The sequence below is a fragment of the Hypomesus transpacificus genome, unplaced genomic scaffold (assembly GCF_021917145.1).
Source record: "Hypomesus transpacificus isolate Combined female unplaced genomic scaffold, fHypTra1 scaffold_124, whole genome shotgun sequence".
NCBI lineage: Eukaryota > Metazoa > Chordata > Actinopteri > Osmeriformes > Osmeridae > Hypomesus > Hypomesus transpacificus.
The window spans coordinates 1-218,329 of NW_025813703.1; the positions used below are offsets into that span (position 1 = coordinate 1).

The 218,329-nt window shown below is 46.5% G+C and overlaps 27 protein-coding genes and 2 long non-coding RNA genes across 49 annotated transcripts; 12 read left to right on the top strand and 17 right to left on the bottom strand.

The window, feature by feature from the left end:
* Window positions 1–5,210: 5,210 nt before the first annotated feature.
* LOC124488142 (uncharacterized protein C18orf19 homolog A-like) lies at window positions 5,211–8,470 on the bottom strand. The gene is made up of 4 exons (XM_047050674.1): window positions 8,365–8,470; window positions 7,553–7,962; window positions 6,820–6,931; window positions 5,211–6,134 (listed from the first exon to the last, which is right to left on the bottom strand). The coding sequence occupies exons 2-4, from the start codon at window positions 7,924–7,926 to the stop codon at window positions 5,808–5,810; spliced, it is 813 nt and encodes a 270-aa protein (XP_046906630.1). The 5' UTR covers window positions 7,927–7,962; window positions 8,365–8,470; the 3' UTR covers window positions 5,211–5,807.
* A 79-nt stretch (window positions 8,471–8,549) lies between these two features.
* Window positions 8,550–15,964, top strand: zgc:63863 (uncharacterized protein LOC393372 homolog). The gene is made up of 8 exons (XM_047050673.1): window positions 8,550–9,009; window positions 9,530–9,715; window positions 10,030–10,110; window positions 10,225–10,411; window positions 10,704–10,805; window positions 11,156–11,297; window positions 12,260–12,444; window positions 13,469–15,964. Exons 1-8 carry the CDS (start codon window positions 8,940–8,942, stop codon window positions 13,707–13,709), a joined length of 1,194 nt encoding a protein of 397 aa, XP_046906629.1. The 5' UTR covers window positions 8,550–8,939; the 3' UTR covers window positions 13,710–15,964.
* A 5,167-nt stretch (window positions 15,965–21,131) lies between these two features.
* Window positions 21,132–23,388, bottom strand: LOC124488144 (transcriptional repressor scratch 1-like). Its single transcript, XM_047050678.1, has 2 exons — window positions 23,271–23,388; window positions 21,132–21,862 (listed from the first exon to the last, which is right to left on the bottom strand). Exons 1-2 carry the CDS (start codon window positions 23,386–23,388, stop codon window positions 21,132–21,134), a joined length of 849 nt encoding a protein of 282 aa, XP_046906634.1.
* Window positions 23,389–26,736: 3,348 nt separating this feature from the next.
* Window positions 26,737–28,789, bottom strand: LOC124488150 (zinc finger protein RFP-like). Of its 2 annotated transcripts, none has more exons than XM_047050684.1 (2): window positions 28,647–28,789; window positions 26,737–28,514 (listed from the first exon to the last, which is right to left on the bottom strand). In XM_047050684.1, the coding sequence occupies exon 2, from the start codon at window positions 28,377–28,379 to the stop codon at window positions 26,898–26,900; it is 1,482 nt and encodes a 493-aa protein (XP_046906640.1). In that variant the 5' UTR covers window positions 28,380–28,514; window positions 28,647–28,789; the 3' UTR covers window positions 26,737–26,897. The 2 variants fall into 2 exon arrangements, with proteins under 2 accessions (XP_046906640.1, XP_046906641.1); XM_047050685.1 differs by having other exon boundaries at window positions 26,737–28,427; window positions 28,647–28,788.
* LOC124488151 lies at window positions 28,785–30,494 on the top strand. 2 transcript variants are annotated; one of them, XR_006958603.1, is made up of 2 exons: window positions 28,785–29,265; window positions 29,709–30,494. It is a non-coding gene; the product is annotated as an uncharacterized LOC124488151 (long non-coding RNA). The 2 variants fall into 2 exon arrangements; XR_006958604.1 differs by having other exon boundaries at window positions 28,785–28,989.
* A 1,092-nt stretch (window positions 30,495–31,586) lies between these two features.
* Window positions 31,587–36,326, bottom strand: LOC124488114 (E3 ubiquitin-protein ligase TRIM39-like). 5 transcript variants are annotated; one of them, XM_047050628.1, is made up of 5 exons: window positions 36,223–36,326; window positions 34,380–35,969; window positions 34,038–34,200; window positions 33,109–33,180; window positions 31,587–32,518 (listed from the first exon to the last, which is right to left on the bottom strand). In XM_047050628.1, the coding sequence occupies exons 2-3, from the start codon at window positions 35,965–35,967 to the stop codon at window positions 34,169–34,171; spliced, it is 1,620 nt and encodes a 539-aa protein (XP_046906584.1). In that variant the 5' UTR covers window positions 35,968–35,969; window positions 36,223–36,326; the 3' UTR covers window positions 31,587–32,518; window positions 33,109–33,180; window positions 34,038–34,168. The 5 variants fall into 5 exon arrangements, with proteins under 5 accessions (XP_046906584.1, XP_046906582.1, XP_046906583.1 ...); XM_047050626.1 differs by having other exon boundaries at window positions 34,297–35,969; XM_047050627.1 differs by lacking the exon at window positions 31,587–32,518 and having other exon boundaries at window positions 32,921–33,180; window positions 34,038–35,969.
* A 2,687-nt stretch (window positions 36,327–39,013) lies between these two features.
* Window positions 39,014–42,629, bottom strand: LOC124488115 (nuclear factor 7, ovary-like). Its single transcript, XM_047050629.1, is given in 2 exon segments — window positions 39,014–42,563; window positions 42,566–42,629. Coding segments are annotated over 2 exon segments (1,608 nt in total). The 3' UTR covers window positions 39,014–41,019.
* A 782-nt stretch (window positions 42,630–43,411) lies between these two features.
* Window positions 43,412–50,474, bottom strand: slc39a4 (solute carrier family 39 member 4). The gene is made up of 12 exons (XM_047050622.1): window positions 50,154–50,474; window positions 48,994–49,275; window positions 48,706–48,901; window positions 48,240–48,562; window positions 47,973–48,141; window positions 47,659–47,831; window positions 46,612–46,788; window positions 46,047–46,133; window positions 45,849–45,900; window positions 44,798–44,950; window positions 44,373–44,560; window positions 43,412–43,879 (listed from the first exon to the last, which is right to left on the bottom strand). Exons 1-12 carry the CDS (start codon window positions 50,364–50,366, stop codon window positions 43,751–43,753), a joined length of 2,142 nt encoding a protein of 713 aa, XP_046906578.1. The 5' UTR covers window positions 50,367–50,474; the 3' UTR covers window positions 43,412–43,750.
* Window positions 50,475–52,821: 2,347 nt separating this feature from the next.
* On the bottom strand, window positions 52,822–63,726 carry recql4 (RecQ helicase-like 4). Its single transcript, XM_047050594.1, has 24 exons — window positions 63,496–63,726; window positions 63,223–63,256; window positions 62,599–62,741; window positions 62,320–62,466; window positions 60,814–62,129; window positions 60,217–60,310; window positions 59,972–60,122; window positions 59,651–59,767; window positions 59,415–59,549; window positions 59,130–59,222; window positions 58,881–59,017; window positions 58,643–58,726; window positions 58,031–58,204; window positions 57,465–57,647; window positions 57,053–57,245; window positions 56,328–56,605; window positions 55,917–56,054; window positions 55,273–55,615; window positions 54,953–55,082; window positions 54,657–54,814; window positions 54,224–54,401; window positions 53,822–53,969; window positions 53,375–53,483; window positions 52,822–53,123 (listed from the first exon to the last, which is right to left on the bottom strand). Exons 1-24 carry the CDS (start codon window positions 63,577–63,579, stop codon window positions 53,002–53,004), a joined length of 4,689 nt encoding a protein of 1,562 aa, XP_046906550.1. The 5' UTR covers window positions 63,580–63,726; the 3' UTR covers window positions 52,822–53,001.
* Window positions 63,727–63,861: 135 nt separating this feature from the next.
* On the top strand, window positions 63,862–67,127 carry hgh1 (HGH1 homolog (S. cerevisiae); the record flags this gene model as incomplete). The annotated part of the gene is made up of 6 exons (XM_047050595.1): window positions 63,862–63,919; window positions 64,263–64,896; window positions 65,017–65,114; window positions 65,210–65,400; window positions 65,757–65,873; window positions 66,960–67,127. Coding segments are annotated over exons 2-6 (1,116 nt in total), but the record flags the coding sequence as incomplete, so codon positions are not given.
* Window positions 67,128–67,168: 41 nt separating this feature from the next.
* On the bottom strand, window positions 67,169–68,393 carry LOC124488138. Its single transcript, XM_047050669.1, has 2 exons — window positions 68,030–68,393; window positions 67,169–67,866 (listed from the first exon to the last, which is right to left on the bottom strand). Exons 1-2 carry the CDS (start codon window positions 68,367–68,369, stop codon window positions 67,472–67,474), a joined length of 735 nt encoding a protein of 244 aa, XP_046906625.1. The 5' UTR covers window positions 68,370–68,393; the 3' UTR covers window positions 67,169–67,471.
* LOC124488100 (testis-specific serine/threonine-protein kinase 5-like) lies at window positions 68,373–70,294 on the bottom strand. Its single transcript, XM_047050596.1, has 7 exons — window positions 70,145–70,294; window positions 69,766–69,873; window positions 69,483–69,685; window positions 68,955–69,010; window positions 68,666–68,798; window positions 68,411–68,584; window positions 68,373–68,376 (listed from the first exon to the last, which is right to left on the bottom strand). Exons 1-7 carry the CDS (start codon window positions 70,292–70,294, stop codon window positions 68,373–68,375), a joined length of 828 nt encoding a protein of 275 aa, XP_046906552.1.
* Window positions 70,295–75,145: 4,851 nt separating this feature from the next.
* bop1 (BOP1 ribosomal biogenesis factor) lies at window positions 75,146–92,066 on the bottom strand. Its single transcript, XM_047050679.1, has 16 exons — window positions 91,895–92,066; window positions 90,942–91,130; window positions 89,954–90,100; window positions 81,045–81,199; window positions 80,770–80,887; window positions 80,051–80,152; window positions 79,731–79,943; window positions 79,209–79,370; window positions 78,994–79,074; window positions 78,840–78,909; window positions 77,550–77,682; window positions 77,254–77,434; window positions 76,514–76,805; window positions 76,070–76,154; window positions 75,825–75,932; window positions 75,146–75,742 (listed from the first exon to the last, which is right to left on the bottom strand). The coding sequence occupies exons 1-16, from the start codon at window positions 91,994–91,996 to the stop codon at window positions 75,589–75,591; spliced, it is 2,292 nt and encodes a 763-aa protein (XP_046906635.1). The 5' UTR covers window positions 91,997–92,066; the 3' UTR covers window positions 75,146–75,588.
* On the top strand, window positions 82,684–86,081 carry scxa (scleraxis bHLH transcription factor a). The gene is made up of 2 exons (XM_047050681.1): window positions 82,684–83,746; window positions 85,953–86,081. The coding sequence occupies exons 1-2, from the start codon at window positions 83,249–83,251 to the stop codon at window positions 85,983–85,985; spliced, it is 531 nt and encodes a 176-aa protein (XP_046906637.1). The 5' UTR covers window positions 82,684–83,248; the 3' UTR covers window positions 85,986–86,081.
* A 254-nt stretch (window positions 92,067–92,320) lies between the features above and the next one.
* Window positions 92,321–100,097, top strand: hsf1 (heat shock transcription factor 1). 3 transcript variants are annotated; one of them, XM_047050663.1, is made up of 14 exons: window positions 92,321–92,776; window positions 93,890–93,998; window positions 95,264–95,400; window positions 95,958–96,082; window positions 96,198–96,273; window positions 96,431–96,492; window positions 96,727–96,823; window positions 97,099–97,235; window positions 97,425–97,637; window positions 98,023–98,103; window positions 98,449–98,554; window positions 98,790–98,846; window positions 99,150–99,207; window positions 99,478–100,097. In XM_047050663.1, exons 1-14 carry the CDS (start codon window positions 92,651–92,653, stop codon window positions 99,675–99,677), a joined length of 1,584 nt encoding a protein of 527 aa, XP_046906619.1. In that variant the 5' UTR covers window positions 92,321–92,650; the 3' UTR covers window positions 99,678–100,097. The 3 variants fall into 3 exon arrangements, with proteins under 3 accessions (XP_046906619.1, XP_046906618.1, XP_046906620.1); XM_047050662.1 differs by having other exon boundaries at window positions 98,023–98,554; XM_047050664.1 differs by lacking the exon at window positions 98,023–98,103.
* A 1,017-nt stretch (window positions 100,098–101,114) lies between these two features.
* Window positions 101,115–110,897, bottom strand: si:ch211-80h18.1 (uncharacterized protein LOC555593 homolog). Its single transcript, XM_047050666.1, has 28 exons — window positions 110,806–110,897; window positions 109,942–109,977; window positions 109,574–109,636; window positions 109,356–109,406; window positions 108,966–109,013; window positions 108,778–108,813; window positions 108,105–108,134; window positions 107,861–107,908; window positions 107,468–107,521; window positions 107,214–107,258; window positions 107,074–107,118; window positions 106,890–106,979; window positions 106,455–106,511; window positions 106,161–106,196; window positions 106,003–106,053; window positions 105,875–105,907; window positions 105,714–105,752; window positions 105,508–105,555; window positions 104,912–104,965; window positions 104,640–104,681; window positions 104,427–104,471; window positions 104,315–104,347; window positions 103,954–103,998; window positions 103,693–103,857; window positions 102,874–102,906; window positions 102,613–102,648; window positions 102,330–102,374; window positions 101,115–101,595 (listed from the first exon to the last, which is right to left on the bottom strand). Exons 4-28 carry the CDS (start codon window positions 109,360–109,362, stop codon window positions 101,561–101,563), a joined length of 1,200 nt encoding a protein of 399 aa, XP_046906622.1. The 5' UTR covers window positions 109,363–109,406; window positions 109,574–109,636; window positions 109,942–109,977; window positions 110,806–110,897; the 3' UTR covers window positions 101,115–101,560.
* A 328-nt stretch (window positions 110,898–111,225) lies between these two features.
* Window positions 111,226–114,708, bottom strand: LOC124488147. The gene is made up of 5 exons (XR_006958602.1): window positions 114,284–114,708; window positions 113,738–113,802; window positions 113,582–113,650; window positions 111,709–111,744; window positions 111,226–111,265 (listed from the first exon to the last, which is right to left on the bottom strand). It is a non-coding gene; the product is annotated as an uncharacterized LOC124488147 (long non-coding RNA).
* A 4,089-nt stretch (window positions 114,709–118,797) lies between these two features.
* Window positions 118,798–132,651, bottom strand: stm (starmaker). Of its 4 annotated transcripts, XM_047050614.1 has the most exons (23): window positions 132,525–132,651; window positions 130,710–130,784; window positions 130,139–130,200; window positions 129,766–129,783; window positions 129,391–129,423; window positions 129,175–129,228; window positions 128,960–128,998; window positions 128,291–128,326; window positions 127,878–127,928; window positions 127,667–127,711; window positions 124,640–124,708; window positions 124,447–124,485; window positions 124,308–124,352; window positions 123,210–123,817; window positions 122,585–123,056; window positions 122,402–122,449; window positions 121,863–121,916; window positions 121,394–121,435; window positions 121,263–121,310; window positions 120,435–120,482; window positions 120,230–120,328; window positions 120,057–120,128; window positions 118,798–119,468 (listed from the first exon to the last, which is right to left on the bottom strand). In XM_047050614.1, the coding sequence occupies exons 2-22, from the start codon at window positions 130,718–130,720 to the stop codon at window positions 120,097–120,099; spliced, it is 1,953 nt and encodes a 650-aa protein (XP_046906570.1). In that variant the 5' UTR covers window positions 130,721–130,784; window positions 132,525–132,651; the 3' UTR covers window positions 118,798–119,468; window positions 120,057–120,096. The 4 variants fall into 4 exon arrangements, with proteins under 4 accessions (XP_046906570.1, XP_046906568.1, XP_046906567.1 ...); XM_047050612.1 differs by having other exon boundaries at window positions 122,585–123,817; window positions 124,308–124,346; window positions 132,525–132,650; XM_047050611.1 differs by having other exon boundaries at window positions 122,585–123,817; window positions 132,525–132,649.
* Window positions 132,652–135,445: 2,794 nt separating this feature from the next.
* On the bottom strand, window positions 135,446–139,995 carry si:ch211-133n4.6 (uncharacterized protein LOC797776 homolog). Of its 2 annotated transcripts, XR_006958601.1 has the most exons (11): window positions 139,860–139,995; window positions 139,498–139,559; window positions 139,333–139,359; window positions 139,208–139,240; window positions 138,759–138,794; window positions 138,082–138,114; window positions 137,918–137,953; window positions 137,222–137,251; window positions 136,859–136,891; window positions 136,416–136,628; window positions 135,446–135,732 (listed from the first exon to the last, which is right to left on the bottom strand). XR_006958601.1 is itself a non-coding variant. In XM_047050636.1 (10 exons), exons 1-10 carry the CDS (start codon window positions 139,868–139,870, stop codon window positions 136,486–136,488), a joined length of 444 nt encoding a protein of 147 aa, XP_046906592.1. In that variant the 5' UTR covers window positions 139,871–139,995; the 3' UTR covers window positions 135,446–136,485. The 2 variants fall into 2 exon arrangements, 1 of the variants encoding a protein (XP_046906592.1); XM_047050636.1 differs by having other exon boundaries at window positions 135,446–136,628.
* A 3,528-nt stretch (window positions 139,996–143,523) lies between these two features.
* LOC124488130 lies at window positions 143,524–147,191 on the bottom strand. Of its 2 annotated transcripts, none has more exons than XM_047050656.1 (4): window positions 146,970–147,191; window positions 146,410–146,458; window positions 146,178–146,286; window positions 143,524–145,987 (listed from the first exon to the last, which is right to left on the bottom strand). In XM_047050656.1, the coding sequence occupies exons 1-4, from the start codon at window positions 147,037–147,039 to the stop codon at window positions 144,278–144,280; spliced, it is 1,938 nt and encodes a 645-aa protein (XP_046906612.1). In that variant the 5' UTR covers window positions 147,040–147,191; the 3' UTR covers window positions 143,524–144,277. The 2 variants fall into 2 exon arrangements, with proteins under 2 accessions (XP_046906612.1, XP_046906611.1); XM_047050655.1 differs by having other exon boundaries at window positions 146,163–146,286.
* A 240-nt stretch (window positions 147,192–147,431) lies between these two features.
* On the top strand, window positions 147,432–149,684 carry stmnd1 (stathmin domain containing 1). Of its 2 annotated transcripts, none has more exons than XM_047050657.1 (5): window positions 147,432–147,711; window positions 147,901–148,045; window positions 148,141–148,277; window positions 148,525–148,656; window positions 148,802–149,684. In XM_047050657.1, exons 1-5 carry the CDS (start codon window positions 147,646–147,648, stop codon window positions 149,240–149,242), a joined length of 921 nt encoding a protein of 306 aa, XP_046906613.1. In that variant the 5' UTR covers window positions 147,432–147,645; the 3' UTR covers window positions 149,243–149,684. The 2 variants fall into 2 exon arrangements, with proteins under 2 accessions (XP_046906613.1, XP_046906614.1); XM_047050658.1 differs by having other exon boundaries at window positions 147,434–147,711; window positions 148,525–148,638.
* Window positions 149,685–151,645: 1,961 nt separating this feature from the next.
* Window positions 151,646–158,430, top strand: rbm24a (RNA binding motif protein 24a). Its single transcript, XM_047050694.1, has 4 exons — window positions 151,646–152,096; window positions 152,808–152,931; window positions 153,153–153,207; window positions 157,851–158,430. The coding sequence occupies exons 1-4, from the start codon at window positions 151,929–151,931 to the stop codon at window positions 158,188–158,190; spliced, it is 687 nt and encodes a 228-aa protein (XP_046906650.1). The 5' UTR covers window positions 151,646–151,928; the 3' UTR covers window positions 158,191–158,430.
* A 2,741-nt stretch (window positions 158,431–161,171) lies between these two features.
* On the top strand, window positions 161,172–174,260 carry cap2 (cyclase associated actin cytoskeleton regulatory protein 2). Its single transcript, XM_047050603.1, has 13 exons — window positions 161,172–161,428; window positions 165,078–165,205; window positions 165,403–165,500; window positions 166,105–166,182; window positions 167,823–167,966; window positions 168,469–168,554; window positions 168,976–169,081; window positions 170,706–170,889; window positions 171,052–171,227; window positions 171,474–171,597; window positions 171,852–171,934; window positions 172,143–172,286; window positions 172,379–174,260. Exons 2-13 carry the CDS (start codon window positions 165,088–165,090, stop codon window positions 172,460–172,462), a joined length of 1,425 nt encoding a protein of 474 aa, XP_046906559.1. The 5' UTR covers window positions 161,172–161,428; window positions 165,078–165,087; the 3' UTR covers window positions 172,463–174,260.
* On the bottom strand, window positions 173,416–176,593 carry LOC124488103. 2 transcript variants are annotated; one of them, XM_047050605.1, is made up of 4 exons: window positions 176,350–176,593; window positions 175,894–176,011; window positions 175,609–175,762; window positions 173,416–175,454 (listed from the first exon to the last, which is right to left on the bottom strand). In XM_047050605.1, exons 2-4 carry the CDS (start codon window positions 175,981–175,983, stop codon window positions 174,457–174,459), a joined length of 1,242 nt encoding a protein of 413 aa, XP_046906561.1. In that variant the 5' UTR covers window positions 175,984–176,011; window positions 176,350–176,593; the 3' UTR covers window positions 173,416–174,456. The 2 variants fall into 2 exon arrangements, with proteins under 2 accessions (XP_046906561.1, XP_046906560.1); XM_047050604.1 differs by having other exon boundaries at window positions 175,609–175,765.
* Window positions 176,588–180,747, top strand: vps28 (VPS28 subunit of ESCRT-I). Its single transcript, XM_047050607.1, has 10 exons — window positions 176,588–176,691; window positions 177,314–177,381; window positions 177,529–177,557; window positions 177,789–177,826; window positions 177,935–178,024; window positions 178,106–178,211; window positions 178,693–178,794; window positions 179,271–179,324; window positions 179,416–179,507; window positions 179,735–180,747. Exons 1-10 carry the CDS (start codon window positions 176,612–176,614, stop codon window positions 179,853–179,855), a joined length of 780 nt encoding a protein of 259 aa, XP_046906563.1. The 5' UTR covers window positions 176,588–176,611; the 3' UTR covers window positions 179,856–180,747.
* An 81-nt stretch (window positions 180,748–180,828) lies between these two features.
* On the top strand, window positions 180,829–189,184 carry mapk15 (mitogen-activated protein kinase 15). 5 transcript variants are annotated; one of them, XM_047050598.1, is made up of 15 exons: window positions 180,829–181,286; window positions 181,495–181,588; window positions 182,581–182,679; window positions 182,934–182,963; window positions 183,648–183,738; window positions 184,413–184,543; window positions 184,742–184,905; window positions 185,155–185,294; window positions 185,378–185,435; window positions 185,648–185,785; window positions 186,033–186,138; window positions 187,361–187,718; window positions 187,839–187,969; window positions 188,129–188,281; window positions 188,509–189,184. In XM_047050598.1, exons 2-15 carry the CDS (start codon window positions 181,520–181,522, stop codon window positions 188,701–188,703), a joined length of 1,863 nt encoding a protein of 620 aa, XP_046906554.1. In that variant the 5' UTR covers window positions 180,829–181,286; window positions 181,495–181,519; the 3' UTR covers window positions 188,704–189,184. The 5 variants fall into 5 exon arrangements, with proteins under 5 accessions (XP_046906554.1, XP_046906555.1, XP_046906557.1 ...); XM_047050599.1 differs by having other exon boundaries at window positions 180,829–181,274; XM_047050601.1 differs by having other exon boundaries at window positions 180,829–181,218.
* A 157-nt stretch (window positions 189,185–189,341) lies between these two features.
* grinaa (glutamate receptor, ionotropic, N-methyl D-aspartate-associated protein 1a (glutamate binding)) lies at window positions 189,342–199,817 on the top strand. Its single transcript, XM_047050566.1, has 7 exons — window positions 189,342–189,479; window positions 195,409–195,803; window positions 196,155–196,270; window positions 196,391–196,591; window positions 196,741–196,869; window positions 197,027–197,170; window positions 197,940–199,817. Exons 2-7 carry the CDS (start codon window positions 195,437–195,439, stop codon window positions 198,087–198,089), a joined length of 1,107 nt encoding a protein of 368 aa, XP_046906522.1. The 5' UTR covers window positions 189,342–189,479; window positions 195,409–195,436; the 3' UTR covers window positions 198,090–199,817.
* Window positions 199,818–199,845: 28 nt separating this feature from the next.
* si:ch211-199g17.9 (uncharacterized protein LOC108180085 homolog) lies at window positions 199,846–203,106 on the top strand. Its single transcript, XM_047050567.1, has 7 exons — window positions 199,846–200,049; window positions 200,234–200,281; window positions 200,375–200,434; window positions 200,668–200,742; window positions 201,221–201,268; window positions 201,357–202,327; window positions 202,564–203,106. The coding sequence occupies exons 1-6, from the start codon at window positions 200,034–200,036 to the stop codon at window positions 201,413–201,415; spliced, it is 306 nt and encodes a 101-aa protein (XP_046906523.1). The 5' UTR covers window positions 199,846–200,033; the 3' UTR covers window positions 201,416–202,327; window positions 202,564–203,106.
* An 88-nt stretch (window positions 203,107–203,194) lies between these two features.
* On the bottom strand, window positions 203,195–215,103 carry fam83hb (family with sequence similarity 83 member Hb). Of its 2 annotated transcripts, XM_047050565.1 has the most exons (9): window positions 214,836–215,103; window positions 213,897–213,977; window positions 210,399–210,560; window positions 209,881–210,213; window positions 208,966–209,130; window positions 208,564–208,688; window positions 207,875–208,444; window positions 205,271–207,596; window positions 203,195–204,752 (listed from the first exon to the last, which is right to left on the bottom strand). In XM_047050565.1, the coding sequence occupies exons 3-9, from the start codon at window positions 210,522–210,524 to the stop codon at window positions 204,732–204,734; spliced, it is 3,666 nt and encodes a 1,221-aa protein (XP_046906521.1). In that variant the 5' UTR covers window positions 210,525–210,560; window positions 213,897–213,977; window positions 214,836–215,103; the 3' UTR covers window positions 203,195–204,731. The 2 variants fall into 2 exon arrangements, with proteins under 2 accessions (XP_046906521.1, XP_046906520.1); XM_047050564.1 differs by lacking the exon at window positions 213,897–213,977 and having other exon boundaries at window positions 214,836–215,102.
* Window positions 215,104–218,329: the final 3,226 nt, after the last annotated feature.

Here is a 218,329-nt window from a genome sequence, read left to right on the forward strand (position 1 = left end):
CATTTAAACATTCGCCATAAGGGCTTTGGAATGGGAAAGCTGCCAGTGAGCATACACCCAACACGTAGCTAACCTTTCTTATACACCCCAGGTTATCATTTGGATCGTAACAATTGGTATTTCATTGCTGGTAAAGGCATTATTGTCAGTGCGGTACATGGAAGGCCACCCCCTTGTTTCCTGTCAAAGACTCTCTTCGCATCGTTGCAGAAGGACGAGAGAGGAGCCAAACTGCTCGAGGATATCCCAGATGTTGATCTGTGTGTAACGCTGAATCAGGATTATTGGAAATGTTCTTTCATTGGATTATCATCTATGATTGTCTTCAAATGACCATCCCAATATGTTATATTTGTCTGTATAATATGTTTCCTATAATAATACATAATAATACATTATTGAATGGATGATGTAAGGAATGAATCAGTGTCCGGGTTGCGGTGATCACTGGCAATTCGATTATGCCACTGGCAGACTATCTGATGGAAGCAGTTTGAGGAATCCCCCCGCTTTGAATGACAAGAATCAGATACTTGTGGACATGCTAATGTTCCGAGTAGTTCACGGTGGTTCAAAGGTACATTTGCTAAGTGTACTATTATGATGCAGAGGAATGGTCAAGAGCATTTCTGTGCTTGGCCTTCCTCAATCACTGCTTGGCAGCAAGGCTGCAAAGATCCTGAAAGAAACCAGTGATTGTAGCAGCTGCTCGAGTCTGGGAATGGAAGTACTGTCTACACATGCCTGCACTGTGGATTGTAAACTTGGAATGAAACTTACCAATAAGCCTCTCAACCGAGCATTAGGTGCATAATGAAATCGCGTGTTTCTGGATGGATGTTCGGATTCTTTTGGCATGTCTCATGAGTCGAAGCGTGATGGCTTGTATCTTTCAAAAACTCTTTTGATTCATAGAGGAATTATAAAAACAGTCTGAGATCATCCAACGGCTTTTCGCTCCGTCCTCTGTCACAATCATCAACAAGTCATCTCACAGAAAACACCACGGATGAGCCGATTCCGGGAAAATGGTCAGAGACAGAAATCAGCGAGAGATCGGACGAGAACAAGGTCGCGACCTTCTGGACGGACTTCTGACAGTACGCAGAAGGTGGGCATAGCGTTCTGTTTAACGGGATTTCAAGCCACTGGATGTGGTGGACGCGGACTGAGGGCTTCCTTGCTCATATTTCATTTCTCTGTTAACTCACCATGATGCGTACATATGTTTTGTGTTTATTGCCGGTCACTGTTTCTTGTTTGAATTATACGCAATTACTTAAAGCCTTTTCTACTCTTTTATGCCTGTCATTAGTGTAGTAGCCATAGATGTACATGTGGTGCTGATTTCTTTTCATCATCTAACTGAGGAAACGAAGACCACAACACTGCAGAATGTGCTAGCATTCGCGATGGGGAGTATTAGGAAGTATTCTTCCTGATTTAACCTGGTTTTTGTGGATGGAACACCCCCAAAGGTCGGCAAGTACCTGAATTCTTCATCTTCTCCCACGGCTGGTGCTATCTCGGCATGGTGATTTTCCCCCCAAATTTCCCATTGAGGCCACACACTGCTGTTGCACGTCTGGCCTCCTATTTAGGCTTTGTTGGAGCGATGCAAAACGTTTGACTGCTTGCTCTCGGTTGTTAGGCAAGCATTTCTGGAGAGTTCTCTGTCCATCATCTTCACAAAGACCTCGTCTTCAACTGAAGGTGACAGATTGTTGTCATGTTCGGTGTGACCGAACACGTTTTGTCCCAACATCTCTTTCCACTGCCTAACTGGATTTGATACACCTCCCTCCCTCTTTCTCCCTCTTTCTCCCTCTCTCTCTCTCTCTCTCTCTCTTTCTTTCTTTCTTTCTTTCTTTCTCTCTCTCTCTCTCTCTCTCTCTCTCTCTCTCTCTCCCTCCCTCCCTCCCTCCCTCTCTCTCTCTCTCTCTCTCTCTCTCTCTCCCTCCCTCCCTCCCTCCCTCTCTCTCTCTCTCTCTCTCTCCCTCCCTCTCTCTCTCTCTCTCTCTCTCTCCCTCTCCCTCTCGCCTCCCGGCCATGCTGAATCTTTTCTTTGATGTGTTTGATACGTAGGTTAAGCCATGTGCTGGGTCAGAGGAGTGAGGGCCGGCCATTGTCGAACACAGTTGTTCTAAAGGTGTTGACTGTTGTCTTGTGCGCATCTCCCAAGCAGACTTCTCTAACTGACGGCCAGCCTTGGTCTAGGCTTTGGGCAAAGGGAGCGTTGAGAGGGTCGTTGCCTTGTTCCCGTACCTTGTGAACTCTGATGTGTCTCTGCAGAGCAGCATAAGGAAGCTCAACCTCTGAGAGGTGCTCTGCTAACAATGATCAATAAAATACGTATCTATGTACAGTACCAGTCAAAAGTTTGGACAGCTAGATGTTACAAATAAAGTAAACCTGTTACTGTATATTGTAAGTATTATTATTATAGTTCCGTTGCTGTATATTGTTACTGTTATAGTTTTTATTACTAGTTGGAGACAACGGGGGACTGGTTGTTTTCATCCTTATTCGTATAAGTATAACCTACTTTAGAGTTCTTTCCCCTGGAACAGATTTCATGTTCCAACTGAGGGGGGCTGTCGTTGTTTTGGTGTGTGGGGCTGCATCAAATACCCTTTTTGCTCTGTTAAATTGCTGCACTAGTCCACACCGGTGGGGATCTCATTCTATTATGACTGTAACTGTTAGCTGCTCCTGGCATTCTCTAATCCCTGCTCTCCTCTCTGTCCCCCCCACCCACACATTCCCTGTGGTGTGGGGGGTTTGAGCTGTCAGGACCTGCTTGGTCGTCGGTCTGCCTACGCTGAACCAGGTCGTCACCCGGAATCCAGTCTCCATGACGGCCAACAGCGAGTTTCCCGGTCCCATCCAACGTCTATAAAGCCGAACAATGGATTTTGGTGTTTCAAAACCCATTGACACTGTATGACTATGTTTAGCTTGTGTTCTGCTCCTCTCTCTTACCAACCGTCTCTGGAGGAGGGGATCCCTCTCTGAATTGCTCCTCCCAAGGTTTCTTCCATTTTTTCTCCCGGTGGGAGTTTTTCTGGGAGTTTTTCCTTGTCTTCCTTGAGGGTTTAGGTTGGTTGAGGGGCAGTTCTATGGGCGCATGTGAAGCCCTCTGTGACATGCTTGCGTGTAAAAAGGGCTATACAAATAAATTTGATTTGATTTGATTTGGACACATTTTGCTGCCGACCGGTTGCTTTGGTCGTCCAGGCCAGAGGCCTTAATAGCTTTGTCCGGTTCACCTTTGCGGTATATTTTCGCAAGGCAAATTTTAGAACAGGATGGGTTGATTTGTCTTGTCCTGTGCCACAAACTGCAGTGCAGCTCCAGTTGTAGACAGCTTCAATGTCATAGCTTTCTTCCCCTTTCCCTGCCGTTGTGTGCTGAAGTTGAGGGAGCTTTGGCTTAAGGTGCAGGGCCCCGGGATGCAAAGCGGAGTCGTGAGAAGTGCAAATATACCGCAAAGGTGCACTCTGTACACTTACCTTCAGTTGCACAATCCTTAGCTTAGTGAGTGGTTGAGCTACAACATTTAAAGCAGAGTCCCTTTTTTGTTTGAGAAAGGCCTTTCCGTCCTCCAGATACTTGGCTTTGAATGGTCTGCATTGCTCGAGGGGACGTGGCTGGCTATGTATTGCACATCTAGTTCCCTCAGCTTTGAGTGTTCCTTTCCTGAAACCCCTTGGGAAATCGTCAAGTCATTGGAAGAGTTTTTCTAGTATTTCAGGTGCCGCATAGCAATCCTGGAGACGTTCCCAGGCCCTTCTGGAGTGCTGTGACTGGATTTTCGACGTGCACTGACCACTGACTTGATCAATTCCATTTCCTTTCTGAAGCCCAGCTTTTGAGTGGGTAATGACTGCCAAGCACGATCGTTTTCGGGCTTATCATCAAATTGCTATAAACTCCAGCTCACGAAGTTGAGACGAGCTAAGTACTGCTCCATATGTCTGATTGAGGGTGCACCATGGTTGGCTGCCGACCTCGGGAATAGAAGGATTGTGAAGACTTGTTTAAGTCGATGTGACTCATTTTCAAATTACTCAAGATTGGTCACATTCTCTGTGTGTGGCCTGACTTTCAACTTTTATTGACTGTGGTACATACACATAGTGAAAGTTGCCTGATGTTTGATATTAGGTTCTCATTAGAGAGTTGGGTTTATTGACGTGATGAGACACACAGAGGTTGTCGATGATGAAACAAAGTACAGCAATCGATACGAAAAAGTGAGGTGAAGCCTTGCCAACTAAACCCAAGATCTAAACATACATTAATCTCTTCCGCTGTCAAATCGTAGCATGGGCCACCTGGTGTTCTCGTTAGTTGTAAGTGCGATGACGGTTGTAGTACTTTCCGTCTTTGGCCTTCAAATTGTCACAGAATAACAAGTAGGTGCTGACATAAGGACTCCAGTAAAACTGTACACTCTCCTCCAAGCCTCCGCTTTGCCTTCAATATTTGTTACAGGAAGAACAGTTCTTGCATGGGCCCTGCGGCAGTCACAATACCTAGCGGTTCGGCGTACCTGTATTCCTTCGAGACAACGCAGGACGTGCAAATATCGACAACGTTACCAGGGTTTGCAGTAATAATTAAGGGTTGGTGGCAGGTTGTAAAAAGGTTTCAAAGTTACAATGAATGCACAAATCACAAGTGTTGAGTGTACAGGCGTTTTGAGCTGTGAAGTAATGACTGTGCGTGAGTGTTTCAGAGATGTGTGTGGGTTTAAGTGTTTCAGTGGTGTCGGACCAACAGATTTTCCAAGTGTATGTACTCGTGTGTTTTGTCATTTTGTCCTAAACGTCCTCTCCTAAATCCGATGGTCTGCACTGCTTCTCACAGCTCCGCAGTGCCTCACCATTCCCCATTTTCACTGTCAATATATTGTCAATACATTGCAACTAGCCGCCGCACATTTGAATTCCCCATGTGACTCCGGTAGATGAAGTGAACACACACAGACACACAGCTGGTAATGTAGCCCAAGGACAGTATCTGATTGGCTTATTTCCTTTCTTATCCCTGCGCTTGCTAAGTTCTCCCCCCTCCTCATCCTCCCATACTCCCGCCTTCCTCTCCTGTTTCTCTTCCAATATTCTCCTCTTCCTCCCCCATCCACCATCTCCCTCTGGTGACAGCCTAAGGAACAACAGCATCAGAAGATCACCATGGAGACAGTCTCAGTTATGTTGTCTTTATTTCAGAGATATAGGAGGGCTCATCAATCAACAAATTTCCATGGTGACAGTTACCAAGGAACTGTCACCCGGTGACCAGCCTCTCTGGATTAGAGGAAGGACGGAAGCAGCAGGTGTTGTTGTGTGCGAGTGTATGTGATTGTGTGTTGGTGTGCACGGGTAAGGGGTCAGGGTGTGTGTGTGTGTGTGTGTCTGAGAGAGAGAGAGATCGAGAGAGAGTGTGTGTGTGTTAGAGACAAGTTGCAAGGCTACTGTGAAGACAGCATTGGGGACGAAAAAACTCCTTACAAACACACAGTTGCTATCCTTGATAACATGAGCTTCCACAGATACAATGAGACTTCTGCAGTGACGAGAGCAACATATGGACCACAACAGGACTAACCCTGACCCCTAACCTTGATCCCAACAGAGTGGAGTAACACTCCGTTTATGCATCAGTCATTTGTTCAGCTTCCATGTTTCCATGCCAACAGGTAAGATGGGAGGAGTCAGGGGAGAAGAGTGGAGCATTTCCTAGCAACAATGTCTGTGTTGTGATCCAGCTCCTGTCACGGGGTCGTATTCCGCATATCTCCTCTACTCCTGTTTCTTTCTGAAGGAGTCCTTGGTTTCCTCCATCTTGTCATGTAGTCTATCCTTGGTCTCCTCCATCTTGTCATGTAGTCTATCCTTGGTCTCCAGCAGTTTGCCCGTGAACTTATCCTTGGTCTCCCCCATCTTGTCCTGAAGTCTCTCCTTGGTCTCCTCCATCTTGTCCTGTAGTCTCTCTTTGGTCTCCTCCATCTTGTCCTGTATGTACTCCTTCACAGGGGGCGGTGTGGATAGGTAGCCGTGCTGGCGCAGGTACTTGACTGACAAGGACGTCCCTCCCAGTGTGACGGTGTAGCGCGCTGGCGTGGCGATCTGGAGACAGTGGATTGGGTTAGAAAAAGAACTACCAGTTGGAACTTGCAAGAACACGCTGGAACCAACTAGTACTAGCAAGCAAGGCTCTTCACTGACTTTTTTCACCATCCTACCAGAACTGTCCTGAAATATAATCTAAGTCATCCCAAAAGGCATGTTGACAATCCAAAATGTTAAATATTATGCAGATATTTGCCCAAAGTTCTAAAGTGCAGTGGGCAAACGTGAGTAAAAAAAACATTTGTTGAATTTACATGATATTCTAATAGGACATATGACAAAGCTAGACTCACAAAGCTAACCAGCACCTTACAATACATCTATGATATGAACCAACCTCTTGAGATAGAATAAAATAACCTGAGGCTAAGGGAGACTTTCACAGGTCTAGATGGGTATACACTGGAGCTAACATTACTTAGTAATGTGTGTGTGTGTGTGTTTGTGTACATGTCCTCGAGCAGGTTTCATAAGAAGTGTGTGTGTTTCGCCAAACCTGCAGTCAGTTTCCTTTTCATCGCCGTTCCTTCGAACTTCAGCAATTGTATTCCCTCCCCCAAACTCTCACACCAAAATGGATTTACATTCTTCCCAATGTTTTCACTGGCCCCGGGACAACGGGAGGCCCTTAAGCTTGAGCTTCAACCCATTAGAATCATCTAGAACCGGTCAGTAAGCTCACCTTGTACATAGCGTAAGCAGTCAGGGCACAGCCACTCTGGGAGTTTTCTAGAAGCTTCACCAGCCTCTCCGGAAACCCAATGTACTCGAGGTAGGGAACCACGTTCACACCCCTGGACACATGTGCACAGTGTGAGAGGGCGAGGGGGTGAGAGGGTGATGACGTGAGGGTGACGGGATAAGGAGGTGAGAGGATGAGGAGGTGGGAGTGCGGAGGTGAGAGGGTGAGAGAAGGGTGGAGGTGAGAGAGTGAGATGAGGAGGTGAGAAGTTGAGCAGGTGAAATAGTAAGGAGGTAAGAGGGTGAGGGGATGAGGAGGTGAGAGGGTGAGGAGGTAGAAGGGGCCATGGGGAGGGTGACGAGAGGGTGAGGAAGCAGCGGAAGTGGGAGGGTGAGGATGTCACTAATCCATGTAGCAACCAGACAGCTATGTAGGCCAGCAGGTGTGAGTGAGAGAACATCTAGGACCCAAACAACAGATTAGGACTTCAGAGAATCTCCATTAATAGAGGGCTTTGTTTCACGTCTTGCCAAAAAGAGTGTGTGTGTTTCAGGGGCATATGTTTCATCATACATGGGACCTGTCTCACACACCTTTTGAAAACGGCAAATCTGTCCCCTCTACTTTTTATTAAGAAATGATATTTAATGCAACTTAATCCTCAATTGCTAAAATAATTCCCACCCACATTTGAAAACAAACATACGCCCCTGGTGTTTGTGTGAGACCTTACTTCATTGCTGCATAGTAGAATGTTCCGATCCACACTGATGACGTTAGCAGATGCACCGGCACCATAACTTTCCCGTACTGCTTCAGTGTTCGCTTGAATCGCTGTACTAAGCCCACCGAGTGGTCCTGCAAGGGGTCCGCCTCCTCGGGGCTTGGGACAGCTGCCTGCTCGTTTTCTGGGGCCGTCTTCTTGGGCCCCACCGACGGCGAAGTCCATGCAGCCGCGGATATCCTCACCCAGCGAGGTTCGCTAAGCGCAAGGTGGGATCCAGTTTGCGGCGCGACGGTAGGAGACTGACGGGCAGCAGAGCCCGAAAGCACAGACCGCATAACGGACACCTTCCGCCACACACCTCGATTAACGAGCCGCTGCATGTTTTGTTTCTTGTCCACCGCTGCCTTGTCCACTATCTGGTCAGAACCAAACATCACAAACATCTGTAAAGCACAGAAAACTTCCCGTCTAAACTATCTGTGGTTGCATCTATGGTAGGCTAACTCGGCTAGCTTTGAGCCCACGTTTAATCAGACCTCTGCTAGGCTAAGTAGCTATTTAAGAAGCTAATACCAAGCACCGCTGGCGGAGTAGCTACACTACACGCAGTTTTAACATTTCCATCACTTAATATGACCTACCTAGTTGTCCTACCTACCTAGTGCCATGCAGAAAGCCATATGGAACATAATGCTAGCTAGCTAACGTTAGTTACTTTAGTGGGCAAGACAAGCTTGTAAATAACTTTTATGATTTGACACTTCAAGAACGCCATTTTCAAAACATTGACATGCAGCTACACAGCCCACGATACTTACCTGTCAGTGAGACATGGTGTTATGGTGTTTCAGGCAAGGGTCATGAACGGTTGCTGGAATTTGGCCATGTCCCTTCTGTCATTCAGAACTTCCTTGCATGGCATGACGCACAACGTGTTGGCACGGCGCCGTAAGGAACCATGGGAAATGTAGTGATGGTCTTCTTCTTCCTTGGCGGTTGATACTCAATGTTTGGTACACGTTCCGAAACCTAGCTTCTCGGTTTTTATTCCCCTTTAAACGTTCCTCTGCATTAATGCCCAAGCGAATGAACTAATATCATAATATATGACACAATATTTATGTTTGCTGTCACGTTGTAAAGTTCGTTAAGTTGCCTTTTAACAGGTGGGAGTGTGCTCCGGCACGATATGCGGCGCTGTAGCATCGCAACTGTTTGTTGTCTATCATATGTTGCTATAACTCCACAGAAGAAGACAAATCAGCCGGCCGCTTCCAGTGACAGGCGGAACATATGTTAAACACCACGTAAACGGATGTTTCCACCATTTAACGTAAACGTATGATGCAGTAGAAAGAGATCGGTCTAGGTAATGTTGTCGGTGTAACAGGACATGAGGAAGTTAAAAAAACACAAGTCGAGGGCAGATGGCCGGGTGAATGGACACGCTTCAAGACACGGAGGTAGTCATCCCAACGCAGCAGGTTTAGAATAAATCCGGATTCACGTAAACTCTGCCCGCCTGTCAGTCAGTGTGGACAGTTTGTTACATAAACAGCTGGTTTGATACGATAAAGATAGCCAATTTGAAAGGGTAGCTATTCTGGTGGACAGACAGCTGCTACGTGGATCGGAGTTGAGTCTGTGTCAAACCTGCGGAGGCTCTGTCTCTTAGGAGCAGATACTGTGTTCCAGCAGAGTGTGCTGTAGTTCGTAACTGCACGCGCTGTTACCCAGACGCTTTGATTTTCTTCGGGGTGTATATGGTGAAATCTGGCCATGATGAAATCTTCAAGAAATGGAGATGTCACTATGCTCTAGCCTAGGGGTTGTGTGATCTAGGAGCTGAGGGTTTTGGAAGGGGTTGTGTTCTAGAAGGGTTTCTGCGTTTTAGTTGCTGAGGAGTTAAGTGTTCTAGAAGGAATTGTGGGTTCTAGACGCTGAGGGGTTGTATGTTCCAGACGCTGATGAATGTGTTTGCAGAGCCGGAGTCGTGGAGGAGACAGAAGCTGTGTGAGATCCAGCAGGCTCTGGACAGCGACCCGGTGGACATCGAGACCCTGAGGACTGCTGCCGCCTCCGAGGGAGGTCTCCTAAACGATGACATCAGAAGGAAAGTGTGGCCCAAGCTGCTCAATGTCAATATCTACACCCTGCCCCCCAAACCCGGTGAGATACACACACTTACACACTCACACACACACATCAACACGCACACAAGCTCACTCTCACACTCATACACTGACACATACACACACCCGAAACTCACATAATCGCACACACACTCACACACATACAAGCACACACACTCGTTCACACACAGAAGTACACACACACACACACACACACAAACACAAGCATGATAACCCCTACTAGCACCTAACCCGGTGGTCATGTGTCATGTTGCTAATGTTGTTGTGCAGGCTGGCAGGTGATGTGGCATCAGGGGCTGTATCATGTTTGTTGATGTTGTTGTTGTGCAGGCCGAGAGGTGAGGCAGAACCATAAGGACTACAACCAGGTTGTGATGGACGTGCGCCGCTCGCTCAGACGCTTCCCCAAAGGTCAGGGGTCAGGGGTCACGTGCTGTGTTCGCCGCCGTTCCACTACGTTTTTTCCTTCCCATGTGCGATGGTTCTCACTCCTCTGTTCTTCGCCTGTCCTCCTGTGTTCCGCAGGCATGCGTGCTGAGGAGCGTGCGGTGCTCCAGGAGCAGCTGGTGGACATCATCCTGGACGTTCTCCTCAGGAACCCGCCGCTCCACTACTACCAGGGCTTCCACGACATCGCCGTCACCTTCCTGCTGGTGGTCGGCGAGCGGATGGCCATACCCATGGTGGAGACGCTGTCCAATCACCACCTCCGGTACGACGTCTCCTATTGACTCATTATAAAATAACAGCATCCGAGCTGAAAGACATAACCACCCCATTCAGCCCCCCCGCTGATCACCCATGTATTTGTATCCATACGGAAGATGATGACCTCACTAACCCATACCTCAAATATCCACATCACTAATCCATACTTCAGAGATGCACATCACTAAGCTCCTCCCCTGTCCGCCCCTCTCTCTCCTCTCTCTCTCTCTGTGTCTCTCTCCTCTCTCTCTCTCTCTGTGTCTCTCTCTCCTCTCTCTCTCCTCTCTCCTCACCAGGGACTTCATGGATCCCACCATGGACAGCACCAAACACATCCTCAACTATCTGATGCCTCTCCTGGAGCAGGTGAACCCAGAGCTGCACACCTTCATGACCCGGTACTGGTAACACACACACGCACACACGCACACACATACCCTCTCACAGACAGAGCTGTCATTTTGATGACCATTTCCTCTCAGCATCGGCATCGGTAGCTTTTTCGTGTCCTGTCATCCCTCGTCCCACCAGCAGAGGGCAGTACAACATTAATGTTCGTCCTGTAATACAGTATACGAACTGAGTTAGTCAATGACTTCAGACTGTCCAGCAGCCAAAACAGACTAGTTTGTTTTTTGTTTCATACAGTGATGATGATGGTGGTGGGAATAATGAGGATGATGATGGTATTGATTATGATGGTAATAATGATGATGGTAATGATGATGATGATGGTGATGCGTTGCAGGGCTGAAGTGGGCACCATCTTCGCTCTGAGCTGGCTGATCACATGGTACGGCCACGTCCTATCAGAGTTCAGACACGTGCTGCGTCTCTACGACTTCTTCCTGGCCTCGCACCCTCTCATGGCCATCTACTTTGCTGCCACGGTAATGCCTCTCTTCCTCCTCTCCCCTCTCCCTCGCTACCCGTATCCTCCGCCTCTCTCCTCCTCTTCTCCTCTCTCCTCCTCTTCTCCTCTCTCCTCCTCTTCTCCGCTCTCCTCCTCCTCCTCCACTTTAAGCGCAGCTAGTTCAGCGTGTCATTCATTTATCGGGGACGTAAGGCGTCTTACTCCACCTTCCTTTACTCCGCCCACTACCACACCCATGTTATGTGCATATTTATTGGGCCACGTCCGATGAGGCGTCTTTAAAAGACGCGCGGATAGGCACACACACGCACACACTCAGCCATTTGTTGTATGATCAGTGCTGCTGCCGCCCTCCACCATCCCCTTCTCCCCCATGCTGTCTGTGTATCTATCCAACAGGGGGATTATATCTCTATTGCTCCCTGCCTCATATGTCATGTATGTATGTGTTGCATCGAGGAGGCAGGGAGTACTTCCCTTAGATCATCCACTCCGTCAAAGTTAAATCTACATGTCCATGTCATGTAACAATAAATGCTCAAATCTAATACGTGATTGTCTTGACTGAACTCTTTTTCCTCTCCTCTCCCTCTCGTCTTTTCATACTGTCTCCTCTCACCTCCTCCTGTCTCCTCCTCTTCTCATCCCCTCCTCCTCCTCATCCCCTCCTCCTCATCCCCTCCTCAACATCCCATCCCCTCCTCTTCTCATCCCCTCCTCCTCTTCTCATCCCCTCCTCCTCGTCTCCCCCTCCTCCTCATCCCCTCCTCCTCGTCCCCTCCTCTTCCTCATCCCCTCCTCCTCATCCCCTCCTCCTCGTCTCCTCCTCTTCCTCATCCCCTCCTCCTCATCCCCTCCTCCTCATCCCCTCCTCCTCGTCTCCCCCTCCTCCTCATCCCCTCCTCCTTGTCTCCTCCTCTTCCTCATCCCCTTCTCCTCATCCCCTCCTCCTCATCCCCTCCTCCTCGTCTCCTCCAGATAGTGCTCCATCGTCAGGAGGAGGTGCTGGAGTCAGAGTGTGACATGGCGATGGTGCACCATCTCCTGTCCCAGATCCCTCAGGACCTGCCCTACCAGCTCCTGATTGGACGAGCTCAGAGCCTGTTCAACCAATACCCTCCCGCCTTACTGGCCCAGCGCGCTGCGCTGCAGTCTCGCAACAGGTGAGAGCCATGTGCATGAGTTAGCCACACCCACCACGTCTCTACCCTCTTACCTCACCCACCCTAACCCCCGACTTAACCCCATCCCACATACACCACCCCAACCCCACGCACTATAAACCGTAACCCCAACCATAACCCCACTCACCTTAACCGAACTCTGACCCCACCCACCCTGATCCAACCCCGTCTTATATTACAGATGGCCAGCAGGGGGGGCTGGGGTGTAGGCAACATGCAGCAGCCAAACATTCTCTCCACCTGTGTGTGTGTGTGTGTGTGTTCAATGCAGTACAAGGCTGAGTGGGCCCCTTGTGTGGGGCAGCTAGCCAGTTAACAGACCCCCAGCCTGGGGAATAAAAGCACAAAGCTGGCTACACACACACACACACACACTCTCTCACGCACACATACACACACATATTCACAACACCTCCCCCTCTCCCTCCGGGCCAGCAGATGCTTAGAGGGAGGGGGTGGTGTGTGTGTGTGTGTGTGTGTGAGAGAGAGATATATGTGTGTGTGTGTGGTATTAATGTTGGTTGCCCCTTGTTGTCACTGCTGTATTGTTCTGTACAAACACTCTGCATGTTGGCATAGTTAGAGCTCGGTGGTAGATCTGGACTGCAAATCTAGAGGTCATGGGCTCAACTCATTCATTCATTGAGCAGACTTTTTCACAAAGCGAGGGTGCATACAGGAAGTACAGCAGTAGGTCAAGCATCAGAGGTGTGTAGTTCTAACAGTATTCCAGTGGTCAGAGTCAAGGAACTGTCTGTATTTACCAGGCACAGGGCAAAGTAACCACATCTCAGCCACCAGGCGCGGTGCAAAAATAATACGACAGTGCAGTAATAACATGACAGAATAGTCTGCGACAGTAATAAAGAGGCCGGATAGTTTCACTGTCACACATTAGACAGGATAGTCACCCCAACATAACAGACAGGACAGTTAGCCAGTAACATAAGAGACTTGCCTAAAGGACTAACCCTTATGCCCCTCCCCCTCCTCCCCCCCTCAGCATCACCATCGGATCCTACCAGGCGTTCCAGAGGAGCCGGCACCTCCAGAGACCAGACCGGGTACTGCGGGGGAGGGGGGGAGGGGGGCTGCAGGGGGCCCGGGGGCCCGAGGCGGGGGGCAGCCAGCTGGTGGTGAGGATGGCAGTGTGGGGCATCTCGGCCACCCTGGGGGCGGCAGCCTTGGCTGTGGCCCACACCGCCCTGAACTGGTCACCTGACTTCCTCATGCAGCTGTTCTGATGAAGCCTCCCGTCCTCTCCTCGTCCTCACCTCTCTTCCTCTCCTCCTCTCCTCCTGGGAGGTAAAGCCTTCCTCATCGTGCTGCTGTGATGATGATGGAGCTGGAGCCAGCCTCGCCCCTCTGATAGAGAGAAGGAAGTACGGAGGGAGGGGGTAGAGAGACAATGAAGACTAGGAAGTGTGGTTTTTGGGGCATGATGATGTCCTATGGGCCATTGGCATGGTAAGGACCTACTGGCTGTGGTCAGGCGAAGGACCACATGCCAGGTTCTGATTGGACAGGCCTCGCTGCTGTGATCCCACTGCCCAATCAGACAGCCTTCATAAGGCCTGCAGCTGTAGTCACTGTTCACTGACACTTCTGGTAGGTCACAAAGGTCCTCCATTGACAACGGAACCAACAGAAGGTTCTGGAACATTGGGACGATGTTCTAGACCAACACCTGTTCTCTACACAACCATATTGGTGTGGAGGGGATTGTTGGGAAAAAAAAATGTGGTGAAAAAAAATTAAGGTCAATAGGGGTGAAGGAGTACAGATTGTTTTGTAGTTTACCCGGACAACGTTCATTTTGCAGCTTTTATGTCGAGAAAGATGTGTGTCTCAGGGCGTCATAACCAGCCAGGCAGCAAGTTAAGCATAAAAGAATAATCTATATTTCAGTCTCAAACGTCATGTTGTAGGGTGTGGGAAGGCTAACGTGAAGCTGTCTGGACACCGTGCTCAGTAAAACGAGACCCGCAGCTCGCTAGCTCACGTCTCCTCTTACGGCGTCAAAGCTTCAGGATCCCAATAAGTCTGGAACACGTCGTCAAAAGAACACGTCGAGGCCCTTTTGTACTGCAAAGTCCTGTGTCTCATACCCTGCTCTAGGGATGGGAAGATTCACCGATTTGCATCGGTGCACGGGCAGGGAAGTTGACAATGCGATTGCCCCAAATTTTGTGTGCACCAAATACAATTTGGTCTTAGGTGTAGGTGCCTCATTTCTAATCTTATTTATTTATATTCAATTAGTAGTGGAGGCCCTGTGCCTTTTATTTAAAAAGGTGATCAGGACGATAAATATGCTTTGCCACTCTAACGTGCACAGGCAGCACGACTAACCCAAGGACTCTCCACTGGTTATTTCTCTTCATCTAGAAACGGCACCACAGCTTTCTGCTCACTGCTGAGGCAGCCTAACTGCTGAAAGTCAAACGCGTCTGTCTGCTGTCTGTAGCTCGGACACAAAGTACCACGCTTCTGAAGTTAACCCTGAACATTTAACTGTGTGAGGTGTAACTAGAGATCTAGCTTTAAAGAAGGACTGGATAAGACGAGGGATTGATTTGGGGGGGTTTGATTTGAGATTTTAGACCTTTTTTTCACTATGGACAAAGGACTTTTTGCTGTAAGAAATACAATCAAACCATCATTCTGTACCATATTGAATTGCGTGGCATTTTATTGTTTTGCTTTTGCATATTGAGTTAAGTCGCATTGTGTTGAAATCATGTTGTGTCAAACGGCACTGCATTGTAATAGGAGGGAAATGATATCGCATCAAGAAGTTGCTTCATATTTACATTTAATGTATCGCATCGTTGGCAATGTATGGAGATGGTTATCATATGGGCCTTAGTGATTGGAGCTGCACATCCCATCTCTGCCCCGCCGTGTCGTCACTAACTAGGGTGCTGCTCCACCCTAGACTGTTATCACTAACCAGGGTGCTGCTCCACCCTACACTGTTATCACTAACCAGGGTGCTGCTCCACCCTAGACTGTTATCACTAACCAGGGTGCTGCTCCACCCTAGACTGTTATCACTAACCAGGGTGCTGCTCCACCCTACACTGTTATCACTAACCAGGGTGCTGCTCCACCCTAGACTGTTATCACTAACCAGGGTGCTGCTCCACCCTACACTGTTATCACTAACTAGGGTGCTGCTCCACCCTAGACTGTTATCACTAACCAGGGTGCTGCTCCACCCTAGTCTGTTATCACTAACCAGGGTGCTGCTCCACCCTACAGTGTTATCCCCTTCCGGCACCAGCCATATCTCACCTGTCTCCTTGTACCATGTACATGTACATCTGAAACTGTGTCATTCATTTAGTCCGAACTGAATCACTTTACACTTCATGCTTCATTCACTACATTTCGGTGATTTGGGAATTTCATTTGCCAAAGCGAAATGTTATGGAATACAGACGTATGTTCTGACAGGATTCTGTTGTACTTCTTTGAGAATAAAGAGGATATGTGTTTGAGGATATGTGTTTATGTCTGATTTATATTAAATATGATTCAGGTCTGGCGAGGATTACAGTGTATTCATGTCTGGAGTGACAAGTTAGTGAAAGGTAAGCCTTGTGACGTTGCTGCTGTAGCAAGCTAAAACAGACAAAATATACAGCCCAGCCCCAGCAAACACTGCACACTGCACACACACACACAGACCAAACAGATATAAACGCATGTTTATTGACACCAATGATGTATTTGACGGGGAGATGAAAGAGGGAGATGAGGAGTAGAGGAGGAGAGAGGAGAGGAGGAAGAAAGGGTGAGAAGAATCAGAGGACTCCCCTCCCCGGCTCGCTGACGGGAATCTCAACATCAATGTGTGAAACTCAATTTGGGTCCATAATTGGTTTCAATGGATATCTAACAAGAGGCTGAGACGTCGGAATATCATTACCCCCGCCCAACTCTGGCCCACCCCTAGCCCCCCCCCCATTTTAGCCCAAGTCCCCCCGGCCCCCCCCACCAGGCCAGCTAAAGGCTGTTTCACACCTGGTTGGGTTCCTATTAGCAACTGCTCCCCACTCTGACGGGACCCATTCATTTAGATTCATTTAGATTGATCCCCTCCCTTCGATCTTCCCTCTCGCTTTCCTTCTCTCCCTGTCCTTCTCTCCATCATTCCACTGACCCCACCTCTCCTGTCACATGTAGAGAGACACCACACATAATGCACATGCTAATACTTGGGTAAACACACTCACACAACCTCCCCCCCCCCCCACACACACACACACACACACACACACACACACACACACACACACACACACACACACACACACACACACACACACACACACACACACACACACACACACACACACACACACACACACACACACACACACACACACACATTTACATTTAGTCATTTAGCAGACGCTAAACGGTAACAGACGCTCTTATCCAGAGCGACTTACAGTAAGTACAGGGACATTCCCCCCGAGGCAAGTAGGGTGAAGTGTCTTGCCCAAGGACACAACGTCATTTGACACGGCGGGGAATCGATCCGGCAACCTTCTGATTGCTAGCCCGACTCCCTCACCACTCAGCCATCTGACTCCACTGCTTTCTCAGCTTTTGGGAGGAGAGGAGAGGAGAGGGAGTCTGGTAGATTGATTTTCCTTTCCTCAGAATCATGTGTTTACACACACTCGCACACAAACATACACTCTCACACGCACAAAGATACACACTCAGGCGTACGCACACACCCTCACACGCAAAAAATACACTCACTCATATGGGTAATTGCATCATTCTAACACATCCAAGAACATGAACATACTGGATGATGCACCTTTCCACTTAGAGTTTGTGTGTGTGTGTGTGTGCATGTGTGTGCGTGTGTGTGTGTTTGTGTGAACAGAGTAGATGAATGTTCCAGAACAGTTGCATCTGCGCACCACCAAATTACACATCTGTTTGGTTTCCCACAACGACAAGGCCACTGCATCACCAACTATGCAAGCTTATTAGAGCACCATCCTTATTGATACACACAGACACCTCATTCAGCCCTCCACAGTGCCCAGTCAGCAGTTTGGGTCCCAGGTGGCCCTACACTGGAGACCTCAACACTAAGCTGCCCTAGTGAGGTGGGGGGTGTGTGTGTAATGGTATGTGTGTCTGTATGTGCGTGTCTGTGTCTGGTGTGGACGCGTGTGTGTCTGTATGCTGTGTGTGGTCTGTCTGTGGTGGGTGGGGTGTGTGTGTGCGTGTATGAAGGTGTGCGTGACGGTTTGTGTGTGCGTGGTGCATGGCATGTGTTTGTGATGTGTGGTGTGTGTTTGGTGGTGTGTGTGGTGTGTATGATGGTGTGTGGTGTGTGCGATGGTGTGTGGTGTGTGTGATGGTGTGTGTGATGGTGTGTGGTGTGTGTGATGGTGTGTGTGATGATGTGTGGTGTGTGGTGTGTGGTGTGTGTGTGGGTGTGTGATGGTGTGTGGTGTGTGGTGATGGTGTGTGTGTGTGTGTGTGTGTGTGTGTGTGTGTGTGTGTGTGTGTGTGTGTGTGTGATGGTGTGTGGTGTGTGTGATGGTGTGTGGTGTGTGTGATGGTGTGTGGTGTGTGTGATGGTGTGTGGTGTGTGTGATGGTGTGTGCGTCCCAGCTCCAGAGGCACCAGTTGACATGATGTAAAGCAGAGTGAGACCTTGTATATGTATTTTTCAGCAGCTTTGTGGCAGCACGGGGGAATGTGTGCAATGGTGTGTGAGCGTGTGTCTCTGAGAATGAGTGTATGCACAAGCATGCAGATGTCGACTGTTGGTTCCAATTTATCAGAGTGTCTTCCATGGGACTCTGATAAAGGTCAATATTCCTCCTCTACCTTCCTCTCCTCCCCTATCCTCTTATCTTCTCTTCTCCTCTCCTCCTCCCCTCTTCTCCTCTCCTTTCCTGAGGAGAGGGGGGGGAGAAGGAGGTGTGTAGGTACAGATGTATGTAGAAAGGTATGTCCTGTAGATAGTGAGGTCTGGAGTCAAAGAAGTCTGAAGGGTAGAGAGATCTGTAGGTAGAGATGTCCACAGGTAGATAAAGGTATGTACTGTGTATACAGAGCTCTGAACTGCAGATAGAAATGTCTGTTGGAAGAGACGTCTGTGGTTAGGGAGCTCTGTAGGTAAAGATGTCTACAGCTCGGTCTGTACAGTCGGTAGAGAGATCTGTGGGGAGGAAGGACATAGTCCTTTTAACTGCTGTTAAATTATGCACATCCTGGTCTGCCTGCCAAACTGCTGTTGCTTTAAATGATACAATCTGGGTCAGTACACACACACACACAGATTCACGTACATAGAGTCATGCACACATACACACACTCACACACACACACACCACATACACATAAAAAAACAGGTAAGCAGAAAAACTATTTAAATTCTTTAATTAGAAGTTGTACCTTGTGCTTTACAGTGTTCAAATAATGGGCAGAAAAAAACTGCCTGCAGAAAGAAGATTTAATAAGATTCTTACAGTAACTGTTCATCGAAACATTAGATTCCAAAGAATGGTTCTACATACAGGAGTCTTCACTGAGATAAAGGTACAAAGACTCTAACCGTTCCTGAATCTAGACCTGCCTGAACACAGGAAGTACTTCAAGATGAACATTCCCATGGTTACAATGTGGTCATGTGATGTCCTGGTGATGTTGAGGAAACACATTCCTGTACTGGGGCAAGCTTGCCATGGCAAAATCGAATTTGGTAAGTGAGTTTGGAGCTCGTTTTTCTGCACTTTAGAACCTCCCAGCCAGAACCCTGGAACTATCTAGAATCTTCCTGTCAGATGGTTCTGTCCAGCAGCAGATGCTTTACTCCTAGATCTTAACGAGGCAGGCAGTGCAGACCCATGTTCTCCCCCAGGATTAATATTTGAAGGAGGAGACTGGTCCCCTGGTTACCCATGAGCCTTTGCATGTTTTGTGGAAGTAAATTGCTCATGGACAGCGACAGTGGCCAGCTATGGATAACTAAATGTGTACAGGGGATGGCAAGATTGCCTCAATTTGGCTTCTAAATGGATTGAAGCCTATATAGCTGGTTGTCATTATGTAAAATGTCACTGGATTAAAGATACTTATAATGAAATGTGTGACAACGTTTTTTTTACAATCATTAGCATATTTTGCATTGCATTGACGTTGTTGTCTCAACGTTGATATATTCAACCTAGCAGCCCCCCCCCCCCCCCTGCCCCCTGCCCCCCACCCCTTCCTAACTCTAGGCCCTTCCTAACTCTAGGCCCTTCCTAACTCTAGGCCCTTCCTAACCTCAGGCCCTTCCTAACCTCAGGCCCTTCCTAACCTCAGGCCCTTCCTAACTCTAGGCCCTTCCTAACTCTAGGCCCTTCCTAACTCTAGGCCTTTCTTCCTGACATTATAGAAATGCTGCTCCATTGCATTGATCCCTGGATTAAATGATGTTACACATGTTACAGGTAGAACGTCTGTGTCCCCATGCGTCATTGCTCTGCTTTTCTGGGACCGGAATGTTGCACAAGTAGAGATGCTATCTACAGCTTGGTAAAAGTCCATAACTTCATAACATTGGCATAGTATTCATTATTACTGTGGGGTTTTATTTGCATGCATACAGTAGGTTTATAAAAGCAAACTAAAAAGGAAGATATAGTTTTAAAAAAGGGCAAATACTTTGGCATACTCTGACAAAGGCAAGAAAAATAACAAAGTGCAAATACTTTTTCTACAAAACCGTAAAAAATAATTTTCTAAAATAAATACATTGATGAATGGAAATGAATAAATAGTTTAACGTCAACGCTGAGCAGTGTGGTTGTTAGAAGCGATTCGACCCAGGTGATTTTCAGGTGAACACGTGATGAACGAGCTGGGTGTGACTGACGTGTTCTCAGTGTCCTCAGGGAAGCTGACAAACTCTGGTTCCTGCAGGTTAGAACCTGCAGTATGAGATGGTGGGTTCCTCTAGGTTAGAACCTGCAGTATGAGATGATGGGTTCCTCCAGGTTCCACTAGGTTCGTCCCTGAAGTATAAGATGGTGGGTCCCTCTAGGTTAGAACCTGCAGTGTGAGATGGTGGGTTCCTCCAGGTTAGAACCTGCAGTATGAGATGGTGGGTTCCTCCAGGTTAGAACCTGCAGTATGAGATGGTGGGTTCCTCCAGGTTAGAACCTGCAGTATGAGATGATGGGTTCCTCCAGGTTAGAACCTGCAGTGTGAGATGGTGGGTTCCTCCAGGTTAGAACCTGCAGTATAAGATGGTGGGTTCCTCCAGGTTAGAACCTGCAGTGTGAGATGGTGGGTTCCTCCAGGTTAGAACCTGCAGTATAAGATGGTGGGTTCCTCCAGGTTAGAACCTGCAGTGTGAGATGGTGGGTTCTTCCAGGTTAGAACCTGCAGTGTGAGATGGTGGGTTCCTCCAGGTTAGAACCTGCAGTATAAGATGGTGGGTTCCTCCAGGTTAGAACCTGCAGTGTGAGATGGTGGGTTCTTCCAGGTTAGAACCTGCAGTGTGAGATGGTGGGCATTATCATTCATCCTGGTCCATGCTACCCAGCGGTTCTTAGTGCTGCTGACAATAAGAGGGGAAAGACAAGGGAGGGGAGGGAGGGAGGGAGGATAAAGAGGAGAAGAAGGAGACTGGGTCAATCACCGAGAGAGCTGAGTGGGGAGAAGGAGGGGGAGGAGGGGGAGGAGGGGGGAGAGAAGGAGCTCTTGAGGCAGGCCGACTCGTAGTGCTTGGTCAGGTAGGACTTGAGGGCGAAGGTCTTGTGGCACCGCTTGCACTTGTACATCTTGAGGGCCGAGTGCGTCTGCATGTGGGCGCGCAGGTTGGAGCGGTCGGCGAACGTCTTGCCACAGCGGGCGCAGCAGAAGGGCTTCTCCCCCGTGTGGGACCGGCTGTGGCCCTGCAGCAGCCAGGGCCGGCTGAAGGCCTTGCCGCACACCTGGCACCTGTGCTGGAGGTCGTGGGTGAGCAGGTGCATGGAGAGGGCGGGCATGGAGACGTACACCTTGCCACAGGTGGGGCATCGCTTGGCCAGCTGGCTGTCGGCGCTGCGGTGCGTCTGCTTGTGGCGGCTCAGGTTGGAGGACGTGGCGTAGCTCCTCCCACATTCTCCGCAGGTGTGCCTCTGAGTGCCGGCGGCGACCCGCCGTTGCCGCGAGCGACCGTCCCTGATGAGGAAGGAGTCCAGGCCGTAGCTGTCGGTAACGGATGACCCGTGGCCGTGGTCGGTGCTGGACGAGGTCTCGGAGGCGGGGCTGTCAGGGGGCTCGGAGTCGCCGTGGAGACGGGCGTAGAGGGGGGAGGTGATTGCCGTGACGACGTGGTCGTTCTCGCCATCATATTCGGGCAGGTACTCACTGATGTAGCCTGGAGAGGGGGAGAGATGGAGAGGGGGATGGGGAAGGGGTATAGGGTTCGAAAAAGGAGGGGGGAGAGGGCGAGAGGGGAGGGGAGAGGGGGAGGGGTGTAGGAGAGACATGGGGTTAGATTTGATTGTAAAGAGCTGTCATCATTATACCACCACCTTCATCACTATCATCATCTTCATCATTATAATCACTATCACCTCCATCTCCATCACCTCCATCATCATCGCTTTCATTATCATCACAATTATCTTCACCATCATCATCACCACTATCATTATCATCATCACTATCGTCATCTTCTCCATCATCATCACAATCATCTTCACCATCATCATCATCACCATCATCACCGTCATCACCATCATCACTATGATGACCATCATCATTGTCACCAAAGCAGTAACCGTAGTAACTGTTTCAAAGTTGTTTTTCATGATTTGATTATGTTCTGGTGATTCTTATTTTACTAGATAGATAAAGGGTGTACTGACTTGGTGCTGCTGCCTCTCCTGCCCAGGACGCTCACAATGAGCTCTAAAATAACATGAACCATCATCATCACTATAATCACCACCACGATCAACACCATTATCACCTTCATCATCCTCAGTAGCAGAAGATGTGAACCTATATATCTCATCTGTGCGGTGGTAAGTATTACGTTTGTTCCCGTCAGCGCTGCTAACCCGTTTAGCTCCGATCACTAGGCGCGAGCTGCACCCGCCAGGCAGCGTGCCTTAAATAGGTCGATGCAGAACAAATACTCCAGCGCGACTCCACGGGCCGAGATGAGAGGAACCATGAATATTCTATAAACGCACTTCCGGACAAAACAGTCTTGGTTATGCAAGTGAGAGCGCGCGCTGTCTGTTTTATAGAGCGTGTGTAATGTCTGGAAACGAACTATCTCTCCCCCTCTCTCGTGTTACTCATTTTGTGTGTGTGTGTGTGTGTGTGTGTGTGTGTGTGTGTGTGTGTGTGTGTGTGTGTGTGTGTGTGTGTGTGTGTGTGTGTGTGTGTGTGTGTGCGTGAGTGCGTGTGTTTGTGTGTGTGTGTGTGTTGAGCGGCGTATTGTAAAATATCAAATAATATAAATAAAATCAACATAACATCAAAGACCTCACATATGATTTGTTTTACCATCTAGCGCGCTTCTCTGTGTGTTTAACCTTGTGCGTGCGCTCAGGGAAACGTGCTGAGTGGACAGAAGAGCCGCGTGTCTGCCAGCTGACCATGTCCCGGGGCTCTGTCAAGCTTCCAGAGCAACAAGCAACCAGCCGGCTTTATCAGCCCGGAGCCCGTCAGTCTGCCCGCACGAAACCAACCACCGTGACGGTCACGAGCTGTGAATCCTCAACATCACATCTAGCCTGTTTCGCTAACGGTTAAGGTGGGTCAGGGTTTACCTTTTTCGTGAAAACGTAGGCTGAGGTTGGTGGCTCGCGACCGGACATAGGGGCCCTCAAGATCGGCAGATGAGAAATCATCTAGTTTCACCTTCTTCACGAGGAAGGAGCGAGGCATGGTTCTACCGGGGCTCCTGTATCTCTCCTCATGCGTGGCGACAGACGGGCGGTGCAGCGGTAGCTCCTCTGGCGCACAGGATGCTCAAATACCGACACAGTCCGGGAGGATGTTTAGCTGCTCTGCTCTCGCAGCGTTCCGCTGAAACAGGAATGCAACTCCAGCACCGGACAGCTCCCCAGTATAGCGTAAGCACTTCTCACTCTCCCCTCGCTCACGTGCCGTTTGACCGCCAGGCGGCTTTTACCTTCAATTTCGGCCAAACGCTGTTTTGAAATCCCAGAAACGTGGACCTTGCTCTTGTCCGTTGTCTCCTGACTCTTGCTCTTGCTGCCAGTCTCTCCTCTGTTGTGCTCCACGAGGGGGTTGGGACAGTCTGTGAGCGAAGTGGAGGATCAGCTGGCGGCTTTATAAGGCGCACCCCGGTGGGACATAAGGGCGCTTCATTTGATCCGTCAGGAAAATAGAAAGCCTCCCGGGAGCTTAACGGGGGGGAAATTATTGACTTCGTGATATCACGTCTTAGCACTAAACAAAGAAGCGTAATAAGGCCTGCGCAGTGCCGCACCACACGTCATGATGTTTAACCAACTATTAAGGTTATATTCAATTGGAATGAGCATTCTGATTGTATCAAAAAAGCAGGGTGGATACAATAAAATAAAGTTCATAAAGACACTGAATTTATAGCATAACCAAATCCTCCCCCTCCCGTACAATGTTGACGTCAACCACGAGATCGTCGTCTCTGATGAGGCACGCGGCCGGCAGGTCGCCGTTAACTTCTCTGTCAGCCAATGGTGTCTGCCGTATGCAAATGAGCATCATGGTACCAGAAGATTTTTTAATTCATAACAGATCCTGGAGGAAACATATAGTTATACACACACAGTTGCACAGACACACCCACACATACCCCCCCCCCCCCACACACACACACACATTTAGGATGGGTATGGCTCAGCATTAAAGCATTTGACTGTAGTTTAAAGAGGTCACATATTCAAATGATTAGAATCCCCCCTGTACTGTAAGTTGCTTTGGATGACAGCATCTGCTAAATTAGTACATCATTATTATAGTTCCACACACACACAGTTCCACATGCACTGTGACATGGGGGCGGGACCTGGAGCTGGGGGCGAGGCTTCAGACTGCTGACCTCAGGTGAAACTCACCAGAGCAGAGCCTCATTTGCATAATAACAGTCTGGAGTCTCTGGTTGGTCAGAAGCCAAATGAAAGAGCTCATTAACTCACCTCCGGAGGGAGTGTTTAAAACAATATGCAAATGAGGAAGTTCCCATTAGCGTGGGTAAACAGGGCAGATGGGATTACTGAGGTGAGCCGAGCACACCCTCTAAGTGTGTGAGTGTGTGTGTTTGTGTGTGTGTGGGTCAGTGCATGTGTGAGTGGGTGAGTGTCTGTGTGTGTGTGTGTTTGTGTGTGTGTGTGCATGTGCATGTGCGTATGCGTGTGTGTGTGTGCATGTGCGTGTGTGTGTGTGTGTGTGTGTGTGCGATGGTGTGTTAGTGTGTGTGTGTGTGTGTTTGTGAGAAAGTGTGTGTGGACCCCAGCTCTTGGGTAATGAGCTACTAAATAAAGCTCACCTGACCCTCCATGGAATTTACATATCATGTTTGTCAAACAGTTGCTGTGTGTGTATTTATCGATGACAGATAGATGTGCGGATGTGAATGGTTTCATATTATTGAAATAAGGTCTTCTCCAAACAGACTCAGACAGACAAGTAAACATGCTGGACCTCTTTGACAACATGTCCTCTATCCATGTATTGTAGTACTCTATGCATGTACTCTAGAACTCTATCCATGTATTCTAATACTCTGTCCATGTACTCTATTCACTAGTACTTTATCCATGAATTTTAGTACTCTGTGTATGTATTCTAGTACTATATCCATGGATTTTAGTACTATATCCATGTACTCTCTGATCTGGTAGCTATCAATCAAGCTATCAAAAGCCACAGCGTGTCAAGATACCTTTTGGGAGACCCTGGTCGAAACAGGGAAGTGAGTAGACAGAAGAAGAGACCAGGAGAGACCAGGAGAGACCTGGAGAGATCCGGAGAGACCATGGGAGTTACGTCTTTGGAATAAGAGACCACTGCACCTTGTTCTTTCCTTAAAAAAATAGTTGACAAATTGTTGTCATTTTTGAGTGAGGAACAGATTGGTAATATTTAAGAGGCCACTGCAAATTTTAGCCTTCGGTTCTTCAATCATAATTGTCCTTCTCAACAATTATTTTCTCTCCAAAAGTTAGACAACTGCACCTTTTTCTTTCCATTACAAATAATTAGATAAGGAACGTTTTGAGTGAGGAACAGAAGTGCTCAACTTGCACTGGCCTCTTAAACACACTGACCGAAGCTGTGAGAGAAAGCAAGAGTTTATGCTTTTCAGAGTATTTCCAACTTGAACAGAATTAGTGTGAACCTGAAACACAACCGTGTGTTTGTACATCGTCCCTGAATACAAGCACCATGTTAGGATCTAAGGATCTCGTGTTGGAGGTTTTTTAAACTAAATAAACTTTCTCATAGGTGATTCGTGCTTTTCATTTATTGTGGTAGCGTACAAAATTAAAGGATTAAATTAGGTTTTATATTCATTTATTGCATTTTTGGTAATTTTATTTCATTGGTTCACTGGTACATTTAGGTGACATCTCATTGCCAAATTTCATAAAACCTATTATTACTGGATTTCTTTGCCTTTATTCCATACAGACAGTATCAAACAGGTATTAAGAAAGAGAGAAAACCAGGAAATGTCCTAGGCTGGACTCGAACCCTGAGTCAAGGCCTTAGTCTGAGATTCATGCTCTACCCTGTCAGCCACCCTGTTTAAAGATTTTTTATAAATGTTTGAAAATCTACATTACTTTATCTCCAGCAAACTCAAAACAGTTGAGTTTAGATTATTATTTTGTAATGACATTTTCTTTTGAACTCCAGCATTTCCACACCTGTATTTTTCACTGTGACAGGAGCAGTGGCAGATTTCAGGGTGGCAAGGGGTGGCAATACAAAATACTGCCACACCAAACTTTTTTCTTTTTTTAAATGCAATTAGCAGATGCTTTTATTCCAAGCGACTTCCAAGAGAGAGCTTTACAAAAGTGCATAGGTCACTGATCATAACAACGAGATAGCCCCAAACATTGCGGGTAGCCAAAACATGAAGCATGCATTGTGAAAAAACTAATAAGTCCCAAAGGGACGAACCATGAGAGCATGTAGTGAAACAAGTTACAATTAAACAACATGAACCTAAATCTTACCATGGAAAAATATTATTTGTACATTACAGAACATTTCAATACATGATATCAATGTTACTGTTTAATTTAAACTACAATGTCATAGCCTAATCATTTACCATAGGGTGTACTGTACCCCCCAACTTTGGGTTTTGATTCGCCTCCAGGAGGCTATCCAACAACTTCCTTCTGCCACCCCATTGCCACCCCGAACGAAAATCTTTAGATCCGCCCCTTGACAGGAGTAATGATTAGAGGGGCAACGTTGTCACCTCCATGATTCAGACCAGGACTAAAGAGTGGATAAAGTTTCTCAGTGAAGGTGCAGCAAGTGAAAGAGTAGATATGAGACCTGGCCTCCACATCATAAAAGGAGACCAGACCCTCCTCATAGTCCACAAACACCCCCACCTTCTGGGGCATCTGTCTCAGGGAGAGGAGGACACGGGGGACATCCAGAGCCTTGTACTCATCTCCACTCCTCAGACATACAGTCCAATATCCATTGTTAGGACTCTGTGTTATCAGCCCCTTTCTGTTGATGGACTCTCTGGCCACTCCCAGATCCCACTCAGTCTTCCCCTCAACCTGCACCTCATAGTAGAACCTCCCTGAGGAGAAGCCCTGCTTTCCCAGGACACAGGGACAACAATCAAACCTCTCTGGGTTGTCAGGGAGATCCTGCTCTATGTCTTCACACCTCACTTGTTTCCCATTCTCAGACAGGATGAGTTTGGGATGTGCTGTATCAGGGTCCAGAGTCACATCCACTGCATACTGCTGAATCCTCTTCAGTTCAGTGTCAGACAGCTTCTCCATCTCTTTATTGAGTGTCTCCTGCAGCTGAGACACAGCTCTCCTCACTGCCCCCACACTCAGACCACTGTGGACACTGATCTCAGACCAGTCCTTGGTGTGTGGAGGGGTGCTCAGGGATGGGAAGCTCTGCAGCAGGTGGAGGTGGTCCTCAGTGTGTGAGAGCTGCTCCAGCTCAGAGCTTCTCCTCTTCAGCTCAGTGATCTCCTGCTCCAGATCTTGAATCAACCCTTCAGCCTGTTTCTCTGCTGCTTTCTGCTTCTCCTCCATCACCTCAATGAGCTCAGCCTGGCTTCTCTCAATGGAGTGCACCAGAGCTGTGAAGACATGAACACTGTCTGATATCTCTCTCTCTGCATCTCTCTTGCTGGTCTCTACTGAGAGTTTGATCTCCTGAAATTTCTTAGATCTTTCTTCCATCATCTGGTTCATCTGAGCCATCATCTTCCACAGATCATTCTTTTTTGGTCTGTACTTGTCCTTTAAAGTGACAATGTCATGGGTCTTATGGTCTGTTCTCGTGCACATGACACAAATCCACGTCTGGTCAGTCCTACAGAACAGCTCCAGGGGTCTCTCATGCTTTTGACACATCCTGTCCTCCAGGTTCTCCACAGGGTCCATCAGCTTGTGTTTCTTCAAGGCTGCAACTCTCTGATGAGGCTCCAGGTGAGTCTCACAGTAAGAGGCCAGACACACTAGACAGGACTTTAGGGCCTTGAGCTTGGTACCTGTACAGATGTCACATGACACTTCTCCAGATCTGGCTGGTCGTAGGTATTGGCTGTTGGGTTTATCTTTCACTGACTTCCTGAACTGAGCAGCCATCTCAGAGATGAAAGTGTTGACATGAAGCTCAGGTCTCCTAAAGAACTTCTCCTTGCACATGGGACATTGACACAGGTCACTGTTGTCCCAGTACTTGGTGATACAGGCCTTGCAGAAGTTGTGTCCACATGGAATAGAGACAGAATCAGAGAACACATCCAGACAGATAGAACACAGGAAACAACCATTTCTACACTGGAGAGAGAGATCAGAAGTGAAACCATATGAGCTTACTTTTATGAAAGAAATTACTTGAGAGTATTATTATTGTTATTGTTATTAACGCCCACATGAAATGCATCAATCCTTGTCATTTAGACTACTCACCTGTGTGTATTAGTCTTGATGTTCTGTCTAACTGGTGCATACTTTTAGAAACAGATTCTTGATATGTGCGTCTGTTCAGTGCTGCAATACTGTAAGTCTGTCCACTTCAGTTTCACTTCAGTGAGTTGAGGTAACAATGCTCCTCCTACCTAGTACTGCTTTTAGAAGAAGTTTGTACCTTTTACTGACTACACCAGTAATACCAGAATGTATAGGTGGGGGTTGATCAGTGAGCACAATATACTGTACGAGAGAGAGAGAGAGTTTATCTGCTCAACTCCTGTTTACCTGGCTGATTTGCAACAAGGAACAAGGAAGAGGAATATTCCACTGTTTCTAAGAGGTTTGGAAGTCAAATTTGTAAATCGTTTTCATATTGAGGCTGGAGCAAACACATCTATAAAATATCTGTAAACAATGTAGCCATAAATTACAGCAATGACTTCTAGCATGAGGCTAGAAAAAGTAAGTGTTACTGAAAATAAACAGCTGGAGGAACGTTTAGCAACTAACTTGTTTAATTGCAAACAGGTCAGTAACGATTGGGTATAAAAAGAGTATCTTAGAGAGGCAGAGTCTTTCAGACGTAAAGATGGGCACAGGTTCACCAATCTGCCAGGTACACTTGCACTTAGAGATTCATGTTGTGTAATTGTAACTTGCTTAACTACTTGCTCTTATGGTTTCTTCCCTTTAGCACTTATCTTTTGGTTGTTCACAATGTGTACTTCTGTTTTTGGCTACCCGCAATGCTTTGGGGCTATCATGTTGTTATTATCAGTGACCTATGCACTTTGTAAAGCTCTCTCTTGGAAGTCGCTTTAGATAAAAGCGTCTGCTAAATGAATAAATGTAAATGTAAATCTGGCAAAACCTGCATCTACATATCGTGGAACCATTTCAGAATAATGTTCCTCAACGTGAAATTGTGATAACTTTGAATATCTCATCATCTACAGTACATAATATAACAAAATAGTTCTGAGAATCTGGAGAAATCTCTATTTGTAAGGGAGAAGGGGGGAAATAAATACTGCTTGCCTGTGATCTTCCGGCACTCAGGCAGCACTGCATTCAAAACAGGCATGATTCTATAATGGAAATCATTGCATGGGCTCAGAAACACCTCCAGAACTCATTGTCTGAACAACGTTTGCGGTGGGTGAAGCATGGAGACAGACTCCAAGAGGGAAGGTAAGCCAAAGGGTTTTATTAACACCAAAACAAAAACATTAACGAACACAGAGTTATGTCGGCGAGTTGCTTCATTTTCCAGGGTCTCTTCCTCTAGCCCTCCTGGATCATGTGTTTGGTCTCTTCTCTCCCACGGCGAGTCTGTGTAGCACAAAAACCATGTCAACCCCCATATCACCCCTTTTTGTCCTCTTTTGTACTCACCAGGAGTGGGGTAGATGAGGAACAGGTGTGCCTCGTTGAGGCTTTGCTTCGGTAACGAGGCCAACGGGCTGCCAGGCCCACGGCTGACAAGGCCCCCTTGTCACAGGTGCCATCCACACATTCAACACTGCATCGTTGACGTCTTTCCCCAATCAGAAGCCCTGGGTTGATCCAGGCCAACCTGAGAGCCCGGTCTGTCGCCTTTAACTCTGGGGACCCTGATCAGTACAGAAAGTGCAGATACGACCTTCTGAAAGCCATCAAAGCAGCAAAAAGGCCTTACAGGACCAAGGTGGAGTCCAGCTACCACGTCTCTGACCCTGATTCTGAGGGAGAGGCTACAGTGAGACCCAGTCCTCTGTCCTACTGCCAGACGAGCTGAATGCCTTCTACGCTTACTTTCACCCCCCTACAGTGGAGCTACCTGAAGGCCTAGCCAGTGGTGTGCCTACACTAACTGTAGCTTGGGGGAGGCTTTGCTTCAAAAAGATCAACCCTTGCAAGACACCTGGCCCAGACGGCATATCAGGTAGGGCCCTCTGGTGCTGCGCTGACCAGTTAGCAGGGGTCTTCAGTGACAACTTCAACCTCTCCCTCAGCCTGTCTCTACTCCACACCTGCTTCAAGAGGACCACCATTGTCCCTGTGTCCAAAAACACCAAGGTCACCTGCATGAACAACCATAGCCCGATAGCACTGACCTCTGTCATCATGAAGTGCTTCGAGCGGCTAGTCAAATCATCCATCTGCTCCTCGCTGCCTCCTACCCTGGACCCTATACAGTTTGCATACAGGTAAACAGGTCTACAGACGATGCCTTCGCCCTGACAATGCACACCGCTCTCTCTTACCTGGACAAAGGGAATACGTATGTGAGGATGCTGTTCATTGACTACAGCTCAGCATTCAACACCATCATCCCCTCCAGACATGGCTCCCAGCTGGTGGACCTGAGACTAAGATCCTCCCTCTGCAAGTGGATTTTCAACTTCCTGTTAGGAAGGCCACAGGTGGTGAACGCACCTCATCCACAGTGATCACCAACACAGGCACCCCCCAGGGCTGTGTGCTCAGCCCTCTCCTGTTCTCCTTGTTCACTCACGACTGTGTGGCAACTTGTTAAGTTTGCTGAAGACACAACCATTATGGGCCTCATCTGAAAGTGACGAGTCAGCGTACAGAGAGAGGGTTGATACCCTGACATCATGGTGTCAGGACAATAATCTCTCTTAATAACCTCAGGAGGAGGAGAATGCACCCCTACACATCAACAGAAGTGGAAAAGGTCAGCTGCTTCAGGTTTCTCGGGGTGAACATCAGCAATGATCTCACCTGGTCTGCTGACACGGACAAGGTGGTCAAAGCTGGCCGGAAACACCTCTTCTTCCTGAGGAGACTGAAGAACTTTGGCATGGACCCAGTCATCCTCACTAACTTCTACAGATGCAGTGTGGTATGGGAGCTGCACAGATAGGACCGCAAGGCCCTACGTAGTGTGGTTCAGTCTGCTGAGTTCATCATTGGCAGGAAGCTCCCAGCCCTACAGGACACCTACCACACACGATGCCTCAGGAAAGCTGGCAGGTTTCTAAGAGACTGTTACCACCCATCCTTCAGGCTTTTTAACCTGTTGCATTCTGGCAGGTGATACCAAAGCATTCAGTCTCTCACACGCAGACTGGACTACAGTTTCTTTCCAAGGGCCATCAGGCTCCTGAATGAACATTGATATGGACACTGTTGACACTCACACAAGTCACTTTACACACTGTCACTTCAGCTACTGGTTGCATTTTCAGCTGCTGGTGGCACATTCAGCAATATTGCACTAATTGTACCCTACTTGTCTCTGGGTAAGTATAGGTTATACGGTTAGTATAGCATTGTGTATTATAGGTTTAGTATACTGTTTTGTGTATTATTTTGTATATTTAGGAGGTTTATTATATTATATGTTAGCTTATCATAGGTGTAACCTATGTTCTGAGTAAGTGGGCTTGGTTATGTTTTATAAAAGGTGAAGGTGCAGCCGGGTTTACCTGAGAAGAAAGCCTGAGGCATCATGGGAAATGTAGTGTAAAGTGGACAGCCAAGCAGTCTGAATATCTCTCCCATGTCAGGAGACTCACCATATCTGTCAATCTAGTTCACTTTTTTCTAGTGCTGTAAATTGGATGAGGTTGAATAAAATACATAATTTGAGATACAGTGAACACTTTTCCTGGAGCAGGGTGCCATCTAGTGGGCACTCCTGACAACACACTCCTACCTTACTGACAGGAAGTAAGAATAAAGCAATCACACTCACCAGTTTTCCATCACCACGACAGCATACTCACCAGTATTTCAACATCACCATGACCACCGCATCAATATCAACACATACTGAAGAGAAGCTTTGTATTTTGCCCTTTATTGGTGCAATGAGGCAGATACAGAAGCAGCATAATGAAGGTGTTCATCTTGGAGGTTTGCTAACAGATACACACACACACAGACACACACACACAGACATACAGAGAGAGAGACACACAGATACACACACACAGATACACACACAGACACACACACACAGACACAGACATACCGAGAGAGAGACACACAGATACACACACACAGATACACACATACATACACACATACATACATACATACAGAGAGAGAGAGACACACACACACACATAGACACACACACACACAGATACACACACACAGACACAGACATACAGAGAGAGAGACACACAGATACACACACACAGATACACAGAGACATACACACATACATACATACAGAGAGAGAGAGAGAGAGAGAGACACACACACACACAGACACACACACACATATGCATATGCATACAGAGAGAGAGAGAGAGACACACACAGACACACACACACACACAGACACACACACACATACATACAGAAAGAGACACACACATACATTTACACACAGTCCAACGAAAGTTTACTTTGAGGAGTTTACTCCTCATCTGACAGCCAGCGTTGTAGCAACTTTGCCTGTAAGTTGCTGCAACATTGTGTGTCAGCTGGAGAGTTAACTTACCTGGTTATGTTGTAACACCTGCTTTCTGGAAAAGCTTCCCAGTTTCTGTTGTTGAGCCCGGTTATGTTTGCACTATAAGTGTGGATACACACACATACAGACACAGTACACATGAACACTTGCACATACATTCTGATCATTGATTATAAATGATTCTTTCTCTATTGAGGTACTGCCATTGTTTGTTTCAGTTTTTTGTTCAACTCCTCCCACTGTTTTTATGAGGTTTGGAAGTCAGATTTGTAAATGTTTTTATACTGAGGCTGGAGCAAACACATCTATAAAATATCAGTAAAAAATGTATCCATAAATTACAACAATGACTTGCTTTATTGAGACTCTTCATACATAGAATATGTGTATTTACATCAGATTCTATTGAAAGTCAATAAATGTTAGTTTGTGTTTTTATTTATTGCTGGTCTCAGATCATTTACATCTGGTGTAAATGCTGGACTCAGATCAGTTACAGCTGGTCTTAATGCTGTCAGCTAGATATGCATATCTGACCTGTTGAGTGTGTTTCTTGTGTTAAATATATGAATTACTCTAAAAAACTTGAAAACATTGACTAAAGCAGTGAGATAAAGATAGAGTTTATGCCCTTCAGAGTATTTCAAACTTGAACAGAATTAGTCTGAACCTGACACACAACTGTGTGTTTGTACATTGTCCCTGAATACAAGCATCATGTTGGAGGTTTTATAAACTAAACAAACATTCTCATAGGTGATTTGTGCTTTTCACTAATTGTGGTAGTGTACAAAATTAAAGGATTTAATAAGGTTTTATATTAATTTATTGCATTTGAGGTCATTTTATTTAATTTGTTAACATGTATATTTAGGTCACATCTCATTGCCATATTTCACAAGACCTATTATTACTGGATTCTGGACAATATTTCCTAGTTTAAGATGAATATTTACCTGATTTTGTGCCTTTATTTGATACAGACCATGAAAGAGTGACAGGAAGGTTGTAAGAAAGAGAGAAATGCAGGAAATTTCCCAGGCTGGACTCGAACCCTGAGTCAAGGCCTTAGTCTGAGGTTCATGCTCTACCCTGTGAGCCACCAGGGGAGCACTGCCCCTGTAGAAAGAGTTTTTATAAATGTTTGAAAATCTAAATGACTTTATCTCCAGCATACTCACAAGAGTTTTGTTCTGATTAATAATTTGTAATCACATTTTCTTTTGAACGCCAGCATTTCCACGTCTTTGTTTTTCACTGTGTGACAGGAGTGATGATCAGAGGGGCAGAGTTTTTACCTCCATAATTCAGACTGGGACGGAAGTATGGATAGAGTTTCTCAGTGAAGGTGCAGCCAGTGAAAGAGTAGATATGAGACCTGGCCTCCACATCATAAAAGGAGACCAGACCCTCCTCATAGTCCACAAACACCCCCACCTTCTGGGGCTTCTGTCTCAGGGAGAGGAGGACACGGGGGACAGCCAGAGCCCGGTACTCATCTCCATTCCTCAGACATACAGTCCAGTATCCCTTGTTAGGCCTCGGTGTGATCTGCCCCTTCCTGTTGATGGACTCTCTGGCCACTCCCAGATCCCACCTAGTCTTCCCCTCAACCTGCACCTCATAGTAGAACCTCCCTGAGGAGAATCCCTGCTTTCCCAGGACACAGGAACAATGATCAAACCTTTCTGGGTTGTCAGGAAGATGTTTCCTTACATATCCATATGTCACTTGTTTCCCATTCTCAGACAGGATGAGTTTGGGATATGCTGTATCAGGGTCCAGAGTCACATCCATTGCATACTGCTGAATCCTCTTCAGCTTGACTTCAGGCAGCTTCTCCATCTCTTTATTGAGTGTCTTCTGCAGCTCAGACACAGCTCTCCTCACTGCCCCCACACTCAGACCACTGTGGACACTGATCTCAGACCAGTCCCTGGTGAGTGGAGGGGTGCTCAGGGATGGGAAGCTCTGCAGCAGATGGAGGTGGTCCTCAGTGTGTGAGAGCTGCTCCAGCTCAGTGCTTCTCCTCTTCAGCTCAGTGATCTCCTGCTCCAGATCTTGAATCAACCCTTCAGCCTGTTTCTCTGCTGCTTTCTGCTTCTCCTCCATCACCTCAATGAGCTCAGCCTGGCTTCTCTCAATGGAGCGCAACAGAGCCGTGAAGACCTGAACACTGTCTGATATCTCTCTCTCTGCATCTCTCTTGCTGGTCTCTACTGAGAGTTTGATCTCTTGAAGCTTCCTGGATCTTTCTTCCATCATCTGGTTCATCTCAGCCATCATCTGTCCCAGTTTAACCTTCCTCTGTTCATACATCTCCTCTAAAGTGACAGTGTCATGGGTCTTATGGTCTGTTCTCGTGCACATGAGACACACACACGTCTGGTCAGTCCTACAGAACAGCTCCAGAGGTCTCTCATGCTTCTGACACATCCTGTCCTCCAGGTTCTCCACAGGGTCGATCAGTTTGTGTTTCTTGAAGGCTACAACTCTCTGATGAGGCTCCAGGTGAGTCTCACAGTAAGAGGTTAGACACACCAGACAGGACTTCAGGGCCTTGAGCTTGGTACCAGTACAGATGTCACATGACACTTCAGGTTTAGTAGGACGCAGTTCTGGACTGATGGTAGCCTTCAGTGGCTCTGACTTCCTGAACTGAGCAGCCATCTCAGAGATGAATGTGTTGATACGAAGCTCAGGTCTCCTAAAGAACTTCTCCTTGCACATGGGACATTGACACAGGTCACTGTTGTCCCAGTAGTTGGTGATACAGGCCTTGCAGAAGTTGTGTCCACATGAAGTAGAGACAGGATCAGTGAACACATCCAGACAGATAGAACACTGGAACTGATCTTCAGACAGGAGACTGCAGCAGGAAGCCATTTCTAGAATAAGACCAGAAGTTACGTAAATGATGAATCTTGTGAACCTATGAACTCATGAACAAAACTATAATGTTATATTGTTGAAAATGTACTTTCATTAAATAAGCAAGAGCATAGACATAAATGGTACAATACAGAAATATTGCATATAGAAGAGCATAGTTCTATAGTATTTAGAACGTCAGTCAAGCAACAGTCTCTATTTACTATTCATATCATCATTGGATACAACTGATTGATTCTCTGTTCTCACCTGTTGGTACGTCTGTTGTTTTCTATGATCTCTGTGTGATGTAAATAACCAAATCACTCTCTACCTAAACCAAGTAGAACGTGTTTCACTTAAGTTTCGTTTCAGTGAAATAACGATAACAGGCTCCTCCCCTCCCTGTCCACTGTCCTGAGCAAAGTTAACCCTTTCATGACTGAATTATATCTAGCTGACAGGAAGGGTTTTATTACTTTGAAGTAGGCCTAAGTGGAATAGGAGAGATTGAGAGAGATAGAAACAGAGAAAGAAAGACAAATTGTGTGTGATGAGGGAAGAATGACAGAGAGACATGTTCAATGGACGTTGTGTGAATATAAGTGTGTGTGTATGGTGTGTTCATGTGTGTGTGTGTATGTGTGTGCAGAGTGAGCATGCGTATGTTTTCTACATTTCAGTCAAGAGACTCTCGTACTGAATTAATCGGGCAGAGCTCGTTCATGCAAGAGACCTTAGCGTGTCACTAGCATCTCGTCATATTACAGTCGGGGCAGACTTCTTAGCAGGGCTATTTAAACAGGATGCACTCTACATTGCTAGTGCGACACAGCACGCTCTCTGTTCAATCTGCTGCCTCCCCAGTCTCCACCCTGGTTCTGTGTTCTAGGGGGAATGCGTCGCTGCTCTCTGCTCGGATGTCTAGATGGTCTCTCCGTTGGGTGCGGCAGGGAGCCGCTGCCAGTAGAACCATTATGCCAAAACATGTATTGTATCGTGTGTTATAAAGTATCAAGTAATAACTACTACTGAGTCTGCCTGCCTGAACCACGTGTTGCAATGGAATACTGTAGATTTGTCTTTGGCAAGGGCTCTATTCATATGGAAAACATGCTGCCTTGGAGCAGCTATAATATATAGCACAATCTTAGCACATCAAACTTAGTGTTTAGACTTTTTTACATGCAAAGTCAAAAGGCTTCACAGAGCTTTAACAACATCCTATAGTGATGGTGGAGGGTGGCAGCAACAGCACAACATGCAGGTACACAGTAACACATGATGTGTGAGCATGTGTGTCTGGGTCTTTGAAGGCATGCAGTATTCAAGTCCTCTAAGGGGGAAGCCATAGTTCTGGAAGACCTTCTAGAACTAGCTCCACCATTTATGAAGCACCATAACAACCTTAGTGGTGATTGCACCTCATGTTTTCTACAATACAACTGGTGCCTGAACCCCACCTAAACCCTGTACTTTGTCTGTACCGCAGGACTGTACATCACTAAACCAATCACTCAGTGAATCACTACACCCTGTACACCACTCATAGACAACTGGAGAGAGTCTGAAATCCATACAAACCTCCGCTGACTGGATGTTCCTCTCTTTGTCACGTACAGAGCACAAACTTACTCATTTATTCTAAGGTCTATCACACAATGATGCACACTGCTAACATGAAGTCAGCTACCATACAATCATTGTCTTTATCAGTCAGAAATGAAGGTGGATGTTTGACAGTGACATGAACACTCCAGCCCTGATGTAGCAGCCTGGTTTGAGTCACCTGCAGCTTGTTGAGATCTCTCCTTGCTGCTGCTGACCATGTGACTGGGCAGAACTCCAGGTGAGATCAGACCAGTGACTGGACCACCTGGAGCCTGATCTGAGGTGTCACACACACAGAGCATGTTCTCATCCTGGTCATACCTATTCCCATGATACAGTCTGTGTGTTGAGATAGCAGCTTGTCCAGTGTAATACCCAATCATTTGACTTGATTCATATTCCTCTGACATCTTACTACACAGTTAACAAGTGTACATGATACTGTATATGTTAATGTAGAGGGGACATCTAGTGGTGAAATTATAACACGACAAGTAAACTCTATTGAGTGTTTGATTGTTCTCTAGACTGACTGAATGAACTGAGTTTGACCGTGGTCTCTGTGTGTTCTAGAATGACACAGTGACCTCAGTGTCTTGACCCTTCCCCTTTGACCTCTGCTACCCTGACCCCAGCAGTAAGGACGGGGCACGGCACATCATCACCGGCTCCTTGGCTGAATTCCCGCCGAAGGTGTGTGTGATTTGTCTCACTCTCTGTCTCTGACTCTCTCTCTCTGTGTCTCTCCCTCTCTCTCTCTCTCTCTCTCTCTCTCTCTCTCTCTGTGTCTCTTGACCTGACCTCAGCACCACTCAGCATGACCCCAGCCTCCTACCCTGCAGCCCATAGGAAACACAGTACACCAGCTGGCTCTCAATGGAGCTTCTCATTAGGTCGCTCCTGGTTGTGTTTCTACTGTATGTGTGGACATGACAGAGTGTGTCTTTGTATACCTGCAGTCCCTAATGTCAGACCCCAAGTGTCATTTGACTGTTGTTATTTTAAATACATATCTGCTGACAGTGGGTATTATTGCGCTGTCTGCAACCCATTTACTAATGGTCTGAGATAAGTCTAACCTGTGTAAGTGCTGTTAATCTGTGTATATCTGTCTAAAGGTGCTGCAGAGTGAGCAGTATGAGGAGAGACTGTCATGGTCCTGGTCATCCTCAGCACCAGTGATACCATACTGACTGTCATGGAGGACCACAGAGAGGTGACACATCAGCAGGTGTAGCTCCCTCCTCTCTCTCCTGATACTGGAGCTGCTTGTTCACTCTCTCCCTCTTGACAAACAAGAGACAATGTTCCTCTGCCTCAGGTTTAGATATCAGTGTATTTCTTATTTCAAACATGTTCAAATAATAAACTGCTGTGGATCACACACGCTCTCACTCCTCCTCTCTCCTTCTCTCACCCCCTCCCTCTTCCTCCCTCTTTCCTTGTCAGATTGCTCAGCAGTCAGAGGGGATCTGTTTGCACGTGATTAGTCTGGTGTTACAGAGACAAGTTTCTACATTCAACAAAATGTTTTCAAGTAAATAATTGAACAATCTTAAAACAGTAAAACGTCCGTACATAGAGGCTACACTGGTCATTTCATTTTCTGTGGCGTGTCTGACATGGTAGATTGTTGTAGGTGAACCTTGGACGGTTTGGTTTGAAAAGAGGTTTAACGTGGTCTGATAAGTTTGAGAACTACAGGTTCAACATATTTACAACATTTTGGGGTTTAGGTATCAAAGGGGAACACTTAATTAAACAACATCAATATTTGTCCCTGATACATAAAATAATAGACTCAACAACATGAACAGATACTCTTGAGTTGGTTTGGAAAGACTACAGAGGACGTCTAACATCTGCCTGTTTCATTTCACTCAAGACAGAAAGCTAGAGTGTCTGCAGAACCTGTTTACATTAAGCAGACCACCTTTCCCCTTTAGAACATCAGACATTAACAAATAAGTTACAAATCTTGACCACAGCTGGACTACTCCATGACCACCCCAAATCAGTGAGTGTGTGTGTTCATGTTTGCATGGACAGTGTGTACCCGGGTTGAAAATACATTCAATCCAATCAGTGGAAGAAGTTATTAGGAGTGATGGGCTGTGTCACTGTCAGCTGGGGAGTTCAGTCATTGGACATATCATGACAACAGCACACACATGATACCATGCGAGAGTCACAGTAAACAATATGAAATCAAGACAATGGAAATAACCACAGCAAACAAAAACATCTCAAATCACAATCAAACCCCACTAAAATGTACTACAGAAATAGCAGACCAACATAGGCTGGCCAACTGGCATCTGTGACATTAACACCTCACATCACACATCATATCTCAACTGTCCTCTGTCGTAGCTTTGTCTGCTGTTAGTCTTGCTGTAGTAGATGGTGTCACAAGAATAATGCACTATACACACACACACAAAACACAACCCTTTGTCTATGTTCACAGATGATGAGGGGTTAACTATGAAGACAGTTGAGGGGGGATATCAATGCCGATACTAAAGACAGTCTGTGATCTCTGTGGGTGTTTGTAGGAGTTCAAGATTGATTGTTGGAGGACATATTTTGATGATTCTAGGACCTATTTGTCATCAAATTATTTAAGGAATCCATTTGTTTAGGCAGAATCTATTGAAACATGTAGAATTTGAAGTATTTTAAGAGCTTGTGTTTGTGTGTGTGTGTGTGTGTGTCCACTATGAGAGAGAGCAAGGAGGAGTGACTCTGTTGGTCATAAGTGAATGTCTTGTTGACTGACCTGTTGAGTTTGTTTGTAATGTTAAATATGTGGATTAACCTAAACTACTTAAAAACACTAACCGAAACAGTGGGAGAAAGCAAGAGTTTATGCTCTTCAGAGCATTTCCAACTTGAACAGAACTAGTGTGAACCTGAAACACAACTGTGTGTTTGTAAATCATCCCTGAATACAAGCATTATGTTGGAGGTTTTCTAAACTAAACAGAACTTTTCATAGGTGATTTGTGCTTTTCACTGATTGTGGTAGTGTACAAAATTGTTTTTTTTAAAGGATTGAATGAGGTTTTATATTATTTTACTGCAGTTTATTTTATTCATTCACTGAGGCATATGGGTGACTGGATGATATTTCCTGTTTCAAGATTTAAAAATGTTACCAGATTTTTGCTGTTATTTGATACAGACCGGGAAAGAGCGATAGGAAAGGTAATAATAAAGAGAAAATCAGAAAATGTCCCAGGCTGGACTCGAACCCTGAGTCAAGGCCTTAGTCTGAAGTTCATGCTCTACCCTGTTAGCCACCAGGGGAGCACTGCCCCTGTAGAAAGAGTTTTTATAAATGTTTGACAATCTAAAGGACCTTGTCTCCAGCACACTCACAAAAGTTTTGTTCAGATTCATATTTTGTATTTACATTTTCTTTTGAACTTCAGCATTTCACATCTTTATTTTTCACTGTGTGATAGGAGTGATGATCAGAGGGGCAGAGTTTTTACCTCCATCATTCCCACAGGGACTGAAGTATGGATAGAGTTTCTCAGTGAAGGTGCAGCCAGTGAAAGAGTAGATATGAGACCTGGCCTCCACATCATAAAAGGAGACCAGACCCTCCTCATAGTCCACAAACACCCCCACCTTCTGGGGCTCCTGTCTCAGAGAGAGGAGGACACGGGGTTCAGCCAGTGCCATGTACTCATCTCCACTCCTCAGCCATACAGTCCACTGTCCGTTGTTAGAACTCAGTGTGATCTTTCCCTTCCTGTTGATGGTCTCTCTGACCACTCCCACAGTCCAATCAGTCTTCTCCTCAACCTGCACCTCATAGTAGAACCTCCCTGAGGAGAAGCCCTGCTTTCCCAGGACATTGACACAACGATCAAACCTCTCTAGGTTGTCAGGGAGATCCTGCCTTATGTCTCCATGTCTCACTTGTTTCCCGTCCTCAGACAGGATGAGTTTGGGATATGCTGTATCAGGGTCCAGAGTCACATCCACTGCATACTGCTGAATCCTCTTCAGTTCAGTGTCAGACAGCTTCTCCATCTCTTTATTGAGTGTCTCCTCTAGCTGAGACACAGCTCTCCTCACTGCCCCCACACTCAGACTACTGTGGACACTGATCTCAGACCAGTCCTTGGTGTGTGGAGGGGTGCTCAGGGACGGGAAGCTCTGCAGCAGGTGGAGGTGGTCCTCAGTGTGTGAGAGCTGCTCCAGCTCAGTGCTTCTCCTCTTCAGCTCAGTGATCTCCTGCTCCAGATCTTGAATCAACCCTTCAGCCTGTTTCTCTGCTGCTTTCTGCTTCTCCTCCATCACCTCAATGAGCTCAGCCTGGCTTCTCTCAATGGAGCGCACCAGAGCCGTGATCTCTTTCTCTGCATCTCTCTTGCTGGTCTCTACTGAGAGTTTGATCTCCTGAACCTTCTTAGATCTTTCTTCCATCATCTGGTTCATCTCAGCCATCATCTTCCCCAGATCATTCTTTTTTGGTCTGTACTCTTCCTCTAAAGTGACAGTGTCATGGGTTCTATGTTCTGTTTTCATGCACATGAGACAAACACCCGTCTGGTCAGTCCTACAGAACAGCTCCAGGGGTCTCTCATGCTTCTGACACATCCTGTCCTCCAGGTTCTCCATAGGGTCCATCAGCTTGTGTTTCTTCAAGGCTGGAACTCTCTGATGAGGCTCCAGGTGAGTCTCACAGTAAGAGGTCAGACACACCAGACAGGACTTCAGGGCTTTGCGCTTGGTACCTGTACAGTAGTCACATGACACTTCAGGATTAGTCTGACGCAGTTCTGGACTGATGGCAGCTTTCAGTGGCTCTGACTTCCTGAACTGAGCAGCCATCTCAGAGATGAAAGTGTTGACATAGAGATCTGGTCTCTTATCAAAAGTAATTTTACACATGGGACATTGACACAGGTCACTGTTGTCCCAGTACTTGGTGATACAGGCCTTGCAGAAGTTGTGTCCACATGAAGTAGAGACAGGATCGTGAACACATCCAGACAGATTGAACACTGGAACTGATCTTCAGACTGGACACTGCTGCAGGAAGCCATTTCTAGAATAAGACCAGAAGTTCAATTATGAATCTTGTGAACCTACTACCACCTAGAACCAACCTAGAACCTAGAACCAACCTAGAACCTAGAACCAACTATAATGTTTTATTGATGAATATGTACTTTCATTAAATAAGCGATAGCATAGATAGAAATAGCACAATATGGAAATACTGCATATAGAAGAGCATAGTTTTATAGTGTTTCAAACGCCAGAGTCAAGCAACAGTCTCTATTTACTAACCACATCATCATTGGATACACCTGATTGATTCTCTGTTCTCACCTGTTGGTACTTATGTTGTTTTCTATGACCTCTGTTTATAAAATAACAAAATCACTCTCTACCTAAACCAAGTAGAACGTTTTTCGAGAGTTTAGAATCACTTTAGTTTCGTTTCAGTGAAATAACGATAAGAGGCTCCTCCCCTCCCAGTCTTCTATCCTTAACAAAGTTAACCTTTTCATGACTGAATTGTATCTAGTATGTAAACTCAGGAAGGGTTTTATTACTTTGAAGCTCCAAATCAGATACAACCTCAATTCCAAAAAAGTTGGGACGTTGTGTAAAAAAGACCTGAAAAATCCCATGAACTCATATATTCTCCACAATAGATAATTGAAAACTTCAAATGTGTAACATTAGGACATTTTTTTGAAAAAATAAGGTCATTTGGAATTTGATGGCTGAAACATGTCTCCAAAAAGTTGGAATGGGGGCAATACAAGGGACCAGTATTGATGACCAGTATTTCATCATCACCCCAACCACAGCATCAATATCAACACATACTGAAGAGAAGCTTTGTATTTTGCCCTTTATTGGTGCAATGAGGCAGATACAGAAGCAGCATAATGAAGGTGTTCATCTTGGAAGTTTGACAGACTGGAGTCACATCTCTGCTATCAGGTACGTGACATCAGTTATCTGTTTTACAACACAGAATAAAAACTGATGGGAGTTTATTATATTCATCTGGACAACTAGTGTATTGGCAACAGAAGCAGAGGAGAACAGTTTACAGAGCGTGTGTGTGTGCGAGGAATGTGTGTATGTGTGCGAGGAGTGTGTGTGCGAGGAGTGTGTGTGTGTGTGCTGCGAGGAGTGTGTGTGTGTGTTAGAAGTGTATGCGGTCTTCGTAGAGAGACAGCAGTAGCAGTATGCTCCAGCCGGTCAGCAGTCCAACGTTCTGCAGGAAGAACATCAGCCAGGGGTGACGGCTGTCCACATGGACCATGGTGGGGAGCTGCAGACACACACAGATACACACACACACACAGATACACACACACACACACAGACATACATACATACATACATACATACATACATACATACATACATACATACATACATACATACATACATACATACATACATACATACACACATACATACATACATACATACATACATACATACATACAGAGAGAGAGACACACACACACACAGACACACACATATGCAGAGAGAGAGAGAGAGAGAGAGACACACACACAGACATTTACACACAGAGACACACACACAGTCACACACACCTACATTAGAAAAAGCATGATCTCCAGCTAGTGCTGTAGCAGCTACTAACAGGGTCTGTCTGTCGCCATGGTTACATGTCTGATTGTCATGGTTATCTGTCAGATTACCATGGTTATATGTCAGGTTCGGGGGGGGGGGGGGGGGGGGGGGGGGGGTGAAATAGCAACTGTGGGTACATGTTACCATGGTACCATACCCACCATATCAGCCAATCCCACGTAGAGGAACATCCCGGTGGTAACCGCGGCGATCCACTGCTTGGTGGCGGCGTCGGTTGCTATGGAGAGGGCGAGGTACAGTCCCCCGAACGATGTCATGGCACAGCCCATGTTCAGCAACAGCGCCCTGCGCACCGACACGCCACTCTGGAGCAGGATGGCAAAGTCCCCTGCACACACACACACACACACACACACACATAGGACCACATCACACACATGCAGTACACCCAATACTGTGAGGGGACAGAATGCACTTGTACATTGTAAGGATGGGATGGAGGTCTAGCTACACTGGGTAGGGATGTGGACAGAGCTGTACTGTGTGAGGATGGGATGGAGGTCTAGCTGCACTGGGTAGGGATGTGTACAGAGCTGTACTGTGTAAGGATGGGGTGAAGACTCACCCAGCTCGTGGGGCAGCTCGTGGCAGAGCACGGCCAGGGAGGAGGCCAGGCCAGACCTCCAGGACACAGAGAAGGCTGCTCCGATAGCCAGCCCGTCTGCAAAGTTGTGGATGCCATCACCCAGGGTGATCATGAAGGGGAGCAGTCTCTGTTCTGGGTTGGAGCAGGGTAGGGGGGGAGGAAGGGAGGGGGGAGGGAAGGAGGGAGGGAGAAGGACAAAAGGAGGGGGAGGGGGTAGGATGAGAGGAGGGGAAGGAGGGGGAGGGGGTAGAGGACATGTAGGGTGGAGAGGGAGTAGGAGGAGGAAGCGAAGGGAGGGGAAGGAAGAAGGGGGAGGAGGGGGAGGGGAAAGGGGAGGGGAAAGGGGGAGGAGGGAGGGAGGGAGAGGTCAGTGAGGACAGTAGAGTATAAAGTTTATCTCTATCAGATTAACCTATACAATCTACAGTACATAACAACAGCTGAACATGGCTGCTCCAATAAGGGCCCAGTATACCAGTTCATTCAGGACACTCACATATTGATTTAAGAATTTATTACATGGAATAAATTCACACATACAATTTAAACACTCTGGTTTGGAGTATGGCTAGAATATCACAAGTTCATACAATAACATGGCAGGATACAAATCTCCTGGTGGACAGGAAATCAAATGTCCAAATCCAGGAATGGTCCTGCATGTTTAACAGTCAAAAGGCTTCACAGAGCACTAACAACGTCCTGTAGTGACGATACAGCAGACAGCAACATTGCACATAACGTACATAGCAGCACATGATCCACATAGCAGCACTTGATGTGTGAGTGTGTGTGTCTGGCTCCGTTTAAGCATGCAGTAGTTAAGGCCCCTGGAGGGGAAGGTCTAGACATGAAATTAGCACACCAGCAGTTGTTGTGAGTGAGTTGCGTTAGCAGATGATACGCTGCCTGAGTGCCATGCCTGAACAAGCTTCGCCAGATATGGCTGGACCAATCAGGGTGCATGACTAGTGCTGCTTATCCAATCAGTGTAGGCTGGTGCTGGTTCTGAAGACCAATCAGATCTCACCTTTGGTACGTTCCTTCTTCGGAGAAACGGGCTCCTTGTCTTCCCCATCCACCTGAAACACACAGTTCATAAGGCTGGTGTGTGTGTGTGTGTGTGTGTGTACCCTTGCAAGGACCAGAGAGAGAGAGAGAGAGAGAGAGAGAGAGAGAGTGTGTGTGGTATGTTAGAGAGTGCATCGGTGTGGGAGAGAGTGTGTACCAGGTCTGTCTGGGAGGCAGTCTTCCTCTTCTCCTGGTACATCTCCAGCACCTTGCCATGGTCACAGTGGTGAGGCTCCTCCTCCTCCTGCACACAAACAGCCTTCACAATCAGCCTTCACAATCAGCCTTCACAATCAGCCTTCACAATCAGCCTTCACAATCAGCCTTCACAACCAGCCTTCACAATCAGCCTTCACAATCAGCCTTCACAATCAGCCTTCACAACCAGCGTTCACAACCAGCCTTCACAATCAGCCTTCACAATCAGCCTTCGCAACCAGCCTTCACAATCAGCCTTTGCAACCAGCCTTCACAACCAGCCTTCACAACCAGCCTTCATAATCAGCCTTCACAATCAACCTTCACAACCAGCCTTCACAATCAGCCTTCACAATCAGCCTTCGCAATCTCCTTTGCATCTACTGGAAAGACCAGCAGAGAGAAGAGACCAGCAAAGATATCAGCAGAGAGGAGAGACCAGAAAGGAGGAGACACCAGAAAGGAGCGGAGAGGGGAAGGGAGAAGAGACCGGCAGCAGGGACCAGGAGAGAGGAGAGCCCTACGCCGTGGTGGTGCGGGTGGTGGTGGTGGTGTTCCTTCTTCTGAGTGACTATGGAGAAGACGGTCTCCATGAGGTAGAAGTAGTAGATCCCGGCCATCACCACCAGGAGCTTGTACACATGGTCCTGAGGCTCGTCACTGTGGCTGGAGCCCGCTTCATGAACATGCAGTCCCAGCACCTACACACACACACACACACACGAGTGTACACACACAAACACCCGCACACAAAACAAAGTTCATTGTTATCTGGTTGCTAGGCATTATCAAATGAGAATCCTAACTCCTGGAGAGCAAGCAGCATGACATGTATGACTGTCTTGTAAGAGTTTAAATTCAATGTCTGTAAAATACACTGAAATGTCCCATTGATGTAACTGTTGTATAACAGCAATAAACCACCTGAAACCCATCAGATATTGTGCTGCGGTCACAGGATATCAGTGATAAAAACCTTGCGTGGTTTATTGTGACAGTACACCCAAAGTCAAAGTCAAAGAGATTTATTGGTCACATGTACAGCATAACAGGGGTCATTCTGGGCAATGCAAGTCTTAATAGAGAATGTTCCGGGGGAATTGTGAAGTGTGCTTGTGACCGCCCCAGCTGTCAGTCGTCTCCAGCTGTGTACTGCCAAACTGAGTTTGACACCGCTGATGCTATCTAGCTAGCGAGCTAGCTAACTCCTACTACAGTAACCAAGCCCCCCCCCCCTCTCATCTCGCAAAAAAGCAAAAAATGGATCTTGGTGGTGTTGCTTGGTTTCTGTTTTGGCACCCTGCCTCCTCCAGTGAGTATATTCTAAATAGTATTTTATAAGCCGTGCAACAAAACAATAATGCAACACAATCGGGAACGAGGTAGTATATATGGTATAGTGTAGGCTAGGTAGTAGTGTACTGGATAGTATATACTATGTAATAGTGAATAATTGTGGACTAACCATGAGCATGAGGTGCAGCAGTGGATCTCCAGAGAGTGAGCCTAGTAGCAATGTGTATGCTAGGTAGTAGTGCATTCTAGGTAATAGTGTCTAAGTGTGTACTAACCATGGGCATGAGGTGCAGCAGTGCGTCTCCGGTCAGCGAGCCCACAGCCAGACTGACGCAGAACTGGATGCAGAGCTGGAACACGCTGCTGCAGGACGTGCAGAGCAGAACCACGATGCCGACCATGGAGGTCAGGCTGATCAGCAGGTTAGCTATGCTGGCGTACACAAACCCTGCAGAGAAAGGAGACATGGGGGTCAGGAGGCACCTGCTCAGGCCTGGAGCTGGAGGCAACACACAGGGGCTGGGGAGGTGGGGGGCCAGGATGGGCTCAATGTAAATGTGTTAGGAGGGGCTGGGGGTGATAGACTCACGCTCGGTGGTGGTGAGAGAGTCGGAGGGGTCTGGGAGGGGCAGGGCAGAGCAGGCTCCTGACACCAGCTGCTGCAGCAGGGCGGGGCTGAGCCGAGCCAGGTCCGACCGGACCAGAGCAGAACCATTCATCCCATGGATCTGGACCAGCTGCTGAGCTGTGAAACACACCTGGCAGGAGACACACATTAGTGTGTGAGGGAATGAGTGAGTGGGTTTGTGAATGTGTGTGCGCGAGAAAGTGTGAGTGTGTGAGTGTTTGTGGTTACCTGGTCCCAGCTACTGTTCCTACCCTGTCCCTCTTCAGTATGGTTGTGATCCTGGTGACTGTGGTCACGGTGGCTGTCGTCCTGATGACTGTGGTTACGGTGACTGTCGTCCTGGTGACTGTGGTCACGGTGACTGTCATCGTGGTGACTGTGGTCACGGTGACTGTCGTCCTGTTGACTGTGGTCACGTTGACTGTCGTCCTGGTGACTGTGGTCACGGTGACTGTCGTCGTGGTGAGCGTGGAGGTCCTCTGGGTGAAGATGATCGTGTTCTTCGTGGTGTGTTTCTCCTATCTTAAGACTGCTCATCAGATCCTGCAGCTCTGAACAGGAAACACTGACTGTCACCCTGTAGCCCTGTGGAACTGTAACTATAGCACCAGAAGCAGTACTGGTGTTGTTTCCATGGTAACATTACAGAACCAGTGAGGATTATGCTGTCATTACTATGGTAACTGCACAATACCAGAGACGGTGACAATGTCGTTGCCAAGGCGCTGCATGATGAAGTCCAGGAAGTAGGTTTCCCCCGGGAGTGCGTGGCCTGTCAGGCAGTCTCCCCGGAGAACGTGGTACACAATGCTCCCCATCACCATGGAAACCGTACTGTGGTTACCCGACCACATGCTGATCTCGGCCATAATTTCACGGCTGCTCCGACACTGGTGATTAAGAGGGAGGAGGGCACAGCTAGCACCAGGTTAACACCAGGTTATTATGGGGTGTAAAGTGTTACCGTGACTGCGTCACCCACCTCCACATGATGGTGAGCTGGTGTGTAGTGTGTGTGGATGTCCTGCATCAGAGAGGAGAGGGTCTCCTCCAGCTCCCCCGTCTGCTCCTCCTGCTGACGGAGGCTCCAGAGGAGGCGGTCTGTCTCCTCGCCCCAGCGCCCCTCCCTCATGGCGGCGCAGGCCAGGGCGGGGCTACTGAGATAGAGGCCACACCCCTCGGACACACGGTAGAGCTGCTCCACTCCCAGACCTTCGCTGGAGTAGTTCCTGACCAGCTGGTCTAGATAGAGGAGAGGCTGGCACTGGACACACACACCACACACACACCACACACACACACCACACACGCGCACAAATACCACACACATACATACACATGAACATACTGAACCCAGTGAAGTCCTGCTATCTGTCAGGCTGTGAGATCATGCTGGATCCATCATGGAGGTTGACAGCTGAGTAATGAGCCAGTGACTTCACCTGGTTATTTACAGCTGGGTGCCGTTCCACCTTAGGCAATCAGCATTAAAACATATTCGATATTCACTGAGTGAACCTTTCATTGCCTGAATGAAATGTGACCTGCTACAACAATGGATTATCCTTTTGTGATCTATATGTCATGTTATGATTTAAACCAATTTCTGCTATTCACATGACATCTGTAACGTGACTGAAGCTGCATCCGCCTAGCGGTTATCCAACCGGAGTCCATTGTCCAGAGAGACAACAAGCTTGATCTCAAAGGTCTTGCAGGGGCTGTAAAGCGATGAAAGTAGACCTGCTTCCTGTTAGTCTTTAAGTTGATAAAACAGGTTCCCGAACAAATTGTGTGTTTCAGTTTAGTTGTGATTATTAATCAGATGTTAACCATGTTGGAAATAGATATATCTGAATAAAATACACAGCGAGCTATGTGCCGAAAGCTGTACGCGCTGGTGTCAAGAACGGCTGCAACTTTGCCGTCGCGTTGCGCGAAGTTCTTTCAACATGTTAAAACAAATGTGAGGTTATTTAGATTCAATAGTAACAGTTCGAAATGGTTCATATTTGACTTGTCAAAATAGAAAACCTAATTTAAAAACCCAGCACAGACTGTAGCGCTCGGCGCAACAATACCAGGTGTGGATTGGACCTCGACCTCTCTGAAAGCGGAGAGAAAGACGGGCAAAGACGTTACCTTTTCACACGACACTGCTGCCCACTGCACACGCCGCTCGAGCTGATTGAAAAGGGAGCGAACAGCCGTGTGATTCAGCCACCCCTGGCCTGTGGACACCATTTCCAGCATCCCGGAGGAGACCTGCTCCTCCAGTGAGCATCTTAGCCCCGCCGGGAGACCCAGGCACAGCCACACCAGGAGCACACCACTCAGCGGAGAAACACACTTCATCCTCTGATCTCTTGAAAGTGTACAAGTAATTTTTTACGTGAAGAAACTGATGCAGTTATTCAAGCAGGTCAATGGTTCCCCTCGTGCTGATACCGTCCACGCACTCACACTCACACTGCAACAAGTTTGATCAGGTGTCAGATGGCGCAGGTAAAGACTCCGTTGAACTTGTCATCTGTGTCCTGATTGGTCCGCGGGAGATGCGCACTTCTCACATAGCAGACCCGCGGCGCGAGAGGGGCTTACTCGACCCCCTAGAGATTCTCCGGTGGCTGAAAGGTGGCTCTCCATCATGGTACTGAAGACACTTTAATTAAAGGATCATATATAATATCGACATGTGAAGATTTACACACGGCCAATGTATCTTAATAGCTAAATGACTAAATGTAATCTTGGATGTCCCGCGGAGATAACGTCATTGTCAAATCAGCTGATTCAGCTGATCTGTCAGCCCTCTGGACTGCTTTAACGTACAGAATACAGGATTCAAAAAAAGCACTAACATACAGGATACATGATACATGTTCATAAAGCATAAACAGATAAGATCATATTCATTTCAAACCAAAATGTTTTATGTGGTGAATTGTGTACAGATGATCTATAGTAATAATGTGCAGGTGATGATCTAGTAATAATGTACAGGTGATGATCTATAGTAATAATGTGCAGGTGATGACCTATAGTGATAATGTACAGGTGAGGATCTATAGGGATAATGGACAAGTGAGGATCTATAGTGATAATACAGGTGATGATCAATAGTGATAAATGTCAGGTATTTGAAGGGGAATCCAAGCGACAGCACACCCTTCCTTTTACACATGTGTGTTTGTCTAACACAGGGGTGTGCTCTGTCTGCACAAGTCTTGTCTCACTACCTGGAGAAGACATGGACACATGTCTGTGTGTGTGTGTGTGTCTACGTGTTGTCCCTGTGACTGATCTGCCCTGACAGGCGTGCGTGTCACTGTGGCCGACCTACTCTGACAGAAGGGTGCGTATCACTGTCATTAGTATGTGTGATCCCTGCCACTGCCCCTGGTGACTGACACAAACCACACTGTCTCATTCCAGTAACTATGGCGGGAAGGGGAGGAGGGAGGAACTCCAGGCAGAAGAGTGGACTCAGATGACTCCTGAGAAGTGTGTGTGTGTGTGTGTGTGTGACCGTGACAGGAGGTTTGTGTGACCGTGATGGCCCGTGGTCCACACAGGGACCTGGACCTTTCATTGCTGCACGTCGATATCTACCCATGTACACTTGATAACCCATGAACGACACAGCTGAACAATGATTTACCTTTCTTACACCATAAACATACCTTTTTAGAGAGCGTCTGCTAAAATGACTACATGTTTTTTCAGCCAACCATGTTAGAATTATTGTTGTTGCTGTTGTCATGATGGTGGTCTGGGAGACGTGGACACGAGAACGGACTGTACCATTCCTCGGTGGTGTGGGGGGGACGGGACCTGAAGGTCAGGTAGCAGCTATCTCTGCAGTTTTCTCGATTTCACTGTGGTTTCCATGCTCTTCTGTTGCTAGTTGTTTTACCTTCAGTTCGAGTTGAATAAACCCCTCATTTTTGCACCCTACTTAGTTGCTTCTCATTGCCTTGTTGGTCCTCCTTCGCAGTGACATCACTGACTACTCATTTCCTCGATTGTATTTTTAGTTGTGCTGATCTGTGGCATTGCTCTACAAATACAATAGTACTGTATGAGTAGAAGCCAGAGGGAAGAGCAGTCATCTGGTCCTCACGTCACCAGACCTTCGTATTAGTCAACATCCTTCTCAACACAGAACATTCCAGACGGCTTGACCCGTACATTAAACACAGCAGGCTGATAAGAGGCTCCACCACCTCGGTCCTGTTGCTCAGTCGATGCTATCTCTTTCACGGATAAGTTAATGATTGGTAGCCAACCGGGTCCCTGTGACCTCTTCCCAGAATGCAGTGTACCTGTACACGTAAGAACAGTAAGTATGGCCAAATCATGTTTTCAGATGCAGTTTCTTGTTAACTGTGTTGGAACAGTAAAGAACACTCATACCTTTGTATGCATGTAACCAGTTCACCACAGTGTCATTTTTATTCCGAACAGACCATAAATCCATAACTGTGTTATCTTGTAGTGGTTCCCCCAGAGAGCTGACTAATCATTCTAGAAGCTTCTCAGGGCTCAGGGTTGGACCCAGCTGCTGCTGAGCCAGGGAAAACAGACCTCTCAGCTTCCACTTCTTCCTACCTGCCGCTCCTCTCCTTCTCCCCCCCCCCCCCGCCACCTTCTCCTACCTGCCCCTCCTCACATCCCTGACCACCTCTCCTCCTCCCCCACCTCCTCTTCTTCCCCTTCATCTTCCCTCCATATTCCTCTCAATTGCCCCCCCACCTCTTATCCCCCCCATGTACTTCAGATACTCTTGGAATAATGTTTGTGCTAAAAATTACAGAAAAATATTTATTTATTTATTTATAAATGGTTCATGAAACATACAGCAAATTTCTTCAAATCTTCTTTTTTCTTTTTTTACATAAAATAATGCCATCGGATGGAATAGTAAGAGACAAGGCACTTCTACCAGGCAACAGAAACGCAGAGTAAACGGAGAGGTCAGTCCTATAGATCATTTAAATCGAATGATCTCCTGGGTTGCCATTCGAATGAGCTCATTGAAGTCAAACTGAATGTACTTCCTCCAATAGCGTCGGTCCCTGCCGTACACCTGGGCAGGGTAACAGGGACTTCCTGTGGAGGAAGAGCGCACACAGTCAACACTGTCCCCTGCAGATCAGGAGTCAACACCGCAGAAGAGGGGAGAGGGGAGAGGAAAGTGGAGGAGGGGAAAGAAAGAGGGAAAGAAGGGGAGAAGATGAGGAGGAGGACAGGAAGAGAAAAGAGGAGAAGAAGAGAGGAGGCGATGGAAGACACTAGAGAGGACAGAAGAGAAGAGAGCAAAACAGGAAAGGGGAGAACGAGAGGAGGGGGGGAGGACTGACCAATCCCGTGCAGGATTCTGGCCACGGCTCTCCCTGAGAACTTCTCATCGCTCCGATTGGCCAGAAAACTCCGGATGTCAGCTCTGATCTGCTCCTCCCAGTCCTGCAACTGGACGACAAACACAAACAAATAATCAACACACAAACGTCACACGGCAATGTATGTGTGCATGATGTATGTACAAAGTACACGTATGTGTGTGAGTGTGTGTGTATATGACCCCCAGGTGACCCAGCCCAGCTATTACTGGCCTTCCCTTACCAGTGAAGGCGGCGACTGTGTGTGTGTGTGAGTGTGTGAGCGTGTCAGTATGTGTCAGTGTGTGTGTGCATATACACGTCAGTGTGTGTGTGTGAGCGTGTGAGCTTGTCAGTATATGTGTCAGCGTGTGTGTGCATATACACATCAGTGTGTGTGTGTGAGCGTGTGTGTGTGAGCGCGTGTACCTTGTGATTGCTGGCCTCCAGCTCATCAGCAACCTGCAGGGTGAGGTCCATCTCCCTCCTCCTGTTGAAGTATTCCCCCAGCAGAGTCTTGAGCTGCTGGCTGCTGCCCTGCTCCGGCTCACAGCAGCTCACGCTGCGGAACGCCACACTGCTCACACACACACACACACACACAGTACTTAAGCATACGTGTGCTTTCACGTGTCTATGTGTGTCTGTAAGATAAAGTCTGTAGGAGAGTTGGTCTAAACCCACTAAAACCTATAGGTCCTATTACATCCTAAAGGACTCATTAGAACCCAGAGAAGAAATTTGAACCTGGAGAAGCCATTAGAACTTAGATGACTCCTCAGAACCTTGAGAACCAAGATACGTGGCTATCTAAGTGTGTGTGTGTGTGACCTGCGGAAGGCGTTGAAGCAGGCTGACAGCTGGTAGAGCTGGGTCTTCTCCTGGGCGAGCACACGGCCATGCAGGAAGTTACACACGCCATCCATCTCCTCAGGAAGCAGGTCGCCATAGGAACGGAAGTGGAAGGAGAGCTTGGAGAACTCCACCAGGACTCCGCCCCGACCGGAACCTGGGGGAGGGATGGTGAGGAGGAACACACGCGCATATACACATGAACACACACAATCTCACACAGATATACACACACACACAAACGCAAGCCCAGAGGAGTGAGAGGAGTGAGAGGATCTCAGTCTCGCACAAACTCTCTCACACACACACACACACTCACTCTTTGACACACACTCCTTCATTCACGATGCACTCACACACACACACACACACACACAAACACCAACTCTCACACACACACACACACACTCACCGCTCCATTGCAGCTGTCGGATTCCTCTCTTCACCAGGGGCAGCTGCCATCCCATAGTGTCAGCTACCTCGACGACATCAAACTCCACCGAATCATAAGCCTCCACACGCTCACCTGCAATGCGCTTCCTTGCCAAAACCACGGCAACTGGAGGGCAGCTACCAAGGAAACAACACACCAGCATCAGTAACCCCCCAACACACACAACCTGATACACTGTAGATATAGCATCTGGTTTTGTATCTATAAGATGTGATCTGCCAATAGCAGGGGTCCGGGCAGGACATGTGACGTACATCTTGGTGAGTGTGCGTAAGTGGGCGGGTCCTCCGTAGCACACCAGCCTACAGGAGGACAGCGTGGGGTGAAGAAGCTCCACCCACTGCTGAGGATGCAGCTCCAGGTAGCAGAGCAGAGTCTCCAGGCCTGACACAACATTCAGGCATTAATATACTGTACTAATGCTAGTACTAAGCAATCCTACAGGTAGGACTGTGTTTAAGGTGTATTGTGGTATAGTTAATATGTAGCTGGGGTGTAGTTAGGCTGCAAAGGTGCAGCTAAGGTGTAGTTAGAGTGTAAGTGGGTGTTGTTAAAGTGTATTTGAGGTACAGACCCTCCTCTGTGATGTCCAGAGTCTCTACCGTCTCCGCTATGGGGATGGCCCTCTCATGGGTGTGACACACTCTTGCGCTCGGCCAATCAGCCCCTCTGCATGCTTCCTCTTCCACCACCTTTGACCTATCAACATCTTGCTCTGCATGCTCCGCTTCCTGGTTCTTTAGAGGATCATCCCCGGACTCCTCCGCCCTTGGTCCCCCGTCTGGTGGGAGATGGGCTGGTCCACCTTTGTCCTCAGCAGGCTGACTGGACGGCTCCTCCTGCCCCGCGGGGGGGAGTTCCTCTACTGCCTGGTCACACATGTCCATCATCTCCACCAGCTCTCTGTCCTCAACATCCTGCAACACCACAGAGGAGAGAGAGAGAGGGGGGGGGGAGTAGAAAGGGGGGAGGGCAGAGAAGGGAAGGGTGAGGGTGAGGAAGAGTGCAGGGAGAGGACAGAGAGGGAGAGAGATGGAAAAGAGAGTGGGGAGAGACGGGGAAGGAAAGGAGAGAGGAATGAAGACAGAGAGCCAGGTGTAAGGAGAAGAGAGGTGAGAGAGAAAGAGGGGTGAGAAGAGAAGACAGACGGAAATAAAGGTTGGTCCTGAACCACAGACCATGGCTCCTTGAATGCTGCCGTGGGAAGGGGAGTGTTACCCTGGCGATCTCTTGCTGCTTGCGGTGAATCTGTCGACATTTGCAAGCGGGGAAGGTCTTCTGCACCAGCCTCTTGATGGAGTAGTAGTCCACCGTGTCAGAGTAGATGTGTCTCCTCAGCTCATGGAGGTCTCCGCCCTGAAACACATCTGGTTAATTACTGACTCAATATTTACTCACTAGCTAGCATACTTTTAAGTAACTAAGTCGCCTTTGCGTCTATCACCTTACTATCTTTCTGGTTCACTAACTTACTAGCTAACTGTCTCGCTAGCTAACAATCTTGCTAAATAGCTTGCTAGCTAACTCACTCGCTCACTCACTAGCTAACCAGTAACCAACTAGCTTTCAAGCTAACTAGCTAACCACCTAGCTATCTGGGTCACTAGCAAACAAGCGGTGAACTCTGACCTCCGGGTCTAGGAAGAGGTGACAGTGAGCTGGATGGCCGTCTCGCCCCGCCCTGCCGATCTCCTGCACGTAGCTCTCAAAGCTCTTGGGCATGTTGTAGTGCACAATGCCGCGCACGTCCGACTTGTCCAGCCCCATTCCGAAAGCTACCGTGGCAACTACCACGCGCAGCTGGCCACACATGAAGTTGTTCTGGACGCGGCGGCGCTCGCTAGCCGACATGCCTGCGTGGTACGACTCTGCCATCCACTTCAGAGGCTTACGAATCTTCTTCCTGGCTGGGAGACAGGACACATTTACCACACCACACTGGCTGGAGACACACTTAACCCTGCTGGCTGGAGACACACTTAACCCTGCTGGCTGGAGACACACTTAACCCTGCTGGCTGGAGACACACTTAACCCTGCTGGCTGGGGACACACTTAACCCTGCTGGCTGGAGACACACTTAACCCTGCTGGCTGGGGACACACTTAACCCCGCTGGCTGGAGACACACTTAACCCTGCTGGCTGGTAACACACTTAACCCTGCTGGCTGGACACACACTTAACCCTGCTGGATGGAGACACACTTAACCCTGCTGGCTGGGAGACAGGACAGAGTCATCAATAAACAACACTAACACTACACAACTGTTTCTGACCTGCCCCAGCCCCCAACTAAGCCTCAGTCTCTAACTAAGTCCCAGTCCCCAGCCTCAGGCCCATCTCAGGCCACTAACCCAGAGCTTTCTTCTTCTTCTCCACAGGGTTATGCTCCAGGCTGGTGGTCTTGGCTGCCTCCCTCAGCAGCACCCCCTGCAGGCAGGTCCTGAGCAGTGCAGCGATGCGGCCCGTCTCCTCCCGCCGGGTGCAGTACACGATGATGGAGTCCAGACAGCCAAAGCGCTCCCCCTTCAGCAGACACACCAGGGCCTGCACACAAACACGGCCCGTTACAGCTGCCACACTGGGGCTGGTCAGGTCAGGTCTTGTTGTGGTTGAGTCAGGTTAGCGAGGTAGCTAGCTATCTAACAAACAACAGCTAACAAAAAGATGTCTCCGGGGTGTGTTGAACTTGCTTTGTCATATGGGCCTCTGGTCCTTGTCATGGTATTGGTGGTTGTGTTATGGTGGTGTGGTGGTCATGGTTACCTGGTCCTTGTCGCGGTCGGTGGATACAGAGAGCAGCAGGTTGTTGGGCACGGCGTCGGAGCGGATGGAGATGCCGTCGCGGTCGGAGATGTCGAGGTGGCGCGCGATGTCCTGCGCAGTGGAGAGCGTGGCGGTGGCCGTCAGACCCAGCAGGCAGCGCACGCCCAGACGATCCCTCAGGACCTGACACACACACACGCGCGGACGCACACACACACGTTAACTCACGGCGACCTGATTGTTGCCTGTCGTCTTTTACATTTCATGACTTTCATTGAAGACAAACTTCCAAATTTTTCAGATGATCCCAAATATGACATTAAAGAAAATATTTTCCTGGATTTACGGAAAATCCTGGAAATAATGAGGTGGAACTCCGGCAAAGACCCAATCCTAGTAGCTGCCCCCCCCCCCAGCTACCTTGCAGAGGCCGAGGGAGCAGGGTCTGAAGTTGGGAGGGTTAGAAGGGTGAGGATTAGGGTTAGAGTTGATAGTATTAGGGTGCAGGTCGGGGTTAGTCGCAGCAGAGTTAGGGTTAGCAGTGTTCCTTGCAGGCGCTCCCTGACCTTGCAGAGGCGGAGGTAGCAGGGTCTGAAGTTGTGGGACCACTCAGAGACGCAGTGGGCCTCGTCGATGCAGGCGAAGGCCACCGGGGGCAGCAGCTCGGCGGGGGGCAGGCTGTGCCCGCCCACCAGGGCCTCTGGAGACAGCAGCAACACATGCACCTCGCCAGCCTTCACCTGGGCAGGGAGAGCACACAACACAGCCTCAGCACACACAACACAGCCTTGGAACACATAGCTAGGCTTAGAACCTGTGCTTAGAACATGGGAAGACAGACTGTTAATCCGGCACGCAAGCTTAGAATTGTATTTCCCGTGCATATTGCAAAGCTGCAATAACAGGAATATATCAAGTATGGTGCCGCAAAAGAAACGTCATATCTCAAGTACGATATCAAACTATGTCATGGGTACAGTCTCTTGTAAGACAGTGGTAGAACAGGATCTCAAACACAAGGTAGTAACACAGACTTGGAACCTGGAACACAAGGTAGAATCCAAAACACAGGCTTAGAACGACAAACACTGTCTTATAACAATAAAACCCAAGACTCGAACCCAGAGCACAGGCTTAAAGTCCAGAACCCAGGATGGAACCCAGAACCGGTACCTCACCTTTTCTATGGCTGCATCTCTCTGTTTCTGGGACATGTTGGAGTGGATGCATGCTGCCTTCAGGTTGCCTGGTAGACCAGACAGCTGAACACACACACACACACACACACAAACACCACTTTTAGCAGATGCCTTTATCCAAAACATCATCCAAACAGTGGATGCCAGAACGTCCAATATAGGAGAGACCAAATGAGACCAGAGGAAAGAGGAGAGACCAGAAGGGAGCAGGTGTTACCTGGTCGTCCATGAGAGAGACCAGAGGGGACACCACCAGTGTGATGCAGGTGGAGCGCTGGGCGTAGAGCAGCGCAGGCAGCTGGTAGCACAGAGACTTCCCCATCCCTGTAGACAACACCACGAGGGTGGACTGACCTGCACACACACAGTATATATATATATATATATGATGTATAAGAGATGTAAATGTAATGTAAATGTAAGAGGAGTGAGCAGACTGGGAGCAGAGCGGTGAGGGGTGCAGTACCTGACAGGATCCTCATGATGGAGCTCTCCTGTCCTGGTCTGAAGCTCTGGTACCCCAACATCTTCAGAGCATCATACACCTCCGGAGGGGCCGCTGAACACACACACACACACACACACTGCTTTAAAAGTCATCTGTGTGTGGTGTGTGGGTGTGGGTGTGAGAGAGAGAGCGATACTGTGTATGTGTGCGTGTATGCGTTAGTGTAATAGATACCGTATGTGCGTGTATGTGTGCGTATATATATATCTGTGTGTGTGTGTGTGTGAGTGTGTGTACTCCTACCCTGCACCTGCCCGTCCTCCCCCAGGCTGTAGAGGGGCTCCACAGGGGGAGGGGGGGCCGGCCGCTCGTAATCTGGTCTGATGACGTTGAGCAGAACCTCCCCTTCCTCATGCTGCTCCCCGACACTGGGGGGCACTGTGGGGACACACACACACACACACACAGAGAGGCACACTCTCAGTCCAATCAGACCACCGTGATGATGAGCATGCTGGTCGCAGGGGAGATCCTCCTACCGAGCGGCTCCGTGCGCAGGGTCCCCGTCGCCCTGGCAACCTCCTCCAGGGTGGGCAGCAGGAAGGGCTCCTCCTCCACAGGCTCCGCATCCGCCGCCGCTGCCACGGGGGGAGGGGCTACAAGGACGTCGCCGAGGGTTACCAGGTCAGCATCACTTTAGTGGGTAGAATGTTGCTGTGGCGTGTAGTATGTATCATGTTACTGTCGTATGTTATTGTGTTGCGATGGGTTTGAAAACAGCGGAGACTGGGAAGGAAGGAGGAGGGAGGGAGAGAGGGAAGGACGTAGGGAGGAAGGGAAGGAGAGTCGTGTGACCTCACCCGGCCCACGGCAGTCCCTGGACCAGTGGCCCGTCCCTCCACACTTGAAGCAGCTGTCGCCTTGACGACTGAACCCAGAGAACTTTCCTCTGCCCCGCCCCGTCACTCCTCCAAACCGCTCGCCCTTCAGCTGGAACTTCTGCATGTACATCTGCAACACACACACACACAGACACACAGGTTATAAGGTCAAGGGAGAATTGTGAACCAAACCCTGATGAAGTCCCACTCCAGTCCTCCCCCACCTGCTTGCGTAGAACTGCCCCTCTCAGAGCAAAGCCCTTCACATGGGACTTCTTCTTCAGGTTGATCCTCACAAAGTTCCCCTCCGAGTTCGGCCTGCAGACACACACCATCAGAATCCCGAACTGTGACGTCGTCAGCACTGTGACGTCAACAGCACTGTGACATCATTGGCATCTTGCCAGCACTGTGACATCATCAGCACTGTGACATCATCAGCACCCTGCCAGCACTGTGACATCATCAGCAGAACCCTGCCAGCACTGTGACATCATCAGCACTGTGACATCAGCAGCACCCTGCCAGCACTGTGATATCATCAGCACTGCGACACCATCACTGTGAAAGTTTTTACATATTTTATGTTTGTATCAAGACGTCTTCCATGACATGTCACTTGTTGGCATCATTAATTAAACCTGTGCTTGTAACTCAAATGTGTATTGGGATATACCAAACAGTATGGTGGTATGTGTGTTGAGACGTAACCTATGTGACAAATCCTGTTCAATGAGTGACATCATCCTTCTTACACAGAATCAGTGTAGGGGCACGATCAATACTGTGACATCATCAGTGTAGTGTCGTCGTCATGGTACCTGGGTTTGACTGGCTGGCTCACGCGGTTTCTGATCGCTCTGACGTCCTCCTCATCCACCTCCCCCAGCAGGTTCTCCTGGGGAACCTTGCGGGGAACCTTGGGTTCTACCTTCTCCGTGGCGTCCTCCTCGCTCACATCTCCTCCTGTCTTCTTTTTCAGCCTTGCGGCTGGTTTGGCTCCTCCCCTTGCGGCTGGTTTGGCTCCTTCCCCTGGTGGATCCTCGGTCTTCCTGGTCCTCCTCCTCTTCTTCTTCTTCCCCTCCTCCCCTTCGTCACCTGCCTCCTCCGCCGTCTCTCTCTCCTCCTCGGCTTCCCTCCTTCTCTTCCTTCCCTTCTTCTTTCCAGCCCTCCCATCCTGCCCAGATGGTTCCCCGTCGGGCTTCAGCCCTCCCCCCTCCTGCCCCCCCTCCTCCTCCTCCCATCTGTCAGTCTTCCTTGAGGTGGTGGGTGGTTTCCTGTTGTTGCTGGGGGAAATGTTTGCTATTTGAACCTGTTGCTCTCCTGGCTTCGCTCCATCTGCCTCCTCTGCAGCTCTGCCGGCCTGGGTGGAGCTAAGTGCAGAGGCTGTGATGTCGCCGGCCTGGATGGAGCTAAGTGTAGAGGTAGTGGTGCCGCCGGCCTGGGTGGAGCTAAGTGTACAGGCTGTGGTGCCGCCGGCCTGGGTGGAGCTAAGTGCAGACCGAGTGGGGGAGGAGCACAGTTGACTAAGGTTGCCCACCACAGGCTCCTCTCCATCCTCCACCTCCTTGAACACCTGACAGCGCTGCAGCCAGCCACGGTCCACATCAGACAGCCTGCAGCTGAGGGAGGGCCGTAGCAGCGGGGGCCCGCCCCCACCACGACCAGCCCATTGGCCCCACTCCCCTGGTCCGTCTAATGTAGGAGAGGGGGCTGGGCTGGGGGGTTGGAATAGAGGTAGCGGTTCAATAGGTTCTTCTGGTTGCTGTTGGGAGGGCAAGGAGGTGTTGACTGGCTGAAGTAGGGGGGCATCAGAGCTGGTCTTGGCCCAGGGTGAGGCTATAGGACTGGGACTGCCCTGGCCTGGATGATGCTCCTTCCAGGATTTTAAGGGAGTGAGACTAAGACCAGGACCAGAACCAAGACGAGGACCAGGACTACGACCAGGACCAAGACCAGGACTATGACAAGAACCAAGACCAGGACCAAGACGAGGACCAGGACTACGACAAGAACCGAGACCAGGACCAGGACTACGACCAGAACTAGGACCAGGACTGAGACCAAGACCAAGACCAGGAGTACGACCAGGAGTACGACCAGGAGTCAGGCTCTTCCTCAGAGACACAGGTCTCTCCTACAGACAATAAGACAAGGCATTCATAACTGTAACATCGTTTGAACATTGAACATTTGAACATCATCTGCATAGCTTTCGGCTGGAGTGGCTAGGCTGAATTCCTGGAACCTATCGTGGTACTGGGTTCACATCCCTACCGTGGTACTGGGTTCACATCCCTACCGTGGTACTGGGTTCACATCCCTACCTTGATGAGGCCTCCCAGGTTGGTCTTGAGCTTCATGCCATAGTACTGGGCAGAGGCCTGGAGGGACTCGCGGTCCTGGGGGGTGAGGGAGGGGGCAGACGCCGGCAGGCTGCCACGGTTCAGGAAGGACCCCCAGCTGTCTGTCTCCTGGACACACACACACAAACACACAATTACACTGTTGTCAGAACTAGCAGTTGCAAAAACAAACCAGCCAACCAGACAGGAGAGCCTGCTGTGTAGCTTAGAGGCTGTCATACACAGATACAGCCACAGTACCTTCTCTGCTGCAGGCTGAGGCTGGGGCTGGGGCTGGGGCTGAGGCTGGGTTTGGGGCTGGGTTTGGGGCTGGGTTTGGGGTCCATGCTCCTGGTTCTGGTTCTCCTTGTTAAGCTTCAGACTCTTGTACTCTTTATAAAGCTCTAGAACAGAAACACTCGCTCAGAACCACAGAAAAAAACCCACACAGCACCTTCCACAGCAAAACACCCACATGCTCCTGTGAAGCAGGAGAACGATCCTACTCCCTTCATCTCAGCCAGAGAAAACACTTAAACACTAATTATTCCAACTGGACATAGGCTTAACTTGTAGTTTGGTAGATAGATTGGTTGGTTTGATTTTCTATTTATTCAGAGAACATCCCTTTTTAGCTTTGTTGATCTCGAATGAGTCTAGAAACTGTTGCATTGCATTGTTGTTGTTGTTGCCTGTCCTTCTGTCCTTGTGATAAATTAAGAAATAGTGAATGCTAAAGGCCACAAAGGTCTTTGTGAGAACTGATCATTTTGGAACTCATATAAATTATTAGGAGAGGGGTTCCCTTTATTTGCTTGCCCCCCATAGTGCAGGGCCCTAACCTTTACCACCAACCCTGCTCCATGACAACATAGCCTGACTCACTCCTGGTCTCCTCTGGGGCTCCATCGATGTCCTCCTGAGGCCAGACAACAGAAGAGAGGCGAGAAGGGAGAGGAGAGGGCGAGGGGAGAAGAGGAGGGAGAGAGGGAGACAGTGATGGGGAGGATAAGCGTGTAGATGGGACTGTAAAGCCTGCATAAATAAAGCATTTTATATACAGAAGGCCTAATTGAGTTATAGTAGCATTACATGCTGTCTAGACACTACATAGGCGCTTTCACCAGTCATGTTAATATGAGGTTCGTAACTCTCTACCTTATTCGGTTTCCTCTTGTGTTCTTTCAGGAACTTCTGTTCCCAGTTCTTCAGAAGAATCTTCACGTCATTATTGCGATCCATCTCGGCACCTCTGGTCACCTGACCGGGCTGACAATGCGGTTGTCGGCATGTAAACGTTTAAACGTTTAAAGCCAGATTAATACTTTAATTATATTATTTTAGCCAGCGTTCAAACATGAAGCACTATCAATTGTTGACAGTTGTAGCGCGCGCTGTGGATGTGACGTAGAACAATTTCACCAATCCGGCGGAACTAAAGTTTTCACAACGAATCAGAAACCAATACAGTTTTACATGGCGGAAATGTTTGTGTAATCTGTAATCCCATTGGATCCATGGAACGTCACTCAAATACTATCACGGAAGGAGCAACAGCATGGCTACAAGCGTGTGAGAGAAGGTAAGTGTTTTTCATAATACGTGTCTGATTAACGTTAGAAAAGTTAGAATGACGCCCTGTATACGTTAATGGTATTGTTCACTACTTAAATTCAACCGTTTTTTAATCGTACGTTAGAAACTAGGACAGTGTGAGTCCTTATGCGTTTTGCCATTCTCAGGAAATATATTAGGCATTATATTACTGTTTACAGTTCATTCTATTACTACTATTCTAGTACTATTTCATAATACAGGCTCTGTATACATTCAATACATTGTTATTTTGAGGTGTATTCTAAATGGTAGAGAGTTCATCTGTACGTGATGTTGTATGGATGTACTCATGGATATCTCTATCCTAGGTGTTGTAGCTCATCCTGGTTCAGTGTAGACCTGCACCAGTGTAGACTGTCCTGCGCACAGACGTGACCCAGACAGGACTAACCAGTCGGCCATGTTGAGTGAGGGCAAGGCAGGAGAGCTCCTCTCATTCCTGGGCACAGACACCCGCCCAGACGTGAAAAGCCACGCTACCGGCTACCTGCTGGGCCTCTCAGGATCCAGGGATGGCTGCCGCAGCCTCCGCTCCCAGCCCCAGCTCCTCCGCGCCCTCCGCGTCCTGACCTCCGACCCCTCCATCGCCATAGCGAAGGACTGCTTCCACGCCCTGGTCAACCTCTCTGCCGACGAGACGCTGCACCAGGTGCTGCTGTCGGACCAGGACTTCCTGCCGCCGCTGCTGCGTAACCTGTTCGACCCCTCCTTCCTGTTCTCGGACCGCGTGAGCACCATCCTCACCAACCTGTCCCGGCACCGGCCCAGCTGCGGGCCGGTGCTGCAGGCCGTGCAGCGGCAGGAGGGGGGTCTGGCTGGGCTGGTGGAGCTCTTCTGCTCCGAGGGCCCCCAGCAGGCGGCCCCTCTGCACTACCTGGGGCCACTGCTGTCCAACCTCTCCCAGCTGCCCGAGACCAGGACCTTCCTACTGGACCAGGACAGGTGCCCAGGCGCAGCACACGCGCCTCACATACACGCTTGTGTTCGTTACACAAGCATACACGCGTTTACACGCGCATGACGTACGTCCGCGTATCGAGCTGTGATGATCTCTCCCTGCAGGTGTGTGATCCAGAGGCTCCTCCCCTACACGCAGCACGACTCCGCCATCAGACGAGGGGGCGTGATTGGTACACTGAGGAACTGCTGCTTTGACCACGGTGAGTCGACAACCTACTCGCTCGCTCGTTCGCTCACTCACTCAGTAACTCACTCACTCGCCCACTCACTCACCTGTTCTGCCCTCCCCCTGTAGCCCACCATGAGTGGTTGCTAGGCGACGCGGTGGACATCCTGCCCTTCCTGCTGCTCCCGCTGGCGGGGGGGGAGGAGCTTAGCGAGGAGGAGAACGATGCGCTGCCCGCCGACCTGCAGTACCTGCCGGAGGACAAGCAGAGGGAGGACGACCCCGACCTGAGGACCATGCTGCTGGAGACGCTGCTGCTGGTGGGGCTGCACGCGTCACATGACCACGCAGTACCATATATGGAGCTGCACGCATCAAATGACCACGCAGCACCATATATGGAGCTGCACGCATCACATGACCACGCAGCACCAGATATGGAGCTGCACGCATCACATGACCACGCAGCACCATATATGGAGCTGCACGCATCACATGACCACGCAGCACCATATATGGAGCTGCACGCATCACATGACCATGCAGCACCATATCACATTACCATATATGGAGCACAACATGACTATATACCATATATCGACATATAAATTGATATTTTCTCTTACTGTGATTTGTGTAACACGGAGACTAACTCCTCCCGGCTTAACCCAAACAGCTCACAGCCACCAAACATGGCCGGCAGGTGATGAAGGATGTTTATCCCATCATGAGAGAGTTCCACAAGTGGGAGAAGGAGCCTCAGGTGGTGTCAGCCTGTGAAAAGCTGGTCCAGGTAACACACACTCACACACGCGCCTTCACACACACGCGCCTTCACACACACGCGCCTTCACACACACGCGCCTTCACACACACGCGCCTTCACACACACGCGCCTTCACACACACGCGCCTTCACACACACGCGCCTTCACACACACGCGCCTTCACACACACGCGCCTTCACACACACGCGCCTTCACACACACGCGCCTTCACACACACGCGCCTTCAAACACACGCGCCTTCACACACACGCGCCTTCACACACACGCGCCTTCACACACACGCGCCTTCACACACACGCGCCTTCACACACACGCGCCTTCACACACACGCGCCTTCACACACACGCGCCTTCACACACACGCGCCTTCACACACCTGGCCTTCACACACACGCGCCTTCACACACACGCGCCTTCACACACACGCGCCTTCACACACACGCGCCTTCACACACACGCGCCTTCACACACACGCGCCTTCACACACACGCGCCTTCACACACACGCGCCTTCACACACACGCGCCTTCACACACACGCGCCTTCACACACACGCGCCTTCACACACACGCACCTTCACACACACGCACCTTCACACACACGCACCTTCACACACACGCACCTTCACACACAGACATACATACATTTCTGTTTTATTGACAAACCGTTAAAGTTAAGAAAATAATCGAAAGTGGAAGGCACCTGATGTGAGAAAAACTCGGGAAGAGCGGAATCTGATATGTGATGTGTCATGTGGTGACTTGGGTTATGTGCTCTATACCGATGTCATAATCATCAGTCTGTCTGGCTAGATCATTTCCAGCACAGTGCACTAGGGTGCCGCGCTCCCTGGTGGCGGAAATTGATTTTGGATTTGTCTTTTTTAAATAAATATTTTAAAAAAAATCAATAATGATGTATTTGAAGTATGTGTTTGAATTGAAGAATTGTGTGTAACATAGGCAAAATCATTTTGTTTGTTTGATTTTGGTGTGCCACCCCAAGATTTGCTGTGGACCCATCTGGCCACCCCTATCAACATTTCGCTACTGCTAACTGTTTCCTCTTCCACTTCCTGCATTTTCTGTCCTCAGGTGCTGATTGGGGACGAGCCAGATGAAGGGATGGAGAACCTGATGGAGGTGGAGATCCCAGCAGAGGTGGAGGAGAAGCTGAAGGACGCAGATATTAAAGAGGAAGAGCAGATGAAGAGAGAGGAGGAAGAACTGCAGAAAAAGCAAGCGGAGGAAGAGGAGCGAGAGGAGGAGGAGAGATTGAGAGGAGGAGGAGGTGAAATAGAGAACAGGAGGAGAGAGGGAGGACTGGAGGAGAGAGAACAAGAGGAGGAGAGGTAAAGAGGAGAGGGAGGACTGGAGGAGATTCGGATGGACGGAAGACACAACCCTACTTCTGTTTAACAGAACGCATAACCACCAAGTCAATGACCTCCGTGGGACCTCTTTAACACATCAGACACAGTTGTAGTTCCAGACCAGAAATCCACATTTATTAAAAATAAACGTTTCATTTAGTTTTCACAGTGTGTTAGTGTGTCCACGGCTGGCTCTTTAGCCAGGAAGGTGTGTGCGTGTAGGTGTGTGTGTGTTCAGCCAGTGGAGGGCGTTCTGAGACAGTTCTTGGCATAGCCGTCGTCCATCTTGCCGGCCTGGCCTCTCGACCTCACCTCCTTGGCGGAGCCCGGCTTCCGGAAGTTGGGCAGGTTGTGGAAGGGGCGGGGCTGGGAGGGGGGGCGAGGTTGGCGGGACACGAACAGGCGCGTGGGGGACACGGAGGGGGGCTGAGGGGGGCGCAGCAGCAGACGACAGGCGGTCACGCGGGGGGGCTTGCGGTGGGAGGGCTCCGCCCGTCCACCGTCAGGGGGCGGGGGGGCGAGGGGCGGGCCGCTTCGTAGGCTGGGGTGGCGGCGGGTGGGTGACGGCGGGGGAACGTGTCCTAAGTGGCATGAATGACCTTTCACTCCACCCCGCGACAGCACCATACCTGGAGGGGCAGAACACAGGAAGTACACCTCATACACAGGAACAGGAAACCACAGGGCTACCAACAGACAGGTAACGCTAGCAGAAAGACGAGTAACGCTAGCACAGACAGGTAGCGTTAGCAGACAGATGGGTAACGCCAGCAGACAGGTATGCACGTTCACCTGGGAGCACCTGGTCATCTTTGTGCTGCCTGGCCGAGGCCCCGGACCTATCGGGGCACTCGTGGCTCCGGCTGGTGATGTCACTCTTGGTGGGGCGGAGCTTGTGCAGCAGGTTGGTGGGGGGGAGGAGCCAGGGGTGTGTGTTCACCTGGCTGAGAGGCAGCCGGCAGGAGGGCTGCCACTGCAGCAGCTTCCTGATCAGGTCCTGTACACCTAAACACACACACACATACCTATACACACACAGGGTTGCACGGTATACTAGTACTAGAAAGGTGTCGTAAAAAGACGAAGACTTTAGAAGGCACACACACACACGCCCAGACCGACCCACACACATGTTTTAAAATCAGATACACACACATAGGCCCAGACCAGACACACACACACATAGGCCCAGACCAGACACACACACGCCCAGACCAGACACACCCACAGTGTGTGTTACCTGAGGAGACGGGGGTCTGGAAGGTGAGGTTCTGCTGCTGCAGTTTCTTGGGGTGTTTCTCCTGGTACGGAAGCTTCCCAGTTACCATGGCAAACAGGATCACCCCCCTGGACACACAGCAGGTAGCTAGAGGCAGGCTGGTTGGGTGTGTGTGTGTGTCTGGTGAATGTGTGTGTGTGTGTACTCACAGACTCCAGAGGTCAGCCTGTTCTCCGTTGTACTTGCGTGAGAGCAGGATCTCTGGAGCCGTATAAGCCACAGAGCCACAGAACGTGTTCATCAGGGCTCTCCTGTCACTCGAGTGGTTGGCAAAGCCAAAGTCTGGCGGCAAGACACACACACATATACACACCGCATAAACACTCACATGCACACACACGTACCAGACACAACACCACGCCACAAACCCATCATCTAACCAGTGCCTCTTCACTACCTTGTACGAGCTAGGAGATGAAGCGAGAGGGGCTTGCGTACCTGTCAGTTTGACGAAGCCCTGCTCGTCCAAAAGAATGTTCTCACACTTCAAGTCTCTGAAGAGGAAGAGGAAATTATGGAATTGGACCTGCACCTGGAACTTGTGGACTATAAAGTAGTTGTTGCCGTGATTGCTAGTGCTTAGTTACCAGCAACTGATTAGTTGGGTGGTTAGTAGGTTGAATTAATATCGTTACTTAAGTACTATGTGGATCACAACCATGTGGTTGGTTCTATGTGGTTTGCAGAACAGTTAGTTCTGACTTCAAAATCTGATTTGGTTGTGATTATCTGTAATCGAACTGTGAAATGTTTCCCGGGGGGACAATATCCAATACCAACAAAACCTTTTCAAAGTTCAATTAGAGATATGGATGCGCCTCCCAACGGATGGTCAATAAATGCGTTAATTAACGTGATACAATTCACTGCATCTGTATGGAAAATAAAGTATTCACTTTATATTGTCTTGCTGCTAGTCAGCTAGCATTTCATTTATAGTCTGAAAGAAACCCTTTGAAACAATACCTGTGTACTATGTGGCTGTTGTGGCAGTGCATGACAGCGTTGACGATCTGTTTGAAGACCCTGCGCGCCTCATCCTCGCTGAGGCCAGGGCTGCCCTTGCTGCGGGACACGGCGTTGATGTGTTCCAACAGATCTCCCCGCAGCGCCAGCTCCAGAACCAGGTAGAACCGCAGCGGGGAGCGGAACACGTCATACAGCTGGATCTGAGACCCGGAAAACAGCCATGATCAACCAGCATCCTGTGCGCGCGCACCTGTGTGTGTGTGTGTGCGTCTGCTCTCACCACTCCAGGGTGTCTGTAAGTGGCATTCAGGGCGTAGATTTCTCTATGGAGGAACTTTTGGGAATATTCTGGAGGAGTGTCATTTATGGAGATGATCTTGATGGCCACCTGACAGACACAGGCAGACAGGAACACAGACCAAGAAACAGACAGACAGACAGACCAAGATCCAGACAGTCAACAGGCAAGCAAGCCGACCGGCAGATGATACGGATAGAGAGACAGACATGTAGACAGACAGGCAAACAGACTGATAGCGCAAACAGCATAGTGACTGTCCCACACTCTCTGGTACTCTACTCGATGGCGCTCTACTCAGATACTCTACTGGACTCAACTCAACTCTGTTCTACTCTACTGTGGTCTGTGGGTAGTGTACCATGTTGTGGTTCTTGCTGCGCAGGTCGTTGGCCAGCCTGTAGTTCTGGCAGATCTTGTTGGGAGTGGCGTATCCCAGGTAGACCTTGGAGAAGGCTCCAGCGCCAATCCTCTTAGCCGACAGCAGGTAGCCATTCTCCCTGCACTCCATTGCACGCTCATCAATAGACTTCCCACAAACCCTTGCTCTCCGTCCGCTCATTCTGACTCCTGCCCTTCTCTAGTACGCCGCTGACATCACAGCCTGGCTGGACCAATCAGGGCTGGGAGGCTAGCGGCTCCTCATGGCGAGGTGACCTGCTTGTCTGACATTAGTTCTGGGCTTTACTGTGAGGTCAGCATGGGTCTGGCAGTAGTGTAGGTTAGGCTGTATGACTGTAGGTCAGGCAGTACTGTAGGTGTGGCAGCAGTACTGTAGGTCAGGCAGTACTGTAGGTCAGGCCGTACTGTAGGTGTGGCAGCAGTACTGTAGGTCAGGCAGTACTGTAGGTCTCTGTTAACTGTTTTCTGCTGGAGTCTGCTGACTGCAGGACTTGGAACCATTACCATGGCAACATCATTGATCAACACAAAACAATCCCTCTTCCTTTGTGATGTCATGGATTTTTCATTAAGAGTTTTGAAGTTCCTTGAGATGAATGCTTTCTTACCTGTCAATTGCACTACTTTTATATTATTTTATACCATTGTATATGTATTAAACCAGATAAATACTGCCCATTGTCTACAATACTATATGTTAAATGGTTTAACTTAATTGTAAGTTTATTCTATATCTCATATTTTCTAGTTTGTATTCTGGCTAACCCTTTTGCACTTGGCCTGAAAATGAAGTATTTTATTGCAAATATCTGTTTTGTGCGTCAGTCGTGTTTCCGTGTCCCCCTGGTGGAGGAACTTGGTCAGTAACTGAGCACCAGCAGTGGAGACACACGAAGACATGTTCTGTCTGCTGGTCACTCACTCACCTCCTGGTTCTGACCCTGACCCTGTGCTGGTACTGGTCTCTCCAGCAGGGGATCTCTTCCCACTCCCCTTCGCCTACCTTGAGATTCCAAGCGCTGTTGGGAGCTTGTCTTTGATTGGCCTGTAGACGGTTACCTGGAGAGAGCTGGTGTCTCATTGGGCAGGATCAAGTCACCAGTGGGTGATCACAGGTGATCGTGAGGGTGTAGGTGTGTGTAACTTCTTGTCCTACTTGACTGAGAGCCAACAAGTACACTTTGCATCATGACTGACCTACAGGCACCCACCTGTGAGTCATACACACACACACACACACACAGACACACAGGGGGGTCTGGGGAGTGCTTCATGTAAACAAACAGAGCAGGTGGTCGTTAAACTGTTTCCTGTTTCCTACGAACTGCTTCCTGTCCTCTGAGCCCCTAAACCCACAACATTAGGAACCATAATTCAGGCAGCAGATTCACACACACACGTACACGCACACAAGCACACACACTCTGAATTGCCCAGGAATGAAAGATGCTCAGTGTCCTGAAAAGGAATGTTGATCTCTGACAAGGTGATTCACTCAAAGGCTCCGACAAATCCTTACCCCGTCCCCCTCCTCTCTCCTACCTCTCTCCTCTCCCCCATCTCTCCTCTCCCCCACCTTTCTCCCCCTCCTCTCTCCTCTCCCCCACCTCTCTCCCCATTCTCTCTTCTCTCCCTCCTCTCTCTCCTCTCCCCCACCTCGTTCCTCTCTCCCCCACCCCTTTCCTCTCCTCCTCCTCTCTCCTCTCCCCCTCTTGTCTCCTCTCCCCTACCTCTCTCCCCAACCTCTCCTCTCCCCCACGTCTCTCCTCTCCCCCTCCTCTCCTCCACCTCTCTCCTGTCCCCCTCTTCTCTCCTCTCCTCCCACTCCTCTCTCCCCCCCTTCTCTTCCCACCTCTCTCCTCTCCCTTTCCTCTCTCCCCCTCCTTTCTCCCCTCCCCACCTCTCTCCTCTCCCCCTCTTCCCTTCTCTCCCCACCTCTCTCCCCTCCTCTCTTCTCTTCCCACCTCTCTCCTCTCCCCCTCCTTTCTCCCCTCCCCTCCCCTCCCCTCCCCTCCCCCCCCTTCTCTTCCCATCTCTCTCCTCTCCCCCTCCTTTCTCCCCTCCCCACCTCTCTCCTCTCCCCCCCTTCTCTCCCCACCTCTCTCCCCCTCCTCTCCTCTCCCCCACCCCTCTCCCCCTCCTCTCCTCCACCTCTCTCCTGTCCCCCTCTTCTCTCCTCTCCTCCCCCTCCTCTCTCCCCCCCTTCTCTTCCCACCTCTCTCCTCTCCCCCTCCTTTCTCCCCTCCCCACCTCTCTCCTCTCCCCCTCCTTTCTCCCCTCCCCACCTCTCTCCTCTCCCCCTCCTTTCTCCCCTCCCCACCTCTCTCCTCTCCCCCTCCTTTCTCCCCTCCCCACCTCTCTCCTCTCCCCCTCTTCCCTCCTCTCCCCCCCTTCTCCCCCTCCTCTCTTCTCTCCCCACCTCTCTCCTCTCCCCCGTCCTCTCTGGAGAGGCAGCTGTTCTGATGAAGACTTTGTGGTCCAGATTTACAACTGAGTGGGCTAGAGCTGGGGGAAGAGCTAAAGAGGCTAGCCCCTCCCTCCTACCCCTCCTCCCCCCTCACCAGTGATCTAACAAAAACTAGACGTCCGACTAAGACTTTTTTCTAAATGAGCTCAGGCAAGTCAATTACACTGTGGTCACCCTCCCCTCCTCTCTCTCCTTCACCCCTCCTCCCTTCCTTTCCCCCCTCCCCACCCCCTCTCGTCTGCAGGGGTGAGGTCATGCAGATGCTTCTCTATTTAAGGCTTTATTGCAGATCAAGGCTGCTAAGACTGCTCTCGTCCAATCAGAACTCAGTAAACTGCCCTCCGTGCGGCTGTGGGACTGCGCTGGTACAACCGTGCTGAGTCACCCTGGAAGGTACAACATGGACGCCATGCTGAGAGGACGCATGCTCCGAGAGGGCACAGATTCATTAGAAGGGAGAGAGAAAAAAGAGGGAGAAAAAAGGAGAGGTGGAAAAAAAAAGATAGCGAGGGAAGAAGTCATATTATTCTAGCGACATCTGCCAAAGTCTTCGCAAAGGAAGAAGGACGCTATTGTCGACAGAGGAAGACAGACATGACTCTTACCTAGGCTTGTATCCGCCCTCCCTCCTCTCTTTTCCTCTCATCTCCCTTCCCTTCCCTCATCCCCCCTCCCATCCCCCACTGCACTTCTCTCTCTCCCCCCCCTCCCCCGCCCCTCATCTCTCCTTTCTGCATATTTCTGTTTGTTCCTTAGCTTCCTGCGTCTGAAAAGCTGAAAGAGGGAAAAGAGAAGTTATGGAAAGCGTGGTTTTCCTCCAGAAACCAGGACGGCTGCTTTCAAACTACTCAGAGTGATGCAATGGGACTATTATTGAGTTTCACTGACAGGAAACCCACAGCCACGCACACACAAGTAGACATACGCGTGCGGACACACACACACACTGTCTCTCCTGCAATATTGTGGACCAGACAGATTCCTAGACTGTTTCAGTGCCATTTTCTGATGTCAACATCCGAGTCCTATTGCACCAGCTACTCACACACTTAATACACACAAAACACCATGACTAACTCACACGACACTATAGCTCTCTACCTAACCCACATTAGGAGGTTTAAGTAACAAGGAATTCAAGGTGTTTACTCCACCAAGGCCCGCTACTGGCAGGAAGTCATCCAGAGGTATGGGTGTAATTCAGTGGTAGGGCATTCGACTGCAGATCTAGAGGTTGCAGCATCTGCTTAATGAACACTTTATTATCATTATTAAAAGGTCACAGTTGTTTTAAGACCAATGATGTTTCCCCATGTCTCCCAGTCTGGGACAGTTTGGTCTGGCAGGTTTCTCCTTTCCTCTTTCCCTTCACCCTCCTCTTCCCCCCCCCCCCCCCTCCCCCCACCCCTCCCTCTCTCTCTATGCTCCCTGGGTCGTGTAGTCCACTCGCTCTGTGTTGATTAAAAATCCTTTTATGCGCCTCAATTTCCTGTCAGCTGGTGTGTCTGGGGGAGCAGGGCATTCTGGGACATCAAACAGCAACCAGCTGCAGCCAATCAAGTGGTTTCCCCAGCTACTGCCGACGCTAATTGATAAATGTGGTAAACGAGCAGCTAGGCCAGAGCGGAACCAGATGAGCTGGAAAGAGAGCGAGAGACTGAGGGGTAGAGAGAGGAGGGAGAAGGAGAGAGCAATATGGTTTATGAGCCATGGCCGTTTCACCACTCCCATGCATGTATGCCGTATCAAAGACTCTTATTAGAGATCTACATCTATGGAGCGTTTTACCATCCCTGCCTTGCAGAATTAACAGGAGACTGGCGGAGAGGCTCGGAGAGAGGCTGGGAGAGAGGGAAGGCTGGGGGAGGAGAGGCTGTGGGAAAAGAGAGGCTGAGTGGAGGGGGGAGAGGCTGGGGGAGGAGAGGCTGGGAGAAGAGAGGACGTGGTGGTAGGAGAGGGGAGATGGTGGGGGAGGAGAGATACTGGGAGAGGATAAGAGGCTGTCTGAGGAATGAGGCAGTATGAAGAGAGGCTTGGGGACAAAAGAGGCTGGAGGAGGGGAGAAGAGAGGCTGGGAGGGGAAACTACAGAGAACACAGAGATGTGGACCCCAAACCCCAACACAATGGAAACATCTAGAAACACCCTTTTAATTAAACAGCAACTGTGGCACCCAGTCGCCGGGACAGGCACAATTCCAACTCTGGACTGGGTTCCCACTCTGGGCTGGGTAATGTCATTGCCACCTGACATTAGAAACTCAACTGAACCAGAGGGGGAAGGAGGAGGGGGAAGGAGAGGCGCGGTGGGGAGAAGGAGAGACTGTTCTAGTTGATCCACATCTGAATCATCAGGAGAAAGCTATGTCTCCAACAACTCTAAACATACAAGGTATTTTTATGATCTGACCTACGGCCTTGGTGAGCGATGATTGGCTGAGGAATCTAAACACTACCACAAAAGCAAACCAATAACATAAATCTGAAACGTACGTTTTATAACAACTTGTATTAAACAGTTATGAGACTGAACAAGGAGGCACTTGGTGCAGCACTGATGTGTGTGGTGGGAAGCAGGCATCTACATCAGCTGATCGTACACAATAACATGTTTACATCGTTAACAACACGTTTACGTCATCAGATAGAACAGAATAACATGTCTACATCAGTAATAACATGTTAAAAATCACCTCCTAGATGGAAATATATTCATAGATGGTTCTAGATAGAAATACCAGGTTCTAGCATGTAAAATCATGGCAATAACAGGTCCTAGCAGGTAAGAACATGTTAATAACAGGTCCTAACAGGTAAGTACATGTATATAACAGGTCCTAGCAGGTAAGGACATGCCAATAACGGGTCTTAGCGGATAAGATAGTTAATAATAATAATAATAGGTTGTAGTACACAATAAAATGGTAATAACACGTCTTAGGTGAAGAGGCGGATGGTGGCATCAGCTCCAGAGGAGAAGACCCAGGGCTGGGTGGGGTGAAAGGTCACATCCAGGACCCCAAGGTCATGGGTCAGGGTGTGACCCTTCAGAACCTTGACTGGGACGATGAGTGGGTTCTGGAGCAGGTCACTGGAAGGGCGGGAGAGAGGGTTAGAATAGTGGAACGTCCATTTCGCACTGTCACACTGTGAACGTAGTCATGGTAACCTACTTGTACACCATGCCGTGGCAGACAATGACGCTGCCATCGTCCGATCCCGAGGCGAAGAGAGGATAGTGGCTGTGGTAGGCCACGCCCCTGAGGGCCTTCTTGTGGTGCCTAGGCAACAACCGGTGAAGGGTATTTGTTAAAAAATCAATCAAGTCTCTATGACGTCAAAGAACAAACTACCCAACTACGCATTTGGGCTAATGATGATTAGAGGATAATTAGCATAGTGTTAGTGATTAGCTAACCGTAGGATCTTGTAGGGCTTGGTGGAGAGGTCCAGGTCAAACCAAGCCAATCTGCTGTCATAGCTACCACAGACCAGGTTGTCTCCTGTGGACAAAAACACATTTTACAGTGAGAGAGAGCGCATGAAGCCTGGGGCTAGCCAAACGCTAGCCAAGCACTAGCCTAGCGAGTCTTAGACTGGGACTAGCCTTGCATTTTTTTGCCTAGCGTGTGTTAGCATGGGACTAGCCTAGCATTTGTTAGCATGTGACTACCCTAGCTTGTCTTAGCCTAGCACTAACCTAGCGTATTTTAGCCCAGGACTAGCCAGGCACTAGCCTAGCATGTCAAAGCATGGGACTAGCCAGGCACCAGCCTAGCATGTCTTAGCTTGGGACTAGCCAGGCACCAGCCTAGCATGTCTTAGCTTGGGACTAGCCTACCATGTCTTAGCCTAGCCTTACCTCCGGGGTGGATGGCCATGCTGGAGATCCACTTGCAGTTGGTCATCAGCTTCTTGGTGAGCTCCTGCTTGATGAGGTTGTAGACACGGACGTATCGCTGTGTTGCCACGAAGAAGTACGGCCTGAGTGGGTGGAAGGATACACACTGCACCAGGCCCTTGCTCTTGCGGAAGGGGTTCTGCGTGCGGCGCTTGCTGATCTGGTGGATGAGCACCTGCAGGTTGCTGCTGTTGTCCGGCATCACGCTGGCCAGATAGTCCCCCTTAGCGTGCCAGGTCACCTGACGCACCGCCTGAAGAGGTGTGTGTGTGTGTGTGGGGGGGGGGGGGGGGAATGGTTATAATAACCGTCTATAACCCACAAAACACCTTATGTGCCAATGTGAACCCATATCCATTGCTGGGGTTTGGGACGCTAATGCTAACCCTTATCCATCTCTAGTGTTTGATGTGCTGATGCAAACCCTTATCCATCTCTAGTGTTTGATGTGCTAATGCTAACCCTTATCCATCTGTAGGGTTTTGGATGCTAATGCTAACCCAGATCCAGATCAAGACCGCAAGTCAGGAGGTTTTTCCTCCAGCTTTACTTGGAGAAAGCAGAGAAACTTCCCTAACTTGCCTATTTCTGGAAGTTTCCGTCAGCTGCAGGAAAGACAAACCCTCCACTGGGCACCAGAGCGCTGACAGCTTCAAACTGGGAACAGCCAGCCTCTGGGAGGGAGGGGGTGAGGATAGTACCTTAGGGTGAGTGAGGGTGAGTCGGATTCCCTTCTCGTAATCGGGTCCCTGGGAGGAGCTCCAGACCACGGCCTGCTCCTTCTCCTCCTCTGGAGCCTCGTAGGAGGACAGCAGCTGCTCGGTGGACGACACCACCAGCCGGTCAGCCAGGCCAGGGCTCACCACAAGCACAGAGCACTCACTGGGGACGGGGACCGGGTTGGAGGGGGGGACCGGGAGGAGGATAGGGGACGGTTAGAGAGGAGAGGAAACGAGGATAGAAATGCAGGAGGAGGAGAGAAGAGGAGGTATCTTACAAGCAGACGGCCACCAGACAGAGTGCGGGGTTAGGGTTCCAGGCCACGCCCTTCACAGCTCCGCCCACCTCCAGAGTCTTCATGCAGCGCGCCGTGGCAACCTCCCAGAAACGCAGCGAGCCGTCGTCCGAGCCTGTTGGGGTCAGAGGTCACCTCTTACACGCTGTCACCCTGCTACACCTCTAACAGTATACCTCAACTGAACTAGTACACTTGAATTACATGGATTCATTTCGCAGACACTTTAATCCAAAGTGATGTACAAAAAGTGCTTATAGAAAATAAAGCATCAGAAGCGCAGTTCTAACGGTATTTCGGAAGTCAGAGTCAAGGAACGGTCTGTATTTCCCAGGGACAGTGAAAAGTAACCACATCTCATCTACCAGGCAAAAGGGGCAAACATCATATTTCAAATACAGTGCAAAGACACCATCCAAACTACAATTTAGTACAATGCAGAACAATAACATAAATAACAAAAGGCAGAACTGAAATGCAACATCAAACAATTTAATGGGTTCAGTCTCTAGCAAAACAGGATCTCAGTATACGTACTCTAGTGTAGTACGCTAGTCCCTAGTCTAGTATGCTTCATGTCTGTACTCCTGCCGTCCGTCCGTACTAGTAAGCTGTGTGTGTTTACCTGCACAGCAGAGGCAGCGGTCGAGCGAGGGTCACGCCAGGGTGGAGCAGAATAACTCAGAAACCATGATCACTTTTTAACTACAGCACTGGCTGCTGCTGCAGCAAACAGATTTAGCATACTGGGGTTATGGCCCTCTGCTCTTAACCCTGGGGGTGCTGGTCACTACTCTGCTATACTCTGGTCACTACTTTGGTATACTCTAGTCAGTACTCTGGTATACCCAGCAACCTGTTGACACCAGTCAGACAAACCAGGCTGAAGCACAGGAAGTGAACTGCTAAAAGATGACAGACCAAGCCTGGGGACCACTGGCACACTGACTGAACCACAGCTGAACGTACACACACACGAGAACCACATATTCCGGAGTTCATAGGGAGATGGGCAGGGTCAGGGATGCCATGGTGACCCAGTGTGGCCACATCATTAGCGGGGAATGTGATAGAGGCTTTGCAGGGAGAGCTGAGGTACACATACAAGCTAGGCTAGTTTACAGCCCACATACAGGCTAGGCTAGTTTACAGCCCACATACGGGCTAGGCTAATTTACAGTGCACATACAGGCTAGTTTACAGTGACAGGCTAGGCTAGTTCCAATCTAAATACAGGCTAGGCTAGGAGTAGCAACATAGACTTGTACTCACCAGAGACCAGCCACTGTCCAGTAGGAGACACACTTATGGAACGCACCAGACTGGTGTGACCTCGATACACCTGGGAACACAGCACAACTGTTAAATGTGTGTGTGTACGATTGTGTGTGTACAAATGTGCGTGTGTGCAGGGCGGAGTACCTACCAGGGACTGTGTGGTGGGGAAGGGCTGCAGGTCTTTGGGTTTGGGGAGCTTGGGGATCAGGTCCTCTGGATTGACGCTCACCTGAGGGGAGAGAGACCACACACACACACACCGCTACATAAGCAACCTGAGAGAACTGCTTGTGATCATACATGTGTGTGTTTTTATGAGAGTGTGTGTGAGTGTATGACTGTGGTTGCGGTTGTGTGTCTCACCCTCATCTTGCGCTGGCGGGGGCAGAGGTAGAGGTCGAGGCAGCGTTCGAAGCGCTGCTGGATGAAGCGAGGGAAGGAAGGCACGGCGCGCAGGCAGGAGAACTTCTGGGGCAGGAGCTCCAACTTCCTGTCCTCTGGGTCCTGCTGCTCCCAGGCAAGACGCTGCGAGGCACAACATCACAACTCGGCTCGGTTACAGTTTGTTTTCAGGCAGGCAGAAGAAAGGAAATCAAATGACCATCACAACTCTACTACGGCACAAATGAGGTGTATTGCAGTACAAAGCTATTAGACCTGTTAAAGCAGTGTAACTACGCAGGTCTGTACTGCATCACAAAACGAGTGATGGGTCTTTTGAAATGTCCTTCGTTTCGAGGCTTTTCACAAACAAAAACGTACCACATGACAGTAGATATTGTTTATACTGGGGATACAGTTTTTCCAAAGAGCTTTGTTTAGAATATTTTGTTTACAATAATATCCTTGGTGTGTGCCTGGGTGTGTGTGTGTGTGTGTGTGTACCTCCTCCTCTGACAGCAGGTACTCAGGGGGGGGATTGTAGGACTCCTCGTGACCAGGCAGGCGCAGCTTGGGGGCGGGGACATGCATCTTGTGCCTCCCCAGGATGGCGTTGGGGTCAGTGGTGGCCCAGAGGTCGTAGTACACCGGGGTCCTGACCTTGGGCTGGCGGGGCTTGATCCAGCCCATCTTTATAGCGTGCACCATCTTAGACACCTGCACACAGCACACTGGGTAAGTACAGGGGCGACACCTCACACATGACACCCTGTGAGCGTGTGTGTGTGTGTGTGTGTGTGTGTGTGTGTGAGGGTGCGTCTCACCTTCTCCTTCTCAATGAGGGAGGGGATGAAGCTGCGCTTGTCCTGAGGCCTGTTGGTGACCGGGTGGATCATCACCTCACCAGAGAAGAAGTCCACAGACGGCTGGAGAGAGCGAGGAGGGGGGGGGGGGGAGTAGTGAGGGAGAGAGATGGGGATGAAGAGACAGAGAAAGGGAGAGAGACGGGGATGAAGAGACAGAGAGAGGGAGAGAGATGGGGATGAAGAGACAGAGAGAGACAGAGAGATGGGGATGAAGAGACAGAGAGAGTGAAGAAAGATGGGGATGAAGAGACAGAGAGAGTGAAGAAAGATGGGGATGAAGAGACAGAGAGAGTGAAGAAAGATGGGGATGAAGAGACAGAGAGAGGGAGAGAGATGGGGATGAAGAGACAGAGAGAGGGAGAGAGATGGGGATGAAGAGACAGAGAGAGGGAGAGAGATGGGGATGAAGAGACAGAGAGAGGGAGAGAGATGGGGATGAAGAGACAGAGAGAGGGAGAGAGATGGGGATGAAGAGACAGAGAGAGAGAGAGTGAAGAGAGATGGGGATGAAGAGACAGAGAGAGGGAGGAGAGGGGAGGGGGAGAGTAGTGAGGGAGAGAGGAAGAGAGGTGAGGATGAAGAGACAGAGAGAGGGAAGAGAGAAATGACATACATCAGTCAAACGTCAACATGGTCCTCTGGCCATGTGATCAGGATGTGACGGTTGCCGTGGTTACCTCGTACTCGTTGAAGTTGACGTCTCCGAAGTGGCCCTTCTGCAGCCGCTGCACCAGCTCTATCTGCTCGTCCGTCAGCTTGACATCACTTCCTGTCATCTTGTCGTGCACCGTTCGCCTTGGGAGTGGGAGAAGAGCACGGTGGGTTAAGGTAACCATTACAGGAGCCGTTACCATGACCACCTATACTATTATCATATATGATATATCATATACTATTGTCATCATCATCACCATAATTATAAGCACAACTCTCTCCAGTCACCAGCCCTCACCAGTAGTCAGGGTTGTCCATCTTGTCCAGGAACTCGTCCAGTTCGTCCTTGTTTCTGATGGGCTTATAGATCTTCCTGCCGTCCAGGTCATAGCCAATGTGAGGATAGTCCTGGTACCACTCCATAGGAACGTTCCCCACTGTGTTTCTTATGTCCTGAGGAACACAGAAACATGTCACAACCCAGACCCTAACCCCGTCACAACCCAGATCCTAACCCCGTCACAACCCAGACCCTAACCCCGTCACAACCCAGATCCTAACCCCGTCACAACCCAGATCCTAACCCCGTCACAACCCAGACCCTAACCCTGTCACAACCCAGACCCTAACCCTGTCACAACCCAGATCCTAACCCCGTCACAACCCAGACCCTAACCCCCGTCACAACCCAGATCCTAACCCCGTCACAACCCAGACTAACCCCGTCACAACCTAGACCCTAACCCCGTCACAACCCAGACCCTAACCCCGTCACAACCCAGACCCTAACCCTGTCACAACCCAGACCCTAACCCCGTCACAACCCAGACCCTAACCCCGTCACAACCCAGACCCTAACCCCGTCACAACCCAGACCCCAGTCCCAGACTCACACGACTCTCAGCCTCAGAGCCAGACAGACCCAAGACCCAGACCTGAAGCTGCAGGCAGGTGACAGACCTCATTCCTGCTGCAGCCTGGCAGGACACAGACCCAGTCTGTAACCCTGCTGCAGTCTGGCAGGACACAGACCCAGTCTGTAACCCTGCTGCAGTCTGGCAGGACACAGACCCAGTCTGTAACCATGCTGCAGTCTGGCAGGACACAGACCCAGTCTGTAACCATGCTGCAGTCTGGCAGGACACAGACCCAGTCTGTAACCCTGCTGCAGTCTGGCAGGACACAGACCCAGTCTGTAACCCTGCTGCAGTCTGGCAGGAGGACACAGACCCAGTCTGTAACCATGCTGCAGTCTGGCAGGACACAGACCCAGTCTGTAACCATGCTGCAGTCTGGCAGGACACAGACCCAGTCTGTAACCCTGCTGCAGTCTGGCAGGACACAGACCCAGTCTGTAACCCTGCTGCAGTCTGGCAGGACACAGACCCAGTCTGTAACCCTGACCCAGCATAAGCATACTGATGAACCCAGAAAGCAACTCAAGTAGAAGGCCCTCGTCTGGAATGAAAACACCACTGTAGCAGCTAACTCATCCTCCAGATGGCTACTGTATGCACTCGGCGGGGGAGGGGAGGAGAGGAGACAGGAGGGGAGGGGAGGAGGAATGGAGAGGGAAAAGCAGGAGAGGAGAGGAGGAGGAGGAGACGGGGTCTACACATCAAAACAGATCTAGACAGACGACAACACTAACCCTAATCCTACTGCAGTATAGATGGCATGAGGGTTTCCTTCTTCGGTGCCAGCAAGAGAACTGTGTAGAGGAGGAGGAGGCCAGGAGGGAGAGGAGGAGGAAGAGGAGGACAGGGAAGGAGGAAGAGGGGGACAGGGAAGGAGGAAGAGGGGGACAGGGAAGGAGGAACGGGAGGAAGTGGAGAAGGACAGAGAGGAGGGGGAGGAGCTGAGGAACTGCGTGTGTAGAGGGAGGAGGAAAAGGAGGGGCCAGGGGCGAGGACACTCCCCCAGCTATAAAAGGGGCACACGGAAACTCAGACGCCTCACATGGATCTGGAGACTGGGAGGGAGGGAGAGAGGGAGAGATAAAAATATATTGACAGACAGAAACAGAGAGAGGACAGACTGAAACACAGAGAGAGAAAGAGATAGAGATTTACGCAGGTAGTGTGAGAGATCACAAGAGACACATGAGAAGCTAAACAGAGAAACAGACGTGGAAAGAGACAAGGAAAGGAGAGGAGAAGTGAAACCTCGGCAGAAGATACCGGATTGGTACTGGACCTGGCCTGGACCTAGCTCACTGGTACTGGAACTAGCAGAGTGGTTCTCGACTTGGAATACTGGTACTGGATCTGCACCGAGCACATTGGACCCACACAACACAGGACAACTCTTTTTAAGCCAATCGCCTTCTGTGTGTTTGTGTGTGGTCAGCAGCCCCTCGATCCCTCTCCAGTCCTGCCTTCGACCCTGACCCTTCAACCCCGACCCCTAACTAACGAGCATGAACAGGTGACCAGAGGATCCCTCTACTGTCCTGACCCCTGAGACTGTGACGTTGACCCCTGACCCCAGCGTGGTCAGGCGATGTCATTTGCAATGGTGCGCCCTGCGGCCGGGAGCCTGCTGTACTCGGAGCTGTCGCTGCCGTCGTCAGGGGAGAGTAGCGAGGGGGAGGGGTGCATCGCCATGCACGGCGCCGCCTACCACCTCCGCAAGCCTGTCCGGGAGGCCCCGCCCCCGGACCCTCAGGCCCCGCCCCCCAAGAACACAGCTAACGCGCGGGAGCGCGACCGCACCAACAGTGTGAACACTGCCTTCTCCGCCCTCCGCACGCTCATCCCCACGGAGCCCCGAAACAGGAAGCTCTCCAAGATCGAGACGCTGCGATTGGCCTCCAGCTACATCAGTCACCTTGGCAACGTGCTGCTATTGGGGGAGGGGCCGGCGGAAGGACAGCCCTGCCAGGGAGGAAGCCCCGCCCCCCATTACCATCACTATGCCTCCCCCAGCCGTAACCGTGACAACGAGAACGCCCAGCCCAAACAGATCTGCACCTTCTGTCTCAGCAACCAAAGGAGAGGGGTGAGTCCACACACTCCCCCTCCTACACACACGAGGGGGGAGAGAGAGAAGAGAGGGAGGCTGGGGAGAGAGAGGAGGGGGAGAAAGAGAGAGGGAGGAGGGGAGACAGAGAGGAGGGGTGGAAAGAGAGAGGGAGGAGGGGAGACAGAGAGGACGAGAGGTGGATGAGAGAAAGAAGAGGGGGAGAAGAGGGGGAGAGAGGTGAGAAGGACGAAAGAGGGGGGGGGAGAGGGAAGGGGGAGAGACTGAGCAGTGAAATATACCATATGCCCAAAGCAACGTGACTTTGGAACATTTCTGCTGTATTATATCATTGCACTTGCGAACACACGTTCACCCCAAACCACTGTGACTAACTGCACTCAACCAACAAGTCACTGAGCCAGCCAGCCAATCAGCTTACCAGTCTGCCAACCAACCCGTCAGCCAGCCAGATTGCGAGCCGTCCATCCGGCCTTCCAGCAAGTCAACCATCCATCCAGCCCAGGGCTCACAGTGGGCCTGCTGTCTCTGGTTGAAAGACGGGCCAGTGACTGGCCCCTCCAGTCATCCCATCAGTAGTGTATCAGTACAGTAGCTAAGAGAAACCCTGCACTCCAGCTAACACTAGACTACAGAGTCCCTACACTGTATTACACCATATTACCATAGGCAATGTTATCTGTTCCCAACTCTAGAATACATAGTAATAGCTATGATTTACAAGGGCTATCAGAGCATTTTCGTGTTCTACATTATTAAGTAAGTAAGTAGAGCATTACCATGACTGCACCATAGATTATTACCATGACTACACAATACCATGACTACACTGTGTAGAGCATTACTATGACTACACAGTTTAGCCTTACCATGACTTCAATGCTGAGTATTACCATGACTTCAAGGCATTACAGTGACGGGACATGGTAAAAATGAGCTCATATAGATAATACAATAATACATGCGCACGTGTGTGTGTGTGTGTGTGTGTGTGTGTGTGTGTGTGTGTGTGTGTGTACCTACGTGTCTCAGTGAAGTGAGAGACAGAATAAAGAATTACAAACTACACTAGAGATTGATGACAGTGAGAAACTAAGCATATTTCTGGGCGAGGGACTTGCCACCAGAGAAGTATTACAGTGTCACACTCTGACTAACAGTGAGTCAACCATGCTGACTCTCCCTTTTAAACAGTGACTACCTCCACTGCCTGGCAGTACAACAATGATCCTTCATCCTATGTTGGTGCCTCTTACACACAACTGCTGGGTGGCATGAAGGCACAACATACCGGCAAAGAGACAGAGAGAGAGAGAAATATATATATAGAGAGAGAGAGAGACAGAGACACAGAGAGAGAGAGACAGAGAGAGAGACAGAGAGAGAGACAGAGAGAGGGAGGAAGAGAGAGAGAAGTAGAGAGAGAGGGCGAGGAAGCGAGGAAGATGGCGAGGAGATGAGAGATGGTGAGAGAGAGAGAGAGAGAGAGAGAGAGAGAGAGAAAGAGAGAGAGACAAAGAGAGAGAGACAAAGAGAGAGAGAGAGAGAGAGACAGAGAGACAGAGAGAGAGACAAAGAGAGTGCGTGTAATGGAGCTGGAGAGTAATGTCTCTAGCAGGTGAGGACAAACTAGTGCAAGATCGCAGGGGGGGGATTGCATAACACATACCGGCACAGAGTGCACAAAGCCCACACACACACACCTGTGCAAAGTGTGCACACGTGTGCACTGGAACAGGGGTGACCCAAAAAGATTCCTAATTGGGTGTGTGACGGCCCAAGGGAGGAGTTATGGTTCTGGTGGACTCAGTTCCGTCCCCCCCCACACAACCACACACACACAAGATATCAGAACAGAATTACCTCTTATATTCCCATATTTTCATACATCCTATCATCAAATAACCCACTAGGGTTGGGCGAGAAGTACAAATGTTCCTATCGACAACCATCATTGCTTCAATCTGTGATTGGTGATGTATTCGACAATTTGCGGGTGATGTTGTAACGGACCAAAATAGATAAATTCATAGCAAAGTTTAACCATCATCCTTTGAAATACAGTTTTCCTGCCTCCGTTAGTTATAAAGGGATAATTCCCCAAATCTCAATGCAGAGTTGCAGTCAAACAGCCATTGCAGAGTGTTTTATAGGGTCTGTGTATTCAGTACACCTACTGACTATATGTATTTATTATGGTCTGAATGTGTGTCTTCTTTTTCAGAACAAAGACAGAAACACTGCTCTGAGGAGTTAATTGCTAGACGAGAAAGACAGGGGATGATCCCCCCAAGACCCTACTACACCCCCCAGGACCCTACCACACCCCACCACACCCCCCAAGACCCTACTACACCCCCCAAGACCCTACCACACCCCCCAGGACCCTACCACACCCCCCAGGACCCTACCACACCCCCCAGGACCCTACCACACCCCCCAGGACCCTACCACACCCCCCAGGACCCTACCACACCCCCCAGGACCCTACTACACCCCCCAGGACCCTCCTACATCCCCCAGGACCCTACTACACCCCACAGGACCCTACTACAACCACTCTAATGATTTTTTGTATGAAACTTGACTGGGTTTCTACAGCATCACAGCTAATCAAGTTCATAAGCAGGCAGTACTTGTATGATAAAGGTATAATCACTGTCTTATGCTCGGTAACTTCTGGACTCGACAGACATACTGTTTCCCTACACACTCACTTGTCCATTCCTACACACACACACACACACACACACACACACACTACCCCTCACATCTACAACCCTGACACACACAGTTACTACCCCCCCCCCCCCCCCCCACACACACACACACACACTGTAGAGCACTTGTATGGAGTCCTTGAGTGCAGTAGCAGCTTTCAGACAGGAAGCTGGCGCCAGCTTTGCTTTTCCCCCCTCCCCCTTCTTCCCTTCCTCCCCTAATCCCCCCCCCTCTCCTATCCCTTCTCCATTACTCCCCCTGTCCTCTACCCCTCCGCCCCCATCCCCCCCCCCCACCCTCTTCATTCTACTAAAGAGCACATGTTAAACCTATCGCAGGGAACGAGACCTTCCTGTCTGCAGGCTGGAATCTCAGGATCAGGTTAGTATGGTGGTGGGTGGGTGTTACTGGGGTGAGGAGTGAGGGCTACAGAGGGTGGGGGCATGGTGTCTGGGATATGGTCGGGTTCAGGACTAGGGTGGAGTATCGACGTCAGGGTTGGGACTGGGCAAACCAACGATAGCGGTGCGTACCGCGATAAAGACACTCATTCAATTACAAGAAGAAAACCAGCACGGTGGGATGTTCGATATTGTCACTTCGATGCATCGGATTGGAGGGTCCAGGAAAGCGCATAACGATCAGGCAACGTTCGGTTGCGTGAACGCCCCCCCAATGCGCTCCCTCCGTGGCTCATGAACAGCGTGATAATGGAGCGTGCTACGGCCGACACGGAAAAGGCCAGTCATTGTTCGGTTGCACCCTCAACACAACAAAAGCAAACCTTGTGGCGTGAGATAATGAGTTCAAATGGTGAGGAAGAAGCTGTCGATAAGCTTGCCAGTATGGCAGTTAGTCTGACCGATCAGAGAACACGACGACCGTCCCAACCAAGAGCGGGAATCCAACCAATACTAAATGTTTACCCCATGGCTGCTTCCGCCCTTTGGAGCAGTCTGTACAGTGTTAGACAGGGGGGGCATGGGGGCAGGGTTAGGGCGGTGTCAGGGGCAGGGCTAGGTGTTAAGGTTTAGATAGGGTGACTAGATTGACTCCAAGGATGCACAAGCTTATTGCTTATTGCCTCCCCATTTAAGATGTTCAGATATTTGTCTGTCCGGTCCTTGTCCTAGGAGTGGTGACGTCTCACGTGAGTGAAAAGGGTACAAGCAATTTGTATAAAATACATACTCCTTTTATTGTGTAATTTTGTTTGTTTGTTGTGTTACTACTAAGGGGGAGTCATGTTCACTTTGTGGAGGTTTAATAGGCCTTTGAAGGAACAAGAATTCCTTCATAGGCCATTTGTTGATGTGTTGCGAAGCAGGATGGCAAAGTAGTACTTCATGACAACTTTTTTTAAATGATTCTCAAAAATAAATTATCGATAGACATCACAGCGATGTCATGGAGCATGTCTGTTGGTGAACACACAACTATGAGGTTGGCCCTCAGCCTTAACAGATTTTCAGATAGAAATGCAGGGAATTGCAGTAATACTTAACCCTTTTTTAACTCAAATTATTATTATTTCCAAATAATATCCCATATCTCATATATAGATAAGTACCCTTATCTCAAAACATGCCTAAAGAGCATGTTTATTAGTTGTACTTAGTGTATAATTTATTTTCAGAATATGGGCATAATTTGCATCTTACATTTAAAATAAATGATTTTGTCTTAGATGAAGTGGGAGATTTCTGATTGGGTCTGTAGAGCTTTTTGACTCCGGTCCTGATGAAAAAAATATTGTGCCAAGGTGCATTTGGTCAAGAACTGTCCTCAATTCCAGCACAGATGAAGAGGATGAGAACATTTCGAAAGATTGGAGATAATCTTGCATGGTGCAGAGTATTAAATGTTACAGCTATGGTACCTAACCCTGACAATGATTCAATTAGTTTGTTTGACCTGCTAAAGTACTGCTGATGTATTGAGAATAAAGTACATACACAACCCTGATGGAATACAGACAGGTCCACTGGGAGTTACTCCAGTCCAGAAAGTGGAGAAATATGTGCCATCCAGTGGGAAAAGTCCAGACAGTAGAAAGAGTTATGTAATAACACCACACACAAGAGATGCAACGCCATCTGGTAAATGGTGACAGAAGCGACCCTCTTCCATGCAAATATAAAGACAAAATCCCTCTTTTCTACATGTCAGAGCTGTGACAGAAAGTATTGATTCATCACGAAGACGGCGATCAAATCATAAGAATAAGTGCACAAGACAAGATCAGATCACATGGGAGATGGATATGCATCAGCGTCTGTTCATGCCTGCCGTCATTAGAAAGTGCAATGGATCCTGAATGTACAACAAAACGCAGGACTGTCAGTATAACACTGTGCTCTTAGTTATCATTCAAGTGACGTATCAGTAAGATTTCAGTCCAATAAACATTTAGGTTTAAGGTGTTCAAAGAAAGTATTTGGTACCAGTCATCAAGTAGGTGACTGGTATCAATCTCAATCTCAGACAGGCAATGTCAATTAGTTTGCCAGATGACTAGTTAAATGGAAATGGAGGTTGTTCCACATAATTATGCAAGTGACAGTTCTCATGCAATATGGGGAGGAAGAAAGATCTTAAGATGAAAAGGATTAAATAGTGCAGTGTCGTTTTTGTGAAAACTGACTAGAGATCATCGAACTGTCAAAAGATTAGTGAGTGATTCAGAGCACAGACAAATTTTGGACAGATAAAAGGTTAATTAAGGACATTTTCTGTGAGACAAATTTATGGTATTAAAGAGGCAGCTATAAAACTGCCACTGCTGAGAAATGAACAGGTATTTGAAGCTGCCGGTGTTACTGGAATCCTGAGAACCTCTCACTGCAGATGTATCCCAGTTAGAACCATTGGGAAAATGAGGTCAAACTTCTGAGTTCATCTTTGAAACTTGTTACGGTCAAGAAAGCCAATAAACTGATTTCTTATTTGGAAAACTACAACCTAATTTGAGAAAGCCCTGTTGTTTTGTTTTGTATTTGTCCTATTTTTATTGTATTATTCTTTTATGCCTTTTTGTATTTTGTTTTATTGTTATTATTCCTGGTTGTGCTCAACCTGAGGCAGAGATTCTGTAGTTTGTGTGACAACCTTGTGCCTTTCTGTGACAACCTATCCCATCTGCAACTTTCTTTTATGGCTATTTTGCTGCTGTCGAAACAGAACAAAACAGAAGAAATAGAAAAATCAGAAGCAGGTGTGTTGGAGCAGGGAAACCTCTAAAACATGCAGGACAGGCTGCCTAGAGGACCAGGGTTGAGGACCGCAGCTCTAAACCATTCAGAAAGACGTGTCCCCAAAGTGAGGGTTTTGTCATGCATTTCCCCAATGTCGGCTTAAGTAGGTCTGTGTGTGATTGTGACTGTGGGGGAGTGACTGTGTGTATGAGGCTGTGTGATGGTGTGACTGTTTGTGTGACTGTGTGGCTGTGTGTGTGAGGCTGTGTGACTGTGTGACTGTCGGGGTGTGACAGTGACTGTTTCCTACCTCCTCATCCGAGGTGTCCTGTTCGTACTCGTCCCTCAGCATGGTACTCAGTCCTCTCTCTTCCATCCCCCTCTCCTCTTCTCCACTCTCACCACATACTTTCTTCACCTTCTTTTTTTTCACCTTCTTCAATAAAGAACCGTCTTCCTGCAGGGCACAGAATACTCAGTTTAAGAAGATGACAGAGGGTGTCCATGTTTTACAGATTGTCACAAGGAGGGATCCTCAATGATAAAACGATTCACCACCACGCTTTCTCCAATCTCTCCAGACTCTAGTAGACTACAATAATTAACACCTTTGTGAAAACTCTGTCCTCTTCCAGGGATTGAAGAATTGCTTCACAACAATTAGAGTTCTGCCCTGTCAAACTGTGAAAGACATGGCTGGGTTACAGCTCCCCCCAATGGTCAGGAAAAAGAACACATCTTTCGCACTTACCTGAACTGAGACCAGTCACACCGTTACAGAAAGAGAAGCTGTTACAAATAGACCAATCACACTGTTGCAGATCTACGACTACAACTACGTTTACTTGCACCAAATATTTAGATTTTTGCCTTTATTCTGGAACATAAACACAACATTCCTGCTCATATGTTTACATGTCAAATGAAAATATATATCCCCCCTAATATTCCTGTTCACATCGCAGCCGTGCTTACTCCGATTAACTAGTTGGCTTGTGTACAACGCACAGAGCTGACAGTGAGACAGTGTGTTGCAAAGTGCATTAAAAAACAACAGAAATGCTGATTCTGAATATGCTGCATACATCTCCAAAGAAGGCTCCTACGACCCAAATCATATCTGCATATGCCACGTCTTCATTAGAAAATGCTACATTCAGAATATGGCCTAATTCAGAATATCTCAAAGAATTGATATCCTGAATAATAGTGGGATACTAGTGTGCATGTAAACATTCTCACTATTACAGAGAGAAACCAGTCACACTGTTACGAGACACACCAGTCAAGATGGCTACCTGAACATCTTCCTTTTCTGGGCTCTCAGCTCCACTGCTGATCTCCAGGGGTCCATCGATGACAGCCAGATCTTCCTCATCGTCACTGTCGCTCCCCGATTCCTCCAGCCCTGAGAACACACTCTCCTCACTGTCAGAAGCATCCTCTTCCTCCTTTTCCAGGGTCAGGTCTATGCTGAACAAGGGAAGCTGGGAGGAGAGATGACATGTAGAAACATCAGGATAGTCTGCAGTGTGACACTCGTCAGCTACATTACATCAACCAGCCAACCGGGACTTAGCGCTAAACTGTGCAATAAAACAAGCATTTTGTCTCCATGAAGTTATTTCAAGCCAAGGTCAGCTTTGAGCCAGTTAGATTGTTCTTCAACACTTATCATTTCGGTTATGATTTGATTAAGGGGCAATAAGTTCATTATATTAAAAGTTGCTGCCTTTTCTGGAGGTCTGTTTTAGACTGGCCATGTCTCTTTCACAGTCTTAAGCCAGGCTACTGTTCATGTTCTGAAAGCTTTTGAGATAAATTACTTGACAAGTATAAATGCTTTCAAGTTTTTAATTGCAAATGCTTCCAAGGGCATCGAAGGAATACAATGTAACAAATAAAGAGTGCAAAAGCATCTACTAAATCGGTGTAACGATTGAGGGTAATAACCCGTGGGCTAGTTATATTTTTTAACTTTGGTTCGAATCGTACTTAATTCTCCGTGGATGCTTTTTGCTCATAAAAACAGACAACCGCTGCCACCGGAACCTACAGATACTCGCTACATCAAGCACACACTACCTTTATAGAAGACTGAACTGGGATGCTAACTGGACAAGAAAGATTCAAATCTCATTCCGGCCATGCGTTCTTGATAGCTAGTAGCAAGCTAGCACAGCGGTATAAGCTGGCCGCTCGGTTTCAGCTAACCGGTTAACATTACATCTAAAACGGCATTGTGCTGTACCTTGTCATCCTCTTCTTCTACGCTCCTTTTCTTCACACTCTTTTCTTTAGCCTTGCTCATGTTTGTACAGTCTGTGTTGTACTCGAGCTTCTGTGTCGGCATGCTGCGGACATCAACAGCGGTCCATGTGGGGTTTGTGGAGTAAAGGGGTCGAAGTTGAGAGTGTAGATTAGATGGGTACACTCGTTTTGGCTACACGTGGATGGAACCGGCGGGCTGCATTGAAATTACACACGCGAGATTTAAGGTGTGCTCTATGGGACGGGCGTTTGATGCAAATTAAAATTCTATCTTAATGTTCAATTTTGTATTATATATTTATATTTTTTTTTACATTTAATGAAATTCATGAATGTGAAGTGTATGTATCATGTATGTATCTGGCAAGTTTTTGTTGATGATGTCACACACATGCGACAACTACCATGCGCCTGTGCAATGGGCATTATTTACGCAGTTCGTACTTGAGAGACATGTAGATTGGATGGAAATTTCCATCTCTTATAGTTATCGACCATACAAGGTCCCACTCCCATACTTATACGCTACAGTTTTGAATATTTGGATCCCGTTAAACTCTGTAACCGCCTATGTCGTAGTTACAGCTTAAACTGCGCTGTCAATAATATTACGCTCGTTTAGGCTTTGTTTTTCTTTCGAGCGCCCCCCCTTGTGTCGGTGGCTATTTTTGGAGTCTCCTAGCTCGTTAGCTAGCTGTAAACTTAGCAAGCTTTTTTTTTTTTTTACTGTGTTGTGATGGAGTTCCACGGTGGCGGGTCTGGCGGTGTTATAGTCAGCGGCAGTAACGTACCAGCTTTTCTCACCAAACTGTGGACTTTAGTTGAAGATCCGGACGCCGATCCACTCATTTGCTGGAGCCCTGTAAGTTACTACGACTGTGTGTACTGGCAAAGCTACGAGGTTAGCTACAGTAGCCTGCCCAAATAAGATGGCATTTATCAATACTATCCAACATTGTGTAGCATACAGGTTAATGTTAGTGGTAGTGAGGTTACACTTCCAGCTATTAGTTTAGCTAACGATATGATATAGTTGGTTTCCCTAATTAGCTCTAGCTAGATCGTTGTTAAGATCAAGGTAGCCTGTGTCAGACACACGTTAGCCGAACTGGTTCGCAAGTTAGCTAGGCTAGGAGTAACCAGGCAGCTGTTGTATAGTCTGCGTTAACGGATTGCGGGATTTGGGAGTTTGGGATTGCTAAATTATCTAACCCCAACTAGCTAGTGGACTAAAACTGAAATGTTTGACACTTTTGAAGCAGCTGTTCGACTGTTGATTGCAGACGTCCCTAAATCTTAAATAACCAGCTGCTGAATGGGAATGCGTTGTTGTAGCTAACTGTTAATTTTTTTTTTTGGGGGGGGGGGGGGGGGGGGGGGGGGGGGGGGGTTACAAAGATGTACAGAGCGTAAAATATAAATAGTTAACATGGTAATATGGGGACACGGTGTGATTTAAATAAAGAAATACAATTAAATATGTACATGCGCGGAAGTAAATACAACAAACCAACTTAAGTTTAACTACTGGAAGTAATTGTTCACAGGCTTGCTACGTAGGAACAACTCTTGCAGCAAGATGCGTCATAGGATGACGGGAGAAGAGGGTAGAGTCTAACTTTATCGGAATGTTAGCTAGAGTGTTTATCGACCATTGTGTGAGACCTGGCAACAGCAGACTGTCGCTGCTATTGGTTTGAGTTATTAGGTTGGTTTTGGGTGCTGATCTGTAGGCGTCTGTGACGTTGTTTGTAAAAGGTCTCTAAAATAAGATTTGATTTGACCAGAGCTTGATGGGCATGCTGTCTCACTTCCCAGAACAAAAATAAAGCTCAGACCGTTCTTTGACTCTGACCACTGAAATATTGTTGGAACTGATGCACTTCTGATTCTTGACTTTCTGCTGTACTTTCTATTTGTATTGTATGTTGCTTTGGATAAAATCATCTGCTAATGTATTGTGACGTTGTCCCAGAATGGAAATAGTTTCCACGTGTTCGATCAGGGCCGCTTCTCCAAAGAGGTTCTGCCGAAGTTCTTCAAACACAACAACATGGCTAGCTTCGTCCGCCAGCTCAACATGTGTGAGTATCCTCCCCCTCCTGTTCTCCCTCGTTTGTCCTCACCCTTCGTGTCCTCCTCACCCTTCGTTTGTCCTCACCCTTCGTGTGTCCTCACCCTTCGTGTGTCCTCACCTTCGTGTCCTCCTCACCCTTCGTTTGTCCTCACCCTTCGTGTCCTCCTCACCCTTCGTGTGTCCTCACCCTTTGTCTCCTCACCTTTCGTGTGTCCTCACCCTTCGTGTGTCCTCACCCTTCGTGTGTCCTCACCCTTCGCGTCCTCCTCACCCTTCGCGTCCTCCTCACCCTTCGTGTCCTCCTCACCCTTCGTGTGTCCTCACCCTTCGTGTCCTCCTCACCCTTCGTGTCCTCCTCACCCTTCGTGTCTCCTCACCCTTCGTGTCCTCCTCACCCTTCGTGTCCTCCTCACCCTTCGTGTCTCCTCACCCTTCGTGTCCTCCTCACCCTTCGTGTGTCCTCACCCTTCGTGTCCTCCTCACCCTTCGTGTCTCCTCACCCTTCGTGTCCTCCTCACCCTTCGTGTGTCCTCACCCTTCGTGTGTCCTCACCCTTCGTGTCCTCCTCACCCTTCGTGTCTCCTCACCCTTCGTGTCCTCCTCACCCTTCGTTTCTCCTCACCCTTCGTGTCCTCCTCACCCTTCGTGTGTCCTCCTCACCCTTCGTGTCTCCTCACCCTTCGTTTCTCCTCACCCTTCGTGTCCTCCTCACCCTTCGTGTCCTCCTCACCCTTCGTGTGTCCTCCTCACCCTTCGTGTCCTCCTCACCCTTCGTGTCCTCCTCACCCTTCGTGTGTCCTCACCCTTCGTGTGTCCTCACCATTCGTGTCCTCCTCACCCTTCGTGTCCTCCTCACCCTTCGTTTCTCCTCACCCTTCGTTTCTCCTCACCCTTTGTGTCCTCCTCACCCTTCGTGTGTCCTCCTCACCCTTTGTGTCTCCTTACCCTTCGTTTGTCCTCAACCCTCCTGTCCTCCCTCCACCTGTATCCTCACCCCTCCTGTTGGACTGGGCAACATGGCCTAAATAAATAAAAATACACAAATACTACAAAGGAAACTAGAGAGGGTACCATTTCTGGGGAAATTGTAGGGTGTGCTTGCTTGCGTCGGTTGCAGATGGGTCCGTTTATTATGAAACAAGCTATCCTAACAACGTTGTCACCAGCAGTATGTTTCAGATGGAATCGCGGTTGCATGACATATTGTTGGAATTGTAGAGACGAGTTGGATTCTAAATCCCAGTTCCCCCCCCCCTGTGTGTCTCTGTCCAGACGGCTTCCGGAAGGTGGTGCACATCGAGCACGGCGGCCTGCTGAAGCCGGAGAGGGACGACACAGAGTTCCAGCACCCAGACTTCCTCCGGGGACAGGAGCACCTGCTGGAGAACATCAAACGCAAAGTCACAAACGTACAGTCCACTGTTCTTGACCAGTCTGCCTGACAGATACGCTTGTTCAGTGTCTCTCTCTGTTTCTCTGTCTCTCTCTCTGTTTCTGTCTCTGTTCCCTGTCTCTCTCTCTGTTACTCTCTCTCTCTCTGTTTTCTGTTTCTCTGTCTCACTCTGTGTTACTGTGTCTCTGTCTCTTTCTGTTTTGCCGTCTTGTTTGTTCCTGTCTCTACCTCTCGCTCTCTGTCCCCTTTGTTTGTTTTCGTCTCTCTTCTGTCTGTTGCTGTGCTTTCTTCTGTCGAGACTCCTCCTTCCTTCTCTCTGTGTCTGAGGGGACATCATGTCGGGATAGCTAATCTGAAGCCAGCATGGTCTACCATCTGGGGATTAAATCTTTGAGGATCTGGTAATCTGAATGTATAATCTGGCCAGGCCAGAATCTTTGACAAGCAGGACCAGACTGCTCCTTCAGGATCCATGCTTTTTTCTGTGTGTGTGTGTGCGTGTGTGTGCGTGTGTGTGTCTGCCTGAGTGTATGTGTGGACGCTACCTGCTAAACGTGCCCTATGGTCTCCCAGGTGTCCAGTCTGAAGCAGGAGGACCTGAAGATCAGCACGGACGACGTGTCCAAGATCCTGACTGACGTGCAGCACATGAGGGGCAAGCAGGAAAACATCGACTCCAAGATCATTGCCATGAAACAGTGAGGGGACACACACACAGACATGCATACACCAACAACAATTAACTCACATGCCACACACATTTATGCATGTTTTAAATGTGTTTGCCCAATGCGTGTGTGTGTGTGTGCACAGTGAGAACGAAGCCCTGTGGAGGGAAGTGGCCAGTCTAAGGCAGAAACACACCCACCAGCAGAAAGTCGTTAACAAGGTAAACACACACACACACACCCCCAAACAAACACATTCCCCCCCCCCCACACACACACACACACACACGTATATTGTGGTAACCAGGGTCTCACCCTGTGAGCCTGTCTCGCACTCTCATCCCGTCTCACCCTGTTTCACCCCGTCTCCGTCCACAGCTGATCCAGTTCCTGGTGACCTTGGTTCAGTCCAACAGAGTGCTGGGGATGAAGAGGAAAATGTATGTGACATTAGCATCTTTATTATGTAGCATTTATCCAAAGCAAAGTGCACCGCGCGTGTGGAAAGTCCCCTTGACTAGAGTTGCAGTGGGGAAGGGTATCGAACGATTTGACCTGCTACGTTGTTGAGAGGAGGAGGAGGGGGGGGGGGGGGGGGGGTTGGGGTTGGAGACTGTGAGGTTATGATGATTGGACCTGCTTACGTGGTCATGTGACCGCTGTCCCCTCTGCAGACCGCTGATGCTGAACGACAGCAGCTCCGCCCATTCCTTACCCAAGTTCAGCCGGCAGTACTCTCTGGAGCCCCTGGAAGCCTCCCCAGTCATCTCTGTGAGTCCTGGAGCCTAGCCTGTCTTAGCATAGCATGGTATTCTCTCAGTCTTGGAGCCTAGCCTATCTTAGCATAGGGTTTTCCATGAGTCCTGGCGCATAGCTTTGCATAGCATATTGTTCTGAGTCCAGGAGCGTAGTTTAACTTGGCTTAGCATGAGGTTCTATCTGGGAGTCCTGAAGCCAAACTTAGCACAGCATAGCATGACATCATACAGCATAATCTATTTTTGTTTGTTCAGTTAATGGACAATAACATGTGCTTGTGTGTGCAGGCGCCTGGCAGTGCTTTCAGCGCTGTGAACCTGTTCCAGACAGAAGCTCCTCTAAAGTCCGGCCCCATCATCTCTGACATCACTGACCAGGCCACGCCCAGCCCTGTGGAGGACAACAGCGATTGGCTGGAGGACAGGTTAGTGCCATGACCGCCACACAATAAACAAGCTTCATTCATGTCACTCTTTTGTCTTGTTCTCTCGCTCTGTATCCACGCAGTTGAGTAATAGCCTGAGAGCCTGTTAACCTGTGCGTTATCCCTGGTGGGTTACCCTTAACCCTGCCCCTGGTTAATCCTATATAACCCTGGTTGTTATGCGTTCAGTTCCAGCAGCCCGCGGGTGCTAGTCAAGGAGGAGCCGTCCAGCCCCGGAGGGGAGGAGCCATGTTCTGCCCAGGAGGGGCTTTCAGCAGACACGCCCCTTTCTCCCACAACCCTCATCAACTCCATCCTGCAGGAGAGCGAGCCCGGCCCCGCCCCTGCCCCTGACCCCACCCACACAGATCAGCCGTGTCTCAGTGTCGCCTGTATTGACAAGTGAGCGTCCTACCCCCTCTAACCCTGATCCAACTACACGCACACACGCACACTTGTCCAATAGCACCCAGATGGACACAGGCAGGTGTGAATCCAGGGACAGGCCAACTAGGTTGCCTCTTGAACCCCAGTTACAGTACAAGTACCAGAGTATGAACCAGTTTACCCCAGTTATGTGAGTTATCATTCTCAGGTATCTTTAGCATTCGCAGACTAATATGTGGCTTTCTGTCTAGTTTTTTTCTGTCTTGTTCTAGCAGGGACAGCAGTGTCTATTCTGTCTAGTTCTAGCTGGGACAGCAGTGTCTCTTCTGTCTAGTTCTAGATGGGACAGTGTCTATTCTGTCTAGGTCTACTGTCTAGTTGTTGTGCTTTTATGTTTCAGTTCTGCCCAGGTGTCAGATGTTTCCCTCCTCATCCCCAGTCCCTCCTCAACCTCGTCTCCACAGCTCAGGCATCATCTGGGGTTAGCATGTCGGCTGGCCCGCCACACCGTATCAAACACACCCTATAGACACACCTTAGACACCGACAGCGACAGCCCCACTATTACCGTAAACCCTGAAGCCCCGACACTGTCATCAACCAACAGTTCGGATGTTCACCTGGTTGTAGTTTCACTCTTTTTGGAATACTGTTCAGTGTTTGTATTGGGGCAGTGGTTTATGCCAACCACAGCAAACGCGCTTCGTAAACAAGGGCAGATGTGTGTTGGTTCTACTCTTCAACCTCCATACCCCCCAGGTATGACCCCCATCCCCCCAGGTCTAACTTCCCCCCCAGGTGTAATCCCGGTCTCACTGTCTTGCAGGCTCGAGCTAAACGATCACCTGGACAGCATCGACAACGGCTTGGAGAACCTACAGACCATCCTCAATGCCCAGAACATCAACTTCGATTCCTCCCCTCTATTTGAAGTAATGTCTCATCTATTTAGTCTGTGGGCTGCTGTCCTGGATGGGTGGGTGCTGTGCTGGGTGGGGTGGGGGATGGGGGGGCCAAGTGGGCAATGTTAGCTGTGTGCTTGAATGTTTGTCCCGTTACACTGTGATGCTTTCTGCAGTTCTTCCTGTACTATTATGACAATTTCAATGAAAGCTTCTTCTGAGTGGATAAATGTCAATGTAATGTTTTCTTGATGGTGTGTTTCAGTTTTTCAGCTCACCCATGCCCAACAGTGACTTTGACCTGGACACAAGCCTGGACAGTGTGAGTTAGTCCTACCAGCAAACACTACCTGGCTCTTTAGCTAGCTAGCCCAGCCCAGCCACGCCCTCTAGCTAACCCTACCTAGCTCTTTAGCGCACCTGCTAACCCTGCCTAGCTTTGTAGCTAACCCTACCTAGCAGTTTAGTGCACCTGCTAACCCTGACTAGCTTTCTTGCTCACCCTGCCTAGCCCTTTAGCTAACCTTGCCTAGCCCTTTAGCCCACATGCTAATCTTGCTAATTTAGCCATCTAGCTAATGCTTCTTAGCCCTGTGTGTATCACAGTCCCACTTGTGTGTTTCAGATTCGGGACCTGCTGTCACCTGAGCCTTCCAGGGTGGGGGAGCCTGGCGAGGACTCAGGTTAGCGCCCAGACACTTCCCTTCACACACCACACACACACACACCTTCCTTCACACACCACACACACACACCTTCCTTCACACACCACACAAACACACCTTCCTTCACACACACCTTCCTTCACATACCACACACACACATCTCCCTTCACACACACCATACGCTCTACTACACATACGCAAACATGCCACATGACGCATACATGTGCCCAGTCACACCTGTGACCCTGTGAGAGTGGAGGCCGCATCACGACGTGTGTGTGTGTGCAGGAAAGCAGCTGGTGCAGTACACAGCCTCGCCGCTTGTGCTGCCGGAGCCAGGCGACCCCGAGCCCGAGAGCAGCGTGGGGGACCTGCCCTCCCTGCTGCAGCTGGAGGGAGACTCCTACTACATCCCTGACGACCCCACCTTCTCCCTGCTCTCTTCCGACTTCCAGACGCCCTCGCCCCCCCAGCCTGGACTCTCCTAGACGCTCCTCTGCATCCGGTCGCCCAGAGACTCTCGCTGCGCTGATTTTAAATGGGGATGTCTCTGTTTTATACAGCCATGTCCAACCGGGGAAATGTCCTCAAGTTCCTGAGCAGAATTGCAGTCAGCTGGTTGAAATCCCTACAGTCTCTATCCACAATGCCCCGGGCTTGATGCAGTCTTTACCCACAATGCCACTGGCCTGATGCAGTCTTTACCCACAATGCCACTGGCCTGATGCAGTCTTTACCCACAATACCCCAGGCCGTGTCCAGTTCGAAGCGTGGTTCACAGAGCACCAAGGCAGGATAGACAACAGATTTAGACTCCAGAATTTACCAGATTTTGTTTCCCCCTCATTGATCCTTGTGATTTTGTTTCTCTTTATGTCAAATTCCTCTCCTCGTGTCCGTCCTGCTTGTTTGGATTATTGGGTTCTTTTAAAAGAGTAGTTATTTTACAACATTCTATATTCTTTGTGCTGCATGTTAGATTCACTGTGGGTTTGGCATTTGTTCATGTTTGCATATCCATGTCTCTCTCTGGGAACCACTGGGTCTCTCTGGGATCCACTGGGTCTTTGTCAGTGCTCACAGGTATTCATGGGCACACTGTTCTGCTTGACCATCGAAGTATTTATTTTGTAATAATATAAATGGCGTACACTTATGCAGAGTATTGATTTGTGTGGAATATAAATTTTTTCCACCCATTGTCAGTAGATGGATCATAGTGGTGTAGACGGGCCTTCTGTCACGTTGAACGTTTCAACAGTTCCAGAGGTTGGTCTCCACCCTCCTTCTGTTTGGTCTGTCTCAATCACCCGCCCTAGTCCACTCCCCTACTCCACATCCTTAGTCCATATCCCTAGCCCTAGTCCACTCCCCTACTCCACATCCTTAGTCCATAGCCCTAGTCCACTTCCCTAAGCCACATCCTTAGTCCATAGCCCTAGTCCACTTCCCTAAGCCACATCCTTAGTCCATAGCCCTAGCCCTAATCCATCCCTAGCCCTAGTAAATATCCGTACTTCTGGTCACTTGTTCATAATCTTAGTCCGTATCCCTAGTCCATAACTGTTCACATCCCTAATCCTTGTCCATAATCCTAGTCCCTCTGTGGGATGGAGTCTAGTCTCGGTGTGTGTACTGGAGTCTAGTTACTGTTGCAGACAGGGATGTGGTGGGTATGCGTCTACCAAAATGGACAGTTGAGTACTTTGACCATAACCAATGACTGGCGTAACCTGAGTTTTGCTAACTGCGCATGAGAACAATATTTTGTGAAGGGTATGTTTCAAATAAACATGACTGTTTTGAAATAAAACCGATGCCTGAGTCTTTCGTTAAGCATTGAAGAGAGACGGGGACTTGGGTGGGAGTTTTATACACAAAGCTGTCAACTGAGAAGAGTTAGAATAAGACGGAGCAAGAAAGAGTTTGATGTTCAAAATAGAAGTTACTTTTAATGTTTACGCTGACATACATTTAGAAATGTACAATTCTGACACTGAAGTTGCATATTTCTCACATTCTCTAAATATGGAAATACAGTACCTTAGAATATAACAAACCACAAAGACGAATTAAATTTGAGTTTTGTACAACAGTTTTAGAGGGAGGGAAAAAATCCTTTCATTGGGACTCCTTTCATCTGAAACAAATTTCTCACATCGTCTTCTTGCGCAGGGACATAGAAATGTAGTTATAAACAAGTGTAGAAATTGAATTTACAGTGTCATATTTAAGTTTAAATAGTTCAAACAAACACACAGACACAGAGGACTATTGCTGGTGGGTGGGGTCACTGGGAGGCTGCTGTGCTGATTGGTCCGTGCATTGGAAACGATAACGCAGGAAGTGCACCCTGGGCTTCATGTGGAAGTCAGCAGGTATCCTCCAGTTCCACATCTTCTGCACCTTCAGGAGCATCAGACAATATCAGAGAACTCAGGGAGGCTCGGCTGGTAGGGTGGTAGAGGTAGAAGTCTACACAGATATCACATTTGACATTTTATTCATTTGGAGGAAGCTTTTCTCCAAAGCGACATAGATCTACGTGTAGAGAACATCAAGAATCAGTAGCAGAAAATACAGAATCCCTGGAAGAAGCCCTTCCTGACTGCTAGGTCACAAGAAGAACCATGGAAGAAGGACTCCCTTGAGCTGCTATCAGTAAACGCATCAATCACAATCTACCACATTTTTTGTATAAAACCTTTCCTGTATGAAACCTACGGGACTTCCTGTATAGAGTCTACGGAACTTCCTGTTTGAACAGGTGACCTTAGCTTACCTCAGACAGTGTACATGTTCCTGTATATAGCAGGACTGTGTGCAACAATGTTTTGCACTGTGTAGCAGGACTGTATATGTAACTGTGTAGCAGGGCTGTGCGTGTAGCAGGACTGTATATGTAACTGTGTAGCAGGGCTGTGTGTGTAGCAGGACTGTATATGTAACTGTGTAGCAGGGCTGTGTGTGTAGCAGGACTGTAAAGGTAACTGTGTAGCAGGGCTGTGTGTGTAGCAGGACTGTATATGTAACTGTGTGTAGCAGGGCTGTGTGTGTAGCAGGACTGTATATGTAACTGTGTAGCAGGCCTGGGTGTGTAGCAGGACTGTATGTAGCATTGTGTAGGTGAAGACGCCTACCTTCAGGACCCTGACCAGATGTGTTGTACTGTTCAGCTGCTGGAACTGGAGAGAACAAACAAAACCGAGAGAAGAGAAGAACCCTTGAGCATCTGTTCCCCGAGGAACCACCTCTGTTTCCCGAGGAACCACCTGCAGCCTCACCAGCCCGCTCCCAGAGCCGTCTGGTAGGTGTGTGGGTGTGTGAATGTGTGGGTGTAAGTGCACGTGTGTGAATGGGTGTGTGTAAGTGAACGTGTGTGAGTGTTTATTGTTGACTAACTAGGACTCTCATGAAGCTTACCAGCCAGCTGTGACTGTTCTGTTCCGGCAGGCTGACCTGAGTGAAACAGACACATGATGTTAACACACAAACACACGTACACACACATAGACACCCCCTTACAAACCTCATCACAAACACAGGAAAACTTGATACTACTAACTCCTTTCTAACGACCCCATCACAAATAGGACAACTTGATAATGCCACGACCTAGCCACCCAGTCTGTCCTGACACACACTGCTCTCTGCAACTATGGGCCTGGTCTGGAGGACACTCACTGGAACCACGGGCAGCTTGTGGGTCCGCTGTTCCTGCAACAGAAAACAGAGAGGGACTCTCAGAGAGCTGCCGACAATCTGAACAGAAGTGAACAGACCAGAGTTAGGGTCAGTAGTGAACAGACCAGAGTTAGGGTCAGTAGTGAACAGACCAGATTTAGGGTCAGTAGTAAACAGACCAGAGTTAGGGTCAGTAGTGAACAGAACAGGGTTAGGGTCAGTAGTGAACAGACCAGAGTTAGGGTCAGTAGTGAACAGAACAGGGTTAGGGTCAGTAGTGAACAGACCAGAGTTAGGATCAGTAGTGAACAGAACAGGGTTAGGGTCAGTAGTGAACAGACCAGAGTTAGGATCAGTAGTGAACAGAACAGGGTTAGGGTCAGTAGTGAACAGACCAGAGTTAGGGTCAGTAGTGAACAGAACAGGGTTAGGGTCAGTAGTGAACAGACCAGAGTTAGGATCAGTAGTGAACAGAACAGGGTTAGGGTCAGTAGTGAACAGACCAGAGTTAGGATCAGTAGTGAACAGACCAGATTTAGGGTCAGTAGTGAACAGACCAGAGTTAGGGTCAGTAGTGAACAGACCAGAGTTAGGGTCAGTAGTGAACAGACCAGAGTTAGGGTCAGTAGTGAACAGACCAGAGTTAGGGTCAGTAGTGAACAGACCAGAGTTAGGGTCAGTAGTGAACAGACCAGAGTTAGGGTCAGTAGTGAACAGACCAGAGTTAGGAACAGTAGTGAACAGACCAGAGTTAGGGTCAAGAGTGAACAGAACAGGGTTAGGGTCAGTAGTGAACAGAACAGGGTCTGTAGTCAGCACCTTTGTCTGTTGCCATGTCTGTTGTTGTGTCTGTTGTCGTGCCTGTTGCCATGTCTGTTGCCGTATCCGTTGCCGTGCCTGTTGCCATGTCTGTTGCCGTGTCTGTTGCTGTGTAAGTGCCTACAGCATCAGTCTGGGGAAAAGTGTTGCTCGGAACCCCTGTAACTGTGACATCACAGGCCATCACAATAATATAATCTTAAGATAATGTATTCAATGGTTATGGTTATGTATTCATAGAGGGCCACATGTTCTACTCACCTGATGACTCTGTGTGGTCGACAACAATGTGAAAATCTCCAGCTCCTACAAGTCACAAAGTGCAAGTCCCATATTTTAGTCATTATCAAAGTTCTTATCACAGTACCATCACAGTCATTATCACAGACTCATTGTAGTCATCATCACAGGCCCACAGACCCCATCAATCATTATAAGAATATCCAGCAATCATTATCAATTGTGATACTGCAATCATCATGTAATGAATCGTAATCATTACAATACCCATCAGGTAAGTCACAATCCCAGTCAGTATTACAGTTATGATTATAGTCATTATCACAGTCATAAACCAAGTCACTATTACGGTCATTCTGACTCTCTTTATTAGCAGGTGTACCTGTGACGTTATGTCCTAATCCAAACTCGGATTCTGTGGAGATGAAAAAAAAAAAGACCATTGAACAGATTCCCAAGCAAACGTACTATTCAACCATCAAGACCTGACTGACCTGTGAAGTTCAGAAGTCCACTGGTCACTGTGACATCATCAGCCCCTGGGACAAACACTGGAGACGTTAGATTGGTGGAAACGGGTGCAGAGGGATGGTCAAATAGGGATCGGGCGGGGGGTGGTGGAGGGGGTGGGGGAGGTGGGGGGGGGGTGGAGGGTGGAACTGGGTAGTGAGGAGGGAAGCAGGGAGAGGGGGAAGAGCTGAACCAACCTGGAGCGTCCGAGGCAGTAGAACTGTGGACGTCTGCCAGCACTAACACATGGGGGGGAGAGGGGGGGGGGGGGGCAGGGTGGACGAAGGTAAGAGACGAAACAAAGAGAGAGAGTGCGGAACAGAAGATTAAAACGAGTTTTGACGCAAACTCTTGTGACCATGCGACGCCAAAGAAGGTTTAGACGCTTCGCGACGTGGGGAGGCTGGAAAGGGTTAGGGCTGTGACTCTGTCATAGAGGTGTGGAGGAGAAGAGAGGCAAGGCCTATACCTGGGGCAGGCGTGGGGGCGTGGACATCGTCCACACCATCTACCAGGACAGTGGCTAACGTGAAGAAACGGGAGTTAGCCAACATCAACAGACAGTTACGACCGAGTAGACTGGAAAGTGAGCCGGGATGATATTAATCTATCCCTTTAGCTTTTATCACTAGAATAACGCTATACCCATCCCCTGGTGCTCGTGCATAATCTGGTGTGACACCGTGTTTGTGTTCCTAGCTGGAGATACTGTGCTCTCTACCTGGAAATCCTGTCTGGATATCCAGTCTAAATATCTAATCTAGAGATTTTGTCAAGCGTTCCTGTCTGGAGTACTAGCCTAGAGATCCTGTCTGGAGGTACTAGTCCAGAGATCCTGTCTGGAGTACTAGCCAAGAGATCCTGTCTGGAGTACTAGTCTAGAGATCCTGTCTGGAGTACTAGTCTAGAGATCCTGTCTGGAGTACTAGTCTAGAGAACCTGTCTGGAGTACTAGTCTAGAGATCCTGTCTGGAGTACTAGTCTAGAGATCCTGTCTGGAGTACTAGTCTAGAGATCCTGTCTGGAGTACTAGTCTAGAGGTTCTGTCTGGAAATCCATTCCTACCTGCGATAGTCCCCATGATGTGGATATGATCATCAACATGGTGGTCTCCTAGGAACCAGATATAAGTAATATTTCCACATTGTGCCACTAATGCGGGATATAATGCTTTAGTGCTGTCACTAATGTAGCATACTGTACGTCGCTAAAGGGCAGTCACTAAAGTAGGAAGTGTGATAGAGCTGTCACTAATGCAGAATGTTCCGTACCTCCATGGGTGTCTATAACCAGACTCTGTCGACCATTCCCTGCAACATACAAATATCCCCGTGAAAACATGCTATTCATTTCAATCCACCGGTTTTAATGCAGATATGAAATGTACAGCAATGGCATAGGATCTTTGGCCCACATTTAACTCATAACTTACCATTAGAATCAGCTGAGTCTGTGCTGGAGACATCTGGACAGACAGGGGGAATGTGTTTATAACTGGTGCTGGGTGGAGGAATTGTTCTGATGTTTGTTGTGGTATCCTACATGTGTGTATGATCTTACCTGGGTAATCTATGTGTAAATGATCTGGAAGTGATATCACAGATGCTGCGTCTGTAGACCAAAACTGAGGGTGAGGTTGTTATAAACGTCCTGGCTGTGAACATTCAGTAGCAGAAACGGTTCCCAGGAGCCAGATACTGGGGCGTTTTTAGACTTACCTGGAGCATCCATGTGGCCAGCGTAATCTCCCATGCCTGTAGGAATGCATGATGACAACACACTTTTACATCACGTCAGTGACGCGTAGAGCCAAACGACTGTAGTCCACAGTCTTTGCTAGTGCACTAGTGTGTCAACTATCCTGCCTTAACCTCATCTCTCCTGCCTCGACTTTAACTAGCCTGCCTAGATCTCAATTAGTCTTCGATGACCTCAACAAGCCTGTGTTGCGGTTTCCACAATACCACTGAACTAGCTAAAAAAGGTCAGCTTTCATGCCAGGTCCCACTGACCTGTGTCTGCTGCTGGAGGGTCGTCTGAGCCGGAGACAGCATGGTCGGGGGAGGAGCCTGGAGAGGGGTGGTCAGATTGAATTAAATACGATTTCAGAACTGTGGGTTACAAATATTCTGAGGGGTTATTGAGCAAAAACATATATGTCAGTTTATATTTATCACCCTACATCATGTTTGTTGTGTGCACTCCAGGGAACTCTTCATATATAATATTTAAGAGATACCGTAACCCTAATATTTCAGTTTAATATAATAACATTGTACTGGTAGGATGATTGGTACCTAATGTGATACTGGTACCTAGTTGGATAACTGGTACCCAGTAGGATAACAGATACCTATTAGGATAACTGGTACCTGGTGGGATTACTGGTACCTGGCAGAAGAACTGGCACCTGGTAATTAATGAGCTAGAACAACAGCATTCAGTACCTGGATGGGCATCTGGATATGGGCTGCTACTGGACAGCAGATCCAGATCTGCCTCAATGTGAATGTCTGGACCAAAGGGATCAACTCCACCTACAAACACAGCCATGACCACAGCCATAAGCACAACCATAAACACAACCGTGACCACAACACGCCTTTAGAGGAGATATTGAGATGAACTCACCCATCAACCCAATGAGGAAGTCATGACTGGATTCATCTATGATGCCTGGGGAAGAGCATGAGCTGAGTGACGCGATCATGGACACAGAACGGATCGTACCGGAACTGGAAAAACAATAGCACCCTCACCTGGACACTCACCTGTATAGTCCAGGTGAGAATCGGTACCAAGCGGCTCAAGAGCACCTGGACAAAAGAACCAACACAAAACGTTTACAGGTGTCATAAATAATCAAATGATTTCATCCAGCTTTTATCCAAAGCAACAGGGATTTGAACCTGCAACCTTTACATCTGCAGTGTTATACCCTACCACGAAGCTATACGGGGCAGTCTGTCTCATGCTGTCAACGGAATTAGTGATCATCTTTTCTCTCGTATGAGACTAGACCTACCTGCTGTGGAGTCTGTATGAGCGGTTCCATCAGTGAACGGGTCCGTGCCTAAGGCTGAGATACAAGCAGTTGGACTTCAGAAAAACACTGCTGCCTCCCTGATCCCGACCTGGGTTTCCAAGGTTTCCAATCTTCTGCCCTGCTCCTCTCCTCCTCGCTTCCTTCTGTCTTCTCTTTTTCCTCCCCTCTACCTCCCGCCCTCTTCCTTCCTTCCTTCCTTCCTCCTCTCCTCCTCCCGCCCTCTCTTCCTCCTCTCCTCTTCCTCCACTCCTCCTCTTCTTCTCCCCCTGCCCTCCTCTCCTCTTCATCCTCGCTTCCCTTCTTCCTGCCTTCTCCCCCCAGCCCCATGCCCTCATCCTCCATCCTGTCATACCCTGCTTCCTGTTTGCTCACCTGAATGACCATTCTCAAGGGCTCCATTCAGCAGCTTGTGACCATTACCTGAGAAAGAAAGTGATCCCATGAAATCCATTGGCTGTTACTAAGGAGTCATCAATAATGGATGGATGATAGATCTCACCAGTCACATTACAACCAACAGCTCACAGAAAAGGTAGAATGGAGCTGTAATTCGATAAATGTTAGCGATTGTTGAATGATTCGAAAATGTGGGGGTATTTGTTGTCTGCAGTGTTACCGTTGAACTCCATCTCAGGTGCCTCTGAACCTGAAGAAACAGCAAAAAAGCGTACATCATTTATGCAATTTAAGCAATTTAGTCATGTCATATCATGGCATGACTCAGGTACCTTGACAGGGGCATTGTGCATCTGCTTTACTGTGTCCAGTGTATAGCAACAGCAGCTGCAGGGGGTGGGTTACAGGTGGGTTAGAGGTGGGTGAGGGTTAGGGGTGAGTAAGTGAGTGAGTGAGTGAGGGGTGTGTGGGTTAGGGGTGAGTGAGTGAGGGGTGGGTTAGGGGTGGGTTAGGGTTAGGGGTGAGTAAGTGAGTGAGTGAGTGAGGGGTGTGTGGGTTAGGGGTGAGTGAGTGAGGGGTGGGTTAGGGGTGGGTTAGGGTTAGGGGTGAGTAAGTGAGTGAGTGAGTGAGGGGTGTGTGGGTTAGGGGTGAGTGAGGGGTGGGTTAGGGGTGGGTTAGGGTTAGGGGTGAGTAAGTGAGTGAGTGAGTGAGGGGTGTGTGGGTTAGGGGTGAGTGAGGGGTGGGTTAGGGGTGGGTTAGGGTTAGGGGTGAGTAAGTGAGTGAGTGAGTGAGGGGTGTGTGGGTTAGGGGTGAGTGAGGGGTGGGTTAAGGGTGGGTTAGGGTTAGGAGAGAGTGAGATGTGGAGGTGGGTGTGGAGTTCCGTGGTCTCGTACCGTGAGACGTGGTGTCAGCGTGTCCTCCCTCTGTTCCTAAGGACACAGTCATGTAGAATCAGACCTGGCCTCTGTGCTATGTAGCAGTAGGAAAGACATGCTAAAACCATGTTCTGCTGGGTTAGGGCTAGCCCCATACAGGGTTGGGGTTGGGGTTTAGGGTTGGTCCTGACGGGCATGGCTCTTACCTGGAGCCTGCAGCTGAGATGAAGAACTGCCATGTCCCTCGGCACCTACTGATGACATCATGACACACAACCTCACAACAGTTCTACAAAACACAACCTCAACAAGTTCACCCTGGTTTCTGGAGATGCTGCCCTCTGGTGTGTGCTGACAGAATGCAGCACACTTGAATGTGCAGGGTTTTGGTTATAATATGGTTTGCTGGTTTAGAGGGTTCGGGTCAGAAGACAATGCATGGGGTGACATGTGAACAAGGTGGTGTAAGGTCATCGGGAGCACAGTTTGGTCACATGTACAAAGAGGTATGGTCTACATGACGGTGGATCAGTGATTAGTGGAGGTACATAGACCGCTGGGTGTCGTGGTGCAGGGGTGTGGAACAGAACTGGTACCAGACATGGAGTACAAGGAGGACCCTGGCTGTCCTGGTGCACCAACAGACTCTGAAATCACACAAACACTCATCTGAAAGGAGGAGCATCTGAAAGGAGGAGCAGGAGGGGAGGAGGGAGGGAAAGATGATGGGGGAGGAGCAGGAGGAGGTGAGCAGAGGAACAGGAGGAGGAGGAGGTGAAGAGGAGGAGATGGGTGGGTCTGGCTGAAGCGTTACCTTGGGAAAAAGAGGATGCATCATGGAGACTTCCGTCACCAGGAGGGCCCTCCTCCACCCCTCCTGAATCCAAAGAGTGAGTCAGATTCATGACTCAGGAGTCAGAGCGCACATGAACAAGACACTGAGCATGTTTACGTGCACATTCATCATCCAATGTTATTCGGATTCAATTTGGTTGCAAAAAAGTTTGAATTTGGCCTGGATAGTTGCCCTGAGATTTAAAGGCACATTCATAATATTTAGGAATGCTGCTTTCTTAAGATCAACGTTGTATGATAAATTACATGTCTATGGCACTTTACGGTACAAGGTACTGAACATGTTGAGTACAGTATGGTATACTTTAGTTAGTGTGCGGTTCTTACCGTTGATCCCTTGTGACGTGGAGGTGCTGCTGGAAGCTACGACAGAGAACACATCATGAGGTCTCACTCAAGCACACTGACATCGCAGGGATACACGGGGGGGGGGGGGGACAGGGGGGACACGACCCCCCCATCCTGGGAAAAATATGATTTGCCCCCCCCAATGAATCACTGTAAACATAACTATGTGATTTCTATAATATTAATCATACGCAATGAAAGCGCTTCGCTGATTATGGACACAATGGTGCTTTTTTACTGGGCTATGTGTTACAGCAGTCATTTGGAATCCCCCTCAGGAATTGCTCTTGAGAAAATGTCATAGAATTGTCCCACCCCAAGTTCATAGCAGATTTTTGCCACTGATCGCAGGGAGCACATGCTGCACCTGGTTTAGACTCACATCCAGAGCCAGCAGAGAGGCTAGCACATCCATGCTGCTGGTCACCTGAGGGAAGTATTCTAACAGGTGTTCTGGTTATACTGGAGTGTAGGTGTATGGGTGTACATGTATCTAGGTATATACTGTACAGGTGTGTAGCACTGTAAGTATATCGGTCTGCAGGCGTACAGTTGTGCAGGTGGTCAATGGTATAGCCTAGTTCTATCCTGGCTTTCTTCCTGTGGTGGGGTAGCGTGGCTGCACCAGAGAGTGAAGGCCTCCCAGCCCTCTGTGGACCAGGACCACTCTAAGGGGTTCCCCACTTGCCATTCTGCTCATCAGGGCCACAGTGAACACAGACTGAGCCGACAGGGCTCAGGGGAGAGAAGAGATGTGTGGATGGACAGGTGTGGAGGTGTGCAGGTGTGTGTGTGTGTGAGTGGAGTTGTATATGTGTACAGGCGTATGCTTGAGAGAGTTACCGTTAAGAGCCTGGCCCTGGGCGGAGGAGTCCGGCAGAGCACTGACGCCTGGAAGGAAACGGCTTTTAGTTTGAGGTCATCTTGGACCGTACACATTAACATACTACCCCACCCTCCCTCTACACACACACACATTCACACATACCCCCCCCCACCCCCCCGTAAAACACATTTATTTACACCCCACACACACACACATACCCACAAACACAGAGATGCACACACAGCCCCCCCTCTGTTCTGGCGTAAACCAATCAGATGTGCTCTGGGGTAAACCAGTCAGATCCGTCCTGGCGTAAACCAAATCAGACGTGCTCTGGTGTAAACCAATCTGATCGGCTCGGGTGTAAATCAATCAGATGAGCTCTGGTGTAAAGCAGCGAGCGATCTCCTGGCGGAGAGGGGATTAGGGTCATCTTACCCAGGCCCTTTGATGCTGTGCTCGTCTGCGATGCAGCTCCTGCAGGGGAGACGAGAGTCTTCTGAGATTGATCTATAAAGCCCTTCATTCAGCCCGCTGGAGGGAAGATTAGGCCTACTTCCATACCTGCACACCCATGTCACTGGGAGAGCAGTGAGGCTTTTGGTTTTACCAACAAACGGACTTTATGCAGAGGGGTTCTACTTCAGAGATTGGTTCGTTTGGTTTTATGAAATACCATTTAATGTTTATGTCCGTCTTAAGCGGTTTGTCTTTGAAACCCGTTACTGTTACGTCATTCAAGACATTCAAGTCGAATTAGAACATGCGTGCTCGTCATTTAACTTTAAAGATCTATCCTTCAGACATTTCAGTTTGGCCTCTGACCCCAATCACTCACAGAGTCATCTGTTTAGACTGACAGATTTAAACACAAGGTCATTGCTGTTCTCTTCATTGGTGGTATGTTGTTAACCTCTCACCCATGTGCTTATCCTGACTCTTGGAGTCATCATCATCTGAAAAGAAAAGGACATTAATAAACGAAATAAATAGATTTGTGTCCATATTGCTTTAGTCTGATGTTCCATTCCACTGTGAACAGGTTAGGATTAGGCATTCTATTCCAAGTGATATTAAAAAGGTCTAATTTGACGATACTGCAGGTCTCCTACTATGATAATGTTAGAAGCAGGTCTAGTAGGACCCACAGCACCATCATACTAGACCTGCAGCATTATCATACTAGACGTACAGAATCATCATACTAGACCTGCAGGAATGATCAGTAATGCTGCAGGTCTAGTATGAAAATGCCAGGTGTCACATCTTCTGTGTGTGTTCACCTGTTCTGTTTGGCCTCGCCCCCTTCAGGTGTGTCTCGTCGGCTCGTTAGTAGGGTATTTAGTCAGTTGGGTTATGTGTCCTGTGCCAGTTCGTCTTGTGTGTCTCTACCTAGCGTTCCTGTGTACCTGTTCTGTTCCTGCCTTGTGCTCTGATCTCCCGTGCTTCGACCTCGATTAGACTCGACGACGACTACTCTACCTGATACCGGATTGTACCTTCACCGCCAGCCTGTGTACCGACCACCTGCCTGTACCTGACTTCTCTCTGCCTTAAATAAACCCTATTGTTCTTGGAAGCCACCTCCTGTGTCTGCATCTGGGTCTACCTCTGTGCGTGAGCCGTTACACCAGGAGCAGATAGAAAATGTCAGTCCTACTGGTCTAGTTAGCTAATGCTACACAAATAACTAGATATTGCTGTGGAGTAGGTCTAGTGTGGGTATGTGGCAGATCTAGTATGATAAAGCTGCAGATCTAGTATGATCTAGTTTGGTAAGGAGGCAAGTCTAGTACAGTCTAGAAGCAGGTCTAGTAACAAAATGCTAGGATCAGGTCTAGTAAGCTATTGTTAGGGGAAAGTCGAGGAAGGAAATGTTAAGAACAAGTCTACAATGGTGACACTTCAAGTATAGTATGTTATTGCTGCAAGTCTAGTATGGTAATGCTACAGGCCTAGTTTGGGAATGATAAAAGTCTAGTATGATAATGCTAGGAGCAGTCGGGTAATGCTGCAGGTCTAGTATGTTGATGCAGTAGGTTTAGTAAAGCAATACTGGGAGCAGGTCTAGAATGATCAAACTACTGGTCTAAGTAGTAAGACGTGGCTAGGAGTAGGTTTAGTATGATAATTCTACAGGTATTGTATGATAATGCTGGGAACAGATCTAGTATGGTAATGCTACATGTCTAGTATTTTAATACTACAGGTCAAGTAAGGTAAGGCTAGGAGCAGGTCTAGTATGGTAAAGTTACAGGTATAGTGTGATAATGCTAAGAGCAGGTTTAGTATGGTAAAGTTACAGGTATAGTATGATAATGCTAGGAGCAGGTTTAGTATGGTAAAGTTACAGGTATAGTATGATAATGCTAGGAGCAGGTTTAGTATGGTAAAGTTACAGGTATAGTATGATAATGCTGCAGGTCTAGAATGGCAATGCTCAGGTCTAGTTTAGTAATACTAGGAGCAGGTCAATGATAAATTGTCTAAGACGTAGTAAGAGCGATTTAGCAACATAACCTGACCCTAACTCAACAAAAGTACCTTGCTATTTTAGAGTATGTTATTGTGTCATGTCACTACTATTTTAGAGTGACGTTAAAACAATACCATGTTAATGAAGCCAAGTTAGAGTGATATTAGAACTGTGCCTATTTAGGATGCATCTATCTAAACGTTTATGGCTGTGAACTTAGCGTGAGGACACGTCCCTCTCCCCAGCCTCTCTATCTCAGTCCCTCCATCCCATGCTGCCCACCATCCCTCCCCTTCCCCCGCCCTTCCGTCTCCTACCCTCCTCCTCCTCGGAGAGCTCCTCTTCTCCCTCCTCTGTTTCCACCTCCGTGTCCTCGTGTTCTATCTCTGGACAGAGAAGTCAGGGTTACCCGTGAATCAACGGCATCACAGTGAACTCAAAATGAACCCACGAGGTTTGGGGAAAGTTCCTACCGTCCACTGGGGCTGTGAAAGCTGTTACTACCAGAAAGACAACCACTGACGCAATTAAAAGATTTCTGTGGATAAGAAATAATACCTCAGAATCCATTATAACAAACATAATCGTTGTTATTACTATGACAGTTCACAATGACTACTTATTAACTACGGTTAATAAGTTGCTATTGTTGCGTGTCACTTAAATGCTCCTGTGGGTTATTAAAAAGTACAATACGAGGACACAAAATGAATCATGTCCAGGGGTTTAACTCTATCCTCCTGTCTCCACAGAATGTTAGCATAATCAGCATTACAACATTTAGATCATCTTTTCAGACTTCAGATGAAGACTAGATCCTTTAGCCCTAACAGTCAGCAGATGTCTAGACACCCAACAGTCTATCTTCACCACCACACCTGTAAACATCTCAATAATCTGATCCACTCTGGATCACCCCAAATTACAACACTAACAATAAACAGCAGAAACCAGCTCCATGGAAACTGCTTATTGAGGAGACAGCCCTCCACAACAGTAGCTCTGCAGTGTTAACTTACCGTGACAGCATGTTGTAAAGGTCTATGTGGGGGACCGAAACACAGACATCAAGCAGCTAACACACAGGCGTCCTTATGCTTCAGTGGGCATGGCTATAAATTTTATACTCTCTCAACCCCCCATATTGGGAGGGGGCAGGACCAGCCCTAACCCAGCCCCTGCAGCTTCAGACCCTGACAGGACCAGCCCTAACCCAGCCCCTGCAGCTTCAGACCCTGACAGGACCAGCCCTAACCCAGCCCCTGCAGCTTCAGACCCTGACAGGACCAGCCTTAACCCAGCCCCTGCAGCTTCAGACCCTGACAGGACCAGCCTTAACCCAGCCCCTGCAGCTTCAGACCCTGACAGGACCAGCCCTAACCCAGCCCCTGCAGCTTCAGACCCTGACAGGACCAGCCTTAACCCAGCCCCTGCAGCTTCAGACCCTGACCGGACCAGCCCTAACCCAGCCCCTGCAGCTTCAGACCCTGACAGGTCCAGCCCCAACCAGACCAGGGCCAGACCAGGGCCAGACCAGGACCAGACCAGGACCGACACCAGGATCGGCACCAGGACCAGACCAGGACCCAGACCAGAATCCAAGCCAGCTCTGGAACCAATTCTAGCACCATTATCAGCCAATATACAACCGTAACCTCAGCACCTGGTCAAAACCCAGCTCCAACCCTACCACCAGCCCATAAAACAATCCTAACCCTACCACCAGCCCGGGACCCTCCTAGAATACCAGGCTTAGTCTCACTCCCGAGACCCACGCCTTGTTCCAGCCTTCAACCCGGGTCCAGTCGTAGACCCAAATCGAATTCCAGCCTTCAGCCCCAGCCTCACCCTCACTACGTAGTCTCTTACAAGACAGTGCTACTACACAATCTCAAACATGACATGAAGAAACTGTTACAACTACCATGTAGAGCAGCCATCCCACTGGTCCACCACATAGAGAACCCCTCCCTCTCACCCTGGTCTACCATAGAGCAGCAACCCTTCCCCTGGTCCACCCTATAGAGCAGCCCTCCCCCTCCCCACGATCTACCTTATAGAGCAACTTTCACCCTCACCCTGGTCTACCTTATAGAGCAACCTTCACCCTGGTCTACCAGTGGAGGGCACAGCCAGCCTGCTAAAAACATCAAAACAATACCTGCATTCTGCTCTTTTTTCCTCCATACTGACAGACAGAGAGACTGACAGACAAACATGCTGGTGGACTCTGATGCTGTTTTGAAAGATATCACTTCCTCTATAGCCTGAAGGACAGAGGGACAAATAGAAAAGCAGGCCAAAATGCCCAGTAGCAGGCAGGGAGACAGGCAGAGAGGCAGAGAGATAGATGGGTAGAGTGGCATACAGGCCGATAGGGTGGTAGGCCGAAAAACTGGTAGGCAGGCAGTCAGACAGAGTACCAGGCAGGCAAGCAGGTAGAGTGGCTGACAGACAGACAGACAGACAGAGAGGCAGACAGGTAGAGAGGTAGAGAGGCAGGCAGGCAGCCAGGTAAGTAGCGTGGCAGGTAGACAGACAGGCAGGCTGATAAAGTGAAAGACGGGCAGACAGACAGGTAGAGGAGCCAGAGAGACATCTAGACAGGCAGGCAGGCAGGCATAAAATCAAACTAAACTAGAATTAAAACAGTGCATTCCTGCCCTGCTTGCCAGGTCACCTCAGCAGTCTGTTTTACAGTGTTACACTGTAATGAATACCCGCAGATGCTCAGACTTATTGGTGAACTAAATGAATCCTGATGAGAGCAGTGGAGATCTTCCATAAAACAAGAAATTACTGTGCCATCAAACAGACTGTTACTGTTGTCCCTTGAAACACAACACCTGTCTACCGAACATTCACTTTTACTCTGGAGGACATTCACCTTCCTTACCTCAGGTGAACATGTTCTAACGCCTCAGAACACTCACCTTCCGTAACTCTGTAGAACACTTACATTTCTCAATTCTGGAGAACATGCACCTTCCTTTACTCAAGAGAACGCTCACCTTCATACAGTACAGTCACAGTACAGTACTACCCTCAGTGTGTTCGTTACAGTACAGTACTACCCAGCAACATGTAGTCAGATGTTTACGTGTGTTTCACTCGTAGGGATGAGGACATTTGGGCCCTTTCTCTCACAGATCACAATAACAGCGTTGACACACAGGCACGTGTCGGAGAATAAGGTTAGAGGACATATAGAAAGGCCTTATTATGTGTCATGGAGCCTTCCATCCATCTGCCAAGATTCCTCTTATCCAGATCCATGTCCCCTTCTCCCCTCCTCCCCGCCTCCCCTCCTCTCCCATGCAGGACAATCGGTTCCTGTTAATGGGGGGCTGTGCCGGAGCCAAACACAGATTAGAGGCTGCTAGTGTGACCAGGGCAGCCCTGCTCTCCTTCCAATCAACCCAAGCTCTTAAACGAAAGGAATCCAACAGAAGAGAACTGTTCATCTGTGTCCCCAGTACGATATATTGGGAGAATCCCCCCCCCCCCCCCCCGCCCCCCTCACATCCATCTCCAATGTCTCATCATTTCCTACTACCTTTCGTTCGCTCCTGATGACCAACGAGTGGTCTTGGAAATTCCCTGTTCTAAGGGCCTTTGTCAACAGTTTGGGGTTAGGGTTTGGGGGAGAGGAAGTTACTGTTGTCGGAGGTTGAATCCATCAGTTCTACCACCCCAGCCTCCGGTCCCTCCAACCAATCGGCGGGGAGTGTGTGCCTGCGTCTTGTGTTACACATCCTACAGTGTCGACGAGACACCTGCAGAACAACAATGGGGCTGCACTGTACTCGTGTTGTCTCTAAAGTGTAACGCAAGTAATCCATTTAGTGGACGTGCCACTTCCCAGGTAAAGGTAGGCCTCTTCTCACAGCTATCATGGCAGCCATCAGAGCGCACGCTCGAAACCTCCTGCTCCTGAAATTAAAGTCTAATATTTCTCCCAGGTCTGGGAGGCTTCCGCCCTCCCGAGGTTTTCTTGGGGGGGGGGCGAGAGGGGTAGGTGTGTGGAGAGGTCAGGGAAGCTCCAAATGCACTTGGCGTTTGCGGGGGGGTTGGGGGTTGAGGGTTCGGGGGTGCTGGGGCGAGTCAGGCTCCAGTGTTGGGGGGGGGGGGGTGGTGCAGGTGGGGTTGGGTGAGGATCGCGGTGGAGGGGGGGGGGCGGAGGGGAGCGGTGAGGGGAGCGTTGTGAGCGGTGGAGGGCGGGGGGAGGGGTCCGGCTCCACTACCCAGCCACTCTGGGCATGGGCCGGTAACCTAGGTCAGGGTTGAGACGCCAATCCCAGGCCTTCTTTCTGGCAGGCCATGGGTCTTTGTTCGGGGCTGTTTGGAGGCTTTGTCTCTGGTTCCCCTCCTGCGTCCCCCCGGCTCCCCCTCCTCGTCTCCAGTCAGGTTCTGGACCACCAGGTGTGGAGGATGTGTAACGCGAGAGTCGGGAGGCAGGCGTGGAAACCGAAGCTCCTCAAAACAGCTTTTCTGGGGTCAAATGATCTACTTCACTGGGTCACTTCAAAACCCTAAACCGAGAACTTGATAGCCTCACCTCAATATCCCTCTGTGTCCTCCCCTCTTCTCCTCCTGGCTCACCTCAATATCCCTCTCTGTCCTCCCCTCTTCTCCTCCTGGCTCACCTCAATGTCCCTCGCCCAGTTCTACCCTCCTGCCTCTCTATATCATATCCCTCTGTCCACTTGCAGACCTGCCTGCCTGTCTGTCTGTTGTTCCGTCTAACAATCTCTCTCTGCTTGCCTGCCTGCCTACTGGCAGGAAAGGAAGTATGTATGTATGTATGTATGTATGTATGTATGTATGTATGTATGTATGTATGTATGTATGTATGTATGTATGTATGTATGTATGTACGCATACATGTATGTATATATATGTATGTATATTTGTCTCGCTGTTTGTCTCCACCTGCCTGCTAGCCTGTCTGCCTGTCTGTCTGTCTGTCTGTCTGTCTGTCTGCCTTGAGCTGGTGTCTGTGGTAAGAGCTCCTGCCGTAACCCCAACCCTTCACCTGACTGTAGCCCTGCAGGTCTGCTGTTCCAGCTGTGAGCTTATGACCTGGATGAAAGAGCGCATACATGCATATTTTGGATTCCACTCAACCATTAGTTCAATCATTTGTTATTGGTTTCTAAGATGTCAAATGTTGAATAAGTGAACATATGTTATATGAGTAACATGAATTGACTTTCAAAGCACAACATTTTATATTCTATTCTATTAATGTATGGCTTTATTGATTCATTAATTAGGTAATTATTCATATGCACTATTGGGTGTGACACTGTTATAGATGGTGATTAGTGCCCAATGTGTTGTGTTCTGTCCTAATGCTGTGGAGTAGATGTGGTGCAAAATAATGTGTTTATTATTTTTCCATTGCACAAAACGTTTTACAAATAACCCATATGTGTCCTAAAGCATGTTCACATGTTTACACGCACACCCACACATACACACACACACGCGCACACACAAGCCTGTTATCCCCAAAAAGGGTCAGTTGAAGTTAATCTGACAACTCAAATCTTTATTGTGTTTTAAAGCGTACATTGAAAATAAAGTGTTTTAGCATTATGTTCATGCAATTGTTATTTCACCTTTGATCCACCAAATGCAATCTTTATTTTTTCTATAAATTTCTGTTTGTAAGTCCAAGACAGGCAGGAGAATTGTCATAGCCTAGAATGTAATGTATGTACATCTTATTATGTTTATCATAACTTAACCAATGATGATCTGAGAGTCAGTGGAGTTATAGTCAGGGTAGCAGCTGTTAAAAGGACAAAGCTAAGAACAGAAAAAGTACTATGTCACACAACAGCAAAAGAGACAGTTGAAACCAAAAACCTTCAAGACTTTTGCAAAGCTAACAGTATGTGATGATCAACGCAAAGCTGACAAGCAGGACATCAGAACACGGCTGACGAGATGAGCAATATGGATAACCGACATATTCTACATCGTCAAACATTAAACTAGCCTTGAGAAACAAGTGGGTAGAAATTAATTTACATCAAATAGAGGAAATAATTTAATCTGAGCCCCACAGCCCTAGACAGACACCCTCAACCTTCAAGGAAATGCAGGGTTAGGAAACATGACATGTGACATTTTGATGCGATTTGTTACTTTGGCTGCGGGACAGGGTCTTCCTCGATGGGCATCACCGTGATGGCTCTGGAGAGGAGATCAAAAACAGCGGGATCGCACAAACGCTCAATTCACAGGTGTAAAACACAAGCTGAAGGTGTAAGGCACTACGTGGCTACAGGACTATGGGTGTAGCTACAGGACTATGAGTGCAGCTACAGGACTATGGGTGTAGCTACAGGACTATGGGTGCAGCTACAGGACTATGGGTGCAGCTATAGGACTATGGGTGCAGCTACAGGACTATGGGTGTAGCTACAGGACTATGGGTGTAACTACAGGACTATGGGTGCAGCTACAGGACTATGGGTGTAGCTACAGGACTATGGGTGCAGCTACAGGACTATGGGTGTAGCTACAGGACTATGGGTGTAGCTACAGGACTTTGGGTGTAGCTACAAGACTATGGGTGTAGCTACAGGACTATGGGTGTAGCTAGGTGCATCAATGTAGACACATGATTACAGCAGTAGCTACAGGAGTATCAATGTAGATACAGGTGTATCAATGTCAAGACAGGAATATAGCAGTAGATAGTATAACAGGCATATGGGTGCAGATACTTGGATGAACCGTGGAAAGATGGACCTGCAGGTGTGTGGATGGAATAATTACCTATTGAAAACTGATATCCCAGTGGATTCCTTCCATAGCGCTAAGACTGGGTCAACATGGCAGCATCAGAGCCTGGAAGTAGACAGGTGATCAGTGAGGAGGTTAATGTAGCATCCCTGAAGAAGGAGGCTGATTGGTCTTCCAGGCTGGCAGTGTGGTGTAGTGATCTTTACCCTGCTTTGCGCCCTGAACCATATCATCTGAATGGTCCAGTTGGTCCAGTTGGTCCAGCTGGTCAAGTGGGTCCAGTGGATCAGGTGTGACTGAGAGCTCTGTAATATGGGTTCACATTGTGCCAAAACATGATGCTGAACTGTAGCCAACAACATTTTCTTATGTTGTAACAAAGGAAGTGCCAGGGTTAGGATACCTACTCACCATCAGATAACATGTCCAGCTCCTCCTGCTCATCTGACTGAACCAACTCTGTTCAGAGAAACACATTAGAGTACCCAAACACCACAACCAGAACCAACCCAACTGGGACTACTACAACCACAACCATACAAACCCCAACCCAACTAAAACCCAATAAGAACCAACCCAACTAACCTAGAACCCAACTAAAGTTCAACCCCACTAGAACCAAATTCATGTGGAACCCAAATAGAACCCAACCCATCTTGAACTAACTCATCTACAACCAAACTAGAACCTAATACATAAATACATAGATGCGCAGCATACTCATCATTTATTTTAACATATTTTTTCTTGTAACAGTTGTTGACAGGCACCTTTAATATCTGTCTGAACGGCTACTATAGATGATCTTGATTACCTTGGATTGTTATGGTGTTGTTTGTTTGATATGCTTTTAATGTGTGTTGGCTGTGTGTCTGCAGTCTACATGATCTGAGCTGTACCCCAAATGGCTTCTTGGAAGGCATTCAAGTTTGATAACAATTCCAACTAGGACCCAACACATTATAACCCAACCCTAGTAGAACCCAACCCAACCTAACTAGAACCCAACTAGAACCCAACCCAACTGTAACACCCAACTAAGATGAACCCAGCTAGATCCCAACCAGAATCCAATCCAACTAGAATCCAACACCCATACACACACCTACACATAGATCCAACTAATCTAGAACCCAACTAGAACCAAAACCCATCATGGACCAACCCAACCAGTACCAACCCAACTGGGAGCAACATCCTCATCATTCTGAATGTGTTCATATCATTCCTGACACTCACCATCAGACACCATGTCTGTGTCATCCAGATCGTCTGACTTCACCGTCTCTGTTCAGGGAAACACACACCTCGTAAGAGTACCACCCCCATCAGAACCTCGTTAGGTCTTTGTTTTGTATCCTGGAATTTACCGTCTGAATCTGGAGCAGTCTCCTCAAGGTGGTCATCTTCATCTGTTAAGATAAACAGAGTTGAGACTGTAGCATTCACACTACAAGATCCTCACTAGTCGCCACTATGTCACCACTATCTCACCACTATGTCACCACTATCTCACCACTATGTCACCACTATGTCACCATTTGTCATCGCTAAGCAGCAGTCAGTCATCCCCTGTTAACTCATTAATGTCCATTAATTTATGAGTTAATCAATCCATTTATTGGGATTGTAAATTAGACAGGATTACGCAGATAATTTGGACTGGTATTTTTGTAAAAGACAATGGTAAAGTATTCACAACTGTGTGACGATAGAATAGTTGTCCAAATAACTTAAACATGATTCGCATGTGAGGGAAGTGCTAAGTGGTCTGACTGGAATACAAACACTCAGTTTGGTTAGCACACCCAGTGAGTTCTTACGCTAATCCTGACCCACCTGCGTTTGAGTCTGCGTCCTCTGCTGGCTCCAGGTCTGCTTCAAGTTCAGGGTCTGAGGGAACAAGATAACGTCACATCTGGCCAGACAGTAGGACAGGACTGGGCGGAGAATAAGTATCACTCATGGGCGTATCTAGCCCTATTTTGGGGGGGCTGGAGCCCCCCAAAAGGTTCATTAGCCCCCCCAAAAAATTATGATATAAAAATATATATATATTTCTTCATATTTTAAAACTAAATATGTTTATCTCTCTTCCTAAAACCCACCGGAGGACACAATTTAAAAGGACATTTTCACAAAAAAACTCCCAGACCCCCCTTAGTTTTGCTGGGTCACAGGAAGAATTATGGGTTTTATCTAGGGGCTTACCCCCTCCAAAAGTGGGAACCTAGATTCGCCCCTGATATCACTGCTTTATCATTCACCTCCAATGGTCTGGAGAGGTAGTCCGCTAGATTGGCTCCCAATGGCCAATAACCCCTTTGTGGTTGATTAGATAGTTTGATACTGATTTACATTTATGAGGCCAGACCTACCAGATGCCAAACTGTCTTCCTTCTCGTTGGCGTCGTCAGTGTCCGTCTCTGTCAGGAAGCAATGAACAGTTATGTACTGTACAAGACGTCTTACTGGAGAAACGCTATCATCTATGGTGTAGCTATGAATTTTCATTATACAAGGTCATGTGTGGCCATGGCTATGTTACAGAAAAGTCGTACCTTCAGACAGCTTGTCTACACTGGTATCCTCTGATTGTGAATTGCTGTCCTGGTCTTGGTCTGGGACATCTTGGTCTTGACTGTCATTGCTGTCCTGGTCCTGGTCTGGGACATCACTCTCCTGACTGTCATTGCTGTCCTGGTCCTGGTTCTGGTCTGGGACATCACTCTCTGGACTTTCATTGCTGTCCTGGTCCTGGTTCTGGTCTGGGACATCACTCTCTGGACTTTCATTGCTGTCCTGGTCCTGGTTCTGGTCTGGGACATCAGTCTCCTGACTGTCATTACTGTCCTGGTCCTGGTTCTGGTCTGGGACATCACTCTCCTGACTGTCATTGCTTTCCTGGTCCTGGTTCTGGTCTGGGACATCACTCTCCTGACTGTCATTGCTGTCCTGGTCCTGGTCTGGGACATCACTCTCCTGACTGTCATTGCTGTCCTGGTCCTGTTTCTGGTCTGGGACATCACTCTCCTGACTGTCATTGCTGTCTTGGTCCTGGTTCTGGTCTGGGACATCACTCTCCTGACTGTCATTGTTGTCCTGGTCCTGTTTCTGGTCTGGGACATCACTCTCCTGACTGTCATTGTTGTCCTGGTCCTGTTTCTGGTCTGGGACATCACTCTCCTGACTGTCATTGCTGTCCTGGTCCTGGTTCTGGTCTGGGACATCACTCTCTTCACTAGAATCACTCTGAGCTTCAACAGCAACTTCGCTCTCATCCATGCTGTCATCCTTGCTGTCCTCCTTGCTGTCATCCATGCTGACATCCTTGCTGTCATCCTTGCTGTCATCCATGCTGTCATCCTTGCTGTCATCCTTGCTGTCCTCCTTGCTCTCGGAGGAGTCTGCCGAGGACACATTCTTGTCTCCTTGTTTACTTGGCTCCACCTCTGGGACTTGGGCGACCACGGGACCACCCTCCTCTAGGCTCTCCGCAGACTCGGCCTGTTGCCCTTCATCTCCCCCTGCCTCCACCTGCTCCCTCACCTCATCCTTAACACTATCTCTATCCGCTGTGTCATCCTGCTCAGCCGCATCTTGGTTTTCATCGCTGTCTTTGCTCCCCTCGTCCGTCTCCGCTTCCTGTTCCGGGCTGTCTGCTTCGCTCTCACTGTCATCCTCAGAGTCCTGCTGGCTGTCACTCGCCACCGCGGCTTCCAGGGCCTTGTCACTGTCTGTGTCTTGATCTGCCTCAATTTCCTGGTCACTGTCGCTGTTATCTGTCTCCATGTCTGCAGGTAGAAATATAACTTAAAGGAAGCTGTGATGTAGTGGAGATGTTGCATTCCAGACCACTATCAGACTGACTGCCCCTCTTACTGTCCCTTTGCTCTCCCTGGTAATGACCTGGTTACAGCCCATGTAACCGTCCCTACTACTGTTGATGTCCCTGTTACTGACCGTGTTTCCGTCCGTGTTACCAACCCTGTTATTGTCCCGGTTACTTTCCCTCTCACTGATTCATCCCAGTTAGTTAAAGGTCTATCCCCAGTTACAGTCATTCTAACAGTGCCTAGGCCACAGTAGTTGTGGATCTATTTAACATATTAATGTGCTTATTTTGGCGTCAACAACCATGGTATAGTTCTTGTGAGGGCTTGCGGGTGTTTGTGTTGGAATGGGTCATGTGTGTGTATGTATTGTGTGTGCGTGTTCGTGCTTGTCTGTGCTTGTCTTATTGTGTGTGTGTGTGTGTCTGTCACAATCACTATCCATCGTTACCTGCATCATCTGGGTCCATCTCTAAGTCCTTGTCGCTGTCTGCATCTGACACCACACAGGGGCACACAACATACTGTTACAAGAGTGACATGACAGTGACCAGATTCTGATAGTGCTTATGTAAAAGGGGATCATTGACCTTTCCCTTGTGAATCAGCGTCCTCCTCAACCTCTGACTCTGAAACACAAAAGCAACATCGCAACATCATGTTAGTGATGTCAGAATCTTGACAGAGTGATGTCAGGATGTGTCGTGTCAGCTCCTTGACGCGATGTAACTGTTTACATTCGGATATTAGTGGTGTGTATATAACGGTGGTGTGTGTAACTACCCTCAGACGAATCATCCGAGTCTGTTTCAGCGGCATCTTCATCTTCAACACTGTCACTGGCAGCTGGATCTGATGGGTGCAACAGAACAAAGTGTTAGACAGGTGAGGGTTAGACAGGTGAGGTCAGACAGGTGAGGGTTAAACAGGTGTTAGAATGATCTATCTGTCAGAAGGCAGGCCGGAAGGATGCATGACAATGAAAAGGGTTCACTTTGTTTATTGAGCGAGCTCAGATAATGTAATCAGGGAGGTCAGCATGAGTGGGGCAACTGTCTCCCAGACGTCCTTATATACAGTAGCTGGACATGTTAAAACATAGAATGTACAGAATTGTTTCCTTATATGGTCTAGAATGGTCAGTACATTGATACAGTAGAACAGGCAAACAGTTGAAAACATCGTAACTCATGTAAGTCCTGATTATACATGTTTCCTCCTCACTGTCTCCCAAGAGTCTGGGCATATTTTCAGTCCAGGTCTATATTCGTTATGTGAGGGGCCTCACTGTATGACCTCTTGACCTTAGGAAGACACAAGCTTCATGTATAAAGAAACTCTGTATATCAACAGGTGAGGGTTAGACAGGTGAGGGTTAGACAGATGAGGGTTAGACAAGTGAAGAGACAGGTGAGGGTTAGACAGGTGAGGGTTAGACGGATAGACAGGTTAGGGTTAGACAGGTGATGGTTAGACAGGTGAGGGTTAGACAGGTGAGGGGTAGACAGATAGACAGGTGAGGGTTAAACAGATAGACAGGTGAGGGTTAGACAGATAGATAGGTGAGGGTTAGACAGTTGAGGGTTAGACAGGTGAAGAGACAGGTAAGGGTTGGACAGGATGAGGGTTAGACAGGTGAGGGTTAGACAGGTGAAGAGACAGATGAGGGTTAGACAGCTGAGGGTTAGACAGGTGAATAGACAGGTAAGGGTTGGACAGGATGAAGGTTAGACAGGCAAGGGTTAGAAAGGTGAAGAGACAGGTGAGGGTTAAACAGGTGAGGGTTAGACAGGTGAGGCTCAGACAGGTGAAAAGACAGGTGAGGGTTAGACAGATAGACAGGTGAGGGTTAGACAGGTGAACAGACAGGTGAGGTTGAGACAGGTGAAGGTTAGACAGATAGACAGGTGAGGCTTAGACAGTTGAGGGCTAGACAGGAGAAGAAACAGGTGAGGGTTGGACAGGTGGGGGTAAGACAGGTGAGGGTTACACAGGTGAAGAGACAGGTGAGGGTTAGACAGGTGAGGGTTAGACAGGTGAAGAGACATGTGAGGGTTAGACAGGTGAGGGTTAGACAGGTAAAGAGAGAGGTGAGGGTTAGACAGGTGAGGGCTAGACAGATAGACAGGTGAGGGTTAGACAGATAGACAGGTGAGGGTTAGACAGGTGAAGACACGGTGAGGGTTAGACAGGTGAGGGTTAGACAGTTGAGGGCTAGACAGGGGAAGAGACAGGTGAGGGTTAGACAGGTGAAGGTTAGACAGTTAGACAGGTGAGGGTTAGACAGATAGACAGGTGAGGGTTAGACAGGTGAGGGTTAGACAGGTGAAGAGACAGGTGAAGGTCAGACAGGTGAGGGTTAGACAGGTGAGGCTGTGGGCTTGTGTTGGGTTAGACAGTTAGACAGGTGAGGGTTAGACAGATAGGCAAGTGATGGTTAGATGGGTGAGGGTTAGACAGGTGAAGAGACCGGTGAGGGTTAGACAGGTGAGGGTTAGACAGTTAGACAGGTGAGGGTTAGACAGATAGACAGGTGAGGGTTAGACAGGTGAGAGTTAGACATGTGGGGGTTTGACAGATGAGGGTTAGACAGGTGAGGGTTAGACAGATAGACAGGTGAGGGTTAGACAGGTGAAGAGACAGGTGAGGGTTAGACAGGTGAGGGTTAGACAGGTGAAGAGACAGGTGAGGGTTGGACAGGTGAGGGTTAGACAGGTGAGGGTTAGACAGGTGAGGGTTAGACAGGTGAAGAGACCGGTGAGGGTTAGACAGGTGAGGGTTAGACAATTAAACAGGAGAGGGTTAGACAGATAGACAGGTGAGGGTTAGACAGGTGAAGAGACAGGTGAAGGTAAGACAGGTGAGAGTGAGACAGGTGAGAGTTAGACAGGTGAGGCTGTGGGCTTGTGTTGGGTTAGACAGTTAGACAGGTGAGGGTTAGACAGATAGTCAGGTGAGGGTTAGACAGGTGAGAGTTAGACATGAGGGGGTTTGACAGATGAGGGTTAGACAGGTGAGGGTTAGACAGGTGAGGGTTAGACAGATAGACAGGTGAGGGTTAGACAGGTGAAGAGACAGGTGAGGGTTAGACATGTGAGGGTTAGACAGGTGAAGAGACAGGTGAGGGTTGGACAGGTGAGGGTTAGACAGGTGAGGGTTAGACAGGTGAGGGTTAGACAGGTGAAGAGACCGGTGAGGGTTAGACAGGTGAGGGTTAGACAATTAAACAGGAGAGGGTTAGACAGATAGACAGGTGAGGGTTAGACAGGTGAAGAGACAGGTGAAGGTAAGACAGGTGAGAGTGAGACAGGTGAGAGTTAGACAGGTGAGGCTGTGGGCTTGTGTTGGGTTAGACAGTTAGACAGGTGAGGGTTAGACAGATAGTCAGGTGAGGGTTAGACAGGTGAGAGTTAGACATGAGGGGGTTTGACAGATGAGGGTTAGACAGGTGAGGGTTAGGGCCAGTGTCCAGACCAGGATTTTGTCTGAGCTCCAGTGTTTTCCCACTGAGGAGAGAGCGTATACATTTGCGTGCGGGAAGAGAAAAAGCGCTGAACCTAGCCTTTTTTCAGAACGCTTTTATTGTGGCCACTCTGAGAGCTTCTCGTCAAAAATGTTTGAACTCATCTGAAAGACACTGGTGTCATCACTGGCATTCATTTTCAGGTAAATAGATGAGGATAGCTAACAAACCTAGATAGCAAACCTCGCTATATAGCGACAGGTCAATAACGCTTTTTAGAGACAGGTTAGGGTTAGAGAGGTAAAGAGACAGGTGTAGGTGTACCTCACACAGCCTGTATCTCGTACCTGTAATATCCATTTCCAGTGGCATCCCATCTGCATCAGCTGAATCTGTGATGGGGAACAGTGAATGCTTGCTAGTTAGCGTAGCCTAGCATCACCAAGCCATGGACCTCTTCTGTCTTTAGTGAAGCCACAATAGAACTCCATCTAGCATGTCTGATAAAGGCTGTCGACTGTGTGTGTCTGTGTTAACGCAGAAGGATGCAGCTATCACCTGCAGCATCTAGAAGGTCTGGCAGACCGGTCATCTCCATGCTTTCTCCATCTGAAGTATAAGCACAGGGGGATCAGGACAAGATACCACAGGACAAGATTGGACAGGACAAGATAGGACAGGACAAGATTGGACACAGGACAAGATAGGACAGGACAAGATAGGACAGGACGAAATACCACAGGACAAGACACTACAGGACAACACAAGCCCACAGCCTCTCTTATCAAGTGTTCCAGACGAAGTTCGGTCACCACGCTTCCAAGACTGATTCAAATGCTTTATCTCAGCAGCTTGGAGATGCTGGGTTCAGAGCTCCTGGGCAATGGTACAGAAACAGACTGATGTCTTAGAGGAGGGGCGAGAGAGGGGCAAGAGAGGGGCGAGAGAGGGGCGAGAGAGGGCAGACTCACTATTGGTGTCTGTGGATATACCCAGGCTGATGGGGTCTGGGGGGTGCAGAACAGGGGATCAGAGGGGAGACTAGATGTTAGGTACACTTTCATAGAACAACACCATAACTTCCTGGTGATAGGTGGAAGAGATGTTAGGGCCAGCTGACCATGGACATACTATGTTCTGCATGCCTGCCTGGTGTATGGTATATATATGGAATAAATGGTATTCCAATGTTAACATAACAGTGTGACACAGATGCACACTATATCTCTCTCTCTCTCTCTCTATCACACACACACACACACAAATACATACACAACACAAATTTTCTCTATTTTAAACACACACGTTCCAGGGAAAACTTCTGGAATTTAGTTTCAGCTTATTTTCTATTTTCTGTTCCTGTTTCCTTAAGGGTCAGATTTCAGAGATTTGAGTTATCTTTCAGAACTTTGATTTACCGTGTTCCTAAGAATGTATTTCCTGCTTCCTTGACAGTGATAAGGGTTAGGGTCTGGGTGGCTGATATGCAGGAAGGTGGAAAGGTGGCAGACAGACAGATAAGTAGACAAGCAGGCCACCAGGCCCCCAAAAAACTGGTGGGCAAGTAGAAAATCGGACAGGAAGATAGACTGAAAGAGAGATAGAAAGCAGGCAGGCATGCAGGCAGACATTTGCTGTACCTGTCCCCTGGTCTGCAAAGTCATCTCCACCAGTTGGTCCTGTACAGAGCAGTGTGTTAGTTACTTTCCAATCTGATACTAGTGCTAATGGACAGCAGCTTAGCATTGTGTACATGGTGATTTTCAGAGAGGTAAAACTGTAAGGTTTTATTGTCTGTGGGACTGTAGAGCCATGCAGTTTGTATGGATAACTATAGCAGAGAGGTAGACCAAACCTTCAGCATTTCCTCCTGCTGCAAGGCCAGTTGGGTTTGCACTATCAACAGGACCTGACAAGAAAACACAGAAGCTTTAGTTAGCTGGGTAAATTCTTAAACCAACCAAATCATCTCCGAACATATCCTGTAAAGTGATCCATGAATAGAATATTTGGCATTTCCTGGACACGTTGACAGTTTCCAGAGCAGTTTGTCATAATGTGTGATACTCACCATTCAGGTACTCCAGCAAGGCTGCAGCTCTCTCTGCAACACAGAGGAACGTCATCAGTTTAGAATACTTCTAGAATGCTAATTACTTTTAGAACAGTAGACAGTTCTTCATCTACAATATCAGTGATTTTAGAATGCTACTGGGACTTGGTATCAGTATGTTGCCACAGTGTGTCTTTGAGTCAGTTGTCTAGTGACTAAGGGGTTAAATTAGTAGCGTGTGCTGATCTGTGGGCAACTCTGAAGCCCTCCGTGAGGTGGATGGTAAAAAGAACTACACAAACACTATTTGACTTGACTTGATTTGGTTTGACATGTGTTTTGCCAGTTGTGCTGATTGTGCTGAATGTGAAGACGAGCACATGTCCACTTTACCGTCGTTGTCTTTTTCACCTGTGGGAGAGACGCAGAGCATGGCTGGTGAGCAGGAGGGGAACACAGGGCTATTGTCCCTGGCAGAGGAAGCTGGCGTCTCATTACGTCGCTTTTGTGGCCAGCAAGACGACTCCCATTGTCATGGAGACCAGCTCACCAGTTATAAAGCATTTTAACATGAATTCTAATCTGGAAATGTTGGACGATTTCACAAATGGAATACCAGTACATTATACACATTATAGAAATATATATCTTGTATAACCGTCTTTTATATTGGGGGGAAAAAAAACAAAAAAACCACACCAAACTCACACTGTACCAAACATTCAGATATTAGTGAGATTCCTGTGTGGGTAAAATGTCTGCTTACCAGTGATGGGGAAGGTGAAGGACACAGTAACAAATGCCCAGAGCAGGGGTAAAAACACAGTTCTGGGAAGACACAAAATCATTCAGACCACAGTCTTAGAGCCCCAACTTATCCAAATAGTTACTGGATCTTTCAAATGTCCCATTTAGCTCTCTAACAAGGCCCACACCTGCTAGAGAGGAGCTCTGCTCTGTACTGAGCACTGAGAGACTTCATCCAGAATCAGCTTCTCACACACAATGGCCCTGTGACCCCTAGGACTAGATACACTAACCTCAACACAAACCCTAACCCTAAATAGATACATTCTAACCCTAGATAGATACACCCTAATGTTAACCATCCATCTCAAGTACTACGGAACATGCTAGCAAAGAGCGCAATAAAGAGTAAAACCTGTAACAAACATGTCTGTGTACAGACATATCTTGTGTGGCATTTCAATATGCAGTCAATGTGCAGTTCTTCTCACTGTGACTAACAAAACCTTGCTGGAATCTACGGTTTCATGAGAAACGTGAATATGTGAATCTGTTCAGCGTGTTTATGCAAAGAGAAAATCTCATCTTACCGTGACAGCATTGTGTCAGGTTATGAAGCGCGGTGACACTCAGTCTGTCTGGTGTCCTGTGGGTCTGAAGTCAGGCTGGAGGAACGGCAAGGGTTTAAATAGTTTCAACCCTCCCTCTACTGGGTAGGCAGAGACACTCTTGGGTGGAGGGGGGCAGAGCCACACGGGGGGGGGGGGGGGGGGAGAAGGGGGCAGGGACCTGCTCCTCCACAACTATATGACCACAATCTGGACAGAGCTCTATATCAGCACGAACGCTGAAGTATTACCAACAACTTACAACTTCACCACCATTCTCGTATTACAACGTTGTGACAGTTTTGCTGTTCGGTAGCTGGAATGTTCTTGAGGAGAATCAGGAAGTTCGAACCTGGTATGTGGTTGTGCAGGAACCCTAGTGTTTGATTCCAGGAAGTGACTCACACAATGATCTTCTAGCACAAAAAAACACACACAAAGGAGATGTCTGTACACACCTGCACACACAGGGCATTGGATTCAAGGCTTAATGACAAAGGCAGCTGTTGAACAGTGACCGAAGCACGCTTTGTGAAGTCAAACCCTGCTTGTTCACTGACGTTGATGAGTCTAGGACCCAGCTAGCAAAGGGACCTGTGCACGAAGTGTACATAGCCACCTGTAAACTCTGGTCACATGGTCACCTGGAACGGGTGTGACTCAGGAGAGGCTTGGTGACACAGCTCAGTCTGTTGGAGGGCAGTGAAGTAAAAACTAGTCTTTAACAAATCACAGTAACCCAAACCCTTTGTGGCCTCATGTCAAAATCAACAGTCGCTTATGACGAGTCATCGTTTAGCATTTTGCTGTGTCTTGAACAACTGGCTCAACGAGTTCCTGCCTTATCTTATCACGGAACCTTCCTTCTGACACCAACACCAGGGCCACAATCTTTTCATGTACAGACGTACTATTTAGTAAGCTGAAAACATTAAGAATCTCCTTATTCCCATACTACCGTACTACAACTGTTGAGACAACAGTACAAAAGTGGATCATTCCAAACCTGTCTGCGTCAGCTGAAGGTGCAATAATATGACGAAGTAGCGTGTCCCAAAATAGTAACATTAACCTACAACAGTATATATTTGGTAAGGGCAGGTCTTATCTACTAAATGTCAAAAGTATGTGGTTCAGGACAGAACCATATTTACTCCAGGGTTGGGGTCGCCCCAGAAGCGAAACAGAGCTCATACAACAAAGCTTTCCACAGCAACACAGAGCAAGCTCCAATCCGTCTCGTTCCAGGTTCTGGAAACCCCCGTTGTCTTCAGAACAGTGACGCTGTTACTAGGAGCCTGGAAGTTCACCCTGACTCTCTCCCACACACTTCATCTGGGTAGGACTCTGAAAGGCCTGCCTGGCATTCTCAAACCAGATACATTCATATCAAATGTCAATCTCATTAGTGTAGAACCGGGAATCTGGAGAGTTTCCGAATGGAGCTGTGCTACCTTGTGGGGTCTGTTTGTTTGAGCGGTAACGTAAGCAGCGTTACCTCGGGAGAACATTGGGGGGGCCGAAGAGGTTTCTTTCAGACTGACTGCTTCCCTCCTATCGCGCTGGATGAGGTGAAAGGTCACCGTGAAAGGATGAAGCATTAACGTTGTACAGATTGTTTAAAGGTTGGAAGGCTGTGGTAATGATGATTAAAAAAAAAGCTCGACACGTTCATGGTTGTGTTGTCTTCATGCCACATCTTTCACGTCTCAAGATTTTCAATTGGGACTCTTTGAAAACCAATACTAAATAACAAATAACCCTCATTTTGTCTTTCAGTCCAAAATATAGCCTTACCTGTTTGCCAGAACTTGATAGCTTAAACCCACTGACCCGTTTCAGTGGGAGATCCCCGAACCAGAGATTTAGATAAAGATCAGCATTTGATCTTTGCCTTCATAGCGGGCCCCAAGCTGGCCTCGTTGTGTGTGTGCAGTGGAACAGTGAGGGCTTTAGCAGGTGTGAAAACGGAGGTTCAGGTTCTTTCTGCAAACGTTCACACCCTCTGACGTCAGGATAACGTCCCACTGAACTGGAAATGCTTCCAGGTTCGCTTTAAAGGTACAATATTTGTTTTACATTCGTATTAGTTCACACAACATGAATATAAGAACACGCAACATAAGAGTTATTTTACAACGAAGACATCTCAGTGTAAGTGGAAAGTACATTTCATTTTGTTTTGGAGTGGCCCGTTGCTTTCCAACCAGTTATGTTCCAGCATTCCTGTTCCAGCCAATCATCTTCGGCGAGGAAGGTCTTCCTCCTCGGCTTGTTTTGTGAAACCAGCGTTCCCATATCAATATTTATTTCCCACCCACGCGAACCACTCATCCAAATAATTTCACTTAAAGCAGCAGTGAGTTTCATCATGAAGTTGGAGTCTGAGGCCGTTCCAGAGTTAGCTAACTTTAACCCTGCTGCTGAAGTGTGGCCAAGCCCCTGCTGTCTGAGGTAATTGCTACACGTTGGCCAACTCTATCCTTGCTATATGGGCTAGCGACAGTGTTAGCTAACTCTATAACCTGGGGCGAGTGGTTGAAAGTAGCTAGTAAGAATGTAGCTTCCAACTTTGTCAACAGCCACACAGAACGTTGGGCTTCTGATCAGCAGAGCGCATCGTCGCTGCACGTTTGAATGCCCCATAACCACAGCTGTGTGAGGAGAGAGGACTGCTGCTCATTGGTCAGGGAGGACCCGCCTCCCCACGGCCCTGCTTGCCATAAACCATCATTCTGTGATGCTCTACTGAGATCAGACGTTTCCATGCCAACATGACAACAGAAGGATGGAGTGAGGAGTGCATGTCTGCCTCCTTTTTCTCACCATCTTCCCTACTCACTTCTCACTAACCCTAACCCTGCTGTGAGGCCTAGGGCTAGGGACAGGGGTTGGGTAAGATGTGGGACAAGGTCTGAACACCACATTGGTGTCCAGTGTGTATGGCCAGAAGAACCTCCACATCATATGGCAAAGGAAAAGTTGGCAGAACAAGACAGGACAAGACAACAAAGGGCTGAGGTAGGGGTGAGGTTAGGGCTGAGGTAGGGGTGGGGTTAGGGCTGAGGTAGGGGTGGGGTTAGGGCTGATGTAGGGGTGGGGTTAGGGCTGAGGTAGGGATGGGGTTAGGGCTGAGGTAGGGGTGGGGTTAGGGCTGAGGTAGGGGTGAGGTTGGGGCTGAGGTAGGGATGGGGTTAGGGTTAGGGCTGAGGTAGGGGTGGGGTTAGGGCTGAGGTAGGGGTGGGGTTAGGGCTGAGGTAGGGATGGGGTTAGGGTTAGGGCTGAGGTAGGGGTGGGGTTAGGGCTGAGGTAGGGATGGGGTTAGGGTTAGGGCTGAGGTAGGGGTGGGGTTAGGGTTAGGGCTGAGGTAGGGGTGGGGTTAGGGCTGAGGTAGGGATGGGGTTAGGGTTAGGGCTGAGGTAGGGGTGGGGTTAGGGCTGAGGTAGGGGTGGGGTTAGGGCTGAGGTAGGGGTGGGGTTAGGGCTGAAGTAGGGGTGGGGTTAGGGGTCTAGAAGGGTGTTGGGTTAAGTTTAGGCAGGGGGGTGGGGTCAGAGCTAGGGTCAGAGAACAGTGTGCAGTGGCTGGGTTTGAGTTGGCATTAGGGCTGAAGTACTACCTGATTGAACTGTGGTTCCTGGGATGCTTCATGTCTGTAGTTGATCATAAGGACACAGCAGGGACAGCATGGAGGAACAGCCCACCTTCCAGACAGGTGGAACAACTCCCCCAGCTCCATGGTGTCTGCACTGGGGTTATATGAGGACAGAGGCTGGAGGACAGAGCACGATAAATCTAGATGACTCATGACTCAGTCCAGACGCCCGGCCAAACTCTCTCCATTGATCTGGGCTGTGTTCTTCTCAGGAGGAAGGGAATGCATGCAAACTGCTGCTAATGAGCCTGGGGAGCAGGGGGGGAACCGGCCCGGAACCTGGAGTGTGAGAGGCCAGGAGGCCGGGGGGTGTTGGAGGCCAGCGTGTTGGAGGCTGGCGAGGCGAGGGGCTTTGAGGGCGGAGGGGCTTAAAGGCTAAAGAGGCTAGGGAGTCGGAGGCTTGAGTGGCTGGGGTATCCAGGGAGGAGAGGCCAACAAAGGCCTTTACTTAGGGACCTGATTCTAAAGGCATACTCTCGCCCCTTTTAAATGTAGCTCAAGATTGTGAGCAGATACTATAGGTGCTCTGGGCTTCTCCTCTCAGGTCACCCATGTCTCCAGCAGATGGGAGTGAGAGAGAGGACGTTAGCCCCAACCCTAACCCTGGATACTGCTGCTTCACAGGGACTGGCCGGGAACGCGACACCCGGACTTAGTCAACCATAAAAGGTCATCGAATCTGGACGATTCGGGCTAAGCGTTATTTTGTTCTGACTCTTTGTGTGTGTGTGTGTGTGTGTGTGTGTTTGTGTGTGTAAGAGCATGGCTTATGGGTAAGTCATTCTTTAGCTCTTTAACCTTCTAGGGAAATAGAGCAGCCATGCTCCTGGGAAGGGGCACATGTGTCCATGGAGGGTGCCCCAGCCTTAGAGCCTCTCCATCACCCAGACTGGGCCTACATCTGACCCCTGCCTGGATCAATAACACCTGGTTTCTGATCCACCTACAGATCTGTAACTCTCGGGTTCTCATCCGCCTGCAACTGCTTCCTGCAACTTCTAGATCTTAATCACATGTTCTCATTTTGTTTAGGAGTCGATTTAAAAACGAGTAGGCCAGGTGTAACTTTGCTGAGAGAAGTTTATTCAGGAAGTTAAGACAGAGAGGTTAATATATTCACATGTTTGGATGTTCGTCCCAAAATGTTTATACATATGTTAAATACGGTGTGTATAAAAATGACCATTAGAAATAAAAAGAGACACTTTTGATTTGAACACTGACTGTGTCTCAAGACAAGAGTGATGTTATAGAGACTAGCTACTACAAGCTATAACACGGGTGAGTAAGGGTCTTCAGAGGGACAGCACCAGTATCGCCAGTCTGACATTCTGACATTTGTTTAGCGCTTGCCTGTAAAGGATGAAGAAAAATAGATCATCAATTCAAGATTTGTTTCGTAGCCCATTATAACTAAAGCGGGTTGTCGCTGTTCTATAGTTGCCCATGTGTAGCTAGCCTTTAATCCCACAGCGCCACCCGCTGGTTAATGGCTGTTATAGCAGGAGGGTGCCCCCCAGATCAGTGCCTTCTGTGGTTGTAGTTATAGACAGCCAAGCAGCCTGCAGCCCTGCAGGGGCAGAGCATGAATGTGACAGTGTAGCTAGTCAACATGGTGGCACTACCACGCTGACCAGGCTGGTGTGGGTCTGAGATAGCAGACTGGTGTTATACCAAGGGACTAGATTACTGGCATTGTGGCTGTCTATATTACTGGTATTATACCAGGGGTCTGTTTTACTGGTATTATAGCTGACTGTGTTTACTGGCGTTACACAAAGGGTCTATATGACTGGTGTTGTTGTATGGCTGGGCGTCTCTATTACTGGTGTTGTGGCTGGGTGCTATAAAGTCTATATTACAGGTCTTTAGTATTCAGGCGTGAAAAATCCTGTATTAAATTTTTTGTGTTTTAAATGGCAGATTTGTTTACTTGATCTGTCTGGAATGGGTTAGGTCAGGGTTATGTTGTCTGTAAAGGCTCCACCTTTTTCCTCACCGACAGAATCTCCCCAGATTTGTCTTTTAGGACTTACGAGATAAGGATTGTTTTAGGATGAGACCAGCTAATGTGAAAGACGTCAGTCTCCGTGTGTCTGTGAGAGCTCAGATCTGGCGGGCGGAGGGCCTACGGGACCTCCTCCTGGTGGACTGGGGCTTGCTCCGAGTTCCCACTGTCTTTTGGGATTTGGAAGCGCGTGGGATGATTCGTTTTCTCGCACCTTCATCCGAGTTAGAATCGTCGTCTTCTGAAAAAAATCGTTTTGGGAAACCGTCACGTCGGATGGGTTTCAAGTGTGAGATGTGTGTGCAGACATGTGTGTGTGTATGTGTGTGTGTTTATGTTTTTGTTTGTGTGTGTTTGTTTGTTTGTTTGTGTGTGAATATGTTTATATATTTGTGTGTGTGTGTGTGTGTGTGTGCATGTGTGGATGTGTGTGAGTGTGAGTGTGGATTGCATTAACGGAGTTCCTCTTACCATCGTCGTCCTCGACACTGTTGGCAGCAGCGCCTGGTGGGGAGGAGAACAACCACAGGTCAGAGGTCACAGTGTCATGGTCACATGACACTGTGACAGGTTGTGTTGTGTCACAGGTTGTGTTTCAGCGCAGTCTCCGCAATAGAATATAACTTTATTGTCCATCCCGGATGAACATTTGTATTAGTATCACTTTCCATTAACAAACATCACACACACAAACATTCTCCATTGATTATATACATGTTACAGTCTTTCTATACATTTGCTAAATCCTTTAAGGTTATTAATACATTCACAGCCAACATGTTCCACTACACTAGATGAATGAGTAAATATTCGGACACATCTGAAGTCACTTACCAGCACCATTCACTACATTTGGCTTGGGAGCTGAAGGAAGGCAAGATAAACATGTTAGCCTGGTTTTAGCCTATTCATGTCCAGCATGCGATGTATGTCAACATGTCATGCATGTGATGCATGTATATTCATCCTGTATGTGATGTAGGTTGATAGTGTTGGGCAAGCTTGGGAAGTGTAGTGAGCGCTATACTAGTTACTCAACAGTTCAGTACAGTTTATTAAACATTAAGCTCTGCTTATTGTTCTCACTGCTCCCAAACCAATTTGAAAACATAAGGCTCTAAATTGAGGTAAAGTACATATGTTATATCTGTATATGTATAATATACTATGCAGTTACGGTGTACCAAAACTCAGTGTAATGGCGGTGGCTTCACCAACTAATCTTTAGCACTTTTATTAAACTCCGCTGTGCTTAAGCTTTCGAAATGTTTGCTGAAATGTAGCTTGTGTGGACGCTACTGCAATGACCAATAACCAATAACTTGACCAATAAATGCGCTTCGCTACTCAACAGCCATTTGATCCAGAAAACAACAGCTCTACCACTATGCTCCGGAGGAATGCAGTCAAACTAGTAACGCGGTACTTGTAGTGACGCTGCTGCCCCGCAAGCTGAATGTACAGTCTGTCTGTGTTGTGTCGCGCTGCCAGAGGCATGTTTACATGTGAGGTCGGACGGCAGATACTCACCCTCAGGAGCGGCTTCTGCACTGGTGCTGCTGGCATCTGAAACATGCAGTCGGTTAGGGTCAAGGGTCATGGTTAAGGTTAGGGCGCCATGCTGGTTAGGGCGCCATGCTACTGGACTTATAATGACAGTATTCTGAGCATGTGGAAGGTAACTGGATGCTTACCTGCTGTCCCTCGATTGTCATACAGAGGTTCGTCTGCAGAAAGACAGACAAGGTCATGAGCAGCGCAACCCCAGGAGTTCATTTACGTTTGGGTCAGAGGCCAAGCTCACAGAGTGAGGAAGCTGTGTCATTGTTCGAGACTGCAGGCACGAATGCAGGGTAACTCTGTGACGTGTCTCTGCAACGGACCCTTCGGGCCATGCTAGCTGTCAGGATGATGTAACCCTAACATGCCTAACAGGCAAACTGTCTACTGTTGACACAACTGTGGACTGCCGCTAGGAGGCAGGCTGGAACAAGGCTACATTTTCCCCTACTGTTGCTGCCTCTGATCCCCTCTCTGCTGCCTCTGATCCTCCTGCTTCACTGACTTCAGGGAGATGGGGCCAGAGTTGGAGAGGAGCTACACTCCGAAGGACGCAGAGTTAGAGAGGAGCTGAGCTCAGAAGGATGGAGAGTTAGAGAGGAGCTGAGCTCAGAAGGATGGAGAGTTAGAGAGGAGCTGAGCTCAGAAGGATGCAGAGTTAGAGAGGAGCTGAGCTCAGAAGGATGGAGAGTTAGAGAGGAGCTGAGCTCAGAAGAATGGAGAGTTAGAGAGGAGCTGAGCTCAGAAGGATGGAGAGTTAGAGAGGAGCTGAGCTCAGAAGGATGCAGAGTTAGAGAGGAGCTGAGCTCACCGTTGGGCTGGTCTGGGGAGACGGCGTTCATGCTTTCTGTGGACATAACAGGAAAAATCGGTTAAGCCTTCACATGGATGTTCAGACGCACACCCGTTCAGGAATTGGTCGTCTAGCTAGTTTGTGGAGGTAGCTGATAGGTTGACTAACTGGTTAGTGTAAGTAGCTGATAGGTTGACTAATTGGTTAGTGTAAGTAGCTGATAGGTAGGTTGACTCGCTTGTTGGTGGTGGCAGCAGGTTGACTAGCTGGTTAGGGGGCAGCAGTTAGGATTAGGGTTAGCTGGACAGACAGAAGCTAACCCAGGGAAGGTAACAGTTAGCTAGGTAGTTTAAGGTAACAACCCATGAAGGGTTAGGGTTAGCTGGTTAGCGGAGACTAACCCATGAAGGGTTAGCTGGTTAGCTGGTTAGCTGGTTAGCGGAGACTAGCCCATAAAGCAGACTCACCAGTGGGAGCTTCGTCAGAGGTGGAGTCCTTGTCTGTTGGTGACAGAACACAGTTCATCATTACTGGCCTGATAGGGCTTTAATTCCATCAATATCAATACATCAGATTGTGGACTAATGGTTACCTGTGGACATGGCTTGGATACCCCCATCTAAAACATGACACAAACACACACACACACACATAATGAACAATGACAACACTTATGATTGTAAGATGAATATAATTCCAGGCAGTAATATCTCAAGTCCAACAACAAGACTGGTAACTGAGCAGCTGTTCATCTCACCGTTCGTATCTAGTTCAGCTTCCACTAGCAGAACTACTAGCGAGAGGAAAATCAGAATATTCCTGGAACACAGTCAGGTAGTAAGATTATTCTTACTGCTCTTCATAACACATCTTAGAGGTTCTGTCACACTCTGCCCCTGCCTCAGTCTCAGAAAGACCTGTTGTGTCTGTACCTGTCTGTCTGTACCTGTCTGTCTGTCTGTGTCTGTACCTGTCTGTCTGTCTGTCTGTCTGTCTGTCTATCTGTCTGTCTGTGTAACATATTCCTGTACCTATACCTGTACCTGGTGGTAATATATTCCTGTATCTGTACCTGGTAATTATAGAGTCCTGGACCTGAGAGAAAGGAGAGGCTCCTACCTGGGCGGCATGCTGAGGTGAGTCTGGCGTACAGTACAGCGTAGATATTGCACTTCTACTGGTCCTCAGTGCCAGCCAGCTGGGGGAACTTTTATAGCACCTCAAATGTCATGTGGGGGCTGGGACTTGAAGGGGAGGGGCTGGTTGAGCTGGGGGGACGAGGGGATGGGACTGGGTGGGGTGGAGGGTGAGTCAGGTAAGATGACGGTGGGGCTGGGGGAGGAGGGGGGAGGGATGGTAAGATGAGGGTGGGGCTGGGGGAGGAGGGGGGAGGGATGGTAAGATGAGGGTGGGCTGGGGGAGGAGGGGGGAGGGATGGTAAGATGAGGGTGGGCTGGGGGAGGAGGGGGGAGGGATGGTAAGATGAGGGTGGGCTGGGTAGGAGACTAGGAAGTTGATAAAGAGGGCGGGGAAGTGGTGCGAGAGGAGAAACACAGATATCCTGTTCCTGTGATATGAAGGATGTCATGCAAGGATGGTTATAGCCCATGCAGGCTGTTCTCCAGAGGGTCTATCTGGTCATCGCTAAAGACTGTTGCAGACGACTCAAGACAACAGACATCCCTCCCAGGAACACACACACACAATGTTTCACATTGTAAACACACATACTTTGCTCACACACACTTTCCCTTGTACCACACACACAGGTGAGGCACCTGGGAATTCCCTTCGCGGCACGGTTGAGACAACAGAGACACAACCTGACAAGGTCAAACGAAACACTCTGATAGCGTTCCAACAACCTGGTGAAATGTTAAAAGGATCTGGTTCATTCAAACATAATGCTTGGAATCTAGATTCCACGATGGACTTGATACTCTTCCATGATTGCATCAGACATTAACCAAACTCCTGACTTGGCTGTGGACCGCCATTGTTCCTTCTGAGTGTTCATTTTCAAACGTTCCTATCCATCAGATGGATAGATTCAGTATTGCTAGAGTCTACTCCTAACCCTGTCGGAATTCCCCTGTTGGTCATGCCTGTGTGTGTCTGTTTCGGTTTGCCTACGTGTGTGTCTCCATGTGTGTGTGTGTGTGTGTGTCTATGTGTGTCTATGTGTGTGTGAGAGTGTCTTTGTCTGTGTGAACTCATTGCCCCAAAGACATAACATGAATGAAAACTAGATTGATCTGAAGATAACATTGAGCTGTTAGAGTTAGTTCATTACTCCGTTAATCCCAGCCACAACATTCCTGTCCTTTCCCTTAACCCTGACATTTATAGTTCAGGGCTTTGTACACTCAGTCTGAAATACACTGTACAGCCAGTCTGGAATAGACTGTTCACCCAGTCTAGAATATACTCTAAACCCAGTCTGAAATGTTATACTGTTCACCCATTCTGAAATGTACTGTATAGCTTATCTGGAATATACTGTACTGTACACCAGGCTGTGTAGGCAAGATATAGCATACTGTACAGGACACACCGTAGCAGGGCAGTAACACTGGGCAGCTGTCTTTCTCCTCGCAGGACGAAATGCCCCGTAAGACTCCCCCGATCCTCGACTGAAACTCAATCATCTGGCTCCTTTGCGTTTTATCAGACGGAACAAATGCCAATGGAAATGAATTGGCCGTCTTCAGACAAGACAGGAAGTGTTAGCTTTCCCGTGTTTGTATGGCGCATGTCTCCGGAGCAGCGTCTGGGCTCCAGCGGCCATAATGGGAGAGAGCAGAGTTACCTCTCACACGCCTCGGCCCTCTGGTATTCTGGTGCCGCGCGGCTCGCTATCAAAGGGCCTCTCTGTCTGCCTCCTAAAAGGATTTCTCTCTGTAAGTGTAAAAGGATAATTACCGCTCCTCTCCCCCATTATGGAGCCCCTGAGTGGGCCGTTTTACTCTTTTCAAGGCAAACAGTCGCACGGAAAGTCTTTGAAAGCTGGTAAGGTCAGATTTACATGTTTATAGAGGAGCCTGTGAGTGCACTACTGCTCTGTTCCATTAGTGCAGAACTTCAACCTACAGTTCTACCCCCGCTCATTACCCCACCCGCAGTCCTATTTCACCATTGCGTTATTTACCCATCTTTCAGGTTTAATACCCCACCTTTAGCTTTATTACCTCACCTACTGTATTACCCACCCTTCAGCTGTACTACCTCACCTACAGTCCCACTCTACCCTTATTACCCCACCATTCAGCTTTATTACCCCACCTTAGCTTTATCGCTCCGTCTTTCTGTTCGATTATCCTACTGTTCTACCCTACCCTACAATTCCACCTCGTCCTTCAGTTCTCCCTCACCCTATAATTCTACTCAACTCTACAGTTCAGTTCTACTTCAACCTACAGTTCTACCTCAACCGACAGTTTTACCTCAACCTACTGCTCTATCATGCCCTACTGTTATGTCTCACCATTCAACCCTGCCTCACCCTACAGTTATAACTCACCTTAACCAACAAGAGTCTGGTCAGGAGTCAGTACAAGAGTCAGGAGTCAGGACGAGTCAGAACAAGAGCCAGGAGTCAGGACGAGTCAGAACAAGAGCCAGGAGTCAGGACAGGATTCAGTGGAGGAGTCGAGACACAAGTCAGGAGAGGAGTCAGGACACGAGTTAGGACACAAGTCAGAAGAGGAGTCAGGAGTCAGGACAGCGCGCATGGCAGCGTATCAGTTACATCTGATTGGCTGCAGTAATCTGATGTGATGACACCTGTGCTCTGAGGAGGCTAAGTGGGCCGTCTCTGTGTAGACCAGCACTCACCGCTGCCAGGTCGGCAATATCCACGCTCTCCATCATCAGGAAGAATTACTGCACATGACCAGCACATACCAGACAGGATTTATGGAAAGTATTGATGACTTGAATGATATAAAGTGTCATGCATGAACCTGCTGCTCTCCATTATCTGACAGATATCCATGACCTGCATGCAGAGTGTCCTTCAGGCTTATTGTTCATCTCCTAATATGAATCTTTAGTTCATTCAAGACTAATGCAGCATTGTAGAGCGACATCTTCACTAAATGATGTAGGAATTAGACCCAAGACTATACTAAACAGTTAAAAACAAGGATACGCCAAAATGTGGATAGAAGGTTTGTGTCCATTTGTCATTCACCAACATTTACCATGTGGTAAGGTAATGAAAGTTTTGCCATTGTTGCTCAGTTATATCACAGTAGCCTGTCCTGTACAAAGACACATCGTGCATTCTCTTTGCTCAGGAGACGAGTCTGGGTCACACCGTGAAAGCAGCTGAAATCAACCTTCTAGTCTACATAACCCAACTCTGTGAGCTCCTCTGAGGGTGTGGAGGACAAACACCGGAACCTTCCTGAGTTTCGCCGCTTCCGTTAAACTGACTGGAGAGTGAACTATCACCATAAATCTATCTCAGAGATCCCAGATGTGTCCTATGAGAAAGATGTATATCTGAGTAATGATTGCCTGTCTGCCTATCGTCCACTCCATGAAGAGCAGAATGACACGGGGTATCCAGTGGGGTTCCTGCAAAACTGTTTGTATAAAATATATATATATAAGGCGGGTGGCTAATTACATATAAAAAATGAAGATATGCTTGTTGATGCTTTTTCTCCTGGAAGCTCAAATCTGTAATTATTTTTTTCACCAGATGCAGTTATTAAAATGGGCCGCTAGATGTCGCTCTAGGTCCACAACTAAAAGGTAAGAATATCTCAGATGGGTTTTTAAAGGGACAGTAAAAGATGTGTGCATGTGTGTGCCCTAGCCAAGTAATGCTGGCTCGTTGCTGGCTGCGTTGCGATGATCTGAATACAGCCATTCTGATAATAAATCGGTAGAAAAGAAAACCAACCAATGTGCACCACACAGTTTCTCTAGTAGAAACACTGTGGGTGAAAAAACTCATCAACATTTGTACTTCTTACCACTTGGTTCACCTTTTCTGATCAACATGAAATGTGTGAAAGTTTGCCAGTTATTTTTCACTTTAGCTGTGTCAGGGCAGTTCTTCTTTGCCTAAGTTGGATGTCAGTTAAATGCCAGTATGTGTGAGCATGAATGGGTGAATGAGAGGCAAAATTGTAAAGCGCTTTGGGTGCCGCCAAGGTATAAAAACGCGCTGTATAAATGCAGTCCATTTACCATTTTGTACTATTTATGTTAAACTTCAGTTTAAGTACAAAACATACACACAAAACCAGTTCCCTTTCACATTTCACAGCTTTTCATTTTATTGTGTCCACCCATCTTTCTACATATTACATATGAGACTGAAACAGGCTGAAACAAAGAGTAGGGCATAGAGAAGAACAACATGACAGCCAAATCAATAATAACAATTTTCCATATTTAAAGCAGTTTGAGCAATGTCATTAGACGATCAGAACGTTGCATACAATCCACCTTGTGTTTACTTTTTGTCATGCCACTGGCCAAGACCCATTGACAGTTAAACGTCCGGCTGTAATGTTTAATCCTCAATTAATATTTAATCCCGAGTCCTCAACATGGACATTCTGTTGTGGGGAGCCAATGCATCCTCTCACCAGCTTCTTCCCCTCAGGGGTTCCTCGAAAGAATTCAAGAAAAGATGAGAACACATACTTATTCATCACCTTCACCTTTCCAAATATGTCAATCTCAGTCTCCTGATCATGGTCTACCCCGCTCATTATCTGCTTGGACCTGGTGAAAAGAGAGTTTTCTTTTGCAACCACCTCATTCAACCATACCAGCTTTTCTTGCTTCACAATCTCCTTCGACTGGTCCACCATGCAGCCGTAAAATCCTCGCCTCTGGTTCTCGTGTGAGGGGTCCTCTGACGCCATGGGGTGCTCTTTCCCGACAAAAGCCGTGCAGAGGGTGTCGTCGGAGCCTTTGGACCGGCCTACTTCGCAGGCGATAACACTCATGAGGAAAAGCGAGAACGTTCTGAAGTTGTGCACAGACGCCGAGAACACTGCAGCCATGAAGTAGCGACCCCAGTTCTCACAGTTGTGGACACAATGCAGGAGCTGAAAGGTTTGGCGGCAGAAATGGTTGAATTCTGATGGATTGAGTCCCTGTGTCAACTCTTGGAGGGAATAGTACTTCTTCTGGATCCTGTAAGCGACTGTGAACTTCAATATTTCTTCCAGATTGTTAGGATTCATATACTTGCCAACAAGAAAGACACGGAAGGTTTTCCTCTGCACCTGGTAAATGCAGTCATTCAGAACATAGTATAAATCTAATTCTGCATCTTCCCTGGCATTGTATCGAATCTCCACTGCTAAGTCTAGGATCGTGGCAATGTGTTTTATTGGAATCTTTTGATCTGGCTCCTTGTCCAGAAGCCAAACTGCCGTAAAGTTGGGGCGATTATCATTTGGGATATAATCATGAGCACGCCTTTTATCATGCTGTTCAAAGAACAGACTCCAAGTCAGACCTTCAAGACAGTCGATGGATGTGTACTTTTTGCGCAGGTCCTTAGGGACAAACATTTGAGGGTGGGTTGGCCATTCAAGAGTCTCGATATACAAAGCATGTCCTTGGTAATTTGATATGGCCTGTCCTTCCTGTCCAGTCTCCACTTTGGTTAACAAGCCACCTCTTTGGTCGAGTTGAGCAATCACTTTTTTCCTAGTGTCTTTGGTCCTCCAGACTCCCTCGTGTTCGGTCACTATCTCCCCGTATGGGTTCACAGAGATTTTGGAACTGCTCAAGTGTAACGTGGTCTCCACGTGAAGGGACCTCAGTGTTTGCAGAAGCAGCTTTGCAAAGGACAGGTCTTTTCCAAGCTCGCAACCAACCAGGCTCAATGTGCCCAGATGAGTGTTACCTATTGCCATTGCTGCAACAACTTGAGCAAGCTCTTCTGGCTCATAACCTCCTAGTTGAGCCCTTCTTTCATTGCCCATAGTGCCATGACCAACCAATGTCACAATGCTATATCTAGTTATATCGGTCTCAGAGCCCTTAAGGACATGCAGTGCCCCTTTGTCATAACTCAGAAGAGTGGATCTAGTAGGACACCTCTCAAACAGGAATAATGCTGACTCAATGACTTCTGGTTTGTTCTCCATGATCACAATATGTTGGTGGTCATAGCTGTTTGCACTGCCCCAAATGCTCTGATCATGCATGTCGACCACTTGCATTACTTTAGATGCAGTGTCCTTCTGCTCAACCTTCTCGCTTTCCATCTGCATAAAAAGGTTGGAAGAAAATGTGTGCATATTTGTAAGCAATTTCCCCACATATTGACCACATTATTATTAATTTTGAATTACAAACACAAGGCCTTATGTTATGGTTATGGCTGCAGGTGGCATTCTTATACAGAGTATTCCATGACTCAGATGTGAGAAGGGGGTTTACATTTGCAAAACGAACATTGTTGGTCTTGTCGTTGTCACGTTGATCAGTAGCACTCGTAACAGCATCATCTGAATATGTTGGGTGGGTCATCAGGTCTGATGGAGTCTTTTCAGGAAGTGACAGCCTGCACATAAGATTACATTTACATACATTTACAGCACATTAATCCAAGAGACAGTGCTGTCATAGTCACTACCAGTCAAGCCAAATTCTACATAAGTATATTTTAGAATATACAGCATCTCACCTATTAGTTGTGTTGATCAACTGCACACTATGGGTAGCCAAATTCAAGCCTATTACAAGAGAACAGAGAAATTAGGATTCTCTGTGTAACAATTTCTCTCATTAATTATTGTTAGACGGTTTAACATACAAACTAGCATCCAGTTAGTGTTGTTAATAAATGTTAACACTGGTGGAGATTGAAAGACATTTGAGTCATTATTGGAATGTTGGGATGTCAACTATGGACTGGAATGAGATCTACTGTGAACAAAAATGGATGTGATGTTGATTTAGCAGTGCTCTGAAATATAATGTCATGTATCTCTTTAAGACAAAGAAATGATGTTTGCAACCATCTCTTCAAGAGCAAATTATACTATGTATATAGGATCCACTTCATAGGGGAAGTGACCACGTATCCAAGAGCTTTGGAACACATGCTACTTTTTAAACATTCAAACGGATAGTTTTAACACCCACCTGGAACCCTTTACTTTGTTACAATGCAGAAAATATTTTCAACAATGAATAAGAGCATCTTTGTTTACCTAAACAATCAAATAAATATAACTATCTTACCTCTGATCACCATTATTGAGTCAAAGGACAAATGAAAAAAGAAAATAAGGTTAATAGTAATGGTTTTCATAGTGATCGTTTTGACACCGGCATCCAGTACAGCCTGCAAATAGGGTCCTCAGAGTGAGATATCTAGTCAAAGACAGCTCCGTTTTATTGTTTGACTTCAACATCTCAAGCCTATTTAAATAGATAAGTAGGGAAATGTATGAGTTAGCACCACAGTCTGTCTTATGTTTGAATAAGATTATGTAGGCCTGAACAGAAAACCTATAAGAGGATAACACGACACTTGGTTGTACATTCACTTTGCAAAACTTGGTTCCCTGTGTCCCAATTAGCAGTTATGCAGTTATGCATAATATGTCAGCAACCTGACACTTTTTGTCATGACAACGCCCCTAAAATGATGCCCTAGCAACAATCTAAATACAACGTCAGAAAGTTGGGATGTTGTATGTTTTGGTGCAGCGTGCAAGCACCTTTAAACAGGGTCGGATTTATTGTGGCAACAGGCCATGGCAACGCCACGACAAGTCCTTGGCAACATGGATCGCGCTGCATTTAGTATGTGAAGGAATGCCTAGTCTTGAGAATTTCCTGTTTGCGTCAGGTTCCGAGAATGTCTCATTCGTAACATATTTAAAGTACTACCGAGTAAGATGCACTTTTAAATATGGGATGTGGGAGTTCAAAAATAACCTTGGTTCAGCCGGTGTTGTCCAGCCCTGACCCTAATGAGGTAAGCTTGTTTCAACAATACACTGTATAGTGTTAGACCCATTCAGGGGTGTTGAATCATTTCAAATGTTTACAGTTTTTTTCATGTTTGTATTTTTTTCCTGAAATAAGAAATGTAGTTAAGTGAACATATGTTAAAGAATTGGAAATGATAAAAATGAAAATCCTTTTGGCGTTACCATTTATGCAGGAGGACACAGGCAAACAGTGTGTAGATGTGGATCGGGGTGACTCCGCAGTGTCAAAGTTCACCACTGACAGTGGGGTGGGCCTGGACTCTGGAGAGGCCCCCACACTACCAGGAGCCGTACACAGGAAACTACCGCCACTTGCAGGTAGGAGTAGGTGTAAGTGCCTGTCTATGACTTTGCTGGGTGATTCACCGTGTGCAGGGTGAGAGTCAAAGCCCTCCCTCCGCGACCTCTCCCAGGCTTCAGCCCAGGGCTGCCCCAGGAGACCCAGAGGCCCAGGTCCAGTGACATCATGGAGCAGCTGCTCAGCCAGGGCATCATCCCAGCCCACCCCAGAGACAGGGCCTGCAAGACCGGAGAGGCCTACAACATCATGGTGTGTCCAGGGACTGGAGACTACTGCTGGGTCATATCATAAACAGAATATGACCGTTTTGGAAAATCATAGCCCATTTGGCCCTTGAACTGCCATTATTCCAACACTCCATTTTATGAAAGAAGAGATGTTTGGGTTTGATTTGAACACTTCAAAATGTTGAAATGATTAAAAAAATCATGTGGCAGTTCTGGTGTCAATCTCACATGAATATAAATTCAAATTTAAGGTGTGTGTGTCCTTTTAGTTGGACAAGCCAGAAATGCCCAGGACAAGCCCCCCATCTCGACTGGAGTCGCTGAAGATGAGAAAAGACCAGATGGGGACCTCCAGGGAGGAGATGGAGGAGAAGATGAGACAGGTAGAGGAGAGACGCAAGGTCAGATTCTGGGGGTGTAATTTACAAATAATGGAATCATTACGGAATAATGTTGAATGAAGTGATTGTGAAGCCAGTCTCCTAGGCTTTCCTCCCCCTATCCTTCTTTCTGTCTCGATCAGCATTGTTGTCGTTTCTCTCTCAGCTCAAGGAGGAGGAGCTAAGGCTTCGTCTGAGGTCCAAGTCTGCCCGCGCTCGTGGCCTGGCGTCTGCAGAGGTGGGGGGAGAGACTGGGCTCACCCCTGTGGAGACCCTGCAGAACCGCCTCCCTGACACGCTCCCTTGGTCTGGAGACCCTGAAGACCTCCAGGGCCCACTGCTGCAAGCCCACACTGAGAGCATGGAGGCTGGAGAGGGCAGTAGGGAGGCTGGAGAGAGCGGTAGGGAGGCTGGAGAGGGCAGTAGGGAGGCTGGAGAGGGCAGTCGGGAGGCTGGAGAGGGCAGTAGGGAGGCTGGAGGAGGTGAAGGACAAGGAGACAAGGTTTCAGAAGGTGCCAGGTTTGGAGACCTTCTCACAGCCTCTCTGCAGATGGAGAGCGACTTCACGTTCCAGCAGACTGGACAGGCTGAACAAGACCTATTCTAACCGCAGATGGCTGTTAATGTGAAGCACCTGCATAGAGAATGACTGAGGGGATAGGGGAAGAGCCTGGATGGACAGGATTGTTCGTTTTGGAGCTAGGAGTTTGTCCAGATCGGGGGTGGGCATGGGGGTGGTATCATTGCCATTACCACAATGTAGAAACCTTACCCTCCTAGCAAGGCTTCCCTAGAGTAGAAAGGGTGCTTCAGTTATAAGTTTGTATACAGGAGAGAGGAGAATAATGGCCTCTACTTGTGTTCTTAAATACATAAATGCAGATTAAGAGTAAGAGTGTATGTCCATAAAATTATTTCCTTGGGATTGAATGGGATTGGGATCTGGTAGAAATATGAATATACATTTTACATTTTAAAAATAAGATTGTATCATAGTCGGTGAATAGTTCCAAGACAATGTTCTTGCCAAAATACCAAATCAAAATAAACTTAACTACGTGTATAACCATTATGTAATTGTGTGCAGTTATTCAATTGTAATATCACTGTTTTCTAACTTGTTGTGGTTGGTAGATGGCTGTATGTACTTTTAGACACAAGGTGGCACTGTATCCATGAACAGTTGCAGTTGAGCTCAGCAATTGCCTCCATTTACCTTTTATTCATTTAGCAGAGTTTAATCCAAAGCTACATAAAAATCGCACATAGTACAGTAGAAAATCAAGGAAAATCGGAAGCGCATAGTTCTAATAGTATTCCAGTGGTAAGACTCAATGAACTATCTGTATTTACTACACACAACACAACCACATCTCAGCTACCAGACAGGGTAAATAACAATTATATTTTAACAATTGTGCAATAATAATATTTCAAAACTGTTTATAGTACAACGCAGAAAAATCAATCTATCAATGTGCAACTTGAAACAATTCCTTGGGTGCATTCGTTTTTCAGTCTGAAGTTGTGATGGACATTGCTCTTATATAATAGAGTCCAGAAAGTTGTTTTTATTGAAGCCGTTTGCTGTGTAAGAATATGCTATCCTACTTAACTGTGTCACTGTTCATTCAAGAAGCAACAACCCGTGTGTTGGAGACTCAGCTGATGATGCCAATGCGTTTTCGACTTAAAACGGGAGGTTTCCGGCTGGTACGCAAACACCTTTATCCAATATTGATAGCCTTTAGTCTACAACGTTATCTATATTTTGAAGACATCAGTCATATGCTGGGACCTAGACAAAGATTGTGGATTCTGAAGGGGATTAGGTGACATCAACATAATAGCACCAGGTAGGGTCATTCTAATGAGTCAGCATGCACCATGCGAGGGGCCGCAACCTGATAGATTCCTCATTGTTTGGCAACTGAAACCCGGTACGAGTCCTGTCACGACACTATTGAATGGGCATGTGTCTGCATGAATAAACTAGTGGCCGAACACGACGATGAGTTGTGTATCAGGTTGTGTATACTACTGGCCAAAAGAGTTATGTCATTTGTCTTGTAGCAGTTCACAAACCATCTTATTCCAATTCTGTTGAGAAGAACTGACATCTGTGTCAGTCATGTCACAGTGAATTTGGTAACTCACCATAGGCCTATTATAAACAACGGGGTAGACTATACTGTCGACGTTGCACATTAACAGACCTAGAGGGGGAGCCGCGTGCTTGAATTATTTATGCCAGGTAGGTCTGGCTATCACGTTTCACGGGATGACTACAAGCAAACTAATTTTAGCTGTTCTTTAAAAATGTCATGAGAAACCCTAAAGCACACCTATAAATACTCAATACAATCTGATATCAGACTGTCAAATAACCAACTTTAATCATCAACTGGTATGCGCCATTGAGCGCCACGTTCTTGAAAGCACTAGCCAATGTCTTCTTATTGTTACTGTGGACAAAACACACACCAGATAGTTCTATGATGTAACTTAATCTTGTAATTGTTGGCTCGAACCCAGCCAACACCTGTCCACATCTTTATCAGTGCGCTGCTGGAGCGACAATTGTAAGGCCGTAGTGGTCAAAGTGCGCATCCCTTCTCTGGAGTGATTCATGTGCCAGGTTGTCCACCTGCTGTGAGGTAGTCTTGGGACCAAGACATATTTTACTATTTTGTTACCTGTACCAACTTTACGATTGGTCACGGACTCGTTGATTGGCTTTGAAAAAACCGTGTCTTGCAGTGTATTTTAAACATATAGAGACTTTTGCTTCTATAAACTTTGATGACCCATTTATAAATCTTACAACATCACTTATATCTGTACACAAACTTGTTTTTAAAATTATTATTCCTCACGCTTCACAGCTGTTTCCCAACTCGTGTGTTGTGGATTGAGATTGTGGGCGGGTTGAAATGCATGCTCTGCCTGTACCGCCCTAGTGATGGCAGTTGGGTGGAGTTTCGGACAGGGCTTTTAGGAATGGCTCTGAAACACATTCAGTTAGACACGACAGTTAAGAAGAAGAGCTGAAAACACCTGATGATCCTGGACAATCCGCTCCATTTCTCCTTCTAGTGTCGGAAGATAACCTACCTCGAATCATAGTTTTTGTAGAGTGCTGTTTCCCTTTTTTTACTCTGAAGCCTCTGTTTTAAGTCAAATATTTCATCCTGCTCTTTATAGTACTAATTATAAGTGACCAACTGATCAGGACATATTGCACTATATTTGTATTTTTATTTATTCTATTTTGCACTAAAGTTTTGGTGAATATGCATTCCACGCAAAAGGACACGACCTATACGAAGATCTTTGTCGGGGGTCTTCCCTATCACACCACTGATTCCAGTCTCAGGAAATATTTTGAAGTTTTCGGTGAGATCGAAGAGGCTGTAGTGATTACGGATAGACAGACCGGAAAGTCCAGGGGGTATGGATTCGTAAGTGTCAATGGTCAATAGTTTATTTCATAACCACTTTTTATGACACAGCTCCAACATGCAGTGGTCTACAGTCTACAATCAAATTGCTTCAATTCCATGTTCAATCCCATGTTCTCGTTCATGTTGGTGTCTTGTTTGCCATGTTTCATATTATATTCATCTTGAAGGCCCACTAAAATGTATGCAATGTTTTTAGTTTATTAAGGCTTGATCTTGAAAAAGTATTGAACTCACCGTTACTTTAGCGCGCCCACTCAGGTATGGTATTAGGTCTATTAATTGACAGTTTAAGCAGCGCAAACGCCATATAGTATTCAGTCGAAATGAAACTGTCAAAAGTTGAAGTTCTGGTATTTCCTAATGTCTTCATGTTCTCAAAAAACTGCATACTAAGGTCAAAGGCTTTGATATTATACGGGGTCAATATAGGCTTTTTAAAATTGGATAGTTTTTCGTGTCATGGGTCCATATATTACAGTAGCTGTATGAAATAGTTGAGGATGCGTCAGGAGGCCACTTCTTGCTGTTGATTGTTTGGACACATGTCATGATCCTGTTCATGTATGCGGGTCACACCAACACACACATTTGATCTCTTGTTCTTTCTCTCTTGCTCAGACACACACTCACGTGCACGCACACACACACACACACACACACACACACTCTTCTCACTATTGCGCCTCTTCCCTTTGTGTGTCCACAAAGGTGACAATGTCAGACCGCTCAGCAGCAGACAGGGCTTGTAAGGACCCTAACCCCATCATCGACGGCAGGAAGGCCAATGTTAACCTAGCCTACCTGGGTGCCAAGCCACGTGTCATGCAGCCAGGTGAGATAATAGGCCACCAAGCAGTGCCTTCACTGGCTGCCCTTTACATGGAACTGAATGTCGTTTTCACTAAGCCTACAGAGAAGCATAACTACATTAAATTGATTGATACCTTACATTACATATTCTATATATAACGGGACAGTGTCCAAAATGATGTCAAGAGAGTATATCTCCAAATGATGGCTGATGAATCAGTGTCCTCCTTATGATTTATCCAGGTTTTACCTTTGGTGTTCCCCAAATTCACCCAGCATTCATCCAAAGGCCTTATGGGTAAGTAGGGATGTCCTATTTTAGATGGTCTAACGATGATGTCAATGAAGAAGAAGATTAGTATGGCGAGAGTGTCAGTTAGCTACCAAATCTGTTAACAAAGTCAACTACTGAACTGCAAAGCCAATGTCCCTCCTTGTACTTCCATGTAGTTTGATATACATATGAATTAATGTATTTATTATTCTATGAATATCAATCTTGTGTATCTGATTGTTTTGTAATTACTCCTATTTCTCTCCGTGCATAGATGATGGATGATAATTTTAAATTGAAAAGCAGTAATGCTTCTATCACTCACCACAAAGTTGACCCGAAATGTCAATTCAAGGTTTGTGTGTGCGTGTGCCTGTTTGTGTGCATGCATGTATGGAAGAGTGTGTGAGTGTGCTGTTTGTGCACTGTGTGTGTGTGTGTGTGTGTGTGTGTGTGTGTGAGAGTGTGTGTGTGTGTGTGTGTGTGTGTGTGTGTGTGTGTGTGTGTGTGTGTGTGTGTGTGTGTGTGTGAGAGAGTGTGTGTGTGTGTGTCTATACTCTTAAGTGGGAAATGATGGAAAGTTCCATCCTGACTCAATATTATCTATCTTTCTCTGGCCCGACAGGAGGATTCTGGGTTAAGATAACTGCTGGTTTGAGGAATAGTTCAGATAAAGGAATTACCAGTAAACTCAAACACACACAAACACGCTCAAATGGTGATTATAGATGCATGTATGTTGGTCATTTATTTTGGTTTTGACATTTATTATAATACCTTGTGTGTACCTTGTAGTATAGCTTTGTGTGCTGTTTCACTGTCATGAAGTGGTGTTGAGATCTAAACCGTGTGTTTTCTTTTTTTTTTAAAACAAAACACTGGGTTGGTGATTTTTGAGGTGTTGTTTTCTGTTTTTGTGGAAGGGTGTCAACTTTGCCAGGGGGTGCAAAGTTTTCTTTTCATGCTTATGTGCTGTAGCTTGTGGTTGGTTAACCTCTCTTTGGTTTAACAGGATGGTTTTTATGTTGCTGTTTTTTGTTGCTGGAGTGATTGACAGTTTTCTGTGTGACTTGACCCCCCCCCCCCCACACACACACACACACACACTTCAACTCACTGCTTGCATGCATCTCTCCAAACACTGGTGGAAGTTATTCTCTCAACCATCCTAGCTCCAGCTTACCATTTAAGGGCTGTTCTTCTCTCTCTCCTCATCTCTTCTGTACCTCTCCTTGTCTCTGTCCCTCACTATCATTGATATTCCTCATAGCATAACATCATTTCGAGTTATATTTGCATTCTTTCTTTTTCTCTCTCCCTTCCTCTCTCTCACTCTTATTCTCCTACTCTTTCAGTCTCACCCTCCATTTTTCTGCTTTAGCCCTATATGGAAAACCACTGCTAGATCCCAATGGAGTTGATCATGTCTCTCAAAAGAATGTCCACTCCAACTCTACAGAACAGATTGGCCTAGAGATACTAGACTGAAATAGTCTAGAAGACCATACATGTTGTAGAACAGGTCTTATGAAGACAAGTAGTGGTACAAAGTTGAAGTTGTGAGTACATACATGTCTGTATGTATGTGTGTGTAGTTACAAGTGTGTCTTATGTGTGTGTGTCTGCGTGTGTGTGTGTGAAGTAGGTGCATCAGCGCATATGTACGATGTCAGTACAAAATATGGATGCACACTTATGTGACCGTGTAGATGCTGTTTTGTGTGTGGCTGTGTGTGTGTAGCGCAATGCAGGGCCCCAAAGGCCCCGCTGTGACACAAACACATGTCTGGATGCCACGGCCACTCTGAACAAGCTTTCGTCACATGGGCGCACGGCGGTGTTAAGGAAAACAAGCTTCTCCATTGTGTCGCACAAAGCCCAGAGTGCTGACACTGCAGTTGCGTGAAGCCGGCACCCAAAATAGGGAGGGGGGGGAGGGGGGCTCTCTTTCTGTCTCTCTCGCTTTCTGTCTCTGTTTCTCTCTATCCCTCTGTCTGTCATTCAGGAATGGGGACCTTAAAAACACCAGTGCAGAAGGCCCCGAGGGCATTTAAAGGGCCACAGACACGCTACAATACAAACCCATACACAGACACGGTACAGTATACGACAGACACAGTAGCGCACAGTCAAGTGCACAGCTACACATGGACACGGTACGATACACTTTAGACCCACTCATACAGTACGGTACCATATAGTGCAGTACAGATCCATATGTAGACACAGTACGGTATAGTACAGTATCAGGGCCTAGACACTAGCCTATAGACCCATACATAGACACTGCTGTGGTCATCGCAGAGAACCTTAACCAACACCTATGCTAGCTATGGTGTTATTGAACATTGAGCTATGGAAGTGTATTACTAACCATTGACGACCATTCCACTGGCTGGCTGGCTGGCTGGTGGCTGTTCTTCTGATTGTTTTATAAATCAGGGAATGAAAGGTGTGTTGTACTAACATCCCCCATTCCTGAACATACACACACTCATGTCACCCCTCTGGCATGTGATTGGAGGCTTTTATTTAGCCTTGAACTTTAACGAGCACTGGAGACAGCCAAAGCCATAGCTATCCAGCAGACAGGGACAGAAGGAATTCATGTTTGGTGTTTATCTGTTATTATAACAGGTGCCTTTAGAATGTGTACTATCCAGTATGGGTGACGAGAGAAAGAACAGAACACCTGGTATCCTTGCAAACAGTTAAACATGTGTGTGAATGTGTGTGTTGGTTTGAACACGTGGAAAGAAGAGTAGGGTATATATGATGAGGATGAGGGAGGAAATGTTGTGAATGGGATTTCATTCCAGTTGACTTCTGGTGGATGAGGATTTGTGTTGAGGATTACAGGCTAGTCAGAGCAGACCACTGTGTGTCAGCCAGAACCTTTACATAGAGTATGTGCACACGTTTTAATGCAGCACAAGGTTTTCAGCAGTGTATTGGAATGGCTTAAGTGACGTGTGTATGGTGTTTATGTGTGTGTGTGTTGCTTCGTGGAGGTTGCTGTGTTTTGTTGCCACTGGGCTGCACAGGTGTGTGTGTGTGTTTGTAATTTATTTAGTGTCTTAGCTAGCATCAGTATGTGTGTTACACTAAGCTGAGACTGCAGTATGTATGACCTTTGACCCAATTAAGAATTAACCTAGGCCCCCCTCCTCTCTTGATGTTTTGTTGAGTGAGAGTGCTTTGTTGTTCTTGGTCCATGTGGACTTTGTTGACATTGTTTTCCTTGTTGCCTGTGTTTGGAAAACTGCTTTTCCCCCTGTTTCTTTGCCCCAGTCTTTTGATGAGATGTGACATGATTGGCTAATGGAGTGTTGATAGTCGGGTTGCCACCATAGAACCTCTCTTGCATCTCTAACCCCCCCCCCCTTCCTCCCTCCAATCCAGACTCTAAATCTAAAGGGCTGTACCTGCTGTTTCCTGCAATACTAATGTTTTTAATTTAACTGTCAGACTGTGAACACACCAACCAACCCATATCTCACAGACTCGTTCCAAAATAGCACGATCAATTTGTCCGTGCCTGTGTATCAGTCAAATGTAAGCTTCTTCTCCAACTGTATTCAAATCCCCCCCACACCCTTTCCTAATGCCCATGTGAAGTTGTCCCCCGTCCACAGAATGATGAGAGTTTTTAACTCCTCCCATGTCATGGCTCCATCATGTGACTGAGACTCAATCATGCCTTCCTGAGTTGGTCCATTTCTCTGTCGTGTGTGAGGAGGGGCTTGGTCTGTATTGAGGGGGGAGGTGGGAGGGAAGGGGGGGGGGGGGGGGGTGTAGAATATGTTCATTGTCCCTGACTGCTTATTTAATCAGAGTTGAGCCTGGCCTGGCCTGGCCCGGCCTAGCCCCCCCCCCCAAAGCTTTTTGTCTCAGCATAGAAGGGGAAACGGCCAGCAGTGTCCCTTTTTGAAAACTGTCCAGCTGTCAAAGTGGCAGTGACATTTTCACAATGCCCCCCCCCCCCCCTCCCAGCTCATCTCCTCATCACCCCAGGCCACTGCAGACCCCTCTCCCCCCGTTTACCTTTAACCCTGCTGAGTACACATACACACAGAACCACACACACACACACACACACACACACCCTTTGAATCGGGGCATGGTACCAGAGCCAAAGCCACATGTGAACAAGAACAGACCAATCCCACCTCCTTCCTCTCTTTTTCTCCCTCTCTTTCTCCCTGCCCTCCCTTCCCTTTCTCTCTCTTTCTCTCACATGAAACCTGTCACTCTCTTTCTGTCATCCAAGACATATATGGCATCAATGTACCCAAACTCGATATAAATATAACTACACAACTGTATCATAGAAGTGGTGTAATTAAATAGAAGCACCTTGAACACTGCCCTAACCATATTGACAGGGTTAGATTGAAGAAGAATAGAGATGTCCATTTTGGCAACCGTCTAAATCTCTAATAACTACTAGCAGGAATTTCGTTGATGTTCATGGACTGGATTGGACTGGGGGGACGCTTGGCCGCAGTGTGGTTTAGTTTGAGTTTGGGGGACTGGTTGAAGTTGGGTTGGATTCAGAAGGGCTGGTTGGGGCTCTGCCATTAGGTTGGGATGTTTGCTGTCAGTGACTTGCACTGGTCTGGGCAGGCCTGTCTGACACTCTGTGTGTGTTTTTGTTTGCCCGTCAGGATTCCAGCTCACTACGTGTACCCCCAGGCGTTCATGCAGCCCAGTATGGTCATCCCACACGTGCAGCCCAGTGCTGCCACCTCCGCCGCTGCCACCTCGCCTTACATCGACTACACGGGCGCCGCCTACGCCCAGTACTCCGCCGCTGCCGCTAGCGCTGCAGCAGCCTACGAGCAGTATCCCTACGCCGCCTCCCCAGCGGCGGCAGGATACGTGGCAGCTGCCGGGTACGGATATGCGGTCCAGCAGCCGCTTGCCACAGCTGCACCGGGGTCTGCTGCCGCTGCAGCTTTCGGCCAATATCAGCCCCAGCAGCTGCAAGCTGACCGCATGCAGTAGCAGCCACAGCAGTCATTGGACAGGAGGGGTGGAGGAGAGCCCCGCCCCCATCCCGGGATGATTGGCTATGAGGAAGAGCGTTGGAGGAAGGGGGATTGGCCGGAGGCGTGGGCGGGTCAGTGAGTTGCTACGAGGATGGTGATGATGTCGATGATGGTGGTGATGGTGAGGTGGGAACTTCATACAGTAGCTTTCCAACTTGCTGTGCTTAAACCCCCAAAATAAGAGAAAACAGTGCAAGTAAGAAAGGTGATTGATTATCGTTAATATTACTATTATCATTTTTACTATTATTATTATTGTAGTAAAGTATTTATTTATATAGGAGAAATGCAAGGACTAATCTCTGTGGTTGGTATAGGTGTTAATCAAGGCCTTATTCAGTCCCATTGCTGTCTAAAACATAGGAGATTATTCTCTTTGAGGGAAGCTTAGGGGCATCTCTAAAGTCTACTTTTGGTTCGGAAGTCCTCATAATCTGTATTTATTATGATATTTTGGGGGCCATGTTGTAATCTTGTCATTTCAAATGCATTTGAAGTTGAACTTTTTTCTGAGAATCAGGGAAATGGAGCTGTTTCCAGCATGTTAGCTAGGACAACCTCTGCTTGACCAGGATCGAGCTGTGGAGAAGAGTTAAAGAGTCATTGCTCATGTTGCTCATGTTTAAAAACAACCTTTTTAATCTTCCTCATGCTGAATGTTGCTTTTTTTACTCTGTATCTCGACCTCTTGACGTATGCAATACAAATAAATAACCAGGACGCAAAAGCTGCAGGAAAATAAATAAATAGAAACTGTCATCATGGATTTCACAGCTGGGCATGGTGAACCATAGGAGGCACAAAGAGGGAGGGGGAAAATGCTTCTGACAATGAGAAACACCAAATCAGTACATTTTTGTAAACACACGCACAGGCAGACACAGGCACACACAGTTGCGTACATAGCAGTCAGATACAAAGGCCCTAGTGGTGTTCGGTCTGTCTTTGTGCTATGGAATGGAGTCAGAGTGAAAGAGAGAAAACAGGCGGCAGAGCAGCTGCTAATGGGGGCGGTGGGGAGGCGGGGGTGGGGTGGGGTGGAGGGGGGGCAGAAGGGACAGTCAGGCCAGTACCACTCTGACAGATCACTCTGGAAAGAACGCATCACTTGTGCTCATTTGTTGAGCTGTCACATTTTAATCCCTGGGCCCATTTGGAAAGCGGGCCCCCACACTCTCTCTCTCTCTCCCTCGTCCCTCCCTCTCTGGTTCTGTCCCTGTCAGCATTTCCAGCTCTGTCCTGTCTGTGCTGGAGCCTAACTAGCTGTTCTTAGGCTGGGTCGCACACAGACCGCTGTCCTAGTCCTACCACAACCACCTAACCCTTTACAACTGGCCTGCCCCATGTGTGTAGGAAGGTGTGGGGAGGGCGGCAGAGAGGGGACGTCGCTCAGGCTCCTCACACAGCAGTGTGTGGCTTCTTCTTGTGCCTTACGTTTGTACTGCAATTTAAGAGGAGAAAAACAAGAAATCTAGTATTTAAGATATTTATTTTGAGAGTTGACTATGTTGCGCTCTAAGTAACGAAACTTGGTGTCGGCACTGTATTAATAATATGTACTCATCTCAAGGCATATAAGTTATTGAGTAGATTTAGTTGTATTACTATTAACATACTCAACCAAAATGTTAATGTAGAATTTATTTAAGAAACAATTCCTGTATGTCCACTGTACACTGTATTCTGTTATTGCCTTTTTTGAATCTTTAGGCCATGATGTCATCACTGGCTAGTTTGATGGCTTTTGTATGAAACTTTATTTAAATGCAGGCCAATTTGCATTCAGATTGTACTCTGCCTATTCTGTTGAAAAGACAAAACAGACGTAAAATACTGTCAGAAAGCAAAAATGCTGCTTTATACATTAGAATGTAAAGTCATTTTCAAGGTTTCAATAGCTGTGCTTATTTTGCTCTTAATATTTATCAGATATTTTATATCAGCTATCAGATATCAGCTATTTTACACTGTTGGGAATTTTTATACTTGAACTATTTCTTACAAGGGAAAATATGAAAATAAATGACAAAAAAACTTTATAATGAAGCTTTTCATTGTCACTGGATGAAGGCATGTAAAGTGTTATTACTATTTAAATGCAATGGTCTTGTTGGTATAAAACTTTATTCTAGATATTCAATGCTATTTACTCTAAATTAAAATAAAAGGTTCTATGTTTAAAAAAATGTTTTTTATTTACAGTGTATCATTTTCCAGCTCAAGGACAACCACAGTGAATCTAAATATATATTATCATGTACTCGATAGCATTGAGGGCAACATTGACCAAATATCAGACAAAGTACGGAGTTCCATGGTGACAGTGTCCTGCGGTGTAACACCGTCACACAAGAGCTCTCCACCATTTTGGATCCAACACCCTGAATAACGCCGGGCACTCCTGTCAGCCTATAGCGCCAGAGAGGTAAAGAGAAAACGGAGTATCCAATGGAAGCCAATCAATGATTTAAAACTTTGTAATTAATAAATTATGCTCAAAGGCCTGCCACCCATATGTTGTTGTCACTGAGGGGAGCAGACTCTATTTCCGCACTGTAACAGTATGCTGGCTCATATATCTGGAGTAGCATGACAGCGCAAAAATATGCAGGCCAGAAATCATAGCTGCTTGGATGTAAGGAGAGCTTCTGGGATGGATTTATGAAGGACAGGCATGGAATGGATGGTTGTAGGGAGGGAGGGACAGAAGGATTGATGGACGGTCATCAAAGATCCTGTCTAAACTTTACATTGAATGATGAACATCCCTTGTTGAAGATAATGTTTATAATGGATGTAAATGTATTTATTTTAAAATTCCTTTCACAAATGCAGAACTAGTATGTGCAGGACCATGCCATTGCCATGGGCCTGCCTGGACAGAGACTAAGCTGCCTGTGCAACAACGTCAACCAGACGTTCCATATTTAGAATCAGTGTCTGGGGTGGGGGTGCAGTTTTGGAGACCTAGAGATTGGAACCTACTGTCACTTAGTGGGGATTTGACCACTCCAGTGAGAGCTTCCTAGATATTTCTTAATTTGGAAGTCCCGGAAGTTTAGGGTCCTTTGCGCATTGACTGACAGGAAGGCTGCGTACGACGCAGCAGACGGAAGGCACCGATATCTTTCCCGGGATATTAGAAAATCTTCGAAAGCACAACGTGAAGAATCACTAGGGGCCTACATTTAAAGGTAATTTATGTTATGTGTTCTTGTGTTTGTTTCCTAACAAATGTCTCTGTGTGTTTTGGACGACTGGATCGAGGGACAAGGTGTGCGGCGGTAATCGGTGGACTGTGCGACCGACCGCCGGGTAGCTTTGAGAATAGAAATGTGCGCACTTGTCCAGTTTGTTGATTTGGTTAAATTAAAGGAAACACGAGGAAGGAAAAACGTCGCTCTGTTTGCCTATGGGTGACTTGTATTTTTATCACTGTGTATTAGCAACTATCTATTAGCTATTAACTATTAGCAACCAGAAAACGACTATTCCGTTAACTTACTAGGCTATAGACATTAAACCCGTGTGCCATCTGGTTTTTGTTGTGTGTTTTTAATCATATTCAGCATGATGTCGATGACTATACGAGCATCCTTGTCAGAGGGAAAGACCCTGTTCGATACACAAGACATCATGTCAACAATATTGATGAGTCACGCAAACAAGATATGGCCTGATGTTTATCAGAGCATAATCACTTTAAATGCTTAACCCTGTAAGACCCGATTTAAAATGTCAACATCACCTTTAGCTCTCCAAAAAATACATTTGCAATTATTTATTTTTTAAACGACCACATTTACATAACCAATGGGTCCTATTGTGTAGCCTTGCAAAGCTATTGTATATTTAGGAAGTTTTAGTATTAGGGTTAGTACAGTGGATTATTTATTGCTATCTGTATATTTAGGAAGTTTCACTTATTTAAACTCAGCATATATGTAAATTATGTTCTGTGTACTGTTATGTTATGCCAGGTGCTTGCGCTGTCTTGTCTTAAGAATTTCAGCGCCCAGTCTGACCTTGTGTTGTTCTGTGTACCTGACAAATAAAAGACTTGAACTTGGATGAATTTGGTCTTTCAAAAAAAAGAAATGAGCAATTAAAGAGCTAAAGGTGACGTTGTAATTTTACAACAAAGGGTAAGACCCCTTGGGTTAAACGCTCTTTTGTTTGACCACCTAGGCCTATATTTATTCCAATGGTATTTATAATTGATGCAATATTACTGGAATCCAGTGGCAAAAATTCCACTAAAACGGCACAAGCTTTAAACCTTTTCTCATTGGAATATTACAGGAGGTGAGGCCTGTGACTTAAATAGACCTAGAGCTTACAGCGACCACCGCTCGCGATGCCATTGTGGGCCCAGATATGTTCATTTCAATCGTACAAAACCTATCAATAAATCAATTTTCCTGAAACACTGTTGACTGATGCTTTTGAAAGGGATTAAAGTCTTACTACAGTGTATTACAGGAAGACTCGTGGAGCCCCAAGACATATGTCCATCCTATGGACCAGCTGGGAGCCAGTAGAACAGATACAGTTTTGCAGTTCTAGCTCAATATAGCCCAGATCAGATACCTGGTCACAGGGTTCAGGAGATGAGATTGAGCACGTGGCTAAGGTCATTCTGCTCTCTGTAAAATGTCTGCTTTCGCAGCTGACGATTGGGAGGGTGTTTTAGCTGCAATGTGTCTGTGTGACTATGGTAACAGAACTAGGCTACAGTTTCTGCTAAGGAGTCCAGATCTTGGTATAAAGCCTTTGTCTTGCACCCACAGGGCTGTTGACTCCCAATGTTTCTTCTTCAGATTCAACAATAACTTGTATATTATTGCCAACATTCCAATACTTTGTCTCATATTGCTGTGGGAACTTGTGTACCAAGAAGAACTCACCGATAGGGGTGTCCTATATTCCCTGGCTGTGGTACATACAGCAGGAGACCATAGCTGTTGTGGGACCTATGACCTGTTGACTGAGTCAGTGATTCTGTGCCGGTAGAGGCTAGTTTAGGTTATAGGGTTGTTATAGGTGTTATGTGCATTTAGGGTTAGTAGGCTGTAGTGTATCATTTATTGTTGTCTGTATATTTAGGGAGTTTTAGTATTAGGGTTAGTATAGTCGATTGCTATCTGTATATTTAGGAAGTTTCACTTATTTAAGCTCAGCATAGATGTAAATTATGTTCTGTGTACTTATATGTCATGTTATGCCAGGTGCTTGCGTTGTCTTGTCTTAAGAATTTCAGTAGCCAGTCTGACCTTGTGTTGTTCTGTGTACCTGACAAATAAAAGACTTGAACTTGAACTTGTTTTGGGTTATGGTCCATGCAGGGGCGCAGCCAGGAATTTTGGGCCCCATGAAAAAAAAATTAAAAAAAGTTTATAATTTCTATAATTTTTTTTGAGTCAGGGGGCCTAACTTTTCCCCCCTATACGGCGCCCCTGGGTCCATGAACTCCCAAAAGTCTATCACTTATCACACGTAGGGTGAAACCATGCTTCCACTCTTGTGTAATGCAGCTGGCAAATGAACGACACTTCAGGCATTCATTTCTTTTCCTTGGGTGCATTTGTGTCGATTCTCCTACCAAATGTCCTTTTCGTCAGTGTTTTCTTACACAACGTAAGAAGGGAGTGAGAGACACCGATGAATGAAAGAATGAGAGGAAAGTTTTGTATGGACAAATCAAAACAAATTCATCAAACGAATTGTGATTCAAGTTTCATAAAAAACCACGATACACAACATGAATTTATGTTTGTGTGTGGTTATGGATGTCCTGGCCCAACACAAAAGCCTGCCAACCCACACTACCCCCCAATCCTGGACTGGTTAAACTGACCATTGGAAATACCCCTCTGAGGTCTCACATGGTTGGCATTTCTCACTGGCAAGATAATACTCTATAAGGGTGTCACAAGGCCATAACCAGTCTGCACACCTCTCCTGACCGTGTTTCCCTGCCTAGGAAATACACTGCAGATAACCTGGAACCCTTCAACCTCTAGATAATTACTGCAAATCCTTGCTTTGAGACCCCCACTACACCACGCTTCACAATTCTTCCTCACTTTAGTTTTTTCATGTGAAAGTGTGTTCTCTGGGATTGATTGCTGGGGTGGAAGAGGGGAACGCATGAAAGAGTAAGGAGCCCCACCTGACCTGCTTCTGTTGTCGATGGAGATAGAAATGAAAACGGGATATACACAATGAATGGTGGTTTTGCATATCTATCGACTATAAGTTTCAAATCAATAGAAGTTGTATCGAATGATAATATAGGAGATATATTGTGAGGACACTCATGAGCTACGAGACATGACTGCCTCTGTACCTCCAAACTCCAGCTGAGGTCATTGAACTTGGCTTTGCACCAGGTGTTCTTGAGACATCAGACTGAGATGGAATGACAGCCACTGCTAAATCCTCACACAAGGTTCTTGATGTAGTAACCCTTGGGAGATGTTGAGAGTCTCCAAAAACCCTTATCTTCAGGTGGGTGAATGTCCATGTCAGTCTTGTGAATTTAGGTTGTGTCCATCTTTACAGAATGACTTCCTTCTTTTCACACAACCCCCGATTGTACCGTCCTGATTGGTTGTAGGGACCAGCCCACTTACTTAATTCTTGTGCACTTTTGAAATTATTCATTCACAATCAAATAAAATTCACAGAACATCCAAATATTTTGTGCACAAGAGGATTCTGGGAAATTCTGGAACTATATTCAATTGTCCACACTTAATAGTTAGGGTATCCATGGTTTATCGTTTTGCGGTCCTGGAGCTGTCGTGGGCCGGTTTGCTACCTCTCACTTTCCCGCTACAGACTTGTCGACATGGAAACGCTCGTGGAACGTCTGGAGCAGACTGTGATTCGCCTGGAGCAGGTGTCCCTTAAGATGCAGGCGTCGAATGGCATGGACAACGGGGCTTGTGTCAATGGCATCAGCGGAGGTAAATCTCCATTCGTGAATGAATTAAAGTCTGTTATCATTTTGGAACCAGATTTGAATTCTACAGTACCTTTGGCTTTGGCAAGTTCTATCTTTGGCTGTGGAAAGTTCTACCCTTGACTGTCATAAGTTCTACACTTGGCTGTGGTAGGTATCATACCAAACGGAACACATTTCAAAACACGTTCTTCTCTGCAGTGTCCCAGTACGTGGAGGCCTATGACTGTCTGCTGCGGGGTCCAGTGTCAGAGTACCTGAGGAACAGCCGTGCGATAGGTGCAGATGTGGAGAAACACGTGAGTACCCCTCTGTGTACGTGTGTGTTTCCTAGTTGAAGCTTTCAGGGCCCTCGCTCTGCCCCAGTGAGAGTAGAAGGATTTCCAGAATGGTGCTCCTGAGGCCAATTCTCGGATACACAAGCTTGAGGGTTATATTGTCAAAAAAAGACCCGTGAACCCTGAGCTATGGGTGGGAAATTACTCCAACACACAAAAACAACTCTGTTTGCCTTCTTGTGTCTCGACCTCCAAAGAAAACAGTTCTTTGTGCCTCACACTCCCATCGGACTGAGTGAGGAGGTGTTTGGGTGAGTTCTGTAAGTTGGGAAAACTCCTTTTAGGGGCAAATCTTCCCTGGGTTTCCCTACTCCTTAAGAGGAGGTCTATTCCCCGATGCTAGACATGCCTTTTGGGTCCTCATCCAGAAACAGTTTGTCTGCTCTGCATAGAGAGGAGTGTTAAAGAGACAGTGCTTTCAGTCGTTTAATCTGGCATTAACCAACATGTATTTTATGTCACTTAGCAATATCTGCTTTGGACAAACAAGCTTATGACTTTGTTTTTGAAGTCGATAATGTATCAGAGCTTTGACCTTTTTACCCCTGACCTTTGCAATTGACAGGCAGAGATGGTGAACAATGCCCTGCAGGTCCAAAGGACTTTCCTCAAAATGACCGCCACACACCAAGAGCCTGCACAGGTACAACTACGTAACATTCCTACTTCCTTTGTCTACCTTTCATCAATGCCAGTCCAACGTTCTCAACACGGAACGGATTCAATCCGTTTGGAGAATGTCCTGTAGATGTTTCAACTAGGCTTGTTATCCTTCAGCGTGTAATTTCATTCCTAATAAATCTGTCTCAGTGGATGAGTGGATGACTTACTCGTGAGTTACACCGTGGATGAGCATGGCAAAACGTCAAGGCAACACCTTGCCAAATGTATTCATTCATGTTATAGGGGTATTAGCGTGAAATCATCCCATTGATGTTTGGTTCTCTCTGGGATGCAGCTTGCTTTATTTTTTATTTATATGAGTCATATATCATACATTCTTTTAGGACATTTATAAGTGAATTGAACGTGTGTCCCAGCCAGCAATCCCAGTGGATCATCCACATGTAAACAGTCTCCCACTCCTGATCCTGTTTCCTCCCAGGGCCGTCAGCTTGAAGCTGGGGGTTCCTTCACGCTGACTCGCCGTCTAAAAAGACCATTGATGGCCTGAGCTCCGCCCACTATGTAGAGAGGCCTGGTGGAGAACTGGGAGAACCTGGTCAGCAGAGGGACTCTTATAAACCTCTGGCTTTTCTCTCGGCCTGTCCTCTGTGTCTTTTTATGGCCATGTTCTATATTTGAGCTCCTGTGTGTGTGTGTGTGTGGGGGGGGGGGGGGGAGGGGTGTATGTTGCTTGATGCCAAGTCTCTCATACGCACAGTTAAGATGCAAACAGAGACATGTAGACTGGACAATAAGAGCAGGATTGGCATAGGCAAACACACGACATGACACACTCCTCTCGTACGTTGTATTTGTCTCAGGATAGTATTATTATTAAATATTTTAAATTCGCAAATGTCAATATTTTTCCTCAAATACCTACCTCACTGTCTCAGATTGATTTCAATGGGACCATGAGTTCCAGTGGCAGACTGTGGGAATGCCCTCTGAACCAGCCGCTGGTCCAGTTAAAGGCCCATCTGTACTGCGTTATGGAATTCATGTGCGTCTGATTTCCTCGCGCATCTACACCAACACTGGAATCGCTGAATTCAGCAGTTCTGTAATTCAGTTTGCACATGAATGTTTACAAGTACACAATGGATATTCTTATCTTACTGTAGTACAAACCACAGCATTATACATCGTATCAGTTGCCACAGTATAAGAACAAAATCCATGTGACCTCCCCGTCATATTATAACACACAGAAACGACGCCCTGTTTTGTATCACTGCAGCTATAAAATTAGGTTACCTATCTACAAATGTACATTGTACATAGCAAAGGCCTCTTAGATGCAGGTAAAAATAAGGTCTGTAGCTGCTAGCTTAACACCAGGGAAACAAAGTGTTCTTGTTCCTGGTTGTGTGGAGGCTGAGTGAAGGTAAACTGTAAACATGGGTAGAGCTCAGGGCCTTACATGGCCAGTGGGACTCTGGAATGCTGCTGAGGGGAGGGAGGCTGGAGCTGGGAGCCTGGAGTTAGAGTTTCTGTTGACTGTTACCAATAATGTTTTCACCTAGGTCGAACCAAACCCTCAACTTCCCCTCCTCTGTTTCCCTCTCCTCCATCCCCCCCCCCCCTCCCCCCTCCCCCCCCCCCCCCCCCTCCCAGACAGTGCTCTCGGACCTGTTGAAACCCATATCGGAGCAGATCCATCTGATCCAGAGCTTTCGGGAGCGTAACCGTGGGAGCAGCCTCTTTAACCACTTGTCGGCTGTCAGTGAGAGCATCCCAGCGCTGGGCTGGGTCGCCGTGGTGAGGGAACACACACAGACACACACACACACAAATATACTGATAGACATTCTCACAAATACAGTACTAACACACTTCCTGCTTGCCTTGAATGTTGCTGGTATAACACCAAAATGACCCCAAACGTTAAAGCCTTACTACTTGAAATGCTAATTGAATGAGCTGGACTTGATGCCAGGTTTGTGTTACACAATTTGACTACACATTCTTCTCAAATGATTTGCGTCAAATCTGTTTGAAGTCAACGTGGCCGGCCTCTCCGTTACCGGAACTACAGGAGCCACACCTGTTTGTGTGTTTTCACACTGTATCTTAAAGTCAGACTTTTGCACCAAACAGGGATGTTTAGAAAATAAGGGGTGACAGGAATTGCTGAAAAGCACATCTCTTTGTGGTTATGTGTATATCTCCATGAATGTCAATCGACATGTACATATTTCTGCATTCTGAACCACATCTTTCTGTCTGTCTGTCTGTCTCTCTGTCTGTTGTTGTGCCTCAGACTCAGAAGCCCTGTCCCTACGTCAAGGAGATGAACGATGCTGCCACCTTCTACACCAACAGAGTCCTTAAGGACTACAAAGACTCGTACGTAGCACTGTGTTCCTGGTGCTCCTCCTCAGGTGTTCCTCCTCAGGAGTCAGATGGCTGAGCGGTTAGAGAATTGGGCTTTTAATCAGAAGGTTGCTGGTTCGATACCCGGGCTGTGCAAAATGATGTTGTGTCCTTGGGCAAGGCACTTCACCTTACTTGCCTCGGGGGAATGTCCTTGTACTTACTGTAAGTTGCTCTAGGTAAGAGTGTCTACTAAATGACTCTTCAGCTACATATGAACACAGCCTTGTAGTCCCCCTGAAGGTCAGTGTCTGATCTGGACTCCTGGAAGTACCCATCCTAAAAAAGACTGTTCTTAATGCTCCTCTCTCTTTATATCTCGCTCTTGACAGACTGTACCCTGTTTATGTGTGTACTCTTTTTTTATGTGTGTGTGTTTGTGTTTTGTTTCCAGAAACAAACAGCATGTGGAGTGGGTACGTTCCTACCTGTCAATCTGGACAGAGCTGCAGAATTACATCAGACAGCACCACACTACTGGTCTTGTCTGGAGCAACACGGTGAGTACACACACACACACAGATGTCGTTGCCGGGGGAGGGTTGGAACCTGGGTGGACGCTGGGTTTCAATTGAAGAGTTGTACCCCCCCCTCTCTTCTCTATCCCACCCACTTTTACTATGTATGAGTGCTTACGTCAGATGTTAGCTCTGTAGTAACAACTTAGGCCTGGGACTTGATCTGTCCGGAGATAGCTTGTGATCTAGGGAAGAGTCATGGCTGCTGGCAACAGCAAGTACATCGGGTCATGTCCCCTCCTGCCTTGTACTCTGTCCACCAGTGTTTGTGTAAGATGTCCCTCTTGTTCCGCCATTAGGGAATGACTCATTTCAAGAAAGTGTGCTTTTGTATAAACACCAGGGCATCCTTGGGAAAGAAAGTGTCCGTTTTTGCGACCGAAAGTCAACGTGAAACTGTGTGCGTGCGCGTGTGTTTTTTGGTGTCTGACGTGCACGCATGTGCGTGTGTGTTTTTTGGTGTCTGACGTGCACGCATGTGCGTGTGTGTTTTTTGGTGTCTGACGTGCACGCATGTGCGTGTGTGTTTTTTGGTGTCTGACGTGCACGCATGTGCGTGTGTGTCAGCTGTGGGGCCTGCCGTCAGCCAGAGCAGGGGGGCAAGCGGGGGAATAAGTGTGCTGTATCAACAGGTGGCACTTAGTCTTTAGTTGAATGACGGTTTTCTTTCTTCGCTGAAGAAAACCAACAAAAAGGCTAGTGTGCGTTGAGCCAGACACACCTGTTCCCTAACACACCGCAGTGTAACTTAAACTACCCGGCTTAGTTTCCCTGAAGCTGACGCCTGCTGTCCAAAAGGGTTAGTGACACGCTCATTCACACATACACAACCCCCCCCCCCCCCCCCCCCCCCCCACGCACACACAAGCACACGCGTGTTAACTCAGGAACACACGTACACAACACAAACAAGTCAAAAACGCACGAAATCATTTGGATCTCATACATTCGCTATGCTTAAATGGTTACTGTAGGGGAACAGGAGGGTTTTGTAGTTACAGCATACTAAATGTGCAACACGTAGAACTGCAGGTCATGGAGTGAACTTAATAATGAGCTCTACCCTACAGGAACTGAACGTGAGAGATGAACTTTTCATGACCCACAGCACCACTGTGTGTGTGTGTGTGTGCACTTGGCCAGCAGTTGCTGACGTTGTTTAAGTTTTGATGGACCGTATGACAGACTCTGGCAGCTGGGCTGGCTGTTGTGGATTTGGAAGACAGACTGAGAGGTGTGTGTCTGTGTGTGTCTGGGTGTGGGTGTGTGTGTGTGTCTCTGAGTCTGTGAATGAACTCTATATGGCCAAAAGTGTGTGGATGCCTGACCATCACGTGCTTCTGAACCTGCTGGACATTCCGTGCCAAAATGATGTCACAGGTGTCCTTAGGTCGTCCGTCAGTATTCCTTAAATCGGTCAATAAATTCCTGTACGCTACTGGGTAGAGGTCAGGGTAGGTTCCAAAAATGGTATATACTCAACCCATCTTGGTCTTGGTTCAAATGTGATTTTTCCACTCATTTTAAAGGTTAGAATGTGGTGAATGCTAGACCTGTACCAAGGCAAGCTCTCCTCGATTCATCCCATGTGACTCCCTCTTCACAGGGTCCCATTGCTACTTCGACACTTTGCACGCCCGTCCCTGGCTACCCCTGCCCCCCTCCACCCCCACCCCCTCCCCCCGGACCTCCCCCAAGCTCCATGGATGAGCCTCCCCAGCCAGATCGCACGGCCAGCCAGCATGCAGCCCTGTTCGCTCAGCTGAACCAGGGGGAGGCCATTACCAGTGGTAGGTCGCCTAGAGGAGTTTGATGAGTCATATTGTGAAAGAACTAACAAGGGACATGAGGAGAATAGATTAAGAGGAAGAAAACTAGGGGGGGGGGGGGGGGGTGACAGAGTATAGATTAAAAATAGCTTCATCTTCTCTCATGCACTCATTCTCTGCCAGGCCTGAAACATATTTCGGAAAACCAGAAGACTCACAAGAACCCCAGCCTGCGATCCCAGGGAGGGGTCCACCCCTCCAACCCCTCCAGGAACAGGACCCCCGGGGGCTTCTCTGGCAGAGGCCCCCCCCAGAAAAGACCCCCTCTGCTGGAGCTGGAGGGAAAGAAATGGCGCGTGGTGCGTGTCTCTTCCGCTGGTTCGACACACAGAAACCAGTTCATTACTGATAGCCGTTTGCCCATGTAGGGCCAGATTTTAGAGGACTTTCAAGGCATAGTCTTTCTTAGTCTATGCATTCAAACTGCAAAAACTCACAGGCGTAAATACACAAACATAAGCTTATGTGGCATGTGCCTTTGGAGGCTAAGGTCAACCCATGACGCTGACTAATTACCTCCTGGTTGTTGTTGGTTATCCCTGCAGGAGAACTTTGAGCAGAATCATGATCTGATCATCGAGGACACAGAGCTGTGCCAGGTTGCCTATATCTACAGCTGCAGCAACTCCACCCTGCAGATCAGGGGCAAGATCAATTCCATCATTGTTGGTGAGTCCCGGTCTACCATTCATTAACCACCACACAATGCACTGGCTAACATGCTGTCTAGCATTGTACGACTGCCTATTCACTGTATAGGTGAATTCACCTGTGTACTTATCTGATCTTTGATTTCTAAATGCAAGATTTGTATGGATACCAAAACGAGTAAATGCCAAATTATAAACGAGTAAATGTAATGTATTCATGTTACCTATAAGACTACGTATGACCCTGATGATTATGAGGATGACTTCTCACAGACAACTGTCAGAAGCTGGGACTGGTGTTTGACAACGTGGTTGGTATTGTAGAGATCATCAATTCCAAGGACATTAAATTGCAGGTCAGTAAAGACTTTCACTGAGGAAACTCAACTCACATTAAAGCTCAGGTTTTGTGTATAAATCCTGAAATCCAACTATAATATGAAGACATTTACATAATTGTTAGGACACATGCCGGGATAATGATTACAAATCATTTCTCAGTACCACCTCATTGTATATTGTTTTTACAGAGTTTTGGTTGTGTTGCTTCTGTTGCTTATTCAGGTGCTAGGGAAGGTTCCCACCATCTCCATCAACAAGACAGAGGGCTGCCATGTCTACCTGAGCAAGGAGGCCCTAGACTGTGAGATAGTCAGCGCAAAGAGCTCGGAGATGAATATCCTGGTACCTCAGGGTGATGATGACTTTGTAAGTGTGTCCCAGTGTCTTTCTGTGCGTGTGTGTGTGTGTGTAAGTGTGTGTGTTTGCTGACCCTCTCTATCGTTCTGCATGTTCCACAGAGAGAGTTCCCAGTCCCTGAGCAGTTCAAGACCGTCTGGGATGGTTCTAAACTGGTGACGGAACCCACAGAGATCGCTGGCTGATCGCTGCTTCATCCCCAACATCATCATCCCTTGTGCTTTTGTGGATAAGGGAATGGGTTCAATGCACGGAGATGATGGTAACCGAATGTAGCAAGCAGAAACTACTGCATTAAGCTAATACAAAAATAGGTTGTAGTTTAGCAGTGAGATATAGGTTGTCACGGTATTTGATTTTCACAATTCGATTATCTTGGCCAAAGTAATTTACAATAACAAAAAACAATATATAAGAATTATATCAAATTCATAACTTGTTTTTGTGTATGTCATATGAATGTAGGGGAGGTATAGAAATAGTCTGTAACCATAACTCTACAAATTAAAAGCATACAAAAATAACAATTACATTTCCGGTAAATTCCAACAATTTTATTAACTCTAGTAAAATATAGCGAAAACTATCTTTCCCCCCAAAATAATTCTGTTCTCGAACATAGCTCAAAGTATTCGCATTTTCATATAATATTTTTTGCTGAAAACCGATTCATTTTAAACCATCAGAAATGTCAGTCACATGAAAAATGAACTAAAGACTCATACCTGAAGACCCTGTAGAGTGGCGAATGAATCATTTCTGTTTCCTCTACTGAGCCTATTCAACTTTCACGAAGCATGGCCACGAGAACATGAACAAATCACTCTCTGAGACTACTCGTTACTCCCGAGTCATATTAAAGATTCGTAAAAATTTAACAAATCGTTCATGAACAACACATCACGAAACACAATTACCCACAATCCTCAAATCACTCCACTGAGTGCTCACCCAGACACCCACAAAATGTCATCCAGTTACAGGGTGTATGCCACTATACCCATAGTCTAACACGTCGGAATTCAACTTTATAAATTGTTGTCACATGTACCGCCTTCACCACTGAAGAACACCTCATTTGTCTTACATTTGTGTGCCATAGCAATAAAGGCACTTATATAAGTATGGTAATGGCTACATACAGTAGGTACTTCCTATTTACACCCGTATCCAATTTGAAATGGTGAAGTACAGTATGTCTCAGACCTAAAAGGGATTCTTTTCACCTAAAGATGGTCAGTATTTCACTGTTTCTTGGTTTGTGCTTGTTTGTATTTGATGTTTGGGGTGTTTTTGAGCTGATCGGCAGCAGAGAGGGTGAAGGTGTGGCAGGAGTAATCATGACTGCTGAAGGGGTTGAAACAGTATATAGAACAGTGCAGATGGTTCATTGGCTGGCGTACTAAATTGAGGCCTTAGAAGATGCTATAAGTTAAAAGTATACAGTATGTTACAGTATGACAGAAGCCGTAGAATTGTTTGTGTTTGCCTATTATGTAAGATCAATTATGCTGAAAAGCAGATTATCTATGTTGATGGTGTTGTACATTCTAGTTAAAACTCAGTGAGGTTTAATCCTGTCCAGTTTTTACTGTGTTCAAGCAGCTCTTATAAAGCAACTAATTGTTCAGAAGTCTGTTAGTAGAGGAATTCAGTATAAATCAATGTGCCTTCAAATCAAAAGCATACATAGCCTTTCAAAATGCAGCTTTTACAACCGTAAGAATATTTTGTGTCAAGTGGGGTAATTGTGCATAGAAGGGTCTGTATACTTTTGATGTCAACAGTACATGATCATGAATTACCAGCACTGTATACCTTAATGCTAAAACATAATAGAAATTGACATTTTGTGCCCATCAATTATTATTAGACCAACTTTATTACGTACTGGGTTTTGCATCGGGCAAAGATGCATAGAGACACCAGCATAGAAGATTAGTTCACCATGTAAGTTTAATTCAACATAAATTAATACAATATAAATGTGACTATAAGTTTTTCTAAATAAAAACTGTCGAATACTTGTCTCAGTGTCTTCTGCTAGTGTTTTCATCTGTAGTAATGATAAAAAACCCTTTGCTTGAAAACAGACTAGTATAAGTACAAAGCAGGTGTTTGACAGATAAATACAATCTGTATCTTTACCATCTGTTTAAGGAGAGATCCTGGACACATATCATACAAAATCACAATGTTTGATGACTATATTTCCCTCAGAGTCTTGGGTAAAAAAAATCTCATTTTCCTGATCTAGTGCAACACAGGTAGCCAGTCCTCTGTCTTTACTACCAGCTGCTACGTTAGTGTGAGACTTTGGACAGCTCCTGGATTGGACACTGGGGCCTCGATGTGCTATCACTCTGAAGCCTTCAGAGTCCTGCGTGAACAACATCTCCGTGTCACTCAGAGGCCCATGCAGAACACCCTTCTGTGGTTTTGCTTCCATCCACCTGTTCTGAGAGCTGAGGGGAGCGTTTCCAAGTGGGCTGAGGGGAGCTCTTGTCCTTGGAAATGCAGCCGAAGACGACAGAGGGTGGTTCTCTCGACTGCCTCCATCCTGTGACATCCAGGGGGTCGAGGCAGGTGTCCTCTGTGTGGAGGTTCTCCCTTCAGCACCCAGTCCAAATCCGACCTCACTCAGCAGGCTCTCACACATCACACTTCCTGTGCATTCATGCCTCGCTCTGGGAGTTTCTTGTGTCCGAGTCCGAACATCCCGATCCTCTGAATCATGAGTTACACAATCCATCTGATCGGGCTCAGCGAGATGCTGACGGTACTGTGGGCTGCTACCGGTGCTCCATAGATTCTCACTACACGGCTCCCCCGGGGAGCCCTTCTCCATTTGGGATGAGTGTTTGTAGATGTCCCTCTTTCTTTTTGGTTCCTCCGTGCCTTTGTCTTCCTTCTCCTGTTCAGAAGCATGGTACATGTCTACAGGGAGGGTGATGACCTCCTCTGGCCATGCTGTAGCCCCCGTCTCCCCCATTTTCTTTCTGCTCCACTCACAGCCTACATCCACCCTGTGCTCCTCAGACAGCTCTGGGACAATCTCTTGTTTATGTTTGGTCCCAGAGCTCATTTGATTGGTTGAGGTGGTGCTTCTTCCTGTCGAGGTAGATGATGAAGTGAAGGCAGGCTCCACTTTGGGTTCTGCATGTGCCTGGTTGACAACTGTTGGGCCAGTTCATAGGAGAACACATCAGTGATTCAAGTAAAAATTGAATGCCTTAATCATATCACATCTGTTGTTAACAGCAATAATATTAAAACATGGATCTGAGTTAATTAAATAAGTGTTTGTTTCTGTCTGTGTAGAAAGACTTACCACAGTGTGCTGGAGCTAAAAATGCAGTTATGGAACTCTGTTTAGTGTTGGGCATCTGGATCTTAGTCTGAGTGAAGTTTAACGCTACTCCCAATCGGTATCCTCCATGTCTTGCTAGGGGATTGAGCTGTTTGGAGATGGGGAGGACCATTTTCTTCTGAAACATTAGATACAGAGAATGTTTAATAATCTATACATGAAATCTTATCTTGATTAAACACTAATTAGGAAGAGATGGCCAACATAACGATTACATAGCAGTCAGCACGATTCAACATATTCTACCTTTTTAGCTTTTACTTTTAGATCCACTGTGTCAAACCAGACCCCACACTGCTCTGACGTCTGCTGAGCTGATTTGGAGGTTTTCATCATGGCAGAGCAGGCCTGGCTGGCTGGATGGCTGGTAAACAGTAGGAGATTTGCATATGAATCCTAGCTGTCTTTTTATCAGAGTGAATAAGGACATCTAGTTACAACATTTGTTCACCAGGAAGGTCAAAATATGGCTAAGTAGTCCACAGGATTCACTTATAGCTAGCATATCCGCATGTATAACAAGATCGTATTGTACTTTGAAGTGCTGATTTCGGAGCGAACCGAAAAGTATTGTTCCAGGCAGGTGGAGATTGACCGAGGTCTACTCGACAAATCTAGTTTGATTATAGAAAAAAAGACATGTACTTACAATTAAGTGTAATATTAGTTAATAAATAAGCTACTGTGAAACTAATTGCGTACCTTGTTGTAGAGATGCTGTTTTTATTTGGATTTTATGGCAGATTGCAGAGACGCTGTTGATGTCCTTGTTCTATTTAAGTATCGCGCGCTCAGACTCAGAGTTGCCAGAATGTCCTTCTGTAATGAGCGTCAGAGTCAACTTCACGCAAAAAAAAATCAAACCATATGTTTTATGTGCAAAATATATTGATAAAATAAAATGTAATGGGAATAAAAATCGTTAACATTGAGCTCTTAAATATTGTGATTTATAGTAAGGCAAATGGGTAACCTAATGTATTTTCGCTTGGGGTCCTTCATTTGCTGGTTGTTTAGGTTGACGTCACTACATTTGGCCAAGGGGTGAGTCTCAAATTATGAACAATAAATGTTGATCTGTGTTTGAAATGTCCATGTAATAACCGACGAAACCCAATACGCAGCACTAACAGTATTTCACACGTATTTGTATACATACTGTTTACAGTATATACGTACGCGTATTTGTATCGGCTAAAACATTCACAAAGGAAATGGAGGAGGTTAGCTTAGCTGAAAGCTAATGTTGTGGCTTATTTATATGCTAGGTACTAATGCAAAACTATATATTATCGCAATAGTTTGTGCTCATCTAAATTCCATAGTTTATTGTAAGTTTGTAAGCTGTTAAGTATTTACGTAAATATTTCTGACTGATATTAGTTTTATTGGTAAATTAGGTCGTACCTAGCTCCCAGCCTACTATACTATAGCAACTATAATTTTGATAGTCGTTATCATTAGCCTGCTGTGTCAGTTTCGATTAAATGGAAATAGGGTGTCAGTCTGACCCAATGATTAGCCTGCATTTACGATCTCCATTTTTTTTTTCGTTTATTATTCCTGAATTATCTGCTGTACCATTGTATGCTGTAATTGTGCTTTGTATTCAAAGTCGTCTAAAATAATGTAAATGTAATATCAATAACTTTGTTGTTATCTTCAGATCATCTCATGAGACATCGGCTGCTACCATGTTCCATGGAATACCAGTTACAGGAGGGATTGGAGGAGGTAGGCACTGTACCCTTAGAAAGTAAAAATAAAGAAACATTGTCCCTGCCATATTGTACTGTTATCAGATTATTATGTTATGTATTACATTTCCTTTACTCATAGTCCTGATAGTTCTGACTCTTTGTATGCCCGTTTGTTTTGTAGCCCCTGTCAATAAACCAGAGTTGTATGAGGTAAGTCTCACCACTCGTCTTGTATTACTGTAGTTTTAGCCATGTAATATCCAAATAACATCACTGGGTTGAGATTGTTATGTCTAACAATATCCAATGTTGTCAATTAGAAATGCTGAGTTAATACTTGTGTGGTATTGCTGTTGTGGTTTGAGATGGTTCTTTCTCTTTCTTCTGTTGGGAAGCCAAATCACACCTGTTGTCTAACGCATGTTTAAAATCTATTCCTAGGAAGTAAAATTGTATAAAAATGCAAGAGAAAGAGAAAAGTAAGTGCCCTTTCTATCTTGACAAGGCTAAACATGAACAAGTGTCCCAGCTTTCTTGGTACCTGCGTTCATTACATGAAGCCTCACCATCATCGTCTTTTTATGGAGGTTTGACAACATGGCCGAGCTGTTTGCTGTCGTCAAGACCCTCCAAGCTCTGGAGAAGGCCTACATCAAAGACTGTGTCACTCCCAATGAGTGAGTTCCTACCTTACAGCATCTCAGGGTGTCAAGATGGTTTTGTGTGGACTTGGAGACTGATTGGGGTGTCTTACTCAGGTACACGGCTGCCTGCTCGAGACTGCTGGTCCAGTACAAGGCTGCCTTTAAACAGGTTCAGGGATCGGATGTGGGGTCCATTGATGACTTCTGCAGGAAGTACAGAGTGAGTTGTGGTTCTGATTTGGTTGCTGGAAGGCAGCAGCGAGAGATCGTTGTGTTTTGGCTGACGAGTGGACTGTCCTTGCTGGAGCTCGACGCTGCAAGGGATGCGCCCGGTGATGACGGCGTAAATTAGACATCATGTTAGATGTGTTGCTGACAGTGGCCAATAAATGCTTGCAGACATACTTTTTTTGTTTAATACAGTCTTTTTACCATGGTCATCAAGTTTAGGACAATTATAGGCATATCATAATACCGCAGTTTATGTGTGTTGAACCGTAAGAGGCACACCGAATGGTTTGATAAAATACTGCATACTATTATATACCTAATGTATAGCATTTGATGTGTTAAAGTTACTGAACAGTGCCTTCTATTTGCAGTACTCCTTATGACAACATGTATTAAAGAGGAATGTATAGTATGTTGTGTATTCACTAACACACACTGACATTATTCCCACCCACTCTGTTGTCTGTCAGCTTGACTGCCCGCTGGCTATGGAGAGAATCAAGGAGGACCGACCAATTACCATCAAGGATGACAAGGGCAACCTCAATCGTTGCATTGCAGATATAGTATCTGTACGTCTCTCCAGCATGCATCACATATTAACCCCTCCACTTAAGGGTTTCCAATTTTAAGTGCTTGGTTTTGGCTTCTAGTCAGCAAAATGTCACGGTCATTGCAGCACTTTAAGTTCTTTTTTACGTTGAAGGCACTGGTCTCTAAAAAGGAACTTCCATAGGGTGGAACAGATTGGCTTTGCCACTTCTGCATTTGTCCAATAGGACCATCCATTGAACAATGAAAAGCTACTTAAAGTGACAAAATGTGGATGGCTGTCATGGCTCCCAGTACTATCCATAAAACAAACATTTGTTTGAGGAAACCTTAAACTGCCTGTAAATGCTTCACAGGCAAGAGCAGTCACACACTGATCCTCCTCCGAGAAGAGACATGTTAGGATCAAGGTTATGGGTGCATGTACAATCTGGACAGTGGAAAAGTCTGTCATATTGTGTAATAATATTGTTATTTCCCCCTCTCCTTCCTTTAGCTCTTCATTACTGTTATGGACAAGCTGAGACTAGAGATCCGGGCCATGGATGAGGTACATGTTCCTGTCCTTAATCATACCTTCTACTCTTGGTCATGTTTGATTAGTGGATTGATTGTTTGGGTTTGTTTGTTTCGTTGATCAGATCCAGCCAGACTTAAGAGAACTTATGGAGACCATGAACAGAATGAGCAACATGCCACCTGACTCTGAGGCCAAGGACAAAGTCAACCTTTGGTAAGAAAGAGATTTATTCATAATATTTAAGCTATGAAACTGCTGCATAAAGCTTTTTATATACATTTCTTTGTGCTTGTGTTACTACACCACCTAAATTAACATTTTATTGACACATTTCTACGTACAGCATGCAAGCAGCACTTTGTATGGTCATGTAGTTTTTAACAAATGGTCTGTCAATCAATTTGTGGCTGTCAATCCACATTTGTGATCTTTCTCCTTAGGTTGACGACCCTCAGCAGCATGTCAGCCTCTGATGAGCTAGATGACTCCCAGGTGCGCCAGATGCTGTTTGACCTAGAGTCGGCCTACAACGCCTTTAACCGCTTTCTACACTCCTCCTAAACTACAGTTCCCATCATCCATTGGGACCGTTCTGACTTTGACACCATACATTATATCCTCTACCCTTTTTAGACTTGTCCAACTTCTCTGGTGCAGACCCTATCCTAGCTTCGAATCAGAGCAGCACTTGATGTTGTGGCCTTGCTCAACGGGTTCATCCTGTACAGTGTTGTTCCAGCTTGTCACAGCCCTATAACAAGGCTCCCCAGCCTGTGTGCTTGACCAAATTCTTTACTTTTGTTATTTTGACATCAAAAAGCCTGGCTGACTTCTGTTAGCCAGTTGCGCAGAAGACAGTTAAACCTTTCGGAAATATTATTGGAGATGGGTGTGTTTGAAAGGCTGACACAGCTAAAGCCTTTATATGATGGATTTTTTTAATCCACTGTCTTTTTCAAAGCATGTTATATCTTGTTGGGGGTGAAATGCCATGTTGTGTGATAAATCTGTGAACATGACTGCAAATTGAGAATTTATAATCCGCAGTAAATTATTAAAAGTTTAGGGTGATTATTTGATAAACATGAATTCTTCCCTCCAAATCCACTGTTGGTTTAAATGCACTCAGGTGTAACACCGTAATCCCATTTTTTTCTGTAGGTGAAATACATTTGATTATTTTCTATGTCTGTATTTTTTTCCCCTCATATTTCATTCTGTATTACATTTTATATTAGCACTATTTGAGAACATGTCTAAGTCCTTTTTACTTTTGAGGGTGTTTTGGGGTTCAAATTGATTTGATAATGGGGATTACCTTCTCCGAGGACCATAGTAAAAGGTTTTTAACCCCTTAGTTAGGATTAGGGAAGAGCACATTTATTAAGATGTATCATTGTACATAAAATAAAGAGAATAAAGCACGAATAAAAGAAACACCTTTTAAAAACAATTCTACCTCCAAACATGGCTTTTATTTAATTTAATGCACAAACAATATGATCCATTTTAGCCCTCTGAGGGGTTAACTGTTGTGCCCTTTGCAATTGTACATTCTGAAATGAAGTGATACCCTGGACTAAAAAGTGTATTTCTTTGTAACCAGGTGAGGGTAAAATTAGACGGTGGTTCCTTTAAGAACGGGTAAGGCTGCATAGATGCGTCTCCAGGACAACAAACGATCACAAAAAATGAGCAGATAAACTGGTTTTGTCTCCAGCTGCTGAGTCGCGGATATCTAAACACGCAGCTGGAATCTAATGGTTATTTCATTGTTGTTTAATTGCTTTCAAATTACACATGTTGGTGTTGCTCAATTTCTGAGGGTGCAATGTGTGGATAAGAAGTTAATCAGTAATTATTCATTGCTCAGCACTGTGATTGCTAAAAACGAGCGCTCAGAAGTCAACTAGAGACAGTACTTGTACGTACTGTTGCTCGTTGATATTGCTAAACAAAAATATAAACTATTGAGGCTACGTAAGCATTTTTGTGAGTTGTTTATCTTATGTATAATGATGAAATGGGTTTAGACATAGTTTTTTTGGAGGATGTAGCTACATGTGTACCAAGCTGAAAGAAGTTGAGTAGCTATATAACAGCGTTTCTATGAAACAACAGTTTTGAGAACATAAATCAGATCTACAGTACATAGTTAATAGCTGCAGCTAATTAGCTAACTCCCAATTTTGCTTGGCAGCTTGGTTGCAAAGCAAAGGCGAAAGATGAATGTCTCTGAAGTGGAGGATCATGTTTCTTTGAAATATGAAATAAAAAGAAGACTTGGAAAAGGGGTAAGTGGATTACTTTCTTAAAGCCTAATATTAAACTTTTGCGTCTTAGTGTTACTATTATGTTCATACATTATTCACATATTGATGGCTGTAACAATATTAAGTTTAGATGTAGGCTACAGTTTGTATCCAACAAGTATGAAATAGAAAAAAGGGCCCCCCATACATTTACACCCACAGTAGCCTACATCCATGTTGTCACGTGTTACTAAATTCTTATGTCAGTTTTACAGCCTTCATTTAAATATCTTTCTCAAAGATCTCACTGTTCAGGAACAGGTCAACCCTGTCCCTCAGAGGGGTGTCAGTATTCTCCCAGAATAGTTGGAACTGTCAGCACATTAATCGTTTGCTCATCATCAGGTGGAGCAACAGGTCCTTCCCCGTTGATTCCCTAATCAACACCATTTATCTGAAGAAAAGATAGTAATACATTTACATTTAGTCATTTAGCAGACGCTCTTATCCAGAGCGACTTACAGTAAGTACAGGGACATTCTCCCCGAGGCAAGTAGGGTTAAGTGCCTTTCCCAAGGACACAACGTCATGTGCACCGGCCGGGAATCAAACTGGCAACCTTCAGATTACTAGCCCGATTCTCTACCCTCTCTCTTTAAATTAATACCTGTAATAGGCCAACATTTGTTAAACATTCCATGAAATGTTATCGGGGTTATTCCAGCCTTAATATTTTCTGTTAAGGAATATGTTTTGACTGAGATACCAAACCTTCTCTGGAGCAATATAACCAGCAGCTGTCATAACCCACTCAAAAGCTATGGGCAGCAAGCTGGCTAGCGGTTATCCACAGAAGTCAGTGGATGTTGGTCCCAGATTTGACTGAACAGCTGAAGAAGGCAATTCATTCTAGGAAGCATCACAACATAGTCACATGAGATGCACATCTTCATCAGGAGATATCAGCTATAGTTCCACAATCATTCACAACTGATGAGAATATAAAACAAGCGTTTCATCTTCTCTCCGTCAAGGCGTATGGGATTGTTTGGAAGGCTTTGAACAGACAGACAGGGGAGGTGGTGGCTGTGAAGAAGATATTTGATGCATTCAGGAACAGGACTGATGCCCAGGTTTGTACATACAGTAGAGCTTGGTTGATTCAACTTTCTGCTTGTAGACAGTTGGATGTTTGTCACAGGGGTAAGACCTCTCGTTTTTTATCACTAAGGAGGCCTGTCTATCTGTATTGATCTAATCAGGGAGTTCCATACTAGGATTCTGAGCAGCTGATATAACTACAGTAGTTTGCTGACTGTAACAGGAGTGTTGTTGTAGTTCATTCTACTTGTGACTCGACTAACTCGCTTTATTGTTTTCTCCACAGAGGACATTCCGAGAAATCATGTTTCTTCAGGTAAGAATAATCTGGAGAAGGTGTGGTGCTCTGGTGTTGTGTTTTATTTTAAGAAATGTCCTTGGATTAGTCAGCCACATAGGGGCCGCATAGTAGCCCTCAGTTCAGACCATATTGAACAAACAGCGCAAACATAAATTTGCCACCATACTTTACATGCATGGAATACACTGGCTGTAAAAATAGATCAATAAATACATGTTTAATCTTAAATTGCCCTGTTCTCAGTACTATGGTACTTGTTGAAAGTTGTTAGCTGAGGATTCTGGGAATTGTTTGCATAATATAATGTAAGATAAGAACACAGCTGTTCTTCGTGTTGTAGGCTAGTAAGTACACACACTGATGGGATGAGTGTTACCTTATTTTGTTACTTACAAACTTCAGTGTTGTATTCATACTGGACTGACCCATATCTAAAGCTGGTGGTGCTCATGTTTACCCAGGCAAACCTGTTTAATGGCTTTTTTTTTTCTCTTCCTACCTCCCTCTCTGGGGAAGTTGTGTGCCAGAATCTATAATCAGTCATCTCATACACAAACACCTGGCTGTTCTTTAACCCTTGTCCGTAGTTCTCCCTGTTGTATCCTAAACATCGATGTCTTTGTTTGGGTAAACTCTGCGTATGTGCATGTGTGTTACCTCATTTCTTTACTTTCTGCTAAACCTTATCTCTGTTTGCAGGAATTTGGGGATCATCCCAACATTGTCAAATTGCTAAATGTCATCAGAGCTCACAATGACAAAGACATCTACCTGGTCTTTGAATATATGGGTGAGATTTTCTTTTACAATGATTTTGAATTACCATCGAGGTTTTACATATTCCACAATACAAAAACATGCGTAGCACACATGCAGTCCATTGCATCACTATGTACGCAAACAGTACCACAACACAAACACACTCAAACACAGCCTTCTGAAGTACACAGCCACAGCCATCCCTAGAGCTGTGCTCATATGTCACAGTCACAGCCCTGTTGCAGGATTTTGATACTCATCGTCACCCCAACCTATCAGGGCTGTCAAATTCAATGTCAGCCTTTACATGCGCAAATCAGAGAGAGGAATGCAAGCTGCAAAACAAGGGACAAGGACATTCAGCAGTTTTAGCTCTCCGCTGGAAGGGATGGAAGCACTGCCCTTGGCAGCCGACCAGCCTGCTGAATGTACAGACGAGCACACTGCGGTCCTAAGCGCTCACACTGTAGAGCAGTATGGCTGCACACTCGGGGTGTCCTCCTTCTGTGTCCCTGGCACGTGCCATCCTGCCTTGGTCATTGGCTGATGGTGAGGGCTGGCACTTGGGATGGCAGAAGTGATTGGATAAGTGCAGTCCAGTTTGTCATTCATCTGCACAATGCGGAGCACGGTTCGATATCCTGTCGAGATACTATCTGCAGTGATGCAGAGGGGTGTTTACGTTAAGCATCCTCCCCATTGCAGATACTGACCTGCATGCTGTTATAAAGAAAGGGAACCTGCTGAAAGACATTCACAAGCGCTACGTTCTCTATCAGCTCCTCAAAGCCACCAAATACCTACACTCAGGCAACGTCATCCACAGGGATCAGAAGGTGACTGAACAATTCATGTTTATTCCTGTAGTATTGAGGAGGAATTATTTGATATAATTATATTGTACTGTTGTTTGTTACATTAAATAAAATGAGAGAATATATATATATATTTCCTCTGAACGTTTGATAAGATGCCCCAAATCCTCTCTCTCTCTCCCCCTCTCACTGTTTGACTCTCGCTGTCCTTTCCATCAGCCATCCAACATTCTGCTGGACACAGACTGTTTTGTCAAGCTGTGTGACTTTGGCCTGGCCCGATCACTCTACCAGATCCAAGAGGATGCTGGGAACCCAGCACTGACAGAATATGTGGCGACGCGGTGGTACAGAGCTCCTGAGATCCTACTGGGCTCTACAAGGTTCTGATCGTTTACGATACTCTGTTGTCACTGAACTGAAATGTAAAAAATAATAATAATACAAACTGGAAGCTAGATAATACATTTGGTCCAGCTGATATTTATAACATAGCATTGCATTTATCTCTGTACAATGTCAAAACATAAACGACATGTACAGTAAAAAAGTATGGTACATAATATGATATATCATATTTAACATTAAATATACTCGCATATTCTGTAAAACATGATATATGTACATTACAGGTACACCAAGGGTGTAGACATGTGGAGCATAGGTTGCATTCTGGGAGAGATGCTGCTGGGTAAGCCTCTATTCCCAGGAACCTCCACCATCAACCAGATTGAGAGGATTATGAGTGTCATACCTCATCCCAGCCCAGAGGGTGAGGACAAAATCATGCGTCCCCAAAGACATCTGAAGCTGTCGGGGGATTTCAAACTCAATCTGCGCACATTTTATTTCCAGATATAATCTCCATCAAATCTGAATACGGTGCTTCTGTGATTCAGCGAATGCTTCTGAGGTGAGTCCCGCCTCACAGTATCCGACTGTCTTCCGCTTGTCTATTTGTCATGGGAGCGATCGCCGCTCCCATCACAATAAGGATCAATCTTTGATGAGTAAGATACATTACACACCTCTAGCGTGGGACTTTTCGGAGAACACCCTGTCCCTTCTTGCTCAAGCAAAGTTGGGGTCACCAGTCTCTCTCTCTTCTATGTTGTCTCTCCCCAGGCCCCAGGTGCCTTTAGGGGACCTGCTGCAGCCCTCGGTGCCTCCTGATGGCCTGGACCTGGTGTGCCGCCTTCTGGTTTTTAACCCTGACAAGAGGCTGACAGCCGCCCAGGCCCTCCAGCACCCCTATGTCTCCAGGTATTCTGGGAATTCTCTCCTGTTCTAGTGTTCAAACTTGTATTCTCGGAATTGCTCTGTCAATGTGTTAGTCTGTGATTCCTGTTTAAGTATTATTGTTTGTATTTGATTCCTGTTTTCGATTAGACTACTGTTTATTTGCGTCGTCTTTCTCCACTGTAATATCCAAAACAATAGTGTGGCCTGTTAGTAGCGACTATCTATCATGTTGGCTTCCTGTTCTTGTGGTCCTCTCCGGTTCCTGAAGGTTCCATAACCCAGCTAAGGAGCCCAGTCTGGACTATGATGTGATCCTGCCAGTTGACGATGATGTCCAGTTGTCAGTGGTTCAGTACCGCAACAAACTCTATGAGGTAAAATTGCAGAGTCATTGTCAGAAATATTCATCTATCAAACATTGCACAGTCAGTCGGTGAACAAGTTTAAGAAAGCTTTATTGCTTGCGGCCGGCCCATAAGGAGACAAAACATCACACCACTTTGTGCTACAAGTTTGTCCGCTAGCATGTTGTGCTAGCTAGCTATTTAAGCAGCCCCACTCTTTACAGTCATTGGTTAAGACCAAGGCATGCAAATGTTCCATGGCTCTTCTTCATTGGCTCCTTGCGTAGACCTGGTGCGCGTGTGTGCGTGCGTGTTTGAGTGTGTGTGTGTGTGTGCCTTTTGACCCCTGTAAGCTTGACCACATGATTCACCCAACACAGATAAGGCCAGACATCTTTTATGGCCTTTCCAGTAAGAGAGAGTGGTCAGCCCAGGTCACCTTGTTTATATATGCCTCATGTTACCCAAAGTTCAGATTTGGGGGTAGGCCTCTCTCTACACACAAGGCATGCTGAACACAGAATCATTCTTATACAGGATAAATGTGTTACATCTTCAATTTCTCCAACAGTCATAGTCCTTACTGGTATATAGCAAGATTGTACATGTTAGACCTGTTTTTTCAGATGATCGACAAGGACGCTCAGTCTTAGTTGAATCACATACAAGTGGCTTTATTCTTTTCAACACAGGTTATACACACTGGGTATTTCGCGCATGGAAAGGCCAACAGTTGCATCAGCACAAGCTTCCTTTATACTCATAAAAAGTCCGCCCCTTTCTAAATATAGATGTGTTGCAAGATAACCTGTTGTTACATGTCAATTTTCCTCTCTGCTTCTTGTCAATATTTTATATGCCAAGGCGGCCTGACATTTAATTCAAGTCCTAATGTCCTCATTTGTTTATAGGATAGATCCCTTAAGTTTCTTATTTTTTTGGTTATCAGTCATAACCAGGCCTCCAAAGTCTGGAGCAGAGTTCAGGGTATGAACATTTGTTCCATAACTTTCCATTTAGATGGATACTATATTTTCCCCACATCAATCCTTCTCTCAAGGATCTCTCCCAGGTCAACCTGGGTCACAGAAAGGCAGACATGGATTATTAAAAGGCAGTCGTGAATTATCTAAGGGCGGTCTAAATTCTCTAGGGACAGTCATACAGTTTTCCGTTGTAACATACAGCATCTATAAATGTTTTACTAATCTAATCTAAATTCACTTCCCTTAATGTTTTGTCCTTTGAAAAGATGATTCTAGAAAAGAGGACCAGCAGAAGGATGCCAGCCCAGTCACGGCAGAGGGAGAAAATCAGCTCTGGAACAGATTCTGGGTCGGGTTTTGATTGTGATAGTGGAGACCACGGCAAGGACATGCCCAACAGGGAGGACAATCGTGCAAAGGATCCAGTCTTAGTGAATGGGGATGGAGGCGGGGACAATGGCAGCAAACTAGCCCATAGTGGGGCAGACCAACTGGCTATAAAGACAACCATCTCCAAACCCACCCTGACACATGCACCCAAGCAGTCTACTGAGGAGGGGGCCAGCCCTGCTTCCAGCCCCATCATGGGCAAGACCACCTATAACCCAATCACACATGCTCCCAGTGAGTAGAAATCCACACATACCCACACAAATGAATGCATGTTTGCCAAAAATATAAATAATAACTAGTCAGACAGACGTGCTTATCTAATTTCCTCCTCCTATGTCTTTGGTTGTTCAGATGGTTTTGTGAGAAGTCCTTGTGGGCCACCTCACTATTACCGATCTGTAGCGGCTGGAAGAAAACTGGTGCGGCAGACTAGCAGTGAAAATGTAACAGTATCTTCAACAGAGGGCACCAATGCCACCGTTGTAAGTAGCATAGGGTATAGTCATTCATTCCAAAATCCATCTGCACTCGTTTTTGGTGACCTTGAACACCGATGATAGGTTCTGCCTGCTGCAGAACATAATGTTCAGTTAGAGTGTAATCTGAAACGTTCCTGATGAAGTGTCATTTTGGTTTGGAAGTCTATGGAGCAGATTCTGCACCGTGGGCGCTCTGCACCTGTGGCTCGTACCCACTCCTTCTCACTAGCCCAGTCGCATCCTCAGAACAACCCTCTGGTCCGCAGAGATGAGCCCTCTGTGTCTTCTGGGATATGTGTCACCTCTGCTCGTCTGGTGAGTCCCTAGTCGTTATGCGAACCTTTCACACACGTCCCTCTGTTTTAGAACGGAGCCTGCGTGCCTGAAAGCGAGATCTCAGTAGATACCAGTTGATCACGTTGTCATTGATTCTTATCATTGGAATTCCTGTCAAGGAACATTTGTTTTGCCCCTGACTCTTAGTCTTTGTAAGTTTGTGACATCCAATGTGACTACAAAATGTCTTTTGTACTTTTGTTTAGAACCATCGCTCACAGTCTCAAACCCGTGAGGCACGGCCCCCACCCAGGTTCAGTAAGAAGGTCTTCCAGGGACACTCAAACATAGCAGCTGCAGGAGATCCCCGGGCTAAACTGGGCAGCTACTCTCAGGCCTATGGAACCATAAACAAAACAGAGCTGGACAACCTACTCCGAACACGACCCAGCCACCACTAACCTGCTCCAGACCCAACCTGCCCATTGGTGCCCTGCCGTGGAATGGACACACACACACACACCAATGACCTAAAACATCAATGCAGCAGGAATGGAGTGGGTGCTATCAGGGCCAATCAGCTTGTGCAGCACTTGATGGGCCACAGTAGACTATGGAGAGAAGAGAATGAACTTGGAAGAGTATGTGTATGTCTTCATGATTTCTTATATTTAAAATGTTAGCCTGTGATTTAGAAACAAGAACAAGTCCATCGTAGAATATGTACATTTTCTATTAGGAGTATGACAGTTCATAATAACTGCAATTACAGAGTGAAGTGGGTACAACATGGAAGTATATAAGCAATCATCAAAAATCTATTTACAAAACAGTGCAATAAGCATGGAAATACTTATTGAGGGAAAGAAGCCTTAACGTTCTTTATATTTTGAGACATAGTCAGTTTAATAATAAACATAATACAGGATATGTGAAAGTTTCTTTTTTCATGACCGTACACCAATCCAAACAAAGGTTTTTGGTGTACTCAACGTTTCGTACGGTTTTCTATGAGTTTTTCATTAATTAAAACGGTGGATTCCCGAATATCACATGACCGTTGTCTGAGATGACGTCATCGTTCTCTGTAACCCTTGTCACTTGCTTCACTGAGACGCCGTTGAGCGTGTATCAGCAGTGGTCATCTCGAAAGCGAAATCCAAATCAAGAAGGAATATTTTCTCTCAGTTAATAAAACAATCGAGTTTCTTGGCGTCAAGAGAAGTCAAATTCAGCGGTAAGCTTGCTAGACATATGTATGTATGTATGTATATATTTTTTGTAAATATATACATAATGTTGACATTTGTGTTAGTAAGCTACTGGTAGCTAGCCTAGCGGTTGCACTCACATACTAGATATATAACGCTACTGTAGTGGTATGCATACCATGGCCGGGGCTAGGCTATATGGTTAAAAATCGACATAGACAAACCATATTGATCACACTGAGACCATTTTTTAATTAATTTTCTAGTCCTAGAAGAAACAGTTGACAGATAATATTTTGTTTGGAAACATTTTGTTAATGTTTCCAAAACGTAATCGCTGGCAGTTTATTGTGGGCTAGCTTTGAAGATTAGCAGCCGAGCTAGCTATCCATTAGTGACAGTCAGCGTAGCAGCATAACCTAGATTCACTCGAAAGACAGCGACCATTAAAACATTTGTTCAACAACCCTCTAGCTACAAATTTCTATAGTTCGCAATGAATTAATATTGTTTCACGCGAATGGTTACAAATTGGTTGAATCGCTTGAATAAGTAAGCTATGTAGTTAAATTGTTTAAATAGCAAAAACACGTTGGCCTATTGCATCCATCACTTTCAGTTTCAGAACAACCTGGTGCGATTAGCATGTTGAACTGGAAAGCGGATATTCTTGTTTAGCTAAACGGTAGTTTAATGTAGACATTATTTTTCATATAAGCTGAAACTAGACCAGTAATTTAGCACTACCTAAAAACTTAACTGCTACATGTATTAGTATATTTTGGCAGTGAACACACATACTGAAATGTTCTTCTAAAGAGCAGTTTGGTTGACAGGTGTCGTAGTCAAATATCAAACGATAATTTCAAGCTGTTGCATGTTAATGAGGATCATTGTTATCATGCAAAACGGCAACACTTCTATATGTGCGAGAAATACTGCTTTGTTGTCGCGCAGATGGCCTACTCAGCATTAGGGCCTACCTGGTGTGATGGGTATAAGCAAGTCTGTTTCAGAGGTAGATTGTACGCTCGAGCCTACTGATTCTATGGAGAACATCAGTCGCGTATGCCTAGTATTGTGCCTTTTACATTCATCCTCAAATATGTTACGAGCAACTTAATTCTCTGCTGAACAAGGTAAAATGTTTTGCCTGTCAGAGACCGTATCATACTTACTACTTTAGAGTATAATATTGTTTCATGGTCACGGATGATGCGGTTTGCGATGGTGGAAACGGATCCATCTCTGTTCACCTAAACTTACCTTAATGCCTCTGTACATGACGTTTGGTAAAGTTTTAGTTTTTGTAGGCTTTTAAAGGGGACTATACTTTAAATAAATAAGATAATTACATTTGAGTGCCCCTCTCTAATTTGTATGTGGTTTTGAAGCTGATCCATGTATTACACAATCTCTATAGGAAGTAATGGAAAGAACTGTTGGGCTCACTTTAGGTTAATAAGTATGTTAAGATAGCAGTCTGGAAAGAGCTGAGCATGCCTCTTCTTTGTATTTTTAAAAATATTTTTCAATTAGTAGTGTGTACTTATGAGTTTTGTCATGAAACCAGGGTTGTTGGGAAGGTACATTTCCTTAAGTGTGTTGAAATGATTTTGTTTGTTTTTTAAAGAGTTCCCCCTTCAAGTTGATTGCTTGTGAAGCAGGTTTGGATTGTGGTGTGTGTGCATTGGTGCTCAGCCTCTAGGTGAGCTGTCCGCAGTTTATATGGCTGGAGTTGCTGCTGACACCGCATGTCATTATGAAAACATCCTGTTGGACTGTGCTGCATGAGGCAGAAAGGCTGAGTACTGTGCCCATCTGCAGCAGTATTCTCAGCCATTTTTGTGGATCATAGTTTTAGTTCTATCCTCAGTGAAGGCAATATCCTTTTGCGATAAGAATTCTCTATCATATCTGTTGGCTATAGCCCACAACCAAGACCTAGAATAACAATCGGGGCTTCCGTGTTCCATTGTCATTTGTCTTCTGTACTGCTCCATAGTGGTGCAACCAGCAGCTTAATTTACTTCCACAACTAAGCCCTCAGTTGCCTTTGCCACAGTTTGTGCTCCTATGTTGTTCAGTCATGCACACAGTGTGTTCTACATACTGGTTTGTATACATACAAAACCAGCTATGTGGCCTATAGTCAGTAGGTAGTGATAGACAGTGTGTCACCAATCCCTGGCCCTCAACAGTAATTCCCACAATGAGATGTGAGCTGGAGTCATGGGTAGCAGAGTATCTCCATCCACACTAGGCTCTGTGTCTCTCCTAAGAGGATTGCAAAACTCTCCTCGTCTCAACCCCTTACAAAACCTGAGAAAGACAGGGCTGCTAGCTGGCCAGCATTCCTACTGTGTTGTAACTTTCTGTTGAAAGGTACTCGTGGATTTAAATGTCAGGTCTAGAGATAAGTGCATAAACGTTGGCGGGGTAAAATGTTTTTGTATTCGATTTAGTATTTTATTGTAAATGGTACAAGTTGTGTCTCAGTGCCGAGAAGCTAGGCCTAAATGTTGAATGCCTTAATGTTGCCTGACTTGGTTTCAATTCCAAAGGTTAAAGTTGTGAGCGTAGTAGACTGTAGGCTTGGTGATGTGCCTAATTTGTTTGTGGAAAAACTGGAGCTGAACTCAATGTTTGTTGTGACTACATTTCACCATTTGGTCTGGATACTAGGTTGGTTTCATACCTGTCTGTTTGGTGTGTTCTTTGAAACCTATTAAGACATTAGATTTCTTATTTCTCTTTTAGACTTTTTATATTGTGTAGCTCTGTGTCGGTAATATATTTGACATTTAGTATATTGCATAGAACACAGACTAGTATTTTTTTATAGACCTGATTTTCCAAACGTTAAACAAAAGAACTACGCTACTTCTGGAAATGAAATCCAGCATGGAAACTTTACTCAGTAAAATATTCTCAATTTCCAGAACTGACTCCTCTTTTATGATGTGTCACAGAGGTTAAGGGCTCCAGGTTAAGTTATTCCCCTAGTTGCGTTTAGCAAGACACAGGCTAATTCTATATTTACTGTTCAACCTAGTGGTGTTCTGTTGTTGTTATCAATGACTGTTGGCTGTCTGTAGCCATAGTTGAAAGTGGTTATCTCTGGATTTATGGACCGGACCTTCAGTGTGAGAACTTATACCTACAGTTCAAACTCTGCTAAAATAATCATGTTGCCGATATGGAAGTGTACATTTAATGAATTGGGACTGATCTGGAAGGAGGTGACTGAGAAAATGACTCAGCATTTTCTTAAAATATAATTGGGTCACATGGTTCAACTCTTGATATGGTTAGGCTTATCACATGGTTTCCTCTGAGGTTATGATGTCACATATTATCTAAACCCAGGCAAACTCCTCCCCTCTGGTCTGGTATCTTAAGCTGCTTCTAATTTGATTTGGTGTGTTTGTGCAGTGTGTGTGTGTGTGCTTCTCAGTCAGTGTTTTACAGAGACGGAGGGAGGCTGAGAGAAATTATGGATGTATTGTTTGGAGATAGTTTGGGTTTGAAAGGTTGGATGAGCAACAGTGCAATGTGATATGTAGAGAGTGCAGCACATGTTGCAACAGGTGCTGGAAGCACTACAAACCTCTTTGTCCATTTAGCCTACAAAAGTGACTTAAACTACAGTTTGAAGATTAAACTTCCTGGAGGTCGTACTGTTGGAAGCCAGACTGGAAATACTTCTGCCCTAAAACCAACCTTTTTACAAGCTTCATTTACTTGAGTTGTGCTATATGTCATAGGGCCTATGAAAAGGAAAGTGCCAAGTGACGACATATAATGGAGGTGGTAGCCTTTCCACATTTCTAAATATATGGTCCCTGTTGCAACAGTTGAACAAGCTGGCTTAAAATAAAATGGGCTGCTGAAGTCGATGGATCAAAGTTATGATTTGCTCAGCTGACAATACAAAGTCAGACAAAATAGATCCGACCGACTGACAAAAGTGACACACTACGCACTTACAACATCGTCAGTCTCTGTAGAGTGATACAGATACTCTCAAGTGGTGGAAGGGTCATTCATTACGTTTTCTTTCCAGTACTGAGCCACCTGGCAAAGAAGTATCTTTGTGTGCTTCTAAGAGGGTTTTCAGTGGTATCATTGTACTAGTGTTCTTACACAACTTGTGAAAGAACTTAACTACAGAGCTACACACAAGTAACGATTAAATGTCATTTGTTGACATGTTCAGATCAGTAAATAAATAAACTACTTTTTCAGAGCAAGTAGTCCAGTTTATATCATGTTGACATTCATTGTTTTTTCCACAGATACAGTTGTGAAACAGGAAAGGAGAACATGTATAGTGTGTGTGTGTGTGTGTGTGTGTGTGTATATATATATATATATACACACCTACACAACTTTGCAAATAACAAACATATATATTTTTGCAAGAAAGTATGTATATAAAAAACAAATAATTTATTTACATTTTGATATTTGCATAACTGTATTCTCAAACAGGTAGAACCTTAATATGCACATTTTTTTAGGTCAACGTCACAAACAGTTTGATTTATAAGACCATCTCACATGTAGTTGGCTTACAACTGAGCATTTAACCCACACAAACAATTTCGAGATATATCTGTATTCAGCCCTAAAATATAGACATATTACTTTTGGTCCATATTGCCCAGCCGTAACATGGATGAAGCTCAGGCTTTCACAAATTGACAGCAGCATTTTATTTTCCGTGGTTATTTTAATGAGAAAAACTTTTAACTGTATAGTTATATGGATTAAACATAGCTTTGATGCAACTAAATTGCATCAAAGATATATAGAAATTGAATTAATCCAGTTTCTTGAAGAATCAACTTAGCCCTAAATCATAGCCACTAACCAGGCCCTATGCATTTGCCTGTAATGGACACTGACAGGATCACAGCACACAGGGATTGTCTGGCTGTAGAAGTGGGACAGCATGTTACATCACTCTTACGGTTATTTAATGTGGCCAGCAGAGAGAGAGACACAGAGAGAGAAAGATGGCCAGAGGGAGGCACCACCACCTGCATCCATGACAACCCTCAGCTTTGCTGCAGGAAAGCTTTTAGGTTTAACAGAGTTTCCAGGAACCTAGGCAGGATTGTGTCTCTTACCTTCTAGTGAGACCCAGCATGCTACCATTGGGTAGATCTTTGTGTAGTATGGGTGCAACGGTGTACACACACACACCCAAAAGCTAAAAGCACAAATAGCTGGTCATATATTGTGTTTTTAGTTTTTAACACCTAGAGTTTACTTTTTGAAAAATGTGTTGAAAGGAACTCGTTATTTTGACAAGCTTAACATTTTAATCGTAACTGAGAACTGAGATTACCATAGTCTACAGTACAAATTCCCATGTAAATGAAACTAAATGCACTTCATACAGCAGTTATTAAATGTAATGTCATAATTTTAACTACCCTGGAATATTAGCTAGAAATATGAATCGTATTCAGGCTACATGTTTGAATGACAGAACTTGTCAGGATGGATGGATGTCAGGTGGATGAGCGATTAGGGAATCTTAAATTGCTAGTAATCTTAAATTGCCAGTTCAATTTCCGGCCGTGCCAAATGACGTTGTGTCCTTGGGCAAGGCACTTCACCCTACTTGCTTCGGGGGAATGTCCCTGTACTTACTGTAAGTCACTCTGGATAAGAGCGTCTGCTAAATGACTAAATGTAAACGTAAACTTGTACAAGGGAACCCCTGCGACATCTGCAGAGAGTTGTAACGAATGTATACCATCACACCCCTATTATGTACATATAGAAGCAGTCTGAAGACAATTTATGTTGATGTGTGCATGTCTGTTTAAATAGTCCCTATTGAAACCAAACAGTTCCAACATCACCTGACAGCTGGTAAGTATCATAGTCCTGACATTTCACACAAACTAATTTTCTCTTTCTCCCTCTGTCTCTCTGCAGTAGTGTGATCTCAGGATCCGGCCAGACCATGTCCCAGGACAAGAGCGCCTTCCCCATCATGGGAGAGAACAACCCCCTCCACAACAGCGTCTATGGGCCGCCCCAGGCTGGCTTCGGCATGCCCCCCCCTAACTACACCCAGGCCCCCGGCCAGGCCCCTTACCCCCAGACTGTAGGCTTCGGCCAGCCTGGGTTCACTCAGGCAGGCCCAGGGTTTGTGCCGGGCCCCTACCCCCAGGCTGGATACCCTCAGGGCCCCTATCCACAGGCTGGATACCCTCAAGGCCCCTACCCCCAGGCCGGATACCCTCAGGGACCCTATCCCCAGGCCGGATACCCCCAGGGACCCTACCAGCAGGGGCAACCACAGGCCGGATTTGCAGCAGACCCAAACAGTAAGTGGAAAGATTTTTTGCCGTGTGGAAGATACTTGTTGGGATTTAATCCTCTCTGTTAAGGGCACTTTTTGGATTTCCACATGGAGGGATGTATAATACCAGAATTCATGCATTTACTGATACAACAACTCTTACATAAACACATACTCTTAACTTTTACAAACTCCAATGAAACCAACACTGAATCAATCAACCGATATCTTAATTACCGGCTGCATCACAGGCATGAGTATTGTATTTGTTGTGAAAATGCCCAAATGGTTTAGACTCAGGATCTCTAGACTAATGATCCGCTTGTGGACTAGGTGACCTCTGAACTGAATCTTGGATGTCCTTCATCTCTTTCAGTATCCATGGACAGCCCAGATTACCATGGCGATGTGCCTCCCTCCTACTATGACAACGAGGAGTTCACCAACTCAGGCTTCGAGGACAAGACCATTCGGCAGGCCTTCATCAGGAAGGTGAGGGGACATCGTAGCTGAAAGGGATATTTCCATGCAAAGTTTTGCACTTATTCAGTCTTTTGAAACACAATGAGCGATTATGAAATGATGAACAACTTCCTTACTATATCCCCTCAGGTGTTCATGGTCTTGACTGTGCAGTTGATGGTGACCACCTCCTTTGTGGCCGTCTTCACCTTCGTGGATGACGCCAAGATGTTTGTGCGCCGTAACCCCTGGACGTATTACGTGTCCTACGCCATCTTCTTCGTGTCTCTGATCGTGCTCAGCTGCTGCGGAGACTTCCGTCGCAAGCACCCCTGGAACCTGGTGGCATTGGTACGATCCACTTCCCCATAACTCTCCATCACTGTCTTTACTTGTAGGCATGCCACAACATCATGGACAGAAACTGTCAAAATGGTGGTGAAATGCTTCAAGGAATGCACGTGTATTCTGTCTCTTACTGTGTTTCTCCTTCCCTCCAGTCCATTCTGACCCTGAGTCTGTCCTACATGGTGGGCATGATCGCTAGCTTCTACGACACCGAGACTGTGATCATGGCTGTGGGGATTACATCTGTAGTCTGCTTCACCGTGGTCCTCTTCTCACTTCAGGTTGGAATGCACCCACACACACGGTTCCCTCACCTCCGTCACTGGCTTTCTCTGTTTTCCTTTGTCAGGAGAATTGGGGATGTAGCTTTTGAGTCTATGTTTATCTTCTCTTCCCCCTACTTATTTTATTTTTTGAATTCTTCCAACCGCTCTGCAGAGCAAGTACGACTTCACTTCCTGCAGGGGCGTGCTGTTCGTCTGCCTCATCGTCCTGCTGCTGTTCTCCATCCTCTGCATCTTCATCCGCCACAGGATACTCCACATCGTCTATGCCTCGCTAGGAGCTCTGCTGTTCACCTGCGTAAGTCTACCCGCTCTTTTAGATGCATGCGGACCCAACAAATTCATGCCAGTAGTTGTATTCCTTAGGTGAGGGAATCGGATGTTTCCATTGGGTATAAAACAAAGATTGCAGATGGGGCATATTGAGAAGCTGACAGACTCTGAACCTCGCCATATAAGGTTACTGCAGTCAGATTGTCCAAGCTGTCTGGGCATCTGCAGTGGCCAAACTCCTCTGAGCGTCAGTTTGTATGACACTTGGCACCAAGAAAACTGGGCTAATGTCTTTTTCATGTGGCATCGCTATTACGACCCGGTATATTTTGGGGGTGCTATCTGCAGTGGAAAATGGAGGTACATGTACCAAAAGCGAGTATAGTCGAGCCAGTACCATGCAGTGGAAAAGCCATTAGTGAGGTGACTTATGTGAGTCTAGACTCCTAGAGACAGGCTTTTGTGCCTTTTTAAACCCTCCTAAATTCCACTCAGTTTGAATAAGAGAGGTCCTGTAACTGGGTCGGGGAGTGGTAAGACATCTGTAGCCTATACAAAGAAGCAGGATTTGGGGGGGGTTAGTGAGAGTTGTCGATGAAATAAGGAAACAAGTGAAATGAAGCGTCGTAGATGTAAGCCTAGCCATAAATAGTGCTTTTTTGGCATGGTTTATGTGATGCTTTCCAGTGTAGTGTAACAGCTAGCTGTAATGGAAGAATCACACTTGGATTTGATTTATATACTAAGCACAATACTCTGTACCCATTTACTTTAATGACTCATTCTGTTTCCAGTTCCTGGCCGTGGACACCCAGCTCCTCCTGGGGAACAAGAAGCTTGCTTTGAGTCCAGAGGAGTACATCTTTGCTGCCCTCAACCTCTACACCGACATCATCAACATATTCCTCTACATTTTAGCCATCGTGGGGCGCTCCCGCGAATGAGGACCCTCCTCTGTGGGACAGGAGAGGCAATGTGCAAAAAAAATACCTCTCGTGTATGGAAATGATGCCCCCCCCCCTCTGTCAGTCATATTGTGTTGTTTCTCCACTTCTTGACATTCCCTCTCACCCTCCTACTTTCATCGCCCTGAACGTGGACAGATTAGGATGGCAGAGGCTTCTTCTGCGCTGCCGGTCTTTCACCAAATCCAGCCACAAGGGGCACGTTGTAATACATTGGTTTCATATCCCGTGAAGGTTGTTTGTTGCTGTGAAAGAACTTAAGCCCATTTTTATTTGGTACATGCCCTTTTCCCCTCTGCTCGACAGAGGGACTGCTAACTTTTAACTTATTTTACTGGGAGAGATGACTGTCTACAGTCATTTCAAACATCTCTTACTTTTAATATGAAAACCTTAAACCTCTCCTGACCCCTGTGTACATGTTTCTCTCCCTACTTGATCTGGCACATGTAATTGCATGGCAACTCTAAAACCCAGCTAAGAATTCTGTAGAACACCACAAGGATATCTTTCCTAGCCTGCTTCCTACATAGCTGTAAAAGGTTTAGTGTAGTATTGTATATGGTAAGTTCAATAACCCAATCTCTAGGCATGCTGGAGTATGTACCGCTGTGATGCTTGATGGAAACAGTGCTCTGACATTACGGCAACACTAACACTCAAATGACCATGAAGGAAACAAAGGTTGGATGTATGAAAACATATGCATATATACATATATACATGTGTATATATATATATATATATATATATATATGTATATATATATATATATATGTGTATATATATATACACACACACAGTATATATTCCTTCTGTTTAGATCCTTGCTTCGTTTGGTTTTCATCCCCTTCTTCCTTTTTTGAACGAAGCAGAGCTTTGTGATTGATAGGCCTAAGCTAAAGGTAGAATGTTTCATTTAGTCTTTTTTCTTTCACCTTCTGTTTGGTTTCAGTCTTTCTGTAAAGTAAACTTTAGTGTTGTGTTTTTCCCATTATGAGTAATGTGAAATGTGGAAGTATTGGAATTTATTATTACTTTTTTTACAGAGTTGTAATAGATATAACTAGCTGCTTTTTTGTGTGAAGTTGGTGAACAACAGGCTTGAAGGACACAGTAGCATACTTTGTTATTGAGCTGTTTATGGAAGTTGCTGTAGAGTTGCTGCTTTTAAGGTGATTTTGGAAGGAAGTTTGACATTCTTCTTCTGAAGAGGACTGTTGTGAAGGATTTTTGTGCGGCTCCCTCAAACACAGTGCCCAAAGAAAGTGTAAATATTGAGAATGTAAAAGTTGATGGGAGAATCAAATGGGTAAATAACACTCCTGAAACCTCTTTGAAAAGTGATATTGATGTGCAAAGTCTAAATTATTCAAAAAATGATTTCAACCACCAGTGCATGACCCCTGTCCATCTTCTGCATGCTGTGTGTTAAATGCACACAGGGCATTAGTTGTTTCCTGATAGACAAAATGCTGATTTGAGGTAGTATATTGTGTTGCAGAGCTGTTTAATTCATTATAATTTAACGTTTGTGTTTGTATCTAACTAAATGTGTATGTGTATATAAAATGCCTCAGTGGTTTCACATGTATAGAGTAATGTTGGGCTTGTAGGTCTGTTTGCACTGTATATTTGCATTAAATTGAACTGGAATTGATTTCCTCTACACTGTTTGCTTTTCATTAAAATTAATACAACTGAAAATTGTCCTTTGCCACATGTTCACCTTTTATTTCTCTGGGGAAAATTTCCTTTCGCGAGCTTCGCTGGTTTCTATGGAAAATGCTTACTACGAGACAATGTAATTTCTGCATGGCGAGCGTGAGACCGTTTTGGCGCCGTTAATAAGAGTACGTTAGTACTAGCAGCTATTAACGCTCAACCTAAATTAGGGTTAACTACTGTCAAACCAGTCTAAATATGAGTTTTTCGTCAGGTAAGACATAATAACAATGTAGGTATCTTTTCAAATGTTAGTCTACTACTGTAGCAAGTTATCATACTTCTGTAGCACTTGCTATTGTACAGTAGCCTTCTAACCAAGACACAGTAGGCATAGCTACTGTATGCAACACATTACGTTAGCACATATGCTGTTATTCATTTAAATGTTTTAACAGGTTCGTCCTTTAACATTGAGGATATTATGAAACCTCCCATGATTGAAGGTAGTATATTTGACAACATTTATCTTGCCACTTGGAAAAAACACATATTGCTCCTTACAGCTTCAATCTAATTGGTTTTCTGACTCCACACAGGTGCTGATGGAAAACCTAAAGTTGAGCAGCTAATGACCAAACTCAGAATGCTGCAACAAGGTAAGATCTTGAAACAATTTGTCAGAACATTTCTTCAATATGTATTCTTTATTCCATTGCAAATTTAAATATTCTCGAGAACTCAACAAAAGCCACAAAAACACATGGCAGTCCTGGCAATAGGCTATGATGATGACACATAGCTAGTTAGAATTATCATCAAGTAGCCTAATCAACTGGTATTTTATGTTCATGTGAAATGCCATGCACGGGTGTTTTTGCCTCTCTCAAAGGAAATAGGGTTCTGGAGGATGAGTTAAAGGAGGCCCAGTCAACCAACGATTCCCTGCAACTGGAGCTGGACAGTGGTATGATATATATATATATATACATATATATATATACATATATATATATAACCGGGAATACTATACATTCATATAGGCTAATAACGGAATTATTAATAAGTTTAACTTATTAAGGTCTATACATGATGTTAACATGATGTGGGGTCAGATGGCTGAGTGGTTAGAGAGTCTGGCTATTAATCCGAGGGTTGTTGGTTCGTGCCAAATGACGTTGTGTCTTTGGGCAAGGCACTTCACCCTACTTGCCTCGGGGGAATGTCCCTGTACTTACTGCAAGTCGCTCTGGATAAGAGTGTCTGTTTAATGACTAAATGTAAATGTTAAACCACACTGAACTGTTTTTGAATAACGTTTGAAGAAAGTAGGTATGATACAAGCTACATGCAATAATATGAATAACATCAGCTCAGTTACCTACTGTAAGCCAAGACGTGATGGGCAGTGACAGTCGTTCTCTCATATTTTCCACTTATTACAGTGCAGACAAAGGCTTACCAACTGGAGGGAATCCATAAAGAGACAGATGGTAGATGAATTTCCCTTATTGACTTAACTATAGCATACACTGGAGCATTTTTAGCATAGTTAATGATAATATTCTGTATTTTTCCCAGAGTCATGCAGGGTCCTGCAGTTCCAGTGTGAGGAGATTGAGCAGGACACCAATAGGTGAACACCTGCAGCTGAGATAACTGGTCCAGTAGGGATACTGTGACTGACAAGGTGGCAGACAAATACAGTTTTGTATCTCAACACTAGATGGCAGCATACCTCAATGCAGGCTGTTTAGTGAGGTTCATAAGATGCAAAAAAAAGAAACTTAGATCTGTGGTTACATGTACACGTACAGTGGTTTAAGCCATTTAATTAAGCCAATATTTCTTCAACAAAAGGCAGGTAAGGTAGGTTTTGCAAACCCAGAAACTTTGTCTTGGTTTGGAAAGGATTCAAACCAAAATATTTTACCCCCTCCCTTCAAAGCCACTCACCCAAAACATATGCACAAACTGCCTAACTACTGCCGGGAGGTAGGCAGGTAGACAGGAAAGTAGCCTGTCCAATGGTCAAAATAATTGGTTGTGTTTATTACAGTCCTGCTACGCCCACATATATCAGGATTGATTTAATCTTACTGTCAAATCTTTATATGAATTGGTTCCTATTAGGATGTGGATTCCAGGCAACAGGGCAAAACATGCTTCCCAACAACCAAAGCCTGCCTTTAAGACAGACAGACATGTCCTGAGTGTGTGTGTATGTCCAGACATTTACAGCTGAACAGGAACAGTGAGGGCCTGGTGGAGCAGTACAGGTGTCAGATCCAAGAAGCCAAGCTTAAACGCAGGAAACAACGGTAGAATACCTAATGCACATGAGTACTTGTATAAAGGGTAAACAGATCACATTGAGTTTTATTTACATGCCAATTTGCAGTCATAAACTTGTATTTAAAGTCCATTTTAGGAAACTTACCTACAGTTCAGATACTTCGACTAAAAAACGTTTTGATATTTCTTGAAGGATGAGGTTTGAAAACCAACTTCAGCAGCTGATAGAACAGCACAAGAGTCTACACTCAGTCTTTGTGAGTTTGTCTGTTGATTTACTCTTTTGCTGTGATGACCACTTAAATGTTAAACGTCAGCCCCTCTCTCAGTCCTCGCCCATCAGTGTTCCTTGTATGGAATAGGCTACATCTAAACTACTTCCTACCAACTTGTTGACTTACCAAGCATCTTCACTGCTGAATACCTGAGGGCCTGTCCCTTGTGTAGTTTTGCTTTGAATGGATTTCTTCTCTTCAATGATAACCCCGTACAGACCACCGAGAGACTGCCAACTGAAATAGAGACTGTAGAAAACACCCGGTCTCATCTGCTGACGGCTGGTATGGTCCTGTTTACAATGTATCTCTGCGTAATGTCTTGGAATGAAGTTTCTGTGTCTGTGATTTCTGACACTTTCTTGGTTTTGTTTGTAGAGCAGCTAAAGTTGCTTCAACTACGCCACCTACAGGAGGAGCTGGATGAGCTTACAAAACAAACGTAGCCAGAGGCAGGAGTAAGGAAGACTGCGTATGTTTAAAATCACACATATCTGCTTCCTCTTTTTGTTACACTTTAGAGATACCATCCTTTAGTGATCAAATATGTTGTGTTTTATGGGATCATTTTGTAGCGTGAAAGATTTCAAGCAATATACCAATTTAGATTAGCATGTTTCAGAAAAGCATAGGAAGTCTTTGTCTCTTTGGAGCAGACAATACTTACTGGCTTCCTGAAAAAGGGATTCCACACACCTCGGTTAGATTTTGTGAAGAACATGATTGTTTATCTTTACAAAACCTTCATGAACATGTCAACTTGTACGATATCTAAAACAGCTTTTCAGACTGGAAAATATTTTTTTAATTATTACAACAAAGGACAATGTTGACAACACAACACCCAAGTGCATTTTGTAGTCACCATTACTTTCATAAAGATTTAATGAAAGACAAGCAGGACATCATAAGACATCATTCATCAGCAGTTTTTTAAAGGAACAGAATTTCCCTGTGCAAAATCATCTTTATTCCAGTTTTCTTATGACCAACCCCATGTAGAAAAACACAAAGCACTTTAAGAGCAAAGCTCAGGTGATCATCTGTTATTAACAGCCCTTGGTATAATGGAAAAACAATATGTACACTAATATCCATATGAAGAATAATCCACAACAAATTGTAAAAACTAAAACATAGTTTTGTTTTTGCTGTACCCAACAATATTCGCCAACTATGAGCACCAATGTACCGTTTATTGTGGAAACAGTTTGGGATCCAGGCTAATGTTCTGACAAAAAATAGTACATGTATTTGGCTTAGTTATGGTTGACAAAGATAAACAGGTTAGCAATCCCACTGAAGGTGCAGGAGTTTAACAACTTACACTAGTCATTATGAACTCTATCTAATACTGTGAAAATGGCCATCCTTCCTCTCCCATAATTGTAATGAATGGTTATTGCCCAGAGGGGAAAAGGGTGTGTGCATATTTTAAAGTATTTGAACAGATCTAACCTTTCTTTGCGACTGATTTTAGATGTACTTTTATCAGACTGTTACATTTATAATAAATAAAAGTTATTTCAGATTCTAGATCAGGTCAATTCTGTACCGAGGTATGGGCAATTTTACCTGCAATCACCTCTCCTGCCCCAGGCTGCCTCGCCTCGCCCCTCCCTGAACGCTTGTTTAGATTGTCTACCATGAGGAGTGGGGCCACACCTTAACAACACAGTACATACCACTCTTAACAGGCTAAAGTTCACTCTGGGCTCATTAAACTAGGTATAAAGAAACATCGTTTAGTCATCGCTTTAAAAGGCTACTACAGTGTGTCTGTGTGCCTGAAGTATTCCTTTGAATGCCTTCAACGTCTTAATAAAATTAAAATGTACATATTTTTTCTCCTGAACTCTGTCTCACTTGACTTCATTCTTCTATCTTGGGCTTAAAAAAGGAGTAAGTACACCTTATGATTTTGGTAAGGCTTCAGAAAACAGTTTCAACATCACTTTCCAATTTTGTTCAACAAACACAGCTCTGGAAACAGACTGGGCATGTGCATTTTTGTACAGGCATGTTGCTTGGGTGGGAATGTGTTCAGAAGGACGTGCACTTATTCACTCTTTTCCTCCCATAAATGTATGAGTGTAAGTTTGCCTACCGTTCCTGCTTGATACCATAAATGGTAAAAGTGACAAGGATGGAGTTCAGTTTGGCACGCCTATGGGAACAGTCCAAACATGGAATCATGTTTTGGTTTTCTCAGGTTACTTTTTATAGTTTGTCTTTTCAATCATTAATACTCATGCATGCGTTAATCCAGGAAGGCTGAGGCCCAGATGTGCTTGAGTTGTGTTCTGCGGCGTATGTGTTTGGCACATGTGGAATAGTCAGGTTCTCACACACACAGCTTCTCCACAAAGGTCTCCTCCAACTTTAGTTATCCCAGGTTATTCCCCATCTGTTAACAGAACAACAGGAATGCCAGTGAGTGATACAGGATCTGACTTCCCCTCCCAATCCTCCTTATCTGTCCTCCACCTCCCATACTATATTTAGTAAGCAGTTCTAGAATATATCATCCTATGGGGTGACACCAAATAAATATATGACCACTTCAAAAAACACCCACACAATAAAAATCAAATGACTCACTAAAACAGAATAATTTATTACTACAATTATTATTGTTCAATATGAATTCTTGCGGTGAATTTTTAAAGAAAACAAATAAATAGAAGAAGAAGCAAATGTTTTAAGCACTTGTGTATTATAGTTTTTTTACTTTCTGACATTAACATTACTGCAAACACTTTAGTGCACCTATACAGTTTACTGTGAGCTGTATTTTAAAATAGTCTGCCATTTGAAGTTGGTCTTAATGGGTTTTTACCCTTCTCTTTACTCTACCCTGCACCACCAATCTCCTCCCTCTATTTCGCCTAACCTGCAAACCTCTTCCTTGCTGCGAAATAGTACCTCAAAGCGGCTGTAGACCTTCTTCTCCTTCCTCATGCTCTCAATCCTTTGCAACAGTCCCTCTCTCTCCTGGGGATTAGACTGAGGTCTCAGGAACCGGTTTTTCTTTATTGAGGGCTGTCTTTCCAACTTCTTCTCCTCGTCACTCCCTTTCTCCCCACCACTCGCCTCCTCTCGCTCCAGACGGTTCTTCTGACTGTTGGCTGAGATCTGCTCCAGGATGACCTTTGTGTCGTCTCTCAGGTTGCTGCTGAACAAAACAGAGCTGCCGGTGGTTTGGTAGCGCGATGGACCTACTTTTGATGTGGCTTTGTGATTGGTTGTTGAGGTGGTGTCTTTAGCAGGTGGGCTCAAAGGTCTTCCAGACTCCTCGGAGGACTCCTGAACAGTACTCATACTCTTGTCCTCCACAACGGAAGCAATGGTGGTGGTTTTCTTATCTTTTGGCCCGAGGAATCCTTTCAGTCTTTGCGTCTGCTTCTTTAGGAAGTCTAGCGGTTTCCCATCTGCTTTGCCGTCTCCTCCGACCCCAAGCGTGTTGAGAGAGGTATTAGAACCTGTGGTCTTTTGAATCCCCTCCTTGGACTCGGCCTTTGCCATGCTGGAGGAGCTGAGGGAGCGGATCTTCTTCAGCTCGCTCTTCTCCGTGTCAGTGGCGTCCGTGGTCAGGACCTTCTCGTCGCAGGAGACACGGCGCAAGCTGGAGGTCTTTGAAGGCTTGAACGTTTCTCTCTTGAAGAACTTCGGTGAGGGGAAGGGCTTCAGAGTCCTGGTGGGCTCCTTCAGAGCGTCTGACTCTTCTTTCTGAGCTGGGGTATTCTCAGTACTCTTGTGCCTGGCTATGAAAGGTTTGGCTGTGATCACGGGTGGTTTGGTAGATGTGAATGAAAGTTTACGAATCAGCCCCACCGGTTTGCTTTCAACCTCTGGCTTCAGTGGTTCTGTCTCTGGTGGAGTGACTGTGATGGCAGTTTTAGGCACCGTGGTGTCAGATAGGTCCGTTTTTGGGGGGACAGGGTCTGGGCCTTTGAGAGTAACCTTGGGAGGCTGTGAGTGAGACAGGTCGCTTTTGGAGGCAGGTTCTGGATTATTTAACCCTGACTCTGTCACGACCTTTGAGGCCTTTCTCTTGGCTGCCAGCTCTTGGAAGTACTGAAGTCGACTTGCTGGATCGTTCATGTTCGTGTATGAGGGCTCAGGATTTTGCGTCTCTGTTGTGAGTGGTTTTGGGGGTTCCCAGACATTTAAAGGGTTCTTAGGCACTTCATGTATGCTTTTGGGGGGGTCCTCTTGAATCGCACTCTCTTTATTCCCTCGTGTTTTGTCATCTTCTTTCTCCTTCTCTTCTGTTTTTTTCCTCCAATCATAGGGTTCCCGGGACAAAGACCTCCTCTTTTCTAAGATTTGTGCAACAATAGAGGAAGTGCGGATTGGGTTGCTTTCCTCATCTTCCTCAGTGGCTGGTTGGAGGCCAAGGCCACTGTTGTGTGTCTCCATCTTGGAGGAGGAGAAGATTAGAGAGGAGCGCAGACGAGAACTTCGCTGTAGGAGTGGATTGAGGCGCGTACGGAAAGACTCGTGTCTGGAGAGTATGCTATCCGGAGCTTCATTCATCTCCACATCTACTCCCACTTCCCGGGGTTTCCCTTGCTCTCTCTCTTTTTGTCTCTCAGCCGCTCTCTCTGCTGCCGTGGAGGTTGGAGCATTGTTGTTGTCTGGCAGGATGGGCTTGCCAAAGCGTGGCCTCAGAGGCTCTGGTCTGGACTTCAAGAAGCTTGAAGGCTCCTTCATACCGAAGCGGGGTGCAGAGTCCTCTGGGCCAGCGTGCTGCTGGGTTTGTTGGGGGTCTTCAAATGCATCGCCTCCCATAGGCAGGGGTAGGCCCTCTTCACCATCCTCACAGGTGCTCAGGAAGGAATGGATCCTCCAGTTCCTAAGCCCATCCTTGGCGTCGGGGCTCCGCTCCGGATCTGCTGATGTTGGGAACACCTGCTTCTCTGGTGGGTGGAGCTGGGTGGGGGAGCTCTGGCAGGCATACGGCTGGCCCACAGTGGGCCTTTTGTGGGTTGATCCTTCCCCATATCTCCCTGCAACTGGGGGTTGTGTGTTTCCCGGGTCGTGTCTCAGGTCCTCAGAGGAAAAGATGTTACGAGCGTAGTCCCCGTGAGGAGGGGGCTCTGGGTCTGAGGGGAATCCTGGGTCAGAGTACTGCTCTATAGGAAGGTGAGAGGCAGAACCACGGAGTCTATCGTAGTGTTCGTGGCCAGAGCCAGGACCTAAACCTGACCCCCCGCCATGGTGGTAGCGGCTCGACTGGCTTTGTTCTCTGCAAAAAGGAAAATGAGAATGATTTTGTTTATTGTGTGTTGGAAGATTTCAACTGTATTTACTTTTAGTCATATCAGAGATGGGTATAGTTCTGTAGTAGAGCATTTGACTGCAGATCAAGAGGTTAAAAGTTGAAAATGACTTAAGTCACTTTGGATAAATGTGACCGCTAATACATTATATCCTCTATGATTATCACATTCCCAATAAGGTACTAATCAGTGGAATAGGACAACTAAAAATAAATGAAACCCATAAACAACAGAAGGTCCCGACCTTTGGTGGTGCTGCTCGGTCTCCTCCAGGTTGTTCATAACTCTCTGCTTCATGTACTGTCTGGAGGATGAGTAGATTTCCTGGGTGCCCTCTGCATAGCTGTGTCTCTTGTAGGCACTGGCACTGGCACTCATCTCTATCTGCCTGGACACCATGGAGCGGCCCTGCTCCAGGAACGACTGCTGCTGCCGGAATTGCTGCGATGCTGCAAACTTCCCAATGGTTATTCCTGCCCCGGGATCCATGGAGTGACGAAAGATGTCATCTCTTCGGAATTGAAGAGCAGAGTTACGGCCAGAATCACCAAAGGGGTACATGGGTAGTTCTGGTTGTCGCAGGTAACCATGGGGATTCCTTGTGGATTGAGTTCTTTTCAGACCGAACTGGTTGCTATAGTAACTGCTGGTGCTGCCAGTCTCTGAGGACGAGTGGGGCACGAGGGCGTGTTCTGCAGAAAGTGGCTGTGATTGGGCAAACAGGATACGGAACTCTTCATCAAATGTTGTGACAAGCTCTCCCAGGAAGAGGTGGGCAATGCAGCGATGGAGCTTTTCATAAGACCACATAAAACTACAAGACAAAAATGACAGAGGTGTGGTGTTAAGATTATTTATGGCATTTGTAGAAATCATGGGCTAATGGTTGTGTGTGTTTGTATCTCAGGTCAAATATCATCTTTCTTTGCTCACCTGTAGTTTCCACTTAGCACAGCCCTGCAGTCAGCCAATAGGAAGCGGTCCTTCACCTGCCCTTTGAAGGACTTGCCTGTCCTGCAGAAATATGTGACACCTGATACTGTTCGCACGCGCATCATCTGCAAAAGAAACTCAAGTTTTACATTTGTAGATGCCAGGAACAACCAGGGCTGATTAGCAAGGTCAGTTACTGGTGGTGAATGAAACAGGTCTTGCAACCTGTGATGACATTTAGAAAAACTGGTTTGGGTTTAACCAGAAAGTCTTGTCATGGGTAAAAATACCAATATTACTGGTAGAGTATACACAGAACTATAATCATTACAGAAGTCTAATAACCTAGCAATTAAAGTTTTACGTCGTCCCATGACAGTTGAATTGAATGGAAATTCTCACATGAACCATGTCCAGGTTGACTTTGCAGTTGGTCACCATCGCGAAAAAGTGATGGGCATTTTGCTCATCTAATAGAATGTAGACAGGGACATGACGTGCTGCTGCATCCAAAAGGTCAGAAAATATGTCTACATCTGTAAACATGTCCATCACCACAGCAATCACCTGGAGGAAACAGGTTGACAAGCTGATTAGGTAAGGGATGTCACACTTCAGTCAGTCAGTCATTGTTGACCTGTTTGGCTAGTTTTGTTTTCTATTAGTCTATTAAAGAACAACAAGTGCTCTTTGTTTTAAAATTGTATGGACTGTAGGTTGAGAAAATAGTTGCAGTAGCAGCTAAATGGTTACATGGTCCCTAATCATCCTCAGAACAAAATAGCAATAGTGCTACAGATCACCATACCTGTCTGGCAACCTGTATACGTTAAAACACCATGGTTTACGCAGTAAACACACACATTACAGTCCATCCTGTATAGACACAGGGCTGCACACATGGAGAAGACCATGCACACACACCGAGTGCAAACACACACAAGCTGCACAAGCAGACACACGCATACAGGGGAAACACCTGAAGACGTTCCAGAAATGTAGTACAGACAGGGACACTGCCAACCACACCAAAACAGGTCTGACAACTGGTGATGTTTAATTGTTTTCTTAATGGGATTGAGGTTGAGCAGGGTTGAGATGTAGGTGGAGGCAGACAGAAATGAGATGAACAAAACCACTGCCTACCCAATGACATTCGCTGAAATATTTTACAAAAAATTGGGTTTCATATATATTGGCATCCCTTTTATAATACCACCCTCCCATATGTGTTTCTCTCAGGTCATTGAAGTGTTGCTTGAACCCCTGGAGACAGCAGAACCCGGTGCAGGTGTATTTCCGATTCCTTCCACCCACCTGCTGTGCATTCTTAATGAGACGCCTGGCTTGCTCTTTGATACTGGGCATGTTGGGTTCTGAAGGGTTAACCAGCGTCGTCACCTCCGTAGGACCTACAAAGCTGTGCTGCTGCATCGGCCAACCAAGGTCCAGACCCGGGGCGTCCAGGTCAGAGTGCACTGGCCAGTATGTATCTGACGAGCCGTCTGTTCCCAGGGTCCCCTCGTGATAGGAGAGCTGGGGTACAGTCGGGCCCTGGTTAGGGGTCTTAACTGTAGCCTTGATATGCTCAATCTCCGTCTGTGCGAGAAAGTTCACCACGTCTGAGGTTTGAAGGAATTCATAGTAGCCCTGAAAAGAAATATCGAATCTTTAAATATCTCATGGCATTCAGTAAATAATCAGGTCGACATGCATTTTTCTGTATGTATTGTTTTCGGTATTCCCATGCCAACATACAATAATACTGTATACTGTATACTACATACAATAATCTGTAGACTAGATGTCTTTTTGTCAGCCATCCCTGTACCTACCTGCAAGTCATCATCCTCCACCAGAGCGTCGATGGCGAGGCGGTACTCCTCCCGGTAATGGGGGGGCAGATAGTTGGGATCCATGGGGTTGTCCCCCACAGAGGAACTCTGAGAGCGGTGGGCCATGATGTCAGGGGGTGAGAGAAGGTACGGGTTTCAAACCTGTGAATCAGAGGGGGCCTTGTATGATTAGAATGACAAAACTGTCGAGTTACAATACAAAAGGAACACGCCTAGACAACATCCAGGTTACATAAGTCATTGCACATCAGAATCTGAATGGACTTTATTCACCATGTAAGTTCACACAAACAAGGAATTTACTGTGGCAGGAAGGTGCATAAGATAAACATATACTAACTTAAATAGAAAAAGTAGAACAAGTCTAAACAATACTATCCAATGGGAAATATAAAATAAGATGTAAAACAAGAATATAGTGCAAATGACTGTTAGATGCATAGTGGCTAGTAGGCTCGGATAGTAGGCTGTCTGGTCCATTCTCACTAACAGTATTTTTCTAGTAAAAAAAGTTTGTATGGAAAATACTATAGACAGCCTTGAAACACTAAGCCACAACAGATGCACAGTCAATACGGGATCTACAGTTTACAACTACTGGATGTTTATAGCACTTCGACGTAAGAAGTCTTCTGTGTGAACAACCAGATCAATATGCTTGTGTAGAACAAGACATCTCATCAACACTAGTACCTTACTCTCTCATACTGTCCCTTAGGTGGCACAGCAAAACGGAACACTGACAGGTCACACTGGTATACACACTGTCACGCTGTCTCTTTACGTAATGCTGGTATTCTTATGGAGCCAAAGCCATTTTGCTCGGTAATTACACCTCTCTCACACAGCCACATGTTTACATGAATGCATAACTCTTGTCTATCTTCATGTCTAAACCCACACACCAATGGTTCCTGACACCGATGAATGCCACCAACGAAAATGATCACAATCATTGTTTTCATACGTCTAATCCATCAGTGTTCCTTTTTAGAAACTATAATGCTTTTGAGCATGTGGCCCCTTTACACCGGTTAACTGCCACTTCCATGGAGATGTGCATGTGTGAATGATCTCTCAAAATGTTTGGCTGGCTCAACCGTTAAATCACAGAGGTACTTTAATCAATGTAATAGTTGTGATGGATTCATACAGTAAAGAAAATGGAAATCTAATTATTAGAACACCGAGAATGAACCACGACTCCAACTGCCATAAGTGCTGACATTATGTGGATGGGAGGAACATGTGGAGATAAACAAAGGAGGAAAATGTGAGAGAAAGAAAAGGACAAGGGTGAGGGAAAAAAAAGCTGTGTAGACAGGTTAAGCCATGTTTCTGTTTCTGCTTGAGGCGTGTCAAGCTGCAGGTTTGTACCAAAGTCTCATATGGAAGTATGAGATAGAAATGAGTTTGTGTATCAGTGCCATTTTATGAGTACAGCAAGACTGAACTATTGTGACATCGATATGGGCTCCAACAACCCCGGAGCTACAGTCTGTAGAGTTGGCGTACTAATAATTGTTTCCTGGAAGTGAATCTGACAAAGTAGGTAGATAGTTGCTCTTCTGAGAATGGTCTAGGTTGAAAGTGTGAACTGTGTGAGTGAAGTAGAAGGTGTTTTTATAACTTTACGTTTGGTAACATCTGGAACAGTACTGCTGGAACATGGTTGGTGTAGTCTGAATGTATGTGAAAAAGGCAGGAAGTGTTTGTCCCTGTTTGGTTAATCGCCATGGAAACGTGGTTTGGTCTGAAATATAACTGTGGTTTGTGTGTGTGTGTGTGTTCACTTGTATGAGGTATTGTGAAATGTTTATCAGATGTGTGATTATACGTTTTTGTGAATATCCATGCACACCTTAAGCACCTAGTAAATATAGTTTATGGTACAATGGTTTAACCCTTCCCTTGCGTCAAAGACAGAGAAGTCTTTTTCAATAGCATGGTGACTCACCAGCTAGCCTGTGAGGCTAAATGTTACATCCTGCACCCCAATGTGAGTCATCGGTTAGGGTAGACCAGTGGCTAACATTCTGTTCCATGACTCCCAGCATTGCTGCCTAGTGGCTATAAATGGCAACCATTTGGAATTCTCATCTGATTGTTTTCTGCTTAATTAATGGCTAGAATTAGGCTACATTTTTCCATCAACAATAAAAATAGTTGAGCTATTATTATTTGTAATTGTTATTTTGTTAAATAGGACCCGAAGAAGTTGATAGTGTTGAACATAACAGTACAAGATACATATGAAGTGAAGAGATGCACAGCATTCATATGAATTTGACAATATACTGAAAATGTGTAGTAAATCTATGTACATGCTACTACATGCTGTAATCTAAGTGCAGCTATTACAGCATACGTATAGTAAACCTGTCAAATCTCTACATCAGCTTGTCTCAATCCTGGTCTTCTAGATCTCCTGCCCTGCATGTTTTACATGTTTCCCTCTTCCAATACACCTGGTTCATCTGAACGGGTCATTATCCACCTCAGCAGAAGCCCGACATCTAAAACATGCAGGGCAGGAGGTCCTGAGGAGCAGGATTGAGACAAGCTGCTCTAGACCACCTGCTAGCCCATCACTTGAAAGAACAGCGATGACACTCCCCCTGTCAATGTCTTCCACTTCATCTGCCCACAAGAAAACATTCCATCATATGTAGTCATTTAGCAGAGGCTCTTATCCAGAGCGACTTACAGTAAGTACAGGGACATTCTCTTGAGGCAAGTAGGGTGAAGTGCCTTACCTAAGGACACAACGTTATCCCGCATGGCCGGGAATCGAACCGACAACCTTTTGATTAATAGCCCGATCCACTAACCACTCAGCCATCTGACTCCATCTGACCACTCAGCCATCTGACACAAAAGATTCAAACCAAACAAGCTGTTTTGTTGTTACAGCAACTATGTCAGAACTTGTCATGACTTAATGGATGTTTTAGTGTAGAAATGAGCTAGCCTGTTTTGATACAGGCATGACAACAAACTTAACCAGTTCAAACATTAATCCAGTCGGTATAAAGCAAAAGAAACACACAAACTTCCACTGACGCTTGGGTTCACAGTTGCCCAACAATCTTTCACTCACGAGCAAACGGCTCATTCTCAACATTCCTGTGTGAACGCTGAGAGCATGAGAGAAACACAGGGAGCTTCTCTATCTGTCTCTACACGTAAATCAGTAACTGAAGAGACACTGTCTCACCAACTCTCCTTCTCCTGCACACACTCGTACACAACAGTACACATTCACGCGTACACTCTATTACACCCATATGCACTAACACAGCTCATGAAACCAACTCACAGATTAAGTATACTCTCTAGTGGCATGACACTGTTAGGATGTGTCGGAATACAGTGGGGCAGAGGAGAATACCCCAGGTTTCAAGAGAAGAGCCTGTGGCAAAGATTTCGGTTAGAACTCTCAGTTTCAATGAGACTTCATAAAAGATGAATAGGTACCTGGGTCTAGGTATAGGTATCTATTATCTTCCCATAGATACCTGTTGTCTTTCATCCAAGCTTTAACAGTGGTTCCTTTTTCTGAGGAGACAACGCACTCATAGTAATGCAAATCTCTTTCTTTCTGTCTCTTTCAAACACACAAAACACACACACATATTCACCTCCACGGTGAGACACTACACATGCAAACCGACACTGAAAGATATATAAAGCACACATATCGATAGGATCTGAAAGCATGGAGTTGTTGAATGTGCACTCACACACAAAGTAAGAAGGCAGGACTAGCTTTGTCCAACCACAAATATTTACGCTTCATTTGAACTTTATCGTCATGTCTTTTTACAGACGACAACATTTAAAAGGCAATCTGTAAAAGGATGATAACTGATGAAATCTTAACATTATCTTCAAATACGAATTCAGTCGTCTTCTCAAAGACTCTTTAAAGGGAACGTATTATCTAAAAGTTCTCATTATCTAGATCTGCATGGTCCAAAGTCAAGCCCAGGTACAGGAGAGGACATCCTATACCACAGACTGGGAACTCGTTGCTAATTATGAAAAGGACGAAGAAAAAATTCTTCATAGGTGTTCTTCTTAACGTTCGTGTTATTGGGTTCCAACATTTTCTGTGGTCTATTTAGTCAGTTTCGTAAAGATTGAAGACTGAGAAAAAAATAGGCCTATCCGACTCCTATTGGTTGGCAGCCATAAATGAAAGCAGACGACGAAGAGTAATTGCAGTAAATTATAAGGGAAGCGTGCGTCTTAATAAAGTGGACAGCTATGATATTCTAATTTTTAAAAACACAAACACTTATACATAGAAATATATCTATAGCTTACAACAACAACCAACGAAGTTAATATTTGTGTTCCATTGCCAAATTTATGAGTTGATTTTCCTTTGAGTGTAATTTTCCATTCTCTCACCCTCAACAACTTGCGGATTATTGTCTTGTCTCTCTTTCGTGCCGTTTTCTTCCGCCGTAAACTCCCCGATACTTTCTCCACTGTTGACCCGCGTTGTCTATTCCACAGCCCGTGGCGAGTCACATTCCTTGCATCGTGCGGGACTCCACCCTAAACCTTTCCACAGTCCCGCAACTACGAAACGAGGCTTTCAAGCCTAACCTGCCGATCGCTCTGGCGGCTTTATTTCTTGTCCCCGCTCTCCTGGATAACCAACAAGGAAGAAGCTGAGAAACTCCCTTTGCCAGGCTGTCCCTGAGCTCATTCTAAACTCCTCCCCTATTTGTTGAAAACTAAAACAGAGAACAGCTATTGAATCTTGCTTGAATGTGATGTGCTCCCATGAACTAAGCATGCATGATAGCCATAGGACATTTGGTTGTCCAGCCAACCACAAGTCACAATTAAATGTTATTTGAAACTATTATGGGCCCAAACAGTAGGGTCACTCTTCATGTCCCCCGGCCCGGGGAGTGAATGGCTCTCGGTTTTACCCCAGCAGGGAAAAACAAAAACTGCGGGCCGATTCCCTTATCATGTGCCCCTCAGCTACAGTGAATAGGAAAGGTCTGAATTAAACTGAGTTTTTCTTTAATGATCCAAAGGACTAAAGCTCCATACTGATTCAGTGGTATAGACTTGACATGTCTCACTCCCCAATCAAGTGGACAACGGGATTGGTTCATAGGTTACCCAAGTTCAGAAAGAAGCATGTAAACCATTTTATTGTGTGCTTATGCTTATAGTAAATAACCAGGTGTCCACCACAGTGCTTACAGTCCACTGACAGTGCATGTAGGGATGGAAATTACACACCTTTACTTCATTTCTCACAGACACAGGTGGGGTCACAACTTCATCTACTAAATATAAATGTTCCGGGGTCAGTCGCTCGAAAAACAATCCCGGGAAAACCAGGACGGGTTGCAGCCCTAATTATCATGTACGTTATTATGTATCATTATTATGTACGTTAGTCACTCAAGCATAACATATTGTATCAAAGTGGGGAATCAAGGCATTGCCCACATAATGTCGTTGTTGATGGACCTCTTGTGTGCCCCTAAGACTAAAGGTGGAACAGTCCGTATTAGGGTGTGTGTGTTTGATGTGTCCTTTGTCCTGAGGCGTGTCTTACACACCAGCCACACCCCTCTCCACTGCCTGATATCTAATACACTTACACACACACATTTGCTTACGTGGAAGCATGTGTGTGTTCACCACTGACTCAGGGTTTGTTTCGCGGTTTGGATATCCAACAAGGTACCTCATTACCCTATGTGGCTAACCTATTACACCCACACACTCACTAACACACTTTCTGACATATATTCATGTTTAATAAATGTACTGCAGTATGCTCTTTCAAAGTATATCCATACACTCTTTATACTACAATATATTGTTCATGTGTGCCAGTGCTGATGCTGTAGGCTGTGTGTGTTTGTGTGAGTGTGTTTGTGTGTGTGTGTGTGTACGCATGTATAAGACTGCACTGAGGGTGCAGCCTCTCCGAGGAATGTGCTCAAGGCTTCAAACCACACCCAACGCTTCTTCTCTTGGCTCATGTCGCTCCCCCTCCTCTGCCACCCCATTGGTCCCTGACTCACCTGCCACCCCATTGGTCCCTGACTCACCTGCCAGCAGCAGAGCACACACAGGCCTGAGGATGGGCAGCTGCTACACTCTAGTCTGGACACATCAACACTGGGTAAACCTGGCTGGTGGCCCGCCAACAATCAGTGAGTGGATAGTGAGGAGTGAAGCTGAGATCAGAATCATCAATGTTAGATCATTGTCCCTCGCTCGGCCAGTAGTCCTTTGCTGAACATCACTAGTCTGTCCTTGATATCTTGCATCTTTCAAGTCGTTCAACAATATGAATAGGAAAATGCGTCAGTGTTGTTGAACTATTCTAACAAAGAAACCTCATCATTGAGATGATCCTTAATGCAACTTTGAGTACTCTAGCAGTCAAAAGTGTTATGACAGCAATTTTGATAGAAATTACCTAATTTACTGTAACGCAAAGAGGGTTTGGTATGATGCTGCCAAATGCTGTGGTGGCCATTTCGTCAGGTTGCCACTTACTCGGTGCAAGTTGCCAACTCCGGATCCAGCAAAAGAGCTTCAGACCATCACGCCATGTTTGAAGTTGGTCACACACTGAAGGACTGTCCTTTCTCCTACTCGACGGTGTACAAAAACCCTGCTGGATGAACCAGACTTCAATTTGGATTCATCTGTCGGTGAGATTGTTCCAGTTTTCAGCTGTCCAATGGCAGTGCATCATTACCCATGCAAGCCTCTTTTTCGTATTTATACATCTTTGCTTGGGCTTATTTATTTACTGCCACTTAGACCTGCTGCCCAAATCCTTCACGGCTGTAACAGAATGGTTTATCTGTCGACCTGTGTTTGAAGCTGTTGTCCTGTTAGACACCTAAAAAACAAATGTAGTTGATGCAAGAATCTCTCAGGAAACTTTTCTTGTGCATATGTTGTGGTTGGGGTCTGCCAGAACTCTTACTATCAAAGTGAACAAAGTTAATTTCTATTAACAAAATGCCACTTTTCTTTAGGGTTGGAATGGTCTATCTGTCTTCCTTGGTTAATTTTCTTTTACTTGCCATTATGATAGCAACATTGTTACTTCCTGCTGTTCAATACTGTTCAAATACTGTTAAGATAGTGTAGTAACACAACCCAATCCAACACTGTTTCCATACCAACAGAGGGTTTATAAGTAGTCAACAAAAATTGGCACACTAATTGGAATTGTTACCATCGACTTACAAGGCTTCATTTACTTCACAACAGCTGTAAATTGTGAACCCATTTGTTATTGAAAAATATATTTGTTGTTTAACTGAAATGTACATGACTTCTCTGTTTTTGGTAACTGAAACATATTTATTTACTTATGTTTTACCTTTGGTAGTTTACAACTAACTTTTGTACCATTTCAGACTTGAACTGCAACAATTTAAATGTAAACTGAAAAAATTGAAGTGTTCCCAAACCTTTGACCAGTCTTGGTATCTCTCTCTCTAGCCTTCCAGCATACCAGTATTCCCTTGTGAGCTTTCCCAGAATGCTTTTCTCACATTGTAATTTCACACCTGAGTATAAGGTGACATGCTGGCCTGTGGATGTGGGGTCAGCTTCACACACAGAAACATGTCAGAGCACACAGAGACTGCAGGTATAAATGCATTTTTACTGACCGATTACACCTGAACTATCTGTTCTTAAGTTGTGGCATCTAACTGGTCTCTTTGCAAACATGCAGTCATTGCTTTCTATGCTTTTTACAGCAGAGGACTGGTGTGGGCAGAAGGGTGATCTCAGATGTGTTTAGCGCTAGTATTTAAGCAATGATCTAAGATCAAACCCCGGCTCTGGCCATTGGTCATTTAGGTTAATTTATCTGATGGTCATTCACCAATAAC

What these genes read in the sequence shown, in the direction of transcription:
- grinaa (XM_047050566.1), top strand. Translation starts at nt 195,437, where the DNA reads ATGTCCCAGGACAAGAGCGCCTTCCCCATCATGGGAGAGAACAACCCC. An exon ending in ATTTGCAGCAGACCCAAACA is followed by an intron (nt 195,804 to 196,154) that starts GTAAGTGGAAAG and finishes CATCTCTTTCAG; the next exon opens with TATCCATGGACAGCCCAGAT. An exon ending in GAGCTCTGCTGTTCACCTGC is followed by an intron (nt 197,171 to 197,939) that starts GTAAGTCTACCC and finishes TTCTGTTTCCAG; the next exon opens with TTCCTGGCCGTGGACACCCA.
- LOC124488130 (XM_047050655.1), bottom strand. Translation starts at nt 147,039, where the DNA reads ATGAAAACCATTACTATTAACCTTATTTTCTTTTTTCATTTGTCCTTT. An exon ending in CTCAATAATGGTGATCAGAG is followed by an intron (nt 146,459 to 146,969) that starts GTAAGATAGTTA and finishes CTCTTGTAATAG; the next exon opens with GCTTGAATTTGGCTACCCAT. An exon ending in TTGATCAACACAACTAATAG is followed by an intron (nt 146,287 to 146,409) that starts GTGAGATGCTGT and finishes TCTTATGTGCAG; the next exon opens with GCTGTCACTTCCTGAAAAGA.
- vps28 (XM_047050607.1), top strand. Translation starts at nt 176,612, where the DNA reads ATGGGTAACCTAATGTATTTTCGCTTGGGGTCCTTCATTTGCTGGTTG. An exon ending in TCACTACATTTGGCCAAGGG is followed by an intron (nt 176,692 to 177,313) that starts GTGAGTCTCAAA and finishes TGTTATCTTCAG; the next exon opens with ATCATCTCATGAGACATCGG. An exon ending in TACAGGAGGGATTGGAGGAG is followed by an intron (nt 177,382 to 177,528) that starts GTAGGCACTGTA and finishes TTTGTTTTGTAG; the next exon opens with CCCCTGTCAATAAACCAGAG.
- si:ch211-199g17.9 (XM_047050567.1), top strand. An exon ending in ACTCAGAATGCTGCAACAAG is followed by an intron (nt 200,435 to 200,667) that starts GTAAGATCTTGA and finishes CCTCTCTCAAAG; the next exon opens with GAAATAGGGTTCTGGAGGAT. An exon ending in GCAACTGGAGCTGGACAGTG is followed by an intron (nt 200,743 to 201,220) that starts GTATGATATATA and finishes CACTTATTACAG; the next exon opens with TGCAGACAAAGGCTTACCAA.
- cap2 (XM_047050603.1), top strand. Translation starts at nt 165,088, where the DNA reads ATGGAAACGCTCGTGGAACGTCTGGAGCAGACTGTGATTCGCCTGGAG. An exon ending in TGTCAATGGCATCAGCGGAG is followed by an intron (nt 165,206 to 165,402) that starts GTAAATCTCCAT and finishes TCTTCTCTGCAG; the next exon opens with TGTCCCAGTACGTGGAGGCC. An exon ending in CTTAAGGACTACAAAGACTC is followed by an intron (nt 168,555 to 168,975) that starts GTACGTAGCACT and finishes TTTTGTTTCCAG; the next exon opens with AAACAAACAGCATGTGGAGT.
- si:ch211-133n4.6 (XM_047050636.1), bottom strand. An exon ending in TGACAATCGAGGGACAGCAG is followed by an intron (nt 137,954 to 138,081) that starts GTAAGCATCCAG and finishes TGCATGTTTCAG; the next exon opens with ATGCCAGCAGCACCAGTGCA. An exon ending in TGCAGAAGCCGCTCCTGAGG is followed by an intron (nt 137,252 to 137,917) that starts GTGAGTATCTGC and finishes GCCTTCCTTCAG; the next exon opens with CTCCCAAGCCAAATGTAGTG.
- mapk15 (XM_047050598.1), top strand. Translation starts at nt 181,520, where the DNA reads ATGAATGTCTCTGAAGTGGAGGATCATGTTTCTTTGAAATATGAAATA. An exon ending in GGAACAGGACTGATGCCCAG is followed by an intron (nt 182,680 to 182,933) that starts GTTTGTACATAC and finishes TTTTCTCCACAG; the next exon opens with AGGACATTCCGAGAAATCAT. An exon ending in ATCCTACTGGGCTCTACAAG is followed by an intron (nt 184,906 to 185,154) that starts GTTCTGATCGTT and finishes TGTACATTACAG; the next exon opens with GTACACCAAGGGTGTAGACA.
- bop1 (XM_047050679.1), bottom strand. Translation starts at nt 91,996, where the DNA reads ATGCCGACACAGAAGCTCGAGTACAACACAGACTGTACAAACATGAGC. An exon ending in CCCGCCAGCGCAAGATGAGG is followed by an intron (nt 79,075 to 79,208) that starts GTGAGACACACA and finishes CTCTCCCCTCAG; the next exon opens with GTGAGCGTCAATCCAGAGGA. An exon ending in TCCCCACCACACAGTCCCTG is followed by an intron (nt 78,910 to 78,993) that starts GTAGGTACTCCG and finishes CTGTGTTCCCAG; the next exon opens with GTGTATCGAGGTCACACCAG.
- LOC124488138 (XM_047050669.1), bottom strand. Translation starts at nt 68,369, where the DNA reads ATGTGTGTGGGTCGGTCTGGGCGTGTGTGTGTGTGCCTTCTAAAGTCT. An exon ending in AGATGACCAGGTGCTCCCAG is followed by an intron (nt 67,867 to 68,029) that starts GTGAACGTGCAT and finishes CTGCCCCTCCAG; the next exon opens with GTATGGTGCTGTCGCGGGGT.
- hsf1 (XM_047050662.1), top strand. Translation starts at nt 92,651, where the DNA reads ATGGAGTTCCACGGTGGCGGGTCTGGCGGTGTTATAGTCAGCGGCAGT. An exon ending in TCAAACGCAAAGTCACAAAC is followed by an intron (nt 95,401 to 95,957) that starts GTACAGTCCACT and finishes ATGGTCTCCCAG; the next exon opens with GTGTCCAGTCTGAAGCAGGA. An exon ending in AGTGTCGCCTGTATTGACAA is followed by an intron (nt 97,638 to 98,022) that starts GTGAGCGTCCTA and finishes TTTATGTTTCAG; the next exon opens with TTCTGCCCAGGTGTCAGATG.
- zgc:63863 (XM_047050673.1), top strand. Translation starts at nt 8,940, where the DNA reads ATGAGGAAGTTAAAAAAACACAAGTCGAGGGCAGATGGCCGGGTGAAT. An exon ending in ACACGCTTCAAGACACGGAG is followed by an intron (nt 9,010 to 9,529) that starts GTAGTCATCCCA and finishes ATGTGTTTGCAG; the next exon opens with AGCCGGAGTCGTGGAGGAGA. An exon ending in GCGCTGCAGTCTCGCAACAG is followed by an intron (nt 12,445 to 13,468) that starts GTGAGAGCCATG and finishes TCCCCCCCTCAG; the next exon opens with CATCACCATCGGATCCTACC.
- scxa (XM_047050681.1), top strand. Translation starts at nt 83,249, where the DNA reads ATGTCATTTGCAATGGTGCGCCCTGCGGCCGGGAGCCTGCTGTACTCG. An exon ending in TCAGCAACCAAAGGAGAGGG is followed by an intron (nt 83,747 to 85,952) that starts GTGAGTCCACAC and finishes CTTCTTTTTCAG; the next exon opens with AACAAAGACAGAAACACTGC.
- stm (XM_047050611.1), bottom strand. An exon ending in AGCAGGAGGAAATGCTGAAG is followed by an intron (nt 128,999 to 129,174) that starts GTTTGGTCTACC and finishes TGCTCTGTACAG; the next exon opens with GACCAACTGGTGGAGATGAC. An exon ending in GCTGGACATGTTATCTGATG is followed by an intron (nt 120,329 to 120,434) that starts GTGAGTAGGTAT and finishes CCCATATTACAG; the next exon opens with AGCTCTCAGTCACACCTGAT.
- slc39a4 (XM_047050622.1), bottom strand. Translation starts at nt 50,366, where the DNA reads ATGAAGTGTGTTTCTCCGCTGAGTGGTGTGCTCCTGGTGTGGCTGTGC. An exon ending in CTGCCTCCCAGACAGACCTG is followed by an intron (nt 45,901 to 46,046) that starts GTACACACTCTC and finishes TGTGTGTTTCAG; the next exon opens with GTGGATGGGGAAGACAAGGA. An exon ending in GAAGAAGGAACGTACCAAAG is followed by an intron (nt 44,951 to 45,848) that starts GTGAGATCTGAT and finishes GCTCCAACCCAG; the next exon opens with AACAGAGACTGCTCCCCTTC.
- fam83hb (XM_047050565.1), bottom strand. Translation starts at nt 210,524, where the DNA reads ATGGCCCACCGCTCTCAGAGTTCCTCTGTGGGGGACAACCCCATGGAT. An exon ending in TCATTAAGAATGCACAGCAG is followed by an intron (nt 209,131 to 209,880) that starts GTGGGTGGAAGG and finishes TGTTTCCTCCAG; the next exon opens with GTGATTGCTGTGGTGATGGA. An exon ending in AGGTCTACAGCCGCTTTGAG is followed by an intron (nt 204,753 to 205,270) that starts GTACTATTTCGC and finishes TTCTGTTAACAG; the next exon opens with ATGGGGAATAACCTGGGATA.
- LOC124488150 (XM_047050684.1), bottom strand. Translation starts at nt 28,379, where the DNA reads ATGTGCAAGGAGAAGTTCTTTAGGAGACCTGAGCTTCATGTCAACACT.
- rbm24a (XM_047050694.1), top strand. Translation starts at nt 151,929, where the DNA reads ATGCATTCCACGCAAAAGGACACGACCTATACGAAGATCTTTGTCGGG. An exon ending in GCCACGTGTCATGCAGCCAG is followed by an intron (nt 152,932 to 153,152) that starts GTGAGATAATAG and finishes TGATTTATCCAG; the next exon opens with GTTTTACCTTTGGTGTTCCC. An exon ending in TTCATCCAAAGGCCTTATGG is followed by an intron (nt 153,208 to 157,850) that starts GTAAGTAGGGAT and finishes TTTGCCCGTCAG; the next exon opens with GATTCCAGCTCACTACGTGT.
- si:ch211-80h18.1 (XM_047050666.1), bottom strand. An exon ending in CCCTCCAGCAGCAGACACAG is followed by an intron (nt 106,197 to 106,454) that starts GTCAGTGGGACC and finishes GCATTCCTACAG; the next exon opens with GCATGGGAGATTACGCTGGC. An exon ending in ATCTGGTCAGGGTCCTGAAG is followed by an intron (nt 101,596 to 102,329) that starts GTAGGCGTCTTC and finishes ATGCTCCTGAAG; the next exon opens with GTGCAGAAGATGTGGAACTG.
- LOC124488103 (XM_047050604.1), bottom strand. Translation starts at nt 175,983, where the DNA reads ATGATGAAAACCTCCAAATCAGCTCAGCAGACGTCAGAGCAGTGTGGG. An exon ending in TAAAAGTAAAAGCTAAAAAG is followed by an intron (nt 175,766 to 175,893) that starts GTAGAATATGTT and finishes CTAATGTTTCAG; the next exon opens with AAGAAAATGGTCCTCCCCAT. An exon ending in TTTAGCTCCAGCACACTGTG is followed by an intron (nt 175,455 to 175,608) that starts GTAAGTCTTTCT and finishes CTGGCCCAACAG; the next exon opens with TTGTCAACCAGGCACATGCA.
- LOC124488100 (XM_047050596.1), bottom strand. Translation starts at nt 70,294, where the DNA reads ATGGAGTGCAGGGAGAATGGCTACCTGCTGTCGGCTAAGAGGATTGGC. An exon ending in AACAGCCACATAGTACACAG is followed by an intron (nt 69,011 to 69,482) that starts GTATTGTTTCAA and finishes CTTCCTCTTCAG; the next exon opens with AGACTTGAAGTGTGAGAACA. An exon ending in CAGGCTGACCTCTGGAGTCT is followed by an intron (nt 68,585 to 68,665) that starts GTGAGTACACAC and finishes CTGTGTGTCCAG; the next exon opens with GGGGGTGATCCTGTTTGCCA.
- LOC124488144 (XM_047050678.1), bottom strand. Translation starts at nt 23,388, where the DNA reads ATGCCTCGCTCCTTCCTCGTGAAGAAGGTGAAACTAGATGATTTCTCA. An exon ending in CCTACGTTTTCACGAAAAAG is followed by an intron (nt 21,863 to 23,270) that starts GTAAACCCTGAC and finishes CCCCCTCTCCAG; the next exon opens with GCTACATCAGTGAGTACCTG.
- LOC124488114 (XM_047050626.1), bottom strand. Translation starts at nt 35,967, where the DNA reads ATGGCTTCCTGCTGCAGTCTCCTGTCTGAAGATCAGTTCCAGTGTTCT.
- recql4 (XM_047050594.1), bottom strand. Translation starts at nt 63,579, where the DNA reads ATGGATCGCAATAATGACGTGAAGATTCTTCTGAAGAACTGGGAACAG. An exon ending in AGCCAGCCAGTCAAACCCAG is followed by an intron (nt 60,311 to 60,813) that starts GTACCATGACGA and finishes GTGTGTCTGCAG; the next exon opens with GCCGAACTCGGAGGGGAACT. An exon ending in GCTACCTCCGCCTCTGCAAG is followed by an intron (nt 57,648 to 58,030) that starts GTCAGGGAGCGC and finishes TGTGTGTGTCAG; the next exon opens with GTCCTGAGGGATCGTCTGGG.
- stmnd1 (XM_047050657.1), top strand. Translation starts at nt 147,646, where the DNA reads ATGGGATGTGGGAGTTCAAAAATAACCTTGGTTCAGCCGGTGTTGTCC. An exon ending in GAGAGGCCTACAACATCATG is followed by an intron (nt 148,278 to 148,524) that starts GTGTGTCCAGGG and finishes GTGTCCTTTTAG; the next exon opens with TTGGACAAGCCAGAAATGCC. An exon ending in AGGTAGAGGAGAGACGCAAG is followed by an intron (nt 148,657 to 148,801) that starts GTCAGATTCTGG and finishes TTTCTCTCTCAG; the next exon opens with CTCAAGGAGGAGGAGCTAAG.
- LOC124488142 (XM_047050674.1), bottom strand. Translation starts at nt 7,926, where the DNA reads ATGCAGCGGCTCGTTAATCGAGGTGTGTGGCGGAAGGTGTCCGTTATG. An exon ending in TTCTACTATGCAGCAATGAA is followed by an intron (nt 6,932 to 7,552) that starts GTAAGGTCTCAC and finishes ACATGTGTCCAG; the next exon opens with GGGTGTGAACGTGGTTCCCT. An exon ending in CTGCTTACGCTATGTACAAG is followed by an intron (nt 6,135 to 6,819) that starts GTGAGCTTACTG and finishes CACTGTCTCCAG; the next exon opens with ATCGCCACGCCAGCGCGCTA.